This window comes from Panthera leo, chromosome D2 (assembly GCF_018350215.1).
Source record: "Panthera leo isolate Ple1 chromosome D2, P.leo_Ple1_pat1.1, whole genome shotgun sequence".
Classification (NCBI taxonomy): domain Eukaryota; kingdom Metazoa; phylum Chordata; class Mammalia; order Carnivora; family Felidae; genus Panthera; species Panthera leo.
In genome coordinates this window covers 45538547-45799740 of record NC_056689.1, presented here as the reverse complement: position 1 = coordinate 45799740, position 261194 = coordinate 45538547, and the positions used below count along the sequence as shown (strand labels likewise).

Below are 261194 nucleotides of genomic sequence, written 5' to 3'. Positions count from 1 at the left end.
TCTCAAAGTGAGTCATCGAGAAACGGTGAGTCTTTTGTGTTGGGCACAGAGTTTGATCAGATGTTCCTGCTTGTGTAGGACGGGCCCATTTTGTACCTGTTGCTCCAGGTAATTACCAATAGTGCTTCCCACACTCTCACAAGTATCCAGGTTTGCACGACTACATTCGTTGGTGCGGCAGTAGCAGAAGTAGCGGTCGTGGCCGTGGCCAAAGAAAGAAGAGAGAGGCAGCATGAGGGTGTGCTGGGTCCTCTGCAGCACGCACCTTCCCATCAGCCTCCAGAGACTCTCCCTGGGGCATCTTCACAAATATGAACTCTTTGGCCTGAACTCGAGACCAGAAACTACCCACACTCAGGCTTCTAATGTCATGGTTCTGGGAAGAGGACTTTCAGCTAAGTACTCAGCCTTGGGGTTAGCTAACTTCTCTCTTCTCCATGCATATCACAGGGTCAAGAGGTGGATAGAGTGAGAAAGGCAATCCCAGGAAAGCGGAGTCAGAGACAATTTGGGTGAGTGGCCCAGCCAGTCACTTCCATTTTCCCTCTAGTGGGTTGAACTTGTCTTCAGCAGCTAGGCACAGTCAGTTTTCCATACCAGTCCAATGTATCTAGCAAATACTGCTTTCCCATCTTCCTGACTGGGGGTCCTTAGATGGAGCACAGATCAGAAAGAGAACATTGGAGGGGCACCTGGGTAGCTCAGTCAGTTGAGTATCTGACTTCAGCTCAGGCCATGATCTCACAGTTCGTGAGTCTGAGCCCTGCGTCAGGCTCTCTGCTGTCAGCATGAGGCCTGCTTTGGATCCTCTGTCCCCCTCTCTCTCTGCACCTTCCCTGCTCATGCTCTCTCTCAAAAATAAATAAACATTAAAAAAAAAAAAAAAAAAAGAAAGAGAACATTGGAATAAAGTCAGCAGGCCTGTGGAAGTATACAACTCTGTCCATAACCGAGAAAGGTTTTTCCCCTGGTTTGGGCACGTTGGTACCAACAATGGGTACCCTAATTGTCCTGGAACCATTCATACTGTGCCCTTGGATCTCAACATTGTGCCTAGAGAAGATGACCTGCATGAGACCAAAGTTCCCCTCAGAGGTGAATTGAAGTCCAAAATTTCATATTGTCCTCATATGACTCCATGAGAAGTAACAGTCAGACTCTTGTTCAGATGAGGAAATCAGTTTAGAGAGGCTGGGTAACTTGCCTAAGGTCACCCAGTTCCTCACCAGAAGAATCTGGAGTTGAAACTCAGGTCTGGCTCCAGTCACTGCCACTGCTGCCTTCCGAAGCATGTGTTGTTTTCCTCTTTAATTTCTAAGAAATGGTTGCCTTAATTAGGCAGTGCTGCTCGTCAAGTAGCCCTCAAAGTCATCCTGACAAAGAACCTTGGCATGTCATGGTCAAGGAGGTTGGGTGTGGTTCCAGGGGTGGCCAGCAGGTGTCACGGTCACTGGTCAGATGCAGTGCGCTGAGTCTGCATTGCTGGACATGAGACTGCGCTGTCCATGTTCTTAGAAAGCCTCTCTTTTCAGCAACTTGACAAGGGCAAAGAAAAACATCCTGGACAATGCACGTCACTCCTGTCTTTATGAACTCCTGCCCACGTTCGGATGCACGCTTCATTCCAGGGGAAGAAATCATGTTGACATTGAGCTCATGACCCAAGAGAATGTAAAGAATTCCTAGATTTCTAAAAGAAATGCTTTATTTAAAAATATTTTTTCCTACAGATAATGACTATAGAGGCAGCTGCAGAGGGGCAGTGTGGTAGGCTTCTCCAGTACTAAGCCGTTTGTACACAGGCCTCCTTTACCGTCCTCCTTTGCATGCCATGGAGTGTGTCTGTCACAGAGTTGATTTCAGCAAATTACGATGATTAACGTGTATCCGTGTCTGTGCCCATTTAATTCTCACAATCTTTCCATTTTAACAGAGAGGGAAAGCAACTCATCCAAGTTCCTGTGGCCAGCGAGTGTTAGGATTGGTGGACGAGTGAGTGATGGAAGGATGGAGAAGCCTTAGTGTTCTCATGCTTTTCCAGGCCAAGCCTCCACCTGTGGATGGAAAGCTCAGGTCGATCAGAGGGTACAGCAGGTGCTGGGCATAAGGCCTAGAGAGGCAGACCTCTCTTCCCCAGGGCTGTTTGGGTAGGGGCATATAGCTATGAGAGCGGGACTGCAGAGCAAAGTTGTAGAGCACCGCCTTCCATCTCAGGGACCATCAGCATCACCTTCATCACCAGTGAGTGTGAGCCAAAGCCACTGTGGGCCATTTATGGTTTAGTGCTGTCTCATTCATCAAGGAAAATATTTGGTCAAGAAGTGGTGGGAAAGTAGTGTGCTTGGTCCTTTTATTACTGAGCAAATCCAAGGAGTCTACTGCTCCCTGTGGTATGGCAGGAGCAATGACAAAGGGTCTGCCTGGGCCAACCTCCCCTTGCCAGTGATTGAGAAAGAATCGAAGAATGGATCCCTTTCCTGAATTTCGTGCTTCCTTTTTCAGCTGGGTGCACAAGAGGTTATCCGTCTCTTTCTAGCACCTTGCCAGCAACTGGAATATGTTGCCATGAGAAGAAAGGACACAGGAGCTTGGTGTCTTCAAGCTTCATCTTGGTGGCCTTGACTTGTTTTTGTCTACATCTGCTCTGCCTCCCAAGGGCCTTTGTTCCTCCTCTGTTTGCTGAGCTGGCTTCAGTGGATTCTGGCCCCAAGGCACTGCTGCTTTGTCTCTGAGCTCCAGACTTGTCTTCTTTTCTCCCTGGGCTAGAACATACCATTGAGATCATTGCTCCTGAAAGGAGAGCCACACCAGGTGACATGAGCAGGGAAAAGGTGTCTGCATGCACAGTGTCTGACCCTGAGGTGGCTCATTCTGCTCAGACTGTGAGGACCCTCCCTTTGCCTTCTTCTTGTGACTTACAGAGTTGGCCCGGAGAACCTTGCCATGAGAATCTTATTAAAGTATGTGCCTTCCTTTCACTTATGGTTCACAGAAAAAATAGTGCCCAAATTTTATCTCAGTAGGTGGTAGCAACACTAACTAAGGTCAGTCATTCCAAATCACACATATTTATCAGATGCCCCTGCACCTGATCAGGTAAACTTAGCAGAAGTTGAAAGTGAAACCCTGGGACAGGTAAGTAAAATGGCAGGTCCCAGGCCCTGCCCCAACATTTCTGCCTGGTGTGCCAGTCTCAGTGGGCTCTGTCCCTCTCCCCCATTCCCCCACCTTCCCTGTGCTTTCTGATCACATAACAGATCTTACAAAGTCTAGCCCTGTTCTGCTTAGCACTGTCTTGCCCTGGGACAGCCCTTCCTTGATATTTACCAGGATCCTCCTTCCTTTGTATTCAAAGCCCCCTTTCTGCCAGTCTTCTTCAACAACTGCCCAGGCACCATCCACTCCAGATTTGGGATCTGGGTGTCTGGTCTGTAAAAGTCCCTGCCCTCCCCCACTGAGGGGACATGCATTGTCAGGCACTGAGCTAGTCTTTGGCACTTGTCCGTGCCTTGCCCCACTCGTCTTCTCCCCTCTCTGGGCCTCCCTTTAGCCTTCTTGACTCTCTGACCCTCTACACAGCTCCCACCCCCTTGGGCCCACCTGCTGCTCGTCAGCTTTGCTATTCCCTTCAAATTGATTACCATCTCAGTCTTCCCAGGATTTGCCACAAATTGTTACCATTTTTAAGTCTGAACCTCATCATAGGGATGACTGTGTGTACTACTTTCCTGAAACAATTGAGGCCATCTGACATGAGATTTCTCAAATTACCCCCCCCCCCCATCAGCCTCAAAATTTCTGTGTCCTTCCACTCAATTTCTTCCCTTTGTTCCACCTCAAAAAAAGAACTACTTCACGGACTTCTCCAAGGCTTTCTTCTAGTGGTTCTTCCATTGGTTCTTCTAGTGGAAGGGATACAGGGTTTGAAGTATGACCCTTTGGGGTTCAAATCCTAACTTTACCATCTGTTATAGCTATGTGTCCTTGGGCAAATTATTTGACTTCTGTGAGCCTCAGTTTCCTAATCTATAAAATGGATATGATACTCCCTACTTTCTAGTATATGTGCATATGGAATCATATGTAAAAAGCCTTGACAGACAGTAGGCCCTCACTAAAGCAAGCAATTTCCTGGTCCTGCTCTTGTAAGACCACTGATCGTCAATCACTCCCTTGTTCTTGAGTGCAACTTTGGCCATTTTTGAAACTTCTCTATGGGTTTGAGCACCTTACCCACTTCCTGGCTGGGTGACCTTGACTAATTCAGTCAACCTCTTCAAGCTCTAATCTTCTTTGAGAAGCAGTGAATAGACATTGACTTCACAGGGCTGCTATGGGAGATGAGCAAGACTGGGCCAAAGAAAGTAGATCTCTGCAAGGTCATCAAGAGTGCTGTCTGGGTCACTTTTAGTCTACTGAAGTACAAATATTCCATCATCCAGTCAGCCTGTATTTTTTGAGCCTCTGTTCTGACTTGGGCCCCATTCCAGGTATATGGGGGTGGCAGACATTCTTGGTGTCTCACTCAGTAATCACACCCCTCCCATCTTCCTTGGTGTCAGGGCCCTAGTTTGTGCAGACATCAGGGGGCAGGTGATCTGGAAAGATGGGTTTGTTCTCCTCTCTAGGGAGAAACCACGATTGATCAGAGCCAATCACTGCCATCCTATTCCACTATGGTTTAGTGGCGGCCCATGACCTCACGTGGACAAAAATATAAAAGAGGAAGTTAGCTAAGATTCTGAAAAAGATTCCAAAGAAATGTGAGAGAATGAAGTCTTTTTTCTCCCTTATAACATGGTTGGGTCAGGATGTGAGGACTGGAGCTTCAATGGCCATTCCTCAGTGTGAGAAGAACAGAAATGTTAACCCAAGGCTCTGGGGCTGTTGAATTGGCAAAGACACATTTATGTCAGAATGTAGATGTCCTTGAGTGTTTGAGTCACTTTCCATTGTTTCACTTGCCACACGCAGCTGAAAACACCCTGCAAGCAGTAAGCAAGATGGATAAAATTCCTGCCCTCATATAGCTTATATCTATTGGTGGGGCAATAGAAAATAAACAAGTCAACAAAGAAATACATATTATTAAAGTAAAAAAAGAAGATAATTGGTATAAAGAGAAGTGAAGAAAGCAAGGGGATTCAGAATGATGAAGACATGCTACCTAAGGGTAGCCTTTCTGCGAAGGTTACACTTGAACAGACACCTGAATTAAGTGATGAAGTAAGTATGTGAAGATCTGAGGGAAGATTCTAGGCAGGGGAAATAGCATGTGAAAATCTTTGGATCAGGAACAAACTGGGACTGTCTGAAAAGCGTCAAAAATACCACTGTGACTAGATTACAGGAAATCAAGGAAAGAGTGAGGTAGCTGGAGTCAGATTGCACTTTGTGAGCCATGGTAAGATACTCGGATTTTACACCATTAGTGTGATGGACATTTACGGGAAGATGTTGAACAAGATGATGAGATGATCTGCCTTTGGTTTTAAAAGGACAGCTGTGACTTTTGAGTGAAGAGTATTCTGGGAAGGGCCAATTGTTGAAGCAGGACCAGCAAGGAAGCTACTTTGCTGGTTGACGTTAGAGAGGATAGTAGTTTCGATGGAAGGTAGGGGGTGATTCTAATGAGTCATCAGATCCAGCATATATTTAAAAAAAATTTTTTTTTAATGTTTGTTTATTTTTGAGACAGAGAGAGACAGAGCATGAATGGGGGAGGGTCAGAGAGAGAGGGAGGCACAGAATCTGAAGCAGGCTCCAGGCTCCGAGCTGTCAGCACAGAGCCTGACACGGGGCTTGAACTCATGGACCGTGAGATCATGACCTGAGCCGAAGTCGGACGCTTAACCGACTGAGCCACCCAGGCGCCCCAGATCCAGCATATATTTTAAATGACCTTCCAGTTGATCAGACATGAAATGTGAAAGACCTAGAGGAATCAAATTGACTGTTAGTTTTTTTTTGGCCTGGGCCAATGGATGGTGGATGGTGGCATTTATTGAGATAATTAGACTGAGGAAGGAGTAGGGTTTAATTTGGTGGGGAAGGGGACTTTAGAAATCAACAATCTTCTCACAGATAAACTTAAATTTGAGTTGGTTATTTGGCCTCAAAGTGAAGATATATGGGTAGTTGCATAAAAGAATCCAGTTTAGGAGTGCTTGGATGGCTCAGGTGGTTAAGCATCCAACTCTTGATTTTGTCTCACGTCATGATCTCACAGTTAGTGAGTTTGAACCCCAAGTTGGGCTCTGTGCTCACAGCTTGGAGCCTGCTTGGGATTCTCTCTCTCTCTCTCTCTCTCTCTCTCTCTGCCTTTCCTCCACTCATTCTCTCCCTCCCTCTGTCTCTATCTCTATCTCTGTCTCTCTCCCTTTCTCTGTCCCTTTCTCAAAATAAATAAATAAACTTAAGTATCCAGTATATTGGATATTCAGTATACTGGATATAATGTATCCAGTTTATTGGAGGGGTAAGGGCTTTTCATAAATATGAACTTGGGATTCATCAGACTATAGATGGCAGGTAAAGACATGGGAGTTGAGATTTTATGGGGCAAGTGAGTATAGAAAAAGAAGAGAAGGGTGCCATGGAAGCAATCCCCAGGCATTTCAACATCTAGAGGTCAGTAGAAGGGAGGAAAGTAGGCATGGGATGGAAGAAGTGGCCAGCAAAGTAGGAGGAAAGTCAGAGGAATTTATTCTGGAATCCCAGGGAATAAAGCATTTCAAGGAAGAGGGACTAATCCAGTGCTGCTGTAGATCACGTCAAATGAACATTGGAGACCTTACCCTTGGACTTGGCAGCTTAAAAAATAGCCCTTTTCCAGGGCTCTTGTGTGGGGAGAGCCTGATTTGAGAAGAGGAGACGAGACATGAGGAACAGACTGGAGAGAGCAAGAGGCAGGTAGACTTGATGCTGGGACCATGAAGGGGCTCTCTTCGGACAGATTCTCCCTCCTCAGTGTAGCTTGAGGTTATCGGCTGCACAGAGGGAGAGAGGAGACGGCATGACTGTGGCCTGGGGGAGTTGAGGGCAACGGGGCCAGGGAAATGTGGCAGGATTATTGGGCAGTGCGGTTGAGGTGTGTGGCCACCGGTGTAGAGTGAAACCGGTTGGCACAGGTTTGTGCTGTTCTTCAACCTGGTTCAGCTGCGTGGACATAGGGGTGCAGCAGGTGGAAGCAGAGAAGCAGAGGGGTGCGTGCCCCAGCAGCAAACACACAGCGCTTACCGCGTCAGGCAGTGGTCTAATCGCTCTACACCCTGGACATGTGTCCACTTGCTTCCCTCTCGAACAGACCTATGAGCAGGTACTATCATCTATACTTCACAGATGAGGAAACACAGATGAGCAGAGAGAGAGCAGCCAAGCCAGTAGGTGGCAGAGCCAGGATTTGAACCCCGGTGGTTTTAGTTCAACAATCCGTCTCTTAATCATCGTGCCGTGTTGTAGCTCATGCTTCCACTTACACGCATGTGAAATTTTAGTGACAGGCTATACTAATGTAACCGATGTGGCAAAACTCAATGGCTTAAACGACATGTTTGTTTCCTTCTTAGCACACCAGGGAAAGTCTTCTAGGTGGGTGGAAGTCGGGGTCCCAGACTGAATGGGACTCTGCCTTCTGTAATCTACGGCTTCCAAGTTCCCTGAAGTCGTCATCCTCACTGCCATTCCAGCACCCCCTGCTGTGGGGGGTGCACACATCCTGTCCACTCACTTTCCGTTGGCAGGAACTCTATCACATGGTTCCACCCAACCACAAAGGAGGCTGGGAAGTGTAGTCTAGATGTATGCCACAGAGGAAGGGGAGAACACATTTTGTTGGATGGGAGCAAGAATTTCTGCCTCGTGGACCATGGACTGGAAACTGGATAATGAGGGACGAAAACTGATGATCGGTGAAAAGGTGGTAAGGCCGACGGATGGCAGGTCTTCAGGGGCACAAAAATGTGTCAGAATGGAGGTAACTTGAAGAAATTAGCTGGGAAAAGTAAGTGTCAGTGGGGTGTCTGAGCCTAGGATATTTGAAAGGTAAGTTTTGGAAGGGACACCATTACTTGTAATGACAAAGGCTACAGTGTGAGTGCAGCGACTGAGGTGGGGTGAGGAGGGGGAAGTGACATGGTCAAGGATTTGTTGAGGTCATAAAGATAGCAGGAGAGACCACAGAAAGCCCAGAGCTGACACTATCAGTGAATAAGAGCGGCCCGTCCCTAACTTTTGCAGGGCCCAGGGAAAGAATATAAATGGAGGCCCACATACCTTAAGTCTAAATATTTAAAAGTTATAGGTCAAACCACCAGGTTTAAATGAAGTATTTCTGTCCTCTAACCCCGACGAATGTAACTTTGTAACTTCCTGCAAGACTGAATTTGAAATGAAAGTTCTGAGCCTCTGGGACACCTGCTTTGAATTTCTAGTCCCAGGCCACGGCCACTCCTCTTCAGGCTCTGCCTCACATTGTGAGGGGGTTTTGGTCTTCACATCCAAGCCACAGCCACGCCCACACTGGGAGAGGCCTGCACAAGCCCTGAGAGTAGGCTCAGTGCTGGTTGGGCAGGACACCTTGAACAAAGCCCAGGGGGCTGACACAGGGGCTGGTCAACATGAACCCTCGGTCCATGCACTTCTCACTCACGGGGAAGGGGTGCCTTCAGACGAGGGCGAAGCTGGCCTTCTTGCCATGGTCTCAGTGGTGGACTTAGGAGTCAGTAGGTGATGGCAGCAGGGGTAGCAGGGCATCGTGTCCTGTGTCTCAAAGAAGAGGTAGGTTGTCAGGGAAGCGGTTAGAGGGGCAAGAAAGACAACTGGACCCTGCAGAGGCAGCCAGGTGAGCTAAAGCTACCGGAGATAGAGTCAGGCCAGGGGGTTGGGGATGGACAGAGCTGCACTTCCCCTCCATAACCACCTAGAGCAAGACACAGAACTCTCCCGTCACGACAAAGGTCTCCTTGTGTTCTCCCTTTATAATCACCCCTCCCTGCACAATCTCTAACCTCTGGCAACCATTAATAAGTTTTCCATCTCTATAATTTTGTCATTGCAAGGATGTCGTATGAATAGAGACATACCTTATGTGACAATTTGAAATTGGCTTTCCCACTTAGCTTGATGCCCTTGAGATTCACCTAAGTGTGGCATGTACCAGTGGTTCATTCATTTTTATTACTGAGTAGGTTTCTGTGGTATGACTGTTCCACGCTTTGCTTAACCATTCACCTCGTGTAGGACATTTTGGTTGTTAACAGTTTTTGACCGTTGTAAAGAAAGCTGACAAACAATCATGTACAAATTGTGGGGTGGACAGAAGCTTTTTGCTTTGGGAAAAATGCCTAGGAGTTCAATTACTGGCAACAATATGTTTAGTTTTTAAAGAAACTGCCAATCTCTTTTCCAGGATAGCTGTACCCTTGTTATATTCTCACCAGCAATGTATGAGAGGTCTTGGATTCTGTTTAGAATAATAAAACTTTATCACTTTAGATGTAGGTGATTTGCAATATACGACACTGTAGCCATTGGACATATCCTTGGCAACAAGCATAAAATAAGGGGCATAAGTGGGAACTGGTCTTAGTATTAAATCCTGCTCGATTCTACATCTTACTTTAAAGAACTGTATTTAAATATGAATAAACACGGTTCTTGAAAGTGAAGCAGTTGAATTTTCGAAAATTATGCAAATTCGAAAATCTCAGTACTGAATTAGGGTTTTTCCTTGCTTTAATTTGAATGAATGAAATCTTGGCAGAAATAAGTACAGGAGGAAATTGCAGCCGAGTGCTAATATTTGAGACAAAAAGGGTGAAGGCAGTGGTGGCTTTAAGCAGACCGGCATGTTCCTGGGGGTCAAGGACTTAGATGTTACTCTCTGTCCTGCCAGGAAACAGCTCCATGACTGGAAGTATTCATTTTCTCCCTCTGGGACTCATTTTCTTCCATTGTACATGGTTGGCCTGAACAAATTAATAAAAACTACTTGGGCACTTGCTAAAATGCAGATCCCCCTGGCTCTCCCTCAGAGATTCAGTGTCAGCAGGTCTGGGGTGGTGCTGGAAATCTACATTTTACCAAGATCCATTCTGAATCTAATGAATTGATGAGTTTGGGAGAAACAGCACAAGATGATTGCGATGATCATAAAGTGCGTTACTAGCCTAGTGTGGAATGCAAGTAGGTTTGAGCCGGAAAACATAAATTTTGTAAGATATTATATAATGTTCACCACTTAAAAAAACACCTATATAACACAGGGTATGGGGGAAAGTCCAAACATGGACAATATTTTTCCTGATTAAGTAATAACTAATGACTAACAGCATTTAAAATGGTCTCAACAAAGCAAACACTATTAAGTTTCTAGTGATTCTTCCTTAAGACTATACATGAATGTGTAATACATATAATTGAATATATAATATAATATATATGTAAAGAACATTTTATATATATATATATATATATATATATATATATATATATATATATTCATTTACACTAAGAGGAATTATACAGGGCGAATCCACACTTGTGTTGTTTTAAAAGATTTCGGGCCAAGTGTTGAATGCCAGCACACACAGGTCTATCCACCTCCTTTGCACAGCTGTGTAGCTGGATTTTCACTGTGTGTGAACAACAATTTACTTGCCTGTCCACTATTGATGGACATTTTGGTGGCTCTCAGTTTTTCCCCATAGCAACAACAACAACAACAACAAAATACTACAATAAGTATCCTTTTTCATATGCGTGGGTGAACGTTTGCAAGCATGTTCATGGGGTCAGTTCCCCACAACTGGGTTGGCAAATAATGTGCGCAATTACAGCTTTAATGAATATTACCGAATGCCCCACGGAGAGGGTATGCTAATGTACATTACCACTACCAACATGGGACTGCTCATCCACCATGCCCTCACCTGCACTGGGCTTCATCAAGTGTCACTATTTTATTTTTTGGTCAATGTGTGAAGTGAAATGTTCATTTTCTTTTGGAAGTCAGTTTTTGCGGGGTGCCTGGGTGGCTCAGTTGGTTAAACATCTGACTCCTGATCCTGGCTCAGGTCATGATCTCACAGTATGTGAGTGTGAGCCCAGCTGATGGCGTGGAGGCTGCTTGGGATTCTGTCTCTCCCTCTCTCTGCTCTGTCCCTGCTCGCTCGCTTTCTGTCTGGGGCTCAAAATTAATAAACAAATTTAAAAAAACAAAAATTTCAGTTTTGAAATTGCTGTTGATCTAGAGGGCTCCAAAGATCCGTTCTTTCCCTCTTACCTCTGCAGAACTGTGATCCAATTCTTCCTAATCTTCTCTGCTGGTTCCTTTCTGCATCCAAATACCAGAGAGTGTGGGAATTCCTCTTCCTCCTTCTCCAAACACATTCTTCTTTTAAAAACAAAACAAAACAAAACAAAACACTTTATTGAGGTATGATTGACATAAAAGAGTTGTCTATATTTCATGGATTTAATCTGATGAGTTTGGAGATAAATATCCTGCAGTGAAACCCTCACTACGATCTATGCCATAAACATATCCGTCACCTGCAAAAGTTTCCTTCTGCCCCTTTATTTATTGATATTATTGTGAGGATTATTTTTGTGTGTGTGTAAGAATCACAACCGCATTCCTCTTGCCTTCCCGCTGGCAGCTCCAGGTCACGGTTCCTCATCACGATCTTGGATGTTACTCTGCCCCGTGGGGTACAAGTCCAAAGTCTGCCTCCGTTAAAGGGCACGGAGGGCTGCTGAATTAATGAAACTAAGACTCGGCTCTTGGCGGGCCCCCTGGTTCTTCGCAGGGCTCTTTCTTCCGATTGGACCAGGAGATAAAGTGACATCAGTGTAAAAGCCCCTGCTGAGCCACAATCCTATTGTCTTCGGTGGCACCTAATCCCGTTGAGCTCTTACAAGCTCTCTCACAGGTCACCGGCCTTGGGGACGAAGCCATGGCGGGACGGCTCTGCCTGCGACTGGAGACTGCACAGGGCTCAGGGCAAGAGAGCCAGTGGCAGGAAAGGAAAGGCCCCGTTGACTCACTCGCTGGGCAGCCAAGTGCTTAGTAACAAACAGTAAACAGAGGCGGCAGCGCCCGTGGCCGTGGCAGCTCAGCAGAGAGGTGAACGAGATCCCTGCTCGTTGTTGGAAAATTGTCTGTGATGGAGGCCTAGACCCGATCACGATCACAGAGAATTTCACATGCAACCTCTGACTCAGAACACAGGTATTTCTCCGTCTTGTTCACTTTCCTTCTGTAAATCTGGGTCGGGGGAAGGGCAAATCCATTCACTGGCTTGGGTGTCAGGAATAAGGAGAACACGACTGGACTAAGTCCTGTGCTAGTGACTCTGTGGTATTATTTGGAGTGTTATTTGTTCCAGGCTACTAGTGGGACCTGATTCAAATGGTGAATTTGCTTTAAAGCAGTAACGAATGGGCTCAGCAGAGGAAACATGGTGTTTAGAGTCAGACCAACCCTTGTTTAAGTCATTGCTTTGCTATTCAGCAACTTTTAGTGAATTCAAATTCAAAGCAAAGGCAACTTCCCTGAGACTCAGTTTCCTCATCTGTAAAATGGGGATAATAAATACCTACATTATAGGGCGATTAAGGATACACGAAGTGACATATATCAAGCACTTAGCACATGCTTGAGGCATAGACGTAGCTCTTAGTAAGTGATAACTCACTATCTTTCAGAAATGAGTAATTTGATTATGCTTAAAGAAGGTCAATGCTTTAGAGTAAAGAGTTTCAGGTTTTATCCGGCTGACTTCCACAAAACAATGGGGAATAAAAGTATCAATGATTCATCTGGCTTTTGTTTTTTAAGTAACAAATTCAGAGATGAGGTATGCATATTTCTCCTGACTATATCCTGTCATTTGCTACAGATTAGAGCTGAAATGGACGAAGTAATCAATTCAGCAAGCACTTACCACCTATCTCCTGGCTGCCAAGCCAAGTGCTAAGTACTGGGGACACCTCTCTCTGCTCAGAGGCTCTTCCGGGTGAGCGCAGGAGCCAAAAGAGGTGAGCCTACAAGGTGACGTGTGGCAGCAGCAAGTGCTGAAGTGGTGTAGGCTCCCGGAAGAGATGATGTTTGAGAGCGGTTTGAATGCTGGGTGGGAACTAGCAGGAGGTAGGAGGAGAGGGGTTGGGGCAAGCTATGCCAGGCAGAGGAAAGCATGTGCAAAAGCCCAGTGGCATGAATAAGTAAAGCATGTTCTGGGAATATCAGGCATTTTGGCGTAACTGTAGTGAGACGTGAGTGTGGGCATCTGATAAGAAAGAAGTCTGCATAGGTGAATAGGGTAGAGCAAGGAAAGCCTTCTATGGCTTGCATTTCATTCAGAAAGTTCTGGAAAGCCATTGATAATTTTAATGAGGGGATGTCATGATTGCATTTAAATATTAGAAAGATTACTCTGGTAGTAATATACATGTTGGGTTGGAGGGGATGAAGCCTGGAAAGTTGACAGATAGACTAACCTAAGGAAAACAGTTTGGGGATGTATAGACCTGTCAAGCAAGGGCTGCCAGCAGTGTGCAAAGAAAGATAAACAAACATGCATACATGTACATAACATAGGTTTGTTATAAATTTTATTTATATGAAGGATGCTCATGTTGCACAATTTATTAGTAAAATACAGCTTAGTCTCTTTTGCAAGTTCCGTACAGCCAATAGATTCACACAGAATGCAAACATTGATTTTGCTGAACTCTTACATCCTCAGTCAGTCTATGTTTGCAATTGACCACTGAGTATAGTTCCAACATGAATGTTGGCTGATATCTTTGTTTACGTTGACAAGTCAGAAGAAAGTTAAGCAATGAACGTGAATGTTTTAACTTTGCTCATTTCTCCGTGACATGAGGAACTGCTGAACTGGATCATAATTTTTGAATTCTGGAAGAATAGTTCCTCAATTTTTGCACTATTCATAATATAACAGCTATAGACACAACACACTTTTAGATTTAATCTGAATTATTAACATTTTCTCCATCACTTTCTTAAGTCTAGATAATCAGCAAAACGACAAACCAAGCCCTGATCTGTAGCTTCTGTCAATTTCTGTGGTGTGAATACTGCCTCTATGGTCAATTCCAAGCTCCCAGTGTGATAGCACTGAACGCAAAGTTTGAAGAGCTGTGTATTAGCACACCATTATATCGTATTTCCACCACGCAAATGCAATTGATTTAAATGAGCTGAAGAGCAAGGACAATAATGAAATGTGGTGAAACAATTAGGAAATATATTGAATATATTATTAATATAATTTATTTAATTGGAAGTTTCTGTGATTTGATTTTTCACAACGGCTATGTTTAACATCCAGCTTGCAAAATCCCTGGGCATTCATTGACTCTCACTGGTGAGTAGGAGTCTTCTTCAGCACAGCAAAGGGGCCCAGAGAGTTTTAAAGAGGCAGAATCCACGGGGCGGGGAATATGATGATCAGGAGAAGCAGGGATGAAGAAAGGAGTTAAGAGGAATATGTGTTTCTCTCTATGGACAAACACATCAACCACCAAAACAAGAAATACAGGATTGGATTCAGGGGTGCAAAGCGACGTTAGATAATTTGAAAAGACTGATAAAGAAAGATGACTGTGGATTTAAATACAGAGTGGAGAAGGTTGAGGGCTATTCACAGTCTTGAAGAGAAGTCACTGGACTTTTTCAGATGCCTGCAGAATCCTTGCTCACTCCCCTGCTAGGGGATATCTGTGTTTGATGGAACTTATCTTGGCCAAGTTGGTCTGCATTAATCCTTTTATTTTTAAGGTAATGTTTACTTTGCCTTTCTAGAAATTGAAGGTGATTCTGCTCTCTACAAACTGTATTTTAAGCCTTCAGGGATGTCTGGAAAGTGATACAACCCTTCTTGGGTGCTGCCCCTTGCCCAGGCTGCCTCTCTGTCAGTCGTGCTCATTGGACTTGAGGTTATGGGGGAAGGGCAGGCCATGCTCAGAGGGTCTGGCTGGACCAAGGGAGTGCTTTCGGTGGGACAGGGTAGTGTGGGGTGGGCGTGCAGCCTGTAAGGGAGGACACAGGAAAACAGCCCTTTTCGCCATCTCTCCCCCTCTCAATTTGCTTAGTCTCTGATCCTGGTAGTCACCTCTCTCCCACCTATTGTCCCCTTGTACAGGTCCCCTGCAATCACGGCTTCTGTGTTCAGGCCATGTAAGCCCACCTGACACTGCGCAGCCGGCCTGAGTTTATGGCCTCAGTTCATAAGTCTTCCACCAAATTCCTCCCCTTTAATCTTAGAGAATAGTCACCCAAATACCCTGGAGCATTGCCAAGGACTAGGTAGGGGTCTCCCTGGTTACCTCACACAGTAATTCTATCTCTAAATTCTAACTGGCTGCAGTCATTGCCCACCTATAACTGGGTCTTCCAAATAAGCAACAGGACCTAGGGCAGTTCTGTCTGTAACTTGTAATGTGCAGATTATCCTGTTAAAATACGGATTCTGACTTAAAGGGCCCAGGGAAGGCCTGAGTCTGCATTTCTAGCAAGTTCCTTGGTGATGCCCACGTGGCTGGTCTGAGGGATCACACTTTGAGTAGCAAGGACTGGGGTGGCTGGCATCTGTAGTCCCACTGGTAAAGCCATTTCTGCTCTCAAGCCCGAGTTCTGTGGGTTTGTCCCCACCCTATCCTCTGCCCTCACTTTATATTCAATGTTAATCATATGAACGGCTAGCATTTATTGAGAAGCTACCACGTGTCAGATGCAATAATTCATGTTACAGATGAGTATCGAGGAAAAAAAAATAAGTTACCCAAGGTAGACAGGGGTTAGCCCGACTCTGACCTCAGAACCTGCCCTCTCAGCAACTATGCTTTGCTATTTCTATTTTCCTTTTAATATTTATTGGCCCTGAGGTCAATGTTTTTAGCCGTTTTCCTCTCTGACCTCTCTTGCTTAAGACAGTCAGACTAACTCCCCTGCCCCAGACTTGGTCTTCATTTTATTTTATTATTTTTTTTAACGTTTATTTATTTTTGAGACAGAGAGAGACAGAGCATGAACAGGGGAGGGTCACAGAGAGAGGGAGACACAGAATCTGAAACAGGCTCCAGGCTCTGAGCTGTCAGCTCAGAGCCCGACGCGGGGCTTGAACCCACGGACCGTGAGATCATGACCTGAGCCAGAGTCGGACGCTTAACCGACCGAGCCACCCAGGCGCCCCTGGTCTTCATTTTATTCTTGGTCACTGGTAGCCTTATTTCTAATTGCTCTTCTCCTTTTTCTTGCCTTAGTTCTTACTGAATTACCTCCTTTTCCCTATAATTCCTTGAGTTAAAATGGTTATAATAGCCCAACATCGTTGGAAACAGAGTAGGTGGTGAAGGAAAGCAGGAAGGAGATCCACAGAATGGTGGAAAAGGACCAGTTCGTGGTGGGCTGGTGCCAGTCAAGTGGTAGATTTTGAGACTAAGTGGTCAGAACTTACTTCTCCATAGGTTAAAGAGGTGTGGAAAAGTATCTGGTTAGGTAGGAAATGTGTTGGACCTTTAAAGAAAGTGTCACCTAAGTATTTCATTCATTTCATGTATTGGTATCTTTTCTGTGTGTTGCTGGTCCACAGAGTGCAGACAGCTCCCGACTCACTCAGTCAGGGAAGAAGGAGCTCCAGGTGGGAGTGTCCCCACACAACCCTGGGGAGGACAGGAGATGAGAGGGGTGTGGTGCATCTGGAACTTGGAGAGAGGCTATGGAGGCAAGGGGAAGTCGCTGGAGATCGGTGTGGAAGGGTGGACTGGAGGTCGCTTAAGCTTTGTTTAGGAGTCAGGAACTGGAAATGATTCTATGGAAAACACAAAGCCACTGAAGGCTTTAATGTGGAAGAGTCATATGGTCAAATGTGTTTTAGGAAGAGGTCTCTCTGTAGGATGGAGACTGGATTGGGGCAATGGTAAGACTTTTGCTATGAAGGTGCTTTATAGATGGGGTTAACGTCTATAATCAGTTGACATTAAATTAAGGAATATATGTAATGTGGGTGAGCCTAAGCCAGTCAGTTGAAAAACCTTAAAAGCAAAACGGAGGTTCCTTCAAAGGAGAATAAATTGTGCCTCAAGACTATAGCATCAGGGCGCCTGAGTGGCTCAGTTGGTTGAGCATCTGACTCTTGATTTTGGCTCAGGTCATGATCTCATGGTTTGTGGGATTGAGCCCTGCATCGGGGCTCCATGCTAACAGCACAGAGCCTGTTTGGGATTCTGGGATTCTCTCTCTCCCTCTCTCTCTCTGCCCCTCCTCTACTTTCTCTCTCTCAAAATAAATAATAAATAAACTTAAAAACAAAAAGACAACAACATCAACTCCTACACAAGTTTCTAGCCCACTAGTCTGTCCTGTGGATTTCAGACTTGCCAACCCTGCATTCAGGTGAGCCAATTTAAACAAAAAGTTATAATTTATATTTAAATAAATATATTTAAATTTAAATAAATATATTTAAATTTAAATAAATATATTTAACTTCATATATATAAATAAACCTGGTTCTCTGGAGAACTGCTGACAACAGTTATATTATAATTTAGGTGAACATTAGTCAAATATCATGTGAAGTAGGGGTGCCTGGGTGGCTTAGCCGGTTAAGCATTTGACTTTGGCTCAGGTCATGATCTTGTGGTTCGTGAGTTTAAGCCCCATGTCTGGCTCTGTGCTGACAGCTCAGAGCCTGGAGCCTGCTTCAGATTCTGTGTCTCCCTCTCTCTCTGCCCCTCCCCTGCTCTCTCTCTCTCTCTCAAAAATAAACATTAAAAAAAATCATGTGAAGTAGCTCTTTTTATATATAAATCACCAGATGAATGGATCTTAATACTTTAAAGCTGAATTTGAAGGCTCAAGACAGCAGCTGTTAAAATTCACAACTTTATTTTATTATTATTATTTTTCTATAGCCCCAAAGCAGCTGTGCTGAAATACCAGACCATTCTTATCAACCTAACAAGACTGATTCTCACCTAAAATTCACAACTTTGAATAAACTGAATAATGATTTAAACATACGTAGCTTCAATTAGTCTTGTTAGCTTACAAGCCCACCATCCCCTCCTTTAGAAACTTAAATGGCACTTACTAGCCATGCAAATTTGGGGACCTTAAGTCAGTTAAATTCTCAGTTTCCTCATCTGGATATGGGGATCATTTTGCCTTGCCTTGAAGGATTTTTGTGGGAATCACAAAAATGTATGCAAACTCTATAAGCTGCAAAGGGCTATTCTTCTTGGAAGGCATTGCCTTTAAGTAAAGTTGGTAAGGACTCAATCAATCATCTCTGAGTATGAATTACATTAAAACTGGCCCTGCAGCCTTGGAAAAGGAGGATACAGCTCTTCCTAAAGGACAAGCAGGACCAAAGAACACAGGTGGAACACGAAGTGCATTAATAACAGTGAATTATATTTTTGACATTTTACTTAAATTCTTCCGATTATGTCAAGAAGAAAGTCTGTCTGGAACCCTAGGCTTTCACATTTCTCAAACGAATGGCTCCTTTCACAATGAAAGACCAGGCTTTGGGACCATTGGAAGGCAATATTATCTGGCAAGAATTCAAGGATTTAAAAGAAATATATAATTACCTTCTATTGTTGTCCAATACTAATTTTCCATTTCCTATAAAATATGCAGTTTCCCTGAATGCATTCACTCAAATAAAAAACTGGTCTTATCAGCACGGGTTATATAGGAATGTAGCAAATATGGAGTAAGTCGAATGTAAGCAAATATGGGCGATGAGAAAAACCCTCCTCTAAAACACTCTAAATGTTTTTCTGTATGGAACATCCATTCTCTTATCTACAAATGCAAGTTTCCATCTGGGAACACTGAAGAAAGGTAGGACATCTGCTAGTTGCCATGTTCTCATTAGCTTGTTCTTCTTCTCACAACCATCTTGTAAGGCAGGATGTATCATCTCCATTTTACAGCGGGGAGAAGAGATTTTGAGAGTGCTCTTGCTCAAGGTCACACTACGTTGGTGCTACAGCCAGTATTTATATAGGGCAGTAGGGCAGGATCTGTGTGAAGAACTCAGAACTGAGATCAGCTTCCAAGGATCTCCCAGTAGGAGAGTGCCGGAAGTTAAGAGCCCTGACACCTTTAGCCCAGATGAGGCTTTCAGTGGAGCCCAGATGAGGCAGAAGCTGACTTTTCCTCCTGGGGGAATGATGCCATTTGCCTTCTGGAAAGTTTTGCTCAGATTTTGGTCTTAGTGCAAGCAGATGGTTTTTAATGAATGTCCAAAGGGAGAAGGAATGAAGGGAGACATAAGGACCAAAAGAAGGAAGGCAAAAGGATCATTCTGAGAGCTTTGATTCCTTGGGAGCCCCACATCCTTCCCTGGTTCCTCCCTAGGGTGTCTATTTTGGGGACCTTGAGATATTTTAGGCATTTTGCTAAGGTTTAAAATGGGTTGTTTATAGCACCTCAATCCTGGCAGACAGATGGAAACAATTAACACCATATCTTAAGAATCTCATACTTGGAAACTTCTCAGCAGCTTTGATGCTTAAAATCCCTTTCTGGGTGGTTAGAGCAGAGATGGAAAGAAATGGAAATAAGATGTGTTCATCACATTTTACATACTGAGCCCTTGAATATAATTTCCTAACAGTTACATGAGGTAGATGCTATGATTAACATTATATCCCAGATGACAAAACTGAGGCTCAGAGAGGTTAAGTATATATATGCTCTGTGCCCAAGCTCACATAGCCAGGAAGTTAGGGAGCTGGAGTTTCAACCTCCCAGAGCTCATGTCTTTTTTTAGCCAACAGTAGACTGTTGAATGAAAAAGAGCTAGTGGTAGGTTGAACAATGCTTCCCCCCACCACAAAAAAGATACATACATCCTGATCTGTGGAATCCATGAATACTACGTTAAATGGCAAAACAACTGCAGATGTGATGAGGTTAAAGGGTCTTGAAATGGGGAGATTATCCTGGATCATCTAGGCAGGCCCTACTAGATGCAATCACAAATATCCTTGTAAGAGGCAGACAGAGGGAGATTTAAAATAAAGAGGAGAAGGTGATGAGACCATGGAGGCAGACATTGGAACGATGTGGCCACAAGTCAAGAAATGCTGGCTGCCACTAGAAACAGGAAGAGACAAGGAGCAGACCCTCCCTTGGAACTTCTGGAGGGAATGCGGCCCTGCCCACAGCCCGATTTCAGCTCAGTGAAACTGATTTCTCTGAGATGATAAATTTCTGTTGCTTTCATCCATCAGGCTGGTGGTAATTTGTCCCAGCAGCCATAGGAAACCAGCACAGGGCCGGAGCTAGCATCCTGGGGGACGACATTCCAGGGACAGCGAGAGGGAGTCACGGGAAACCGGGATCTGAAGCAACGGGTAGTGTTTCAGGGAGGGAGTGGTCACCCACTGGCTGTCCCCACGAGACCAGAGGCAGTGTGCCTTGTCCCTTCCACTTCCCTCGCAGGCACCTTCTCAACCTTCAAGTCTCAGCTCATATGGTGCCTTCCTTGACCACTCCGGCTCAAGTGCATAGCTTTGTCTACCTATTCTTCATAGTCTATCTCTCTGTGGACTTATTTTGTTCCTCTGTTTATCTGTTTGGTATCGGTGCCCCTCTGCCCATCCCCACTAGAATGTAAGACTTGCAAGGGTGCAAGGGAAGGATGTTATATTTTCATGTTTCTATTTACAGCTTAAAATATACTAACTCCTTCGTAGGATTTGTTAAATAAAGGGATGGCTGAGGCAAGGATGTCGAGGGCATGGGCAGAGCTTCTAGGCCGAGCCAGATCAGAGAAGGGCTATGAAGCTGGAGGCCAGTAGAGGAGAGTCCCTAGAGACAGAATGCACCATAGCTTGGGAACTTACGGAAGGGAGCCTGAGGAAACTCCTGAACAGCAATGAGGCCTCAGATGGAGGAGACTTTTGGGTTATGAGCTGACTGCAGAAGCGTTCGGAGAATCGAGTCAACATACAGGACTTGGCCCACAGAGGTGTGAGCCTGGGAAGTGAATGAGAGACAACAGAGCTGCCCCCCCAGAAGCATGGCCATGGGCTGGACGCTTTCCCAGAGCTTCCTCACTGGCAGGAAGGCAGGGTTTATCTGTGTGGTGGGATCTCTCCGTCCCTTAGATGGTTAATGGTCCCCTTCCAGTTCACGGTGCAGTGGTACCTCACCACCAGACTGTGTAGACAAACACTTGGATGCAAGCCCGGAGGCATCACGGCATGCCGGGGCAGGGCTGATGGCGGCTGTCTCATAAACCGGGACTGGTGCACATAAAGCCCTTGGAACAGTGCCTGGTGCACAGTAAGCGCTAGGGAGTGTCTCCTTGTATTGGTGTTGTCAGCTGGCCCTGAAATGGAATTTGCAATATTGCAATGTTAACATATATTTGGGTTGCTTCTTAAGGACTAGTGGACTGAAATGGAGTCCCTGAAGTATCCCCAAACAGGTTACTGCCTACCAGAGTGGAGGGGTGTGGTCAGGGCTGCCGTGGAAATTCGGGGCCGCCAATGGTTCCCAACTGTTGGCACTCCCCGGAGGCACAACTCACTCCTGTGGACAGAATGTCACGTTCATCTGTGGCCCTGGGGTCAGAGAGAGTTTGTACAGAGAAGCAGAACGTAGACATTTCTTTCTGCAGTGGGAGCATGCACATGTCTTGGAACAGTGGGATGGGTTTGTTGTTGTCGTATTTTGTTTTTTTTTTAATGGAGAGGCTGATGACTAGTTCACAGGCATTACCTCCTGTGTTTGGGGTTTGTTGCCTCTGACGTGGAAGCTGCAATCCTGATACACCAGCAACGAGAATGGCAACTTCAAGCCTCAAAGAACTCTTGGTTCCAACCACAGACAGGGGTGTTTGACTAGCCAACCCGAGCAGTTATGTGCTTTTCTAGATGTTGGCTGTTTCCTTATCCACCCTAGATGGAAAGAATGGTTGGGCCTCTTAATCTGGTTGGCATTTGTTGGCAGGATTTCAGATAGAATCTAACATAACTGATGAAAATTGCTGGATTTGTATTTCAAGAAAGGAGGTGGAAATGGAGTGCTATTTTTTGGATTTGCCTAAAAACATTTTTAGCAGGGCAATGCTTGAAATTGTTTTAAACTTATTGTAAAAGAACGGACCCAGAGAACCGTTACAACAAATGTTTAGCTTACCGAGTTTACTTGAGCTTTACTTAGCTTACTTGAGCCATCACTGAGGCTAAGAAATAGGACTTTGCCCCCCATTCCAGAAACCCTTCCATATTCTCCATCTCAATCACAGGCCCTCACTCCCCCAAAGGTAATCATTATCCAGACTTTTACAGTCATCCTCTTGTTTCTATAGCTTTGTCTCTCACATGTACATTCCTAGATACTATATTTACTTTTACTCATTTATTAATTTGATCTGTCTTTAAAAAAATTTTTTAAATGTTTATTTATTTTTGAGAGAGAGAGAGAGAGAGAGAGAGAGAGAGAGAGAGAGAATGAGTGGGGGAGGGGCAGAAAGAAGGGGGAGACACAGGATCTGAAGCAGGCTCCAGGCTCTGCACTGTCAGCACAGAGCCTGACGTGGGGCTGGAAATCATGGACTGCAAGATCACAACCTGAGCTGAAGTCAGATGCTTAACTGACTGAGCCACCCACGCACCTCATGATCTGTCTTTTAATTATAAGTTCCTTTCCATTCCTTGCTTTTCTCTTAAAAATTATTCACATTTATGGGGGCACCTGGGTGGCTCAGTCGGTTAAGCATCCGACTTAGGCTCAGGTTATGATGTCACGGTTTGTGGGTTCCAGCCCCACGTCGGGCTCTGTGCTGACAGCTTGGAGCCTGGAGTCTGCTTCTAATTCTGAGTCTCCTTCTCCCTCTGCCCCTCCCCTGCTCACACTCTGTCTCTCTGTCTCTCAAAAATAAATAAATGTAAAAAAAATTAAAAAAAATTATTCACATTTATGGTGTAATTCACATACCATAAGTCACCTTTTAATGTTCACAATTCAGAAGTTTTTGGTATGTTCACAAGATTGTGTAACTATCACAACTAATTCCAGAGTATTGTCATCAAGCTGTTAAGAAATCTATACCCACTTCAGTCACTCTCCCCCTGCCCTTCCCCCAAACCCTTGCCAAACCACTGATCTTTCCGTTTCTATTCATTTGCCTCTTCTGGATATTTCCTACGAATGCAATCATATGAAATGTGACCTTTAGTGGCTGACTTCCTTTACTTGGCAGATTGTTTTCAAGATTCATCAGTCTTGTATGGCCTAGATCGTGGTGATGGTTTCATGAATATGTACTTATCTCTAAACTCATCAGGTTGCATACATTAAATATATACAGCTTTTCGTATGTCAGTTACACCTTAATTAAGGGGTATAAGAAAAAAGATTCATCCATCTTGCAGCATGTAGCAGGACTTTGTTCCTTTTTATGGCCACATAGCATTCCATTGTATGTGGATACAATTTTGTCTATTCATTCATTAGTTAAGGAACGTTTGGGTTGTTTCCACTTTTTGGATACTATCAAGGATGCAGCTATGAATGTTTGTGCCTACGTTTTGGTGTCACATATGCTTTCATTTGTCTTGGGTATATACCAAGGAGTGGAATTGCGGAGTCACGTGGTAACACTATGATTAACTCTTTGAGGAATTGCTGAACCGTTTTCCAAAGTGGCTAGCTACCTTATTTTACATCCCTATCAGCAATATGTGAGGGTTCCAATTTCTCCACATTTTTGTCAACACTTTTTGGTTATAACCATCCTTATAGATCTGAAATGGTATCACATTGTGGTTTTGATTTGCATTTACCTAATGACTAATTATGTTGAGGACTTTTCATGCGCTTATCAGTTATTTGTACATCTTTGGAGAAATGTATGTTCATAGTCTTTGCCCATTTAAAAAAAAAGATTTGGGTGGCCATACATTCCAGTTGGCCTGTGACACTCTCAGTTTTGCCTATTGTAGTCATTTTTTTATTCTACTTTGAATTTATTTATTATTGAAGCACAGTTGAGGTCTCTACCCATTTTAAAATTAGGTTGTCTTTTTACAGTGAATTGTGAGGGTTCTTTATTTATACTTTTTTTTAGTGTTTATTTATTTTTGAGACAGAGAGAGACTGAGCGTGAGTGGGGGAGGGGGAGAAAGAGACACACACACACACACACACACACACACACAGAATCCCAAGCAGGCTCCAGGCTCTGAGCTGTCACCACAGAACCTGACACAGGGCTCAAACTCTCGAACTGTGAGATCATGATCTGAGCCGAAGTCGGACGCTTAACCAACTCAGCCACCCAGGCTCCCCCAGAGTTCTTTATTTATAGATGACCCCAATTTGTAATGGCTTGAGTTACAAGTTTTTGACTTTACGATGGTGCAAAAGCCACACACATTCAGTGGAAACTGTACTTCAGACATTGAATTTTGATCCTTTTCTGGGCTAGCAGGATGCACCACAATCCTCTCTCGTGATGCTGGGCAGTGGCCTGGAGCCTCAGCTCCCAGTCAGCCAGGTGGTCACAAGGGTAAACAACCGATACGCTTACACCATTCTGTTTTTCACTTTCAGTACAGTGTTCAATAAATTACATCAGATATTCAACACTCTATTATAAAACGGGCTTCGTGTTAGGTGATTTTGCCCAACCGTAGGCTAATCTGAGTGTTCTGAACACATGTAAGGTAGGCGAGGCTAAGCTATGATGTCAGTGTCAAATCTAAGAACTCTTTGCTTCGTCCTAGATCCTGAATATTTGCCTCGATGTGTTATTTCCTAAAAACTTACAGTTTTATGTTCTATATTAGGTCTATGATTCATTTTCAGTTAATTTTTAGTTTTTTTAAATGTTTATTCATTTCTGAGAGAGAGAGAGAGAGAGAGAGAGAGCATGAGTAGGGGAGGGGTGGAGAGAGAAATGGGCAGAGGATCCGAAGCAGGCTCCAGGCTCTGTGCTGACAGCAGCGAGCCTGATGTGGAGCTTGAATTCACGAACTGTGAGATCTTTTTTTTTTTTTTTAATGTTTTTATTTATTTTTGAGACAGAGAGAGACAGAGCATGAGCAGGGGAGGGGCAGAGAGAGAGGGAGACACAGAATCCGAAGCAGGCTCCAGGCTCCGAGCTGTCAGCACAGAGCCTGACGCGGGGCTCGAACTCATGGACCGTGAGATCATGACCTGAGCTGAAGTCGGCTGCTTAACCGACTGAGCCACCCAGGCGCCCCAGATCTTAACCTGGGCCAAGGTCGGACTCTCAACCGACTGAGACACCCAGGTGCCCTGAGTTAATTTTTATATAAGATAAGAGGGTTTTTTTTTCTTTCTCCTATGATGAATCCAGCACTATTTGTTGAAAGTTGAATTACTATATTGAAATGATGGTCTTGACTAGCCACACCACACCAGCCTAAAATACTTTTAATGCAATTTTTTTCTAGTCATACAGTGATGGGAAAACAAACCACACCACATTTGGTATTTTGTGAGAAATCTTGAGATTCAGAGATTTCGTATTTGAGAGTCCTAATCTTGTCCCTTTGTTTGTTCTCTAATAAGTAGCCTTTTACGGTGGCTGCAGAGAGCTGGGAACATGTGGCAGCATGGGGATGCCTAATCCATATGTCTCAAGCCAAGTTTAGATAAAGAAGTAGGAGGAAGAGAAAAAAGAAAGACAAGAGAGGCCCTGCACTTTAGCTTTGAATCTATTAATTTTTACCTGGGTGACCTTGGACTGCCTTCCTGTCTGCCAATGGGAATGATGGGCTTTCTTTGCAGACTCCTTGTTGTAACATCTCACACATCAAGCTTCCGGCCTAGGCCTGGCTCCAGCACACCTCTGGTCCCCAGGGGAGAGGAGGACATGCAAGGCTTTTTTCTTCTGGGAGTCCAACTCTCTTCCTGAGGCCGGAGGAGGTTGGACTACAGGCGTACGTAGAGCTGAGCAGGCGGCGAGTGGAGATCTTGGCTTGGCCATGTTGGACAGAGGGATGAGGGTGCCATAACGTGCTCTCCGCCCTGCCCCCCACACCGCCCTCCCGCCCTCCCTGAGGCCGCAGAAAAGATCAATGACGTAAATGGATTAGGAAAAGCCTGCCTGGCCTCTTCCTGCTGTCACCCCACCTGGGGCTGGAGATTAGTGGGTGGCAGCTGTGTCAGGAGGACAGACATTTAAATGTCAGCTTTGGTCGAAAGGAGCCCTTCTAAGAAGAGAGGAAAAGAGAAGACCAGCCTCCTTCACCCCTCCTCCGGCGGGTCAGTCCCACGCTTCCCTGAGCCTGCACTTTTTCAAAACACAGGACTCGCCTTCCTTCCAGTGATTTTCACTCCTCAGGCAGGTGTCGTGATCATTACAGACAGGGCTGGTTCTGGCGCCACATCCGACTCGGCGTGTGGCAGGGGAAAAGCCATGAATCATGTAGTGGAGATTAAAAAAAAAATGCCGTTAACCTACTTTCCCAGACAGAGAGGAGAGCAGGCAGAGGATGCTACCTGGGCCAAGGGAGCTCTTTTCAACAGCGCAGCCCAGCTCAGAGGGCGGTGCCATTCTCATGGATCATTTGTTCATTCATTCATTCATTCATTCGCCTAAGCTTTCATTTCGGAGTTTATTTCCTCATTCACTGATTCAGCCAGGCAGACTCGCAGGTCCCCCCAAAAAACATTTCTGTAGCTTCCTCTGTGTGCCTAGCCCTGCGCCCAGCCCCGGGGATGCAGGTGATGAAAACATGGTGCTGCCAGGCCGAAGAGGGGGCTGGGCTGTGCCTGGGCTGGAGCGGTGAGTACAGGCCCAGAGAGCTGGTGGACGTTGTGGGGACTCTGCCACACGCATGTCTCTGCAGGCATGAGCCCGGCCTCTGTGACCCTGGCCAGCGCCCTGCAGGTCAGGGGCGAAGCTCTGTCGGAGGAGGAAATCTGGTCCCTCTTGTACCTAGCTGCGGAGCGGCTCCTGGAAGACATTCGTGAAGGTAAGAGGGTGTTTGGGTCACATGAATCGCAGGGAGTTGAACGCAAGGCTTCCCAAGCCATCTCTGACTGCTGCTTCTCAGATCTGTTATCAGTCCAAAGCATTAGATCAAGTAGTCAAATGACACCTGCCTATGGAGTTGCCCTGGGAAGGCAGGCCTGTCTCTCGGACCCATGGCATGCAGCAGAGTTGAAAAAAGGCCTTGCTTCTAGGGAGACAGTGGCTGCAGCTATATGGGCCTCTCCCAACACCTGGATGGTCTGAGCATAAGGGACAGGAGGCAGGGGGCTGCCCTGCTGACACTCCCATATTGTCTCCTGCCAGATGGTGTATCACCTGTGCCCCATCAGGGGCTAGAACCCACACACTAGGTGGTCTAAAGAGCGGGAGGGAGGTTAATATAAAGAATTATTAAATTCCAACAGAAGAGTAATTGTAAGATACGGTTCCCCAGGACTGAGGGAAGTACCAGTGAGGGACAAACTTGGAAGGGAAGCCCCTTCCCCAGATCGGGGTTCAGATTTGCTGGAATTGCTGTGGTTGGAGCCCACGATGAAGGCGAAGTTCGCTGCTTTGCCGGGCCAGAAGGGTCTGGCATTCACTGGACAAGCGAGGCACAGGAATCGCCACCAGGGGCAAGGGTGACCCTCTCTGGATGGAGGAGGGCAACGGGGAGACATAACTTCCGGAGCTAGTGCTGCCAGGAGGCCTGGAGCCCGCGGCGTCTGTGCAGAAACAGTGATCACTTGGGGCCGGGAGGTGCGTGCTGGACCACGGGTCCTTTGTCAGGGCAGAGCGTCACCAACTGTCCTCCCGCCCGCGCTCTGAGACCCGAAACAGCAGGAGGGCCCCGCCTCTCGCCATGTCTCTCTAGCGCCCTCTACTGAGAAAGCTGCATGTCGCACTCGCTGTAAGGGAGAGCTTGCTTCAGGGAGCAGGTATTGAAAGGTGAATTTGGAGCTGCGAAGCCTTAGGTTAATAACTGGAACAAACGCTGAGTACGCACACTCACATGTCAGCTCCGAAGTCACCCGCGAGACCGCAGCCGAGGCTCCCCACACATGAGTGAGACCACATGAGCAATCAGGCGGGTCCCAGTGTGGGAAGATAAAGGAGGCTGCTGTGCACCTCTACCTTCAGTTTCACCCTCCGGTGATTCTTCACTCCCTCCTCCCTGCCCCGGGTGTCGGTTCCAGGATGGGGGAGGGGAGACTGATGAACCCCTACAGTACGCCCAGAAGACCAGCTGCCTTGGTCCCAGGCTTGGCTCCAAAGAACTCAGACTTGGGCTTATTTCCAAGTGGACCTCTGACCTTGAGACGCTTGGGGCACTGAGGAATTTGGATGCAGGTGGCTGGTTTCCTGGCCACCACTGTGGTCGCCCTTGGTAACACGTGGTCTTGTGCACGCATGTATCGGGGTTGTATCCACTTCATGTTTCCCTGGGCATTGCTCTCAGTCCATCCCAGGGGCACCTGCTGGTCGCAGTCCCACAACTGGCCCTCCGGACAGTGGTCATGTCTCTATACTCCCATTATGGCCTTGTTTTCAGATTCCTCGGACTATGTGGTCTGTCCCTGGTCAGCCCTGCTGTCTGCAGCCGGAAGTCTTTCTTTCCAGAACCACATTTCTCACATAGAGGCTGCTCCTTTCAAGGCCCCTGAACTGCTACAGGAACAGAGTGACGATGAACAGCCCGACGCATCTCAGGTAAGTTGTGGGGCATCTCTGTGGCACCTTTGGGCCTGTCCCGGGGAAAGGCCTGGTCCTAGGACCTTGGATCTGTCCTGGGGGTGGCATCCCCAGCTCCCAGTTTAGCCCCGAGGAACACTAAGGCAGAATGGATTTAAAGAATATTATTCCCAGGCTTTTTTTTTTTTTTTTTTTTTTTTTTTTTTTGCCAGTCTTTTAGTTATTTGATGAAGACAGGTCACCTTCTCTGAGCTTCAATTTCTACACCTGTAAAGCAGGGTTAATTTGACTTAATCTATCAGATTATTATAAATATTCAAAAAGAAGTGTTGGAAAAGTTGTGGGTACACGGTCTGAGCCATGGGTACCCATGGCAGCATGTAGCAAAACCCTAAAACGTCCCCAACCAGGAGTTGATCCTAAGGTAGGAGTAAAGACTGATTTAACTGCAGTAATGTTCATTGTTGTATTGTTGACATTAGTGATAAACTGGAAACAATGTCCAGTAAATAAGATAGCATTAAAATGAGGCTGTGGGGGCTTATTTAATGGCTTGAAAAGAACCTAAATATATGCATGTATAATGTGACCCTAGTTTAATAAACACACACACACACACACAGGGGAGAGAGAGAGTTCTAAAAATATATACACGAAGATGCCTGCAGTGATTATTTCTGGATGGCAACATCAGTGGTAATTTTAGTTTTTTCATGGACTTGTTTTGCTTCTGGATAGCCAAAGGTCTAGTAAACATTATATTCAATTTTTGAAAGAAGAAATTCTTTTTTTAAATGTTTATTTACTTTTGAGAGAGAGAGAGAGAAAGAGAGTAAGGAGGGCAGGGGCCGGGGGGGGTAGGGACAGAGGATCCGAAGTGGGGTCTGCACTGTCAGCAGCGAGCCCCATGTGGGGCTCAAACTCATGAACCACGAGAGCATAACCTGAGCTGAAGTCGGATGCTTAACCGACTGAGCCACCCAGGCGCCCCCATAAGAAGAAAATCTAAGGAGAAAGTGGTGTAAGGCAGGCACACAGCACTCAGGGCATAGTGGCTCTTAATCAGCGAGTTCTGCTTCTTCTTGCCATCCTTTCAGGAGAAAAGTACAGCCTGGAAATTCCGCCTCTCTTGGAAGGAGAAGGCGTCCTGGAACGGAGGCTGCTTTTCCTTCGGGCTCAGATAACAGGGGCTTGGTGGCTTCCAGGGTTGGTTCATCTGGGCCCACGTGTCTCCAAGTCAGATCACAATAGCGAAAGCATCAAGTTCCCCATTGCAGTGGCCCTGACTCTGTCACCCACAGGCAGACACCCAGCACCCCGAGCCCCTCTACTCTTTCCTGTACTGACAGAATCTCAGGGATAAATCCCTGGACCCCTGTGTTAGATACAGATGTGGGTGCCTCTCAGTCCCTCTGTTTGGGTCTCTCTGGTGGTGCCTCCTACAGTCTGGAGTCAGCTGACATGCCACAGCTGGAGCCAGGGGATCTGACTTTCTTTTCTTTTCTTTTTTTTATAATTTTTTTTTAACATTTTTATTTATTTTTGAGAGACAGAGCACAAGTGGGGAGGGGCAGAGAAAGAATGAGACACAGAATCCAAAGCAGGCTCCAGGCTCCGAGCTGTCAGCACAGAGCCTGATGTGGGGCTCCAACTCACAAACTGTGGGATCATGACCTGAGCCCAAGTTGGACGCTTAACCGACTGAGCCACCCAGGCACCCCAGGGGGATCTGACTTTCTGAGCAGCCACTAGAGGGGCGCATGCTGATGCACCCCAAAAATGCAGGGGACTTAGCTTCCTGGGGGGTGAATTGTGGCAAACTGGTGCTTAGTAGGCCAGGTCACCTGGCCATTACCCCTCTTAACACATCCCTACCATTCAGTTCTGTTAATTGCTCTTCTCTTCCGTCCACTGCAGTATCCTCTCTGCATCCAACTTGGCTCAGGTCCTGTGGGAGGTGAGGTGAGCAGTCAGGAAAGTGGTCTCAGCAGAGGCTTTGCTCACAATCCTCCCCCAGCTCTGGGCTCTGTCCTGAGCTTTGGAGGATGTATGCCGACTCATCTCCTCAGACCAATATCCAGCTCTCCCAGCACACAGAGGCATTTTTCCCACTGCTTGGCGAGCTCCAGTGCAGGTGGAAGGTGTGCGCTGGTCTCTAACTATGAGTCACTCAAGCCACTGTCACCCCATCCTGTGCTCATGGCAGACATCAACAATCCATCATGCTGTTCTTTCCCGTGGCACCAGGAGTTGCATTCAAAACTGTCACCACCCTTCTCCAGGCAGCATATACTAAGGGGCTGGATTTGGGATTTGAGAGGAAGCCTGTTGTCACTTTGGCCTTAGGCACCACCAAGGGTACTTAGAGCATTTGGAATCCAGGTCAGTTCCCCAGTGTGGACGGTGCCTCTGGCAGTGCTCAGGGCACGGCTCCAGCATCTGCTCTCAAGACCATTTCTCCAGAGGTGAGGATGAAATCTGTGAACTTGTCTGCAGGTGTCTAGTCACGTTCCTCAGAGGGCTGGTTGATCGGGTTGGGGATATAAGGTCAGAGAGACAATTGGCACATGTGATACTGGACACATGCTCTTGACCTAGGGATGCCAGAAGCCAAAACCAAAGTCACTTGTACTTAACTGAGTGGATGGCTCAAATAAGCGTGTATTTTCCACATACTATGTTTTATGAATTCAGCGTGTCCCTTCTGAAGTTCTCAAAAGTCATTTCCCGTGATCCTAAGGGGAATGCGCCTTGTCAATTACAGTAGAAGCCCCACAACAATAACAGATTGACATTGATTGAAAACTTAGTATAATCCAGAAGCAACATAGCCAAGGCTCTGGTGCCTGGCTTTAGGTCTTCTTTGGGAAAGTTCCCAAAGTTTCCTTTGCATTGCCTCTTCTGTATAATGGAGACAATTAAAATACCAACCTCACAGGATGGTGGTGAGGACCGAATGAGTTAATGTAAGTAAAAGGCTTGGAGCAGAGCTTGGCATGTAAGTGCTCCACGTCCGATAATGATAAAAAATTTTCATGACCATTTGCAGGTTCTTTTTACTCAATCCTCATGAGTATTCAGGTAGAATACTCACTTTATTATTATTATTTTCTTTTTATTATTAAAACAATTTTTTAATGTTTATTTTGAAAGCAGGAGAGACAGAGTGTGAGCGGGAGATGGGCAGAGAAAGGAGACCCAGAATCTGAAGCAGACTCCAGGCTCTGAGCTGTCAGCACAGAACCTGATGGGGGGCTCAAACCCATGAACCGGGAGAGCATGACCTGAGCCAAAGTCAGACACTTAACCGACTGAGCCACCCAGGTGCCCCAGAATCCTCATTTTGAAGATGAAGGAAGTGAGGGTGGAGAAGTCAGATAATGTTCTTCCATTTCATCTTGTTTTCTGACAGGTGATGCTTTTAAAGCAGGCTGTCCCAAGGGCGCCTGGGTGGCTCAGTCGGTTAAGCGGCCGACTTCGGCTCAGGTCATGATCTCGCGGTCTGTGAGTTCAAGCCCCGCATTGGGCTCTGTGCTGACAGCTCAGAGCCTGGAGCCTGTTTCAGATTCTGTGTCTCCCTTTCTCTGACCCTCCCCCGTTCATGCTCTGTCTCTCTCTGTCTCAAAAACAAACGTTAAAAAAAATTTTTTTTAAAGCAGGCTGTCCCATAGTGTTTCACGTGCAGATGGTTTAAGCTATGTGCCATCAGAAAGCCTAAAGTGCAGCGGCTGGCACCACAGATAGAGTTATTATTTGCTTCACCAGGAGTCTTGGGATTGGTCGGCGGCTCAGTAAATGTCATCGAGGATCCAGGCTGTGTATTTACATTCTACCCTTTCTAGCTGCTGGTCTTTTTTCCGGTGCCTGTTGCCTCATGGTCCCAAGATGGCAGCTATGATCCATATACGTTGTCAGCATTCGAGGCAAAATTGAGGAAAAAGTGGGACCATGGACTGTGTTCTTATTGTCAGTAAAGCAAAAGCTTTCTCAAAAGCCCCTTAACAGACTCCCCTTGCGTCTCTTGCCAAAGTGGGGTGTCACGGTCACTGTGGTTTTAAGCCGCTAGAGTGGGAGACGGGAAGTTCACGGGAGTCGCAGATGGTGGGGGGGCTAGCCGGCCAACACTGTCTGCCGCACGTGGAAATGGAATTGCGATTTGTTTGCAGGACTATGGAATACCAGAGGTGACCAAAATCTAATCTTGTGCTTTTTCTCTTGAGCAGGTGCACGTCTATTCTTTAGGAATGACCCTCTACTGGTCAGCAGGCTTTCATGTCCCACAAAATCAGGTCTGTAAACAAGGTACTCAAAGTCTTGCCAGGTCATGTCTTTGGATTTAATGAGCAGTTTTCTTCAGGACAGGGACCACTTCTCTTGAGCTCTGTGTCACCACTCCGTCCTCCTGGGTTCTAGGAAGGCATTGCCAACGGGTTACAGAAGTGCTCCCGCTGAGTTTAGAAACCACCGCAGAATGCTACTCAACATGGCCATCCAGGCAGCCACGATTTAGGGTTGGCAAGCAAAATAAGACTTATCCGCTCAGAGGAAGTGGCAAACTAGAAGATTTTATAGATGGCGAAGATGCAGATTTATAAAACAGGCTTTAAAGCAGCCGTTCCTGACGTGAGATGCTTTCCTGAAAAAGGGTTCTGTGCTCAATTGATTTGGGAAAATGCTCCCTCTATTACCTTCCTCTTCAAGATTTTGCAGAGTAATTTATTAAAGACTCCAAGAAAGCTTAAAGCATAGAAAAATTTTAAACTTTCATCACAGCACTGTATAAAACTTTTGACTACAGAGTATGTGTGTTTGTGTGTGTGTGCAAATTTTCATCTCACACTATAAGAATTTCTTAGACCAGGGTAACAACAGCCAGAGAATTCTCCTCTTCCTTCCTTCCTTCCTTCCTTCCTTCCTTCCTTCCTTCCTTCCTTTTGTTCCTTCCTTCCTTCCTTCCTTCCCTCCTTCCCTCTTCTTTCCTCCCTCCCTCCCTTCCTTCTATCTCACCTTTGTCTCTCTAATTCAACATCCCAATGTTTCCTGGTGCTTTGTATTCTCATCCCTCCTCGTGTGATATCCTTCTTACCTTCCCACTCTACTCATGGGGTTAGATTCCACTTCTCAGCAGGGCATACCTGGAGCCCCAAATTGGGCTCTTACCTGTAGCTCTGGTTCCTTTCTGGAGCTCTTCCATAATCAGGGCCAGTTTCACGGGCGTGTGGCCTGTGTAATCCAATAGTGCCCTGCGCTTACAAGGGCCCATGCTTGGTGTAATGCTCTGATGTCACCGTCTTGAAATTCTTAAAAGTTTTGAACAAGGGGCCCTGTGTTGTCATTTTCCCCTGGGCTCTGTCCTGCCCACAGTGCCCTTCTTTTCAGACATGCCATACTTACTATATACTGCTCCTTCTATCTGTGGTTCCTCCCCCCACTTTTCTCCTGGTTAACACCAGTGTGCTTTTGGAGATTTAGTTCAAGTTCTTTCCCCCAGCTCCTCGTTCCCTCCCCAGGTTGGGTTAGACCTTTTCCTCTGTGTTATCACCATGTCTGTGCTTCCCAAGACTTGAGTCCTTATCTCTCTCTCTCTCTTTTTAATGTTTATTTATTTTTTAGAGAGAGAGAGAGAGTGCAAAGCAAGAGAGGGGCAGAGAGAGAGGGAGACACAGAATCTGAAGCAGTCTCCAGGCTCTGAGTTGTCAGCACAGAGCCCGAAGCGGGGCTCAAACCTACAAACTGTGAGATCATGACCTGAACTGAAGTTGGATGCTTAATTGACTGACCACCCAGGCGTCCCAGTCCTTGTCTCTTTCGGTGACCATATTTCTCATCAGACTGTGAAGTCCTTGAAGACAGGGACTGTCTCCCACTTTGTCGTTCAGGCATTGGGATTTGCTGTATGAGTCCGGGATGCAGCATCCCTCTTACACATGGAGATGGGAATTCACAACTGATGCTCCATGGCAGGAAATGGTAGGGCAGCCCTTACCTTGAAAATGACTCACGGTATGGGTGAGCGGGACAAAAAGCCTGATTTTGAGTCTGAATTTGAGGACTTTCCCAATATAAATGGTGGCCACTTGAATGCACGAGGGAAATGCTTAAGCAAATATTTTTTCTTTTGCTTCATGGCTGCATGTGACATGAAGTTCAACCAGTGATCATTGACCTTGTGCTGACCATTGGAAATGCCCAAGGATGAAAAGGCACAGCCCTTATGTTTCTGGAGCTCACATTCTAGGGGAAAGGCCCAGTGAGATCCACCTAAATAATTTGAGAAGTAATTTGGCAGAAAGTAATTGAGGAAGTAATTTGAGAAGTAATTGCATTTGAGAAGTAATCGAGAAATAATTTGACAGGTTACCCAGGTGGGTGAGAGTTGAAGGCTGATCCCTGGTTTGATGTGTGTACTTGGCATGGGTGGATGCCCACTTTGTCAAGCACCTATTTTTCATAAGTATTCCAAGCACAGGTTTGTGCTCTCTGGGTACCAAAGAACATTCCAGACTAGAAAGCAGCAAACTTCACACAGCTGGCATAGAGATCGTTGCTCTGCATTTTGTGGCCTTGGTGATATATCTTGTGTCCGTCCCCAAATGCTCCAGAAGGAGCAGGTGTCTGTCTAGTGGTAATGAGATCATCTGTTTCCATTAGTCCCCACCGCACACCCGACAAGGTATTGGACTCAGCTGTCCAGGCTTCTCATGCAGCCCCTCTTCTCTCCAGCCTCTGCAGCTCCGTGAGCCCTTGAGCTCCATTCTGCTGACCATGTGTGAAGACCAGCCTCGCAGGCGGCTCCCCTTGCAGTCAGTTCTGGAAGCTTGTCGGGTTCATTGGGAAGAAGTGGCCGTATACCCTACCTCTGCCGGTCTCCAAGTTAGACGGCTGGCTGGCTTGGTTCTGGGCACCATCTCAGAGGTCAGTGTAGATCTGCGCTTCTCAACCCAGGAGCCACTAGCTAGGGGGAACTATTGACATTTACATTAGCTAAATTATAGTTAATTGAAATGCAAGTAAAATCTTCAGCTCCTCGGTCATACCTACCACGTTTCAAGTGCTCAGTAGCCACATGCAGCTGCTGATGACCATACTGGACACGGAAGATCTAGAACAATCCCAGCCTTGCAGTTCTGTTGGGCAGCGCTGGTAAAGATGATTGAGCAAGCCCAGATTTCTAATGTGGCTGATTCTTGGAATCTTTCAAAGAAGCTCTTTACACAAAAACAATTACATTACATGTTTGTAATCCGTGAGTCAGGTCACCTGTCAAAATTCAACTAGGCTTCATGCAAGGAACTTTCCCTGACTGTGCCTACAGTCCCTGGCCCCTCCCTCCTTCTGCTATCTTATGTCTGCAGAGGGTCCCCCTGCTGCACTTGTCACATTTGCTGCCCTGTGTGCTCCTCACCGCCTAGTAAGAGGCTGGCACATAGTAGGCATTTGGCTTACGTGGGGTTCCCTCCAAACAAAGCCAGAAATGGTGATGCTTATGCATGTTATTTATTGGGTAAGTGCCCGTAGGAGAGCGGGAGTGATGGAGGGAAGACAGGATGGGAAATAAGCCCAGCCAGAAGGTGGTCTCAGGTGGAGACAGCCTCCACCTGACCGCACAGGGGTGGAGTGGGGATTCTGGGGCAGAAATTACTTCAGCATTGGCCCCCTTGAGGCCGGGGCAGTGCTGGGACTGGGGAGAGGCAAGCAAGGTGCCTATGATAGAAATGCAAGGAGGTCTGCATTTCAGAGGAACCAGAGAGAGGCAGGGCTGGAGACTGGCTGGGCACCTGTGCACCAGTCCAGGGGGCTGGTTGGAGAACTGAGACCAAGACTAACACAGGGGCAGTGTGGATGGAGAGGAGGGGACTGCTGGGGTGGATGCTGTCCACAGTCAATCAGAAAATGCCTGCTCTGTCTTGTCCTCCTTCTTGGATCCCTTTTTTCTTGGCATCTGAACATGTTGCCCCTGTTCATTGAGCCGGAGGAGCTATAATGAAGCATAAAGCACACAGTAAGGTCGGTGGGGTGGGGGTGGGGGCAGACAGACAAGCAAGCAAACATGATATAATGTGTCATTGAAGGAGATGTGAGTGATATGATGAGGGAAAGTGACAAAAGGACACTTCCCTCTGCCTTCAGGGCAGAAGTGGAGAGCTTTGAAAGTACAAAGAACATAGTTCTGGGTCTTGAAGGCACAGAGGAGCTTAGCAGGGAGACCCTAGCCAGTCGGGGGAGCACATGAGCAAAGGCACGGTTGTGCTTGAGTGCGCTGATATGGGGGGAGGGGAGTGAATTACCTCTAGGGCGCATGTGGGTGGTGGGGTCCGGAGCACATTCTGGTTGCCACTGTTAGGCTCTCACTGTGTGGACAGATACTTCTGAACTGACTTAATCTGACAGCCAGTCTGTATGTGTTTATATAAATGTCCCCTCTTGACTTTGGGGTGTGGATGTGTGATGCACTTGACCTTCAGGTGGAGAGGAGACTCATGGAAGAAAGCTCCTTGGCGCAGCAGGACAGAAGCTGCCTGCTCAGGCATAGGCTGCATCAGGCGAGCTGCGAGAACACAACAGTATGGGCCCGGGAGCGTCTGCACCCCTGCAGAGGTGGGTATGGTGCCCCGAGACTCCCACTCTACTGTTTCCTGCCCCGAGTGGGCCGGATGTCCGTGCCGTGGTGGCAGAGAAAACCCGGGCAAGCTCCCCTCTTCCAGAGAGCCCCCACAGGGAAGGGGCTGGGTCCTGAGGAAAGCTTCACCTGGAGCTATAATTTTGTGTGATATAAATCACACATAAATTTTTTTTTATTGAGTTTTAACTGTCCCAGCTGATAAGAACAAATTTCAACACACAACATAACGGAAGACTTTCTTTTCGTTAGTTTCCAGGTGGAGCAAAAGGAAAAGCAATCTGTAAAAGATTGTTTCTGTTGTTGCTGTAGGCGTGTCCAAGGAATGGTTTTTAGAATAATCTTGTCTCTACTCTTCAACTGGATCGGAGGTTTTTAAAAAAATTAATACTACTGTTTTCTGTCCCTAAGACAAGGTACTCTTTGCCACTAGGTTTTATTCTCCCCCTCAAAAAAAAAACAAAAAACAAAAAAAACTCCTCTGAACCCCCTGTAGCTGTCATTTCCATTTCACATGTGAGCAAATAGACTCAGAGAGGGTAAATAAGTCACACAGCCTGTAAGTCATGCTGCTGATATCCACTTGATTCAAGAGAGCCATGCTCTTTGCCTCTTCTCATGCCCTGTACTGTGCTGTTTGATTAGTTTCAGAGAGAAGCACAGAGACCCAGAGTTCCCTGGAGCCCGGTCTGAGCACCTCAGCACCCAGTCACCATAGCCTCTCTGTTAGCAGGTAAGCAGTAAGGTGTCCAGGGGGTGGGCCATCCACGTGGGGACTGCTGTGTCTTGCTTCTTTACTGATTACTGATACAAAACCCTTTGCTTCTCCAGAAAAAGCTGACCCTATTCCATTGGCAGGTGAAAAAAAAAAAACACATTTAAGCAGATATGCAGCCAAGGTGATGAGGGGCCTGATGGCAGGTGTGCTTTTGGGCCATTCTGTCTCCCCTGGGAACCAAGTTCACGCTTCCATGTTGTGATTTTCTGTTGCCCCATGAGGCAGCATAGCAAACAACCACAAAACATGTTGTCTGAAGATAATGGTTTATTTAGCTCTTGATTATGGGAGTTGGGAATTCAGACTGTGCTCCGCTGGGAGGTTCTTCTGGACTCTGCCAGATGCCTTTGTGATTGGCTGCAGCCTGGCTAGTCAGCCTCACTTCTGGGGGTGGCTGGCTGTTATCTGGGGGCGCCCTGGCTCTTCACCAGCAGGCTTGCCCCGGGGATTGTTCTCATGACAATGGCAGAGTTGAGAAAAAGAGAGGGAGGGAGGGAGGAAGGAATAGAGAGAGGGAAGGAGGAAAGGACAGAGGGACAGAGAGATGCAAAGGGCAGGGGTCAGGGAGAAGCGGTTGGTTTGGGGATGAATGTAATATAGATGCTTAAATCTGCTCGAAACCACATGAGACGATATCCTTCTGCATCTGGAACATTAGGAATTTTGTAACTTGGGTGTTTATTTTTTTATGTATCGATTTGTTGTCCTTCCATGATTCGGCCAAGGCCTGTGGCAGTACTTGACGTCCAATACAGAGCTGGGGCTTGACAGGATGCAGTCGAGTTCACCTTACAGTGATTTTGCCTGCTATTTAAAACTCTATTTTTGGGGCGCCTGGGTGGCTCACTCGGTTAAGCGTCTGACTTCGGCTCAGGTCATGATCTCACGGTTCGTGAGTTCGATCCCCATGTCGGGCTCTGTGCTGACAGCTCGGAGCCTGGAGCCTGCTTCAGATTCTGTGTCTCTCTCTCTCTCTGACCCTCCCCCATTCATGCTATGTCTCTCTCTGTCTCAAAAAAAAATAAACATTAAAAAAAATAAAACTCTTATTTTCTATTTGCCCAATGAAAACAGCTTTTTTTTTTTTTTTTTTTTCTGATGCTGGAAACAATGTGTTTTTTTTATTTCCGAAACATTTTGTTCCTTTAAATTTTTTTAATTTTGTGTGTGTGTGTGTGAGAGAGAGAGAGAGAGAGAGAAGAGAGAGACCAAGCTGGGGAGGGGCAGAGAAAGAGGGAGACACAGAATCCAGAGCTGGCTCCAAGCTGTGAGCTGTCAGCACAGATCCCGACATGGGGATCAAACTCCCGAACCGTGAGATCACGACCTGAGCCGAAGTTGGACGCTTAACCGACTGAGCCACCCAGGCTCCCCTACTTCCAAAACATTTTGAACGATATATAAAATTCTTTTTTCTTGAAACACTTCCTTTATTTTTTCAAATGTTAATTTATTTTTGAGAGAGAGAGAGAGCGTGTGTGTGCTTGTGTGGTGGAGGGGCAGAGGATCTGAAGCAGGCTCTGTGCTGACAGCCGAGAGCTGATAGGGGGCTCGAACTCACGAACTATGAGATCACACCCTGAGCCAAAGTCAGGCACTCAACCTACTGAACCACCCAGGCGCCCCTGAACAATATATTAAATTCTAAGCAGGAAAGTCAGAACCTCCTGCGATCCCATCACCTGTGTCACGGTGTTCAGGAGCTGGCGTCACAGGACCTGCCTGTCCTGAGCACAGTGAGCCAAAGCAGGGTCTTGGGAGTGGGGAAGAAGTGGACTGTGGCCTTGCACCTCAGACCCCACCCCGCCCCTTCCCTATGCAGCCCTAGCTGCCTCATTGGAAAAGTGGACACGGTAATTTCTCCCATAGTCGTGGGGCCAAGGCTAAGTGTGAACACACCCTGTCCAGCTGAGCACCTGCACGTGTGGGCTTTGACTGCTGGAAGCTGTTTCCGTTGTTAACCATCTCTCCCCTTCTTGACCACTGGCCAGTGCTCTTCCAATTGAAGTTCCCCCAAATCTTCAGGAGGGACCGCGGCTCAGCTCCAGCACCGCTCTGTCTGTGGCAGCAGAAATCTCACAGCCGGCAACTCCTTCTCAAAGGGCTTTTCTGCAAAGGAAAGGAAAGGTGAGCAAAAGGGGCCCAAAGGACGTTCTCCAGAGAGATGTGAGTGGGGACCTGTGTGTGGCTGACACAGTAGTTGAAAGTGGGCAGGTTCCTCTGGGGGTGGGGTGGCCAGGCCCCCTGGGCTGAGATTTGCAGAACTAAACTAAAATAAACTTTATAGTTGCAATCCGGGCAATAGGTGTTTACTGAGTGGCCTTGCTGTGGTAAGTGCTGTGTAGGATAGAAGGTTGAAGTAGCCAGGTCCAGCTGTTCAGGAAGTTGACTGCCATCAATGTGGGGTAGTGGCAAAACAAGGCATATGAAATAAGAGGGCTGACAAGGCCGAATGTACTTGGAAGGGGGCCTTGTGAGCAGGCAAAACGCAGGAGCAAAGGTTTGGGTGAGCAGAAAGGGAAGGGAGATTCTCCATTCTGCTTGGTACACAGGGTAATAGGGTTTGGGCAAGTGTGAGGAGTAGAGGCTACAGGGTAGCCAGGCCAGGATGCCTTGGCCTTGACGTCCAGGTTGACAGGGGGGATGGATGTCCAGTGGTCCCTGCGGTGTGCTCATGCCTCCGGGAACAGTGTCTCCTTGCAGGCAGGCCGGTCTCTCCTGAGGGTCCAGCTTACTAAGCCTGCGCTGGAAGGTGAGATCAGGGGTGGTCCAGGGTGCACCTTCTGCCGGACACAGCCCTGGAACCAGCCAGCAGAGCCACTTGTGGTGGTTAGAAGAGAAGCACTCCCGTTCCTTGAACAACACTGCCATGAGCTGAAAAATTGTCTTAATAATCACACAAGCCCTCAGTGATCCCGAGGGGATCAGGGCCCCCTGGAGCAAGGACGCACCCCCGCTGGGCTGGCTGCTTGCTGAGGAGGCTGCCTTTGCCAGGCGTTCTGCCTGTGCATCTAGATCCCTTTGGGGATCAGACTCAGGTGCCCCCAGAAAACCTTTGTCTGTTGCAGACAGATTTGCTTAAAGCTCTTTAATTCGAGAGTAGTTGAGCCTAGAGCAGCTTCAGGACATCCTCCCCCTTGTGACTTTCAGCTCCCACACTCTCCGCCAGGCCCTGATGCCCTCAGAGGGCACTCGCAGGTTCTCATGAGCTTGGTTGGGGGGGGGGGTTGGGGGAATGTAGACAGGGTCAAGGAGGCCTTTTTCACCTTCTTTGATTTTTCTTCATGATCACTCACTAAGGACGCTTCTACTGGAAACTCTTACAGGACGCAAGTCACGTGCCAGCTGCCCTTTTGAGACAGGAGTCTTGTTGATTCTTTTGGGGAACACATTTGTGGGCCCACACAATCCTATCACTCTCTGGTGTTAGATTTGGGCAAGTTTCTTAACCTCTTGGAGCCTCAATTTCCTGCCCAATGCCTCGAGAATAATCACCCCACAGGATGATGGCTAGGTCTAAACAGCGATGGTTATCAAAGTATTTCCCGGTCACAAGCGTGATATAAATAATGTGCAATTGGGAAGAGCTGCCCATGTACCTTAGTGACTCAACATGCAGAGCTAGGAAAATGTTTCCTCAAACTTAAATCTAAAGGTATTTTTACTTTAGAAAATCTCTTGCGTTTAATATCTATTTGTCTCATATAATGTGTTTTATGATTTTGATACATATAAAAGATTATGTAACGATGCGTGAATTATGAAACATGTAACGAAGGAGACACCCACCATAAGAGCACTATACTCACCATTAAGACTTTGGCTTTGAAATGTCCAGCCTAGCTGGGGCCTCAGCCCAGTTGGGCCCCATTTCCCTGGAGTCTATTTCCTGCTGGCTGTGGGGAAGGGGGAATAGATAGGGGATGAGGGGAGATGAGCCCATGGGGGAAGCCCAGTCCCAGAATCGGGGGGGGGGCCCAGATCCCTGGAATTTGACTTCTCTTCTGACCACGAGTGACTCCGAGTGTTTCCCACAGTTCTCCAGGCCGGAGTTCGTCTTGCTGGCTGGAGAGGCCCCAGTGACTGTGCACCTGCCTGGATCAATTGTGGTAACCTTTGGGTTGACTGGTCAGGGGTGGAGGGTGGGGAGGGAGCTACACTGCTGGGAAGGCCTGGAGGCCGGCTGACCCCTGAGTGGGGTCTCAGGCTGGGAGGGCCCTGGGGGGGGGGTGCTCACTCTCTCTTCCAGGCTCCTGCCAGAGCCCTCTGCCAAGTCCCACTCCTGCTTCCCGTCCTTCAGCACTTCCTCTTCTCCTTGAAGACGAGCCTTCTGCTACTTCCAGCTCATCCTGCTTGGCTTTCCAGATGCAGCTCAACTTTGTCACCTTAATGAGTCAGGAAATATTGTTTGAGCATCTAGTCGGGGCCAGGCCCCACTCCAGAACCCAGATCTATGTAATGTGAGCAAAATGGAGTCCTTCCCACCTGGAGCTTACATTCTAGCATATTCGTACTTGTCCATTTGCTGAGGTGGAAAAGTCAATCTCCTTTCCCTTAGCTCTGTTGCCCCAGCCCAGGGAAGACTGTGGGGCCCCAAGGGGTTCAGCCTCTGTCTGTAGGGGCACTCGGTGTCTGGATTGAGGGTGGGCAAGACACTTGTCCCTGCTGATATACACTCAAAGGGCTTTCGTGATACCAGACCAGAGTGGGGACAGCCACTGCCATGACCTGCTCCAAGATGTCTTGGGGGTATGTGTGCTTTACTGAGACCTTCCTGAGCCAGCCCCCTGCAGAGCAGGGGAGAAATAGGCTTCCCTGGAGAGTGGAAAGGGGCAGCGGGAGGGACAGGTTGGGCTGGGCTGGAGCACCAGGGTGTAAGGGAGTTTGCAGCCAGGACCTGTCCTGGCAGGTGGGCAGCAGAAGCTTCATTGTCCCATTGGGCCCCACTTAGAAAACACACGTTCAAAGGCACAACTATTAAGAACTTCAAGGGGGCCCTTGTAGAACATTAAACCCAAGCAGAGGGCCCTTCAGAGCACATGGGTGCCCCCACACCTCTCTCTCTTAGCCTCTGCACCAGAGTGCCTCAGAGTGTATTGTGTGATCAGCCCTGCCCAGGATCATGTAGGAACCCTTTCATACAGGGACCTCAGTTCCACACTGGCCCCTGGAATGTGGGGGCTGCCCCTGGGTGCCACAAGGGTTGGGATGTGGTCACAGGCATGGTCTCCATGACACTAAAGTCACACATGTCAGTGTCCATATCCATGACTGTCCTCTAATGAGGACTTTCTGGATGGAGGTCCAGGCCAGACCCCTGGCTGGGCTTTGGACACAGGTGATACTCAGCCTATGTCCTTAGTGAGGCCAGGGCTCTGAGCACAAGGTGCCATGGAAGTAGAAAAGGGAGTGGGTGGCTCTGCCCTCCAGGCCACAGACAAGGATTTTGAGCCAGACCTCAAAGACTGGTAGGAACCCGCCATGTGGGGAAGGAGAGGAGGAGTATTCTAAGCAGGGGACATTGCATGCAAAGACACAGGCAACAAGCCCATGTGGGGGCAGAATGATGGGTGGCTGAGCGGTGGCAGCTGTGGTCAGGGTGGGGCTGTGGTAGCAGATGAATCTAGAATTAATCTCAGCAGGGTGAAGAGAGAAGTCTGGCTGCTGCTTATCTTTGGATGTGGCTCTGCTGACCAACTTCTCGGTTCAGAACAATCCCCTTAACTCCTATCTCCTCACTGGATCTGTGCCCACCCCTATTCTCTCTGCTGTGCACTGGGGGTGGGGGTGGGGGCTGGAGGAACAGATTCAGGGTGATTGACACCCCTGGGACATATGATCCATGGATGAGGTCCATGAGAAGCCTAAGCCCTTCTAGGAAGCGGAGCCCAAGGGTCAGCTGGGGTTTCAGCAAGGGGGAGACATCCACTGGACCTGCCTCCCAGCCTTTAGAGTCCCTGCAGAGCCTTATAGAATGCGGACTTGAGTCCAGTTCTGCCTCCTACTAATTCTGGCACCGTCCCTTCCTATGCTTGTCATCCCTTAACTAGTATCTTTGAACCTCATTTTTCATCTACTGTATGGGAACCCTAACATACTTATCTCGTAAGGTTGTTTTTCATTAAGTGAGACAATGCGTATAAAGTGCTTAGCACAGTAGCTAGCCCACAGTCAAGACTCCTGTCTCGTAAGTTATTGTTACAATTGATACTATTATCATTTTCAGACCAGAAAAGGGAAATCCTTTTTGGCTCTCAGGGCCCTCTGCGTGGTGCTGTTGAGTGGGCAGTGTCTGGAGGTGAAATGTGACATTATGTCAACGGCAGGAGCTGTCTTCAGTGCTGTCATGTCTTTTGTCAACCTTGGGGAGCTCACCTGCTTTGGCTTGGCTTACATGAAAGGTAAGCGTGTGTGCATAACCTACTGCTGGCCTGGTGCCTCACGTAACCCAGATACCTGGTTACCTGAACCCTCTTCCTTCTACGAAAATTGCTTGAGGCTGGGATGCCTCACCTTGCGCATTTAGACATCAGTTAGCATGGTGAAGCTTCAAGTGCTCATTGCAAAGTGTCAAGGGAGTGCAGGAGATTATAATGAAATCGTATATGTAAGAGGCTATGGGTTTCTGTGATTTGCCGGGTCTGGTTGATCTGGTTGATCAGTCTCGAAGCACTGATGCTAGATAAGTGAATGTTAAAAGCATCTCCATGTAGGGATGCCTGGGTGGCTCAGTCAGTTAAGAGTCCTACTCTTTTTTTTTTTTAATTTTTAATGTTTTATTATCCATATATGAAAGAGAGGGAGACAGAGCGTGAGCAGGGGAGGGACAGAAAGAGAGACAGGAAGATACGGAATTCAAAGCAGGCTCCAAGCTGTCAGTACAGAGCCTGACGCGGGGCTCGAACTCACGAACCGTGAGATCGTGACCTGAGCCGAAGTAGGACGCTTAACTGACTGAGCCACCCAGGTGCCCCAAGTGTCCTACTCTTGAGTTCAGCTCAGTTCTTGATCTCAGGGTTGTGAGGTCGGGTCCCCCCGACTCTGGGCTCCACACTGAGCCTGGAGCCTACTTAAAAAAAAAAAAAAGCAGTTCCATATAGATGGGAATGTAAAATGGTGCAGCCACGGCAGAAAGCAGCAGAGCGGTTTCTCAAAAAATTAAAAATAGATTTGTCGCATGATCCAGCAATTCCACTTTTGCACACATGCCCAAAATAATTGAGAGCAGAGTCTTCAAGAGAAGTTTTTGCACCCATGTGTGTAGCAGCATTGTGTGCAGTAGCTAAACTGTGGAAGCTCCCCCAAGTGTCCATTGGCAGATGAATGTGAAAGCAAAGGGTGGTATGTACGTATGATAGAACATGATTCCACCTTAGAAAGGAAGGAAATTCTGACCTATGCCACAACACGGACGGACCTGGAGGATGTTGTTCTGTGTGAAATAAAACAGTTGCAAAAAGGCAAATATTGTAGGACTCCAACTGGGTGAGGTACCTAGAAGAGGCAAAATCATAGAGACAGAAAGAATGGCGGTTGCCAGGGGCAGGGCGGAGGGGGAGTAGGGGGTGTGGTTTAATGGGTACAGGGTAGCAGTTCCAGTAGAATTCTGGAGGTGGGTGGTGAAGATAGCTGCATGGCAATGCGAATATACTTAACAGTACTGAACTGTACCTTCAACTGTGGTTAAGATGGTAAATTTTTTTATTATGTGTATTTTACCACAATAAGTTTTTTTTTTTTTAATTTCCATCGAATCATACAGGACTAACGGGAACTCAGCACCCCACCCAGGAGCCGTTATGAAGACCTTCCCCTTTCCCAGTTCTGCCCAGTTCTTCCCTTTGACCAGCTCTGCCCTTCCATTAGGGATTCCTATTTCCAGCCATGCAATTATACCTTTGCTGTAGTTGACGCTAAGTGCTGTGTGGGAGAATGGAAAGGAGGTCGAGTTTGGATTATTTGGGCTCTCAGGTTCAATCCTGGCCAGCCCCTCTTGCTTAGGAATCATAATCTTGGTGTTTCTCTGTTCTCCCATCCCCAGTAGGAGGGGCTCGGGAGCTTGTTGTGGGGTCGGTTAGTGTCCAATGGGGCAGGGGGACAGGATGGGGTAGGGGGTGTCCTTTCTCCATAGCTCTCTATAGACCTCCGAGAGACCCCTCTCCTAAGTAAAAGAACGAGCACGATACGCTTCGATGTGATGGACTGATGTTGGCTCGATCTTTTGTAAAGTGTGAAAAGAAGAATCTTTAGGAAACACTGTATCTTTATTGATCTGTAACATGCAACTTAAAGAAAACCAGTGTGCTTGTTCTGAGTCCCAACCTTGTGTGTATCCTGGACTGTTTCCCCCCAGTCAGGTGTGTGTCCTAGACCCCTCCATGTGGGCATTCTTGAGCCGCTTAACTGGGATGTTCTGAGTAAAATGCTCAAAAGTCCCCAGTGTGGGGCTTGGAAATAAACCCACTGGGAGGGTTTGCTAGCCAAACAGTAATGGACACCTGTGTATCAACTGGGGAGAAGTGGCCCCAAGGGAAGGGTGAGTTGGTGTGAGTGGTCAGATTCAGGAGCAAGGGCTGAGGGCAGAGGGGGCAGGGGTCTGGGCGCCGTGTGGTGAATGCTATTTTATCTTCTCTGGAGACCTTCCTTTCTCCAGCACACGCAGCTTTTGAGAGAAAGGGCTGGTTATCCACTTAAAGGGTCTGCCTTCCAAAACTTGGCAGAACTCCTGTGCCCGACGAACCTGCTGTGGTGTGCCTCTGGGCTGAGAGACTGACGCATGGAGAAGGGTGTGGGCAGAGCAGGGCTGGGGCAGGCCTGTGGGGGTCCCAGAAGGAGTGGGGGAGGGGGTCAGGCTTCAAGTGAAGAGAGCAGAGGTGAGGAGGCAGTGCCTGCAGTGGCTGGGGCTGATTCACCGTCCCTCCTGGCAGTGTTGGGGGACAAACTCAGCAGGGGTTGAAGTCCTGAGCTTGGAGTGGAGTTTCCAAGCTGGCAACATTCAGGTCAGAAGGCAAAGATGACTCCACTTAAGCCCGGTCAGTTTGCTGGGGCTGCTAGAACAAAATACCATAGACTGGGGAGATTAAACAACAGATCTTTATTTCTCACAGTTCTGGAGACTAACAAGTCCAAGATCAGGGTTTGAGCTTTGTCGGGTTTGGGGTTCTGCTCCTGGCTTGCAGATGGCCACCTTCTCATGGTGTCCTTACATGGCAGAGAAAGTGAGCCCTGGTCTCTTCCTTTTATTACACTAATCCCATCATGGAGGCCCCATGATAAACCTAATTACCTTCCAGAGGCTCCCCATTCCCCCATTACATTGGGGGTAAGAACTTTGGGGAGATACAGACATGCAGTCCATTTCATGCCCATGGCTGGGGAAGTTTAAGAATGGTCCAGTTGGGGCAGAGGGCCTGGCCCATGGCAAAGAGCAGAATAAATAGTCATTTCTTTGTTTTTGACTTTATCTCTATAGATAAATAGCTGGAAGGCAATTATTAAGTGATTTCTTCTCTGAGATAAATAATCACATTTCTCCTCTTGGCCTGAGTTCCTCTTTGACTCTCTCCTCTCTGTTTCTGACTCCTGGCCCCTCCACAGACCCAGCAAAGGTCCTGTGGCAGCAGGTGTCCAGATGACTTGCTTTTCTCCTGTTTGACCCTTCTGGGCAGAGCTCAGGGCTGTGGGTGTGAAGGGGTGGAGTCTGTCTGACTGCCCTTCCCTCTCTGTTTCAGACAAAGAGTTCTTTTTCTTGGACGATGAAACCAGGCTGTGCAAAATAGCCCCCGAAGGCTGGAGTGAGCAGCCCCAGAAGAAGGCCTCCTCGAATACCTTCACACTCTTTCTGAGGATAAAGTTCTTTGTCAGTTGCTGTGCACAGCTCCAGTGAGTGCTCCAAAATTTTTCATTTGTTCCTTCAGGGACCTGTGTATGTGCTGGCTGATGTTAGAGATAATGGGTGACAAGTGCTTGGTGAATGGCAAATTACGCATAAATAACAACAGTCATCGTGGTCGATCTTGCTGGTTAGATTCCAATATGACAGAACAGGGGGAAATCAGCATTTGGGTCCCAGTCAAAATGAGAACTTGCCCTTTTGTTTCAAACGTGGTCCACTCAAAGCCAAAGTTCTCCCTTGACCCCAAAATGACCTTCCCCGAGCTGCAGATGAGGGTTGGAGGAAGGGGTTATGTGTGGCTTCGGAGTTGGGTAATTGCCTCTTTATTCCTTTGCTTCCTGAAAACAACATCTGAGCGTCAGTTTTCTCACTTGGACCACGGCAACAAACATCTCCGTGGGTGTTGTGTCAAGTGCTTGGCACACAGTAGCCCTCAACTTGTGGCAGGAGGCATGATGTGGGTAAAGGAGACCACACTCATCTTGCTGGCATCGCCCTCTGGGTTCTTTTAGCTTGTGCCCCATCTTTTCTCCTTGCCCTGCTTCCCAGACTGAGAAAACCCTCTGGTTTTAGTGTTCTTTCCCCCCCTCAGCATTCCAGTGACCCTTATTCCCGCGTCTCTTTTCCAGGAACAGCCATGCAAGGCACCAATTTTATCTGCAGCTTCGGAAAGACATCCTGGAGGAGAAGCTGTACTGCAATGATGAGACGCTGCTGCAGCTGGCGGTCCTTGCCTTACAGGCTGAGTTTGGCAACTACCCCGAGGAGGTGAGGGTGGAAACCTGGGGCCTGTGGTGGGGTCCTTGGAGAAGCAGTTATGGGAACTGTTAGAAATGTGGAGACTGAGACTTTGAGAAGTTTTCAGCCTCTACCACTGAGACTGAGGTAAATGGGATCCATCCACTCACCCATGCATGCATGCGTCCATGCATGCATGCATGCATGCATCCATCCATCCATTTATCCATCTATCCATCCACCCATCCACGCATCCATTCATCCATCGATGCACCCATATATCCATCCATGCATCCAATCATGTGTCCATCCATCCATCCATCCACCCATCCATCCATCCATCCACCCATCCATACATCCATTCATCCATCCATGCATCCATATATCCACGCATGCATGCATGCATCCATCCATCCAACAAGCTTTCACTGAGTGCTTTGCTGGGTTTTGGGGGTACAAAGATGGACAAGTCAAGTGTCTACATTGTAATGTACTTCTAATTTGAGGTTTCTCCTAAAAATAATAATTTGCTAATTTATTGAGTTCCCATCCCCTTCATCGTCACCAACAGGAAAAGACAACCTTTATTAAGAGATCACTCTGTACCTACCGTTGACCTAGACTTTTCCCACAGTGTTAACTCACTCGATCCTCATAGCAACATTGTATTACTCACATTTTCTAGAAGAACAGTCTGAGACTCATTTGCTAGAAAATGGTAAAGTCTAAATTTGAGCTTAGGTGTGTCTGACTCCAAGGCCAGTGCTGATTCTGCTGGAAACATTGCTTCTCAGAGCTTTACTCTTTTTGGCCAAACCCTTGTCCTTGCAGCAGAATCACACATATATTCCTTTGACTGATTTTGCCTATGATGGTCTCGTATTACAGTACTCAGGGAGTTAGTAGAGGCTACTGGCTATTTAATTTGCAGATGCATCACAGCAAGGAGGGATGATGTTAAGCGATTTACTTCCTTATTTAGGATTCAAAGTGGGGACACAAGACAGGAAGGAGGGACCAGCCAGGTAAGCTGTGACAGAGAGCAGTGCAACTTTGCTCTGGGTTCAGGAAGCCCCTACCCGTGTTCCAGATGAGGGGAAAGGGGCTTGGCCACAGACCTCAACTGAGACTGAGTCATGCGACCCAGCAGTGTGACGTGGCATGCAGTTGTGGAGGCCATCTCTGGCTGTGTCGGTAGAAATGGAGAGGGAAAAGTGAGCAAGCAAGGTGGGCTCCCCACCAGCCCACTGGGCTCTCTCTTGGATGGTATTGCCATCATTATGTGACATAAGCTGGGTGCCTCTAGGAAGTGCTTACCTTGGAGAAGCTACGCTCAAGAGAGAACCTGAGAACTGCGTGAAGGAAGAATCCACTGCTCAAAGGGAAAAATGTAAAAGGCTTAATCCCTGTTCCCCGGGGCCTTTGACTGCTTTCCGGAAAGTATCTGTACACCCATCCCCACCTCATGTACCCTCCAAAGCCAACCCCAACCTCACAACTTTCCTGGCCTCCCCATAGGTAGAAGGAACCCCACTCTGGTCCTTGGTCCTTTTTGACATCTCCTCCACACCCCTTGGCCAGAAGAAGGGATGATTCAGCACTCTCTTGATAGCAAGTGACAGAAAATCAAGCTCAGATTGGCTTGAATGAAACGTGTAATTTACTGGTTTGCAAGACTCAAGTGTTCAGGTCCTGCCTACCCTTATGACAGGCTTCTAGTCCTTTTACTGCTTACCTGGTAGCTTCTTCCTATCTCTTTTTAGCCTCCAGGCCTGGGGTCCTAACCATGCCTAGGGCTTGCTGGGCTCAGGGATTCAAATGACATCAACAGGACTTGGGCTTCTGTATCTCTGGGCCGTGCTCTCCTCTTTCAGTTTTGCCTTCGGTGGCTTCCGGATTCTACCCTCCAGGTTGCAGCCTGGCACCAAAGGGAGGGTCTGTCTCTCTCTCTCTTTCTCTCTTCTTCTCTCAGTAATGCCATGGAGATCCTACAGTTCTGTCTCATTGGTTCTGATGGGGTCATATGCCTACTCAAGCCAGTCACTGTGCAGGGAGATGCCATGCTCTGATTAGTTAGACTTGAGTTACATGGCCACCCCGAGAACCAGGGTAGAGTTCACACTATGCAAATACACGGACTGAGGGGAAGGAAGGATGGTTCCCATTTCCAGAAAGAGAGGAAATGGTTGCACATGGCTAAAAATATGTCTACCTACCAGTGAGCACTTAGCGGTTGGCAATGCTACATCCTTGGTGAACAAAGGAGCTGCGTTTAGCCGAAGTTCTGAGTCCGCTGGGGTCATTTTGGTCTGGCCTTGTGTTATAGGCTGAGGAATGTTCCTCCAAAATTTATGCGTTGAAGCCTTAACCTCTGGTACCTCAAGAATGTGATTGTATTTGGAGACGGGCTCTTTACAGGGGTGATTACATTAAAATGAGGCTTTCTGGTCGGGTCTTAGTCCATTCTGACTGGAGTCTTTATCAGAAAAGATTAAGACTCACAGGGAGACACGAGGGATGCTGGAGCACAGGGGAGAGACCAGGTGAAGACAGGGAGAAGATAAGCACTTGCAAGTAAAGGAGAGAGGCCTCAGAGGAAACCACCCCTGTCAACACCTTGATCTTGGACTTCTAGCCCCCAGAGCTGTGAGAGAATAAATGTCGGTTATTGAAGACATCCAGCCGGTGGCATCGGTTATGGCATCCCAGCAGGCCAACTCACCTGGAGTCGGAGAGGGAGAAGCTGCAACCACCAGAGAGTCTGGACGCCTTGGTGGAGATCTGTGTCTTTAGTCCTCACACAGTGTGGGGTGGATAGTGTGCCTGTTTGCCTCAGTAGCTGGGTTTAAGAGCGAGGACCAGTTCAAAAGTTAAAATGGTTCTCAAGAGCAGTGGCTTTCAAATGTTCTGTGCTGTGACCCAGGTTTGAAAAAGAAAAAAAAGGTAGACATTATAACCCAACCCACGTGGGTATGTACACAGAACAGAACCGAAACAAAAGTTTAGGAAATAAGATGTACCCTTTCTGTACCTGTTACACATTGGTGTTTCCTATTCTATTGTAGTTCATGCTGGTTATGAACCATAAACCATTAGCTCGCTAATGTGTTACAAGCTGCAGTTCGAAAAACACTTTTTAGCCCGTAGCATTCTCGTTTTGCTTTCTTCCCAGTAGATCTTCAGAAGGGACAGCCATGTCCAGAGTCTTCCAAGGCCCTCTTTATTCCTCACCCTGCCGCATTTTTCTCCAGAGCATTTACCACCGCCTGCGTGGTATACGCATTTATCAGCCATCCTCCACCTCCAGCACCTCCCCCAGATTCATGGAGCCTCGCCCTCTCTCACTGCTGTGGACGAGAGCAGTTCCAAGACGCTCTCTGCTGTCCCCACATGGGCTCCCAAAGGCAGACACTTTCCTTTTCTCTTGTATGTGTAAAGGCAACAGATTACACAAACCCACTCATCTGGGCACCCACACCCTCAGTCCTAATTTATGGAGGGCCTGCTCTACTCTTGGTATCATCTAAGCCCTATGTCAACCCTGCAAAGTCCGTGTTATTTCCATCGGCAGTTGAGGAAAATTGTGCCTCTGTGAGCTTAGGTAAGCTGGTGAGAGCACAGCCAGGACTCACTTCCAGGGCCTCGCTTCACTGTGAGCCAGGCACTGCGGTGGGCGCATCAGAGGGTGCTTGGGGAGACGCAGAGAGGAGGGTCTGCGCCTGTGTCCGTGTCATGGGGGGGAGGGGGGCGGCGGTGTGGCAGGAGGAGAGGGCTGCAGGCATTTCCCTGCAGCCCTAGCTAAGGCGGCTGTGAGGCTGGGCGGCACCACCAGCCAGATCCGGGAAAAACCTCGTGTGCCCCCCTAAGGGGCTTATATCTTGTTGGATAAATGGTTCTAGGGCTGGGGGGAGAAATTTAACTTGGAAACCACTGTAGTGAAAGACTGGGAGCCACTGCAGAATTCTAAGCAGGGAAGTGACATGATTACATTTGCATTTTAGAAAGGAAGACAAAGACATGTTGGTATAAAAATAAATCTCCTTCATCACATCAATGCAACAGAACAGCTCTTCCTCTGGGTGTCTCCCCTTCCAGCCTTTGATTACACGTGGGGATGTTATACAGGTGTAAGCATTGCCGCCTGCATTTGCATTCCGCTTTCCTGCTTGCTGACGTGCCTTCCTGCGGCCTTCCTTGTCATCATCTGCGACGATGACAGTGGGAGCCTTAGCAGGGCTGGACCTCTGCTCACTTTTCCAACCCCGCCCCTGTCAGGCATCACCCGGAAGTGCCACGTAAGTGGTAACTACTGCTGTTACTGTTCCTGTTGCTTCCGATCTTTCTTTGTGATCAATGACATAGAAATAAATGCTTCTGCTAGGGCATTTTTAGTTGCATATTGACTTCTTCTCTTGGACATATTCCTAGCTGGGTCAAAGGTCCTAAGTGCTTGTAGGTTCATGGCAAAATTGAGTGGAAGGTACTGAGATGTCCCGTGTTTTCCTTTGCCCCCACACATGCACAGCCTCCCCCATTATCAACATCCCTCACCGACATGGTACATTGGTTTCAGTTGATGAACCTACATCGACACGTCGTCGTCCCTCAGAATCCGTTGTTTACGTTCATGTTCGCTCTTGGTGTTGCGCGTTCCATGGGTTTGAACAAATTTATAATGACACGTGTTCACAATTAGAGTATCATACAGTAGTTTCACTGCCCTAAACATGCTCTGTCTTCCATAGATTTGTCCTTCCTTCTCCCCCACCCCCACCTGCCAACCATCCCCTGGCAACTACTGATCTTTTTTTTATTGTCTCCATGGTTTTGCCTTTTCTAGAATGTCATATAGTTGGAATCATACAACATGTGGCCTTTTCAGATTGACTTCTTTCAGTTAATATGCATTTAAGTCCCGCCCCCCCCCCCCCCCCCCCCCCCCGCATGTCTTTTCATGGCTTGGTAGCTCATTTCTTTTTAGCTCTGAAAAATATTCTGTTGTCTGGGTGTACTATAGTTTATTTATCCATTTCACCTACTGAAGGACATCTTTTGCTTCCAAGTTTTGGCAATTATGAATAAAATTGCTATAAACACCCACGTGCAGGCTTCTGTGTGGACATACATTTTCAACTGCCTTGGGTAAATACCAAGAAACATGACTGCTGGATCATATGGTAAGACTATGTTTGGAAGACAAATTGTCTTCTAAAGTGGCTGTACCATTTTGCATTACTACCGGCAACGAATGAGAGTTCCTGGTGCTCCAAATCCTCACCAGCACTTGGTGTTGTCAGTATTCTGGATTTTGGCCATGCTAATAGCATTCTGAATGCTTTTTTATGCAGCAGATTGCTGAGCAATTTCTTTCCATTTGTGTCTGAGCTTAGCTCAAGACTGGCATGGGCTAGCTCTCAGTTGAGGATTCTTAGTCCATGGCCACATGGGGATAGGTCTGTGCCATACCAGGAAATGGGGATGCTTCCCTTCAGATCCCCTCACCAGACCGACCTGCCCATCACCAGCCCTGAGAAGGCAAGATCCTCCCAGTTCCCAGCTGCCTTTCTCATGGGTAATTATCCTCAGCTATGGGGAAATGACTTGGCCAAGTTTAAGCTGGGAGGGGCTGTCTAAGACCAGGACATGCTGATTCAGGAATATAAGGGCAATTTCAGCTTCCTCTGAAAGTTCTGTCTTCCTCATTCCTTATAGTGGACCCTAAGACCACCCCTCCAAAACTTTTTTTTTTTTAAGTTTGCTTATTTATTTTGAGAGAGGGAGAGAGAGAGAGAGGGAGAGAGAGAGAGCATGTGCATGCGTGAGAAAGCGGGGCAGGGGCAGAGAGAGGAAGAGACAGAATCCCAAGCAGGCTCCATGCCATCAGCACAGAACCCAATGTGGGGCTCGAGCTCACGAACTGTGAGATCATGACCTGAGCTGAGATTACGCCTCCAAAACTTCTGCATACCTCTCTGCCCCAGAGTCTTTATCAGGGAACCCTGCATCAGACGGCGAGTGATGCTGATCTCCTAGCTGCTCACTGTAGGGTGGCAGCCTCAGGTTCCCTAAAGACTGGATGGAGGTTCAGGCTTGGGGTAAGGTGGGGCTCTCAGATCTCTTGTTCAGGAGACAACATCTTGATCCCCTCGTGGTGAGATGCCGGCATAGGCAAGACCTCCTTTGTGAGAATGTGACAGTGTACTAAGAGCATATGCAGACCGGAAATGCTAAATGCATAAAAAGGAACAAAGTTTTGGGGCTAGGGTTTTGCTGTGACTTTTGGGAAGTGGTGTGGCATCGGGGAGGGTGTGAGAGCTTTGGATGACCGAATCCTGTTTCTGTCACTAAGTGGTGTGATCTCGGCCCTGTTGAATGACTTCCTTCCTTGTTCATTTTGTTCATCCTGCCAGTGGCAATAGAAATATCCTCACAGGATTACTGTGGGATGGAAAAAGCTAATGTGTTCTGAGGACCACCTGGCATACAGAAGGTCTCAAAAACAGGTGGCTCCTTTCTTCTCTCCCTTCTATTCATGTCATATGGTTTGGGCCAACTTCTGATACAGTGTAAAATGTTACCCTTGGTGGGCACTTCAAGGGAGCATCCTTGCCCTGGCGCCCTAACTGGAGTTTGGGTTGCAGAGGCTTTTGCTGTGCTCAGAGTTCCATAAAAGGCACCTTGACTATGCCCCCCCCCTTTTTTTTCCTGCATCTTTCCAGCAGATAGAGAGTAAAGCTTATTTTCGAGTTGAAGATTACATCCCAGCGAGTCTAATTGAGAGGATGACTGCTCTCCGGTTGCAAGTTGAAGTCTCGGAGATGCACCGTCTCAGTCCTGTGCTCTGGGGAGAGGATGCCGAGCTGGAGTTCTTGAGGGTAAGAGCTCTGTATTCTTGAGAGGGGGTGTTGGTGTTTAAGGGAATGCAGCCAGCCCCCCCCCCCCCCCCGGAGCTTTCTCTGGGGGATTGGATGTGCTTAGACCCACAAGGAGGTATGAGTGAGGGACTTGAGACTGGGAGGAAGGAAGCTCTAACATCCTGCAGGGCAAGGAGACTGTTCTGGGAACAGGTGGCATATTGGAAATGATCCCCCCAAATTTAGTGGGCTGGGGTGGGGATGGTAGGGCCTTTCTTTAATCACGGAGTTCACAGTCACTTTTCTCACAGAGACATACGGGAGAACACTCAAGTACAAAACTGGGGTATGAGCCAAAAGCAAAGCCATGGGAAGACCTCTGGTTTCCGGCCTTCCAGGCAACTGTCCTCCGCACAGCACAGATGGTGTGGTCCGTGCATATGGGTATGGCTCTGGTCCACACCCTCTTCAGCCCTCAAGCAAAAGCAGTGGCATTCCGGTCCCTGATATCTGTGGTACACACAGAGCCTAGGATGGATAGCCTTTGTACACTCCACAACATACCAGCTCTGGGCCGAGGGCTGCATGGAATGGAGACAGAGAACCTGCTCCCTGCCCGCCAGGGAGTTCTACATCTCCTGGGGAGGAAAGACAGGGACCCAGAGACTTGCATAGTGTGCTATCTGATGAAAACAATAACAATGTGTCAGGAGAGGAGGGAGGGGTGCTTTGCTGGGGGCAGATGGAGCTGGAAGGGGAGCACATGGGAGCCCCCACCCCCTCCAGCCTGGCTTCCCCAGGGCAGGACGCTTGGCTGGCCTTTGCAGCTGAGGAGCTGTTTCAAAAGAAGCTCCGAATTTATACATTTCTCTGTGCAAAAGTCTCTCAAGATGGATAGAAACATGTCCATGGTTTATTTTTATCTTATTTTTTGCCTTTAATAGAGATGGGCATTGGAAAGCAGACCTGCCCAGGGGAGATCTGGCCTTTTCTTTTTGGTGTCATTTAATAGACTGTCTGCAACACCTTGCACATGTGAGTCCACAAGCACTTCATCTGAAACGCCCTGATGGCAAGGCACTCACCGCTTTCTATAACCCAGCATTCGTGCATGCTGCTTGTAAGAGGATGCGGCCTTCCTTTGATGAGGGACAAGTGCGCACCTCAAAGCCATCAGTGCACATCTGATGGAGGGTGGCCACAGAACCACAGAACCACAGAACCAGGGGGGGAGCCAAGGGCTAGGGCCTGCGGGGGCCCCTGTAGGACCGAGAATGCCCACCTGATCCCCCCTCCCGAGGCTCCAGCTTTGTTTGCCTGGCTCTGTGTCCCTCCCTCTCCTGGTTGATTGATGGAAATTGATTGTGAAGGAAGCCACCATCTCATAAGCAGAAATACAGGAAGACTTTGCCTCAGTCATTGCTGGAAAACAGCGAATAGATTTGGCTTCATTCGCATGCCATCTTATCTGTGTTGAGGAATACTGGCTTTTAGTTCCCCGTGGTGGCTGGTTGGGCTTGCTAAGGCTGTGTGCCAGCCCTGGGGCGTGAGACACCCACACGAGAGGGCTTTGTGACCCCCAGAGCACTTTGCGACCCTTCTCTTTTGGGTGAGTGTTTGTTAAGCAAAATCCCCCCACCCCCATAATGATAAAAGTAACAATTTGCTCGGAATTCTGTGGAGACAGCACAGTTATATTTTGTTGCATTAATTCTTTGTTCTGTGCGTTCACACTGTGTATACACATACACATTTAAAATTGGGTTTATATTATATATGCAGTTTTGTGTATTTTTATAATTGCCTCTCACCAACATTTTGAAACTTTATTTTAAATCAGCACACGGTGTACCCTAAATTTTTTCTCAATACTCTGGTGTTTGGCACATAAATTGTTTTTAATAGGGGACTATCTTAAACAATACTGAGATTAGCACTTTTTCTACGTAAATCTTTAGCTGCATTGGTGCTTAATTTCTTAGGGATAGAATCTCATGAGTGGAGTTACCAGGTCTCAGGTTATGAACGTTGTAAACGTTGTTGACAAATATTACTAAGACACTCTACGTTTTAGTCCTTTCTATACTTTTCTTGTCCCCTCTACTAGGCTGTAAATGTCAGGGCCCTGAATTCTCAGAGCCCATCACAGAGCCCAGTTACTTCACGAACAGTCACTGGATTATTTAATTACAGTTCCTCGTGGCTCCTCTTTTCTATTATCAGATGGTGCCTCTTGGCCTCCAGTTCACCGATGACTAATTCTGCTAGTTCATCATCTCACACTAGAAGACTTGGCAGAAATCCAGTTTGGGTAACGCTGAATAACATACTCTGGAAGATTCACAACTACATTAGCATATTAATCCCAGAACAACCTGTTCAAAGTTTACTCAATGTTTTCCAGACTTCTTCAGCCATGGAACCATTTTTTCCCACCTAACTAGGGGTTTCGATATTCTATTAAGACATTTTCTTTTCTTTTCTTTCTTACTTTTTTTTTTAGCAGTTGAAATCATACTGGCTGTATCCTGTGTTTTACCCCACTTTAACATGTGCGTTCCCCAGATAATTACAAATGCTTTGTAAATATCCTTTCTAAAGGCTGCCTAATGATCCCTTTTAAAGTAGTATTGCCTTTAGGAAATATTTATCTCTGGCAGCTGGTCCCCCAACCCAACCTCGCTAGTCGACACCAACCATGAGAAGGGTTTGTCTTAATTATGCAGTATATTTTCTTAGGACGGATCCCCAGGAATGGAATTACAGGGTCAAAGGATCATGAGTTGTTATGAATTTCTTGATGGACAAGTCTGTTTGTTTCAACAGTTTTCAGTACAGCAAGGGTGCTATATAGGCTGGGAGCCAGGAGAGCCTGGGTCCGGTCTAAACCTGGCTGCTGCTATAGGGGGCAGGAGAAAATAGTGAGATGCCTTTAAGCACCTGGAAATACAGTGACCCTCTGAGGGCAATCGGCAACTGCAACATGGAATGACCAGGAGAGGCACTACAGAAAATTCCCTAGTAGAGCATGGAGACATAGAGAACATTATTTTTTACAGATTGAAAACGCCCCCGAGGATCTTACACATATGCACCCATGTTTCCAAACTTTACAGAAACTCTGAATTTTAGTTGTGAAGAGTGGAGTTGCGGAAGGAATCAGACTAGTACTTCCATTTGTGACTCCGAAGTGTATCTCTGGTTTCTGATTTGAAAAGAGATAGCTACACCTGTCTGTTGTCATCGTTGTGAAGGTTAACGTGAAGACTAAGTGACGTCATCCAGGGGAAACGTTTAGGATAGCGCTTCACCACTTAAAAATTTTGTCCCTCTAAGTACTTGAGGATCACGTCCTTTAAAAAATAAAATTAAATACTAAACAATTTCAAAATGTAGGCAAGTCTAGCAAAGGCCTCTTTATTCTAGTAAAGACCATTTTAAGGCTTTACACTTTTTTAGAAATATCACATCAAATTATTTAAAAGAATTTTATCGTATTGGTTTGGGATGACTCTAGTATCTTAAGCGCATGCCTAGCCTGGCCATTGGATATTTCAGCCCCAATGTTCAATAGATGGTGTTTTGGATGCTACTGCTGATGACAATGATGGTGATGAACAGTGTCTCCAAAGTTAAAACAAGCAGGCTCAGGGCCCAGAAACTTAATCAAGGTCATGTGAAGAGCTGTAGGCTCTGCAGGCAGCAGAACCTGTCTGAAGAGATTATTTATTTTTTATTATTTTATTTTATTATTTATAAGAGAGATAGTGCATGTGAGCAGGGGAGGCAGAGAGAGAGAGAGAGAGAGCGAGAGAGAGGGAATCTTAAGCAGGCTGCACACTTAGTGTGGAGCCTGACACAGGGCTCGATCCCACAACCCTGGGATCATGACCTGAGCCCAAATCAAGAGTCAGGAGCTCAACCAACTGAGCCACCCAGGTGCCCCTATCTGCAGAGATTATTAACAGAAATAAAAAATACAGCAAGGATCCTGAGAAAGGAGCCCTCAGAAGTTGTAATTTCTCTCTATTTTTGTTATCCCGTGTGGCAGTGGGAGAAATTGGCCAGGGCAGACTGCTCTCTTTTGCAGGGTAGGGATGGGATACCAGATCTCACCAATGAAACCCTTCTGAGAGGGTTTCCAATTCCCGGAGCAAGAAGTCCCTGCTGTGAGTCCCGGTGCATCAGCCTTCTGATGAGGACTGGAATCTTTCAGGAGAAGACGAAGGTGGTAGACCCCAGGATAGAGAGGTGATTACCAATCAGACATAAAAACATTTGCATCAGATTTATACCCCGAACTCTTAAGAGTTTGGTGGGCCTGATGCAGTCCCCATCTCTGATTGACCCTCAGGGCTCTGACAAAATTCAGTCTCCTGACCTGGTAAACGGAGGACAGACCTTGGGCTATAGGGACCTGGCCAAGGCACTGCCACATGGTGAGAAATTCCAGTGATCATTTTTTCTGCAGGATGTTCATGGCTTATCTTGCTTTAACAGTGATGCTAGCCACCTGGAAGTTTGCTTTCTGTGCCCGGGACTCAGTTTTTCTGTAAAAATCTATAAAATGAAGGGTTTGTACGAGATAATATTGCAATAGGCTTTGGTGGACACAATTATGAAAAGGAATCCTTTACCTTGAGGTGACCTAGAAGAGTCTGCATTCTAAAAACTTGCTCAGAATATTATTACTCTGTTGTATCATTTTCATAATAACGTGTTCCAAGTGTTTTGTTTTAGGTACTCCATGAAAAAAGGATTCCTAGGGTTAATAAGATAGGAAATGCTATCATATTAGAGGTGAGAAATTTTGTAGTAAGGAGATCTGTTTGACTCAGTGTTTCCTAAACTCAGTTTGCAATTCTACTCTTTTTAAAATTTTTTCAAGGCATCTGTTAAAATGTTTTTCTTGAACTGGTTTGGAGTCCATTATTTTGGATTAGTGTGACTTGTCTCTTCTTAACTGGCCTTTTTCTTGCTGTAGGTCACTCAGAAACTCCCAGAATATGGTGTGCTGGTTCACCGAGTCCTCCCAGAGAAGATGACACGAGAAAGGGAGATGGCCTTGGGGATCTGTGCCAAGGGCATCATAGTGTACGAAGTGAAAAACAACAGCAGAATTGCAACTTTACGCTTTCAGTGGAGAGAAATTGGCAAGATTTCTACTTGTGTGAGTATCACTCAGTTGATAAAGGTTTCAATTTCCTTTGATCTGTTGCCCCTTTAAAGGAGCAGTGGGGTCCTGTGATCATCTTCCGACCAGATAAGCTCACAGCCTGTCTAACCAGTACTAACCAGTACTCCGAGGTACTGTGGCACATTTGGAAGAAGCCTACCGGGGGCCTGGAGAGTTCTCAGGGGGCTATTTCTCCCCACCATGTCTTGCCCAGTCCCTCTATACCCCCATCAGCCATCAGCCATCAGCCATCAGCCATCAGCCAAAAGAGCTACTACGCCCTTCCTCTGTGTAGAGATCTCTTAATTTGGGGAATCCACTGATGTTGAGAGCAAGGTTGGTGGTGGAAGATGGGAGGGGAGAGTCTGCTGTAGGCAGGGTGAAATCTGCAAGGTTTTGAAACATTTTCCTTGTGTTTCAAATTTTCCCCTGCACGCAGCATGCTGAGGCATCTGGCCTGTCTCCTGTGAACTACAGGTGTGCTACAGGACACTGGGGACTGCAAACCTTTGATGCCCATTGAAAATTGAAGAGCATTTTTTTTTTAGAAACAAAAAATCCCTGTTAAATGTATAATGTTTGAAACTGTATTTCAACGCCATTTGCATGAGTATTTGTATACTTCCTGAATTTAGTTACAATAAATCTGCCACCCAAAGCATTATGTGTGTCCCCACATGAGAGTGTTCTGGTCCCTAATCTACCTGCCTGTCCTGTGGGTCACTGAAGCCAGTATGCCATTACTTTAGCGATGATTTCGTTATCAAATGTGAAGTTCTTTGTCTTTTGGCCCATGCAAAAAATTAGCTTTTTCTTTCCATTTAATTTTCTTTTAGGGTTTTAAGAATTTTCCTACTGATTAGATTGCTGTTTTAATAATCAGCAATCTGATGTTAGCTTTTCCTAAGTGGAACCTAATTGTTTCTTCCATCTTGGCCATTGAAGATAACATATTGTTCAAATACCACTCTTGATAGTATTTAATGATAAATTATTGTTTGTCTTGGGACACCTGGGTGGCTCTGTTGGTTGAGCATCTATATGACTCTTGATTTCAGCTCAGGTTGTGATCCCAGGGTCGTGGGATGGAGCCCCGCATAGGACTCTGTGCTGAGTGTGGATCCTGCTTAAGATCCCCTCTCTCTCTCCCTCTCCCCTTCTGCTCCTCCCCACTTGCGTGTGCATGCACTCTTTCTCTGTCTGAAAAAAATTGTTTGTCTTTAGAAAAAAAGCTTATATCGAAAAGTAATACCTGAACAGAATTTAATTGAGTTCATTAAAGTGGCTTATAATACACTATCAGGAAATTGACTTTTTCCCAAATATTTTTGACCATATCTAAAAGTAAACAACATTTATATTTGTAATTTTTAAAATAATTTTAATGATTCGACTTACTTTAATTCAATTGAAAGATTATTTGAGGAATTTTAATGATTAAATTAATTCTATACTATTGCATTGCTTCTTATTTTCTTTAGGTCATGGTTAATTCAAAATTTTCAAAGAAATTTGTTTTAAAACATCTGTAAAAAGACAGATAACCTAAAATATAATTTTGAAAAGTAGAAATTTGACATTATAAAGTTGAACAATCCCTTTAAGTAAATGCTTTATATTTAAGTTGTTTTAATGTTTATAGATACTCATTTTCCCATGGCCAGGGACAATTTCTTGATTAAAGCTGGAAAGTCATCAGGCTTACAAGACAAACTTAGTAGCTTAAAATAATAAAACAAAGCAAAGCAAAGCAAAGCAAAACAAAACAAAACAACCTTGCCACTAATTAGGATTTCCATGCCCTGATGATCATCCTCTTCCTCAGCATGAATGTCTTTTTTGTGGAAAAGTCATCCCATGAAATAATGTCACCAATTGCTTGCCACAAATTAGGCATCTTGCACAGAAAACGGGGAACTCTATGAACAATACAGGAGTGAGCTCCAGCAGCTGGTTTGAGATTTGCCTAATAGCAAAAGCCAAGATACTTCAAATAATTGCAGACCATTCATCTTTCCAGCCTGCAGGGAAGTAGCAATCGAGATAGAAAAAGACGTCATTTTCAAAGACTGTGATTTATAGGTGTGTTGGCAGCCTGTCTGTGACAGAGACAACATCAATTCAGATTATTCAGTTGAGAAAGTGTTGGTTGTAGAATGATGAACCTCCCCGAGTTAGCAACTGTTCTCGGTGATTAGCAGTAGTTAAAATGCTTGAAGAGAAATGCATGAGGGCAGGAGAGGATACAGGCTTTGTAGGGCTCTCTTTAAGAAAAAGAATACAGTGGCTCAGTCAGTTGAGCCTCCAACTCTTGATTTTGGCTCAGGTCATGGTCTCAGGTTGTGAGATGGAACCCTGAGTTGACTCCGTGCTGAGGGTGGAGCCTACTTGGGAGTCTCTCTCTCTCTCTCTCTCTCTCTCTCTCTCTCTCCTTAAAAAAGAAAATGTTGTTCTCTGTATGTAGTGTGTCCTTTTTGGGCTCCTAGGTGACTCAGTTGGTTAAGGGTCTGATTCTTGGTTTCAGCTCAGGTCATCTCTCACAGTTTGTGGGTTTGAGCCCCGTGTTGGGGACTTGGGATTCTCTCTCCCCCTCTCGCTCTCTGACCCTCCCCCACTCATGCTTATGCTCTCTCTCTCTCTCAAAAAAGGAAAATAAACATTAAAAAAAAAGAAAAAAGAAAACGAAGTTCTGAGTACAAACTATGAAATGAAAGTGAATATTCATTTGGAGTGAGAAAAGAAATCACCAAAGCTTGTGAATTTAAAGAAGTGAACAAATACTACAAAACTATGAAGCCAAAAAGTACTACTTTTATTAATGAACTCCCTGATGAGCTATAATTTCTTTCTTCTTTCAAATGTTGGTGGCATGTGCTCTGATTATGTTTCCATGTCATGGCACTTCTGTAGTATTTTATCTAGAGGCAATAGAAATATAATTCAGACGTTCTTCTAGCATGGCTGGCTGAAAGTTATTTTTATTATTGGTAAGATGCATGAAACATGCAGCTTTGCAGAGATGCACTTGCTCTTTGCAGTGCCGCTGTGGGCTTCTGTGCAACAAGTGAAGGGAATCTAGTAAATTCTATTTCATGTGATTCCTATCCATAAAGGAAAAATATCATGTGATGTATTGAGAGTGCAGTATATACAGTTATAAAGCATATCCCTGATCGGATGGAAATGCCAGTTGATAGGGGTGTTTTTAAGAATTAAACTACAGTTTTTCATTTCTTACAACTGAAGATTTCTGTCAGACTGGCCTCTGGCTCTGAACATTTCAAAGCTCGCTTTCCACGCTTTGCAAGAACACGTGAAGACTTGGCCAGAGCCCCTCCAGGACCCTTGACTTCATTAGCTCCAATGGCAAAATGGTAAAACCATGCTTTGAAGCGGACGTGATGTTATGGAAGCACCGAGTGTGTTTGTGCCGCAACGACAGGGGTGTAAATACGTTTTTCTTGTTTGTACGGAAAACTCTGAGATTCAAGTTTTACATCACCTTGTTCACAGAGCAGCTCGCCTGTGTGAAAGTTTGCTCGCGGATGTGCGTGTCTCATTAAATGACGTTATCAACATGGAAAAAAAAAAATCCAGACTACTAAAGTCAAGATTGTTTGCAGCTTTCTGACAGGAAATTCCACTCTTTGTGGTGTGTAATACCTTAAAGCATTAGTGTCTAAAAGGAGAGTCTTGCCAAGAGTTTATGAGTTGAAAGAAACGTGTGTGTGTGGAGGTGGATGATTCTCTCTTTTCAGATTTGTCAAGGAGTAGGTATTAGATTTTTACAAAATGACAATACTTATCTAAATTTTTTTTAATACTTGGGTGCACTTAATGTAACATTGTCAAGACTATATGAGAGCATATCAACATGTACTGACCAAAGGGATGGATTCCAAGCAAATATTCAAGTTTGGAAAAGCAAATATTCGACTGCTGGAGTTCAGGCATCATTATAATTGGAATATTAAGAAAAAATTATCAAGGATGTTAGGGAAGCATCTGAGTGTTTGAGAAAACACATTATTAAAAAAAATGCTAGATATGGTATAGTTCGATTGGATTCCAAGTCCACTCACATTAGTATAAGGAGGTTCAACATTACATGAGTCAATACAGTGAAAGAATATTTAGAAAATGCTCAGATTTTTAAAATTAGGTTATGGGCAAAAAAGTTTCTCAGAGGAAAAGTAACGAATAATTATCTGCCTTTTGTTAATACTTGACATTGTGGATGGAGCTTCTTGGAAATGCTAACTACTATGAATTAAAAGGGATTAGCATTAACCAGTATCAGGAGTTTCAGGGAACCCTTTCAAGCATAAGCCCTGTATTTATAAAGTTATCTTTCTAAGAGCAAGCTCCAAGTTCTTACTGAAATACCTAGAATATCTAGAGATTTTATTAAATTTTTTAAAGTTTACTTATTTATTTTTGAGATAGAGTGGGGGGGGGCAGCAGAGAAAGAGAGGGAGAGAGAGAATCCCAAGCAGGCTCTGCACTGTCAGTGCAGAGCCTGATGTGGGGCTCGAACCCACAAACCATGAGATTGTGACCTGAGCTGAAACCTCAGTCAGACGCTTAACTGACTGAGTCACCCAGGTGCCCCACAGACTAGAGATTTTATTTAGAAGTTATATTTAAATCCATACTTAATATCATCTCTATTTACTTTGTATTTGATTGTTTTTAATAACATCGTGCATTGAAAATAGTTATGGATCTTTTCCACAAAGCTCCATATAGATAATCCCATGTAGATAATCCTCTCCAGTTTCTCCCACTGAGCTGAACAATATTATCACCTTGTATATGGGCCCTGAAGGTGTAAATGAGGAGAAGGATTTCTTGGTGATGTGGCTTCAATTCCTGCTGCATTCTGAGGACTCTTGGTGTGTTTCCTCATCTGTAGAATGAGGATAATGGTATGACCTCCCTCATTCTGTAGCCTTGAGGATGAAGTGAATCAATACCCAGAAAGCACTTAGAACAGAGCCTTGTCCATACAGTAAGTAATACGAGGATACATACAGCGATCTTATCTTTTCTCTAACCCTACCAGCTGAAATTTTGTCTGCACCTTCTGGGAGTTTGTGCAATGAAAACTGTAGGTAATTTAATGGCCTTTCAAAATGCATACGGGGGATTATGTTCACTCCTTGCCGAGGGCCACGTGTGTGCCTGGCTCATTTCGTATTTTATTTTAGCGTACTTCCTGACAGATAGCCATGACCCGATAAACAAACATTTGCTTTGTGAATGAAGAAAAAAAAAGGGATTTTCTTCAATCTAAGAAAACATATCGGGCCATGGTCAGACAGACAGTACCTGTCGCACACTTCCGGATGCCTAGTACGTTGATATTGAATGGAGGGCTCCAGCATTTGATAACTCTCTGGACACTTGTGCTTCAAGGATGGTCAAAATGACCAATACATTCAAGTCCGTGTTTGCTTCCTTCAGCGAAAGAAGTTCACCATCACAAGTGGCATCACTGGGAAAAAGCACACGTTTGTCACTGATTCAGCCAAGACCTGTAAATATTTACTGGGACTCTGCTCTGCCCAGCATGGATTTAATGCCCAGATGAGCTTCCTGCCAGTTGCAGCTGGTGAGTAGACACTATATTCTCAACCTCCAGGTTGGAAAGTTTGTTGTTTCATAAAATAATTTGTACAAATGTATACAGTTGACCCAGAAACTTCTACAAAGTTTTAGATGTCTCTAACAACTCAAGAAATACCATCTTAAAATGAAATACGTTTTGTTTTTCTTTGGTAAATGCTGAAATAAGTAAATGGTGGTGGGTGGGGTAAATAGATACCATCTTTCTGAAGTGCAATTGGGAACATATATCAAAAGCCTTTAAAAAAAAGTGCATGTCCACTAGCCCTGCACTTTTGCTTGTTGACAAATATTTATCCAAAGGTGATAAATATGGAAACACACAGTTGTTTATGGGCTCACGGGTGTTCACTAGAACATTATTTGTGATAGTGACCATTTGGAAGCAAGCTAAGTCCCCAAACACGGACGACTAGCGAAATAAATCACAACACATGTCTATAAGTTAGACATTAGAGTCAGTTTTGGAGACTGATGACACGTGAGAATGTACATAATATGGTGCTCAATGAGGGAGAGCAAAACACGAAGCCGTATCTTGGCGTGGATAGAGCTCTCTGCAATGATGGGCTATCTACACCGTTCTTTATGGGGGGGCACTACCAATTTGTACCTCCTGAGCACTTGAAAGGTGGCAAATATAACTGAGGAACTAAATTTTCTCTTTTATGTAATTTTAACTAACTTACATTTAAACCTAAATGGCCACATGTGCCTGCTGTATTGGATAGCACGGGCATAAACACCAGGATAGTAATTTGGTCGGTGTTAATGTGTTATAAAATGAGAAAGGAAGAATATGGAAATGAACTGCACCAAAGTACCTTTGTGGGCTTGTTATTCCCTTTGTGAGTCAGGCACACAGGCATGATTATTTCCCCTTTTGTGTGTTTTTCAATAGTCACCAAACTTTAACAATGCACATGTATTATTGCTTTAATTAGGAAAGAGACTATTAGTGAAAATGAGGCCACACATCACAAAAGGCTAGTTCATATTTACTGAATATTTAGGAAGTGGTAGGGAACCATTTGTTACTGTTATTAGTACTTTCCCAGGCAGTATGCTAAGCCCTTCCATGAATTATCTCATTTATGCTCGTAATACACTGTTTCCTTAAACCCCAATTGTCTGGCAGCTGAATGAGGCAGGCACCAGCATTACTGGGGGAAGCAAATTGAAGCATGGAGAAGTTAAGTGACATGCCAGCTGGGTGCCAGGGCTGAGGTTTGAACCTGTGGCTCCCCTAGCCTAGTGCTTGTGCATTTCACTCTGCAGTACAGCCTTTCATAACCTGCCAGAACAGGGACTTTCGGACTAGAGAAGTTTGGCTTTGCGTGTTGGATTTATCACATTTGCTATTGATCTCTAAGCATTATTTATTCTTTACTTAGGAAAGGGAACAATATAATATAGTCGTTTCAGCCTTCATATTCATCCAGTGGTCTCTTCATGCACATTATTAGGGAGCTTGCTAGTGATCCAGAATCTCAGGCACCATATGGATCTACTGAGTAAGTCTGCACTTGACAAAGAACCCAGGTGATTTGGATACACATAAAAGTTTGAGAATCCCTGGCTTGGAATGTGACCCCTGCAGCCCAGTAGACTCAGGGCGGTGACATTTACTAGCTGTGTGACTTTGGGCAGCTCACTTGCCTTCTCTGAGCCTTGGTATCCTCAGGTGAGCACACCGGCATCTCTTGGGCTAGTATGTATGGTGTTTCTAGGTCCATGTTTCATGTTCATGGCTCCGTGTGGGAAGTAATAGCAGCTTCTGCTTTCGGGGATTTTGTTCAGTGCTAGCCAGTTCATGTGGGGACTGTGAACGCTGGGTTCTGTGGTCCTGGGACACGGCATCAACCAGGAAACGAAATCACTGAGTGTTTTGATGCAGAACGAAACATAGAAAACAAAGGGGGTATATTAGCAGCAAACCAAAATAAACTATAAATATTTCACTGAGATCACAGAGTAGCAGTTTTAGGATGTTTGCAGGGAGCTGGAGATAATGAATGTAAATTAATTATATTTTACCTGCTATTGCTGAGATACAGCGTGAAACGTCATCAATATTGCTTTTACTGCCTAATACCACTGAATGTAAAAAATTTATACAGATCCACAGGCTCCCTTGCGAAACTAGACCTTCTAGGCTTATTTTGCTCATAATATATTATTCTCTCAAACTGCAAATACTACCACCCTAAGAGTTTTCAGGAATCTAACATTTGCATTAAAAGGATTATTTCAGACAATTTTTCTTTGTTGGGCTGGGTTGAGGTGATGCTATTCTCTTGTATTTTTTCTTTTACTGCATTATTATTGACATAAATATGTAAGTTTAAAGTGTAAAATATGATTGTTTGAACACCTATATATTGCAAAATGATTGCCACAATAACGTACTTAAAACCTCCATCCCTTCCCATAATTACATTTTGTGTGTGTGTGGTGATAACGTTTAAGAGCTCCTGTCTTGGGGCCCCTGGGTGGCTCAGTTGGTTAAGCGTCTGACTTCGGCTCAGGTCATGATCTCACGGTCCATGGGTTCGAGCCCCGCATCGGGCTCTGTGCTGACAGCTCAGAGCCTGGAGCCTGCTTCCGATTCTGTGTCTCCCTCTCTCTCTGACCCTCCCCCATTCATGCTCTGTCTCTCTCTGTCTCAAAAATAAACATTAAAAAAAATTAAAAAAAAAAAGAGCTCCTGTCTTAACAACTTTCAAAGATATAATAGACTATTGTTTACTATAATCACCATGCTATGTACTAGATCCCCAGAACTTATTCATCTTATAGCTGGGAGTGTGTACTCTCTGTCCAACATTTCCCCATCTCCCTTAATCTCCCTTACCACCCCCCGCCCCCAGGTCCTGGCACCTACCATTCTCCTCTCTGCTTCTGCTGGTTCAGCTTTTTAGATTCTGCATATAAATGAGAGTATACAATATGTATTTTTCTCTGTCTGACTTATTCCACTTAGAATAATACCCTTAGAGTCCATCCATGTTGTCTCAAATGGCAGGATTTCCTTCTTTTCGATGGCTAAAAAATATATATATGATGTATAAATATCATATATGAGGTATATATACACACATTATGTAACATATATTATATCATGTATAAAATATATCATATATAAAAATACATATACACACATTGCTTCTTCTGTTCTTTTGTTGATGGACACTTGGGTTGTGTCCATGTCTTGGCTATTGTATATAACGCTTCAGTGAACACAGGGTACACGTATCTCTTCAATGTAGTGTTTTGATTTCCTTCAGGTGCATGCCCAGAAGTGGGGATTGCTGGATCATACGGTAGTTCTATTTTTAATTTTTTGAGAAGCCTCCGCACTGTTTTCCATAGTGGCCGCACCAGTTTACATTCCCACCGACAGGGCACCAGGGTTCCCTTTGTTCCACATCCTCACCAACACTTGCTGTCTTTTGTCTTCTCGGTAGTAGCCATTCAGACACGTGTGACATCTTATTGTGGTTTTGATTTGCATTTCTCTGTTGATGAGTGATGTTGAACACCTTTTCATTTGCCTGTTGGCCATTTGTATGTCTTCTTTGGAAAAATTAGACAATTTTTCTTTGCCTTTAAAAATATTTCTTCACAGGGGCGCCTGGGTGGCTTGGTCGGTTAAGCGTCTGACTTCGGCTCAGGTCATGATCTCACGGTCCATGAGTTCGAGCCCCGCGTCGGGCTCTGTGCTGACGGCTCAGAGCCTGGAGCCTGTTTCAGATTCTGTGTCTCCCTCTCTCTCTGCCCCTCCCCTGTTCATGCTCTGTCTCTGTCTCAAAAATAAATAAACATTAAAAAAAAATTAAAAAAAAATATTTCTTCACATTAGAAACTCTGTCTGCAGATGCCATTTTCAGTGATCGCATCCAGCTAGGAACTGGCCACGTCCATCTATCTATCTAATGGCCCCATATGGCCTTCAAACTCAGCGTGTCCATAATTGATTTCATCCTCCCATACAACTCTCTCCACCATGATCTTTGTCTTGTTCAATTGAGACCACCCACTCGCTCTGCAAGAAACTGGGTGGGGGAGGGGGTCTGAACCCACATCCTCTCATCACATCCCACCTGTCCCCAAGTGCTCTCAACTGGGCTCACTGCTGGCCGTCATGTCCCTCTAATTTGCCTTGCTCTTGGCCTTCAAAGTGACCTTTTAAAAGCACCAATATGATTGTGTTCTTTCATGCTGAAAATTTGCAGGGGCTTTCTACTGTCTGCAGGGAAAAGCCCAGACTTAGGATGGCATGTCAGACTCTTCCCAGCCTGGCCTGAACCTTCACTTATGTCTTGCCCTGAGTCCTTCTCTTTGCTCTCCGGCTACACTGCATGTTGTCTTGCAGGCTGCTGAACACATGAAGTTATCTCACGTGCATAATTAAGCCTGAGATCACTGTCCCTTTGGGCCCTGGTGATCAGAAGGCTGAGCATGTCTCGGATACATCCCCATGCTGCTGCCTTTGTCTCTGTGTCCTGGGCACCTCCATTTCTAGTACAGACTGTGGAGTCAGCTGACTTGAGTGTAGGTCCTGCCCTACCACTTACAAGCCCTGAGACCTTGAGCAAATCATTAGCTCTCTCTTAGCCTCAATTTCCTCCTCTATAAAATGGGTATAATAATATCTACCCCAACAGGGTTATTGTGGAGTTTAAATAAGGCCATATAGCGAACATGTTCACCACTGTCCCTGTCACATAATAAGCATTCAGCATATGTGAGTTGTTGGTGTTGATGTTACTGTTCTTATTGCCTCGTGTCTGAATGGGCCCGGGCTCTGGAGGAAGATACTATACGACTTGTGCAAAAGCTGCAGGTCATATTTAACTTGACTATAGTCCTTTGTTCTTTCTTGCCCACTGTGGGTGAGTAATAGTACCAAACGTCTCGGACACAGAAAGTTCTCAAGAAATATTTGTAAAAGGCTACCTTGTTCAGGGGGCACAGCCCTGGCAAGGAACCAGACACGAGTGTAGCAAAGGGGGTTCTGCCTGAGAAAAATCGATGCTCACGGACACCCTCAAAGTGGAAGCACTTCACCGTGCTTTAGATACGCGTATATGCAGACAGACAAGACTGCAGCCACACAGGCGCCATGTGCCCAAGCATTTTTTCCTTCCCCGTTTTAGCAGGGAGCAGATGGCCCGAATATAGTCATCATTTTCCTTTTTCAAAATACAAACTTGGCTTTATAAAGCCTAGTTAATTTAAGAACTCTATCAATCAAATCTCAATTTCTTATGAATGACATGAATAGTGAAGTGGTAAGAGTCACTTACATGCATGGTCTCGAGTCAGGGGATTCATCAGAGCCATTTATTACATCCTTCCACGTGAAGGAGAAAGGGAAGTTTGAGGCTGGGAGGCTCAATACATCTGATACGTATTCATATTTCAGAATATTGGATCTTAAATATTACCAGGGAAACTAAACTGCGTAGAGATTAAAGACTGTAATCCAGGGGCCAGAGCCTGGTCTTGGAGCCCAGGTAATTTGAAGACCCACTTGTTACATTTGGGAAGACAGTTTTGTAAAGGTACTGAGCAGAGTGGATGGTGACAGCAGATGTTACACAAGGCTCTGCTGACATTTGTGACATCGCCCTGAGTGTTAACACCCATCAGACCCTTGGCTGGGGGCTTGTCAGCTGCAGGGGGAGGGAGAGAATGCTTTTACCCTTGCTGTGTTTCCGAGGTTGCTTTCACTAGTGAGTGCTAATTAGGAAGGCTTGGCTAACTGCAAGGACCCCGTGAGTCAGCCTGAGGATAAATTGTGGAGAAAGAAAAGCAACAATAGAAACCGGGGTCTGTGATGTGTTGTTACCCTGAGAGTGATAGATCGAGGGTCATGCTTGCGTGTATTTATGTTGTTTATCTTTTTCTTCCAAGTTTCAGACCATGATAAGTGTGTGCAAATGGCCAATACGAGTCTTGCACACCTGGCCCAGTCTCAGCCTCTCACTTGGATTCAGCGGCTGTCAGACTCGGAAAACGCGCTGTTCACACCCGCACCCAGGCCGGAAGCCACTGCAGGGGGCCTGCGGCGCTTGTCTCTGGATAACTTCACCTTGGTAACCAGCAAGGAGACTGCGGCCCGGGGGATCCGAGGCAGGTGGGTTTAACACATCTGTTCTCTAAGCCCATGCCACCTGGTACTTGGCCCTCCGGGGCACTCTGTACCTGAAGAAGTTACTTAAAAGATGTCGGTCGGATATCTAAGGGGAGTATATGCTCACTCAACTATCAGCCAGTTCCATGGAGATTTCCTGAAGGCCGGCTCTGGGCAAAGTCTATGCTAATGTCTACAGGGCGGACACACCATCCCCCTGGGCTGCTCTATGTTGTTCTGGTGGAGAAAGAACTAGGTGATGGAAGAGGACAAAGTAAACAAGTTGTCATTAGCCTGTTTGGCCTTATCATGAGCCAAGTACTGTTCTAAGCACTTGCACACATCAACTGATTTTACCCTCACCACCCTGCGAAGAGGTTTCTGTGGTTCTTCCAGGTGTACAGGGGACAAAATGGAGAGTTTGGGCTTTGAGCCCATCTGGCCCTGGAGTCCACACTCCTAACCTTTATACTACGCTGTCTCTCTACTGATGGATTGCTTGTCATTTGATTTGCAACTGAAAATAATGAGCTTCTAAACACAAATTTACATTATAACACATGGATCCGTAAATGTAGAAATAGCTTCGAAGTTGGATTACACTTACATGGCAAGTTATATAAATAGCTTGGATTCACAGGCAGCACATGACCAATGGAGGTTTTCTGGAGGAGGTGTTTTTCTGGAATGAGTTATACATTTGCTTCCACAAGAGGGTACGGATAATTCGTCCGAACTGCAATGTATGTATGTACCTACCTATCTATCTATAATTCTTTTCCATATAAATACATATATCTGTAATTCTTAGATTCACGCCCCAAATTCTGTTGATGCAGATATGCATCACCGTGCACCACAAACAAAATCAGCAATGATGGAACACGACTGTTAGTGTACCCAGTGCTGCGTAACAGACTCCTCTAAAGCACAGTGGCTTAAAACATCAGCCATTTTGTTATTCTGTTTCCCAGTTTTCTGGGATGGAAATTCAGGCAGGCTTTGGCTGGGTGATTCTTCTGCTTCATGCAGTATTGGCTGGGGTCACTTAACAATAGCACTCAGCAGGACAGTACTCAGCAGGACTGGTCTGGAGGCTCCAAGATGACTTCACTTACACGTGTGGCCCTTTGGTAGGGATGGCTGGGAAGGTGAGCTCTGTTGGGCACCTCTTACTCCCTATCTGGTCTCAGGCCCCCCCCCCCCCGCCCCCCCGCACATGGTGCCTCCAGCCAGGTAGCCAGGCTTTTCCATGGCGGCTCAGGACTCCAACAGGTCAAGGGGAGGCTGGCAGTCTTCCTAAAGGCTGGGCCTGGAGCCGACACAGTGTTGCTTCTGAAATACTCTTTTGGTCAAAGCAGTCACAGGTCAGCACAAATTCAAGGGTAGGACAAACAGACTTCACCTCTTGATGCAGGAGTGTCAAAGAATTTGTGGCCATTTTTACTCTGGCATTTAAATTAATAGTGCTTTACAACATTTCAAAAGCCAGAAGAAGCTATGATTGACTCAAGGCCACCTCGAGAATGTGTTGATTGCAAAGGATCCTTCCTGAGGATGAGGGGCTTCCGGCGATCTGCCCACGGGCTCGCACAGTAGGGCCTCACAGCACTCCATGGCAGCCAGCCTACTCCAGAGAAAGCCGGGTGAGAGTCCTCAGCAAACCCTGCTACTACTTCCATCTTAGTTCACAAATGCCCAATGTTCAGAGATCTTGGCAACTCGCTTTGGAGGTTACTAGCAGCCCTTACATGAAAAGGGAAACGGGGTCCTTGGCCATCTGGAAGGCCCCAGAAGCACAGCCGGAGACAATGACTGCAGTGGTTTGTGGAGATGGTGCCAGGAAGCAGGAGTGAGCAGGGTGAGACAGGAGGGGGAAATCAAACCAAGGAGGGCACTGCCATCGGAGTAGCTGGTGTGGGCAACCAGGGCTGTTTCCCAATAAGAAGTGTACAGAAGGCCTCCCAGAATTGTCTGTCTGAAGGACAGGCAGGCGGACACTTCCGGACTGGCTCCTACCCCCTCTGCTGGAACATTGTCCATGGGAGGCATGAATTCCCCCATGCTTTCAGGCAAGTGGGGGATAGCGGGGGCAGAGGGCAGCCGAGATGTACGACAAGCTCTAGGGCAGAAGGAGGACCACACTGGACGTCGTCAGCACGAGCTGAGCCTGAGTTCCCGTGGGACTGCTCACCGCTGCTGTGGTCAGAGGAGGTGGGCTGAGGGCGGGCGTCCATCTGGCTCTTTTGGTCTCCGTGGCATGAATGAGATGTTCAGCATTTCTACTGTGGCTGGTGCAAAGATGACTCAGCCAGGGGCCCCTTCAGACGGGGCTCTGGAGCCAGCTCAACATCTTGCTGCCTGCTCAGCCATCTATTGCTGTATGATTTTGAGCAAGTTATTTAATGAGTCCCTCCGCCTCCTCATTTGTCCATGGTGATAACACACCCACCCCCTGGATGGCTGTGGGAATTAGACCATGCTGGAAAGCACTGAACATGGGCTGGGCCTGTGGTCAGTGTCCTAATGGGGGTCCCTTCTCCTCGTCTCTAGAGGACACGGTAGGAACACCCCCTAGAGGAATAGAATGGGTTAAACATATGTGGTTATTTCCAAATGAGGGGGCTGGAGAAGGCTGCATGGGGCATGTGACACCAGGTCGTGACGGCTGGTGGGTTTGGGCACAGGGAGAGGGAGGGTAGGATTCCTTGAGTAAAGGCCCAAGTTAGTCTTGCTGGAAAAATTGGTTGAGCACCTGCTGTGTGCCAGCCCCGGGCTAGTGGCGGAGGATGCAATATGAGCAGGACAGACACAGTCCCCGCCTCGTGGCACTCACAGACGTGACAAGCCCAGGGGCCTGTGTGGGCAGGAGCAGGCTGTGCTGTTGGCCTGCAGCCCGGAGCTTGCGGCTTGGTGGCTGGAGCCGGGACAGGAAGGGTGGCACTGCATGCCGGCATTCACACAGGCGAGGGGGGACCCCAATCCCGGCGCCATTCCCGAGTTGTTTGCTCAGCACGCCTTAGAATGGAGATGTCAGTGGGGGCATCAACCCTGACACACCACCCCTGCCTCACCCTCCTCCCCTGAGAAGCCGGCTCCCCATTTCACATCACCTTTCCTGTGAAAACTTTCCTGGCTGTCCCTGCAAAGGGGTGGCTCCTTGATGTCACTGGCTCCTTTAAGAGCAGCCGCCCTTGTGGCGCCTGGGTGGCTCAGTCGGTTGACTTTGGCTCAGGTCATGATCGCACAGCTCATGAGTTCAAGCCCCGTGTTGGGCTCTGTGCTGACAGCTCAGAGCCTGGAGCCTCCTTCAGATTCTGTGTCTCCCTCCCTCTCTCTGCCCCTCCCCCACTCACGCTCTGTCTCCCTCCCCTTCAAAAATAAATAAACATTAAAAAAAAATTAAAAAAAAAAAGAGCAACTGCCCATGCCCTTCATGCTCTTCTACCCTGACATCCACATGTATCTACCTGTCTGCTTGTTAAACAGTGAACTTCCAGAGAAGAGTAGCACCTCTGCTTTTTCCTCAGCTCTGTGGCCAGCGTGTGGAGGCTTCCAGGAAATGGTCTTTTTTTTTTTTTTTTTTTTTAAGGTTTGCAGTAAAATACACATGACATAAAATTCGCCATCTGAACCATTTTTAAGGGTATGGTTCAGTAGCAGTGTTAAGCACGCTCACGTTGTTGTGCGAACGATCTCCAGCACCGTTTTCATCCTGCAGACTTGAAGCTCTAGCCACAAACCCACAATCCCCACCCCCCCCCACCCCTGACTTCCCGAGAGCCACCATTCTACTTTCCGTCCCTATGCCTATGACCACTCTAGCTGCCTCCTAGGGATGGAATCATGCAGCGTTTTGTCCTCGTGGGACTGGCAGGAAGTGCCAGCCCCTTATCCTTTTTAAACGACAGTGGCACGTGTGGCGGGATCAGGCAGGCCGTAGAAACCTGGGGCATGAAAGTCCTTCCCTTTCTCCAAAGGTTCTCCCCAGTGACCTTGTCCTCAGAGCCTCTGTTGGCCCCTCCAGGACTCCTGGGAGTGTCCTTCCTGTAAACCCAGGAGCGCTGCGCAGTGCCTCTCCTTGGGCACTTTGGTGGGCTCCACGTGGTGCGAAAGGCACCTGTTCTACATTCTGCCGTGGGCTGGGGACTCCCGGAAGGCGGAGCCTACCTCCGATCCACCTTTGCCCTCAGTGTCTTGCCAGCCCAGGGCCTGACACCTGGCGGGGGCCCAGTCGACTAGGGTTGAACCTGCTGAAATGCACAGTACAAACAAAAGCCAAGCCAGAGCGAGGCCTCATTCCTAATCTCTGAAGAATGGCTCTGTGCTTGCCCCTAGCCCCCGCACCCGCCTCCTCTCCCCCTTCACTCCTGTCCTTCCCTTTCTAGCTCTGGCCTGTCTGAACAGAGCGGTGCCAGGCTCCATGCCAAGAGCACCTGGCATCACTGATCCAAGGGAAAGGCAAGAGGCTCCGTGGGAAGCTGCCTGCACCCGCATCCCTGCCTTAGTCTGGCTGCCTGAAACAGTGGGGCGGCTGTGAGCTCACTGAGGCTGGAGACAGTCTTGGGGGAAGAAGGTTGGCCTTCCTGGCCTTCCTTTCTTCAGATGAGGCCCACGCCGGCTTCTTCCAGGGCTCTGAGCCCCTGTGGCTGTGCATCTACTTTTCCCTCTTACTCTCTCTCTACTTTGCTCATCCCTCAAGGTAGCTTATCGTGTGTACAGCTGATCCTGGGGGTGGGGCAGTGTCACCGCTTAATTCATTATTCCCCTAGGGCATAGGATATTCTTTGTTCTCTAGAATGCTGGCTCTGCAAAGGCCAGTTGGATGCCTGCATGAGAAGTTCTTGTTCGTAGCTTGGTATGATTAGGGGGTAGCCCACCCAAAGCCTGCAAGGGTCAGGCAGGTGAGTTACTGCGTGGAGCCCTCAGGGCCCATCACAGTGGGGGCGCTGGATTAAACACAAAAGCAAACAACAAAAAATCAGGACCCTTCATACTCGTTACTTTGTTTTGGAGCCAAACGTGTGATATTACTTCACGAGTGTGGGAAATAAGAATACTATTCCTATTATATGGTTAAGAAAACGGGGGTTTGGAAGGGCTGCATATCCAACACAAAGGAGAGACAGTAGGAGGCTTATAGGGGGCCCAGGTGACTCTAGGGTCCCCTCTGAGTCAGAAAGACCCCAAAGCTATTCTTTCTAGTACACTCCTGACAGCCACGTCAGCCCGTGATGGGGTGTGTCTGCAGGTCTGCAGGCTGGCCAGGCATGCGGCTACCTTCCCCACGAACCATACTCAGAAATGCCAGGAAACTGCCTCTTAGAGTCATCTTTTCTCATCTGGTGGCCTTTCCCTGCAGCCCCTGCATGGGTCGGGAGCAGCTGGAGACCATCTCTTTGATCCAGAAGCCGACGACTCGTGACCGTCTCTCCGGGCCGCCTGTTCCCAGTGTGCACAGGGGTATGGGCTGGGGCGTGGGCTAGGTTTGGGAAAAAGGCAATCCTACACGTGACGCTTGCTTTTAAAGCTTTTGCCACCACTGCACGCTGCCTTCCCAGTCGTATTCACAGTCTTTGTGATTTTTCAATTAATGTCAAAATGACTTATGGTCAGGAAGAGCCCTTGCAGTCCCACTTTGGCTTGGGCCGGGGGCATGTGGGTCTGAAATGTGTCAGTGCTGGTGAAGGTTCTGAGCGCTCTGGTCCCACACAAAGACCTTCTGTGGAGTGCTGTGGTCAGAAATGCACTGTCCGTTTCAGCTACAACTCTTCCCCGACCCCGAATATCACCAGGCAACATTCTCCCTGTCGTACATCCTCTGGGGAAGACCCTAGGGAAAGTAAAGACAAAATGATTCCAGAACTAGAGAAGATATTTAGGCTTGACAATTCCCCCTAAGCCTGGGGAATCCCACTGAGCAGCACTTTTTTTTTTTTTTTTTTTGAGAGAGAGAGAGAGAGGGGGAAAGAGAGAGAGGGAGGGAGAGAGAGAGAGAGAGAGAGAGAGAGAGAGAGAGAGAATCTTAAGCAGCTTCACACCGAGGATGGAGCCCAACGCGGGCTTCAACCTCACAACCCTGTGATCATGACCTGAGCCGAAATCAAGAGTCAGATGCTTAACCGACTGAGCCACCCAGTCCCTTCTGTGCTGCTCTGTACCATAATTGTCTGCCAGGGTCTGCCAAGGTCCCTGGGGGGAGGAGAGATGTGGACAGCTCTGAGCTGTGGGTCATATTTGGGGATTTTCCCATGTGCTCTGTGGCCTGAATTGGAGCGCTTCACCCCAGGACTCCAGCTCATTGAGAACAACCTCAGAGCTCTGCTTTGGGTCCCCTCTAAGACCCAGGCTCTGGGGGAAGCCCTCCAGGGTACCCTTGCTGAGCTATGGGACTATGTCACCCCCGATTATTAGAGACCCAGGAGGGGAAGGCTTTGCTGTCCCATGTCCGTGCTCTAACTTTAGTTTGACTTTTCATTGCCCACAAGTACATCTTTGCTCAAAGTCTGTCTTGTCCCAAGACCAATGCAGAAAGATACTAGCTATAGGAAGTTGTATAGAAAACAAGTACCATGCTCCCCACCCCCACTCTTGTCTCTGCTCGTCATGAGCCTGTACTGACCCAGTGAGGCTCTATGAAGCAAGCATGTTGACCCAGTGATGGTAATCAGAAGTGTGTGTTCAGTGATCCATTCCCAGTGTTGTGTGTGCATGTGGACCTGTGTCTGTAAAACACTGTTTACCCCTTTTGTATTAGGTCTCAGATAATTTGAGGAAAAGCACAACGTGGGGCTTTGTTTCCACCTCTAGAGCCACAAAGTAACAGGAGAAAGAGCTTTATAGCTGAGCCGGAACGAGAAATCGTGCATGTGACACTGCGCCGGGATCCACGTCGCGGTTTTGGTAAGAGGGCTTCTGGTAGGTGAGACCCAGCCTCTCCCTCTGGGCAGAAGGGAGGCTTGTGCCATTTTCCCTTTTGACTTTTCTACTCCCCTCTCCTGCCTCTCTCTCAACTTGCCTTTTTCAGTGATCACTTCTTTTTCTTCCCTTTAAGTGTCCCTAACAAACAATGGAATTTCTGGGTCAAAGTTTTCCTTTGATACTGTAATAGTGATGTATGGGGACAGATCATAGCTACACTTGTGAACATAGCGTAATGTATAAACTTGTTGAATCACTATGTTGTACACCTGAAACTAATGTAACATTGTGTTTCCAGTACACCCAAATTAAAAAAAACATCTCTTTCCTATTTCTGAATCTACTGGGGCGAAATTCAGTGCCCATTGATGGGTCGTGTTCCCAGCTTTAGCTGTGCTTACTAATGGGGGGCAGTCAGCTTTTATCCATGTGTCTGGCAGAGTAGAAAGAACTATTTGAGAATCAGAGGACTTAGATATAAGCAGTGCCACTTGGTAGCTGTGTGATCTCAAGCAAATAACCTAACCTCTCTGGGCAGCAAAATCATTAAGTATCATCTTATTAAATACCATTGGATTATAGGTTTTGTCATCAATGAGGGAGAAGATGTTGGCAAAGTTGACCCTGGCATCTTCATATCTTCTATTATACCTGGGGGACCAGCTGAAAAAGCTAAAAGGATCAAACCAGGTATGTCTTTTTAAATTGCCAGACACACTACCTTAAGGAATGTCTCTTTCTTTCCTTGATGGTATTATTAAGATGCTTTATTTTTCCAGGAGGGCAGATTCTAGCCTTGAATCACATCAGTCTGGAGGGCTTCACGTTCGACATGGCTGTTAGAATGATTCAGAATTCTCCCGAGAGCATAGAATTAACCATTTCTCAGTCAAAAGGTGTGTATATCTTCATCTGTGTTCAGAAGCCGGAGAACCTCCCCCATTTGCAGGAGGTTGTTATCACCTCGAGGTACTAGATCTTTGAGATTACATAGGTTTGGCGTCGCTTTTCTCATGCTGGTGGCTTGCAGAGAGGCAGTGTTGTGGCACAAAGCACTAAATTCTGTAGTTCTTTGGGCAGAATGGGCTCTACTCTTGCTTGGTCTGCCCAATGGGAGTGGTCTCCTCCATCGAGTTCTTTACCAGATGTGACCGATACAGCCATTGTGTGTTTTCCTGCTCACTCTTTTGCGTGACAGGGAGGACATTCTTTTTGTCACTCAAGTCCTTATGGAAAGTGGCTGCTCCAGAGTTTCTACATAGCTGGGGCTTGGTTGGATATGGCAATCAACTGGGGAGGAGACTGGAGAGCTGTTCTTGAAGGTGAGCTCGTATAGCAAGCGCACTGGTCTTACCTGGCTAAGACTTGGCATGTTGGAGATCAACCTAGAGAGTCAAATTCTTTTAAGAGACACTTTTATTTATCCTTTAGGTAAGTATGAGAGAGCAACAATTTCCCACATCAAAGAATAATATTATTACGTGCTATTTTTTTGGAGCAGGTTTGGGGAGATGAGTGGAAGTAAGGAGGGATGTTAACTTTCCCTTCCCTCCCAGTTACTTGGAATCACTACTGTGTTTGGGATGAACGATCCTGTAATTGAACCACAGACTGCCCACAAATCCCAGCTCCTGGATTTCTTTCTCACACTCCCGGTTCTCTGGACAGTTTCCCTGTATGTACAGAAATGCTTCACATCACACCAGCCAACGTTTTCTTGGTCCTAAACGTAGGCACCCCATTTGCCTTGCCCTGTGAAAGGCACGTGCGTTCTCTCAGTCTTGCACACGTTGACCCCCGTGGCCAGATGGTTTTCCCAGGTGTGGTAGCTGCCACTGGACAGAAGCCACAGGGGATGGGAGGTGGCAGCAAAGCTGGAGCATCAGCCATTTGCTTTCTACCCTGTGTTTGGAGCTGACTTGGGGGCTCGGCCCCAGCACTTGTGAGACACCAGCCCCGGTTCACACTGTCTGCTGGATTTCCCAGCACTGTCCCTGTTCTTCACATCCTAGTTTAGGCTTCCTTTCATTCCCTTCCACATTTTGCACAGGACTAGGACAGAAAGGAGGAACCGAACCATCCTTTTTTTTTTTTTGTCAGGAAACGATGCAGCTGGGTTGGGATCGGTTCGGCATCGTTCAAGGCTGGCTATTGGGATGGGAGGTGTCAGCAGTTGGCCCCCAGAGTCTGTGAGGCTCAGACCACAGTTTCACACTAGAATTTTGGACATCAGCCTTCCCATAATGCCTGTGAATTACATGTCTTTCCATCTTAGGGCCCCAGTTACCTGTTGATAAGTGTGAATCACCACAGTTGGCGTTCCTCACACAGCTGCCAAGGCTTCACTGCTGTGCATTTTTTTAAAGTTTTCTTTCTTTCTTTTTCTTTTTCTTTTCTTTTCTTTCTTTCTTTCTTTCTTTTTTTTTTTTTTTTTTTTTGAGAGAGAGAGAGAGAGAGAGAATCTTAAGCAAGCTCCATGCTGTCAGCACGGAGCCCAACATGGGGCTTGATCCCACAAACCTCGAGATCATGACCTGAGCCAAAATCAAGAGTTGGATGCTCAACCGACTGAGCCACCCAGGCACCCCTTGACTGCTGTGCATTTGTCTGTGGTTAGGCTGCTGTTGGGGGCAGGTGCTCTGGACCCGAGGTCAAGGACAAGACAGATAACGTTCCCATCATGGGAGTCATCGCTCTCTACGACAGATTGAGTTTTAATTTCCGCAGAAGGTCTCCTAGCTTGTATTTCCGTTAGGCAGGCTAACGTTATATAGCTTAATTTTTTATTTCAATCATAAATCCTGTCCTCATCTCGCATGGAGTGTGTGGAAGAAAATGAACAGATGCTTACAACATTGCCAGAGGACAATGACAATAGAATCTGTGAATGAAATGGTTAGGGATAAGGCATTAAAGAACAATGGCGCCACCATTCCCTACTGAATACTTTTATGCTCGAATAACTTCCAATCTAATTCATTAAATTACAGTTCATTCAATGTGTGAGTTTGGGTACTTCCCTGTGTGCTAATGAGTCTGTATCAAAAGTAAACCTACTTGTGTGTTTATATATACAGATCTAAAAAAAGTCAGACTAGTATACCTTCCTCCCACATTTATTTGTTAAGCAGCTAATATTAACATATTAATAGTAAACACATTGGGGTGCCTGGGTGGCTCAGTGGGTTAAGCATCAGACTTTTGATTTGGGCTCAGATCATGATCTCACCATCATGGGATCGAGCCCTGGGTCAGGCTCCATGTTGACAGTGTGGAGCTGGCTTGGGATTCCTTCTCTCCTTCTCTTTCTGCCCTTCCCCTGCACACACTTGCACTTCCTCTCTCAATAACTAACTAACTAACTAACTAAATAAATAAATAAACATTAAAAAAAATAGTAAATACATTTATTGAGGCTCTAGCATGTACTTAACTAATTTCTCTTCATCTCTCTCTGTCTATATGAAAGATCTCTCTACATATATAACTTCTAAGCCCTACCAACCCCAAAAGGTAGTTGATACTATCTATATTTTAACTAATAAGGAATTTGAGGTCCAGAAATGTTAGGTACCTTGCCCAAGATTTTGTCTATTGATTCCTGACCTCATGTTCTTTCCCCTGTTTTGTGCCAGGTCAAGGGTCAGACATGGGGTAAATACGAATTAGTTGCCTAGCCTTCACCCACAAGGAGTCCGCCATCTTGTTATTACCAAATCTTCCCCAAAAGACCTAACATGTTAGTCTTTGGATCACATGGTGATTACAGGCATGCTCAGCGGGATCTCTGGAAGAGGCTGAGTTTAAGAGCACCACCACATGCTTGCTGTGGGATCCTGGGCAAGCTACTTAATCCTTTTGACTCTGCTTTCTCATATTTGAACTGGGATAACACCATCCTGGTGGATATGTCGAAAAGATGTGTGTGTGTGTGTGTGTGTGTGTGTGTATACATATGTGTGCTTATGTGTGTGTTGATGTATTGCTCATCACATGGCAATAAATTAATAAGGTGGAGCTGGCATTATTAACTCTCCATTTGCTCCCATATTTTCATAGTTGGGTCACAAACCTCTACTTAGGTTTTTAAATCACACTCAGAATCTTCCCTTCCTCTATTCTAAATGCATCATCCTTTCCGAGGTGCTAAACTGACATCGTTCCCAGCAGCTATAAAAGGTCTCTCTGTCATTGAAGGAAAATACTGTACCCCATGTAGCATGATGCCACTGAAATGCCAGCCTTTCCAAGCTGTTGACTTCTTGGCTTGTTTTCATAGGTATTTGTGGAAATACCCCAAGTGAGGAAAAGAATAGCCCAGCCAATTCTGGGGTCTTCTCTACAGACAGCCCAAGCAACGGGCACCTGGGAAGTTTTTCATCATGCGCACAGGACCAGGAGAAAAATACTGAAGAACTAGAAATGGCTCAGACTCAGAGCTTACTGCCCAGGGTGAGGCCTTAGCTTTCCCCTCTGTCATTAATGGTAATCATCCCTTGGTTCACTCTCTAGAATTTGGAGAAAAGAGAACAGTGTGGACTCCAATAGTCCTGGCTCCAAATTCCTTCTTTGCTCTTTTTTTGCCATGTTAGCTAGATAGAATTTACTTACTCCCTCTGACCCTCAGCTTTCTCATCTGCAAAATGGAAATAAATGGCTGCATTGCATGGCTATGGAGAAGAACATAAAGGGGAAAAGGCAAAGCCATGCCTGGGCCGTTCCCGGGCTGTAGGGCTCAGTCTTTGAACCTTCAGTGTCCTCAGTCACTGATTATAATTGTTACTGGTAATAACATTGACTGCTACCAAGGGCCATGTATGGACAATCAGGCATTCCGTAATTCTTGGCCTCTAGTTGTCCCTCGAGATCCAACTCAATGGCTTTGCTCTTGACAATGCCAGGGAGGAAGAAGACAAGCCACCTTTGGGATACAGAGGGCTATGAGCTTCAGTCCCAGTGCCACCGCCTTGAGCTGTGTCTCCTTGGACACTTGGTAGAAAGGTCTCCTTTTGCCCTCCAGAACTTTCTCCCTTCTGCTCTGGGCCTCACGAAGCTGATGCTCAGAGACGATGTCAGCCTTCTCTCCACTCATTGGCTGTGCCCAGGAGAGGCCCTGTGTCTAGAAAAAATTCTCTGCTTTCCTTTACTCTCACACCAGGACCCCACTTACGACATCACACTTACGACACTGTTGTGTGGGTTTCTCACCAGAAGCAATTCTGGCAGTAACTGAGTGGAGTTAGCACCAGGTCCCACAGGTTTTGTGGGATTGGACTCAGTCCCACAAGACTGCCTCCATCTGGGAAGCCAATCACAAGTAGTAGATCCACAGGTTACCCACACTTCTGTCCAAATTTGGCTACAAATTGGAGGTTCCCATGTCTCCCCCTTGGGTTTGATAATTGCCTAGAGCAGTTCATGAAACCCAAGAAAACAGTTTTCTTGGTATTACCAATTTATTACAGAGAATGTTTGAAAGGGTGCAAGTGAACAGCCAGTGAAGAGGTGCATAAGCCAAGGCCTGGAAGGGTCCTGAAAACAGGACCTTCTGTCCTCGTGGGGTTGAGGTATGCCATCCTTCCAGCACATACATGCTTTTGGTATTTTTATGGAGACTTTATCACACAGGCATGGTGGATCATTAGCTCAATCTCCAGCTCCTCTCACCCTCCCCCCCGCCCCCCAATGGATGGAGGGTGGAATGAGGTGGAAGTTCCAAGCTTCTAATCATGGCTTGGTCTTTCTGGTAACTAGCCCCCATCCTGAAGCTATCCAGAAACCCACCGAGAGCTGCCCTCTTAGAACAAAAGACGATTACTCAAGAAATTCCAAGGGATTTGAGAGCTTTGTGTCAGGAACTGGGGTCAAAGACCAAAAATTAGTATAAAAGATTCTCCCAGTCTCCTAAGACTTAAGAAATTACAAGGGTAGAAGGAGCTCTGTGCCAGGAAGCGAAGAAAGACCAATATATGTATATGCTATTGTTTTATACCCTGGTTGAGCCAGTAGTTGGGGGTGGGTGGGGGCAATATTGTCACCCTGCCTGTGCTCAGGTTGGCCTCGTCCCTCTTCTGAAAGCACAGCCTGTATGAGGTGCTCTTCACCATAGAACTACTCTGTAGATTCCATCACTCATTCCCTCCTCTTGCTTCTCAGGCTCAGAGAAAGTAAGAGACCCTACTGTTTCTGGCCCCAGTGTCCTTAGCCCTCCTTGCTGGTTTCTTTAAATGCCACTACCTCTGAAAGCAGGCCTCACGCAGGCTCTCATCCATGGCCCAGGTTGAGCCTGTACACCTTTGCTTTCTTGCTGGGAGTCTGGTTCACACAGACAAGTTATCCCACTTCTCTCCATCTCATTTTTATCCTTTATGAGTAGAGGTAATGTCTATCCACAGAGCTGTGGGGACAGAAGTGCCCGGGATCTGCCTCGCAGTAGGGCTCCAGGAATGTTAGCTCCTTCCTAATCAGTCATGGTGCCTCAGCTGGACAGTGCACCCCATGAAGAGCAGGGATAAGGGGTCAGTATGAGGATAATCTTAACAGCGGACATTTATGGAGTGATTAACCATGTGTCAGGCAGGATCCTGAGCACCTATATGTTTTATATCACATAAGCTTGGCCGGAGCCATGCTCCCTGGGGAGGGAGGGTGCCAAAGGAGAGGTAAAGGAGGCCAAAGGCCAAAGGCAAAAACCTACAGCACCCAGTATTCCCAGGTGGTCTCCCATCCAAGTACTAACCAGGCCCAACCCTGCTTAGCTTCCAAGATCAGATGAGATAGGGCGCGTTCAGGGTGGTATGGCCGTAGATGCCATTACAAGCTTATGAGATAATTATTATCATCAACCCTTTTTATAGGTGTGGCACCTGAGGCACGAGAGGAAAGGAATATGCTCGAGGTCTCTCAGGGAGTGAGTGGTAGAGTTGGGATTTGAATCCGCGAAGTGGGACTGTAGAGCAGAAGCTTTCACCATAGGGCTGTACTTCAGAAGGTCCTCCTTGGCAGGAAGCAGGGCCAAGAGGGATTCAGGTTGGGGCCTCTGAGGCTGCAAACCTGTGAGTTAGTTTTTGGTGAGCAGTTGACAGGAGTGATGGTGTTCCAAGGCCACAGCTGACCATGGTACAGGCTATGGAACCTGTGCAAGACAGGCTCTTCTGGGCCACAAGGCCAGTTTTGCACGCAGGTAACTTTCAGTGGCCTAGTGGGGTTTACACTCTTGCTTTGGACTTCACCCTTAGTGGCTGCTTTACTTTTTGGATTTTGAAGTTTGGACAAAACATCTTGCCAGACTCTGTAGGGTGGACTGTCTCTGGAACAATTGGAGTTTTGTCTGTTTTATGCCGGTCTCTTTGGAACCTCCTCTGTTGGACTGATAATTTTCTAGCTTACTTCAGCCTGTTTATTTTCCTATGGTATTAATGGTATTTTCCAATATGGTGAACCAAAAGCAGCTAAGTAAAGGGGGCAGACACGACAGAAGTCTGGGCTTCTAGCCCGTGGCTCTATCTCCACCCGTGGGTACAGTTCATTAAAAGTTTCTCCCCTACTAAACAGTAGTTCAGTAGGGGCAGGTCCGTATTATCACTGCTGTCCCCTCAACTTGCACAATGCCTGACACATAATTGGTGCTCAATTAACGTTGTTACATGACTGGATGAATGACCAAACAAATCACACACGATAGTTGTCATAGTATGGAGTTAAATCCCTGGCACGTGGTAGATAATTCTTGTCTTCTGACCTTTCCTCAGGCATTCAACCACTGTTAAGTAGAGCTCCAGTGCAGCTACTCTTGCTAGGGATGATCGGAGTTTCCCCTGAGGTTTTTTCTGTTCAAGAAGCTACTGTATATCTGGTATCCAACATCGCTTAGCTGGGGTCATGCGTGAAGCTACCAGAAAGTGCCTAGATGGCTTTAGTTCTCAAAATGATATTTGCATCTTGAGTGGAAACAGGAGGGAACCTATATTTATTGAGCCCTGCTATGTGCTGGGTGTGATTCATAGTCACAGTGAGAAGGGGATCTCTCCTGCCAGTTCTGTGGATTGAGAAACCAAGGCTGGAGAGACCAAGGGACTGGGCCAAGGTCATGTAGGGAAGATCTGGTAAAGCTGGAAATGATCCCTGTTGAAGCTGAAATTCATGCTTCTTTTGGTGCGTAATCCTGGTGAGAGCTGAGAGGTGCTGTCGGCTTACTTCGGGCAAGTGCCTTCATGCCTTCTTTATTTTTGTGTTCTTTAGGGGCAGGATGCTGGTTCGTCTTGTCCTCCACCACCTTCAGAAATCAATGCCAGTGAAATCTACTTTGTGGAACTGGTTAAAGAAGATGGGACACTTGGATTCAGCGTGACTGTAAGAATTATTAGGCAAGCTCGGGAAGTACACGGTTGAAAAGATGTTCATCTGTAGCCTTGGTGGGAATTCCACTCATATAGCAACCTCTGATAATGTGGTCCTGGGTACAAGAAGCACATGAGAAGTGGTGAGCCAAGAAAGTCATTGGGGCCTCTGTTGGGGTGGGGCTAGGAGTTCAAAGACAAACTGGGAGATGCAGGGCAGATTTAGGATGATCAGGCACTCCAAGCAGTGCGGGTGGGATTGGGTGATGGGGTCCTGACTCTGTGGTCATGCTGTACAACCAGGAAGGGGCAGCAGAGTGGGGTTGCAGGGACATAAGCTGAAGGTGAGTGAGGGTGACCCATGGTTATCCAGAGCAGCGTCACGGTGAAGCTTGGTGCTCCCGCTTCCAAGGACAGAACAGAGTCATCTTGGCCAGAGTGGGGTCCAGGGTGATCACTTTGCACTGGCTTCTAAGCTCTATCTGCAGACCCTGGAGGAGGGAAGGGGAAAAAAAAAACACTGCACAAAAATGATATACTCCCACTGCTGGATACGTGTGTGAAGAAATCAGAAGAAAAGATAAACTTAGATCTTCATCTCGTGACCTGTAGGGATGTTCGCGATCTATTGTTAAGTTAGAAAAACAAACGTAAGTTATAGAACACTGTGTAGTTAATTCTAAGTTTCTACCTACAAATCAAAACTCAAGCACACAGGATGTGTCAGGCCTGCCTTTGGGCCTGTGCCTGCATCCATGAATGCTGTTTGCTACTTATGGAGAGATGATGTGGTGCGTTGATGTGACTTCAATTTCTGAACACCTGCCATGGGTCAGTGCTGGGCTGGGTGTGGGGCACAGCTCCCTCATGTCCTTTTGGGCATCTAACCTTGCCGCACAGCGAATAATGTAGTCTGGACGAACAAGTGAGTATATAAGACGTTGTCACATGGAAATGAGGTATTGGGATAGAGTGTCAGGCAGATGGGGGAATCTCTTAGGGAGGTTGGGGAGGCTCTTTCAGGAGGGGGCAGACAGGTGGTGAATTTTTCATTGTGTTTTGCAGGGTGGCATTAACACAAGCGTGCCTTATGGGGGTATCTACGTGAAATCCATAGTTCCTGGAGGGCCAGCTGCCAAGGAAGGGCAGATCCTGCGGGGTAAGGGACAGAGTATGTTGGGAACTGCATTGAGTTGTGTGATGGGCCCTGGCCTGGGGGGTACAGCCTCCAGGCCTTGCCTCACTCCCTCCCTAGACTTTGTGCAAATGATGGCCTCTCCAGGTCCTGGTTTCCTCACCTGGGAAAGGGGTTGATTTAACCTGTTCCACCTGCATGATAAGTTAACAAGGGGATCAAATGTTTGTAGTGGCACATTGGGAAGCAAAAGGTGATTTTAAAATATGAGATTTTAAATAAGCCCATTGCTGCTGGCCTTCATGGGAGAAAGTAGTGCTTCCCATGGAGGACAGAGCATGCATTGGTGACCCCACTTTTTTGTATCCAGGGAGGACACTGGCAAGCCTCCTCTCTGGCCTTCCTCACAGTCACTACACTGAAGCAAGGGGGTGACTTTTATTGCTCTCCAAAATGGCCAGTTGAGCTAGAAAGGGCACCTCGGATCTTAGTTATTTCTAATTTCTCTAGAATTCCTGTGTCTCTGGCATCAACCAGGTCTTTCTGACCTGTTTTGAGATAAAAAACATCCTCGGGATATAAATACAATCCCTAAGTGACTTGAAAATACTTTCAAAAATGGTTTCGGAGGAAAACAGGAGGAAGGATATGGCTCTACAGAGTTGGCTCAACCTCTCTGTGAGCCAATAATAGAAAGATTTCTGTATCATTGATCTATAAAGATGTCCAGAGAGGTGGCTGGCAGCCAGGACCTATCTGGGCTCCTCACAGCTCAGCTTCCTGTCCCTCCTTGAGGCTGCATGGAAGGGTGCTGGGCAAGGGCCTCCCAGAGGAGTGCTTCCTGCAGCCTCGGGAGCTCAGAGACATGACATCTGTCCCCCTCCCAGGTGACCGGCTCCTGCAGGTGGATGGAGTGAGTCTGTGTGGCCTCACCCACAAGCAGGCTGTGCAGTGCCTCAAGGGTTCTGGGCAGGTGAGTGCACCATTATTGGGAGCTGTTCTTCTTCCTTCCAGAGCTTTCCTGGACAACATCAGAAGCTGCAGTTGCTTCTGGGTGGGAGGCGGACAGGCAGGAAACCAAACAAGACTTTCTTCTTTGTCTTTTTGTTCTCTTTCACTTCTTCACTTTTCTATGGTGATGTGAAAGCCAGGAGGAAGCAGAAAGATTTCCCAAGCGGAATACCTCACCCCTGCAAAGACCCTTGAAAAACTTGCTTTTCCCTTGCTGAGATTCTAGAATCAGAGAGCTTAACAGAGCTGATGTGCTGGAGTGACTTCTTGCGCCTCGCTCTGGCTGCCCTCTCACACTCTCCGCTCCAGCCTGAGCTGACCAGTGCTTCCATCGGCTCTCAGGACCTGTCACCAGCTGGCCTTTGCACTTGTAGGCACCCTCTTCCCAGTTCATGCTATTCCCATCACCCTGGGTAAATTCAGGCCACATTGTCCTGGGATTCTTTTCCCAGTGAAGTAGAAATTCAAGACACCCTGAGCCGAAGGCATGAAGCCGTTATTCTATGCAGCGCCCAAACAGCATGTGGATGTTACCATGCTGTGTTCAGTTCTCGTCCTGAAGGTGGGAGACTTTACATGTCTCAGTGTGTAAGCCACAGAGCTGGCGTTGCCCTCTAAGTAACTGGGGAGTTGGCAGAGAGAGGAAGGACTCTTGTGGGCCCTTCTGGCAAACTGAGGGAGCAGAAGGGCCCCTGCTTGCTTCTTTTCCCAAAGCAGTCTTCTGGTTTGTAGTGCAATTAACTTATGCTGGTGACCTTGGTTGACCTAACTTGAGAACAGAGTCATAATTTATTAGTACTCTCCGTTAGACTTTTTCTAATGAACGTGATTAGAAAAGGTACTTGCTTGCTGCTGGCATCTTGCTGGCAGCGATAACAGGTAAGAATTGTCACTCTGGGATCACGGGCTTGGTGCTGAATGACAATGGCAGCAGAAGGAATGTTAGCAGGGCCAAGGTCCCTGAATGGAAACTTGGCATTTCTAAAAAGCTTCCAGGTGATGTCCAGCCACTGGTTCCTGAAATATGCTTTGTGTAACAAGAGTAAAGAGTGTGTCGGGAGGAAGGATGGGAAATCAAACCAGAAAGAAAAGGGAGGCCAGATTGGCAGAGGTTGAGGATACCCTGCTAGGGGTTTGGACTCTAGGTGATGGGAATCATTGGAAACTTTTGTTTTTTAAATATGAAATTTATTGTCAAATTGGTTTCCGTACAACACCCAGTGCTCATCCCAGCAGGTGCCCTCCTCAATACCCATCACCCACCCTCCCCTCCCTCCCACCCCCCATCAACCCTCAATTTATTCTCAGTTTTTAAGAGTCTCTTATGGTTTGGCTCCGTTCCTCTCTAACCTTTTTTTTTTTTTCCTTCCCTTCCCCCATAGTCTTCTGTTAAGTTTCTCAGGATCCACAGAGGAGTGAAAACATATGATATCCGTCTTTCTCTGTATAACTTATTTCACTTTGCATAACACTCTCCAGTTCCATCCACGTTGCTACAAAAGGCCATATTTCATTCTTTCTCATTGCCACGTAGTATTCCATTGTGTATATAAACCACAATTTCTTTATCCATTCATCAGTTGATAGACATTTAGGCTCTTTCCACAATTTGGCTATTGCTGAGAGTGCTGCTATAAACATTGGGATACAAGTGCCCTTATGCATCAGCACTCCTGTATCTCTTGGGTAAATTCCTAGCAGTGCTATTGCTGGGTCATAGGGTAGATCTATTTTTCATTTTTTGAGGAACCTCCACACTGTTTTCCAGAGCGGCTGCACCAGTTTTCATTCCCACCAACAATGCAAAAGAGATCCTCTTTTTCCGCATCCTTGCCAACATCTGTTGTTGCCTGAGTTGTTAATGTTAGCCATTCTGACAGGTGTAAGGTGGTATCTCATTGTGGTTTTGATTTGTATTTCCCTGGTGAGGTGTGATGTTGAGCATCTTTTCATGTGCCTGTTGGCCATCTGGATGTCTTCTTTAGAGAAGTGTCTATTCATGTTTTCTGCCCATTTCTTCACTGGATTATTTGTTTTTTGGGTGTGGAGTTTGGTGAGTTCTTTATAGATTTTGGATACCTGCCCTTTATCCAATATGTCATTTTCAAATATCTTTTGATCAAGAGTGTTGCACACTGCTGGTGGGAATGCAAACTGGTGCAGCCACTCTGGAAAACAGCATGGAAGTTCCTCAAAAAACTAAAAATAGAACTACCCTACCACCCAGCAATTGGACTACTAGGTATTTATCCAAGGGATACAGGTGTGCTGTTTCGAAGGGGCACATGCACCCCAATGTTTATAGCAGTGCTGTCCGCAATAGCCAAAGTATGGAAAGAGTCCAAATGTCCATCGATGGATGAATGGATAAAGAAGATGTGGTATATCTACACAATGGAGTATTACGGGGCAATCAAAAAGCATGAAATCTTGCCATTTGCAACCAAGTGGTTGGAACTGGAGGGTCTTATGCTAAGCAAAATTAGTCAGTCAGAGAAAGATAAATATCATATGACTTTACTCATATGAGGAATTTAATATATAAAACAGCTGAACATAAGGGAAGGGAAGCAAAAATAATATAAAAACAGGGAGGGGGACAAAACATAAAAGACTCTTAAATATAGAGAACAAACTGAGGGTTGCTGGAGGGGTTGTGGGAGGGGGGTTGGGCTAAATGGGGAAGGGGCATTAAGGAATCTACTCCTGAAATCATTGTTGCACTATATGCTAACTTGGGTGTAAGTTAAAAAAAAAAGTGTTACATGTTCAGTTTGTGTCTTAGATCAATCCACGGGTAGCCAAGGGCAGAATGGACTGAGGAAGAGAAGATAGGGTCCAGGAAGCCAAGTTAGCTGGAGCTTTGCCACAGTCCAGCTGGGCTTTGGCAATAGGGGAGGAAATGGGGGAGGGAGAGCCCTGGGGGGAGATGTTTCTGATGGTGAACAGGCAAGTCTTAGAAAGCAGATGGACATTTGGAGGGCAGAAGGGGGCAAGCTGGATCACTGCAAGTGTGGCCTCTAGGAATTAATTGAGGGATGGTTCCATGTTCTGAGAAAGCAGGTGCGGGGGGAGGAATGTTTTAGGCAGTATGGGGAGAGGGTAGTGAGGATGTGAGAGAGGAAGAAGATGAATGTGGCCTTGAATGCACAGAAATGGAGGTACATGTGTTACCTCCAGGAACATTTGTCTAACAGGCACTTGAAAATATGGCTCTGGATCCTAACAAGGAGGCTAGATTGAAGATTTTCATTTGAGATTCAAACGAAGCGGCTGGTGGAAGTATCAGAAAATTAAGAAGCAATTGCAGGGCGAAGGGAGAGCCTCCTGGTGGCTATATGAAGTGTAAACTGAGCTTGTCCACCCATCTTCTAGGTTGCAAGACTGGTCTTAGAGAGAAGAGGCCCCAGGACCACACAGCAGTGTCCTTCTGTTAATGGCAGGATGGCAGACGGATGCACGGCTGTTTCCTTGGCAACAGCCTTGCCCGGCAGGCCTGCGAGCTGTGTCTCAGCGACAGATGGTGAGAGAAGAGAGAATTGAGTGTTACTATTGTTATGTCATCCTGTGCTGCCTTTGAATTCTCAACTCAAAAGAGAGAGCAGGAAGGCTTCCTCTGGGTTCTCAAAGGACAGTGAGCACAATGTGGCTGGCTTTCGGATGCAGTGGAAGCCAATCTGATGGAATATGTTTCTGGGAAAAAAAAATATATTGTCCCCAAACAATTGCTAGGCATAATTCTCCCCAAGTTTTCTGAGGTTTCTTGATCAGCTGCCCGAATGCTTGTGTGTAAATATGTAGGAATGAAATTGGAATGAAAGGGTCATGCATTTCCTGACCAGGTCTCCACATTCCAGCCAAGATATTTGTAACAAAAGATCTGGGGAATGATGAGGCAGGCTGGGAGAGGAAGGTGCTCAGAAATCTAACCTTGCTATTAGCATCATTTCAAACCGTAAACCTCCATAGGTTTGCAGGGACATCATTTGCATATCTTCTGAGAGGTGGCCTCTTTGCACTTCCCTGGTGACTTTGTTTCCTGCTAGGAAAACATGTATTTCTTTTGTATTTCATGATTTGGAGCTTAGCCATTTTTCAATCCCTTTATAGAGATTTTCCTGAAGGTGTAAGTCAGGTTGAATATAAGGTAGCCATAGTGAGTGATGGGGTTGGGTGGAGGGGGACACGTATGCATAAGATGAGTCTGTTTCCTTTTTCATTGCTCCTCTGTTCACTCAAATGAGGCCCTTTGACAAACTGACTATCAGATGAGGGGAGGGGCCTAATGGCAGTGATGGTGAAGTTGGTCGCACAATACACCTGAACCTAAAAGCGTTAGATGCTTTCATTCTTGCCCCAAATTAAGGTTTACCAGCCAGTGCTCTGTCCTATTGATCGATTGCCAACTGAGTTGAAGGCAGACCAGGAGAGACCCAGAGACCTCTTTTGCTGTTAGACTATGGAGGTTCCTGAGGCTGTGTCCCTCTTTGGTGCCCAGAGGTAGCTGTTTTGTCTTATGGTCCATCCACATGGCTGAACAAAACAGCAGCTAAAAAATTTCCACAGAGTTTACCATAATTTTCTCCATGGTCTAGTGATCAAAATTTTGTTTCAAGTGTGCTAAAAGTGATTGAGGTTCTAAAGGAGTAGTAGGAATATATATGATATACGTTTTACTAAACAATATGGGCATATTATGTCTGTCTATAAACTATATCTTTACATATAAACTTTGCTGATTATCTAGAATTGCTTTGTCCAATATGGTAGCTACTTGCCACGTGTGGCTATTGAGTACTTGAAATATAGCCAATCCAAATTGATAAAACACATATTCAGTTTTTGAAGACTTAGTTCATAAGAAGGATGCAAAATCTCTCACTAATATTTTTTCATATTGATTACATGTTGAAATGGTAATATTGTAGATATATTGGGTTAAGTATACTATATGATTAAGTTTATTTTTACCTATTTCTTCTTACTTTTTTTTAAGCTTATTTATTTTGAGAAAGAGAGGGAGAGCGAGTGTAAGTGGGAGAGGGGCAAAGAGAGAGGTGGAGGAGGGACAGCGAGAGAAAGGGAGACAGAGAATCCTAAGCAGGCTCTGCATTGTTAGTGCGGGGCTCAAACTCACGAACCGTAAGATCATGACCTGACCTGACATCAAGAGTCGGACACTTAAGGGCCTGAGCCACCCAGGTGCCCCATCTTACTTTTAAAATGTAGCTGTTCGAGAACTGAAATTACATACATGGTTCGTCATTTGCATTTGCACCTCACCTTGTTTCCATTGGACAGCACTGATCTAATGGATCTAAGTGTAACGGACTCTGTCATAAAAATTAGCAAAATGAAATCTTTTTGTGTAAAGCAGAAATAATTCTTGCCTGCTTGACAGTTTGCATTTTAAGGCTGGTCAGTTTCGTTCGTAATCTGCTGTCAGATTTATCTTGTTCGCATCCCACAATACAGGTCCTAAGTTTGAAGTCACTCTGAAAAAGAATGCCAGTGGCTTGGGATTCAGCTTCATGCAGATGGAGAGAGAGAGCTGCAGCCATCTCAAGAATGATCTGGTGAGAATTAAGAGGCTTTTCCCAGGGCAGCCGGCTGAGGAGAACGGGGCCATTGCAGTTGGTGACATTATCCTGGCGGTGAATGGAAGGCCCACAGAAGGCCTCGTCTTCCAGGTAGGAGACCATCTGGCCCTGTGTGCAACACTGACACCACCCATGTTTCTTTCAGGCCCACCTAACATAAGGAATACCCTGGGCTCTCGAAAGTCACACCAGGGGCCTGGATCAGATAAAGAGAGCAATTAGTGGAACATTCTCACATTTAATTTTCTGTCTCAGTTCTTAAATATCTGACCTTGAGTAAGCCTTGCTTTTAATTAGGTTTATAATGGAAGTGAAGATAAAACCCTGGCTCTGTGCTGGCTAAAGAACACCTAAAATTCCAGAAGGGGGATATATGGGCTGAAGAGATTACAGTAGGTCCTTTTCTGCCCTTCCTCACATTTCTCTTTTAAATTTACAGTTTTTGATGTGTCGTGTTGCATTGGTTGTCCTGTATGTGATCAAAAATGTAATTAAAAGAAGAGAGAGAGTGAAAAGTGGACACTTCTCTTAATCTCAATGAAATATTATGCATATGCACAAAATCTCAATGAAGTATTATGCATATCAGTCAGGGTCCTGGCCGGAAATTGAGTCACTTGAGGAGAGTTTAATAAAGGTGTGAGCTGGTTGTTAAGAAGCTCAAGGGAGAGTATAGAGCCCTGGGGCTGGGAACAATGGGTGCAGTTTCCCTGTCCACCCCTCTCAAGTCCAAAGGCATATGGGAAGGAGCAATTATACAACCCGGGAAACTGAGAGAGCTGGTGAAGTGGACGTGGTGACATGAGCTGTGATATTAGGTGGCAGACCCAGCCATTCTGCACAACCCCATGGAGAGGAAGACAGAAAAACAGACATCCACCTCCCTTCTCTTCTGCCGCTGATCCTGCCCATGTTCCCATTGGCTGAGCCCAACAGGAAGTACCTCCCTCTCCTCCTGTCTCTGATCCCCGCCCATGCTCCCATTGGCTGAGCCCAACAAGAATCGTGGCTGCAGTCTGCACAGGCCCACCTCCAGAGCACAGAGCAAGGTGGATTAGTCACTCTGGACCGGGTGGTGAGAGGTGGGGAATCCTCGGGACAACGTATGTTTGGGTGGTGATACCTTCATCTATCTAGTGTGGGAGCCAACTGTTTTGAGAGAACCAGTGCTGGGTCAGCAGCTCTCTGGGGAACTAAAGACACAGAGGCGGGCCATACACGTGGTCTCAGAGCTCGCAGTGAGGTGGACAAGCAAGAAAACAGACCCGACTGTGGAAAAAAGTGTCATGAGAGACAAAGCTGCTTGCCCCGGGGAACCAGGGAGGGAAGAAACACATTCTGTGGAAGTCCATTGTCGCCAAGGGGGGGGGGGGGGGGGCGGGTATTATGTGGCGTCCAGATTAGCCGTTCTCCAGTGGGGATGATACTACCTTTCAGGGGACATTTGGCAAAAAATCCACGTATGTTTGTGGTTGTCACAACTGGGGGGTGCCCACTGGCATCTAGTGGGCAGGGACCAGAGATGCTGCTCAACATCCTACCATAACAGGACAGCCCCACAGCAGAGTTATCCAGACTAAGATGTCAGTAATGCCGAGAGGCTGAGAAATCCTGGCCTAGATAAGAAACAGGAGCTGTCAAGGCACCCTGGGCTCTGAGAGAGTGGGTTGGAGGGAGAGGCTCAGCACGGTGGGAGCTTAGGATATGGGAGCAGAGGGGACAGGTGGGAGAGAGAGTGGGGGCGAGAGGCAGGTGAGAACGGGTCCTGCGTGCTGGGCTGCAGAGCTCGTTGAGTGTGAGGTGAGCCAGAGGGGGAGCTCAGCAGGAGAAGGAGCTGGTTATATCTGTGCTTGGAAAGAGCTCTCTTGAACAATGTGGAGGAAGGGAGGTGGGTGACACTGGAGGAGGCAGGGAGCAGAGAAGAAGGCACTGCAATTTCACAGGTGAGAGGTTCTGAACGCCGAGCTGAGCAGTGGAGCGAAGCTTGGGGCCAAGGGGCAAGCTTTAGAGATTGGGGTGGCGGAGCGTACATGACTGATGGCCCCTGAGATGAGGGGGTGCTGAGAGGAAAGGGAGGTTGAAGTGATGAATAGCTATTTGCTTGAGTCATTCTCTCAGTGAAGAAAAGGCATCAGTATTGGCAGGTGCTGCCATGAAAAGACCCTGGGCAGACCCTGGCCGCTTCTAGCCCAGCACGTCTGCATTGCCTGCATGGGAACTTCAGGCCTGTGGCTTTGGCTTCTCTCCCTTCAGGAAGTCAGGCCCAGAGCAGTGTTCTCCAGAATTCTCTGGAGGCGAGAAACAGATCAAGGGGATGGTGCCAGAGAGATAGTGGGGAGCCCAAAGGAGGAGCTGTCACAGCCATGCCACTCCCACATCTAACCACAGATTTTGGTTTCTCGTAGGAGGTGCTCCATTTACTGCGAGGGGCATCACAGGAAGTCACGCTCCTACTTTGCCGACCCCCTCCAGGTGCACTGCCTGAGATAGACCAGGGGTGGCAGGTAAGATGGGGTGGTACCCGCTGGTGCCTTCAAGCACCCCTTTTCTTGTCTGGTGGGTCCTGAGAAACCCTACTTTGTTTTAGGTAGGGTTCAATGCCATTTTCTTCCACTGGGGCAGGAAAATAGCTGGCCTCCAAACGTCAGTCTGTGAGAAGTTCATGAGGTTCTATCTCTCTCTTCTCCTTGCCCTCCCTACTCTGCCTCTTCAATGTTTGGGTCTTCCTGTAGAGAAGTAACATGTTTAGATCTTGTCTGTGAATATTCTGGAGCCAGGGCCTCTGGCAGCCCAAGCCTCAGAGAGAGGAAACGAGGATCAAGGGGAATACATACAAAACCAGACTGAGGGAAGGTAAGAATTTCCATTGTGAGGAATGAAATGGAGAACAGGATGTATGTCCACCCTCCTAAAGCGTGAATTAGACATGTATGGCCTAGTGCAAAGAAAAGGTATTGAAATCAGGAAAATTCAGAATTTTTGCTTTGATACCTATATTAGGTTCTCCAGAGAAATAGAATCTACAGGGTGTGTATGTGTGTGGGTATATGGGTAGTTGGAGGTGGGGGGCAGTTAGGGCATGGGCTCACGTGGTTGTGGGGGCTGCAGTCTAAATTCTGAAGAATAGGCTGGTAACCTAGGGAGGAGTTGATGTTGCAGTGTGCATCCCAAGGCAAACTGGAGGCAGAATTCCTTCTTTCTTGGGGATCTCAGTTGTTTTTTCCTAAGGCCCTCAACTGATTGAATGAGGCTGACCCACATCATGGAGGGTAATCTGCTTTACTCAAAATCTGCTGATTTAAATGCAAATCTCATCTAAAAAATGCCTTCCCAGAAACATCCAGACTCCTGTTTGACCACGTGCCTTGGTTCTGTGGCCTAGCCAAGTTGACAGATAAAATTGATCGCAATGCCACTTGTGGGGTCCCCGGGACACAGACTCTGCAGCAGAGATTTGAGTGCAGGAGGTTTATGGAGCCAGCTCTTGGGGACACCCCTGTGAGGGTGAGGGAGGAAGGGTTGGACAGTCAGGGAAGTTACTGTGTGCAGCTGCAACGGGGGCCTGTGTTCATGCCATAGGGAGCTTTGGAGCTGGGATGGCCCCTCTGAGCCGTCTTGAATTAGGGCAAGAGAGCCTGTGCCTTTGCATTTTGTATCAACCAGCGCTGGAGTGGGGCTGCCCCAGAGGGGACCTGACTTTGGCTGAGACAGCTCCCTTGAGTTGAGCATGATTCCTGCGGAAAGGCTAGCTGTGAGCTGTCAGTACCCAGCATTCCCAGCAGCTGGGAGATGAGGGATTCGTCCTGGGGAGGGATCTGTGTGGGTACCCTGCAATCACCTGCACCTGTTCTGCCACTCACTGGCTGCATGGACCTTGGGACAATTGCCTGACTTCTCTAGGTCTCATGAGTCTTCATTTATAAGATGTGGATAAAATCGGTCCCTTATCACTGGGGTGACAGTCACTAGAGATATCACAGGGGATTTTGTGACCCTTTTGATTCTTGGACTCCAAGAGGTCATTTGATATACACTTTGGTGTGTAAAATTGCCAGGGAAAGGAAATCAGAAAGCTGCCAGTTTGGAAAAGAAGGTAGGTACAGCAGTTGTGTTGAGAAACTGACCAGGGTGCGAAGGTCAAGCTTCACATGCACAAAGATCAGGCCACAGGGCTTGTGTCTTGTGTTTTTGCTGAGGTATCTGGGAAATGCCAGGAAAAAATGGTCCTTCTGTTCTGGAGAATAGATCCATCTAGGAGGACCCAGAAAAGTCCCATGCGAGGGCTTGGAGTGAGGTATGGTAGGCATGCTTTCTCTCTCCTCAGACTGGAAGGCCAAGTGGAAGAGGAATTTTCATTCATTCATGTGGCTTCAGAGGTCAGATAGAAGACCAATGAAGGGAGCATTTAGTTCATAACTAGAATAAAGTAATCATGGAAAGGAGGCAGTCATACAAAATCTAGAGTAAAGTCAATCCAAGCAGAAGTGATAGCAGGTGTGAAGGAATGAACCTGGATGTTTGAGGGACAAAAAGTAACAGGTGTGCCTGGACTGCAGGTAATGGAGGGGAACGTGGAAGGGGAGAAGCTGTAGCGGGAGTCAGGGGCCACATCGTGTAGGGACTTATAGGTCTTGGCCATGTGCGGATTGCATCTTGGCTGCGATGGGAGGCCACGGGGCTGGAAGTGGTTTGAGGGTGAAGGGTTAGGCAGGAGCATACCCTCGTCTGGTCTATACTTTAGAAAGACCACTGAGCTGGAGATGGACTGGAGCACAGAAGCCCTCAGTCATTCAAGTAAGATACTGCATGCAGCTTGGAATCAGGTTGGAGGCAAATAGTTGATAATAAGTAGTCAGATGTAGGATACATCTGGGGGGTAGAGCCCAAAGGATTACTTTTGGCTTAGATGTGGTCAGATGGAAAGAGAGCAAAGTTTGCCTTGGACAACTGGTTGAATGACGATACTACTTGCCAAAACGGAATGTATTTACAGAATGCAGCTTAAAGTACGCGTCAGAGAAGTGGTAGTTCTTAGTAGCATCTAGAACTGAAATGCCATAGAACAGTCAGGGGGAGATGTCAATTAGGCATTTGTTTATGGAGACCTGGCATGAGGTCAGGGCTGGAAAAGGTAGATTTGGGAATTGTCAGCAAATAATGTTATCTGAAGCCATGACGTGGATGAGATCACCTTGGGAAAGAGTGCAGAGAAGTAAGCCATGGGATCTGCCCAAACACTGAAAGGTCCAATTCAAAGAAATGAGACAGCAGGGGTGCCTGGGTGGATCAGTCGGTTAAGCATCCAACTCTTGGTTTCAGCTCAGGTCATGATGTCACAGTTTGTGAGTTTGAGCCCTGCACTGGGCTCCACGCTGATGATGTGGACACTGCTTGGAATTCTCTGTCTCCTCTCTCTGCCCTTTCCCCACTCGCACTGTCTTTCTCTCAAACTAAATAAACTTAAAAAAAAAAAAAAAGAAATGAGACAGCAGAAGAGTAGGGGCCTGGGAGTGGTGGGAAAACCAGCAAGGGCAGAGTTCAAAGGAAACTCAAGTAGAGTAAGTGAGTAAAGGATGCTCTCAAGGACAGAGAAACCAGTTATGTTGCCAGGAGACAGAGTGAGGTGAAGACAGAGAATTGTCCTTTGGCTTTAGAAGACATAGGTCACTGGAGACCCTGATCAGAGCTCCTTTAGTTGAATGATGTAGGCAGAGGCCTGGGTGGAGTGGGTGCAAGGAGAAGTGGGGAGACACTGACAGAAATAGTGAGTACAGGCACGCATTTAAAGAACAGAGAAATGAATGGCTTGGTGCTTGGAGGAGGTTGGGACAGGGATGCAGGCTGGTCGACTGATTGCTGTGGGGAGGTGAAGGATTCTTATCTGAATGTGCCCATTTTCACTGTCAAGTAAGAGGCAAGGTCAGGGGGATGGTTAAGAAGAGAGATGAGAAATAGAGTAGAGGGAGAGAGAATAGGAGAGAACAGGAAACTGACTTCACAAAGGAAGTGGAGAACGATTATCTAGAAGTCTTGAGTGCCCACTTGACACCTGTGCCCATATGCTTGGCATTAGTCAGTGGCTCAGAAGCAGGCATAAAGCCCACATAGAATGTCACTAGGAATTGGAATTACAATATGGCACCTGCATATAACACTGAATCGAGGCAAAATGGAGGCACATAACACAGAATGGGAACTCGGGGTTTTCTTGGTTTTTAAGGGAGTGTTTATGGGATAGAACCATGGAATCTTAGCAGAGGAAGAGGGTGGAGTGGTGGTGGTAACGTACCATGGACTGGAAGCCTTGAAGAGGGTGAAGGATCGCTATAGAGTGAGTACTGGGGATGATGAGTTGGCGGGAGAGGAATGGTTGAAAATGAGATTTTGGAGGTCTCATTACAAGAGAAAATATAAATGCTCTTACTATTTATTTCTTATCTCATCCACTTCAAATTTTAATTTTTGGTATATCCCTTATAATTTACATTGTGTATCAGTAGACTAATAAGAATTCATGGTTTATAATTAAATAAAAGTGTAGCTTTGGAAACATAGCCCCCTCTCGTTTGGAGGAGTGGGCAATCGGCAAGGCGAGGAGATATCCACTGTCGGGGGCAGAGTAATAGTATCTGTGTTACAGGTGAGGGCAGGGATGGGAGCTCAGCCCTGTCTGGCTCTAAAGTCTGTGTTCTCTGTCACATCAGGGGTGTAGGTCATGGGACGGAAGTGCTAAAAGATAATTTTCAGGAAAAGGTAAAATCATGACTCTCACATAGATGTAAAAATGAATATATGTTAAAGATTTTATCTAACTCATTCAGTGAAGGAACCAGGTAGATGTTAAAACTGGTTCGAAAGAGATTTCAAAGGAAAACAAATTTGTTTATACAGAGTTATGAAATAGCTCAAAGTGGAAAATACAGTACAGTCAGATAACCCAGAAAGTTGTGCTATAAACAATGCATAGTTTCCATTGACGTCTAGATTTTTTTCTCCAATAGAAAGTTGAACGGTGTTAATGTGCACAGTGTGTCATCAAAATCAGAACCTAAAAGGCCCAACAGGGATGTAAACAGTTGAGAGCAATCAAGTAATGTTTGGAGAAGTGAGGGGGACACCTAGGGAAGGGAATCAGGATGGGAAGGGAGATGAGGCTGTGAAAAGGAACCATCATGGATGAGGACAGATAAAGACAAGAGTTTACAAAACTCATTTCTTATTGGAAAGTGAGAGAAAGAGTCAGTGTTACTTCTGCTTCCATGTTTTTTTGAAGTTTTTAAATTATTAAAAATAATGTTTACATTTATCAAGAGCTTCCAATGCCTGAAGCTAAGGGGTTTAGAGATGGTTACTTGGGTCATCTCGGGCCCAGTGGGAGCTGGGGTCCTGACAGTGGGAGACTGACCCCAGAGTCCATCTTTTAACTGCTTTGCCCTACAATCACAAAAAAAAAAATGGTTATTTTTAAAAGAAGCACTTTTTAGACTTTGCTTAGTGTGCACCATTGATCCAATAACCCTTAGCATTTCTTTTAATAGACACCTGTGCTCTCAGCAGACAAAGAATTCACCAGGGCAACTTGCACTGACTCTGAGCAGAGCCCGAGTCTGGATCAAGAGGACAGCCAGAGGGACAGTGCCTCCCCAGACACAGGGGAAAGCTTGGGTCCCAGGCCCGAGTCTTTCCAAAAGGCCGCTGGCAAGGCACAATGGGACCAGGACATAGAGAGACCCTGGGCCACTTCCTCTATGCGTCCTCAGGATTCCCCCCCTCATTTGTGCAGACTTCAGCAAGAAATGGATGCATCCACATTGGCCACCTCTTTGGAAAGGGATATGAGGCAAAACTGCTATTCAGTTTGCGATATCAGGGGACTTGAAAGGTAAGAATCACCACGTTCGCAGACACTTTGTAAATGGTATGCATTTCATTGCTAGAAATTGCAATCAGTTAATAACTGTGTTCAGATGCTTACTGGGCCCAGGACTCTGCTAGGCCTTTGGAGGGGAGGTGGGAAAAAAAGAAGCATAAGGTTTGGAGTGGCTGCAACCATAGTTTGTGAGCTTTTGGGAAAGCTACCCTCACCCCATGGTCCCCTAGTACCCTTGGAGCCTGCGGATGGCAGGCCTCTGTTTTTTCCCAGCACACAAACCTTTGTGGTACATTCTGCATGGCCTTTTAAAGCATTGTGGTAAGAAAGAAGGTCCCTGGTATGCATCACCATTTTTTATTGCTAATGTTACACTTTATAGTCAACACCAGCTTAAAAAAAATCTATGTCTTCAAACACTAGACTGAAACGTTCATTTTCATAGCCCCTTTTAAAAAGTTCGTTTATTTATTTTGAGAGGTGGGGGCAGGAGGGGCAGAGAGAGAGGGAGGGAGAGACTCCCAAGTAGGCTCTGCACCTTCAGCGCAGAGCCCGATGAGGGGCTCGAACCCACGAACCATGAGAGTCAAGAGTCGATGCTTAACCAACTGGGCCACCCAGGTGCCCCATTAATAGCCATTTTAACTCAGGCTTCATTTTGTGCCCATCCCCCACAAGTATTTCCAGTTTTCCATCCTGTTCTGCTGAAAAACATTCTCTTTGATTCAATTTGACGGTATTTATCATGTAGAGTCAAGGTGCAGGGGAACCTGTTAGGAGCAGAGAGAAGGTACAAATACTAAGAAAGGGTGAGATACTACTTCGGGGCATGTGCTAGCTAGATACATAGGCACAAAGCAGGCAAATAATGAGGAACAATGGTTTGTGTTTGACGTTGTATAAACCCACTGCTATGAAATGGCTCTTTTTTGTTGCTCATCCTGGAAGACTAACTAGGGCAGGTCTGTAGGGACTGATAGGTGACATGAAGTCTGAGGCAGCAGGTGTAATGAATGCAGTTAGGCAGGGCGAGATCTGTGACTAACAGGTGCCAGGCATGTGTTCCCTAAAAGCATCCAGACACAATTTTTATAAGTATACTGCACCCGCCAAACAAAAACTAGTGTGCCAAGTAGAACAGAGTGGGCAAGCACGATTCACCAGTAGAATTCATTTTCATTGTCTGAAAATGCATAAATACAAGTGTATTTATAGTTTCTTACAATTGCATTCTAGGCAGTAATAGATACACTTGATCACATGATAAAGGAAATAATCTACAAAGGTTTATCCAAGGACAACTATTAGTGTTATCTTATAGGAAATATAGAAGGAACTGTACTTCCTTATAGGCATGAAGCTCCTCTTTTGGATTTTTAAAAGTTTTACTGCCAGAGAGTTCAGGGTGATGGATGGAAATGGCAAGCATTGGATTATAAGGTGACTGTGGGTTTAGGTACAATACTGGGGTTTAACTTGCCATGTGCTTGTAATCTGATATAGTTATCCGCTATTAATAATTGGCTTGTTTGTTTTTACTAATTGTTAGTTTGGTCACTGTTTCATTCATGGAGTCACAGAATCTGGGGGTTGTTCGATAAAAAATGATCTAATCCAACCTCATATCCCGTCGTGAAATCTGTTGTGTAATATCCCCGCAGTAGGGGGCTTGCTTTGCTTGAATACTTCCAGGGATGCAGAACTTGCTACCTCTTTTTTTTTTTAAGGTTTATTCATTTTTTAGGGACAGAAACAGAGCATGAGTGGGGGAGGGGTAGAGAGAGAGGGAGACAAAGAATCCGAAGCAGGCTCCAGGCTCTGAGCTGTCAGCACAGTGCCCTGTTCGGGGCTCAAACCCATGAACTGTGAGATCATGACCTAAGCTGGTCGGACACTCAACCACCTGAGCCACCCAGGCACCCCAGAACTTGCTACCTCTTAAAGTGGCCCGTTTTATCACCATGTGGTTGTTGATCAGAAAGTGCTTCCTTGTGTTAAAGTGAAATCTGCCTTTTTCTGTCTTCTACTTATACATAGATGCTTGTGTCCTCCTATCTTTTTTGTCATTATTTTTGCAAGAAATAACACATTATATTATTTTTCTGAATCAAATTAAATTTGACTTAGTGTTCCTACTTGAAAGGGTGTACCTGATGTCCAAAATATTCCATCTTTGGAGGGGGTTTTTCTCTCCTAGAGTTACACAAGAATCCTGAGGGCTTTTCCAGAACATTCTGGGAGCGCTTTTGATATTCAGTTGGTTGTGGTTGCTGCCCATGCTTGTTGTCCAGGCTGATGTGGTCCAGGGAGCCACAAGTAGGACAGTCTTACTGTTTCTCTGTCCTGGCTCCCTCCATGGTCAACACCTCCCCTTTGCACTTGACCTTTCCTGTGATGGTCCTGGTAATGACGATGCTCTGTCTTCTCACATTTCCTTACTTCACTTTTACCATGTTTTCTTCCCCCTATTCAGGGACCTTTCTCTGTCTCTGAAGGAAGGACTCAAACCACGTTAGCTTCTCCTCTAATGGGACACTAGCTTGCTCTAGATGCATATATAGTGACTGTCTCCTATGGGAAGAGAAGCACGACACATGCCCAGCCGTCTCTGAACACATTCCACCAGTTCCTGGTGGGGTTGTGGCTCTTCACAGATGCCTTTTAGAAGTGTCTGTACCTCAGTTCTGAGGTGGCTGTCCCAGGCAACTGTTCTTTCTGCAGTTTAGAACAAAAAGAGCATGGACTCCTTGACTATCTAGCCTTGGCTTCAGCTCTACCACATACTGTGTGTGCCTGGAGTGTTGACTTCTCCGAGCTTGAGGTTTCTCAAATGTAAACAAAGACCACAACAGCCCCACAGGGCACCTCGCGGGTCAAAAGAAGTAACACAGGCAGAGTGTTATCACAGCGCCTGGCTCCTGGCTCGCAGCGGGAACTTAACACAAGTCAGTTTCTTTCTCTTTCTTGAATTATTTCCAGCTAAAGAACAGGTCCTGTCAACTGAAATTCCCAGCAAACTGCCAGAATTTACCGTCTACCAGGTGGCTACTCTTAAAGCCAGGTGGCTGCCGGCACCCCAGCAAGCCCAGAGTACTCATAGAAGATGAGGTTTTACTTTTCCTTCCTTCCTTTCTCTTTTCTTTTACAATTGTATATCTGGAGACTGCCATATCGCAGTAGATCTTTAGAAAGCATGTTAATAAAGCAGTACAGGGGCGCCTGGGTGGCGCAGTCGGTTAAGCGTCCGACTTCAGCCAGGTCACGATCTCGCGGTCCGTGAGTTCGAGCCCCGCGTCAGGCTCTGGGCTGATGGCTCGGAGCCTGGAGCCTGTTTCCGATTCTGTGTCTCCCTCTCTCTCTGCCCCTCCCCCGTTCATGCTCTGTCTCTCTCTGTCCCAAAAATAAATAAAAAACGTTGAAAAAATTAAAAAAAAAAAAAATAAAAATAAAAAAAATAAAGCAGTACAGTATATTTCCATGGAGGAAGGTTAGAACTGTGTGCCTGCTGGAAGGATGGCTTGGCACTTGGCTAGAGTTGCATCTTATGCAAGGTTTATTTCTAAAGTTAGGGCATAAGGCAAAAATCACATCAAGTCACATCTCCCTGGAACATCACTTTGGAAGGCGCAATGTTATTTGCTCCCTTGGTAGGGGGACAGATCACCTCTTCTTTGGTTGAGCCTCAGGTGAAGGGCCTTGCTGTCTGCCAAATGGTTATCTTTAAATGCTGGACTCAGAGGAATGAATGGGGATGGCAGATTCAAGGCTTCCACTTGGCCTAGGGGCTACCACGCCCTCTCCACACACTCTGACCCCCTCACCTCTTGCAAGGAGCTTACTTGAAAGATTGGAGGAAGATGGTGGCGGGCGGTAAAGGGTGAACTATCAGGCACTGCAGTGGCCCGTGGGCACGTGTTGCCACCTGCTTGTCCTCTGCCTAGAGGGAGGAGGGGGGCAGGTTCCTGCTTGGGACAGGGTGGGGTGTGGTGTGGGCTGGACCTCAGCAGCAGGCTGGATTTCCCATTTTCTGATGAAACTTCCACACTGTCCCCTTCCATGTTTACAAGAAAATGCATTTTCTACACAATTTGGTCAAGTGCTTTAAGGTTTTAAACTGATTTTTCCTCAAAGTGCATAGTGATTTTAAATATTACTTTCTTAAAGTGAGTGTTCTCCTTTTATTCCTGGTAGCATACAGTCTCCTTTTTGTGCATGTGAATGTGCATATATTTACATGAAACACACATTGACATATACCTGTAGGTCTCCTGAGCAGAAATAACGTCTTTTTGACAGTGAAACTCAGGTTGGGACAGACATGCCACTTCTCCCAGGGAGGAGGACAGGCTCTCTGGGGGTTTGGGGGCCTGTAGCTATTGAGGGGCACCAGAGCTGAGTTTACAAGATAGAGGCGTTTCGAGAAAGGGAAGGGAGGACAGCGGGCACATAATAAAGCCAACCCATTGCTTTGGGTGTGGGGACAGAGGCTGATAAATGAGGATTTGCGTGTTTGGTGAAAAGCTAAACCTGTGCATTTTTTTTTAGATTTTCCTACTCACCCTCTCTAACCAGGCTTTCGACAGATATTTTCTGAGCACATTCTCTGCATGTTTGAAGCACTGTACAAAATGCTCTGCCGTCTGTATGGACTGCTTTTTCTAATCAAAAGGCGTGTGTGGTAACCTTTGGGCAGCCCCTGGAAGGCTTATTCTTCATGTTGTGTCTGTGTCTTCACCGCCAGACAATGCGCCCCACTCACCGTTCATCTGCCTCCTGTGTCACACCGGGAGTAAATGTCACTCCAGCTGGCTGCCTTTCCAAATAGGCACTTTCTCAGCGCTCAGAAAAGGACTCGATATTTGCACAGAGTGCTTTGAAGGTCACCTGCTTGAGTTGTTCCCAGCCTCCCGCTTTGGCCCTTTCCCTCTAACCCCTCTGTTGAAACGGCATTCATAGTCATAGCGATAACAGCCCCTCCTATTTACTGAGGACTTACCCTGCACCAGGAGCCATGGATGGATGTACCAGAATTATGTATTCTAAGCATCTCAGAAATCCTATAAATTTCTCGACCTTCTCACTTTTCAGATGGGAAAACTGAGGTCCCAGAGAAGTTAATAAGCTTTCCCGAGAACCGAAGTCATGGTCCAGAACTGAGGCATAGCTCTGCTTTTGATGCCATGTCCTCTGGCAAGTCCCGCATGGTCTCCTGGGCTCCGTAAGGAGCTCCCCTTGCTCCCATAATGCTCTGTGCTGCCGCTCCTATAGCACTTTCTCCCTGGATTGTAACATTTGTTCACCACTCACTCTTCCCATTAAATCAGGGGATCCTCAGGCACAGGGGCCATCCATATCTTATCCAATGTTCAGAACAGTCTCTGGCAGGAGCTGTTTGGACCCTGGCTGGCTCTCCTACGATGTGCTGTGATGATCATCCTGAAAGCAAGGCAAGATGGGGAGAGGAGTTTCTTATCAATGCTGGAAGACACATGGGTTTCTGTTTTCTAGTCCTGAATTGGACAGGGATGATGAGGAAGGGGACATGTGCCATCTACCTGAAGCCACTTCTCCCACTGTGGAAAATGAAGCCTATCTTACCATCAACTCTGCATGGGAAGGCCAGCTACTCTGTGAAGAATGTTTGGAGGCAGATTCAGGGACCATTCCCTTGCCACAGTTCTGTTCTTGGAGTGCCCTCTCGGAGTCTTTGCCTGCAGAAGAGGCTTGTGAGAGTGACAGTGAATGGGAAGACCTGGAGGAGGCTGTGGACCCGGAAGATGGCACCCTCAGGTGGGTGTCACTCTGGGTGGACTGAGGCTGGGCTCAGTGTTCAGTCCACTTTGGCTGGGTGATGGTCTATGGGCATCACCTCGTTCCCCTTGCATCCCCTCGGAGGGGGGGGGGGGTCACACCTCGTCATGGCATTCACCACGGCCCATGTTCCATGACAACACCCTGTAAGATAGGGTCACTGTCATTCCCATTTGGGACTTTCCCAAGGTCACACAGTGGGTAAGTGACAGCCATAAATCATTCCAGCTCTTTTATTCCATGGACCACATGTTCGGGGCCTTCCTCTGCTGCCATCTATATGTGGCCCAGTGCCCTGTCTCTTTTTTTTTTTTTTTTTTTTTAAATTTTTTTTTTTTTTTCAACGTTTTTTTTATTTTTTTATTTTTGGGACAGAGAGAGACAGAGCATGAACGGGGGAGGGGCAGAGAGAGAGGGAGACACAGAATCGGAAACAGGCTCCAGGCTCCGAGCCATCAGCCCAGAGCCTGACGCGGGGCTCGAACTCACAGACCGCGAGATCGTGACCTGGCTGAAGTCGGATGCTTAACCGACTGCGCCACCCAGGCGCCCCTGCCCTGTCTCTTTTGGGAGGGCTGCTTGTTAAGTGCTCATTCCTCTTTTGTGTGCTCTTGCCTACCCTTGGGCTACATAGATTTCAGAGAAGTGTCTCGGTGCCCTGTAGTGCAGTCCTTCTCAACAGCCTCTGTGGCTCACAGCGAGCTCTTTTTTGATCGAGAAAGTCATTCTGTTAACTCAGGATGCCACCAGAAGTTGGGACTGGGTCAGAGAGCTGGAGGCAGATTGTACCGATGAAGACAAGGGAAGAGTAAATATGACAAAAATCCTCTGACTAGGAGCAGAGCGGGTTAAACTCTTGACAGGTTGGTAAACCCACCCAACGTTCTGTTAAAGTGCCTATAACATATGTTGTTCCAGTATTTTATTATTTATTTATTTACTTACTTACTTATTTAAAAATTATTTTAAATGTTTGTTCATTTTTGAGAAACAAAGAGAGAGAGAGAGGAAGAGAGAGAGATAGTGGGGGGGGGGCAGAGAGAGAGACAGATAGAGAATCAGAAGCAGACTCTGTGCTATCCGCAAAAAGCCTGACGTGGGGCTAGAACTCATGAACCCGGAGATCATGACCTGAGCCAAAGTGGGATGCTCAACTGACTGAGCCACCCAGGTGCCCCTTTTTCTTTAAAAGAATTTTTTAGGGGTGCCTGGGTGGCTCAGTTGGTTAAGCATCCCACTTCAGCTCAGGTCATGATCTGAAGTGAGTTGTGAGTTCGAGCCCTGCATTGGACTCTGCGCTGACAGCTCAGAGCCCGGAGCCTGCTTCAGATTCTGTGTCTCCCTCTTTTCTCCTCCCCTGCTCGTGCTCTATCTCTCTCTGTCTCACAAAAATAAATAAACATTAAAAAATTAAAAAAAATTTTTAAACATTTATTCATTTTTGAGTGTGTGTGTGTGTGAGAGAGAGAGAGAAAAAAAAAAAGAGAGAGAGGAGGGGCAGAGAGAGGGAGACAGAGAATTGTTCCATTATTTTAAAAATGCTAAATACTCAAGAAACTTTCATATAAACACATTTTCAAGGCACCTTGAAACTTACCGAGGCATCAGCTCATGAAGATTTGGGTGTACCTGAGATAGTCTTGTTCACTTTTAGCCCATTGTGTCATAGCTACATTTTCACCACAAATGACTGACCTGGATTTCTTAGAGGACAATGGCAGGCAAGCTAATAAGGTGGGTGGCTATTTGAAATTCAAATATGCCAAAAGGACTGGTTCTTACCTGAAATAGGAAGCAACAAGTTCATAGAGGAGATCACGTGGGGGCTTTGAAGACCGTGCCTACCATCCATGGGAAAGTTGGACACTGACGGCTTTGGGGATGATGCAATGATGGATTCACACAAGTGTGGAGCAGGCAGGGTGTGGCTTATATGTGGAGGGAAATATTTCCAGAGTGGGCTCCTCAGGGCTGGGGAGCTAAGAGAGGATGGGGTAAGCAATGCTTTTGGGACCTACAGGGAAACAAGTAAGGACCCCAAGTGTCAGTACTTATGAAATGTCCCAGGAAATCTGCTGTTCCTCTGGAGACTGGAGCAGGTAGCAGAGAAGAGACAATAGGGCTTTTTGGTTGGAGGGGCTCAGGCTCCAAGCCTGCCTCCATCACTTACTAGGGGGGTAACCTGCAGCAAACGACTTTTAAACCATCTAAGACTCAGCTGACTACCAAATGGAGATAGCAAAAGCTACCTCATTCTGTAAGAGAGGACAATGCGTGTCAAAGGTTTAGCACACTGCCTGGTGAGGAAGAACTCAAGAAGTGTTAGTGCATTTTAGTCATAAATCACAAAGGAGACTATCTCTCCAGTGAGATGGTGCAACCTTAGGAATCCATTCAATACTGTTTTTTTTTTTTTTTTTTTTTTCTGTGCAGACAAAGGAACTGGGCAACTTTGTCAGACTTGCCCTCTAACTTGAGGGGCAGGAAGAAGTATTGTTCCATGGCAAGGGTGTCAGGATCTGGGTAGACTGAATAGCCCTCTGCTATGACAGTGGTTTGGGATGTCATTAGGCGTAGGCCCGCCACAGTCACTTATCCCACCCTGCTGATAGAAGGCAGGCCTGCAGGGAAGTGCTTAAGTGAGCTCTCAGCCTGGGCTCCTTGGAGCAGCCCACAGATGAGCTTCAAGGCATCTGTGCATCTCTACAGTTAGAATATTGACTTGCATGCTTCTTTTGGAAAAAGCAGCTCTTTTTTTTTTGTTTGAAAAAGCAACTCTTAACATTCTTTAAATTCTCTAAGTGGTCCACAATCCCCTAAAGATTAAGGATCTCTGTTGTATATATTCTCTCTTTCATCCTGGAAGTGGGGAGGGTATAAAGAGGATTTTCCTTATGGATGGAGTCATGCATTCTTTAAAACCATATAACAGATTATTTTCTTTGGTCCTTTTAGACAATGAGATAATAAATAATTTCATTTAGCCCTCATATCAACTTTGAAAGATATTCTTATTCCTCTTTTATAAATGGCACTTAGAAGGCTTATTTAATTTGCCCAAAATCACACAGCCAGAAGGGGCAGATTCACGCTGCATCTGTCTGATTGAACTCTTGGTGCACTTTTACATTTCCTTTAGAATGTGTGTTCCACATACACTTGTGTAACACACATGTCTTTGCCTCAGATGTCATGAGTCCTACTAGTTCTCTCACAAAATATTTCTCTCTTAGGAGGCTAAAACAATCCCTGCTGTCTGGTGGGATCGAGAAGGCAATTAAACTGTTCTCTTTGGGAAAGGCTAGGGCCAAATGGTGAGGCCAACCAGTAAAAGCTGCCTATTGTTTTAGGTGAACAGAGAAAGTTGGACAGTCACCCAAGGCAGAACCCAAAGTTTCTGCATGCACATCCTTTTGACAGTGATCACATGGAAGAGGCCTCAGGTGCCCTTGGTCCGGAGAATGTACGCACAAGCTCTACAACCAGGAAAGAAGCCTGTGGGTCCACCAGAAGGCAACATGGAATGGAGGGTCTGGCCCAGTTGAGAACTAACTTCAAGAAGATCATGCCTGTCAGTTCTGAGACTCATTTTGAATAGTGGTCATGACCTCTCCTCGGTTCTGGGGTTTATGTCCAATAAAGCTTGGTGTGTGTGTGTGTGTGTGTGTGTGTGTGTGTGTGTGTGTGCGTGCACAAGTGTGCTCACAAGGGCTTCCCCTTGTGAAAGGATTTGAGAACCAACCACCTATGTCAAGATAAGCCAGCCCAGGGTGAGGTCTCGCTGCTGCCCTGGTACACACCTTCTGGGACAGATGCAGTGTTCCAGTTTCCACTCTTTAGTTCTCCATTGGTTGAAGGAGTTTCCATGGCCTTCAAAGTGCTGTCAGTTCCCTCAAGGGAATCTGCTGAGAGATGGCTCAAAAGCCATGGGAGTAATGTGTTTTGACATCTTTCTGTGTTCCTCCTGTGCAACTCCATATGGTTGTAGATTCTTTTAAAAGCATTTTCCTTTTGAACTCCACGACCTGATCCTAAAGATTCTATGAAGGAAAAATAAGATGGGAACATGTAATAAAAAAGAAAGAGCAAAGTGGTAGATCCGGCATTATCAGATATTATGATATATACCCACGGCCATAATAAGAAGCTAATATTACGTGGGATTAGCTGGTGGACACAGTGTGCGCCAAGGAACACGCATAGCATGACGCAAGAGGGGATATGTGGCAGTCAGCATTTCAACATGGGGAAGGAAGACGCCTTCACACACATAACTGGAAAAGAGGATTTGATTCAAATCTCACTTCATCTATTACAATTACAGACCGTTTGATTAGGAAAAAAAAAGCAACACAGAGAAAAGCTGGTGAAAGCAGATTCTAGTCTCACCAGATCTACACAGGAATAACACACTTCTTCTGGCCTACAGCAATAAAAAAGCATAACAAGGAAGAACTAAAGAGTTGACAGTATAGAGAACGTAAAAACTTCTGTGCAGCAACGATGACAAAATTAATGTAGAAATAGGTGCAATGGATGGGGAAGCACTTACATAATTGTGAATAAAGATTAATGCCTATAATATTTAGAAATCCCATTATAGTTTATAATAGATTAATAAAGGATTTCAGTAGCCGGTGTACACAATAAAAATGCAAATGGTGGACAAATACATATTCTGTTTAAAAAAGTTCTTTTTAACGTTTGTTTATTTTTGAGAGAGAGAGAGACATAGTGTGAGCAGGGGAGGGGCAGAGAGAGAGGGAGACACAGAATCCGAAGCAGGCTCCAGGCTCTGAGCTGTCAACACAGAGCCCAGACATGAGGCTTGAACCCTGAACCATGAGATCATGACTTGAGCCAACGTTGGACACTTAAGCGACTGTGCCAGCCAGGCACCCTGACAAATATATAGTCTAATCAAAATAATCTCAATGGATTAGTTTGTGTTCACATTTGCAAAATTAAAAAAAATCCTATCCAATTTTGGCAAAATTTGGGTGAAATTGGTATAATCAGAAATGCCAAAAGCCATATAAATGCTTATGCCCAATACCTCACCATGCCAGTCTTCAGAATTTATCCCAAAGGAATAATTCAGAATAAGAAAAAAATACCCACATATTTCAAGATGTTCATTGGAGTGCTCTCTCTGAAAACAACTTGAAAATGGTGAAAATCCCTTAGAATATAGTAATGTTAAAGACAGTTATGTCAGCATGGTGAAAAGATTGAATAGAATAAAATATGGTGATATTAAAGACAGTATGGTAAAAAAGAAAAGTGAGACAATTATGGGATGGTAGCATAATGGGATATTATGTAGTGAAGAGGACAATAAACCAAATACGGAAAGTCACGACTTAGAGCAGTGTTTGGTATAACAACATCAAGTTGCAAGTTGAAATGGGGTACTGATGACATCCACAGAAAGGCATATGCACATACACACAGACTAGTATAGTGAGGGAGTACAAATCACCCAGGGGTTGAATGATAGATTAAGAGAATACATTTTGTTAAAAAATACCTTTACTTTTCTGTATTTATTACTTGTATAACGAATTTTAAGTTGAAAATAAAAAGACTGGACCAGAAAAAAAAAAAAAAAGAGAGACAACAAACACAAAGGTTTACAAAAGCCTATGTTCTAAAATTTAATTTACGAACTCTTCTCCATGTGCTTTGATTCCTAATTTCTTGTTTTCTTTATGAGAGAAGTCTGATAGATCCATTGCCTTGTTTTGTTATTAATTAAAGAGAAATTTCCTGGCATCTGAACAGTCTTGTTTCAAATGCACTCAGGGCTGGAGGCAGCTTCCTCGGTGCACTATTACACGGTTTCACAGACCTCAAGTTTAGGGAATTAATCAAGCATGCAATGAAGTGAATAAATAACAGTATTTACAATTTTGGAACTGCTTGTGCTCTGCTGAACCCTGGTTGCTTATTTCCTTTTTGGAAAAGAAATGGATGCCTACAGGTTCAAAATGAATCTAGTCCTCCTCCTTAGGGGAAAGGACCCCCCTTCCCCCCAGGGCTGTTAACCCATTTGAGCCATATCTCATGAAGAACATGTTAATTTGCCTTGGGTGGACTTGACTGCAGCTGCTACTTGCTTTGTTTCAGGGCAAACGTTGGAAAGGACAGTGCAGTCCTAAGGGACTCAGACCACTGAGCGCAAACTGCTTCCCTGCCTGGCTTCTGCATTGCGCATCCTCAAATCTGGCTGTACCTAAGTCAAGTCAACTACAGAGGGTGTTAAAAATACAGCTTCACTGGCCTCACCCCTGGAGACTCTAAACCAGCAGGGTTGGGGTAAAAACCAGAGAACTGTCCTTTTATCAAGCTCAGCAGAGGATTGTATATATGGCCAGATTTGGAAAGCATGGATGCACACTCTTCAAGACTTTGCTTGGCTCTCCCATCCTTCCTCTCTGCTATAAATATTTATTAAGCTTCTGTTATGTGCCAGTATGCCATGTGTATGAGGTTGCCCAAACATATACATGGTCACCACTGAATTGTAGAGCTAAGGCGGGCTTCCCAAGTCCACTTAGCAAAGATGTGAATTCTCCCTGACAAAGTTTAATTTAGAGGTGTAATGGGATTCCTGTCAAGTTCCCTTCAAGTTATTTCATAGATATAGACAAGCGTCTTCTAAACTTTATTTTATGCATTTTGTATTTTAAATATAATTTATATAAATAAAAAATACGTTCTGAAAAGTCACAGGCCCTAAAATAACTAAAATAATCTTGAACATGTAGAATGAAGTGGGAGGAATAGCTGTGTCCAACATCAAGGCTTACTAGATAGCTACCTTCATTAAGTGTAGTATGGCAGAGGGATAGACATACAGATCCATAGAATAGAATAAAGAACCCAGAAATAAACCCATACATATATTTCCAACTGATTTTTGACAAAGGTGCAGAAGAAATTTAATGGAGAGAAAGTAGCCTTTCAATAAATATTGCTGAAACATTTGGACATCCACAGACAAAAAAAAAAAGGGGGGGACTGACCTAAACATCACAACTTGTACAAAAATGAACCCAAAGTGGATCACAGACTTAAATGTAAATGTAAAACTATGGGACTTTCAGAAAACAAACAAAAACAAGAAAGCCTTGGGATTGAGGGCTAGGCAAGGAGTTCTTAGACTTGACATCAAAAGCATGACACATAAAACGAAAATGGATAAATTGGTATTTTGCTCTGTGAAAGATTCTATTAAAAGGGTGAAAAACCAGGAGTGTCTGGGTGGCTCAGTTGGTTGAGCATTTGACTCTTGATTTCGGCTTAGGTTATGATCCCAGGGTTGTGGGACAGAGCCCTGTGTTGGGCTCCATGCTGAGCATGGAATCTGCTTAAGATTCTCTCTCTCTCTCTCTCTCTCTCTCTCTCTCCCCCTCCCCCCCCCCGATCCTCTTTCTTGTTCATGTGTGCATTCTCTTTTGCACTCTCTCTGTCTCTCTAAAAAAAAAGAAAGGTGGGGGAAAGTATTTGCAAACCACATATCCAACAAAGACTAGTATGTAGAATATACAGAGAACTCTCAAAACTCAACAGTAAAAAGCCAAAATCCAATTAGAAAATAGGCAAAGGTATGAACAGGTATTTCCCTGAGGATTATATACAGGTGACAAGCAAGCACAGGAAAAGATGTTCAACCTTATTAGCTATTAGGGAAATGCAAAAATCAAACCACAATAAGGTATCTCTATATACATATCAGAATGGTAAATAAATAGTGACACCACCAAATGCTGGTGAAGATGTGGACAACCTGGGCCACTCATGCATTGCCAGTGGGAAAATGGTGTAGTCACTCTGGAAAATAGTTTGGCAGTTTCTTATAAAAAAGTAAGTATGCAGTTACCATGAGACTCAGAACTTGAGATTAGGCATTTATCTCAGAGAAGTGGAAACATTTTCGTACAAAGATCTGTATATTAATGTTCAGAGAAGCTTTATTTATAATAGCCCCAAACTGGAAATAATCCAGACGCTTTTCAACCAGGCGAATCATTAAACAAACCATGGTATATCCATACCCCAAAAGGTGAATTATGCATGTTTGGATGGTTCTCTGGAGAATTCCGCCAAGAAGCCAGTCACAAAAGTGTGTGCAGTATGATTCCATTTGTATGACACTCTTGAAGTGACGAAGTTCTAGAAATGGAGAAGAGATTTGTGGTTACCTTAGGTTAAGGAGGGAGCAGGGAAAGAGGGGGCAGGTATGTGAGTGTGGTCATAAAAGGGCAGCAGGAGGGACTCTGATGGTAATGGTTCTATATCTCAACTGTGGTGTTGGATATATAAACCTACCCATATGATAAAATTGGATAGAACAGAACACACACACACACACACACACACACACACACACACACTCAATCTATCTGATTGAGAGATAGATCAATGTTAATATCCTGGTTGTGATACTATACTAGTTGTATAATAATAAAGTTGTTATCCTTAGAGCAAACTGGTAAAGGTCCAGGGCATCATCTGTATTGTTTCTTATAACTGCATGTGAATCTATAATTACCTCAAAATAAAAAACAATGGTTTTCTCAACTCTGCTTTAACCATATTGTGGCTGCTCCACGTACTGGCAGCGTGGGTTCTGCATTAAGTCATAGATCCATTGACCAAGAGTGAGAGCTCTCAGCTTCTGCCGCCAGTCTGTGTCTGACTCTCCCACAGTACATCTACATCATGCTTTTGCTGCGACACTTCAAGTATATATCTTTTTTTCATAAATTGCAATTTCATCCTTCAGCTACACAAATCTCGGCTGCCGAATAAGTGACTCAGCTTCAGAGTCAAGCAATCCTAGAGAGAAATCATCAGGAAGAATATCGGAACAGCTCTACATGTTTCTGCCCCATTTTCCATTTGACACACATTCACCGAGTACCTACCATATAGCAGGCTCTGGGCAAGGCGCAGGGGGTAGAGATGACCATGGATGGCAGTTACTCCCTGGGGGCTTGTGTCTTGTGAAGGAGATAAAACACAGACACGTTACTATCAATGGGAATAGTGCTAGAATGATGGTATAGAAAAAAGTAATGTAGAGAGAAAAGGGATTTTTTTTTCCCCAGAAGGAAATATTAATGCTACCTGAGGGGAGGGTCTGCAATGGGGTAGCAAGATGTTCCTCTAAGAGGAGAGGCATAAGCCTTGAAGAGCATGGGAATGATTCAGCATAAAGACAGAGTAAGCAGGGGGCTGAGAGGCGGGAGAGGAGCCGAGGACGGGGTGTGGACAGATTATGAACTAAGCTTGGCTTTTCAGCAGTGTTCGTTATAATAAGAACTCTCATCAGAAAGATTAGTCTGGTTTGTGGGGTGGAGGAAGGATTGGTATAGGGAGAGACAAAAAGTAATCAGATCACTTTGGAGACCACTGCTGATTCCAGAGCAGAAGGAATGGTGGGCCCATCAACTAGGATGGGGATGATCAAGGAATATCATATTTAGTGATCAGTTTGGTTTTATACATTCTGAATTTGAGATGTCTCTGGATCTGAGGTACCCCAGAAGGATGTTTTCATTAAGATGGGATCATCATGAATTCCATTGCAAAGGGCGCCATCACTGAGGGCTCAAGGTAATGCCATGGTGTGGTTTTATCTACGAGAGTTTCTGTAGAACAGACCCTAAGGCTAACAGTGCTATGAGGTGCTAACATATAAAGGGAGCAGCAGCAGAGGGACAGCCCCATGCAGCGGTCTCCCTTCTTCATTTGGTGAACTACCCCAGTCACCTCCCCTGGCAAGCCAGCAGCACTGGTGATCACCCACCCATAGCCTATAAGGGTTTAGAGGGTAGGGAGGCCAGGAATGGACAATTCCCCTGAAAACAGATGTTGGAATGCTATGGTATTTTCCCTTCCATACCTGTGAGGGAGGGTGGTGCTTTTCCCCGTATGAGACAACTTTAAGAGAATAATTTATAAGGCTTGATGTGTGTCTCCTGAAGTTGGAGGTGGTGGTGGTGGGGGGGACACACGGGTGTGTAGCTGCATCTCAACAGACTCTAAGCCAAGTGTGGGTGACGGTCCAGTGAGGCCAAAGAAACGACCCAGACACAGATGTCAAGACATCGGTTTACTCCTGCAACTTACATACAAGGAGTCCGTAAGTGGCTGACTGGACAAAGCAACCATTGCTGGGATCTACATGCAGCAAGCTTTTATAATGTAGTAACTAGCCTAGCAACTATCTGTAGCCTCTCCTTCCTTCATGGCCAGCATTCCAAGGAGATGAAGGCCTGCTGTCTGGACATTCTTCATTACAAGGGAGACGCTTCGGGTTGATTACCCCCAGAGCCCCTGACCTTGAATGCTGAACAACATGTTCTTCTGCATATTCTGCTTGATGGGAATATACCAGGAGGATGGGATCTCTGCATTCTCAAGATAGCGATGAACATGGACACTCACAATGTGCTCGCACAAGCTAGCTATCCAGCACGTACCGGACAAAAGTCTTCGTGTCTAATCCATGCCTGAGCCATGTAAAGGTGAGAGGTGATGGCAGAAAAAATAAGCCTGGTGGGGGAGCAAAGAGAAAAAGGACTGCCCAGGAATAAATTGTCATACACTTGGTAGGGTAAGGACGTGGAAGCTTTTCTTATAGTCAAGTGGCCCTACAGGTGGGGCACAGCCTACAGCTCTTGTAAAATAAGTAGGCATGACCCAACCAGAGTGAGAGAGAGAGAAAGAGAGAGAGAGGAGTGTCAGAGCCTCCGCTCACACAGAGGGTGTGTCAGTGAGAATCCTAAAAAGCCCCCTTCTGTGGCTGATACATTATACAAAGGTGGCCTTTTCTCCCTTTGACAAACCCCTCATCGGGGGACGAAAACCAAGTTGGCATTTTGGCCCCCACTTACCCATTTGTCTGGCACCTGTACTCAGCACAGACTACATAAACTCATTGGTACTCTGGAGTGGGGGAGCAGAGGGAGGGCATTGTAAACAGCTGTCCAGAGACAACATCACCCAGGCAATGGAGTTGCGCCTGGAGACACCTTGCAGGGGAGTTGTTGGGGAAGTCACAAGATTCTCTCCCAGCACAAACAGCTGACTCAAAATACCTGCAGAGCCCAGAGGGCCCAGGGCTGCGTTCCAGCTGCAGAGATATCAGGCACTGGGTCTACAAAGTAGGATGTGGGTGTGAAGCTGAGTGAGGAGGAGAAACTGATATGTCCATTTCCCATACCCGTTTCCAACCCAAAGCAGTCCCAGCCTCAAGGGCAGAGAGCTTAACAGATCAGAAGACAGAGGGAATCTTACACTGAAATGGGACTGTTCTGGGTGCTCATAGTTATGGGCCTGCCCAAGATTTGATATACAAGGGCCCAGGAAAAAAATGCATCTGGATATCGAACTTGAATGGCACTGGAAGGAAACAAAGACGTTGTCTTCTGTGTGCCCCCTATTCTGTCTAGCTAATAAGATGCAATCAGCTGATGACATCTGTATTCTTGCTGTAGAGCCCAGGGCTTGGCACAGACCAAGCGGTAATACATGAGGGTTGAAAGGCATCTATCCAGCTCCCCTGTTAGAATCTGTCAGTGTTTGCAGTTCACTTTCTGCCACATCATGATTTTACTGTTAATAAGTAGAGCTGGAAGCGGAAGGCGGGGCATTTATGTACAAGAGTTGGTGACAGGCGAGCCTGCCAACTTAGCGACTCTCCTTGTCAAAGCCTCTGGGTTCCTTCCCTCTCCGTGTGGTGTGTGCCTGCGGAACGATGGGCTGGTTGACACTCTGCAAACAGATGAGCAGCAGCTAATGGTCAATCAATTAATATTTATTGGGCATCTACCATGTGCCAGGCTCAGGGACCGGGCAGTGGGGAATTCACAACGAGGTAAGTGTGTGTCCTTCTGCTCTTTAAATAAAACAGTTTTCGGCTCCCACTGGGCTTTTTATTGGCGTTGCACTTTCCACAATTTATTTTTATAGAGCCTTTTATGTGAAGTGTCTCAAAGCTAAGCAGAGAGAAAGAAACACACAGAAAGGCCCCATGGCTTCTTCCAAGCTCACGATCCCCATCCACTCACACTTGGTGGCGCTGGGTGTGAAGAACATCATCTAAAAATACATCAGGCTGCCAAGCAGAGGCCTGGGCCGTGACGGATCCGACGGAAGGGTAGTGTTGCTGAAAAGATTCTTTTCTTTCCTGCCGGTGTTTCTTATTCTTAGTTATGTGCTCTTCCCTGGGTCAAACCAAGTTTAGAAAGCTCTGGACTTGAGCGTGGACCTTGCGGACTGTGAAAACATGCCTTTGGGTTCTGAGGTCCTGGGTGCACGCTGCTTACTGGAGTCTGGAAGCCCCTCATGGGTCCTCTCTGATTGTGTCTGGAGACCCATGGCTTGGGATGAGGGGCCATTTTGTCAGTAAATTCTTGTACTTGAAAGAAGCAGAAGGGCCCCACCTCAGCAGAGAGCAGGTCTTTGGCTGGCCTTCAGGTGCATCCAAGAGGGAGCCTGGATGTCCAGACCAGGGGTGGGGGTGCAGACTGTGAGATGACACAGTCAGCGTTACCTCTTTGTGCTGGTCACTGCTATTCCCCCATCTGAGCTTTCCCAGGGATCTGTAGTGAGCCCCAGGCAAAGCAGGACAGGAGGAGGTGGTGTCTGGGGGGGGGAGTGGGGGGAGCAGAGAGGGGATAACCAAGAGACTCCATAGCTAGCCTGGAAAGGGAACCTGGATGGATGGACTACGAGAGGCAGAACTGGGCTGGAGGACCACATTGGGACCAGGCCTGCAGTAAGCACCAAGGGTTGTGTGGTGAAGAGTCCTGTAAGGTTGAGTTCTGGAGCCCAAAGGAAAGGGAATATTAGCAACCTAGTCTCCTAGACCTGCTTTTGGAATGACCGCAACATCAATATGCCTGGTCTAATTTGTGGAGGGTATCCAGCCTTACCCACAACAGGATAGAGACCATGGCTGCAGCAGGTCCTTTGCTTAGAGAGAAACAGACAATGAGAGATAGAAACAGTCAGCACAGAAACTCTGGAAGATCCACAGCCCTAGCAAACTCTGTGAATCCATCCTTCTGGGAAAGGGAAACAGGATTTAGCACCAGACACAGTGCTGGATGCTTCTGTACTTTGTCTCATTAAGCACTTACAACCTTATGGACTCTTTTTAAGTTTATTTATTTTGAGAGAGATAGCATGAGCGGGGGAGGGGCAGAAAGAGAGGGAGAGAGAGAATCCCAAGGAGGCTCTGTGCTGGGACTCAATCTCATGAACCATGAGATCATGACCTGAGCTGAAATCAAGAGTGTGCTTAACCGACTGAGCCATCCAGGTGCCCCTGGACTTTTTTTTTTTTTTTTTTTTTTTAAAGAAACTGAGGCAGAAATTAGGAAGTAACTTGCTCCAGGTCACCAGCTATTCAGTAGCAGAGCAGGGACTGAAATCTAGGCCTGCAAGACTCTTTGCACTACTGGTGACTGGTTAGACACAAGAGTTTGAAAAGGCCTCCAAAGCATGGCAGAAAGTTTGGTAACATACTACATCATTCTTTCAATTTTCCACAGAAGCAACCAAGAAAAGCCTTCTGGGTTGGTGGCCTCTGAGATTATTGTGTGGTTTAGTGGAAGGTTGGTGGATAGAGACCTCAGGATCCACTTTGACCAAGTGTTCATTTAGTCTCCATTCGGGGATTTCCTGACGCTGTGGGTGGGAATTCTTTCTTCTGTGTGTCCCTAAGATAGCCTTCTATGTAGGGACATATAACAGTATACATAACATTTCAATTCATTCATGCTGTTCATGTTTGTGAAATGGTGACCACGGCAGACTTCTGATATTAGAGACTATGAGAAACAAAAGATACATCAGACAAGGGGGTCCGTCTTTAAGAGGAATCTTACCCTGCCACTGGTACAGCTTGCCTGGAGGGTGCCTTGGCTGCTAAGGGAAAACCAGGACTCTGATGGAGAGAAGGCAGCTACCTATTGTCAGTGACTCCTAGAGCAGGAAGCTGACCCCTCCATGCCTGGACAGAGGGTGGCCGTTTTTGCTGAGTCCGCCTTCAGCTTAAGGATATGGCTGTCTTCTTTGGACCAACACTGACGACCGTGGGCTGAGCCAGGCAGGTCTTGTCATGACTTCAAGGGAAATGGATCTGCTAGAATGGCTCAAGTCAGGACCAAATGGAGACAGATGTACTCACCAAGATAAAAAGATTCCAGCTTCGTGGATTGAGGCAATGTTTACATCCTGAATTGCCCCTGCACCGACGATCCGAACAGAAACTCTCAACCGACCTGTAGCCAACTGACCTCGCACTCCGGCACGGGTTAGTGACTTCTGCAGTAGTCTATCCTGTCCAACGTTCCTAAATACTCTGTCTGTCCTGCTCTGACACTGCAAATCCACTCCTACTCTGGCCGCTCTGCGACTCAGTAGAGGGGGACAGTCAGAGGTACGTATGAACCAAGAGGCCATCACTAGGGAACAAAGTCAGTGGTTCAAGATGTGGGCATGGCTCAGAGAGTTGCTGGCGTCAGGGCTTAGTTTAAGAAAGGGGTATGTACAGCGGGGTGGTGGACCAGCGACCCGCAGGGAAGCGTTAGCTGGGTCCGCAGGGAGCGCTGTATGGCCTTGAAAGGCCAGCAGGGGAGGTACTGCAGGCTCCAGCCAGGCCAGCAGCGGGCGGTGGCGCAGGGTGAGGCTCCAGTGCGCAGGCTCGCAGGCGTGGCTGGGATTGGGTCTGCGGGCTCCCGCGAGAACCCAACTGGCAAGGCGGGCTGGGGGCGGGCAGGGGGCGGTTGGTGCCAGGCAGGGCGGGGCAGGCCAGGTGAGGAATGGTGGCTGGGGCCAAGTGGCAGCGGGGAGGGTGGGGGAGGCTGCTGCGCAGCAGCGTGAGAGGGCCGACTTGGGCTCACTCGGTGGCCCGGAGAGGAAGATGCCTTTGATGCCCAGGGGCAGAAGGAGTGTGTTGTGGCCCCAGTCCCCAGGAGGCCTGCAGGTGCTGGTTTTGGGCAGGCCCTGGGCAAAGAGAAGCCAAGGAGGCGGGTGGGGGTGGGGGGGGGGGCGGAGACTCAGCCTGCGTAGTGTGATGTCCAGCTGTACTGTGACATGTGTTGTGGTTCCTGTGTGTGTGACAGGTTTGGGGCAGGAAACACTTTGGCTCTGTGGTAAAGAAAGGCCTTGAACTCTCATTGAGAAGCATGGAGCCGATATGATTGGTAAGAAGCCATAATCAGATACTAAGACATGGTATGGTCCTCGCTGGCCTGGGCTGGGGAGGTTTCGAGGCCAAGAACTCCGGTCTCACTCAAGGACCAATGAGGGTTGAGGGGCCTAGCAAGAAACAGAGCATTAATTCATCAGTTAATTCAGCAGCTAGTTTTGAACACCTCCTGTGTGCCAGGCACTGCTCTCGAAGTTGGGAATATACATGAACAAGATAGGCAGGGCCCCTGCTTTGATGGAGTTATAGTCCAGGGGGGAAGATAGCTAGTCAAGGCTGAGTGCTGGGTTTTTGCCTCGCCTACTCTTTTGCCTTGCTGTTTAATGAGATGGGGAAAAATGTAGGTGGGGTGTAGGTTTCATTTTTGGAAGGGGTGGAACCAAGAATTAATGTTTTGAATATGTTAGGTTTGAGATGCCTATTAGGTTTTCCCCCAACGTGTGACATACAAACAACATAGTTGGAAAGAATTTTCCACTGAACTCTGTATACCCACCACCTAGGTCCCACCACTAACATTTAACCACACTTGTTCTTGTTTGTTTGTTTTTTTTTTCTCACATACTGATTTATCTCTCCATCCCTCTCTCCATCTGTCACCTTGTAGATTTATTTTGTTTTATTATGGTGAAATATACATGACAAATCTAGTAGATTTTTAAGTTGAGATGCCAGAGAGGCCATTGGAAATTTGTATCTGAAGTCCTGCGCGATGTCAGGGCTTTGGAATCACTACCACATAGATGGTATTTAAACTAAGGGACTGGCTGAAACCACCTAGGTTGAGAGTGTACCCAGAAAAGAAAAAGGGAAGCCAAAAAAAAGAAGGAAGTGGTGGTTAACTGTGGCGAATGCCACTGTGTAAGATGGATTTGGAATTAGGATTTTAATCATTTTAACAAGAATAACTTTTTGGACTAGAGGGGCCTTTAGGTCAAGTGGGTTTTTTTTTTTTTTTCCAAGATAGAAGAAACTAGAATATATTTATATGCCAGTAGGATTGAACTCCTAGAAAGGGAGAAATGATGCAGATGAGAGAGGGGAACATTGCAGGGGTAGGTCGTTGAATATCTGAGAGGGGAGGAGATCCAGAGCAGGTGGGTGGTTGGCTTTGAATTGATCAGGAGCACATATTCCAGTATCACTAGAGGGGAAGCTGAGACAACAGGTGCAGATGCAGGCAGGTGGTAGTAGCACCATCTGTCTGTAATGCAGTCATTGACTGAAAGGACAGTAGGGGAGAGGAGAAGAGGTGTTAGACTCTTGAGGAGACGCATGTGACGTAGTCCTTCTGCAGAGTGGAGAAGTGAAGTGACTAGGGAAATGGGATTGGACTGTCAGGCAGTGTTGAATACCTGTTCGAGGTGTGTAGAAATGAATTCAGAGTGAGATCGACCAGTGGGGTTGTGTGGTTTTCTCTGGGAATGTTAGCCCCTGGAACGGTGTTTTGAGGATTAAATGAAGCAACATATGGAAAACATTTAATAAGTGGCAAGCACATGATGAATGTTACCTATTTTTGAGCTCTTGTTTTGTTTTTCTTTTGGTTTATGCAAATATAACCAGGGGAGAATGCTGACCTTTAGCAACTGACAGGGTCCTCTCCATTCAAACCTGAGTCCACTGTTTGCAGCTATTTCGAAGTCTGTCTCCTAGTGTGTTGTATTTATATAGCCTGATAATTGGGGATGTTGGCTAAAAAAGGCTAAACTATAGCAAACGGGGCTGTCACTGGCAGACTCATTCAGTCTTGGCCTGGATGGGCTGGGGCTTTGTCACAGTAACAGTTACAAAGTTCTCGTGAAAGTCTGTTTTGCGCTTCCTATCGGGTCTGATATACTGGGACTTTACAGAATCTACAGATCTAAGATCACCAGAGAGGATTTTCAGTTTAGTAGGTTGTCATTTCTCCCCAACCACTTGGGCCGTACTATGGTACAAATAACAATAATGGCTGACATTGACAGCTCTTAAAAATGTCAAGTACCGTTCTAAGCACATCACATGCATTGTCTTGTTTAATCCTCACCCCAACTCACTGAGGCAGGTACTGTCATCTCTATTTTTCATGTGCAGAAATGGCACAGAGAGGTTAAGTCACTTACCCACAGTACACATAGTCTGATATCCAGTGTTTGCTGCGGACTAACTTAACATTTTTTTAAAATTTTTTTAAAGATTGTTTGGCCATCACTCATCTACTAGTTAAGGTAACAGACTGAAGCAAATTGCCTGTGTTCAAAAACTGCCACTTACTGGCTCTGTGTCTTTGGACAACTCATTTAACTTCCGTGTGCATTTTTTTTTTTTTAACTCATGAAATGGGAATAATAAAAGTACAGTATGTGCTTAATAGGGTTATTTTGAGGATCACATGATTTATGTATTTAATAAGCTTAAGAATAATGCCTGGTTGTTTAAATGCTATTACCATCTGTCTGGTAACGCAGCCAGGGTGATATGTGTACTGATTGACTCCCCTAAAATCATTCACTAAGGGTCCTGCTGCTGGGTTTAGTAGAGTTTGAAAATTACAGGGCATTCTGTTAATGCTCCTAATTAAGAGATCACCTTTCCTTAGATTTTATTATGTCTGAGGGAAGCAAATTTAAGTTTGCCTCTAGGTGCAGAAAACAACTTGGATTTCATTCAGACTCATCTGACCAGTGAGGTTAATGTCATTAGTCCTGGTATCACATACCACTTAAAGGGAAATGAGGCCTGGGCATTCCATTTTGCCATTCCCAAATCGGCAGCCTAATGGGATTTGGTTAGAAAGGCCAGCGGACTGCATAGCTGGTGCTGGGCACAGTGTGTGGTAAATGATGCGGGTCAGTAGTCTGCACATGAAAATGTTTTGAAAAGGTCTGTAGACTTTAGACTTGCTGTGATGTATTGCATCAGTTACTGATTAAAAGAAACTGAGAAGGCTTGGCATGGGCGGCCATGAAAGTTCTAAACATGCCAGGAAAGTTCTAAATGACCTTTGCTGGTACACAACAGGGAGAGTAAATTCATAGTATAAAGTAGTGTTTCCCTGCGGGTTTCTGTCACAATCACCAGGGGGAAGTTTTATGATGCTTTGCAAAATGACAAGTTCCATGTCCATGGACTCGGAATCACTAAGTTATGGCAGGATTCTGGAATCCATCTATTTTTTTTTGAGAGCTCCACAAATGACTCGGATATGTAGTTAGCATGGGGTGTCATTAGTGCAAATAAGTATTTTTCAGCCCTGACTGTGTTTTAGAATTACAGATCAATTAGCCTTTTAAACAATATTCATGCTCTGGACCTACCCCAAGGATTTTGATTTAATGGGCTTTCGCATGGTCTGGACATTTGGTATGGGTTATTTTTAAAAAAGCTTAAGTTGATTCTAACCTGCATCCAGGTTTGAGAATCGCTGGTATAAATAATAAATTAGATTTCCCTTCAAAGTTTAGTTACTCATAGATTTAAAATGGACATAGCTTCAGGTGGCATCTTATCATCAGAACACTGAGAAAGTTAGCATTTCTAAACTTCACCAATGCAAATGTTCACTTCAATAATCAGGTAACAATGGAAGATATGAACTGATGATTGAATTAGCATTTGTCATACCAAGCAATGAATATCTCATCAAGCTTGCCCTGGAGAGGCACATTAACATTTACTTAGAGCTTTATATAGAATCTCAGTCTTTGGGAGGTATATATTGTTCCCATTTTATAGATGAGATTTTTGGGGCAGAGGGAGGTTATGTCACTTGCCCAAGATTTTCACCCAAGTAGGTACAGCTCCAAAGCCTAGGTTCCATTTCCTCAGTAGTTTTTAATCTTGACTGCACACTAGGATCACCTGGAGAACTTTAATGATCAATACTTGGACCCCATTCTCTGATTTCATTCATTTGATGTGACCTGCAGTCGGTATTTTGCAGAGCTCCCCAGATAATTCGAACGCGCACAGTCCTGGCGGTCTAAATTTACTTTCTTTTACATCAGGTTGCCCCTCTTTGGGCTGCTATGACTGGGTTCCTTGCTTTTGCAAATTTACTTATCTTTGTGTCACTTCTTTCTGCTTCTTACTGCCTTTTAGTACATATGTATTGAGTGCCCACTTTCTACCATTCATCTTGGTGTTGAGGTGACACTGTGGTGACAAGACAGACCAGGTCACCAGCCTCATGGTACTTATACGGAGGGAGATAGACAGTACACATATGAGCAGATACACAAGGACTTCCATACATAGGTAAATCTTAAGGTAATGAAAAGTGCTTTTAAGAAAACTAAAGCAAGGTAGTGAGTAAAGGGGTCCTGACAGCGGTGCATCAGAGTTCCAGTTGTTCCATTTTTGCCAGAATTGCTTTGTATTGTTCGTGTGATTGTATTTCATTTTAGCCATCCTGATAAGTGTGTAGTGGCATCTCATTGTTTCCTTTTGCATTTTCCTGTTGACAAATGGTGTTGAGTGTTTTTTTCCTATGTTTAATTTACCATCTGTAGTTTTTTCTTTGGTGAAGTGTCTGTTCAAATATTTTGCTCATTAAAAAAAAAAAAAAAACTTGGGTTGTTTGTCTTCTTGAGTTTATAAGGGTCTTTACATGTTTGGAATACAAGTGCTTTTCCATATAGGTGTTTCTTCTAGTGTGTGGCTTATCTTTATATTTTCTTAATGTAATCTTTTGAAGAATGGGATTAAGAAAAATTTTTAAGAGTCTTCCAATTTTTTCTTTTGTGGTTTGTGCTCTTAGTGTCCTAATATATGCATTCTTTCACGGTTCTGGAAGCTAGAAGTCTGAAATCAAGTTATTAGCAGGGACATGCTCTTACCGAACTTTGTCAAACCATACCTTTAGTCTTGTTTCCAGAGCATGATATATTGGATAGGTTGAGAATATTCCAAATCATCAAATGCTGGTTCCATTTCGCCTAACAATTCCTTTCTCAATTTATCTCTTCCCTCTTGCATTTTCTTATATAGGCAGCAAGGAGAACCCATGGTCACATCTTCTACACTTTGCTTAGGAATATCCTCAGCTAAATATCCAAGTTCATTACAGTTGACCCTTGAATAACATGGGTTTGAACTGCATGGGTCCACTTATATGTGGATTTTTTTTTTGATAAATGTAGTATTATAAGTGTATTTTCTCTTAAGATATTTTAAATAACATCATCTTTTCTCTAGCTTACTTTAAGAATACAGTATATGAGACATACAGATGTAATATATCCGTAGATATGATACATTCAGATGTGTCAATTGACTCTGTGTTATTGGTAAGGCTTCCAGTCAATAGTAGAGTATAAGTAGTTACATTTTTGGGGAGTCAAAAGTTACAGGTGTACTTTTTACCATGGCGGGGGGCGGGGGTGGTCAGTGCCCCTCACCTCCACTTTGTTTAAGGCAACTGTAGTTACAAGTTCTACTTCGACCCAACAGTAGAACACATTTCAGGCAGTTTTTGCCACTTTGTAACAATGATTGCTTTTCTTCCAGTATCCAATAATATGTTCATTATTTCCTGTGGAAAAAAAATTTTAAAAAATGTTTATTTATTTTTGAGAGAGAGAGAAACAGAGCACAATCAGGGGAGGGGCAGGGAGAGAGGGAGACACAGAATCTGAAACAGTCTCCAGGCTCCACACTGTCAGGACAGAGCCTGATGTGGGGTTTGATCTCACAAACCATGAGATCATGACCTGAGCCGAAATCAAGAATCGGATGCTTATCACCTGAGTTACCCAGGCGTCTCTCATTATTTCCTTCTAAGGCCTAGCCTGAAGAACCTTTAAAGTTTATGTTTCTAGCAATATTCTTTTCTTGGATGGTACATGTATTCTCGAAGACTGGAGATGCTTTTTACACCATTCCCCTCTTTTCTTTCTGACCCCTCACCAGAGTCGCCTTTAATGTCCACATTTCTACCCACAGTCTTTTCAAGGCAGACTAGGCTTTTTCTATAATGTGCCTCAACACTCTTATGTCCTCTATCCATTACCTAATTACAAAGCCACTTCCACATTTTTTTTGGGTATCTATTATAGCAACCCTGTACTTCATGGTACCGAAATATGTATTGGTTCTTAGGGTTGCCATAACAAAGTACCGCAGACTGGATGTCTGTGAGAAAACAGAAGTGTATTCTTTCACAGTTCTGGAGGCAAGATTCTGAGATTTTGTCAGCAAGGCCATGCTCTCTCTGAAGTTTCTACAGAAGGATCTTTCCTTGCTTCTTCCTAACTTTTGGTGGTTGCCAGCAATGCTTGCTGTCCTTGGCTTGTAGACACATCACTCCAGTTTTTGCCTCTCTTGTCATATGGATTTCTTCCTCTGTCTGTGTCCAGATTTTCCTTATCTTAAAAGGACATCAGTCATTGCATTAGGACCTCATCTTAATTACGTCTGCAAATAGCCTATTTCCAAAAAAGTTTATGTTCACAGATACTGGGGGTTAGGACTTCAAAATATCTTTTTAGGGAATACAGTTTGCCCACAACAATCACACTGGAGAAAATATGGGTGACCTTGGTTTCAGCAATGAATTTTTAGGTACTACACCAAAAGGAATCATCCATGGATCACCATGAAAGAAAAAAAAAAATGATAATTTAGTCTTTATTAAAATTAAAAACTTCTGTGAAAGGTACTGTTAAGAGAATAAAGACAAGTCTCACACTTGGAGATGATTTTGCAAAATACATATATGATAAAAGACTTGTAATATAGTTGAAATCATCCAGTATGTGGCCTTTTCAGCCTCTCTTCTTTTCCTTAGCAACATTCACTTAAGGTGCCTACATATCTATTTATAGCTTGATAGCTCTTTTCTTTTTCTTTATTTTAAAAAAATTTTTAATATTTTTTTATTTTTGAGAGAAAGAGAGAGAACCAGAGCATGAGCGGGGGAAGGGCAGGGAGAGAGGGAGACACAGAATCTGAAGCAGGCTCCAGGCTCTGAGCTGTCAGCACAGAGCCCAACGTGGGGCTTGAACTTGGGAACGGTGAGATCATGTCCTGAGCTGAAGTTGGACGCTTAACCTACTGAGCCACCCAGGTGCTCCCTCATTTCCTTTTATCACCAAATAATACTACATTGGGTGGATGTACTATAGTTTGTTTATCAATTCAACTAATGAAGGACATTTTGGGCATTTCCAGCTCTACCTCCCCCACCCCTGTTTTTGATGATTGTGAATAAAGTGGCTATCAACATTTGAACACAGGGTTTTGTGTGGATATACATTTAAAATCAGTTGGGTCAATACCTAGGAGTACAGTTGCCAGATCATATGGAAATAATATGCTTAGCTTTGTAAGAATGTGCTAAATTGTCTTCCAGAGTGGCTGTACCATTTTGGCATTTCCAGCAATGTATCTCCATCCTTAACAGCATTTGGTTTGCTCAGTTTTTTTTTGGATTTTGGCCTAATAGGTATGTAGTAACATCTCATTGTTGTAACTTGCAGATCTCTAATGCCATATGATGTTGAACGGCTTTTCATATGCTTATTTTCCATTTGCATATATTCTTTGGTGAGACATCAGTTTAGATCTTTTGCCCATTAAATATTTTTTTTAATTGTTGAGCTATTTAGGAGTTTTTTTTTTTTTTTTACTTTTTAAATGTTTATTTATTTTTGAGAGAGAGAGAGACAGAGTGGAGGAGGAGGAGCAGAGAGAGACAGAGACACAGAATCCAAAGCAGGCTCCAGGCTCCAGACTGTCAGCACAGAGCCCAAAGTGGGGCTCGAACTCACAAACTGCGAGATCATGACCTGAGCTGAAGTCGGATGCTTCACCGACTGAGCCACCCAGGCACCCCAGTTTGTTTTTTTTTTTAAAGTCACCCAGTTTGTGGTACTTTGTTATGATAGCCCTTGGGCACCAATATAGTTATCTTTTAGAAGTTTTATAATTTTGTGCTTTACATTTAGGCCTATAATCCATTTTGAATTAATTTTTTAAAAGTGTACAGTCTAGATTTTTTTTTTTTTTTTTTTTTTTTGGCATATGGATGTCCAGTTGTTTCAGTGCCGTTTGTCAGAAAGAATGTTCTTTCTCTATTGAATTGCATTTGCTTTTTTATCAAGGATCAGTTGACCAAATTTGTGTGGGTCTGTGTCTGGTCTCTCTGTTGATCTATTTGTTTTTTTTCCCACCGTGTCATGCTGTATTGATTACTGTATCTTTATAGTAAATCTTGAAATCCTGAAGTGTCAGTTCCTACTTCGTTCTTCAGTATTGTGTTGATTATTCTGAATCTTTTGCTTTCTCACATATACTTTATTTATTTTTTTAATATAGAATTTATTGTCAAGTTGGTTTCCATATAACACCCAGTGCTCATCCCAAAAGGTGCCCTCCTCAATACCCATCACCCAGCCTCCCCTCCCTCCCACCCCCCATCAACCCTCAGTTTGTTCTCAGTTTTTAAGAGTCTCTTATGCTTTGGCTCTCTCTCTCTCTAACCTCTTTTTTTTTTTCTTCCTCCCCCCCCCCCCCCACCCCATAGACTTCTGTTAAGTTTCTCAGGATCCACATAAGAGTGAAAACATATGGTATCTGTCTTTCTCTGTATGACTTATTTCACTTAGCATCACACTCTCCAGTTCCATGCACGTTGCTACAAAAGGCCATATTTCATTCTTTCTCATTGCCACGTAGTATTCCATTGTGTACATATACTTTAGCATGAGTTTATTGGTAACTACAAAACAACTTGCTGGGATTTTGACTGAGATTGCACTGACTCTATAAAACACATTTGGAAGAATTGAGATCTTAATAATTTTGAGTCTTTCTATCCATGAACATGTAATATTTCTTCATTTATTTAGACGTTTCCTTTCTTTCATTAGTTTTGTAGAGTTCTTCATGTACATCCAGTACATATTTTGTTAAATTTATGCCTATGTATCTCATTTTGGATGAAGCTAATGTAATGATGTATTTTTTATTTCCAGTTTCATTTGTTCATTGCTGGTATATAGGAAAGGAATTGACATTTGTATATTAACTTCAACCTTCAACCTTGCTATAATTCCTTATTAGCTCCAGGAGTTCTTTTGTTGTTGTTGATTCTTTGGTATTTTCTTCTTAGGCAATCATGTCATCTGAGATGAAAGGTAGTTTTATTTTTTCCTTACCAATCTGTGTATCTTTTATTTCCCTTGTGTTATGCATTAGGTAGGACTTCTATAATTTGGTCTTGAATAGGAGTGGTGGGAGAGGATATCCTTGCCTTGTTCCCCATCTTAGAAGAAAGCATCTAGTTTATCATCATTAAGTTACCTGTAGATGTTTTTGTAGATGTTCTTTGTCAAGTTGAGGACGTTCCCCTCCTCTAATCCTGGTTTCCTGAGAGTTTTTTTTTTTTATCATGAATGTGTTTGGATTTTGTTAAATGTTTTTTCTATGTATATTGGCGTGATAATATAATTTTTCTTCTTTAGACTGTTTTGTTGCATTACGTCAGTTGGTTTTCACATGTTGAGCCAACCTTGCATACTTGGAATAAGTTTTGCTGGTCATGGTTATAATTATTTTGATATATTTTTGGATTCAGTTGCTGATAGTTTTGTTGATTTTTGTATCTGTGTTCATGAGTGATTTTGGCCTATAGTTTTTTTTTTTTTTTCTTTTAATGTCTTCATCTGGTTTTGATGTTAGGGCAATGTTGGCTTTATAGAATGAGTTACAGGGGCGCCTGGGTGGCGCAGTCGGTTAAGCGTCCGACTTCAGCCAGGTCACGATCTCACGGTCCGTGAGTTCGAGCCCCGCGTCGGGCTCTGGGCTGATGGCTCGGAGCCTGGAGCCTGTTTCCGATTCTGTGTCTCCCTCTCTCTCTGTCCCTCCCCCGTTCATGCTCTGTCTCTCTCTGTCCCAAAAATAAAAATAAACGTTGAAAAAAAAAAAAAAAATTAAAAAAAAAAAAAAAAAAAAAAAGAATGAGTTACAAAGTGTTCTCTATGATTCTGTTTTATGGAAGAGATTGGAGGTAATTCGTATATATTTATTGATTGAATTTCTTTTATAGACATAGGCTCATTCAGATGATCAACTTTTTCTTTTGTGAATATTGGTAGTTTATGTTTTATAAGGAATTGATCTCTTTAATCTGAGTTATCAAATATGAGGGCATGATAATATTCCTCTCTTATCCTTTTAATGTCCATAGAATCAGTAGTGATAATCCTTTTTTATTTCTGATATTAGTACTTGGCATTGGCTCACTTTTTTCCGTGGTTATCCTGGTTATAGGTTTATCTATTTTATTTATCTTTACAAAGAACCAGCTTTTGGTTTTATTGATTTTCTCTATTGATTTGGTGTTATCAACTTCATTTATATTTGCTTTAATTTTTATTCTTTCTTTGCTTGTTTTAGGTTTATATTGCCCCTTTTTCTTTAATGTCTTGAGGTAGAAGCTTAGTTATTGATTTTATCTTTCTTTTTTAAATATATGTATTTAGTACTTTAAATTTATTCCTAAGCATTGCTTTTGCTGTATCTCACAAATTTTGATAAGTTGTATTTCAATTTTCATTTAGTTCAAAATATTTTAAAATTTCTCTTGAGACTTCTTTGACTTCTGTGTTATCTAATCACATGTTGTTTAATCCCCAGCTATCGTTCTGTTACTTATTTCTAGTTTAATTTCACAGTGTTCTGAGAGCATATTTTGTATGATTTATACTCTTTCCAATTTGTCTTAAAGTGTGTTTTGTGGCTTGAGGTGTGACCTGTCTTTGTGAATGTTCCATGTAAGCTTGATAAGAGTGCTCATTCTGCTATTGTTGAAGGAAGTATTTGATAAATGTCAGATACAGTTGATTGCTTGTGTTGATCAGCTCAACTGTATCCTTACTGATTTTCTGCTTGCTGAATCTGTCCACTACTGATAGAAAGGTGCTGATTTCTATAACTAAAATAGTGGATTTGTTTATTTCTCTTTGTAGTTTTATTACTTTTTGCCTCACATATTTTGACACTTTGTTAGATGTGTACCTGTTAAGGATTGTTATATCCTCTTGGAGAATGGACGATTTATCATTATGTAGTGCCACCTTTCGTCTCTGGTAATTTTCCTTGTTCTGGAGTCTGCTTTGCCTGAGATTAATATAGATACTCTAGCTTCCTTTTGATTAGTGTTAGCATGCTATATCTATTTCTTTCCCTATCTAAAAAATCTATCTTTGTCTTTATATTTAAAGTGGGGTTCTGAGAGACAAGTTATATTGGAGGTTTTTAAAAAGTCTACTCTGACATGTGAATGTATTTATTAGACTATTCATATTTAAAGTGATAATAATATAGTGGGGTCAATATCTACTGTATTTGTAACTGTTTTCTACTTGTACTTGTTCTTTGTTTCTTTATCTTCCTCCATTTTTCTGCCTTCCTTGATTTTAATTGATCATTTTGTGGTCAGTCACTTATGGTAAATCATTTTCTGTCCTCTTAATTAAAAAATTAATTTTTTTAGTGGTTACCTTAGTGTTTGCAGTATACATTTATAATAAGTGTAAGTCTACATTCAAATAACATTATGCTGTTTCATGGGTACTCCCCATTTTGCCTTACATATTTATCTTATTACACAGTAGTCCCAATTTTTCCCTCCTATCCCTTATGACATTGCTCATTCATTTCATTTATCCATATGCTATAATCACCCAGTACATTGTTGCCATTATTACTTGAAAAATTATTAGATCAATTAGGAATAGGAAAAACAAGAGATTCTACTTGACCTTCATTTATTCTTTCTGTGATGTTCTTAGTTTCTGGCCTTTTCCTTTCTTTGAAGAACTTTGTTAAAATTTCTTATGTGGAGGTCTGGGAAAAATCCCCTAGTTTTTGTTTGTTTGAGCAAGTCTTTATTTCTCTTTCACATTGGAAGGATAATTTCACTGTATGCAGAATTCTAAATTGGGTTTTTTTTTCCTTTCATCATTTAAAGTACTCTATGGTCTTCTTGTTTGTGTGGTTTCTTACAAGAAATCAGATGTAAATCTTGTCTTTGTTCCTCTATAGGTATTGTATTTACCCCCCTTCTCACTTCTTTCAAGATTTTCTCTTTGTCTTTGGTTTTCTTCAGTTTGAATATAATATGCTTTGGATATTTATCCTCCTTGGTGTTTTCTGAGCATCTTGGTTCTGTGGTTTCATGTCTGTCATTAATTTGAGGAAAGTCTTGATTATTTTTACTTCAGGTATTTCTGTTCCTTCCTTCCCCACCTTCTTCCCTCCCTCTCTTCTTCCCTCCCTCCCTTCCTTTATGCTCCTTCTGGCATTCCCATTATACATATGTTACACTTTTTAAAATTGTCCAGTAGTTCTTATATATTTTGTTCTATCCCCCACACCCTTTCTTTTTTCTCTTTCTTTTTAGTTTGGGAGGTTTCTGTTGACGTGTCTTCAAGCTTGCTGATTCTTTCTGCAACCAGGCCCAATCTACTGATGAGTTCATCACAAGCATTTTTCATTTATGTTACAGTGTTTTTTACTTTGAACATTTCCTATTTATTTATTTGTTTTTACAGTTTGCCATCTGTTTGTGTCCATGACCCATATATTCTTACACATTATTACTTCTTTTTCCTAGAGCTCTTAGTTTTTGTTAAATCCCTACTGGATATGTGTGTCATATTGGAATCTAGTTCTGAACTTGCTTTGTCTCTTTAGATGGTAAGGTTTTTCTTTTCCTTGTTTAGAATGTTTTGTAATTTTTCTTGAAAGTCAGACATAGTATTTGAGTAATAAGAACTGAGGTCCTTAGGCTTTAAATTTTTTTTTTATGTTTATTATTTTTGAGAGAGCATGCAGGGAAGGGGCAGAGAGAGGGAGACACAGAATTGGTAGCAGGTTTCAGGCTCTGAGCTCTCAGCACACAGCCCCACGTGGGGCTCGAACTCACAGACTGCAAGATCATGACCTGAGCTGTAGTCAGCTGCCCAACCAACTGAGCCACCCAGGCACTCCTTTAGGCTTTTAGAGTGAGATTTTGTGTCAGTCTGGCTGGAAACTGGACTCTTGTCTAATGTTTCCTATAGCTGTAGGTGTCAGAGCTTGCAGTTTCTTCTAGTTTCTTTCTTTTTCTTTCTTTAAAAAAAAATCTTTCCATACCTCTGTTGTCTCTAGGTTTTCCCAAGAACTTTCCTTACATAGAGTTTGTAACTTGCAGCTTGCAGCTTTTTCAATTATAATGCACTGCTAACATATGCTAGCATACTGAAGCCTAGATGATATGGTAGGGCTTTGAGGAAGAAAAGCATTGTGTAATTTTAGGATTAGATCTTGTATTTTTGGTGGTCCTGAGTCCTTAGGATGTGATTTTCTGAATTGTTGATTAGTCTCTTTTCTTATCTCTTTACCTAAGACAGATGGCTAGAGGAGGCTAGAGTTGGAGGTAGCTCTTCCTCCAGGTCAGATAAAGCTCTAGTCAAGTACTCTTCCTTGGAGTGCAGGCCTTTGTTATGGAGAATGCTTTAGGGACAATGCAAATTGTCCCTATTGTCCAAATTGTCCCAGATAGGTTACGCTGTTCTCCCCTCCCCCATCTAAAACACAAGGGTATTTTTTAAAATATTTTTTATCATGGGAACCCAGTGCAGTTCTTGGAGCTAAAATTCATATAAGTATTGAGGCTTTTCCAAGTCTGGACCCTCAGTTGTTTGTTTTTTTGTTTTTTTTTCACTTCATCCCTTTTTATTTTGGAACAGTATTTTCATTCCATTCTATGATTATACATCATCCAGTGAGGGGCATTTGGACTGTTTTAAGGTTGGAATTATTATGAAAAGCACTGCTATGAACATTGATGAACAAGTCTTTATGTGCGTGTAAGTTTTCATTTTGCTTAATAAATTTTTCTTAGTAAATATCTAAGAGTGAGCATGCTGCTTCTGTGGTAAGTACATATGTAATGTAAAAAGAAACTGCCACACTTTACTTTTGTATTTGTATCATTTTACACTCTCCCACTATACGTGAGAATACATAATTTGTCCAGATCATTGCCAACACTTGTAATTTTTCCAAATCATTGTCAACACTTCCAATTTTTAGCCTTTGTAATTTTGGGATTTCTAGTTGGGGGAGTAATGGTATCTTACTGCAGTTTTATTTTGCATTTTCCTGTTATTTAATCATGTTGGGTTATTTTCAAGGCGTGTTGTCAATTTCTTTCCCTCCTTTAGGCGAATTCTGTCTTTTTCCCATTTTTTAAAGAATTGATAGAATTGGCATGGAATGTTATATTAATTTCAGGTGAACCACATAATGATTCGATATTTGTATATATTGGGAGATCAGCACAATAAGACTAAATAACATCTGTCACCACACAATTATAATTCTTTTCTTGTGGTAAGAACTTTCAAGACCCATTCTCTGAGCAACTTTCAAATATACACTACAGTTTTATTGACTCTAGTCACCTGCTGTATGTGACATCTCCAGGGCTTGTTTACTTTATAACTGGAAGTCTGTACCTTCTGACCTCCTTCACCTCAGGGGTTTTTCACTTTCAAAGTAGTCCACGCTCAGCCTACAGCACTTTGTAAAAGCAGTGAGCTTAATTCTCCCTACTCCCTACCGGCTCTGATGCCTCTGTTGTAGGTAAGCTGATCTCAGCAGCACTTGTCTGTATCTGCCTGTCTCTCCAGATTTGGGGTGGCGATTTTCTCTGCCACCTCAGTCCGCTGGTGGATCTAAGAAAAGTCATTGATTTTTACTTTCTTCATCTTTTTTTCTTGTGAAGATGAGAGTGATGACTTCCTAGCTCTTTGCCTGTTAAAGCTAAACCCGAAGTCGCAATTATCTTTTAAAGAGATTAAAAAATCCTGTATATTTTTACCATTCTTTGGCATTCTTACCGTTTTTGGTATTTTCCACATGTTTGGCATGTAACTTCAAATTTCCATCTGTGGCCTACTTTTCTTCTTGAAGAACTTCTTTTAACATCTTTTAGTGCAAGTATGCTGACCCTGAATTCTGTCAGTTTTTTCATAGGTCCCTCCCAGATTTCCACAATATCTTTGTTTGTCAGCATGTGGACTATGATGTGTGTAATCCATACACTCCCCCCTCCCCCGAATTGAGGTTCTGAACACATCTTTGATTTGTGATTTCTTATCATCTATTAATTATGGACATTTCTCAGGTATTCTCTCTCTTGGTGACTCCACTTATACAGAAATTAGGCCATTCGATAATGATCCACTACTTTTGAATGATCTTCTGATTTTCACTCATCTGCTTATTTCATTTTGGATCATCTTTATTTACCTGTCTTCAAGCTTACGATTTTTCTCTTCAGCTGTGTTCAGTCTTCTAATAGATCCATCTAAGAAATCCTTTATCTCTGATATTGTTTTCTATTTCTAGCATTTCCATTTGATTTTTTTAAAGTAGTTTCTGTCACTCTACTTAAATTCTCTACCTGTTCATATATGTTGTCCACCTTTTCCCCTCGACCCTTTAACATTGTGCAGTGACATGTTCCTCATTTTAGTTTTAGATCTCATCAGAATCACCTTTACCATCCATATTTCTACCAAAATTCTACTCGTGGTTACTTATGTATTCTCTAAGAAAATGGAAACTTTGTCTGTAGCACTCTTCTTTGCTTCCTGAGCTCTCACAAAAATTGCCTTTAGAAGTCCTTTCATGGCAGTCTAGGCTTTTTCTAGCATGCACCTTGAAACTCTTCCAGCCTCCACCCATTACCCGGTTCTAAAGCACTCCTGGATTACAGCAGCACCCCCACTTCTCAGAACCAATTTTTGTCCGAGTTCAGGCTGCTTCAACAAAATACCATAAACTGAGTAGCTTAAACAACAAACATTTCTTTCTCACAGTTTTGGACACTAAAAGTCCAAGATCAAGGTGCCAGAATGGTCAGGTTTTGATGAGGACTTTATTCCGGGTTGCAGACTTCCATCTTCTTGTTGTGTCCTCACTGGTGGAAAGAGAGCTCTCTGCTTCCTATAAGGGCCCTAATCCCATTCACGAGGTCTCACTCTCACGACCTACCTCCCAAAGACCCCACCTCCAAATACCATTATATTGGGATTAGGGTTTCAACATATGCATTTTGGAGGACGCAAACATTCAGTCCTTTGCAGGAGGAAACCATGTGCAAGCTTTCCAGAGTCCACTCTTAGTGGGGTCACACAGAATGTATTTAATTCCCCCAGCAACAAATTGTGACAGCTCCTGTGAAGTATGTCTACGTAAGAAGCTCACCTGAGGTTAGGCATTGAGGGTCTTTCTTGGGGGGCAGTCATGAAGACACACAGTATTTGTGTGACTGATGGTGGTCACTGAAATTCCAGATGTCCAGAAGGAAAACAGATGTTCAGCATACACCACATCATTTATACAGTGTAGGCACAGTGAGTCACTCTTCTCATTTAGGGAAATGACTTCTCATTTAGGGCAATTCCTGGAAATGACTTTGCCAGGAAAGTTCCCGGATGACAACCAAGGGCCACCCTTGCAAGTAGGTTTTTCTAAGTGTGGCAGCCTAAGGCCTGCTATGTCAACTCTTGTCTGCACACGTATGTCATGTGTATATGTTTGTGACTGACATAATCTTAGTTATGGAAAGGCTCAGCTGTACCCTATAAATAAATAGTTCCTTGGGATATACAAGCCAAGGTCTATTGCTTAAAGGTACAGGAGCTACATATTTTGAAACAGGCAGGCACTCTCATGTAGTTACTGGCAAACTTTATTTCCTAAAGAGCGAGAGGAAGGTAAGAGGGAAGTTAAAAAAAGAAGAACAACAGACAGATGGATATGATGTTCAGGGGGTTCGAGGGAAGATGCCAAAGCAAGTTATGTCATGAATGAAACAAGCAGTAGAAGATTGTTTGTCTTGGCACCTAAATAGCAGAAACATCTAGGTAATGAAGTCATTTTCAAATGTTGTTAGTAAGTAGTTATTTTTACTAATGCCATTCTAATAATTGAAAAAGTATTTGCTCAGAGTGTGGCTCATGGTAACTATGTCAGTCCCTGGGTTGCAAGTGACTGAGCATTGTTGACACAGACTTCCAGTGCTTTAAAATACAAACAAGATGGTAAAGACCCGCGAAGGGGTAACAGTTCTCTCATTTCCATGATGGTGGATAACAGCTCTTTAATGTTTAAACTTCCATTAACAACTTGATTTTTAAAATCTTTTTAGCACAATCACCTCTGTGTTTTATTTTACTCTTACTGAAGTAGATTATCTTTTTATGGCTTTTTTTTAACGTTTTATTTATTTTTGAGACAGGGAGAGACAGAGCACGAACAGGGGAGGGTCAGAGAGAGGGAGACACAGAATCTGAAACAGGCTCCAGGCTCTGAGCTGTCAGCACAGAGCCCGACGCGGGGCTCGAACTCACGGACCGTGAGATCATGACCCGAGCCGAAGCCGGCCGCTTAACCGACTGAGCCACCCAGGCGCCCCTTTTTTTATGGCTTTTTAAAAATCAGCCTTATTGAGGTATAATTATGCACACAAATCTTAATCATGTGAATAAAGACAGTTTTATTTTGTCCTTCCCAATTCGAATACCTTTATTTCTTTTTCTTGCCTGATTGTGCCAGCCAGAACTGCTAGCGGCTCTTGTGCACTTCAGCACCTCATCCCTCCCTGCTTTGTACCCCCCGACCCTCACACACACGTACTTCAGAGTGACTAGTAAGCCACTGATCAAAAGCGAAATTTCCTGATGGGAACTTCACTTTCTACATGAATACTGGTTATCTTTATAATTGGAAAAAGCAGTAACGCTTATCCTTTAAAAAACACAACAAAACTAAAAGCAATTCTTAAGTGGCGTAAAACATGCTACATAATACTAGTCCAAGAAGCTTGCCCTGAGAATTTAGTCACCGGAAATACAGATTTCACAGGAAAGAGCTCTTATACCTGAGGTGGACTTCAGGTAGGGCAGTAGTTACTCAGTACTGGGCATTTGGATTTCTTTCATTCTCTTCTTTCTAGGCCAACACAGGTCTCAGAGAAGAATTTTCAAAAAAATTGGAAGTGCTCAGCCCTAGAGGTTAGAATTGTCAGGACAAGGTGCTGAGCATGTCATTTCAAACTATATTTTGGCATTTTGTTTCCAACATAAAGTCCAATATACAGGAATGGCCTTTGCTGGCATCTGCTTTAGTTTTGAGAGCATGTGAGACAGACTGACAATCGCACCTTAACTAAGCATTGGAGAATATGTACAGTATTCATTGGTTCTTCTGTGTCACTCTAACTCCTAAAGAAAAATGTCCTGCATTTGTTTCTTGGGAAACCAAACACGTGTTTTCTTCCTCTTGTGGTCACATGGGACCACTTTGTGCCATATTGGAACTTTATTTGTCTGTCCTCAGTGCTGTATCCCAAAGCAAGTAATAATTTTTTAATGTTTTCCCCCTTCTCAGGGTTAATTCCTTGATTTTCTATAGTGTAGAAAACGTCTTCAGGAGTTGGGAGAGAAACTTTTAATTTAGGGATCTGACCTCTGGGACTTCCCAGAGTTCTTGACATGCTATGCAGATGCATACACATTTTTCATGGAATTAAATAATTAGTTAACCCATCAAACATTTCTTGAGTGTGTAGAATGTGTTAGTCACTGAAGATACAACAAGTTAAAATTCCTGCCTTCAAGGTGTTTATGGTTCAACTTGGGGAGATGAGTCCAGAAAGTATTATAAAAAACAGAAATTATGGGGGGAAGCCCTGATGGGGGCTTACTTAGTCAAGCATTGGAGGAGGTGTGTAATATGGTAGAAGCTTTCACTATATTCCCTTAGAAGTTTTCCTTTGCATTATAATAAGTGAAGATTCTGTTTTTTATTATGTAATTTACTTTTGTAGACTTTATAGAGCCTCTAGGCTTTAATACACACTTGTTGAATTTTATACTCTTATGCTGTTGCTGATTTACTATAGTAGCTGCAACTCACAAACTGAATTAAATGTTAATCAGCTTAATTAAGATATTCTTTTATCTATTTGTCCTGTGATATGCTATATCAAGTATAAGAGAAGGGAAATTCATCCAGTTTTATTTTTATATTTCTATAGGCTGTCTCAAACTCATCGCACTAATAAATGCTAGAAATGGGTATGTGTTTCTGATCAGAGTTGTTTGCTCTGGGAGAAGTACTGGCTTATATGAAAGATTTGATACTGGTGACTGTTGGTATGGATTAATATGAATTTCAGTCTACTTACCTGTGTGCTAGAGAGATCTTGTGTGTGGGGGGGTGTATATTCACATAAAGATGATGAGCTGTTGGAGTGCAGGACCATTTATATGTTTGATTTGGTGGAATGCAGCATATAGCATATTTAAATTATTTAATTTATTTATTTACATTTATTTAGTTTTGAGAGACAGAGAGACAGAGCGTGAGCAGGGGAGGGGCAGAGAGAGAGGCAGACACAGAATCAGAAGCAGGCTCCAGGCTCTGAGCTGTCAGCACAGAGCCTGACATGAGGCTTGAACCCACAAACCATGAGATCATGACCTGAGCTGAAGTCGGACGCTTAACCGACTGAGCCACCCAGGCGCCCCCAGTATATAGCATATTTAAACCCTGATATTTAATTAAGAGTATCTCCCGTTATCAAAGAGCATCTTAAAATTGTCTGGCAAAATTTCTAAAAAATATTCATTTTTTTGTCTTTAGTTAAGATTGTGTCATTTTAAATATTTTCAGTCATGTATTTGGAAGGCAGAAACTTGGGCATTATTCTCAGTGGTTCTTAGTTACCAGTGAGGTCTTTAACTTCTCAGGTCTGCTTCCAAGGAAGGCTCACCACTGAAGTCCATTACCACAGTACCAGTCATGAGGCCACCGCTGTCCTTTTAAAAAGAAGAGATTTTTTTTTCCTTTCATCAAAGTAGCATTTAAAAATAAAATTAAAAGTGTGATGCATTAAAATATGAAGTGAAACCATGACAGAGATTGTATTCAATTTATTGATTAATGAAGAAACCAGGAAGTTGGTGAAAGTAGTTCAGAGAAGGTTTGATGATCCAGATTTTTATAGGCAATTGGAATGAATGCTAGAATAAGAACTCTAGGTTAGATTTAGAAAGCCTGGTTTAAGGTCTGACAGGGCAATAGATGATAATCTATGATGTTATCTTTCCTACTAGAAGAAAAATCTATAGGTTAACATGTAATTTTATTAAGTCTAGGATTTAAACAATGAGTCATAGTTAACAATTCTCTACATAATTGATAATCCTTGGAAAGGCCTGTTAAATATCAACGTCAACATTAAAAGGACATGCCACCTACCTTTTTGCCTTATATCCATGTTTTAAATAATCTTTTTTAACATCCTATATCTCAAAATTCTAAAATTTGTATGTTTCAGGGGCACCTGGATGGCTCAGTTGGTTAAGCGTCTGACTTCGGCTCAGGTCATGATCTCATGGTTTGTGGGCTCAAGCCTCATGTCAGGCTCTGTGCTGACAGCTCAGAGCCTGGAGCCTGCTTAGGATTCTGTGTCTCCCTTTGTCTCTGCCCCTCCCTCTGCTCATGCTCTGTCTCTATTTCTCTCTCTCAGAAGTAAACATTTAAAGAAATTAAAAAAAATAAAATATGTTTCAAAACATTAACTTTTAGATTCAGATTACAGCAATCCCATATCATTTGCAGGTAGTTAATGGAGAAGTTGCCAAACAAAAAGTACTCTAGGTTTTAACCAGAAGGAGTAATGTACCATGATTTTACAGGCCTATTATTTACAGGCAAAGATTAGAAAAGAAAACATGCTTATTCTATCTGAGGATTTTTTATAGATTGAACATGAACTATTTGAAGACGGGCTCTGTAGTCAGTTCTTATCCATTCAATATTGAATCCCCAACACCTACTTTAGCATAAGTGTGGCATTCAAAGAATTAAGTCATCGAGTGACAGTGACTGGGTAAATATCAGTAATAATCTAATAGAAATTTCTTTGCATTGTGTGTTTGACCAGGTGAACAACAATTGTGTGCTGGCCCCAGGATACTAATCAGAACTTCTGCCTGACTCTCAAAGCACAAGGCTCAGTACCTGCAGAAGCCTTTTACCCATCTAATCCGGGCGTGGGGACAACATGTCTGCACCTAGGAAGGCCACAGCAGAGTCTGGTAGGTTCTCATGCCTCACACACTTTGGGGGATGTGGAGCAGAAGGAACCAGAGCAGTGCTTCTCAGACTATAAATACATGTGGGAACCACCTGTGAATTTGTTGTTAACCTGCAGATTCTGACTCACTGGGTCTGTGCAGGAGTCCAAGATTCTGTACTTCTAACAAGCTGTCACACTTTGAGTAGCAAGGAATAGATTCTAGTGTTTTATTATACTCTTTCCATAGAACATTTTTCCAATTATGTAAATAATGTTACCTATATAACATGTAATATATAATTATATATAATAATAAATGTAATATGTATTTATTGCAGAGAATTTGGAAAGTACAAACAAGCACAGAAACACAAGGAAGGCTTTTGGTGTGTAATAACTAACACGGTGTTTAGATGAGATGCCACTGTGTCCCAGGTGATCCATATTGTCATTGTCTTGTCTCAAACATTAGCAGCTTGCCATCATTTTTCAACATTTCTTTTATACCTGTCCTCATTCTTTCCATGTTGGGCTCAGCTGCTGGTCCCTCTCCTAGACTGCCCTCCTTGTCATCGGTGTTACTCCCTGGCCTAGAGGGCTGAGTCAGAGCTCTACATAGGGCTGTTCTTGCTGGGCTGCTTCTCTGCTGTTTCACCTCTGACTCCAGAAGTCCTTCTGGTCCTGTCTACATTCTGAAAGACATGGAGACAGCTTTTTTTCTCATTGTGGTATTACTTATCCAAGCATATATGTTGTTTCCAGTTTCTTTCCTTCCATCATAGACATTCCTATTGACAACATGTTAACATTTGCAGGTTTATTCTTTGGTTGAATTCCTCCTTTAGGATAAATTCCCAGGATTGGGCTCCTTGAGCTAACAGGTCTGAAATTTTGTATTGCCTTTTTTTTTTTTTTAAGTTTATTTATTTTGAGAGAGACAGCACAAGTTGGGGAGGGGCAGAGAGCAAGGGTGAGAGAGAATCCCAAGCTGTGAGATCATGACATGAGCCAAAATCAAGTCAGATGCTCAACTGACTGAGCCACCCAGGCACCCCAAGAATTTTGTACTGCTTTTACTATCTATTGCCAAATTATTTTCCAGAAAAAGTTAATCATATTACCAGGATTATACCAGTTCTACTGTAACCTCACCATATTTGGTGTTATCACAGCAAGAAGAAAGGTAATTTATGAAATGATGTCTTGAGTTTCCTTTTCTCTTCCATTTCTATGATTACTGTTCAGGATTATCTATTTCATTCTGTGTAACTTGATTTTTTTTTAATGTGTGTTCTGCGTTTTCCTTTTTGAGATAGCTATGGACTCACCAACAGTTCTGTCAATTATCTTCTGACCTTCTACTAAAGAATATGATCAAATTTGGGGCGTCTGGGTGGCTCCGTCGATTGAGTGTCTGACTTCGTTCAGGTCATGGTCTCACGATTCTTGGGTTCAAGCCCCGCGTTGGGCTCTGTGCTGACAGCTTGGAGCCTGGAGCCTGCTTCTGATTCTGTGTCTCCCTCTCTTTCTGTCCCCTCTCCCCCCCAATTACTCTCTGTCTCTCAAAGGTGAATAAATGTTTTAAAAAAATAAAAAAAAAACATAAGATAATGATCAACATATACATTTTACTGAGGTCTTTTAAAATACAATTTTGAATCAGTTTCTTTCCTGTTGTATGTTCTAAACACTCCATTCCTTTATTTTAGGTTTTTTGAAAAGGACAAAAACAGCACACAAAAAGATAGTTGAGGCACCCATTTACCCAAGACCTTTGCAATTACTATGCACGTGACCAAACTGGGTGGGTTTTCCTGAAAGAAATTACAATGAAAGTAGCAATTGTCATATTTTATTGGCAGAACTTTTTAGATTCTAAATGTATATGGTAACTTACAGCTTTGTTCTTTATTGCCACCTAGTGAATGGCAATATTCTTTTCTCGAGGAAAGAGTGTGCTTGCAAAATTGAAAAGTTAAACATATAGATGGATTGAAAGTCCACAGTAAGTGGCGCCTGGGTGACTCAGTCAGTTGAGCATCCGACTATTGATTTTGGCTCAGGTCATGATATCATGGCTTCTGAATTTGAGCCCTGTGCGGAGCCTGCTTGGGGTTCTCTCTCTGCCTCTCTCTCTCTGCCTCTCCTGCTGTCTCTCTTTTTCTCTCTCTCTCTCAAAATAAATGAATAAACTTAAAAAAATAAAAAAAATAAAGTCCACAGTAAAAAAGACAGAGCAAGAATCAAGTTACTTTATTTTTTAAAATTTATTTCTTTATTTACATTTTAGTTAGTTAATATACAATGCAATATTGGTTTCAAAGTAGAATTCAGTGATTCATCACTTACATAGAACACCTAGTGCTCCTCACAACAAGTGCCCTCCTTAATACCCATCACCCATCTAGCCCATCTCCCACTCACCTCCCTCCGTCAACTCTGTTTATTTTCTATCATTAAGAGTCTCTTGTGGTGGTTTGTTTTCCTCTCTTCTCTCCCCTCCCTCTTCCCATATGTATATTCATCTAATTTGTTTCTTAAATTCCCCATATGAGTGAAATCATATAATGACTTTCTCTGATTGGCTTATTTTGCTTAGCATAATATATTCTAGCTCCATCCATGTCCTTGCAAATGGCAAGGTTTCATTCTTTCTGACAGCTGAGTAATATTCCATTGTTTGTATATACCACATCTTCTTTATCCATTCTTCAGTCGATGGACACTTGGGCCCTCTCCATAGTTTGGCTGTTGTTGATAATGCTGCTGTAAACGTTGGGATGCACCTACCCCTTTGAATATGTATTTTGTATCCTTTGGGTAAATACCTAATAGTGCAATTGCTGGATTGTAGGGTAGTTCTATTTTTAGTCTTTTTAAGAAACTCCATACTCTTTGCCAGAGTGGCTGCACCAGTTTGCATTCCTACCAGCAGTGCAAGAGGGTTCCCCTTTCTCCGCATCCTTGCCGATACCTGTTGTTTCTTGGGTTGTCAATTTTAGCCATTCTGATGGGTGTGAGGTGGTATCTCATTGCAGTTTTGATTTGTGTTTCCCTAATAACAATGTTGAACATCAACAATGTTGATGTTGAACATTGTTTCATGTGTCTGTTAGCCATCTGGATGTCTTTTTTGGAAGAGTGTCTGTTCATGTCTTCATTTCTTAACTGGGTTGTTTGTTTTTTGGATTTTGAGTTTGATAAGTTCTTTATAGATTAGATATTAACCCTTTATTAGATATGTTGTTTGCAAATATCTTCTCCCATTCCAGAGGCTGCCTTTTAGTTTTATTGACTGTTTCCTTCACTGTGCAGAAGCTTTTTATCTTGATGAAGTCACAGTATTTCATTTTTGCTTTTTTCCCTCTTGCCTCTAGAGACATGTCTAGTAGAAAGTTGCTATGGCAGAGTCAAAGAGGTTGCTGCCTGTGTTCTCCTCTCAGATTTTGATGGTTTCCTGTCTCATGGTTAGGTCTTCCATCCAATTTGAATTTATTTTTGTATATGGTGTAAATAAGTGGTCTGTTTTTCATTTTTCTGCATGTTGCTGTCCAGTTTTCCCAACACCATTTGTTGAAGAGACAGTCTTCCATTGGATATTCTTTCCTGCTTTGTTGAAGATTAGTTGACCATATAGTTGTGGGTCCATTTTTGGGTTTCCTATTCTGTTCCATTGATCTATGTGTCTGTTTTTGATGACTACAGCTTGTAATGCAGCTTGAAATGTGAAATCATGATGCCTCCAGCTTCGCTTTTCTTTTTCAGGATTGCCTTGGCTATTAGGGGTCTTTTGTGGTTCCATACTAATTTTAGAATTTTTTTATCTAGCTCTATGAAGAATGCTGGTGGTATTTTGATAGGGATTTCATTAAATATGTAGATTGTTTTGGGTAGTAGAGACATTTTAACAATGTTTGTTCTTCTGATCCGTGAGCATGGAATGCTTTTCCATTTCTGTGTGTCCTCTTCAATTCTTTCATAAATGTTCTATAGTTTTCAGAGTACAGATCTTTTACCTTGTTAGTTAGGTTTATTCGTAAGTATCTTATTGTTTTTGGTGCAGTTGTAAATGGGACTGATTCCTTGATTTCTTTTTCTGCTGCTTTGTTATTGGTGTATAGAAATGCAACAGATTTCTGCATGTTGATTTTATATCCTACGACTTTGCTGAATTCATGTATCAGTTCTAGCAATTTTTCTGTGGATTCTTTTGAGTTTTCTACATAGAGTATCATGTTATCTGCAAATACTGAAAGTTTGACTTCTTCCTTGCCAATTCGTATGCCCTTTATTTCTTTTTGTTGTCTGACTACTGAGGCCAAGACTTCCAGTATTGGTATTAGTTGTGGGTCTTTTATATATGGCCTTTATGATGTTGAGGCATGTTCCATCTGTCCCTACTTTGTTGAGGGTTTTTATCAAGAATGGATGCTGTATTTTGTCAAATGCTTTTTCTGCGTCAATTGACACGATCATATGGTTCTCATCCTTTCTTTTGTTAATGTAGTGTATCACATTGGTTGATTTACGAATATTGAACCAACCATGCAGCCCAGGAATAAACCCCACTTGACCACGGCAAATAATTCTTTTAATGTACTATTGAAATCAATTTGCTAGTATCATGTTGAGAATTTTTGCGTCCAGGTTCATCAGGGATACTAGCCTTTAATTCTCCTTTTTAGTGGGGTCTTTGTCTGGTTTTGGATCAAAGTAATGCTGGCTTCGTAGGAGGAGTTTGGAAGCTTTTGTTCCATTTCTATTCTTTTGGAACAGTTTGAGAAGAATAGGTATTAACTCTTCTTTAAATGTCTGGTAGAATTCTTCTGGGAAACCATCTGGTCCAGGACTCTTGTTTGCTGGGAGATTTTTTTTTAAAGTTTATTTATTTTGAGAAAGAGAGTGTGAGTAGGGCAGAGAGAGAGGGAGAGAGAGAATCCTGAAAGAATCCTAAGTAGGCTCCGCACTGTCAGCAGAGAGCCCAGCATGGGGCCTGAACCCATGAACCGTAAGATCATGAACTGAGCCGAAACCAAGAGTCGGACATTTAACCAACTCAACCACCCAGGTGCCCCTTGTTGGGAGATTTTTAATTACTGATTCAAGTTCTTTACTGGTTATTGATCTGTTCAAATTTTCTATTTTTTCCTTTTTTAGTTTTGGTAAGTGTGTGAGTTTCTAGGAATTTGTCCATTTCTTCCAGATTGTCCAGTTTGTTGGAATATAATTTTAGTAGTATTCCCTTATTATTGTTTGTATTTCTGTGGTGTCAGCTGTGGTAAAAAATGTGATTTTTATCTATTTGGGTCCTTTCTGTTTTCTTTTTGATGAGTCTGGTTAGGGGTTTATCAATTTTGTTTATTCTTTCAAAGACCCAGCTCTTAGTTTTGTTGATCTGTTCTACTGCTTTTTTTGTTTCTATATTATCTATTTCTGCTCTAATCTTTATTATTTCTCTTCTGCTGGCTTTCAGCTTTATTTGCTGTTTTTTTCCGAGCTTCTTTAGGTGTAAGGTAGGTAGTGTGTTTGGGATCTTTCTTGCTTCTTGAGAGAAGTCCAAATTGCAGTATCCTTTCTTTTTAGGACTGCCTTTGCTACATCCCAAAGGGTTTGGACTGCTGTGTTTTCATTTTCATTTGCTTCCATGAATTTTTTTTCTTTAATTTCCTGGTTAACCATTCATTCTTTAGTAGGATGTTCTTTAACTCTCATGTATTTGAGGGCTTTCCAATTTTTTTCTTGTGGTTGGCTTCAACTTTCATAGTGTTGTGATCTGAAAATATGCATGGTATGATTGATGTTGACGACTGTTGACGACTGATTTGTGACCATGTATGTGATCTGTTCTGGAGAATGTTCCATGTACATGAGAAGAATATGTATTCTGCTACTTTAGGATGAAATGTTCTGAATATATATATCTATTAAGTCTATCTGGTCCAGTGTGTCATTCAAAGCCATTACTTCCTTGTTGATTTTCTGCTTACATGGTCTGCCCATTGTTGTAAGTGGGGTGTTAAAGTCCCCTACTATTATTGTATTATTATCAATGAGTTTCTTTATGTTTGTTATTAATTGATTTATATATTTGGGTACCTCCAAGTCAGGGGCATAAATATTTACAATTGTTAGCTCTTCTTGATGAATGGATTCCTTAATTATGATATAATGCCCTTCTTCATTTCTTGTTACAGTCTTTGTTTTAAAATCTAGTTTGTTTGATACAAGTGTGGCTCCTCTGGCTTTCTTTTGACATCCATTAGCATGATAAATGGTTGTCCATCTCCTCACTTTCCATCTGCAGGTGTCTTTAGGTCTACAGTGAGTCTCCTGTAGGCAGCATATAGATGAATCTTGTTTTTTTTTTATCCATTCTGATACCCTATGCCTTTTGATTGAAGCATTTAGTCTGTTTACATTCAGAATGATTATTGAAAGATAAATTTCATGCCATTTGTTACCTGTAGAGATGATGTTTCTAGTGATGTTCTCTGGTCCTTTCTAGTCTTTGTTGCTTTGGTCATTTTTTTTCTCCACCCAAAGGGTCCACCTTAAAATTTCTTGCATAGCTGGATTAGTGTTCATGAACTCCTTTAGTTTTTGTTTGTTGGGAAACTCGATCTCTTCTGCTATTCTGAATGACAACCTTTCTGGATAAAGAATTCTTGGCTGCATAATTTTCCCATTCAACACGTTGAATATATCCTGCCACTCCTTTCTGGCCTGCCAAATTTCACTGGACAGGTCTGCTGCTTACTTTGTGTGCCTACTTTTGTAGGTTAAGAAACTTTTGCTCCTAGATGCTTTCAGAATTCTCTTTATCTTTGTATTTTGCAAGTTTCACTATGATATGTCATGGTGTTGACCTGTTTCTGTTGATTTTGAAAGGAGCTCTCTGTGCCTCTTGGACTTGAATACTTGTTTCCTTCCCCAGATTTCCTTTCAGCTAAAATTTGTTCCAATAAACCTTATGCTCCTTTTCCCCACTCTTCTTCTGGGAATCCTATGATACAGATGTTGTTCCATTTTATGGAATCACTAAATTCCCTAAGTCTCCTCTTGTGATCTAATAGTTTTTTTTCCCTCTTCTTTTCAGCTTCATTGTTTTCCATAATTTTATCTTCTATATCACCTATTCTCTCCTCTGCTTCTTTAATCCTCATTTTGACTGTATCCAGTCAATTTTGCATCTGTTATTGCATTTTTTATTTGAGCCTGACTAGTTTTTATGTCTTTGATCTCTGAAGCAAGGGTTTCTCTGTTGTCTTCTATGCTTTTTTCAAGCCCAGCTGGTAGTCATATGACTGTTCTGAATTCATCTTCAGATATTTTGCTTCTATCTTTTTTAAATTTTCTTAATGTTTATTTATTTTTGAGACAGAGAGAGTGAGTGAGAGAGAGAGTGGGGGAGGGGCAGAGAGAGAGGGAGATACAGAATCTGAATCAGGCTCCAGGCTCCAAGCTGTCAGCACAAAGCCTGACATGGGGCTCGAACTCATGAACCGTGAGATCATGATCTGAGCAGAAATTGGAAGCTTAACTGACTGAGCCACCCAGGTACCCCATATCTGTTTTTTTTGAAAAAAAAAAAAAACCTTTTTTTAATGTTTATTTATTTTTCAGAGAGAGAGAGAGAGAGAGAGAGAGAGAATGAGCATGAGAATGAGCAGGGGAGGGGCAGAGAGAGAGAGGGAGACACAGAATCCAAAGCAGGCTCCAGGCTCTGAGCTGTCTGCACAGAGCCTGATTCAGGGCTCAAACCCACAAACCGTGAGATCATGACCTGAGCTGAAGTCGGATGCTTAGCCAGCTGAGCCACCCAGGGGCCCCTTACTTATTATATCTGTTTTGAATAAGTCTCTGGATGTGACTTCTTCTTGACCTTTCTTTTGGGGGGGAATTCTTCCATCTTGCCATTTTGGCTATGTTTCTGTCTCGTGTGTGTTTTGAAAGCTTGTTATATTTCTTGCACCTGAGAGTACTGCTATATTTAAAAGGCGTCTCACACTGTCCAGAGCCTGACGCTTCAGGAAGTGTTTCTGGTATGTGCTGTGTGTATTCTGCTGTTGCATTTTGGCTGCCCTTTCCCACTGGTCAATCAGAGCTCCTTCTTGCTTGTCATGTGGTGTTTGGACCTTTAACTAGGTGTGCTTTGATTTGTTTGTTAAAATAAGCCTTGCACCTGCTATGCTGTCTCCCTCCAACTGTGGAGATCCTTCTGCCAGGCCACAGATCGATTTCCTAAGTGTTCCACATGATCTGACCTCAACACAGCTGTGTTTGATGGATGTGGAAAGCCCAGGGTCCCCCTACTTCTCTGTCAACTTAACTCGTCCCCACTAAAAACTAAATTACTTTAAATGAATTAAAATCTGTAGTCACATACACAGTCTCCAAATCACCTTTAAAAGCATTTATAGTGTTCATGGAATTCCAGCTGAATTTATATTCTCTTTTCTGGGCTCCCTTAAGCCTTTATTTATATTCTTATTTGAGTGCTTGTTTTATTGTCTCATGTTATAGTTACTTTTATACTTCCTTATTGAAGTACAGACTTCTTGAGGATAAAGGTTGAGTCTTTTTCTTCTTTGCTTAAGCACGCTCAGTGCTTTGTATATTGTAAATATATAATGTTTAATAAATGTTGAGTTGAACGTGATTTCAGAGCTGCTCTTAGTGGTGGGAAAAATCAAAGAACAAAAGAGGTACCCCTGATCTGTGGTTTCTGCAATATATTGTCCTTAAAGAAATGACAGATTAGCAGTTTTGATTTATGCCAAATTTCGATGAACCAAACAGATAGCTTATGACACATTAAGTGAATGAAATGATCTTTAAGAACTGAGCTTCACTAAGAACAAGAGGGATTAAACCAATCTCCATCTAGAGTAATCTAGAGCAGCCCTGGATCAAGATGAAGCTTTCTTCATCCTGATAGTGTAATTGTTCTCCTTCCTGGCTACCCTAAGATTAGGATGACCCAAACCTCCAAACCCCAGGAAATTATTTGTTTGGAGAATTTCATGGCCCTGAAGCTTCCCTGGAATCCCTTTGCAAAGTGAAATAGGTGCTTGAATTTAGCAATGTTTGCTGAAGTCAGGAGTCATCCTTTTAGGATTCCAAAAGTGGTAGAATACACAGGAGATTCATTTACTAGTTTAACTAGTTTACTAGCCATTTATATGTCCCATTGGCAAAGTCTATGTGAAGATCATCAGCCTTCTTCATGTTTTAGTCTCCTTAAAGCTTAACCACAGTGACCTGAAATTTCTGGTGATTTTGATGCATCAGGTCCGGTATTCTGAATTATTCAGGCCCTGAGCTAGCTACCTAGCCCAGAGTTTATGCTACTCTCTGTTAGTTCCTGAGGATCCTGGAAGAGAGCATCATTTTCATTATGGTAAATGTCCAGGCCACAATAGACCAGTAGGTTCTTTGTGCTAGTTCACTTTTAGTTTTTATAGTCAACCCCACTTTTTCTTGAGATACTTCTTTATCACCTTCCCACCCATGTGTCTGAGAAAGGACAACATTTGTACCTTGTACTTTTTAAGGTTCTCTAAGTTCATGTCCCCTTATCAATAAGCCAGATGGGGTATTTAGAGGAGTCACTGGGAAGTACATTTGGTACTGTGCCTCATATGAGTATAATGACAGGCTGCATAGCTCCTAAATAAATGCTGAATTAACGTACAGCAGGTCATGAGATCAGTCCACACATCTTTCATAATAATTATGTCCTTCCCTCTTAGTTCTCCTCTCTCTAGAATCATCCTGACTCTGGCCATTGGTCAAGGGGTCTCCATCCACAAGAAAGATTTATAGGATACCACACCAGAGGCTGCTACTAGCCTAGCTACTAGGCTACTAGGCCTCGGCTGCTAGCAGCCTCGGCTGCTACTAGGCCTCGGCGAGCCTTGCTCGCCATTGGAAAAATCCCACAGGCTTACCCAACTCCTGTGAAATCTCTACCACCTGACCCTTCAAGAAACCACATTCTGGATTTTTCCTAAATCACTGAAGTAATAAAGGTTGCCATCTTTCTACTACCATTAATTAATTCATTCACATTCTCCCTGGTTTTTAACTTCCTGACCATTCTGATATGCCAGTGTATAATGCCATGCACCCGGACTTTCAGGACATGCTCTACAAATAGCCTTCTTCAAGGCCTGCTCCAGTGCCTGAGCCGAGGAAAAAAGGTTGGACACCAGAGTAATTCATAGGAGCTTGAGGTTCAGACTTTTTTAGGGACAGGATCTCAGACTGAGCAAAAAAGGGACACCTTGCCTTATCCCAAGGCTAGGGAATCTAGGAATGAGTAGGGTGGGACAAGAGGATGTTCTCTCCAGCCTGGTGCTTTTAAACTTTTATGTCTGCCCATAAACAACACATGAGCACCCATAAAAATGGGTCTCTTATGTGTGTTCATTTTCATGGACCATAAATTAAAGAATTTATGGCCTTGTGCCTTGTATGACTTTCCATTTCATATTTCATTCCTTGCACAGATGCCTAGCGCCTCTTCTCCAGTTTTGATCTGTTCCTTTCCTTCTTTGATTTTTATTTGCACTCTTCTTCTGGCCAAGGGATTTTCCTGGTCTTGGGAAAATACCATTTTAATCTACTAATCTAGAACCCGTGATAGAAGTCCACACCCTAACAGAAAAGCTTTCCATGTTGCCCAACACCTTGCATTTGTCCAGACCTGGTAAAAGTACTCTTATTGCTAGAGAAACGTGATAAGATGGACCACACAATGACAGTTGGTAACAAAATTCATCGTTCCACAAACATTTTTCTAGTGCATGTTTTGGCTTGGCCAGACATGGAAGGGAAGGGAAGTAGAGAAAGCATGGTCTCTCCCAAGAAGATTACAATATACTGTGGACATTTGTATGCAGGTAGATTGTAATAGAAATGTTTATCCTGTAATAGTCATATGGGGAAAGTGCTATAGTAATCTCAGCAGATTTGCAAAAGGAACAAGGAAAAATATTGTAAGAATAAAATTAAAGTTTTTTGTTTGTTATGTTAAAAATTCAGCTCTGAATATGACCAAGGTAAACTGTTTAAAATGTATTTAGGAGACAAGAACCTGAGCAATCCTTGCACTAAAACACGGCAGACTAAGTACAGGCTTTAGTGTATGCTCCCTCTAGAAATCCTACTAAAGAGGTAGTGAGGGAATGGAAAGATGTAAACCCATACAGACATCTTGACAGGAGAGGAGACACTGGAAGGTGAAAGAGTCTAACCATTTTGGAAGATGGAAGGCAGATGGGTGATGACTTTAGCAGAGCAGAGGAGAAGAAACCCACTGCCAGAAAGGGATGAGGTAGGAGAAGCTGCCAATAAGAAATAGCTAGATTTTTGCATTAGAACTAAGAAGTATTCAGGAATTGAAGGTACTGAGTGAAACAGGAAAATTATTGAAAGCCTGTAATATTAGAATTTGCCAGACACAAGACAGTTGTTCTTTTCTTACCTTGGCTAAGCACAGGAGGCTTGCTCTGTAGAGGTGGAAGTGGAGGAGTTGTTTGGTTTGGAGGTTGGCTGGACTGGGAGGGGAGAGGGCTGCTACACTGAAAATGGAGTGGTAGTAGAAAGTTTGTGCTTAGCACAAGGTTAAGACTCTCCCTCCCTCCTTCCCATCAACTGTCCATTTTCCTCCACTCAGCTGTTAACAATGCTGGTAGCCAGGTTTATACACCATAGGCAGGAAATCAGAGGATTTATCTCTGGGGAAATTGGCTTTTCTGAGGAAACATCTACAGACTTTGGGAAGTTCTCAATTAAAGGACAATGTATGTGTGTCTCCCTCTGTCTTTGAATTTTCATATAACAAGGACTACTTACTACTAGTCAAAGACACACACACACACACACACACACACACACACACACACACCTTCTTAATATCTTAGTGTTATGCATGAATGAATGGCCAAAGGTCACCAGATAGATATCTAAGGAAAGCCTTTGAGTAAAATAAACAAATGGGAAAAGAATGAATTCAGATAGCGCCTGGGTGACTCAGTCGGTTAAGTGTCTGACTTCGGCTCAGGTTATGATTTCACAGTTCATGGGTTCGAGCCCTGTGTTGAGCTCTGTGCTGACAGTTCAGAGCCTAGAGCCTGCTTTGGATTCTGTGTCTCCCTCTCTCTCTGCCCCTCCCCTGTTCATGCTTTGTCTGTGTGTCTGTCTGTCTGTCTGTCTGTCTCTCTCTCAAAAATAAATGTTAAAAAAAATTTAAAAAAAGAATGAATTCAGAGACAATGCAAGTAGAAAACAAATAAGTAAATACTGTAATTAATATGCTTAGAGAACTGAGACAATAGTGCAACAAGAAACGCGAACAGGATTGTCAAAACAAGGACCAATCAATCAATAAAAAGAGCTGTTAGAAATTTAGCAACTGCTAACAGAAATATCAGAATTGAATATAAAGTTAGATATATCTTTCAGAAAATAGGATAAAGAGATAAAAAATAGAGAAAAGATAAGATTAGAGGATGAATTCAAGATAGTCTGCATGTAACTAATAGGAATTCAGGAAAAAAAAAAAGCAACTGAGGAGCTACTTACTAAAAAGTTCACAGACTGAAGGACATAAGTTTCTAGGTTTGAGAGTGAGTTCAAGTACTAGTGAAACAAAAGGAAAAAAAAGACACCACATCAAGGAACATTACTGTAAAATTTCCACTCACAGGGGAAAATCCCAAAAGCTTTCAGTGAGGGTGAATAAAACAGGTCCCAGGTTGTGCATTAGAGTCAGAATAGCATCATATTGGGGCACCTGGGTGGTTCAGGCAGTTAAGCGTCCAACTTTTGATTTCAGCTCCGGTCATAATCTCGTGGTTTGGTTCATGGGATCAAACCCTGAGTTGGGCTCCATGCTGCCAGCACGGAGCTTGGGATTCTCTCTTTCCCTCTCTTGCTGCCTTTCTCTCTCTCTCTCTCTCTCTCTCTCTCTCTCTCTCTCTCTCTCAAAATAAATAAATAAATAAACTTAAAAAAAAAAAGAAAAGCATCATATTATTAGCTTATCAAATTATCTCACTGGAAGCTACAGTAAAGGACTTCTCAGACATGAAGTAAGTTTTATCACATTTGTTTTCAATGTAGAATAAGACAGGAATTGAAGGGAGTGGAATAAGGAAGTAGGGATGTGAATCCTGGAGAAAAGAACCTAATAGTAGATGTTACACCAGTGTACAAATGTGCCAAGAGCTATTGTGAAAGGGCATGTTCTGTGGTGCTCCAGAGGGCAGGGCATGGAATCCGAGATTACAAAGGGAGACTCTGGCTGAACTTGTGAATGACCTGTGGTATTCAGTGATGAAATCTTGATTATCTGATATGAGCCTATATAAGTTTGAATAGAATCATATAAGGGAATCTCTTGAGAGACTGCTAGACTATTAAATATAAAATCTAACTAGACGATGAGATGCTATTGTAACAATAAATGCCATTATGTATATAAATTAGTAGAGAGGAAGCTGTTATAGGCACAAAAAGTGGGTCAGTAAATCTAGCGGGTTTTTTAGTTTTAAAAAATTCTTAACAGAGCCCTGCATTCTTTTAAAGAAGGTAGGTTATTTAAAAAGTGCAAGGTCTAGTAAACTTGAAGGTTTTTCACTTATTCAAATCAAATTTTGAAAGCCTCAGACTTGACAAAATTCTCAAAAGCATTGTAGACAAGGAGACAATCCCTTTTTTCTAAAGGTTAAAATCATATATGCTTGAAAAATCACTCAGCATTCAAGTGTCACTTCATTTAGCTACCTTGTATTAGAGGAAAACCCTTCCAAATATGGAAAAAAGCTGTCTCAAGTAATTTATTCAACTCATTAAATAATCAGGGAGTAGTGCTGGTTGAAAGAGCATTTTGAGCAACAGGGTATGTGTTGTCTATTAGGGAAGGCATTTCGAAATAACTTTGCTGAATTAGAAATAAAACTGATTAGTGTTCTACAGGGCATCAAAACCACAGCCTTTCTGTCAGGGGGCTCTTAACAAAATATTATTAAATTAATAACTTTACTTCTGATATGAATATATAACCTGCAATTTTAGTTATTTAATTATTATAACTTTATTTAATTATTTAATTTTTAGTTATTTAATTTAATTAAAATTAATTTAATTTTTAGTTATTTAATTATTTATAACTTACTGTGCTGTATGTCACAAACTGTTTTGACTCAGTAGAACTTTATGAAGTTTGAAAGCCTTTGAAAGGGCAGTGGGATAGAAATCAGGGAAATTTAGGATGGTCTATTAGATTTCCATTTTATGGATGTCTTAATTTATTAATTGTCCCATAATTGAAGGACATTTTGGGTTTTTTTCCCCAAATTTTTATTGTCCCAAATAGTACTACAGTAAACATCCTTGTTCTTCGATCAATATTTACATGTGTCAGTATTTCTTTATGAGAGATACATAGAGGAGGGATTTCTAGTTAAAATTTATGTACATTTAAGGGGATTGATACTATTTCAATTTACTTTCCCTTTAGCCTATTTCCCTAAACCCTCATCAATAGTGAATGTTATCCATTTTAATGATTTTTCCCAACTGATCAGTTAAAGTGGTATCACACTATTTTAATAAGCATTTTCCTGAATGCTGGCAAGGTTGTCATCTTTTTTATTTATTAGGCTATTTCCATTTCATTTAAATTTTCTGTTTTTTTTTGTTTTTTAAAAAATTCATATATTCTGTATTTTATAGCTAGTAACCTTATCTTGAATACATAAATCAAAAATCTCCCAGCTTCTAGCTTGTCTTTTTTTCCTTGAATTTTTATTGAAATACAATAAAGTACTATCTCAATATAGTTTATTTTATATACATATGATAAAGTACTCATAAATGTACAAGCTCAATGAATTTTCACAAAGGGAGTGCACCTTTGTAACCAGAACTCAGATTAAGAAGCAGGATGTTACCAGAATCCTACTACATCTTTTGAGTCCCTTTCTCTAAGGATAACTACTGCCCTTACTTCTAATACCTTAGTTTAATTTTGCTTGCTTTGGATCTTTATGTAAATGGAATCACATTTTATGTACTTTTTTGAGTCTGACTTCTTTTACTTAATGTTTTATTTGTGAGATGCAAACATGTTACTGTATGTAGTTGTGACTTGTGCATTCTTACTGCTGAGTAATATTCTACTCAATGGATATACTACAGTTTGTTTATTCATTGTTTTAAGTAAACAAAGTGTTAGTAGTCTTTATTACAAATGGTACTGCTATGAATATCCATGTAAATGTCTTTTGGTGAATATATACATAGGATATATACATAGGATATGTACATAGGGGATATATACATAGGAATATATGTACATTGGGGATATATACATAGGAATGAGATGCTGGTTCATAAAGTATGCATCTGTTGAGGTGTAGTAGCCATGCCTACCAATTTTCCAAAGTGGTTAATCCACCAGCAGCGTTTGAAAGTTTCAGTGGTTCCACATCCTCGTCAAAACTTATTTGTATTATTTGTGTTTTTCACTTTGTCAACCTAGTGGCTGTGTAGTAACATTACATTTTGATTTTAATTTTTATTTCCTTGTTGATTAGTGAAGTTAAGTACTTTTTCATATCCTTCCTTATCTATTCTTTTTATCTGTGTTAGCTGTTCAAACACTTTTCCTGTTCTTCTATTAAGTACTCTCATTTTCTTATTCATTTGTAGAAGTCCTTTTTTTAAAAAAATATTTATTTTGAGAGAGCGAGAACACACGTATGTGTGCATGCTGGGGAGGGACAGAGAGATGCGGAGGAAGAGTGAATCCCAAGCAACACAGAGCCTGTTGCAGGACTTGAACTCACAAACCATGAGATCATGACCTGAGCCAAAATCAAGCATTGGACGCTTAACCGACTGAGCCACTCGTGTGCCCCCATTTGCAGAAGTTCTTTATGTGTCATTTAAATGAGTTTATTATAGGATATATGTATTGCAAATATCTTTTCCCATTCTGTAGTTTGTCTTTACTTTTTTTTAAGGTTTTTTTTTTTAAGTTGTCTCTACACTTCATGTGGGGCTCCAACTCATGACCTCAAGATTGAGTTGTATGCTCTTCTGACTGAGCCACCCTGGCACTCTTGCCTTTTTACTTTCTTAATAATATCATTTGATGAAGAGAAATTTTTAATTTTAAGGAAGTCCAGTTTTTCAATGTTTTTCTTTATGACTGGTGTTTGTTTTAGGAATATTCACTTTCTGAAGGTCATGAAGATATTTTCTTATATTTTCTTCTAAAGGCTTATTGTTTAACTTCTCAAATTTAGATCTGTGATCCTTCTGGAATGTTTGAATATGGATATTTAATTGAACCAGCACCAGGTAATTAAAGACTTATTTTTTTTTAAATACGTTCATGAGAGGTAGTGGTGTTTTCTTTTAATATTCTTGTCTTTTTTTTTGATAGCAGGGGATGTCTGGTGTCATAAAGCGTTTTTGGGACGTATTCTATCTTCTTTTATTTTCTGAAATTCTCTGTGTAGAATTGGTATTATTTATTCCTGAAATATTTGGTATAAGTGAAGTCATAGAGCCCTAGAGGTTGTTTGCATGTCTTTTCCAAGATTTTTGACCCAAATTCAACTTCTTTATTTGGACTTTCTGTTTCTTACTGTGTCTGTGTTTAAAATTTGTGTCTTTACATTGATGAAAGAAAAGGAAGAAGACACAAATGAACGGAAAGTTATACCCTGTTCATGGGAAGAATTAAAACTGTTAAAAATGTGCATACTACCCAAAGTCGTTTATGGATTCAGTGCAATCCCTATTGATACTCCAATGGAATTCTGTACAGAAGTAGAAAAACAATCCTAAAATTTATATGGCACCACAAAAGACCATAACACTTTGTATTTCAAGCTATATTATAAAGCTATAGTGATCAAAACAGTATGGTACTGACATAAAAACAGATACATAGACCAATGGAACAGAACTGAGAACCCAGAAATACACCCATGCATATATGGTCAACTTCTGTTTTACATGGGAGCTAAGAATATTTAATGGAGAAAAGACAGTCTCTTCAATAAATTGTACTGGGAAAATGAAATATTCACATGTAAAAAATGGAACTATACACACACAGGAATATTATTCAGCTATAAAAAAGAAGGAAAACCCTCTATTGCAATTACATGGATGGAACCTGAGGGCATTATGCTAAGTGAAAAAAATCAGAGAGACAAAGACAAATACTGTGTGGTCTCACTTATGTGTGGAATCTGAACAAATGAAAAAGTGCACAAAACCTTAGAAAAAGAGATCAGATTTGTGGTTACCAGAAGTGGAGGGGGTGGGTTGAGGGGGAGATTTGGATGAAGATAGTCAAAAGGTACAAACTTACAGGTATAAGATAAAAAAGTGCTAGGGATGTCATATACAACCTGATGTCTCTCTGGTTAACAGTGTTGTGTGTTGTATGTGAAAGTTGTTAAGAGGATCTGTATGAGATGCTGAATGCTAACTAAACTGGTTTGGTAGTCATTTCTGGGTGTACATAAGTCAGATCATTGTGCTGTACACCTTAAACATATACAATGCTGCCTGTCAGTTATAGCTGATAAGACTGGGAATTAATGGGTGAATGGATAAACAATATGTGGTATATTCATACAATAGAATATCATTCAACCTTAAAAAGGAAGAAAATCCTGTCACATGCTACAACATGGATGAATCTTGAGGATATTATGCTAAGTAAAATAAGCCAGTCACAAAAGGAGAAGTACTGTATGATTCTACTTGTATGAGGTATCGTAGATGGTCAAATCAATAGAAACAGAAAGTACAATAGTGGTTACTAGGGCCTGGGGGGAGTGGGAAAAGTGGAGTTGTTGTGTAATGGGTACTAAGTTTCAGATTTGCAAGATAAAAAATGTTCTGGAGGTCTGCTTCACAACGATATGCATGTAGTCAACACTTCTGAGCTGTATACTTAAGAATGGTTATGATGGTAAATTTTATGTTTTATGTTTTGTACCACAACAAAAGCAAGTGGGGGGCAGTGCTAGGGTTGGAAAATTATCATTTTGTACCCATTATAAAAGACTGAATCAGGCAAAAAGCGACAATGGATGTTAAACAAGGTGAAAATTTTGATGAAGAGCAGAATGTATGTGTGGTTGCAGGGTAGGGATAGGGATCCAATGCCTAAATGGAGGGCGCGTGGCTCCTGTGTTACCTACCACCCTAGGAAGAGGTCAGATGTTCAGAGGTGGAGGATTGGTCTGTTATGCATCAAGGATGCAAGGGAATTCCAACTGATGGATTTATTTTGTCTGTGAAGTGCAGGTTGGTCCACTGCTGGGAGTGAGGGGAAGATATGGATATGTTACAGGCTTAGGAGAATAGGCAAGATTTGAAACAACTTTTGGGAGGACCAGGAAAGTAAGTGAATCTCCCAAATCTACTAGACCCATTGAATGCCAGGATTAGGTACTGTTGTGAATGGTAGAAAAACTGAAACACTGATGGCTTTTAAGGGCTGTAAGGTTATTTATTTCCCATATAAAGGTCTGAGATAGACAGCCCAGGACTAGAATTTGGTGCTGCTCCAAGAAGTTTTCTAAAGAAACGTATTTGACATAAAATATTATAGGTTTGGGAGAGGAACACCACAGAAGTGAAGTTCCCTTCTTGTCACATGATATCAGGAGGCACATGACATCCACATGGCACTACTGACAATGGTTAAGGTGGTATTTACTAGAGGTGTTTTCTCTACTACAAATTTATTGTGTTTCCCTTTTCTCACTCTTTGGAAGTGAGCCACTAAGTGTAGTCTGCTCTCATGAGTGGGGAAGGGAGCAAGAATTAAACTCTACCTGTTGGAAGAGGAGGTATATATATGGTTTTTGGGATTATTCTATAAAAATATTTTCTCTCTTCTCCCCTACTTATTTATTTGATCATTTGTTTATGAGTTTGGAATCATTTGTATTTATTTTATACTTTATTATAATCCAATTGTCATTTAGCTTATTGTTCAAATTGTTCTAGCCTTGGCCCTTGGAATGTCTTTCAGGTTGACTCCTGTGTCTTGTCTTTATCCCATATTTGTGTTTTGGGTTTTTTTTTAGCATTTCATTAATTTATTGCTTTGCAAGATACTGCAGGCTTATCTTGTATTTACCCACACCCTAGCCCTAAATTCAGCCATTTCTCCACAGAGATTTGTTTCCTTTTATTGGAGAATAGTATTTAGGAACCAAGATCTGGGCACTGGGCTTTTTGTTGCTACTGTAGTATCATTGTTTCTAGCTTCTGGATAGTTCTTTTCAACAGATTGAAAAATAATCACATGGTTTAATGGAATAAATCTTAAAAAATGTAAATGAAGAAAGTGAATTCTTGAAACATTAACAGTAATAACCAACATGTTAAATGCTGACCCTGTGTGAAGCACTTTGTTGAGTGCTTCAGGTATAATACCTCATCTAATCATTATAACATCTTTTTTTTTTTTAATATCCTTTAGTTAACATACAGTGTAGTCTTGGCTTCCGGAGTAGAACCCAGTGATTCATCTCTTACATATGACACCCAGTGCTCATCCTGAAAAGTACCCTCCTTAATGCCTATCACCCATTTAACACATTGCCCCTGCCCACCCCCCACCCCTCCCATCCAGCAACCCTCAGTTTGTTCTCTGTGTTTAAGAGTCTTTTATGGTTTGCCTCCTTCTCTGTTTTATTTTTCCTTCCATTCCCCTGTGTTCATCTGTTGAGTTTCTCAAATTCCACATATGAGTGAAATTGTATGATACCTGTCTTGCTCTGACTTATTTCACTTAACATAATACCCTCCAGTTCTATCCACATTGTTGCAAATGGCAAGATTTTATTCCTTATTTATCACTGAATAGTATTCCATTGTATGTATGTGTGTGTGTGTGTGTGTGTGTGTGTGTGTATACCACACCTTAATCCATTCATCATTTGATGGACATTTGGGCTCTTTCCATAATTTGGCTATTGTTGATAGTGCTGCTATAAACATTGGGTGCATGTGCCCCTTTGAATCAGCATTTTTGTATCCTCTGGATAAATTCCTAGTACTACAGTTGCTGGATCATAGGGTAGTTCTCTTTTTAATTTTTTTGAGGAACCTCCATAATGTTTTCTAGAGTGGCTGTACCAGTTTGCATTCCCACCAACAGAACAAAGGGTTCCCCTTTCTCCCCATCTTCTCCAACATCTGTTGTTTCCTGAGTTGTTAATTTTAGCCATTCTGACAGGTGTGAAGTGGTATCTCATTGTGATTGTGTTTTTTTTTATATATAATTTATTGTCAAATTGGTTTCCAAAGCAATCTATGCATTCAATACATTCAATGCAATCCCAATCAAAATTGCACCAGCATTCTTCTAGAAGCTAGAACAAGCAATCCTAAAATTTGTATAGAATCTCATTGTGGTTTTGATTTGCATTTCCCTGATGATGAGTGATGGTGAGCATCTTTTCATGTGTCTGTTAGCCATCTGCATGTCTTCTGGAAAAGCGTCTCACCACTGTCGCTCAACATAATGTTGGAAGTCCTAGCCTCAGTAATCAGACAACAAAAAGAAAACGTGTCTATTCATGTCTTCTGCCCATTTCTTCACTAGATTATTTGGTTTTTGGGTCTTGAGTTTAGTAAGTTTTTTATAGATTTTGGATACTAACCCTTTATCTGATATGTCATTTGGAAATGTCTTCTCCCATTCCGCCGGTTGCCTTTTAGTTATGTTGATTGTTTCCTTCTCCGTGCAGAAGCTTTTAATTTGGATGAGGTCCCAGTAGTTCATTTTTTGCTTTTGTTTCCCTTGCCTCCAGAGACATGTTAAGTAAGAAGTTTCTGTGGCCTTGGTCAAAGAGGTGGCTGAAGGATTATCCTGTAGGATTTTGATGGCTTCCTGTCTTACATTTAGGTCTTTGATCCATTTTGAGTTTATTTTTGTGTACGGTGTAAGAAAGTGGTCCAGGTTCATTCTTCTGCATGTTGCTGTCCAGTTCTCCCATTTGCTAAAGAGACTGTCTTTTTTCCACTGGATACTCTTTCCTGCTTTGTCAAAGATTAGTTGGCTATATATATATATATATATATATATATATATATATATATATATATATATATATATGGGTCCATTTCTGGGTTCTCTATTCTGTTCCATTGATTTATGTGTCTGTTTTTGTGCCAATACCATACTGTCTTGATAATTACAGCTTTGTAATACAGTTTGAAGTCTGGAATTGTGATGCCTCCAGCTTTGGTTTCCTTTTTCAACATTACTTTGGCTATTCGGTATATTTTCTGGTTCTGTACAAATTTTAGGATTGTTTGTTGTAGCTCTGTGAAGAATGCTGGTGTAATTTTGATAGGGATTGCATTGAATGTGTAGATTGCTTTAGTTAGTATCAACATTTTAACAATATTTATTCTTTCAATCCATGAGCATGGAACGCTTTTCCATTTCTTTGTGCCTTCTTCAGTTTCTTTCATGAGCTTTCTATAGTTTTCAGCATACATACCTTTTACCTCTTTGGTTAGGATTATTCCTAGGTATTTTATGGTTTTTGGTGCAGTTGTACATGGGATTCCTTGATATCTATTTCTGTTGTTTCATTATGTGGTTTATAGAAATGCAACCCATTTCTGTATATTGCTATTATATCCTGCGACTTTGCTGAATTCACGTATCAGCTCTAGTAGTTTTTTGGTGGAGTCTTCCGGGTTTTCCACATAGAGTATCATGTCATCTGTGAAGACTGAAAGTTTGACTTCTTTGCAATTTGGATGCCATTTATTTCTTTTTGTTGTCTGATTGCTGAGGTTAGGTCTTCCAACATTATGTTGAGCAACAGTGGTGAGAATGGACATCCCTGTCATGTTCCTGATCTTGGAGGGAAAGCTCTCAGTTTTTCCCTGTTGAGGATGATATTGGCTGTGGGCCTTTCATATATGGCTTTTCTGATGTTCCTTGCATACCAACTTTCTTGAGGGTTTTTACCAAGAAAGGATGCTGTTTTATGTCAAATGTGTTTTCTGCATCTATTGAAAGCATCATATGGTTCTTATCCTTTCTTCTATTAATGTGACCTTAGCACTTAATTGATTTGCAAATATTGAAACCAGCCCTGCAGCCCAGGAATAAATCCCACTTGATCATGGTGAATAATTCTTTTAATGTACTGTTGAATTTGATTTGCTAGTATCTTGTTGAGAATTTTTGTATCCAGGTTCATCAGGAATATTGGCCTGTAATTCTCCTTTTTAGTGGAGTCTGTGTCTGGTTTTGGAATCAAGGTAATGCTGACTTCATAGAATGAGTGTGGAAGCTTTCCTTCCACTTCTGTTTTTTGGAACAGTTTGAGAAGAGTAGGTGTTAACTCTGCTTTAAATGTCTGGCACAATTCCCCTAGGAAGCCATCTGGCCCAGGATTCTTACTTCTTGGGAGATTTTTTGATAACTGATTCAATTTCTTTGCTGGCTACACGTCTGTTCAGATTTTCTATTTCTTCCCATTTGAGTTTTGGTAGTGTGTGACTGTCTAGGAATTTTTCCATTTTTTTCCAGATTGTCCAGTTTGTTTGCATATAATTTTTCATAGTATTCTCTAATAATTGTTAGTATTTCTGTGGTGTTGGTTGTGATCTCTCCCCTTTCATTCATGATTTTATCTATTTGGGTCCTCTCTCTTTTTGAGAAGTCTGTGTGGGCATTTATCAATTTTGTTTATTCTTTCAAAACATCAGCTTTTAGTTTCATTGATCTCTTGTACTATTTTTTTTTTTATTCTATATTGTTTATTTCTGCTCTGATCTTTGTTATTTCCCTTCTTCTGTGGGCTTTGGGCTTGATTTGCTGCTTCTTTTCTAGCACCTTTAGGTGTAAGGTTAGGTTGTATATTTAGAACCTTTCTTGCTTCTTGAGATAGTCCTGAATTGCAATGTATTTTCCTCTTAGGACTGCCTTTGCTGCATTTCAAAGGGTTTGGACTGTTATGTTTTTTTTTTTTTTAATTTATTTTTTTTATTTTTTTATTTATTTTTTTTCAACGTTTTTTTATTTATTTTTGGGACAGAGAGAGACAGAGCATGAATGGGGGAGGGGCAGAGAGAGAGGGAGACACAGAATCGGAAACAGGCTCCAGGCTCCGAGCCATCAGCCCAGAGCCTGACGCGGGGCTCGAACTCACGGACCGTGAGATCGTGACCTGGCTGAAGTCGGACGCTTAACCGACTGTGCCACCCAGGCGCCCCAAGGGACTGTTATGTTTTAATTTTCATTTGTTTTCATGTATTTTTAAATTTCTTCTTTAATTTCCTGGTTAACCCATTCGTTCTTTAATAGGATGTTTTTTAACCTCCATGTATTTGGGGGCTTTCCAAATATTTTCTTGTGGTTGATTTCAAGTTTCATAGTGTTGTGATCTGAAAATATGCATGGTATGATCTTAGTCTTTTTGTACCTGTTGAAGGCTGTTTTGTGACCCAATATGTGATCTATTTTGTTGAATGTTCCATGTGCACTTGAGAAGAATGTGTATTCTGCTGCTTTAGGATAAAATATTCTGAATGTATCTGTTAAGTCCATGTGGTCCAATGTGTCATTCAGAGCTGTTGTTTCCTTACTGAGTTTCTGCCTAGATTATCTGTCCATTGTTGTAAGTGGAGTATTACGGTCTCCTACAATCATGGTATTATTATCAATAAGTTTGCTTATGTTTGTGATTAATTGATTTATATATTTGGGTGCCTCCACGTTAGGACATAAATATCTTTGATTCTCTGGGATTCAAAACCCGAAGCCTTAAAGGACCCAGCTTGGTGTGTCTCCTCTCCCCTGTTCCAGAGTAGAGCCTTTCCACCTGCTGATAAAAGGCCTTTGGCTGGCGCCTGCAGGGTCTTTTGTCCTTGGGTACACAATAAACCCTCTTCCCAGAGTCCGAGAAAGGGACCGTTCTCTCTCAGTGCACCTCTGAGATTGCTGTACCACATTATGCACTCCAGGGCCTCTTTGCTCCTCCCCAGGAGCGTATGCCAAGGCTCCTGGATTCACTCCAGAGAAGGTTGTGCACTCGAACCTCTAAGTTTTAGCGCCTAAGGCTGTTTGCAAAAAAGAAAAACTGGCACTCTCTGTATTTCTCATTCCTCAGTCTGTGGTCCAGAGAGGTTTTCCTCTTGTGCTAACTCCATACCACCCTTTCACAACCCCTCTTTCCGTCCCTTTTGTCTCTCCACAGAAGGGGTTCCCTCCCCTTCGTGCCTATGCTGTTTTATCTCCCCCAAGTCACATACACACACCTTGATCCTGCCAAGCTGTCTCCCTCCAACTGTAGAGATCCTTCTGCCACTCTGCAGATTGATTTCTTGGATGTTCCAAGTGATCTGACCTCGATACGGTTGTGTTTGAGGGACGAGGAAAATCCCAGTTCCCCTACTTTTCTGCCATCTTAACTCCCTCCATCATTATAACATCCTTATGACACAGGCACTGTTAGTATTTCTGTTCTGTAGATGATGAGCCTGAAGCATAGAGAGATTAGGGAACTTGAGCAAAATCATGAGCCACATGAATGAACTGGGATCAAAGAGGTGAAATTAAGGTATGATATATGACACTTGGAAATTTACTGACTGTAATAAATCAAGAGAAACCTTCTGAGAAATTATTAAACAGTGAATTTTGATGAAATTTAATTTATCAGTTTTTCTTTTACCTTTCATGTTTTTTGTGTACTAAGACATTTGCATAATTGTAAATCACATTCTCTCCTGTTTATTTCTAAAATTTACAGTTTAGTTTTTAGATTTAGATCTCTGATTTATTTCATTTCTTTTTTTTTAAATGATGTGACATAAGGATTTTCTTTTTCTTTCCATGCTATTTCAGAATTACCTTTTGAAATTAATTACCATTAAATTACCCCCCAAAAATAATAGCAACAATTTTGGGGGCACCTGGGTGGCTCAGTCGGTTAGGCATCCAACTCTTGGTTTTGGCTCAGGTCATGATCTCACGGTTTGTGGGTTCGAGCCCTGCATCGGACTCTCTGCTGGTAGCACAGAGCCTGCTTGGGATTCTCTCTGTCCCTCTCTTCCTGCCCCTCCACCATTCTCGCTGTCTCTGTGTCTCTCAAAATAAAAATAAATAAACTTTAAAAAATGCTTTAAGAATAGCAACAGTTTTGAAAAAGAACCACATTGAAAGACTTAAACCACTTGATTTCTAGACATCTTACAGAGCTGTAATAATTAAGATACTATGACACTAGCATAAGGACAGAAGTAGGAATCAATGGAACCAAGTAAAAAGTCCAGATATAATTCTACACATATATATTCAGTGATTTTTAGTATGGTGCAGTTTTAGCATTCAGTATCAGGAGTGTTAAATGTGCACCCTCAGCATTCAGGAGACCAATGACTTTTTGCTCAGCTTTTTTGGTGGTTAGAGGAGTTGTCCAGAGGACATGCAATGAATTTTATTTATTCTCAGATCAGCAGAGGTTGCTTGTTACTTCCAACTAAGAGTATCCGCTAGTTTAATATACTTTACTCGTTCTTTTTTTTTTTTTTTTGCTTAATTATTTTTTTTTTTATTTTATTTTTTAATATATGAAATTTACTGTCAAATTGGTTTCCATACAACACCCAGTGCTCATCCCAAAAGGTGCCCTCCTCAATACCCATCACCCACCCTGCCCTCCCTCCCACCCTGCCCTCCCTCCCACCCCCCATCAACCCTCAGTTTGTTCTCAGTTTTTAACAGTCTCTAATGCTTTGGCTCTCTCCCACTCTAACCTCTTTTTTTTTTTTTTTCCTTCCCCTCCCCCATGGGTTTCTGTTATGTTTCTCAGGATCCACATAAGAGTGAAACCATATGGTATCTGTCTTTCTCTGTATGGCTTATTTCACTTAGCATCACACTCTCCAGTTCCATCCATGTTGCTACAAAAGGCCATATTTCATTTTTTCTCATTGCCACGTAGTATTCCATTGTGTATATAAACCACAATTTCTTTATCCATTCATCAGTTGATGGACATTTAGGCTCTTTCCATAATTTGGCTATTGTTGAGAGTGCCGCTATAAACATTGGGGTACAGGTGCCCCTATGCATCAGTACTCCTGTATCCCTTGGATAAATTCCTAGCAGTGCTATTGCTGGGTCATAGGGTAGGTCTATTTTTAATTTTCTGAGGAACCTCCACACTGCTTTCCAGAGCGGCTGCACCAATTTGCATTCCCACCAACAGTGCAAGAGGGTTCCTGTTTCTCCACATCCTCTCCAGCATCTATAGTCTCCTGATTTCTTCATTTTGGCCACTCTGACTGGCGTGAGGTGGTATCTGAGTGTGGTTTTGATTTGTATTTCCCTGATAAGGAGCGACGTTGAACATCTTTTCATGTGCCTGTTGGCCATCCGGATGTCTTCTTTAGAGAAGTGTCTATTCATGTTTTCTGCCCATTTCTTCACTAGGTTATTTGTTTTTCGGGTGTGGAGTTTGATGAGCTCTTTATAGATTTTGGATACTAGCCCTTTGTCCGATGTGTCATTTGCAAATATCTTTTCCCATTCCGTTGGTTGCCTTTTAGTTTTGTTGGTTGTTTCCTTTGCTGTGCAGAAGCTTTTTATCTTCATAAGGTCCCAGTAATTCACTTTTGCTTTTAATTCCCTTGCCTTTGGGGATGTGCCGAGTAAGAGATTGCTACGGCTGAGGTCAGAGAGGTCTTTTCCTGCTTTCTCCTCTAAGGTTTTGATGGTTTCCTGTCTCACATTCAGGTCCTTTATCCATTTTGAGTTTATTTTTGTGAATGGTGTGAGAAAGTGGTCTAGTTTCAACCTTCTGCATGTTGCTGTCCAGTTCTCCCAGCACCATTTGTTAAAGAGACTGTCTTTTTTCCATTGGATGTTCTTTCCTGCTTTGTCAAAGATGAGTTGGCCATACATTTGTGGGTCTAGTTCTGGGGTTTCTATTCTATTCCATTGGTCTATGTGTCTGTTTTTATGCCAATACCATGCTGTCTTGATGATGACAGCTTTGGAGTAGAGGCTAAAGTCTGGGATTGTGATGCCTCCTGCTTTGGTCTTCTTCTTCAAAATTACTTTGGCTATTCGGGGCCTTTTGTGGTTCCATATGAATTTTAGGATTGCTTGTTCTAGTTTCGAGAAGAATGCTGGTGCAATTTTGATTGGGATTGCATTGAATGTGTAGATAGCTTTGGGTAGTATTGACATTTTGACAATATTTATTCTTCCAATCCATGAGCAGGGAATGTCTTTCCATTTCTTTATATCTTCTTCAATTACCTGCATAAGCTTTCTATAGTTTTCAGCATACAGATCTTTTACATCTTTGGTTAGATTTATTCCTAGGTATTTTATGCTTCTTGGTGCAATTGTGAATGGGATCAGTTTCTTCATTTGTCTTTCTGTTGCTTCATTGTTAGTGTATAAGAATGCAACTGATTTCTGCACGTTGATTTTGTATCCTGCAACTTTGCTGAATTCATGTATCAGTTCTAGCAGACTTTTGGTGGAGTCTATCGGATTTTCCATGTATAATATCATGTCATCTGCAAAAAGCGAAAGCTTGACTTCATCTTTGCCAATTTTGATGCCTTTGATTTCCTTTTGTTGTCTGATTGCTGATGCTAGAACTTCCAGCACTATATTGAACAGCAGCGGTGACAGTGGGCATCCCTGTCGTGTTCCTGATCTCAGGGAAAAAGCTCTCAGTTTTTCCCCGTTGAGGATGATGTTAGCTGTGGGCTTTTCATAAATGGCCTTTATGATCTTTAAGTATGTTCCTTCTATCCCGACTTTCTCAAGGGTTTTTATTAAGAAAGGGTGCTGGATTTTGTCAAAGGCCTTTTCTGCATCGATTGACAGGATCATATGGTTCTTCTCTTTTTTTTTGTTAATGTGATGTATCACGTTGATCGATTTGCGAATGTTGAACCAGCCCTGCATCCCAGGAATGAATCCCACTTGATCATGGTGAATAATTCTTTTTATATGCTGTTGAATTCGATTTGCTAGTATCTTATTAAGAATTTTTGCATCCATATTCATCAGGGATATTGGCCTGTAGTTCTCTTTTTTTACTGGGTCTCTGTCTGGTTTAGGAATCAAAGTAATACTGGCTTCATAGAATGAGTCTGGAAGTTTTCCTTCCCTTTCTATTTCTTGGAATAGCTTGAGAAGGATAGGTATTATCTCTGCTTTAAATGTCTGGTAGAACTCCCCTGGGAAGCCATCTGGTCCTGGACTCTTATTTGTTGGGAGATTTTTGATAACCGATTCAATTTCTTCGCTGGTTATGGGTCTGTTCAAGCTTTCTATTTCCTCCTGATTGAGTTTTGGAAGAGTGTGGGTGTTTAGAAATTTGTCCATTTCTTCCAGGTTGTCCAATTTGCTGGCATATAATTTTTCATAGTATTCCCTGATAATTGTTTGTATCTCTGAGGGATTGGTTGTAATCATTCCATTTTCATTCATGATTTTATCTATTTGGGTCATCTCCCTTTTCTTTTTGAGAAGCCTGGCTAGAGGTTTGTCAATTTTGTTTATTTTTTCAAAAAACCAACTCTTGGTTTCGTTGATCTGCTCTACAGTTTTTTTAGATTCTATATTGTTTATTTCTGCTCTGATCTTTATGATTTCTCTTCTTCTGCTGGGTTTAGGCTGCCTTTGCTGTTCTGCTTCTATTTCCTTTAGGTGTGCTGTTAGATTTTGTATTTGGGATTTTTCTTGTTTCTTGAGATAGGCCTGGATTGCAATGTATTTTCCTCTCAGGACTGCCTTCGCTGCGTCCCAAAGCGTTTGGATTGTTGTATTTTCATTTTCGTTTGTTTCCATATATGTTTTAATTTCTTCTCTAATTGCCTGGTTGACCCACTCATTCGTTAGTAGGGTGTTCTTTAACCTCCATGCTTTTGGAGGTTTTCCAGACTTTTTCCTGTGGTTGATTTCAAGCTTCATAGCATTGTGGTCTGAAAGTATGCATGGTATAATTTCAATTCTTGTAAACTTATGAAGGGCTGTTTTGTGACCCAGTATATGATCTATCTTGGAGAATGTTCCATGTGCACTCGAGAAGAAAGTATATTCTGTTGCTTTGGGATGCAGAGTTCTAAATATATCTGTCAAGTCCATCTGATCCAATGTATCATTCAGGGCCCTTGTTTCTTTATTGACTGTGTGTCTAGATGATCTATCCATTTCTGTAAGTGGGGTGTTAAAGTCCCCTGCAATGACCACATTCTTATCAATAAGGTTGCTTATGTTTATGAGTAATTGTTTTATATATCTGGGGGCTCGGGTATTTGGCGCATAGACATTTATAATAGTTAGCTCTTCCTGGTGGATAGACCCTGTGATTATTATATAATGCCCTTCTTCATCTCTTGTTACAGCCTTTAATTTAAAGTCTAGTTTGTCTGATATAAGTATGGCTACTCCAGCTTTCTTTTGGCTTCCAGGAGCATGATAAATAGTTCTCCATCCCCTCACTCTCAATCTAAAGGTGTCCTCAGATCTAAAATGAGTCTCTTGTAGACAGCAAATAGATGGGTCTTGTTTTTTTATCCATTCTGATACCCTATGTCTTTTGGTTGGCGCATTTAATCCATTTACATTCAGTGTTATTATAGAAAGATATGGGTTTAGAGTCATTGTGATGTCTGTATGTTTTATGCTTGTAGTGATGTCTCTGGTACTTTGTCTCACAGGATCCCCCTTAGGATCTCTTGTAGGGCTGGTTTCGTGGTGACAAATTCCTTCAGTTTTTTTTGTTTGGGAAGACCTTTATCTCTCCTTCTATTCTAAATGACAGACTTGCTGGATAAAGGATTCTCGGCTGCATATTTTTTCTGTTTAGCACACTGTAGATATCGTGCCAAGCCTTTCTGGCCTGCCAAGTTTCAAAGGAGAGATCAGTCACGAGTCTTATAGGTCTCCCTTTATATGTGAGGGCACGTTTATCCCTTGCTGCTTTCAGAATTTTCTCTTTATCCTTGTATTTTGCCAGTTTCACTATGATATGTCGTGCAGAAGATCGATTCAAGTTACGTCTGAAGGGAGTTCTCTGTGCCTCTTGGATTTCAATGCCTTTTTCCTTCCCCAGTTCAGGGAAGTTCTCAGCTATAATTTGTTCAAGTACCCCTTCAGCACCCTTCCCTCTCTCTTCCTCCTCTGGGATACCAATTATGCGTATATTATTTTTTTTTAGTGTATCACTTAGTTCTCTAATTTTCCCCTCATACTCCTGGATTTTTTTATCTCTCTTTCTTTCAGCTTCCTCTTTCTCCATAACTTTATCTTCTAGTTCACCTATTCTCTCCTCTGCCTCTTCAAGCCGAGCCATCGTGGATTCCATTTTGTTTTGCAATTCGTTTAAAGCGTTTTTCAACTCCTCGTGACTGTTCCTTAGTCCCTCGATCTTTGTGGCAAGAGATTCTCTGCTGTCCTGTATACTGTTTTCAAGCCCAGCGATTAATTTTATGACTATTATTCTAAATTCACTTTCTGTTATATTATTTAAATCCTTTTTGATCAGTTCATTAGCTGTTGTTATTTCCTGGAGATTCTTCTGAGGGGAATTCTTCCGTTTGGTCATTTTGGAGAGTCCCTGGCGTGGTGAGGACCTGCAGTGCACTTCCCCTGTGTTGTGGTGTATAACTGGAGTTAGTGGGCGGGGCCGCAGTCCGACCCGATGTCTGCCCCCAGCCCACTGCTGGGGCCACAGTCAGACTGGTGTGTGCCTTCTCTTCCCCTCTCCTAGGGGCGGGATTCACTGTGGGGTGGCGTGTCCCGTCTGGGCTACTTGCACACTGCCAGGCTTGTGTTGCTGGGGATCTGGCGTATTAGCTGGGGTGGGTAGGCAAGGTGCACGGGGGCTGGAGGGGCAGGCTTAGCTCGCTTCTCCTTAGGTGATCCACTTCAGGAGGAGCCCTGTGGCAGCGGGAGGGAGTCAGATCCGCTGCCGGAGGTTTGGCTCCGCAGAAGCACAGAGTTGGGTGTTTGCGCGGAGCGAGCAAGTTCCCTGGCAGGAACTGGTTCCCTTTGGGATTTTGGCTGGGGGATGGGCGGGGGAGATGGCGCTGGCGAGCGCCTTTGTTCCCCGCCAAGCTGAGCTCTGCTGTCCGGGGGCTCAGCAGCTCTCCCTCCCTTTGTCCTCCAGCCTTCCCGCTTTCCGAGCAGAGCTGTTAACTTCTGACCTCCCAGACGCTAAGTCGCGCTTGCTTTCGGAACACAGTCTGTCCGGCCCCTCCGCTTTTGCCAGCCAGACTCGGGGGCTCTGCTTGGCTGGCGAGCCGCCCCTCCGCCCCGGCTCCCTCCCGCCAGTCCGTGGAGCGCGCACCGCCTCGCCGCCCTTCCTACCCTCTTCCGTGGGCCTCTAGTCTGCGCTTGACTCCGGAAACTCCCTTCTGCTAATCCTCTGGCGGTTTTCTGGGTTCTTTAGGCAGGTGTAGGTGGAATCTAAGTGATCGGCCGGATGCGCTGTGAGCCCCGCGTCCTCCTACGCCGCCATCTTCCGGAACCTCTCTACTCGTTATTTTCTATTGGCTTGTCTTCCTATTGAATTTCAAGAATTCTATATGTATCCTAGATATATATCCTTTATATCCCTTCTTCCTGGTGAATGCATTTTTAAAGCTTTGTTGACAGTATATTTTATTTTTGTTTTTTTAAGAATTTATTTTTAAGTAATCTCTACACCCAAGATGGGGCTTGAATACACAACCCTGAGATCAAGAGTCAGATGCTCTTTTGACTGAACCAGCCAGGTGTACCCCTGTTGACAGTATTTTTTATTGAATATTCAGATTTATCAATATTTTCTTCTATAAGTTGTATTTTTGTAATTCAAAAATCTATTCCTATGCTGAGATAATAAAAATAGCCTCTTTTATTTTATCTTGTATATTTTGATCTTTGATCTTATCATGCTCTGAGATAGGGATATAATCTTTTTTTTTTTTTTTTTCTGGTGGGAAAGCCAGTTCCCCAACCCCATTTGTTTTAGTGTTTTCCCTACTGATCGGCAGTGCCACCACTATCAAATGGCGAAGGTTCTCATGTGCCTGTGTCTGTTTTTGAATCCCTGTTCTCTTTTCTTCATCTGTTTTTCTATTCTTACATTAATTCACATTGTTGATTACTTTAGCTTATAATGAGTATTGGTATCTGATAGGGCAAATGCCCCCAAACTGTTCTCCTTGTCCAAGTTGTCTTTGCTGTTCTTAGACTTGTATTCTCTAGTTTGTCTACATACAGAGCGCGCGCGCACACACACACACACACACACACACATCCTACTTGAATTTTGATTGGATTTACATTGAATCTGTGAATTAGTTTAAAGGATTCTTATCATTATTATGATACTGGGTTTTCTTCTATATGAATATGGGTTCATTAGTAATTGTATTTTTTTTTACACTTCAATAAAATGTTTGCAATTTTTACTATATATTTTTGGTTTATTTCTAGTTACCTTATATTTTTATTTCTATTGTGAATGATACATTTTCTTTTGTTGCAATGTCTAGTTGGTTATTGTTGGTTTATGGAATGTTTCTAATTTATTATCAGCTATCCTGTCAAACTTTCTTATTTCTAGTGTTTGACTATAGAGTCTCTTTAATTTTCTGTGTAAGACAATTACAGTATTTATATATATGATTTACTTGCTTTGTTTCTAATCCCTAAGGTTTTTTTTCCCCTTTCTTCTTTTGTTTTAGTGCTTGGACCCCATATATTATTCAGTGTTAAATAAGGGTAGTAGTAGCAGGCATTTTTATGTTTTCCTTAAACAATGAGAATATGTCTAAAGTTTCACCATTAAGTATAATGTTGGCTCAATATTTTGAATAGATAACCTTTTCTATTAGTTAAAGAAGTTCCCTTCTATTTCTCCCTTGAAAGACTACTGAATTTTTCAAATGATTTTTTGTTATATGTTCAGATGATACTGTGATTTCTGTCCTTTAGTTAACATTTGTTATGTACCCATTTACATTGATAGATTTGTATGATATTGAGCATATGTTGAATTTTTTTGATAAATGTTACTTAAATCTACACATTTCTTTCATTGCACTTTTTACTAATATTTTACTTAGGATTTTTACATCTATGTCCATTTTTGAATTTGGCTTATGATTTTTCTTACTTGTATTTTACATATTTTGTTTTTATGTGAGAATTTTCTTAACCTTTTAGTATAAATTAGGTAACTTTACATTAAAAAAATCTCTAAAATAATTAGTATAAGAAAGATATTTTGTTCATTGAAAGTTTGATAAAATTTCATTTGGAAGCCTCTCTGGCTCCAGATGCCTTTTACCTCCTGGGGATGAGATTTTTAATTATTGAACTTTTAAACTGGCTATTATATTATTCATGCTTTCCACACATTCTTGAGTAGATTTTGATGGTTTATAATTCTCTATAAAAGTTTCATTTCATCAAATTTGTCTAAAGATACTTACTTCTTTTAAGTTTCTTTTTAAAGTTTATTTATTCATCCTGAGAGATAGAGAATGTGTGTGAGTGGGGGTGGGGGCAGAGAGCAAAGGAGAGAGAGGATCCCAAGCAGGCTCCTTGCTGTCAGATGCTCCTTGAGCCAGATGCTAAGCTCAATCCCAGGAACTGTGAGATCATGACCTGAGCAGAAATCAAAGAGTTGACACTTAACCACTTAACCGACTGAGCCACCCAGGCACCCCAAAAGGATTTAGTTCTAAAAGTGATAGCTGGGGGGTGCCTGGGTGGCTCAGTCAGTTAAACATCTGACTTCAGGTCAGGTCATGATCTCCCAGTTCGTGGGTTTGAGCCCCGAGTCCGGCTCTGTGCTGACAGCTCAGAGCCTGGAGCCTACTTTGGATTCTGTCTCTCTCTGTCTCTCCTGCTGCCCCTACCCTGCTCATGCTCTGTCTGTGTCAAAAATAAACAAACAAACAAATAAATAAATAAAAGTGATAGTTGGGTCTGTAGCTGTGCCCTTTTTCCTTCTTAATGTTAATTAAACATTAATAAATTAAACAATAATAAATAAATAATAAATAATTAACATTAAACAATAATAAATAAATAATAAATAAATTGAGTAGTGAAAGAAGTTTGCATATTTTTAAGTCTTTTTTCAAGTCTTTGATTTTGTTGATTGTTCTATTGTTTTAAATTACTTTCTATTTGCTGTATTTCTTGATGATGTCTTACTTTCTACTTTTTTTGGAGATTTCCTCAGTTTTTCTTAGCCTTTATGATTACATATAAACCTAATATTTGTCAGTTTTTCTGTTTTTGTTATAAATGTATTTAAAACTGTACATTTCCCCTTTAAACACTGCTTTAGCTAACTTTCACATTAGTTTTGATATGTTGTTTTTTCATTGATGTTTCTTAAGATAGATACATATATATATATATATATATATACATATGTATATGTATATAAAATCAACTCCTGTGTTTTAATAGTTCACAATTTCTATTTGGTTTTCTTTTTAACACATTCACAAGTGCACTTTTTGTTACAAAGTACTTGTTTACTATATTTTTTACTATATTTTATACTATTGATTTTATAATAGCCATGTCACAAAATTTCTAAATCATAATATTTATGGCTGCTATGATATGGGGGACAGTACTCTGAAATCTTAGTTCTAAGATCAGAGAAAAATATTTCCTTTGGTTCCTCTCTGAAATACTCTGTTCAGTGAAAGAGAGTAATTAACAATGCTCCTACAATAAAACCAGCACAGAGTTTCCTAGGGAGGATTCATATTATATTCTTCAATAAAGCCTGAAATGATTTTCTATATACATTAACATTTTGCTTATTTATTTATGATTAATAATTCAAGAAGTCAAAGTGAGGCATATGTAACACGCTGCTCTTTATCCCAGAAGTAGACCCTGGAGAAAGAATTATATTCTGTAATACCTAGTACATGTGTTCTGTAAGTTGTGTATATTTAGGATTTATCTGAAGAGTACTTTCTTAAATAATATGGAAGTAGGAACAAAGGGACCGCTCAAAAATTAACTTAAATTAACTGAGAATGATCCTAGAAGAAGGATCATGTTTGCTCTGTTATTTTTTTAACGCAGGGAGAAAAGTGATTAATACAGGAGATAAAGATGAGATGACTCTACAACAAGAAAGTAGATTCCCCTTATGTAGCTTGGCTTTTCTCATTAAGGCACACCCTTTCTCTGTGTAGCCCTTTGCATTTGATCAATTCTTCCCTTCTCTTTGTTCAGGAAAAGATATGGAGGGAGAGGACTCTAATTTGAAAGACGTGATTTCCTGGGAGAGTTTGCCTTCATCAAGTCAGACACCTAGATCAGTGACTCGTGAGGTAAAACTAGACGAGGGAATCTCTGCTAATTGATTGTGACTAATGCCTAAATCACTGAGTAAGCCCTCTAAGGAATAGGTGTCTATTTTGTTCTCCTCAGCATAATAATTCTCAGTTCCATTTCATTCTGGTGTTGAAGATGACCCAAATATCTATTTGAAAGAGTGCAACTCTTTGTGACTCTAAAGAAAAAAAAACCTTTGATACTATTCTGGAAAGTTTACTTATTTTGGCATCTATTTCATTTTGTGCTACTGATAGAGATACAAAATAAATTTCACATAAAATTTGAAGCACTTTTAGGTATATTGATGATGGAATTTTTAATTGATAGAGACATGGTGCAGTATCTCCAAACCATGGAAAGGTAGAGAGTTGGGAAAAATCTGGGGCAAAAACTCTCACCTTGACATGTGTCTCCTCCCTTGTGGAGGTTAACTGCCAGGATTAAAGCACAAAAAGCGAAATGCATTGTCATCGTGTGGGTGGCTTGCAGTTTTTTTTATCTACTGGAACTTTGGGACTTCTACCATGTTGCTGTCCTCATACTCACATTCTGTAAGTTGCAGCATTATTAGAGATAAAAATAAGTACCAAGAACAGACATTGCTGTCCTAACTTTCCAGTTTGGTTGCCATCCCCACCCAAGGGCTGACAGTCATGCTGCTTTGAAAAACAGTGCTATGGTTTGATTGTTCTCTCTTGTAAGAATCTGTGCGTTCCTCTGTGACATGTAAGGTGGCTGCATCAGGGCCACCCACGATCACATATCTGACTGGCAGTCTCCAATTTTTAGTGTACTGCTGGGCTCTCAGCTCCATTGTTGATACTTTTCTCTGATCAGAAGGATTTTCTACTTGAAGGACTGATAATTTCAAAATGAGCACCTTCATAGAATGTCCCAAGTAGATCGTTTTTATAACCATGCTTGACTCCCTTCTAGAACTAAATACATTTTATTGTTTTTTTTTACCCCCATATTTTATGGCTTGACATATCTAGGATAAGTTTTGATATCCTTTAAAGTTTCATTTTAGAAAAGAGTATCTTAGCAATCATTTCTGGATGGTTTTTAGAGTATGTTGGGAAAACCAGCTGATTTTACCAGAATTTGCTTTTAACATTTCATGAATTAATTTGATGTTACAGCCACTTGATGCCCTTTGAGTTATGATGCTGTCTGTAGGAATTGTCTAGACTCATAGATGATTGTATTTGGAAGCTAGGTCAAATCATTTTTATTCCAACAATCATTTTAGACATGAAGAACCTAAGTCCTGGAGAGCTAAAATGATTTGTCTGTGATCATACAGCTCTTCAACCACAGAGAAAAGACTAGAAACCAGGCTCCTGTCTCCTAGTATTACTGCTTTCACTTTGTCCTCATATGTCCTTGGCGTATGCAGTGCAAAAAACCCAACTTAGGCTCCTCGTAAAAATTTATCTAGCCCTTTCTTTAATTTGACACAAATTTGATTCAGTGAGCAATCTCTGAAAAGACCTGACATCTTGGTAATTTAGTATATTTCTCCTTGTACCTTCTTGGCGTTGCTGGCCAAATCACATTTCATTCAATCAAAGATGTATTAGAGTCCTAAGTGAGCCTTTAATTTGAATTGCAGCCATCTAAAACAGTTCGCTTCTTGGATAAATGTAACCAAGTTGATTTTGAAGTGTGACTTGAAATATGTCTCAGGTTTAAATTATGGTAGGAATTCTTACTCAGGTGATGTCATTTTGCCTCAGTGAGCAAGTGCTAAGAAAATGGCTTTTTAAACATGTCTTGTTGGAAGAAGAGAGGGACTGTGTTGGTGCAATAGTATTGTTCTCCTTTTTCTCCATCCTCACATTCCTGTTTTAATTATCCTGAAATTGACGCTTAGGGATTTGTTTTACCAATTAGCATTGATAAACTAGCTTTCAGGACTAAGCCAACTCTGTAGAACTCATTTAATTCGTTGGTCATCTGTATAGGTTAATGAGAAGGAATCTTTGGGGAACATTTTCCCCCCGATACACAGAGCAACACTAACAAAAGAGAGGTAATGTAGCTATAGTAATGTCAGACAAATGAACTTCAAAGCAAAAAACATTAGGCTTTAGAGGTCACTATATAATACGGGAAGGTTTAGTTCACAAGGAGGATATAAAATTCTAAATTTATAAGCACCAGAATATGTAAATCAGAATTACAAGTAAGAATTGATAATTTCACTATGAGAGTAGACCATTTAAAAATATATCTTTATTAATAGAATAGATAATAGTTAAGAGTAGAGAAATAACAAAAAAATTTAGCAAGATATATATAATGAACATATATATAGAACTTGCATCCAGAAGCTAGAGAACCCATATTCTTTTCAAGCATACATGGACCATTTATAAAAATTTGCCATGTACCAAATCAAAATATATCTTAACAAATTTCAAATAATACTATATATTTAAGTTTATAGCACTGACTGTGATGTCTGACATAAAGAAATTCACTTAGAAATCAACCACAAATAGAAAAAATATGCATTTGGAATTTAAAGACATACTCAAAACTTGTGGGTCAAAGAAGAAATCATAATGGAAATTTAAAATATTTATAATAGAATAAGTATAAAATTACAGTATATAAAAACGTGATTTTCTCATTATGCAGTAGTTAGCAAATGTATACCAAATATTAAGTACAAATTATCTACCATAATGGATTATACTGTTATATTTACAGCTATAAAGTATGTGGGAGTCAATTTAATAAATGGTATGAATTGCCTTTCCTGAGAATATTTAAAAGTATTTTGATGTATAGCTGTATCATATTAATGGATAAGAGGAGTTAATATAATAAAGAAAACAGTTATCTCTAATTTAAATACGAAATGAATTTAACTTAATTTCAGTAAAAATTCCAAAGTTTTGTTTTGTTAGTGTATATTTGAGGTTTGATCAACTGATCAAAAAGCTTTTGGGAGAACAGAAGGTCAAGAATAGGCAAGACAGTATTAGGAAAGAAAGCAAGAGTATATATGTGGTGGAGGGGGCCATTGGCACTGCAGAGTGTCAAGGCCTATTAGAACGCTGTAGGAATTAAAGAAATGTGAAAACAGTATAGGAAGTGGCAAATAAGACCCATGAAACTGCATAGAAATTCTAGAAAAGACCTATACACATATGGGAACTTTTCATGTGACATTGTAGATTTCTAGAATGGTGTGCTCAATTAATGGTGCTGGTATAATTGGTTATTCCAACATGAAAAATAAAATGACATTATTGCCTGTGAGTAAAGATGAATTAACCTTTTCTTTTTCGCAACGAGAAAATGATCTTGTGTTAGCCTTCTAGCACCCTGTTTCTCTGGAAACCTGGTGAAAGTGGACGATCAGCTGTATTACCAGGTGGCATTGGCTATGATAAAAATGATCCCCAGACTGGGAGGATTATGACTAGGACAATAAATGTCTTAATGAGAGTACTAATGGCATGAATGTGGGAATCCCCTTGCAGTGAGCCCTAGGTTAGGTTCATGCATTCTTACAAGAGATACAGGTTCCTGTGCTGTTTGAGGTTTCTAAGGAGGGGGACTTAGGTACCCACCCACCCATTGCTTCACACCTGAGCTTACACTAGAATGCTGCTAGGACTCTTAATGAGGGCAAGCCTAAGACTGTCCTGCTCACATGTTGTGGTTTTCCACCGTATCCTCTGCAAAGCTCATCTGGTACCAGGTGTGGCCTACTGGATCTTGTGAATGTCCAGTTGAACGCAAGATCATTGTTGGTGGTTGCGCAGAGTGGGTGAGGAACACTTCACATCGAAATTGTTTCTAGGTGAATTAAGTCCCCAAATATTAAAAGCAAATGTTAAAAAATTTTGGAAAAGTATTTGAGAGTAGATGGTTTTCTTGCATAGGGAAAGACTTTTTTATCTTTTTATTTCAATTTTTATTTATTTATCTACCTATTTTTATTTAAGTACAGTTGACACACAGTATTACATTAGTTTTTGGTGTCCAACATAATGACTCAACAACTCTGTATGTTGTGCTATACTTGTGTCACCACAAGGAAAGACTTTTTATGTTTTATGTATTATTCAAAATGACAATTAGCTAATCCACTAGAATTTACTATATTTAGAAAACTACTGCTAAAATATGAGTTAACTTTAATTTCAAGCAATCCTTATTCATATTAGATTAAAAACCTAATAACTTATGTGTTTTGATTTGTTCAACCAAATGAATATGCTTGGTAAGAACAGTGTTGGGTAATTGTTTACATCTTTCCATTAACATGCTTGTTTCTAAAATTGATCGTGTTTGAGTCCATGTTCTGGAATGATGGCTGTATATATGCCCACAATAGGTATTCCAGGTCTAAAAAATTTCATGGAATAAGCAAAACACACACATGCACATGCACATGCACACACACACATACTTGCGAGCGGGGAAAGATTAATAAGTTTTACACAATCAGTCGTCAAAGATACTTGAGAAAAGATGAAAAGACATGGTATATAGGCTGTGTCTTGAGATGCTGCATGAGAAATAGGCATGAGGTGAGGGTGGTCAGTTAGGCAGAGGCCAGAGGCTCTGCCTGGACCTGGGATCTGCTGTTTCTTTCGCTCAGGATGCTTCCCTGTCTCTTTGCTTAGCCCTTCCTTTTGCCTTTTAGGTACATGGCAGTTACGTATCACCATACTCTGTTACTGCAGTAACACCACCAGCTGTAATTTGTATATGTTTGCTTGTGTGTTTTCTTTCTCCCCATGAGAGTATATACGCTCTGCAAGGGCAGAACACATACCTCTCTTGTTCACTGTTTTATCCATAGCACTTAGACCACTATCTGTGCATACTGGGTCCTCAGAAAATAATTGTCAAATGAATGGATTAATTGAAACAGAATTGAGGGCTAAAATATTGATTGAATTTTTAATTTAATGTGATTTTTCCCCTCTACTCTCATTTTTTTTGTTATTATTATTTATTTACTATACAGGACTCTGTGAATGCAACAAAGTGGAAAAAAGTCTAGGGGGCAGAAGAAACTCTTATGGCAGAAACATACTTAGAATTAATTACTGGATTAGATTATATAAGTATTAAAATAAAGATAAATATAGTGCTAAGAATTTTGTATGTAAACTAAATGTGATAAGCATTCATTATAAGAATCTTCACTGGGCTACAGTGATAGTCTTTTTTCTTATCACAAATGAAGCTTATTTTTATCAACTTTTGTAAAATAACTTGGGTGACTCAGTAAAAATCATTTGTGTGTGCATAGTACTTTATACTCTATTTTTACAGTTTGGAAAATATTTAATAGGGAGAAATACATTTCAAGTGATTTTATAGGAATAGAAATCAAACTGTGATTGTGGTCTTAATTCTGTTATTAAATACCTTAGCACTCTTCTTAATAAGCTATAGAAATCGGGGGTGCATGGGTGGCTCAGTTGGTTATGTGTCCGACATTGGCTCAAGTCATGATCTCGTGGTTTGTGAGTTCGAGCCCCATGTTGGGCTTTGCACTGATAGTGTGGAGCCTGCTTCACATTCTCTATCTCCCCCTCTCTCTGCCCCTCCCCTGTGCTTTCCCTCTCTCTCTCAAAAATAAATAAACATTAAAAAATAAAAAATCTATAGAAATCATATTTCTTTTAAACTATACATTCCTAAAATCATAGCCATAATTTTCTTTCCTTTCTTATTCCTGTAGGTTTTGGCAAAGGAAGATAGCTCAGAGGAGGTAAAATTCTCTCCTCAGAGTTCCCAAAATGATTATGAGGATATTTTAAAAGATGCTACAGAAAGGTATAATGTGCTTATTTAGTGAGTTTTCTATTCATATTCATAGCTAGCTCTCTCAGTGGAGACAGTGAATAATGGCCTTCAAATGTTTGGTTAGTTTTTCAAGATACAGCTCTTTGTAGTAAGTACAGCCTGATTTGGCTAGAAATAAGATGTATTTATGATCTCATAAATATAGTATTAACAGATGAAAAAGATATCCCTAAAGAATGTAATTTCTCTGTCATCTCAACAATTGTCCGTTTCCAGAGTCATGGTGTTTGGAACTTTGGAGAGGACAGTGTACTTGAAGTAAGGTAAAGCTCAGTACACAACTAAATTTTACTAGAAATGATATTTGGTTCCAGAAAGAAAATAATGTGCTGGAAACAATAGAATTGTTAGCATGGTGAATTTTTGGTACTATATATGAAAGAATTTAAGGAACCAAAAGAAAAGTAAATTTCCATTAGAAAAACAAAACAAAAATAATATTCATCTTTATAAACTGTTCACATTTAGGTGTTACATGCAAAATCATGTCAAATAAGAGAACATTTTAGTGAGCCATATTTCCTTAGAGATTTATAACTAATATTAGTGGCATAGCACTGCATAATAATGTGTATAATAGGTAACTTGCATATATAACTTTCAAAAGTGCGTTAGGTGAACAAATAATAATTCAAAAGGCATTTTGAGATACTATTATAATCTAATAGTTTATATTAATTTACTAGATACTGATTATATACTAAACACTGTAAACAACTGCAAAATATTACACAGCTCTTGCCCTTTATAGGTTTTTAAAAATTGTTTTTAATGTTTATTTATTTTTGAAAGAGATACAGAGTGAAAACAGGGGAGGGGCAGAGAGAGAGGGAGACATGGAATCTGAAGCAGGCTCCAGGCTCTGAGCTGTCAGCACAGAGCCCGATGCGGGGCTCAAACCTGTGAACCATAAGATAATGACCTGAGGCAAAGTCAAATCCTTAACTGACTGAGCCACCCAGGCACCCCTAGTTTATAGTTTAATTAAGGAAACAGATATGTAAAAGACAAATTTAAGTACAATGTAGTAAATACTATTATAGAGTCAATGTCCAAGGATTGTGAATATAGAAGACAGATAAATATGTATAGGGGGCTTCAACAGCTTCTTTGAAGAAAAGATACATAGGTTGGATTTAGGACCTTAAATAAGTAGAAATCTAGCAGGTGAAAAGGAAGGGAAGATGGGGTGCCTGGGTGGCTCAGTCGGTTAAGCGTCCAACTTCGACTTAGGTCATGATCTCACAGTTTGTGGGTTTGAGTCCCACATCGGGCTCTGTGCTGACAGCTCAGAGCCTGGAGCCTGCGTTGGATTCTGTGTCTCCCTTTCTCTCTGCCCCTTCCCCACTTGCGCTCTGTCTCTGTCTCTCAAAAATAAATAAAAGTTAAAAAAAAAATAAAAAAGAAAAGGAAAGGAAGAAAATGTCAAGCTGGAGGAAGAGGTTTGAGCAAAGGTAAGAAGTTGTGAAAATATCTTATTAATGGTGATAAATGTTATGTGTCAAGAGTTGTAGGGTACATGTGAATTGGAATGCCAGGAAGCTTGAGAAGGTAAGAGGTACAGCCAAACGTAAGGTGGGCCAGACAGAATGTGAAGGAAGTTGATACATGTGAGATCAAGGAGTACATATTTTAGTCCATTTGTTGGAATGCAAAGAAAGTACAGGGACTTTTTTTTTGCTGTATCCATGCATATGTCTGTCTGTCTGTTTATCTAGAAAAAGAGGATTGCTGGTCGCCAGGTGGATGATAGGTGGCAAGAAGTGGGGAGCAATTAGATATTTACAGTAATCTTAAAAAAGATGAGAAGGAGAAAGAGTAAGAAACTTTAAATATCTTCCAGAAGCAAAAGAAAAAGGCATTTTTTTTTGTTAAGATTAAAACATAAGATACATAAAGGAGATTAGTAGGGATGACGAACAGATTGGCTGGGGCCAGATTGCCAGTGTCTTAAACTTATGTAAGGAGCCTGGGTTTATCTTGAAGGTGATGGGCAGGCATAATTAAATTTGAATTTAGGAACAGTTGTCTTTAGACATCAGAGATTAGAACCAGAAGTCAAATTAGGAGGCTTTTGTTAAATGGGGCTATGAATGAAAGCACAACAAGTAAACGGAATAGTAAGAAGCTGGAAAGGAACAGAAAATGGGTATGGCTAGTATTTGAAAAGTCTGTTTGAGATAGGAGGTTGAAAAGTGTTTCTATTTTTTTCCAATTTATATTGGAATTCTAGTTAGTTAAAATATACTGTAATATTGTATATTTTATTATTACATATTATTACATTATTACATATAATATATTACATATATTATATGTAATATGTATATTTTTAGTGGTAGAATTTAGTGATTCATCACTTACATATAACACACAATGTTCAATATATGACATAAACATACGACATACATATAATGACAAGTGCCCTCCTTAATGCCCGTCATCCATTTAGCCCATCCCCCACCCACTTCCCTCCATCAACCCTCAGTTTATTTTCTTTTGTAATGAGAGCCTTATGATTTGTTTCCATCTTTTTTCCCCCATCCAATATGTTCATCTGTTTTGCTTCTTAAATTCCACAATATGAGTGGTATTCTATTGTATTTATCTTTCCCTGACTGATTTATTTTGCTTAGCATAACAAACATACTGCATCTCCATCCAGGTGGCAAGATTCATTACTTTTGATGGCTGAGTAATATTCCATTGTATGTATATATGTATACACAGCTTTTTTCTCTTTTTTAAAAAAAATTTTATGTAAATCAAAGTTAGTTAACATATAGTGTAATAATGGTTTCAGTAGTAGAATTTAGTGATTCGTCACTTACATATTATTTCACTTAGCATAATACATTCTAGTTCTATCCACATTGTGGCAAATGAGATTTCATTCTTTTTGATTGCTGAGTAATATTCCATTGTGTGTGTGTGTGTGTGTGTGTGTGTGTGTGTGTGTGTATGTGTGTGTGTGTGTGTATGTGTGTGTGTGTAATATTTTCTTTATCCATTTGTCAGTCAATGGACATTTGGGCTCTTTCCATAATTTGGCTGTTGTTGATAGGGTTGCTTTAAACATAGGGGTACAGGTGCACCTTTGAGTCAGCATTTTGGTATCCTATGGATAAATACCTAGTAGTGCAATTGCTGAGTCATAGGGTTGCTTTATTTTTAATTTTTTGAGGAGTATCTATATTGTTTTCCAGAGTGGCTGAACCAGTTTGCCTTCCCACCAGTAGTGCAAAAGTGTTCCCCTTTCTCCACATCCTCTCCAATATCTGTTATTTCCTGAGTTGTTAATTTTAGGAATTCTGACTGGTGTGAAGTGGTATCTCATCATTGTTTTGATTTGTGTTTCCCTGATGATGAATGGTGTTGAGCATCTTTTCATGTGTCTCTTAGCCATCTGGATGTCTTCTTTGGGAAAGTGTGTCTGTTCCTATCTTCTGCCCATTTCTTCACTGGATTATTTTTTGGGGGATGTTGAGTTTTTTTTAAATTTTTTAACATTTATTTATTTTTGAGAGACAGAGATAGAGCACGAGTGGGGAAGAGGAAGAGAGAGAAAGACACACAGAATCTGAAGTAGTCTCCAAGCTCTGAGTTGTCATCACAGAGCCCAACGCAGGGCTTGAACTCATGAACCGCGAGATCATGACCCGAGCTGAATTTGGATGTTTAACCGATTGAGCCACCCAGGTGCCCCTTGGGTGTTGAGCTTGATAAGTTCTTTATAGATTTTGGATACTAACCCTTTATCCGATATGTCATTTGCAAGTATCTTCTCCCATTCCATCAGTTGCCTTTTAGTTTTGTTGATTGTTTCCTTTCCTGTGCAGAAGCTTTTTCTCTTGATGAGGTCCTGATAGTTCATTTTTGCCTTTGTTTCCCTTGCTCCTGGAGATATGTCTAGTAGGAAGTTGCTGTGGCCAAGGTCAAAAGGGTTGTTGCCTGTTTTCTCTTCTAGGATTTTGATGGTTTCCTGTCTTACATTTAGGCCTTTCATCCATTTTGAGTTTATTGTTTGTATATGGTGTAAGAAAGTGGTCCAGGTTCATTCTTCTACAGGTCACTGTCCAGTTTTCCCAACACTATTTGCTGAAGAGACTCTTCTTTCCATTAGATATTCTTTCCTGCTTTGTCAAAGATTAGTTGGCCATATGTTTGTGGGCACATTTCTGGGTTTTCTATTCTGTTCCATTGATCTATGTGTCTGTTTCTGTGCCATTACCATACTATCTTGATGATTACAGCTTTGTAATACAGTATGAGGTCTGGAATTGTGATGCCTCCAGCTTTGGTTTTCTTTTTGCAACATTACTTTTGCTATTTGGGGTCTTTTCTGGTTCCATACAGATTTTAGAATTGTTGTAGCTCTGTGAAGAACGCTGGTGTAATTTTGATAGGGATTGCATTGAATGTGTAGATCATTTTGGGTAGTATCGACATTTTAACAATATTTGTTCTTCCTACCCAGGAGCATGGAATCTTTTCCCTTTTTTGTGTGTGTGTCTTCTTCAATTTCTTTCATAAGCTTTCTATAGTTTTCAGTGTATAGATTTTTCACCTCTTTGGTTAGGTTTATTCTTAGGTATTTAATGGTTTTTGGTGCAATTGTAAATAGGATCAATTCCTTGATTTCTCTTTCTGCTGCTCCATTATTGGTGTATAGAAATGCAGCCGATTTCTGAATGTTGATTTTATATCCTGTGACTTTGCTAAGTTCATGTATCAGCTCTAGCAGTTTTTTGGTGGAGTCTTTCGAGTTTTCCACATAGAGTATCATGTCATCTGTGAAGGATGAAAGTTTGACTTCTTCCTTGCTGATTTGGTTGCCTTTTATTTCTTTTTGTTATCTGATTGCTGAGGCTGAGACTTCCAACACTCTGTTGAACAACAGTGGTGAGAATGGACATCCCTGTCATGTTCCTGACCTTATGGGTAAAGCTGTCAGTTTTTCCCCATTGAGGATGATATTAGCTATGGGTGAAAAGAGTTTCTATTTTTAAGATTAGGGAGAATTGAGTATTCTTATGTTATGGCGGAATTTGTACATAGGGAGAGATTAATTATATATATATGAAAATGTCATTTCAAAGAAAAGACTTAGGAGATAGAAGGTGTGGAGTTGAATGTGGAAGGATTAATTTTGATCAGGGAGAAAGTAAAGAATAATGAAACATGTTGATGTATCTAAGTACCCATTTTATTTTTTAAAATGTTTATTTTTTGAGAGGGAGAGAGAGAGAGAGAGAGAGAGTTCAGGGCAGGGGCAGGGGAAAAGGAGAGAGAGGATCAGAAGCAGGCTCTGCGCTGGTAGTGCAGAGTCTGATGTGGGGCTCGAACTCACAAACCACAAGACCATGACCTGAGCTGAAGTCGGACACTTAACTGACTGAGCCACCCAGGTGCCCCATAAGTACACATTTTAAAAGAGAATTAGTTGAACGAATTCTTGCTTCCTGGCTTGCATTTTCCAGAAGGGGCTCTGTTTATACTAAGGCAGAGAATTAAGATAGGGTCTAAATGAGGGCGGTGGTTCAGAATTAGCTGTCGTGGAAGAAAAGTAGAGGAGACTCAACAGGGACATACATCACAGTGTTTTCCACATGGCTCTGTGCTGATACCAGAAATCCCAGTGACCTCAGTACTTTTCTCTCACAGCCTGGGTAAAGGAGGAAAGAAGGGGCGTAGGTAGATTGATCCAAGATGGCTAGTTTGCAAGCCAGATAAATGCGGGAAGAGATGGAGTTTGTGATCAGACATTGGGACTTCAGAGTGATCCCTTTTGAAGTGGGCCAATTCTGGGTGCTGACAACAGAAGTACATGGCTAAACTGAAATAAAGATGAATGTCAACCGAATAACTAATATAGATTATCAGAGATTCTTTAAAAAATGTATACATTGTTTGAAATCATGAACAGCGAAATATATTTCTTTTCTAGTGACAGTGACCCAGGCATATGGGCCACCAGTGGCTTCCTAAGAGACAAGTGGAGCAGTGAGGATGAAGAACTTGCAGGGCCATCCCAGACTGTCCCTCCTCAGCTCCACGGTATGACTTCATCCTCTTTTTATTATCACATTCTTGAAGAAGCTATATTTCAGAGGTATGAACCAAGAAATTTCTAATATAAATGTGGGAAAGAGCTAGGAAAAACTTTTTTAGATGGAGCAAACATGATTTCCTAGGATTTTTTTAAGAATGAAGAAAATGCTCCACACCTCACCTTCATAAGGGCAAATATCTCCCTTTCTTTAAATATTTTAATTTACAGTAAAACCTTGGATTGTGAGTAACTTGTTTTGAGAGTCCTCAGCAAGACAAGCAAACGTTTCTAATAAATTTTAACTTGAAAAATGAGCGATGTCTTACAATACAAGTAATATGTGATGCCGAATGTCACATGATCACAACTGAGCTAATGGTTCTTGAAATTTGCTTTGTTATACAAGTGCTTTGGATTACAAGCATGTTTCCATTCTAATCGACTTAGAATGAATTATGCTTGCAATCCAAACATGTCAATTTAATAAAATGAGCTATTTATATTTTCTTATACTAGGAATTATAGATTTGTGTAGACTTGCACATGACCTGCTTCCTCATTTTTTAAATTTTAATTTGTTGCACAGTATATATACTTTGTAAGTAAAATAATAACTGTTTTTTGGATTACACATAGGGTATGAGGAAAAAATAAAATACAAATTGTATAAAAAATAAATCATAATACTGAAGATAGTCAAAATTTTTGTGTATATGTATTTACATTTGTATATAATGTAAACATAAATATAACCATGAACATACATAGATTTACATATAAAGTTATAAAAATTATAAAAACATATAAATTTATATATATGTAAAATTTTTGTGTGAGATTGGGGAATCCCATACCTCAAAAACCTTGGAGCTAGAGAGGACTATAGAGATCACCCATTTCAACCTTAGATCAAGTGCCAGAATCATCTTGTCTAATGACTTTTTTAAAGTTGGAAAATGTCAAATCTACTGATTTTGACAATCTCACACTTATGTAATTATTAAAATACAGATCTGACACAAAAATAGTTAATGAGAAAATTAGCATACAGTTCTGTAAGGTTAGACAAAAGGTCTACCACCACCGTCAGCATACAGTGCATTTCCTTCAGCCTTTAAATTTCTCTTGTACTGTTTTGAGTCTTCCCCTAACCCAACACAAGCACCTGACAACCAGTAATCTCTTTTCATTCTTGTTAGTTTTCTTTTCCAAAGTGTTGTATAAACAGAATCATAAATATGTTGCCTTTTGAGTACAGTTTTTTTTTGTAATGCTATTGATATTCATGTACACCATTGCTTTTATTGGTATTTAATTTTTTTTTTCTGACTAGTATTCCATTGTATGGCTACACCAGTTTGTTTATCCACTCACCAGCTGAGGCACAGTTGGGTGTTTCCACATTTTAACAATTATGGATAGGGGCACCTGGGTGGCTCAGTCGGTTAAGCGTCCGACTTCAGCTCAGGTCACGATCTCGCGGTCCGTGAGTTCGAGCCCCGCGTCGGGCTCTGGGCTGATGGCTCAGAGCCTGGAGCCTGCTTCCGGTTCTGTGTCTCCCCCTCTCTCTGCCCCTCCCCCATTCATGCTCTGTCTCTCTCTGTCTCAAAAATAAATAAACGTTAAAAAAACAAACAAACAAACAAACAAAAAACAATTATGGATAAAAAACACTACAAACTTTCACATACTGGTCTTGGGTAAAGCTACATTTTCATTTCTTTAAGGTAAATGTATCTATGATTGGGATTTTGAAATTGTAAGTGTATATAATTGACAAATTGTTTTCCAAAGGGGCTGTACAAATATGCTTTTTACCTTTTTTCCTCCTATTTTTTCTCTTAGAGTTTCAGTTAAGGTAATTTTTATCAATTCATCTTCAAGTTTATTGCCTCTTTCCTCAGCTGTGTTAGTCTACTACTGATGAACCCATTTGAAAGCATTCTTCAGCTCTCACAAAGGTTTTGACTTTATCTTATGGTTTCCTTCTCTGTTCAAATTCCCTATCTGCTCATGTACTTTGTTCACCTTTTCCATACAGCTTTCACATATTAATTATGGTTATTTAGAATTCCCTCTCTTATGATTCTAACACATGGGTCATTTCTAAGTTTTTTTTTTTTTTTCTGTAGATTGCCTTGTTCTTTTGACACTGATTTTGTCATTGTTGCTGCTTCTTGTATATCTTGTAAATTTTGATAGAGTGTTGATGTTGGGTGTAGAAGAGTAGAGATTGAGATAAATGGAATTTATGCCTATTCCCCGTTAGGCCATTAGTATAGGTACTTGAGTTAGTGTGTTTAGGACATGAGCTGGGCTTTCCTTTTGTGTTGCTGTCATGACCTACGGTGAACTATTAACTTAAAATTTAAATCTTTCTCAAGATTTGAATTGTACTTAGGGTGGCAACTGCACTGCTGGAGTTTCCCTTCTCATTCCTGTTCCATCCTTAGCTTCAGGCCTTCCCCATGTACCTGTGCTTCAGAAGTGCTCTTCTCTACACTCATGGCCCTGCTCTAGTGGTAGGTAGCCTGGTGCTGGCTGGCCTGGAGAGGAGGGCAGGTAGTGTTTTGTGGTCGTAGTCCAGTCTCGGCCTTAGGCAAGTTCTCTGTTCCTGGTTGTCAGTGGAGGGGCTTTGTCAGTGATGCTGCCTCTCCTCATTATGGCATTCAAACTCTGCTTTATATTTTTGGCAGGTTTACTGTGGGAGGAGGTTTCCTGTCGGAGGAGGTTTCCTTAGTGGTGAGAGACTTACTATAGTATTGGTTTAGGATCCTGAGCTTAAGACTGTTTCCTGCCCTTCCTCCAGGAGTGGAGTGTTTTTCTTTTGCCTGTCTCAGAGGCGGTGATTCTTCACCTGTGCACAGTGGGGTTTGCTGCTGTTCCGCCTGCAAATGAAGACTTTTCTTCAATGCGGAGGTGTAAGTCCAAGTAACGGCTTTATACATTTTCTGCGGTGGTAGTAACTCTTCTCCTCCAAGCCTGTACCACTGAGGGAAAGATTCCTTCCATTTCCTACTCTGTTTCCTTTATTTTCTGCTTTTTAATGAGCACCTATTGGAGGCCTGTTGAGTCTGCAAGAGTGTTGCAAAACTCTTTTATCTGTGGCTTCCCGGAATTTTAAATTGTCACATTAGGCCACATTCAGCCTTCAGGAATACATCAAGTTTTTTTTTTTTTTTTTTTATCTGAATACTTCTTTTACACTTGTATGGTGTCTGGCATCTCTTTCTCCCATTAGCTGCTACAAGTGAACTCGTGTTGGTGACCTGTCTCTCCTTGGAGGCGTCTGTCTTTCCTTAGACTTCAGACTACTTGGTTGTCCTGCAGCCACAGCTCTCCAGTGGATTTTTTTTTATTGGTTTTTATTTTGCAGTTTTCAACTTTTACATGTTGTTAGTGTATGGGTGATGGGTGATACCAGCTTTCTACGTTTTAGGCAGAAGCGGAAGTTTTAATACAAATTTATTTTTAAAATAAAAATGAACACATTCCTTTGTAAACATGGCTTTTTAATAAACACATATTTACCCAACAGTTTTTAAAACCTAAATGATACTTCATTGTGTGAGTGCACAATTATCTGCATAGTCAATCTCTTCTTGTTGGTCAGTTAGGGTAGTTCTTTTAAAAATATTATTATAATATAAAGTAATATGATAAACATCCATGGAACTGAACCTTTGGGGAAATTCTTGGATTGGGTTGGGAAAAAGAAGGAAAGCTTTATTCGTGGTACTGCTGCTGCAGCAATAGCAGGAAGCTTATGATCTAAGATCAGTGTCTAACCAAGCAGGTGGTTTTGAGAGCTGAGATTCGGAACGATGAGGAACAAGAAACTTGCAGTTGGTATATTACAGGTTATTCTTTTGAGTTCTGTCTGTGTTCAGATATGATGATTAGATGGTTTTGTTTTGCTTTATTACAGTCTTGCAATGACAACTAATATCAGTGCTATGTGACATTGGTTTCTGTATGATAGGAGAGTGGCCCGGCCCGGCCCTCAGAAGCAAGGCCAGCTCCCCAGGGAGAGCAGCCAGGAGCTGCTTTTTCTTTCCCAGTCCCCTTCTTTTCCCCTCTTTTTCATTTTCACTTTAGGGTTAGGTCTGTCCTGGGGTCTGTTACCGAGACTGAGATCTGTACTAATAAAGGATTAATGCCTGAAAACATAAAGAACTACAAATTAATAGGGAAAAGACAATAGGAAAAATGGGCAGAAGACATTGCTATGGACTACTTTTTTGCCCTCCCCCCAGCTCCCCGAATTCATGTTGGATCTCCAATGTGATGACAGATGGAGATGGGGCCTTGGGGAGGTAATTGAGTTCAAATGAGGTTATGAAGGTGGAGCCCCATGATGGCATTGGTACCTTTATAAAGGGATGAAGGAACTAGAGGCTCTCTTTCTATAACATGGGGATGCAGGAAGAAAGCAGCCATCTCTAAACCGGAAAGAGGGCATTCACAGTGAATTCAACCATGCTGGCACCCTGAGCTCAGACTTCTAGCTTCCAGAACTGTGAGAAAGAAATATTTGTTGTTTAAGCCCCCGAGTCTATTACTTGTTGACCAGACAGATGTCAGTAGGCACTTCACAGAAGAGGAAATCTGAAAAAGGTACTCAACCTAATTTTTAGTCAGGGAAATGAGAATCGAACCACAGTGAAGCAACAATTTACAATGACTAAATTGTTAAAAATTTTAAAATGCGACAGTAGTTCTAAGTGCTACCTAGGAAGGCAAATCCTTCCCTTCATTTTTAAAAAAATAAATGTAATGGAGATTAAGAGGTACAAACTTCCAGTAATAAAATAAACAAGTCATGGGGATGTAACGTAAAGCATAGGGTGTATAGTCAATAATAGTGTAATAACTTTGGTGACAGGTGGTAACTAGACTTATTGTGGGCATTATCTTATAATGTACAAAGATAAAAAATGACTGTACAGCTTAAGCTAATAGATATTGTATGCCAATAGTGCTTTAATAAAAAATTTTGTAGGCTAGTTGGGCTCTTGCTACATGTGGTATTTTAAATTATTTTGTTCATTCCCACAACCCCCCTTTTTTTCTTTCTACAAATTTTTATTTAAATTCCAGTTAGTAAACATACAGTGTAATATTAGTTTCAGTTGTAGAAGTTAATGATTCATCACTTACAGTGCTTATCACAAGTGCCCTGTTTAATGCCCACCACCTATTTAACCCATCCCCCGCCCACCTCCCTCCATCAATTCTCAGTTTGTTCTCCATAGTTGGGTCTGTTTCTTCATTTGCGTCTCTTCCCACTCCATGTTCATCTGCTTTATGTTTTAAATTCCACATATGGGTGAAGCCATAAGGTATTTGTCTTTCTCTGACTGACTTACTTTGCTTACTTACTTACTCGTAGTCTGTAGCTCCATCCACATTATTGCAAATGGTGAGATTTCATTCTTTTCCATGGCTGAATAATATTCCATTGTGTATATATATATATATATATATATATATCACATCTTCTTTATCCATCATCAGTTGATGAACATTTGGGTGCTTTCCATAGTTTGGCTGTTGTTGATAACGCTACTGTAAATATCGGGATGCATATACCCCCATGTAAATTTTGAAATTCAGATTGGAGTGGCAACATATTCATTTGGGAAGTATTGCCATTTTTATGATACCAAGTTTTTCCCTCTGTGTAAAAAATGAGGTGTGTCAGGAGATAAGCTATAGTGTGTGTGAACTACAAAATGGCTATTGTTTCAGGTTTCCAAAGTCTCACATAAGAACCTCTCTCGTCAATCATCTTAACTGGAAACATTTAGGAAATGGAATTCTGGGAGAAGAAGTTCAGCCTAGCCATATTGACATATTGCAAAATAACCACAGTCCATCTTTTGTCAACTTGGCACCCACATATATCTCTTTAAACCATACCTAATCTCCAAATAAAAACATATGTTTCCATCTACAATGATACAGTTATCCTGTGTGCAACTGAAAACACCTTCTCACCCCATCCTCAAAAGAGAATATAAAAATCTCCCTTTTGTCTTTTTTTCTCTTTTTAATGTTTGTTTATATTTGAGAGGAGGAGGGAGGGAGAGAGAGAGAGAGAGAGAGAGTGAGAGAGAGACTGAGTGTGAGTGGGAAGGGGCAGAGAGAGAGGGAGACACAGAATCCAAAGCAGGCTTCAGGCTCTGAGCTGTCAGCACAGAGCCTGGTGCAGGGCTCAAACTCACAGACCTCGAGATCATGATCTGAGCTGAAGTTGGACCCTTAACTGACTGAGCCACCTAGGCTCCCCTCCCCTTTTGTCTTTGAGTGATGTCTTCCTTGTTCAGCTGATTAACACTTTGCCTTTACTATCCTATAAAAGAAAACAAAAATATGTGGTTAATTTACATATTTGAATGTATGTGAATACTTGATATATTGTGTCAGACATTTATATTGAAAAAGGAAGACTTACTTGTAACTATTATGTCCTCATTTGTGCAGCTGGTCACAAGGTTGTATCTGGTAGAACTGCCTTCTTCTACTACTTTGGTATTCTCTTTGACTCCAGCAAGCACCTCAGTTGGTTGTGGTTCCTTGTCTGGTAGGGTGATGCAAACCTTCATCCCTTCATCCCTTCATCCCTTCATCACTAAGCTAGTAGCAGTCATGTCTAAATTTAACTGTTATCATTTTCCACTGACTTTAATCACTGTAAAGGCACTCTAGAAGATCACCTGCATTCTCAACATACTCCTTCTTACCCCTGCTGTTTAGTAGGAACCCAATTTCCCCTTGATAATTAGAATTAGTCATATCAAGCATTATAGTAGCCCCTCTTTTTCTGTCAGTTTGGTAGCATGAGGAGCCCAAAATGGGCTGGTGGCATTCTCAACTTCTAACGTTATCAGTGGGATCATTGTTGTGTTCTCCGATGGAAGCATTTCTCTTTATAGGTCGGCTTTGATTTCTTTTATCAGTAGTTAGTGTGTTATAGTTTTAAACATACAGATCTTGTACATATTTTGTTAGACTTTTATCTAAGTATCTTCTGCATTTTGGTGCTATTATAAAATACTTTAACTTCCATAGTTCACTGCTGGTATATAGAAATATGATTGATATTTTTGATATTGCCTTTGTATCCCTTTACCTTATTAAATTCACTCTTAATTCTAGGAGTGTTTTTGTATATTCTTTTTGGAATTTGCCTATGTAGACACTCATGTTATCAATGAATGGACACGGTTTTATTTTTCAACCTTTCTAATGTATATGCTTTTCATTTCTTTTTCTTAACTTGTTGAACTAGCTGGGACCTTTGGTGCAACATTGAAAAGAGTACAGAGAGTGGGCTCCGTTTTAGGGGGAAAACATTCTGTTTTTCATCATTAAGGATAATGTTAGTTGGAGGATTTTTGTGGATGTCTTTTATCATATTAAGGAAGTTCTTTCTAGTTTTAGTTTCCTAGAGTTTTCATCATGAGTGCATGTTGAATTTTTTCCCAGTGTTTTTTCTGTATCTGCTGAGATGATCTTATAGGTTTTATTCTTTGGTCTGTTGATATGGTGACTTATGGACTGTTGGTATTTGATTTTCAAATGTTGAATTTGCTTTGTATTCCTGGGATAAACCCAGCTTTGTGGTTTTTCCTTTTTATATGTTGCTTGATTTGATTTGCTGGTATTTTGTTGAGGTTTTTGCATTTACATTCGTGATAGATATTGATTTGTGGTTTTCTTTTTTGGAGTGCCTTTTTCTGGTTTGAGTATCAGGGCAAAGCTGCCCTCATAAAGTTGGTTTGGAAGTACCCCTCCTATTTTATATTCTGGAAGAGTTTGTACAAAATTATTATTATTGCTCTCTTAAATGTTTGCTAGAATTCAGTGAAACCATCTGGTCTTGGAATGTGTTTGTAAGGTTTTAAAATACATATTTGTGTTCATTTTCTAGGGTTTTCATAACAAAGTACTAGTGGCTGAGTGGCTTACGTAACAGACATGTATTTTCTCACAATTCTGGAGGCTAGATGTTTAAGATCAAGGTGTTGGCAGTTTTGATTTTTTCTGAGGCCTCTTCTTGACTTGCAGATGGCTGTCTTCTCCCTGTGTAGCATCTGGGAGCTGTGTTTTTTGTTTTTGTTTGTTTGGTTTTTTTTGTAAGGATACTAGTCATATTTGATGAGGGTGCACCCTAAAAATCTTACTAGCTTAATTACCTCTTTAAAGATCCTATCACCAAATACAATCATATTCTGAATTATTAGAGGTTAGGACTTCAACATATAAAATTCTGGGGGGGGGGTGGTGGGACACAATTCAGCCCATAACAATATTCAATGTTTTTAATTGATAAAGGACTATTGAATCATCTTTCTCTTCTTTAATGAGCTTTGGCAGTTTGTCTCATCAATATAAGTTGTCTAATTTATGGAATTAGAACTGTTTATAATATTCCCTTATTAACTTTGTAATGTCTGTAATATCTGACTTGATACCCTCTGTTTTATTCTTGATGTGGTAGAGTGTGTTTTTTCTCTTTGTTTTGTGATCAGTTTAGAGATTTTCATTTTTTTTAATTCAGTGTAATTTTATTTATTTTGATAATTTTTAATTGAAGGATAATTAGCAGTGTTATATTAGTGTCGGGCATACAATAAATATAGTGATTCAGTACTTCTGTACATTACTCAGTGCTCATCACAATAAGTATAATCATTATCTGTCACCAAACAATGTTTGGGCTATATTCCTCATGCTGTACTTTTCATCTTCATAATTTATTTATTTTGTAACTGGAAGTTTGTACCCTTTAAGCCCCTTTACCTATTTCACCATCCTTCCACCCACCTCCACTCTGGCAACCACCAATTTATGCTTTCTATTTAAGAGTGTGTTATTTTGTCTCTTTTTTTCCTTTGTTTTGTTTCTTAAATTCCACATAAAAGGGAAACCATATTGTATTTGTCTTTTTATTGATCTTTTCCATGAACTAGTTTTTTTAGTTTTAATTATTTTTCCTATTGTTTTCAATTTTATTGATTTCTGTTAAGAGTTATTTCTTCTGATCTAAGTACTTAATACAACAGATCTTCCTGTGAATACTGCTTTAGCAATATCCCCAAATTCTTGATGTGTTTTTATTTACATTCCATTCAGAATGCTTTTTCATTCCCATTGGCTACAGCTGGAACAGTTTGAGCACCAACACAAGGTAGCATTGGATTATAACTCAAAGGATGAAATGAATGTCTGAGTCCATACTAATATAAACAAATAATTGAATATATAAATAAATGGGGAGAAGAAAGAGATGCAGAAGAATTCCAAATAAATTATTTTATATTCCACTCTAAAATAGATGTATTCCACTCTAATGTAGATGGAGCATAACATCCCATCCCTTAAGTGTGTGTTGTATATAGTGATTTTCTTCTAAAGAGTACAGTATGGAAAGAGGGATAAAAAGAGGAAGTTTGGGGGCGCCTGGGTGGCGCAGTCGGTTAAGCGTCCGACTTCAGCCAGGTCACGATCTCGCGGTCTGTGAGTTCGAGCCCCGCGTCAGGCTCTGGGCTGATGGCTCGGAGCCTGGAGCCTGTTTCCGATTCTGTGTCTCCCTCTCTCTCTGCCCCTCCCCCGTTCATGCTCTGTCTCTCTCTGTCCCAAAAATAAAATTAAAAAAAAACAAAACGTTGAAAAAAAAATTAAAAAAAAAAAAGAGGAGGTTTGTAGTAAAGAAACATGATACACAGCTGCAACAGGTGAACAAGGTCAACATCAGTCATGTTGATAGTAGGTCCCCTTGATATGTTGTGATGAATATGGCACTTTACCTCTGTGATCTTCCCCAAAACTGATAACCCTAAGCTAATTATGAGAAAAACATCAGACAAATTCCAATAGAGGGGCATCCTAGAATATATCTGATCATTACTCCTCAAACTGCCAAAATCATCAAACACATGGAAAGTCTGAGAAAGCATCCCAGCCAAGAGGAGCCTAAGGAGACATGAGAACTAAAGATCATATGGATTCCTAGATGGGATCCTGGAACAGTGAAAGGATATGAAGGAAAACTAAGGAACTCTGAATGAACTATGGACTTCAGTTAACATATTAATAATAATGTATTAATATTGGTTAATTAAATTCTTTTTTTAATGTTTATATATTTTGAGAGAGAGAGAGAGACAGAATGTGCATGCACACAGAGTGGGGAGGGACAGAGAAAGAAGGAGAGACACAATTCGAAGCAGATTCTGGGCTTTCAGCACAGAGCTTGATGTGGGACTCAAACTTGTGAAGCATGAGATCAGGACCTGAGATGAAATCAAGAGTCAGACACTTAACTGACTGAGCCACCCAGGAACCCCCAAATCTAACAAATGTACTAACCTAGTTTAATTGTTAATAATAGGGGAAACTATAGCAGAGGATATATGGGAACTCTCGGTACTACCTACTAATTTTTTTGGTAAACATAGATCTATTCTAAAGTCTGCTTTTTTTTTTAAATTGTTCTCTAATTTCTCTTGTGACTTCTTTGATCCATGGGTTATTTAGAAGTATGCTTTTAACTTTCTTAATATTTGAAGATTTTCCAGGTATGTTATTGATTTTTATTTAATCTCATTATGGTCCAAGGGCATAATTTATATTCATTCTTTTTAATTTGTTAAGGTTTGATTTTTGACCTAGAATATGGTCTATCTGGTGAAGGTACCATGTGCACTTGAGAAGAATTTTTACAATGTTGTTGGACAGAGTGTTTTATAAAGGCCAGTTAGATGACGTTGTTGTTTAGTTCTTTTCTGTCCTTGCTGAATTTCTGTGTACATGTTCCATTGATTCCTGAGTGAAGAGTTTTTAAGTCTTCAGTGATAATTGTAAATTTTCTTTCTTTTTTTTTTTTAACACTATCAGTTTTTCATGTATTTTGAAGTTCTGTTAGGTGCATACTCATTTAGCATTGTTACATCTTCTCTGTGATTTGACCTCTTTATCATTAGTAATTATCTCTTTAATTTTTAGAGCAGTTTTAAGTTCACAGCAAATTTGAACAGAAGGTACAGAGATTTCCCGTATTCTCACTGCCTTCACATATGCATAAGCTCCTCCACCATCAGTGTTCCTCACCAGAGTGGTGTATTTGTGACGGATGAATCTGCACTGACGTAGCAATGCCACTCTGAGTCCATAATTTACATTAGAGTTCACTGGTGGTGGTGTATATTCTATGAGTTAGGACAAATGTGTAAAGACATGTTTTCACCATTTTAGTGTCAAACAGAATAGTTACACTGCTCTAAAATTCGCTTTGTTCCCCTTATTCATCCTTCTTCCCCCAAGTAACGACTTTTTTAACCCTGGTAATGTTCTTGGTCTGAAGTCTACTTTGTTTTTGATATTCTCTGATGTTAATAGAGCCACTCCACCTTCCTTTGATTAGTGTTCCCATGGTACATATTTTTCTATCCTTTTACTTTTAACTTGCCTACATTTTTATATATAAAGTGGTTTCTTATGGGCATTGTATGATTGGGTCTTGCTTTTTCACCCAGTTTCCTGATTTCTGTCTTTTTAATTGGTGTATTTAGACTGTTTGCATTTATATTACCATCTTTTAACTCTACCGTCTTGCTAATTGCTTTCTATTTATTCTTTCTATTCTTTATCTTTTTTCCTTTTTTTTTTTTTTTTTGGCAGATTTCTCTAGGATTATTTTGTAATAACATTTTATTTTCCCAATGGCTTTTTAGTTATACCTCTTTAAAAGTGTTCTCTTGGTTGCCCTAGGATTTATAATATATATATACATCTTTAATTTTTCACAGTCTGTTTTTTCTATCTTCAAATAACATTATAACACTTGGCAAAAGGACCTTCCAATAGTGTCTTCCTAATTATTCCCGTGAATCTTTTGTACAATTGTTGTCAAATGTTTCTTTTACATAACAATAATTATGAAAAATAGGTATTCAGTGCTTTTGTTTTAGATAGCCAGTTACCCTCCAGGAAAGTGAAAATTAAGGAAAAAAAGAATTTTATATTTATCTACTTTCATGGAATTTTTACAACTTTTCATTTGTGTAGAGTCAGTTTCCTGTTCTGTAGTATATTCCTTCTGCCTGAAGATCTTCCTTGAGCATTTCTTACAGTGCAAGTGTGCTGCTAATGAACTCTCAGTATTTGTCTGTAAAAGTGTTTATTTCTCCTTCATTTGTTCTGAAAGACATTTTTGTTGGTTGTAGGATTCTGGGTTGTCTTATAACTTGTATTGTTGATGATGAGCTTTTGTATCTGAGGCTTGGTGTCTTTCATTCATTTTGGAGGATCCCCAACCATTGTCACTGCAAATATTTCTCCTGCCCAATTCCACTCCCACTCTCTGTTCTATTTTGGGTTTCTAATTATAGGAATATTAATCTGTGTGATATTGGGCTGTAGTTCTTGGATGCTGTCTACTGTGGTTTCCCTGACTCTTTTTTCTCTTTCAGTTTGAGTAATGCCTATTGACCTATTTTCAAGTTTGCAGATTCTTTTCTAGTCTGTATCAAGCCCATAGATAAGCCCACTGATAGCATTCTTTATTTCTATTATAGAAATTTTCATTTTTAGGATTTCTGCTTGATTTTTTATGGTTTCCCTAGCTCTGATGAAATTCTGCATTTGTTTATGCATGTTGTCCACTTTTCCACTGAAGCCTTTAACTTCAATCTTACTTATTTAAAATTCATTGTCTGATAGTTTTAACATTTATGTTGTATCTCTGTCTGGTCCCTTTGATTGCTTTATCTCTTGACAGTTTTATTTTTTTACTTTACTTGCTTCTTTGTGTACATGTAATTTCTTTGTTGAAATCTGGATATCTTGTGTTCTAGAGACTGGGGTAAATAGGAATAGGCGTACCTCTTCCTTTTGTAGGCCTTCAGTCTGGTGAGTTAAGTCAGTTTAGTCAGGAATTGAGCAGGGTTTGAGTTTTTATGTTGCTACGGTTACTCCTATTGCATCACCAGCTTCAAATCCTGTATTGCTACTTTGTGCTTAGAATGGAAAATGCCAGAGGGTTTATTTCAATGTCTACCCTCTGCTTTAGGTCTCCGCATTGCACTTGAACCTCAGAGAAGGTTTCTGTCAATGACCTTGTTCATTTCCCAGCAACAGAATGCTCTTGTTTGTAATTATGTTACTTGCTAACCTAATTGGGGGTGGGAGTGCATTCTCTGTTGTCTTTATTCAGCATTAGTTGTAGACAGGTGCAGTGTCCCTGGTTCTTAGGGATGGTGCCTTCTCAGTTACCTGTCTTTTCTTTAGGGGTAGAGGATATGTTATGGTCTGAGCCTAGGATGCTTTCCTCCCCTCCCAATTCCCAAAGTTATTGTGCCTTAACTTGTGTTTTGTGGACAATAGAGTTTGCTGCCCTTTTCCCAACTTCTGCTTCTGATCCTTAGGGAAGATAGGGGAAAGAAACTGGATGGGACATCATACCTTGCCTGTAGAAGCTGCTGCTTCCCTCTCTGCGCTTGTACCAGGAAGGATGATTTCTGGAGTTCCTCACTGTATCTTAAGTTTTTATTCTGAACTTCTGATGATGTCCATACATGCACTATCTTTTATTTTTTGTCTCTTCTTCCACAAACCATGAGATCATGACCTGAGCTGAGATCAAGAGTGGAACGCTCAAGTGACTGAGCCACTTGGGTGCCCCTGTAATCATGTAGTTTTGATCTTTATTTTCTTAGGTCTGTAAACTTATTTTTTACCTCATTCTTTTTTTTTTAATTTAATTTTTATTTAAGGTTATGATTCAGCATTTGTTGGGTTGAATCCAGAAATCCCTATTTTCTTTCTTTCTTTCTTTCTTTCTTTCTTTCTTTCTTTCTTTCATATGAAATTTATTGTCAAATTGGTTTCCATACAACACCCAGTGCTCATCCCAACAGGTGCCCTCCTCAATGCCTGTCACCCACTTTCCCCTCCCTCCCAACCCCATAAACCCTCAGTTTATTCTCAGTTTTTAAGAGTCTCTTATGGTTTGGTTCCCTCCCTCTCTAACTTTTTTTTTTTTCCTTCCCCTCCTCCATGGTCTTCTGTTAAGTTTCTCAAGATCCACATAAGAGTGAAAACATATGGTATTTGTCTTTCTCTGTAGGACTTATTGCACTTAGCATAACACTCTCCAGTTCCATCCATGTTGCTACAAAAGGCTATATTTCATTCTTTCTCATTGCCACGTAGTATTCCATTATGTGTATAAACCACAATTTCTTTATCCATTCATCAGTTGATGGACATTTAGGCTCTTTTCATAGTTTGGCTATTGTTGTAAGTGCTGCTATAAACATTGGGGTACAAGTGCCCTATGCATCAGCACTCCTGTATCCCTTGGGTAAATTCCTGGCAGTGCTGGGTCATAGGGTAGATCTATTTTTAATTTTTTGAGGAACCTCCACACTGTTTTCCATTATTTTCAAGGCACTTCCCAGGTGATATTGATACAAATGTAGATGTGGCAGGGCACCTGGCTGTCTCCACTGGTTAAGTGTCTGACTTGGGCTCAGGTCATGATCTCAGTTTGCGAGTTTGAGTGCCGCATTGGACCTGTGTTGACAGCTCAGAGCCTGGAGCCTACTTCGGATTCTGTGTCTCCCTCACTCTCTGCCCTTCTCCCAGTTGTGCTGTCTCTCTCTCTCTCAAAAATAGACATTAAAAATTTTTTTAAAAAAGTAAATCTGGCCTCTTTTCTGATGCTTTCTCCATCTAAACCTCTGTCCCCCATAAGTGTGACCTCCCCTCTGGCTCTAGGGTAAGACCTGGGGAGGCATCAGAACTGAGATGTAGGGGAGTTTTGCTGGCACCGGTAGGGAACAGCTAGGGAGGAGCTGGAAGGATGGCTTGAATTTTGCACAAAGGTTTTTTTGCACCCTAGTCTGTGCACTTGGGTTGAGGTTGCTGCAAACGTTGTATAGTGGCACCAGTGATCACTCTAGCTGATTCTTCAGCACTCATTTCATCTCTTTTCCATCAAGCTGCAGCAAGGCAGGTTGAGAAATTGCTTTTAACTCAGGGTGTGAACCTGAATGATCTGAGGATATGCCAGTTAGGTTTTGCCAGTTTTGTTTTGCCGGCTATGTTTCAGACACTTGGCCTGCCTGAAATTCAGGTAAAGGTTTGTTGGATGCTTTGGGGAAACTTTGTCCTTGCATTTAAGAAATAGTTTGTATGTGGGGCGCCTGGGTAGCTCAGTCAGTTAAGTGTCCAACTTCTGCTCAGGTCACAATCTGGCAGTTCATGAGTTCGAACCTCACATCGGGTTCTGGGCTGACAGCTCGCAGCCTGAAGCCTGCTTTGGATTATGTGTCTCCCTCTCTCTCTGCCCCTCCCCTACTTGTGCTCTGTCTCTCTCTCAAAAATAAACATTAAAATTTTTTTTTAAAAAGAAAATAAATAGGCTGTAAGCAAGAAAATACATGGCTCTGATTGCTGTTGACCATCTTTTTGTGACCGTGAGGAGAATTTAGCTTTATAATAGCAGCTGATCTCTGGATAACAGACTATAAGTGATGCAAAGAATCTGGGTTGTTAGTAGTATTTTAAAAATTGTGGTAAAATACACAGAACATAAAATTTATCATCTTCACCATTTTTCTGTGTACTGTTCAGTGGTATTAAGTACATTCTTACTGTTGTGCAAGCAATACCACCATCCATCTCTAGAACTTTTTCCTCTTCCTCAACTGTAACTCTATACCCATTAAGTACTTAACTCTCCATTCTCCCTCCCCCAGCCTCTGACAACCACGATTCTACTTTCTGTACTGTGAATTTGACTACTTTAAGAACCTAATATAAGAGGCCATTCTGTTTTTTGGGGGGCATCTGGGTGGCTCAGTCGGTTAAGTATCGATTGGACTCACGGTTTTGGCTCAGGTCATGAATTTGCAGTTTGTGAGATTGAGCCCCACATCTGGCTCCGTGCTGAGAATAGCTGAGCCTGCTTGGGATTCTCTCTCTCCTTCTCTCTCTGTCCCTCCCTGCTCGTGTCTCTGTCTCTCAAAATAAATAAATAAACATTTAAAAAAGAGGCCATTCTGTTTTTTAAAATCTCACTTTTAAACTCATTTAAAATAATTTATATTCCATTACTTCTTCCTACAGATAATAGATCTACAATATAAGTTATGTCCCATTCAGAATGGATTAAATTTTTTTTTGCCTACCATATTGCATTGCTCATTTTTTTTCTTCGTCTTTCATTTTATTTCCATCTTGCTCAGTAACATGTATAGTTCTGCATCTCCTTGATTTTTCAGTTTGAGCATGAATGAATTCTTGTTGACTCTCATTCCATTTGATTTGATTTGATTAGTTATCTTCCATTATAAACTACACTTTGAGGGCTGGATTTTGGCTGAGCAGATAATGACAAATGTGCAGAAGGGTTAGGGGAAAAGGAACAGAAAACTCACAGGGTGTGGGTGAATTGTTGTATAGAAGATATTATAGATTAGCTTACTCAGCTTTGATCACATCCTTCTCCTAACATGTCTTTCTGTATGGCCCAGGCAGGAAAACTAAAAATTAATTTCCTGGAAATCCTGAAGTTATGTGGGTTTGACCAGTTGTATGCACTTAGCCAAGACTTAAATCTGTGGAGACGCTCTCAAGCTGCTGGTACGCACCATAACACGCATGGTATTCCTCGTGTCTCATTATAACTGAAGTGGTACATCGCTAGCACCAACAGTTGTGGTGCTGACTTTCTAATTCCTCCATGGTTGCTATAGTAGTGTCATCCAGGAGCTAGTGGTTCGAGCAGCGGTGTCCAGCTCCCTCAGATTCCTCCTTACAGCAAAGCTAGCAGTTTTTGTCGTAGACCATTCTGCAGTGTTATTTTTGGACCATGTTAGGGGGAAGCACCTGTTCTTCAAACCTGTCCAATGATGTCGCACCAAATAGCTGGAAAAGAACTGCCCCTCTGCAAAAATCCCATTGCCATTATTGTAGCTGAAGCCTGACCTGTCCACCTTGATTGGAATTCTTGGGCCAGGCCGCAATAAAGAGAAACCAAATTCAAAATGATGTTAACCACAGAAATATATTTTCTCCCATAATGGAAGTAGAGAGGTAGGAAGTGTTCCAAGTTCAATTTGATCAGTTTCTCAGTGATGTCATTAAGAGCATAGGTTCTTTATGTGTATTTTTTTCATATTTGCTGTATTCAGCTCATTCCTTTTATGTCACAGTAGGGCTGCTTGTAATAATCAGGGTCTTATACGTCTGTATCTATGTCTGGGCAAGGGATGGAGATGAGAGAGAGGCTTGCTTCTCTTCCTTGCCCGCAAGCCCTGAATATACTTCTTGCTTCCCATTGGATCAAGTCATCTACATATTGCTGAATTATTCACTGGCAAGGGAGTTATTGTGGAATGATCACTTATGGCTTTAACTAACCATCAGGGTAGAATCAGTGTTGGAGAGTCAACAACAGTGTCCATTACAATCATTCTACCCTTTCTTTCGTTTCCTCTCTCCCTTCTCTCAGCTTTTGTTCTAGCAAGGCTGGAATACATGGGAAGCTCTAAAGATTTTTCTGTTGGGCATCAACGATGATCAAAATGGCTTCTACTCTTGCAAACTTTAGCTCCCCCTCTAGGCTTCCTAGATCTCCTCTCATATTCAGGTTAGAGATATTTGTGAGAAATTTTAGGACTTCTGTGACTATCTCTCCCAACCAACAGTCCCTCACTTCCACCCCTGCAAAGAGCTTTTGGTTAAAATAGGGTTCCAAGACAAGAAGAGTTTCACAGGGCTGTGCACATTCTTAAAATTTTTTACTTTTTATCCCCATTCTTTTGTGGAATTGCTTCTTGTGTATATATATATATATACATATATATATATATATATACATATATATATGCATATATATGTATATATATATATATACATATACATACGCATATATATATGCAAATATATATATATGTATGTATATGTATATATAAGTACATATATATGTATATATATATATATTTGCTGGTGTTAACTTTATTTTTGTTCATATTATTTGGCTTTGAAAAGAGATTTTGAGAACTGGCTTCACGTGAGCATTTTACTTCAAAATTCTGAAATTTTAAAAATATTCTTTTAATACTGACTTCTGGATTTATTGCATTTTGGTCAGTGGACATGATCTGTAAAATTTCGGCTGTTTGGAATCTAGATTGTCAACATGACATAGAACGTCATCATTAAAAAAAACCCTCCATGTGTACTATTGAATAGCATGTATTCTCTTCTATTATTATTTGTTATAAATGGGTAACTATATAATGTATATATATGCATATAATACATAATTACAAGTTATATATTATATATATTTTTTAGTCTTATTAATGATATCACATAGAGCCTCTCTATCCTTGTGGGGGGTGTATTTGTGTTGTATGTCTGTGTGTGCATGAGTGTCCTTGATCTATTTTAGAGTGAGAAGTGTGTTAGACTCTCCACATCCTCTCCTCTCAAACTCTAGGGATGTTAAATACTTGGTCTGAGGGAAGACAAAAGTTCTCACTTTTTCCCATCCAAGTCTTGTTTGCACATGCTTGCTGTGCATAATTGTCAATACATATACTCAATTCACATTGTTAAATAGAACACTTCTCAGTCTATAGCATCTTTTATTTATATAGCACTTAACAGTTTTTCCAAGAATAGTGGGTTTTGTGTAATTTCAAAGTACATAATCACGATTTTTCAAACCAAGAATACTTTCTTTCAAAGTAACAGATTTCTTCACTTCTGGAAACACAAATTTCCAGTAATCCATAGGTGGCTGTGCCTTTACTTAAGAAAAAACAACAACAGAAAGAAAATCTCCCTTCACATACATACAAGTAACTTACAAATGTGAATTTTTCTTTTTCTTAGGTATACAAATTGTTTCTGAAAGGGAGCTAGCTCAGCTGGCTTATGTTCGACCATTAATATTCAGTTTTCATGAGCAATTAACCATCAAGGATTGTGTTAACGTGCTTGAGAAAAAAGTAGCAGAATTTGAAATCATCCAGGAATTTATGGTAAATATTTTGGTTTTAACAGAAGTCTCTGATTTTCCACATTACTACTAGAGGGTTTTTTTCTTTTTTTTTTTTTTCTGTGTTTTTTAAATTGAGTACTTTGTCTTTGTTTTTAAATATAAGTTTGTTTTTTTTTTTAATTTTTTTTTTTCAACGTTTTTATTTATTTTTGGGACAGAGAGAGACAGAGCATGAACGGGGGAGGGGCAGAGAGAGAGGGAGACACAGAATCGGAAACAGGCTCCAGGCTCCGAGCCATCAGCCCAGAGCCTGACGCGGGGCTCGAACTCATAGACCGCGAGATCGTGACCTGGCTGAAGTCGGACGCTTAACCGACTGCGCCACCCAGGCGCCCCTATAAGTTTGTTTTTAAAGTAATAGGTGTATATAGTTAAAAAAAGAGGTTAAATAGCATAAAAGGTTATAAAATGGATAAAGTATCTTTCTTTTTCTCTCTTGACTTCCTAGGCTCCCTTTCCACTATTAACTTTGTCATCCAAATGTCCAGAAAAGCATTAGCATGTACTTTATTCACCATTACCCTTTCCTTCCTTAAAAAAAAATGTGTCACCTGAGAAATAATTTCCAAATATATTATCAGTACATATAGCTCTATCTCCTAAAATCTCATTCTTTTTAAGGGTTGCATAGTATAGTTAATTGTATAGTTCTAAAGGCCTTCTTTTCTTTACGTAGTCCCCTATCATGCTCATTTAGATTGTTCTAGGCTACTATGAACAACAGTTACCCCTCTTCATATGCCTGTACATATGTATGAGTATCCTTTTTTTTAATGAAAGACTCCATCACGAGTATATCTTTCTTTGTTTTTTGTTTGTTTTTTCTTTTAATTTTTTAAATATTTATTTATTTTTGAGATCGAGCAAGAGAGAGAGACAGCACGGGGGAGAGGGGCAAAGAGAGAGGGAGACACAGAATCTGAAGCAGGCTCCAGGCTCTGAGCTGTGAGAAAAGAGCTCGACGTGGGGCTTGAACCCACAGATCATGATATCATGACCTGAGCTGAAGTGGGACACCTAACCGACTGAGCCACCCTGTATTAGTATTCTTTAGAACAAATTACTAGGAAGACCACCAGTATTTTGTGCTATTTAATTTTTGGATCTTTGCTTATCTCTTACATGACAAATGATTTCTTGTTGATGATCTATCTAATTGACACTTATTTGAGAACAGAGGAATTACTTTCCATATTTTTTAAGCCTTTTATATTTATTTTAGTGAACTGTTAGTTCCAATTCTTTGCTCAATTTCTGTTTATTCTTTTTCTTATCAATTGATAGCTTTATATAATGAAGAAATTGTCTCTTTTGTATATGCTTTATATGGTAACTTTCCTCCCTTGTTGTTTGTGCCACACATACATGTGTGTACATGCACATACACATTTAGTAAGAAGAGAGGTAATTTTTAGTGGTCAAATATGGCAATCTTTTGGGACTTCAGGGTTTTCTGTATCCTTTAGATGCCCTTTCACTCTAAGATCATAATTATTTCATGTTTCTTACTAATATCTTTTAAAATGTATAAATTTTTTAAAATGTATAAATCTTTGATCCAACTAGAATTTAATTTTTTATAAGGTATTTGTTAGGGACCCCACGTTATATATCTATCCTCTTGTCCCAAGATCCTCTTGAAATTTCTATTCAGTGATGTAAAAGGCCACTTTTATTATATACTGAAGTGATATATACATTTTAATGTATTCTTGGACTTCTTCCATTGATTTGTTTATTCATATGCTGTTACCAAACTCTCTTAATTAGTGTAGCTTCATGGGATCTTTTACTGTTTGTTCAGACTAGTCTTCCCTCATTTACTCTTTTACAGAATTCTTCTAGTTCTTCCTACAGATATTTTTTTCCAAGTTAATTTTAGGATTAATTTGCATAAAAATTAAAAGGGTAAAAATCTTACTATCCTACTGCTTAACACCTTCCCTAGCTTCTCATCGGCCATGCCAGTGGTTGCCAGGGCTTATTTAAAGACTGGTGGTGCCAGGTTGGCTACCGAAGGGTTACTGAAGAGCTTTTGAAAAGTATAGACTCACAGGCTTTATCCACAAATATTCTCATAGACTAGGACTGGTTACATCTCTGCTTCTTTTGTATATGAAACAAGGCCTTCCTGGGTAGTTTTCGTTTCCTTCTGGGCTAGATCATGTTCTCTGTTCTCTTGTTATCATCCTATTCACTGTTTCCCCAAGAGGAGATGTATGCCCCCGGGCCTTTATTCCTGTCCTTTTACCTGGAGTGGTACCTGCTCACCTCTGCTCTCCTTGCCTTCCGCACACACACATACTTTCATATGACTAACTTTTGATGGCAGTCATCAGTGCTGCCATTATACTAGCATCTCTGTACATTGATCTCATAGGTCCCCCTCTGACTGCTCTGATAGCTCCTTAAGGATGGGAAAATTTTCAGGTTCATCTTTGTATTCCAGTATCTAGAAAAGTGCTGAGTACGTATTAAATGTTCAATCAGTGTTTACTGAATTCACACTTGATAATGAAATTTTTTTGAAAGGAAGAATTCCTTAATTGATATCCGATAATTCCTTCATGGGCCAAGGAGTAAATTGTGAGTCTGCTTATATTTTTTTTGGTTTATATGTTTATATATATATATATATATATATATATATATATATATATTGCTGTTATTTTTATTTGTTTGCTTATAAAATGATAGATTTATGGGGAAGTCCAAGAAGGGAATGTTCTGTATTGGCTTTTTTATGAAAAAGGAAAAATATTGAAGTTTAAGAGAAAAAAGCATCTTTAGAGAGATTAGCATTTTCTTATCAAACAACTTGTTGATTGACATCTCAAATTTGAGGTATTTTCTATAGTATTTTTTTTAATGTTTATTTGTTTTTGAGAGAGGGAGACAGAGCATGAGTAGAGGAGGGGCAGAGAGAGAGGGAGAGACACAGAATCCAAAACAGGCTCCAGGCTCTGAGCTGTCAGCACAGAGCCCGATGCGGGGCTCAAACCCACGAACCACAAGATCATGACTTGAGCCAAAGTCAGACACTTAACCAACTGAGCCACCCAAGTACCCCTTTCTGTAGTATTTTTTAATGCGGTTTTGACTTCACTTATCATACAACACATTTAACATTGGGTCATGCCATATAGAGGTTTAAGGATCATGAACACTAAGCAAAGGCAGATTTTTTTTCTTTTTCTTTTTGTCGTAGTAAATATGTGACTTATATTTCTTACCTTTTAAAGACTTTAGATTTTCAGAACCTACCTGGTGAGTTCAACTCTGGGAATGACCTACGCAACAGAGACAAAAACAGATATCGAGATGTTCTTCCATGTAAGCTAAAAATGGTTTTATTTTCCTGTTTACATTGTGGGAAAGATAAAAAGTGGGTTGTATGGCTTTCAGTATTAGGCATTTTGACCTGTGATCATGACAAAGAGCTCTGGTAGCTAGCTAGTGGGTGGCCTGGGCATATTCTTAAATATGCTAGAACATGGTCAAGTTCAAGTCTTCTATTCCAGGTACTTCTTCCAGCAACTAACATAGGGTTATTTACAGAAGTCTTTAAACCTTCTTCTTACGTATATGCTACTTGTCAGGCCATGAACTATATCCAAAATATAAAGTCTAGTAGTCTGAGACACCTCTCACTTTTGGTATCCCAAGCCCTAACCACCTTCCTTGGCCATTTTGTTTAGACACACGGATACAATGGAGCTATTTATATCCTCTGCCCTGGACAATAAAACTGCCAATCTACCCTGCAATAGGAGGTTGCTCTTTGATTTTCTCTAAGGGCCCTCCACATTGCTTCCCTGTACTGGGTGAAGCTAGTGCCCCTCTCCTTCCCACCCAGTTACTCACAGGATTTATCTGTCTCAGGCCATCCAAAGAGTAGAAACAAAATACAAGACATTTTTAATTTTAGGCAGGAAATCTCATTCTATGCCTCACATTCCTTTCAAAGTGAAATATTTTTCGTGTTACTTTACCATTTTTCTTCCTCCATCTTGACCTTTCTCCTTCCTCCTGTATCTTATTTACTGTAACCACCCAGTTGTCCACACCAGAAAACTTTGAGTCACGTGCAATATTCAAAAGTGGTCACAAAGCCCTTTTAATTCTACTTCCTTAATACCCCCAGAATCTTCCCCCATGTCTCAGTTCCAACCACTGCTTGGATTGAGCCGATTTCATCTCTTGGCTGGTCTGTCTTCTTCACTGCTTCCATGCCCATCTACTCACAGCAGCTACTGAAATGACTTTCCTAAAACACAAATCCCTTCCAAGCTCTTCTTTGGCTCCCTGTTACTGTCATGGTAAAGCTCTTTAGCATCATGGCATCTATTCCACCTCTGTTGCCACAGCTCTCTGACAGAACCTCTTTTGGTTTCTGGAATTCATTCTCTTTCTTTGTCTCCAGGCCTTTGAACCTGTGGTTCTTGCAAGAGCCATCCATCCTCCTTTCTTTTCTGAGGTAATTCCTACTGTTTTTCAGAGCTAGCTCAGCCCGACCTTCCTTGTGGTCCTCAAAGCTAGGTTTGGTGTTTCTCTAATAGTCTCATACCACCTTGTGACTGACCTCCCCAATTTACCAAATTATATTTTATTTATCTATTTATGTTCCTGTTTCTCCCACTAGACTTGAGGTGGTTATCATAGAAATTAGGGTAGAATAGTGACTGCCATAATTAGATAAATACCTTTATGTTTAGTTGGTTCATTCAGATCTAAAATAGCTTTATTATTATAGACTAATGAGTACCTTCCCAGATAGTTAAAATATTAATTCTTCTATCTTCTGTGGGGAGAGTGTGCAGAAGTACATTGATGAATATTCCTGAAATCAGGGTAATGTTTAAGAGATAATACCAACAATTTGGTGCTAGTCTGAGAAGTCAGAGGTTCCAGTTATATAATTCCTACACCTACATGTGCAGTTAGCCCTCAAGGAACCAAATGCAAACAAGACTTTAAAATGAGGATTACAAGAAGCTTGTTTTAGGATATGGGGTACATTTGACATTTGATCTGGCTTGAACTCTTTACTCTGGGTACAAGAAGAGTGACAACTAAAGAGAAAAGAGATGTGAAGATACAAAAAGTAAAGTTCAGTGATTAGGAAAACAGTATGGCATTTCTTCAAGAAGTTAAAAATAGCACCAGCAATTACACAACTAGGTATTTATTTAAAGGATACAAAACTACTGATTCGAAGGGGCACATGCACCCCAATGTTTATAGCAGCACTATCAACAATAACCAAAGTATGGGAAGAGTCCAAATATTCATCAACTGATGATTGGATAAGGGGATGTGGTACACATATGTAATGGAATATTACTCAGCCATCAAAAAGAATGAAATCTTGCCATTTGCAGTGACATAGATGGAACTAGAATGTACTATGCTAAGCAAAATAAGTCAGTTAAAGACAAATACCATACGATTTCACTCATATGTGGAATTTAAGAAACAAAATAGGTGAATATAGGGGAAGGGAAGGAAAAATAAAATAAAAGCAAGAAGGGAGGCAAACCACAAGAGACTCTTAACTCTAGAGAACAAACCAAACAAAAGTTCAATGGCTAAAACTAAGGAAAATCATGTAAAACCCTTTGCTTTTCTCTTAAAGAAAATCAGTTGTTATTCAGTCAACTTTTGTTTTAAAGCCCACTAATTTATCTGCCTTATACTACAGTGTAATTTAATCTCAAATAAGCTTCCTTAAGTAACAATCATAGAAAGTTTTTTTTTTTCTTTTAGAGAGAGAACATGCACATGCATGTGAACGGGGGTGGGGGGGGGCAGAGAGGCAGAGGGACAGAGAGAGAGAATCTCAAGCAGGCTCCATGTTCAATGTGGAGCCCAATGTAGGGGTCAACCCCAGGACCCTGGGATCATGATCTGAGCCAAAATCAAGAGTTGGGCACTCAGTCGACTGAGCCCCCCGGGTTCCTCAAAGGTTTCTTTGATTTCTTCACCACACATTTTTTGAAGTAATAGAGAAGGTTCAAAAAGAATCATGTCAAGAAATCCAGGAAAATCATTCATTCCTCTCTTCAAATGCTGGGAAGACTAATTGGGAGATTCACATATCTTGGCACACTGCAAGTATATGCAAGCCTCACTTTGCATGGCTCCAGTATGCACAAATTTCAGTTAGTGTGTTTAGTGAAGAACACCATTCCCCCAACAACACAATTCAAATTTCAGTGATCACGATATATTAACTATGAGTAATTGCATAAAGTACAAACTTCACTTCTAGCTCTTCAGTCTGCAGATTACTATGTAAATAACAGATTTGCATCATGATCAGTGACTAATCATGTCGTGTTTTTTTTTGCTTCTTTTAAAATACTACTGCAGTTGGTCACTGTGTACTTGTTACTCAGCTCATGCACAGATAGCAAAGCGCATAGTTTCGTTGCCTCCTTATTTTTTAGTGATACATACTGTTTCACCCAGTGAATGCTGAGGATGGACATAAAAGTTGACTGGATTTATAGAGAATGGCATTCCCTTGCCCCCTCAGAGGGCTCTTCCTTGGCTGTATTCAGTTCAAGGGAGTTAGGTAACTCCCTTGGCCTAATCATACCTGTGCCATATCTAACAGAAATCTCTCAAAGTGTCTGGATACCGATGGCAACCTTCTCTATTTAGTAGAAACAGATGAAAACAAAAAACACTCATTCTGTATTTTGTAGGTCATGCCACTATGTTTGGGGGAGGGAAGAACTTAAATGCATGGAGTCCTATAACTCTTGAAATGACACTCTTATGCCATCTTCTCTGCTTGTCAAAGAGATGAATGAATTTACCAGTGTGAAATACTTTCATGAATCCAGGGTGTATTGTATCTCCTACTTTTCTGTCATCTACCAGATATTTCTGTTTTTATGATAGATGATTCAACACGTGTTCCTCTTGGAGAAAACAAAGACTACATCAATGCTAGTTATATTAGAATAATGAATTCTGGAGAAGAGTATTTTTATATTGCTGCTCAAGGACCACTGCCAAGTACCACAGATGACTTCTGGCAAATGGTTTTAGAAAATAACTCTAATGTTATTGTCATGATAACCAAAGAGATAGAAGGTGGCGTTGTCAAATGCCACCATTACTGGCCCATTTCTATGAAGAAGCCTTTGGAATTGAAAAACTGTCGTATCTTCATGGAGAACTACCAGATACTTCAATGTTTCATCATCCGAATATTTCAAGTTGTGAGGAAGTCTGTAAGTTTTAAAAAAAATCAGTATTAGATGTATATTTCATTAGATAAGCCACATATCAGGAGGAGAAGTTAGGATTAGGTTGTGTTACAGACTGGGGGTACTTTTTTGAGTAACTTGTTTTTACTGCTCCCTGGTGCTAGAAACCAAGACACCAAACTCTGACTGGAGAGATGAAAAACCTAAACAGGGAAGATGGGACAGGGAGCATCAGTATTGGAAGTTGCCTAATCCTGGGATGCACTTTGGCTGCTCCTGCCTAGTGTGACATATGTATTGAGTCTTTCAGGTATATTGCTAACCACTGTGCCAGGCACTATCACTACCTTACCAAGTAGTGGAGATTCAGGTATCCTTACTGATACTCCTAGTTACTGTGGTCTGTGGTAATACTGAGATCTGTATGGAATGCTTTGGGGCCTGGAAGGGAAGTACGTAGCTTTACTTAGGGTTCGGGGTAAGGTTTACTGGAGGAGGGAACATCTGGATTGAGAACTACCCAAACAAGAAAGATGTAAATAAGAAGTCGGTAATCAAGATATGAAATGCGGTGTGTATGGAGAAATGTAAGTAGTTAAGTGTTTAGGGAATGTAAAAGTTTAACAGTTTAACTCAGGGAAAAGTGAGAGGTGAGATGAGGCTCTAGAAGGTAAGCAGGGACCAGTCATAACATGAAGTATCTTGGAGTTTGGCTAAGGAGCACAAACTTTATTATGAAGATAATTGGGAGACATTGAAGAATTTTAGTCAGAAGGTATCATGATCAAGCGGGGCAGTTGGCACGGAGATGAAAAGCAGAGACTTTGGTGTTTTTCATATAAAATTGGCAGACTTATATGTGATTTATGACTTATAAGTGACAGAAGGAGTGGTCAGAAGTTAAGTTATCCAATACAGAAGCCATGTGTGGCTATTTAAGCTTAAATTCAAATCATTAAAATTTATATGAAACAACAAGTTCAATATTTCACTTGCAACAGCTGCATTTCTAATGTTTAGTCACATGTTACTAATGGCTGCCATATTGGGTCACACAGATTTAGAACATTTGCATCATTGTAGAAAGTTCTAGTGGGAAGTGTTGATCTAAAATAACTCATAGAGTTCTTGCTTTAATAGAATCAAAAGATACAAAAGGAATGGTTTATAGGAGCATTGGTATAAGTGGATTTGATTAGCAGGAAAGTGATACATGTGTTCAACAGGAATGAAAGAGATGGGAGTTAAACAGGAAGCGTGACAAGAGGATCAAAGAAGTTGATTGGAGTCCAAACAATGACTAGGAAAAGGGTTGCTGGAGATGATGAAGTTGGAACCAGTAAATTTTCAGTAGCAATAAAATGTGCATCTATGAAATTATTTCCTTCCCAGCAGCCTAACTATGAGATTCCTGAACACAGGTTAAGGGGCTGACCCAGGGTGAGGTGTTGTCCACTATGTGTGGTAAAATTCAAAGGATGAAAGGAGTTAACAGTTTGGTAAGAGAATGATTCAGATAATCAGCCACGAAGTCTAAACTTAGGGAGACAAATGGAATCAGGAGCAGGTCAACTAGGAGTAGATGGAGGGCATAAAGGACAGGAGAGCTCCATTTGGTCACATTGTTGTTGGAGGGAAGATTTTTGATACTGGACATGATTATAGGTGATAATAAGTTCAAGGAGTGACCATCACTGTGAGGACCAGAAGAAACAAGTGGTCTCCTCTACAAGAGAGAAATAAAACGCTGTGAGGTTAGAGTGTCTGTTGGGCTGTAGAGACCCTGGATTTGCCCTAGATGATGTCAGAGTCTGTGGCAAAGAGAAGGTCAGGATCTTTGGTGAACGTAGCAAATTGACCAGAGGCTAAAGCCACTGGGTGATAGCAATGAGAAGATAAAGCTAAGAGGTATGAAACTCAAAAGGAAGAGGGGTATTTACACAAGAAGGAATGATGAATTGGAAATAGGAGTGGGCAGCAAGGAGTATGCGACCTGATCTCTATGCTCTGTGGGACCTGGAGAATGGGAGAATAGCTGGCCTCGGTGAGGGGGCTGCAGAGAGTGAAGGGCTGTGGGAGGCAAGGAAAGAAATGGACGAAGCATTAAGGGAAATGATGAAGGTTTCAAAAAGTTTACGGTGGGATGGGGCACCTGAGTAGGAAGGGAGAAGTTGATGAGATACAGGAGTAGGGTGAGAGGGAAAAGTGAGGAGGATTGGAGCATAGTTGTGACCAGGGAGGCCAAGAATGATGGCTGACACTGATGGATAACTTGCTGGCTGTGTGCTAGGCACTGTGCTTGGTCTGTGCACTAAGGTTGAGGGGATTCGTTTCAACCCTCACTCCCTAATACTTGTGGATTCCCTCCTGTTGTAACCAGGTGTTGTGCCAGGTGCTGGAGACAGAAAACACACACACACATTATCAGCTCTTAGAACACTTATGGTCTAGTGGGGAAGGAAGTTCCAAATGATGTGTGAGGTACATTTTATGGCAGGGGAAAGCCAGTATGCTTAGAGAGTATAGGCAGGTGAAAGGCACCGAGGAATTATCTGTCTGCAGGAACTCAAATGCTTGGGTCCAAGCAGTGGTGGCCTTTGAGCTGAGGCCCACAGGCTCCAGAACCATGGGGTTCGTGTTTGAAGAATCTGCATCACGGTTTCTGTCTAAGTGATTAGGTCAGGAAAGTGGTGAAGTCCACCTTTGTGCAGATTCTTAGCGGTCAACAGTGGCAGGAGAGATTTAACTCCTGACATATGTGGTAAAGCTATCCTCACTCTGGTGCCTTCACAAGATTTTCAGTATTGTTTTCATCATTCAATTTCACGTACCAATGATTTAAACCAATGATTTCTATTTGGGACTTAGGAAAACTTATTTCTATTTGGAACTCAGGATAAAGGGCTGCATTAGGGAAAAGCAAGGGAGGAGGAAGAAACCCATCCTCAGTTTCCCTGCAGGGGTGCCCAGAGAAGCAAAATGAAGGGCTTGACACTGGGAAAGCGCCATCCTTTTGGAAAGGATAATGGGTCAACTGGAAGTGTTTAGTAGTCGACCCTGAGGAGTTTCATGCCTGTGCTGCCAGAGGGCTCAGCATAAGGGTGGGGGCACAGCCCACTTGCCTGGTCACCACCTACCCTGTCCTCATCACCAGAAGAGATAGGTGCGCCCCTGGTCAAGCAACTTTGCAGCACCCAGCTGTTTTCATTAAATTTTGTATCATAAACATTCAAGCTAACATAGAATGCTTTTCCTAATGTGTTAGCCCATTCTTGGTTTTTGGATTCTGGGTTTTTCTGCACAACCATGGTCCAGAAGAAAGATGGTTGATTTGAATTCAGGAAGCCTACATTATAGTCCAAGCTCTAGACATAGGAGATTTCTGACCTAGCGTACATCTCTCCATTACCCTGATCCTTATAGTTTCATCTGTAAAATGGGGATAAAACAGTACCTACCTCCCAGAGTTGATGTGAGGATTAAATGAAAGAGTGCATGTGAAGTCTCTAGCATAGTACCTGGCACGTCATCAGTGCTTAATTCTTTTTTAAAAATTATTTACTTACTTACTTATTTATTTATTTATTTAGAGAGAAAGAGGGTGTGTGCACTCATGCAAAGTGGGGGAGGGGCAGGCTCCACACTGCCAGCAGGGAGCCTGATGTGGGGCTTGAACTCACTAATCATGAGATCATGACCTGATCCAAAATCAAGAGTCAGGTGCTCAACCAACTGAGCCACCCAGGTACCCCCAAAAGTGGTTATTAATTCATGCTACCTACTGGTATTCTTATTTGCATTACTGTATGACCATAGAGCCATTCTTCTTCTTCTTCTTCTTCTTCTTCTTCTTCTTCTTCTTCTTATTATTATTATTATTATTATTATTATTATATTGGAAATGGAATTGAGATCCTTAACACAAGAAGTTGATAAATCTCTCTCTTCCCCTTCTTTCTCCTCCCTGTCTCCTCTCTCAACAGACAGGAACTAGTCACTTTATAAAACACTTGCAGTTCACCAACTGGCCAGACCATGGCACTCCTGCCCCAGTAGATGGCTTCATAAAGTATGTACGTTATGTGAGGAAGAGCCACCTTACAGGACCTGTCCTTGTTCACTGCAGTGCTGGCGTGGGCCGGACGGGGGTGTTCCTCTGTGTGGATGTTGTGTTCTGTGCCATCGAAAAGAACTTTCCAGTAAGTGACATTAAACAGATAACTTGATGCTATTAGTAAACACTCTACTACTTTTAACAGCCTTCTAGTACCTGAAGACTATGATTTGGCCCTCAAGAGAACTCAGTGAAGAGAAGGCATGTGAACTTTGGGTACCTGCTTCTCAATCAAGTGGTGCAGATTCTGGGAGGGGGTTGTGATGATTAAAGTACATAATGCAGATTAGTGGCATGGAGCATTGTTGGGAACACAGCAGGTGCACAATGATTGCAAGTTCATGTCTCTTTGCTTTTCCTCTACCCACACATACAGCTTTTAAAATCCTGTTAAATAATGTCAGTGAAGTATGCCTGTTTTTAATGAACAGAAAATACATGCACATGAGCACGTTGGAAAAAATGTAGACTTCAGAATTTTAATGAGCGGTCCCTAGCTTTGACTGCCAGTTTTGCCTCACACTTGAGATTTTGGTGACTTTGTGCAAATTGCTCATCTTCTCTGAAACCCAGTTTTTTCATATGTGAAATAAGGATAATAATATTGCTGGGTTTGGGTCAATCATTGACAATTCATTGCTTTCCTCTAAATTTGGAACCAGCTGAGAGATAGACACAAGAATTAGACACATACTGATTATACTATTACCTTTACTGTTGATTAAACTGATTAGGGAATGTGACCTTAGATTTGTGGCCAGAAAGACTGATTCACTGAATTGTTTTCCTGCACTGCAGGAGTGTGAAGGGAAAGACACCTGTTTATTAGCAGGCATAGGGGCTAGGAGTGACTCTTACCAGGGGCACAAGGAATGTGAAAAGCCACACCTCAATCCTGAGAAAACAGGCTGCCGGGCATTTGCCGTGCAAGGTAAATTCTGCGTTAGGTTGTTGTCACAACAGTCCAGTCTCTGCTCTCTTGGGCCTTCTGCACTTAAACCCTAACAGTGCCAGACTCTCTCCGGGGGCAGCGGAATAGCTACTTTGGTTCCAGAACTCATTATCCTCAAGCTATATTATGTGGGAGGGTTGGAAAATGGTCTCTCCCAGTAGCTCCTTGGAGGACAGAGGAAATTACTTTTTGTCAGAAACCTGAGCCAGTATCTCCCAGCCTTTCACTGTGTCTGAGCTATAGCCCCTTCCCTGAACTAATCACTGTGGGAGATACTGGGCTATGTAGGCCGGTCAGGACTACTCCAGGCCATAAGACTGAGAGTGAGAAGAGGGATGGTTTTCCAGAGCAAACTCAGTGGATTAATATAAACTGGTGAGTCCCCCCGGTGTGCTAAACAATGCTGAAAATTTTAGTAGTGTAAGTCTGATATTACCCATTCCCATAACTAATGTTGTTTGAGCCTTTTAGCAGAAAATGTTAGTATAATTTTCTTTTATATATTCCCCATCATAGTTTCTTAAATAATTTGTTTATATTTGTCCTTATTTTATATTCCTTGTAGAAACTATAAAAACTGTAAATATTATAGTTCATGTTTCTAAGGAGCACTGTTTTCTCCCACCTTATACCTTCTTTAAACTCAGAATGGGTTTTATAATAAGCCATCTGTCAGTTTAATTGACAGTGTTTTTCTTAGTGGTACATAAAATAATGATGCATTTTACAATTAAGGATGCTTAGATTTGATGGAGTAATTCAAAAATAGAAAATACATCCATTGTTTCTTTATTGGCTTCCCACAGAACCTTGAACTGTCAAATGTTCTTACCGATACCCTTTCTACTCTTTTCAGAAATTTTGCCCACCAGACCTACTCAGAGTGTGGTCTTGGACCAGCACCAATCTGTGGATGTTTATTATCTACCATAAGATACATTCCTAGAAATTGAGAGTGAACGTTTAGAAACTTTCAGAGCAGTTTGATGTATTGCTGTGACATCCAAGAACATGACCAGTGGATGGGTCTTCTTGAACAGAGTATAGACCAGTTTGTGTGTTGTGGAACTCACATGGGGAGTCTTACATGCAGCAAGCTACATACCAGCTCTGTGAGGCGGACATTTGTGACCTGAGACATTTTAAGATTATCCAATCAATTATAACTCAGATATGAAAATTGGAGAATATGTAACCATTTCTTTCTTTTTTGTTTGTTATTTCTATAGCCATTTTCATTTTTAACCACGCCTGCTTAAAAATTCTTAAAATATTGGGAACACACTGCCTCTTTTCTTTCAGAAACCCTGAGACTGCTCTGTAGTTTGAACGGTCTCAATAGACCTTTCTCTTCTAATAGTCTTTAGGGTACAATAACAGTTGTTCATTACTGGTTACCGTATTATCACATAATGATGTGAATAATCCAAAATTTAGCACATTAGCCTTTACATAATTAAAAATTATTTACACAACTATGCACACTGTCATGTTTATCTGGCAGGGTTGGGCTTGTTTGTTTGTTTTGTGTAACAAGACTCTAGATGAAGCAGTGTGATATTTATTTATTTATTTATTTATTTATTTATTTATTTATTTATTTTGATGGGGGGGGGGGGGAAGGGGCCCTCAAGAGAGAGGGAGAGAGAGAGAGTCCCAAACAGGCTTTGCACTTTCAGTGTGGAGCCCTACACTGGACTGAAACTCATGAATTGTGAGATCATGATCTGAGCCTAAACCAAGAGCCAGATGCTCAGCCAACTGAGCCACCCAGGCACCCCAAAGTCCATAATCCATTTTGAGTTAAGTTTTGTATAAATGTGAGATTTAAGTCAAGGTTTACATATGTTTTCTTTCTTCCTTTTTTCTTTCTTTCTTTCTTTCTTTCTTTCTTTCTTTCTTTCTTTCTTTCTCCTATAGATGTCCAATTTTCTAGGACCATTTGTTGAAAAAGCTATTCTTCTTCCACCAAATTGCTTCTGCACCTTTGTCAAAACCATTGGGCACGTTTGTATGGGCCTATTTCTGTCTCTGTATTCGGTTCCATTGATCCATCTGTCTATCCTTTTACCAATATCACACTATAGATTCCTGTAGCTATATAGTAAGGTAGAGTAATTCCTTTATTCTTTTTCAAAATTGTTTTAACTTTTATAGGGTCTGTGCTTTCCTATATAAATTTTCTAACTAGCTTGTCTATATCTACAGAAAAAAAGCTTACAGGGATTTTGATAGGAATTGCTTTAAATCTATAGATCACTTTGGAGAGAACTGACATCTTTGCTATGTTGAATACTCCAATCCATGAACATGGTATGTCTCTCCATTTATTTAGGTCTTCTTTGATTTCTGTCATCAGCATTTTGTCATTTTGGGCATATAGATCCTATATGTGATTTATTAGATTTATCCTATTTCATTTTCTTTGGAGCAATTGTAAATGGTGTTGTGTTTTTATGATCAGCTTCTACATGTTCATAGTTTATATGTAGAAATGTGATTGATTTTTGTGTTTTCATCTTGTATGCTCTGATTTTATTGAACTCACTATTTCTAAGAGGTTTTTTTTGTTCTATTTTGTTCTGTATTTAGATTCCTTGGGATTTTCTACATAAGCAATCATTCTAGTTGCCAATTGGGACACATTTATCTCTTCTTTTCCTATCTGTATGCCTCTTATTTCTTTCTCTGGCCTAATTCAGCTATCTAGAACTTTAAGTATTGGGTTGAATACAGGTGGTAAGAACAAACATTTTTAGGGGCAAAGTAAATTAAAATGATTCATTTTGTGAAAGACCCTGTGAAGAGAATGATAAGCTACAGACTTAGAGAAACTGTTTGCAAATCACATATCTAACAAACATACCTAAATATCCATTTAGAATATATAAAGCATACTCAAAACTTTAATAGTAAAGAACAAAAAAACAAAACAAAAAAAGCAACCCAGTTAGAAAATGGGTAAAAGACATGAACAAACATTTCACCAAAGAGGATAAAAAGATGACAAATTACCATGTAAATAGATTTTGGGCTTCATTAGCTTTTAGGGAAATGAAATTAAAACCATGTTGAAATATCACTAGGCATGTATCAGAAAGACTAATATAAAAAAAATAGTGATACCTCCAAATGCTGGTGAAGAGTTGAAGACACTGGATTAATTATTTGTTGTTTGTTGCTTGTGGGAATGTAAAATGGTATACCCATTCTAGAAAATAGTTTTATAATTTCTTTAAAACAAAAGCAAAACTAAACTAAACTTACTATACAGTATCAGCAGTAGCACTCTTAGGTGTTTATCCCAGAGAAATGAAAACTTACAATTACTCAAAAGCCTGTATGTAAATGTTCATAGCAGATTTATTCATAATAAACAAAAACTGGAATCAACCTAGATGTCCTTCAGTAAGCTGATGATTAAACAAACTGGTATATATCCATTTCATTTATTTTTTTAATGGAATACTATTAAGAGATAAAAAGGAGTGAACTGTTGATATACAGTAAAACCTTGGATTACGAGTAACTTGTCCTGCAAGTGTTCCACAAGATGAGCAAACATTTATAATTAATTTTAACTTGATAAATGAGTGATATCTTGCAATAAGAATAATACATGACACTGAATGTTACATGATCATAACTGAGCCAATGATTCCTCTCTTTCTCTCTCTCACTGTGAGATTTTGGGTGATTGTCTCCCATGCTCGGATGCTTGGTCTCAGGCCACAATTTCTGTGTTTGACAGAAATTGGTGATTTTTCAGAATGTTGGAAGGTACCCACAACTGGCAACCCACAACGGTGTATTTTTTGCCACTTAAAGCACCTATGGACAGTCCTTTGCTTTTCCATACAAGAGTAAGCTTAGGAATGCTTTGCTTCATTCTAGGTCAGGCTGCCTGCAGATATAGACCCTTTTCTCTGCTGCCTTACTGCCAGTTACATTAAATACAGTATATGACAAGAGTTTATTAATACTATACTGTAGTCACCATCTGTTAGTGACAATGAAAATCCTCCTACACAATAACCCTCCTCTCTCTTGTCTCCCTCACACCAGCCACAAAGGTTTTCAAAGGTAAATGCAGGCTAATTTGTTTATTTTTCTTTATATTTTGTATTTCCTTTATTATTTTATGTGATAATACAGTACTGTAATCATTTTTATATGAATATTTTTGGGTCGTGGAACAAATCATCTGAGTTTCCATTATTTCTTATGGGGCAATTCACCTTGATATACAAGTGCTTTGGATTACAAGCATGTTTCCAGAATGACTTATGCTCGCAAACCAAGGTTTTACTGTACACAATTTATAAGGATCTCAAGGCAACTATACTGAATGAAAAAAAAACCCTAAAAAAGTTAGGTATTACATGATTCCATTCATACAATCCTCTTGAAATAACAAAACAGTAGAGATGGATAACAGATGACTGGTTGCCAAGAGTTAGGGACTGGGTTGGGTGAGTAGTTCTAATGGATAACATGAGAAAGTCTTATGGTGGAACAGTTATGTATCTGGATTGTGGTTGCAGTTATCTGAGTCTTCACATGTGATAACATTGCACAAAATCACACACACACATATGTACACAAATTCACAAATGATTGCAGATAAAACTTGCAAAATCTGAATAATGATCAAAATATGATTCATGGATCATACCAATGTCAATTTCCTGGCTTTGATATTATACTATAATTATGTAGGATGGCATAATTGGGGGAAATTGGGTTTAGGGTACGTAGGATTTCCATGTATATTTTTGCAACCTATTGTACATCTATAATTATTTCAATATACAAATTTTTAAAGGTTCAATTAAAATTTTAAATTATTATAAAAACAGTTATAAAAATCAAGGAATGGTTACATTTTCTCTGATTTTTATATAATTTGGGGTTATAGTTAACAAACCTTAAAATTTCATGTGTCTATGTGGTCTTGCTGGACATGACTGGTCCTCAGCACCACTTGTGACTCTCCAGGCAAGTTCAGCAACACTTGAGCTGGTCTAGGCCTGTTCCACTGGTGATCCTCCTTGATGCTGCACCACTGTCAGATTGCCATAAAAGTCTCTAAACACTTACTACCAGTTTATGGACTCATCTCATTGTGGATTAGTAACAGCCCCTTGCAGACCTGCACCAGCTCAGTGACCACGCTGGGTAGGCTGGTCTCCATGCACAGGTGCAGAATCTGGTATTGGGCCAACTGTTGTTCAGGGTCTCCATTTGAGTTGAGAGGGCTCTTTAGATGAGAAACAGCTGTGTTACTAATGTGGCCAGAAAAAGTCTTCTATGCTCAGACTTTTCCAGAATTACAGTCCTGCTTTAAGATTTCCCTTTGGAGAACAGAAAAGTAGACACAGGGGCAAATTTGTTGTTATTTCTTTTGGAGAGCATTTCTTATTATAAATGATTGCTTCCTGCTTTTTCCTGGAAACCTTTTAAACTAAAGTCTTCCTTATCCATTAGACTAGCTTAAAAATAGTGCCTTTTCTTATAGTTGAAAACGAGACCTTTCTGGTTATATCTTGACATCTTTTTTACTGGAAAGAATTATGGAGTACTTATTTGGCAGTCTGTGGGTTTGTATTTTCCCCCATGTGAATAATACAAAATCACTGTCATCCTGTTGCAGTTCAACATCAAGAATATAGTGGCCCAAATGAGAGAACAGCGTTATGGCATGATTCAAACAAAGGTAAGCCCTCACTACATAAATTCTAATAAAAAGAATAAAGAATATAAAGATTAACATGTTTAGCATGTTACAATTTGTAAATCTCTTCTACCTACATGATGTCATTGAATTCTCACTGTTTGAGGTAGACCTTATTTTTTCTCTGATATTACTGATGAAGTACTTCACATTCAGAGTAATGAAGTCTGTTCTGTGAGGTCATTCATATGGCACATGGGGGAGCCAGGAGGGAAACAGGTCTCCTGACACCCAAACACATGATGTGTCCATAATGCCATGTTATTTAAGTAGCATATCTGAAGTTATTTATAAGTTTCTGGATAGCAGCTGGGAGATATTTACTTGTCACTAAATTATCAAAGTCATTGGTCTGTCATAAAAAGATAGCATTTATGTTACAGACCAGTTATTAATCATTGGGAAGGAGAATCGAGAGAAAGCCTGGATGATGAAAACAAGCAGGTACACCTAAATTTTTAGGTTGACCTGTTTTTAAGCCAATGCTGAATGATAGATGAAGCATTTTATGTGAACTAAGGTTGCCTGAGAGACCTGAGGCTACACCTAAAAAAATTTTAAGCATAGGTTTATCCAGGGCAATATAAGGAGATTGAGATTGGGGGTCAGTTTCCCCTGTGTTCAGTTAAGCCTTGAGTTAACTAACTCTAGACCAAGCACTATAGTATGATCATTTTTCTTATTGATATTTAAAAAATATATACATAAAGAAGTTCTTGGTTAGATGTTTGCTCTTTTTGGGAACTTACCTTTATGGTTGAAAATTACAACTATGTTCTCTGAAAGTGGATATTGGTATTCAATTACTTAACATTCTGTTGTTTTTCATATATATGTATATAGGAGCAGTATTGCTTTTGTTATAAAGTTGTGCTTGAAGTTCTTCAGAAGATTCTGACTTTCGATTAAGAAAGACTTCCGTTGCCTCACACTTGAAATTACCAATGGCCTGGAGTCTCCTCGTAAAGAACATGTTCCAGCTGTCCTGAAGGGCTTTGCTTAGGCGTACAATGTACTTTCTTGGTGTATCATTTGACTGTCTTTCTGACAACTCCCGGAAGGCAGCATCATTTGGTTTGCGGTGAACAGTGTTTACCCATTAATCTTACTTAGGTAATATAAAAATATCTTCCCACATTTTCCAATGAAACAGAAGTTGCATAAAACAATTGCAGCCTAATTGGTTGAAGGGATTACAGAGCCAATAAAGGACTTAAACTATATTCATTAAGATTTTATTTGGACAGGCAGCTAAAGGGAGCTGAGGATTTCCAGGACCTTATAAAGCCCCTATTCTGGGAGAACATAGGGCCAGTAAAGGCAAGATCACATCATGACCTCTTGGAGGCATTTTCAAGACAGATACTTAACCCATGTGTTTTAGCTAGAGCATGTACTTTTAGCTGGTATTTTAATAACTCAGTTCGCTAATTAGGATGGATTAACTTTTTACACAAATTGGATTTCATTTTCCTATAGTTTCTATAGGACCCCAGGGACCTCAGAGGACAAGCTGCCTTTCTAGAGCAGCTGCACAAGGACCTGTCGGTCTGGGAAGTATTTCATGGGTGGGCAGAGCTCCTCTGCTCCATCACATGAACACACTGGTGAACAGGCCAAAACTAAAATAGATGTTTATATAGAAAGTCCAAGAGGAAATTTTTGCCCAGCTTGAGTTCTTTCCTATCCCACCCTAACACTTAACATATTACTCAGTCTGCTTTGTCAAAAGCACGTATTACATTTTACTTGCCTCTTACTCTTTGCCCTTTAGCTAATCAATAAACTTTGATATAAGCATTATTACATAATTCTGTGTATCTCTCTCTTACGCCAGATATATTTCTTAAACTAAGATCTATGATAGTTTTTTTTTTTTTTAAGAGTTCCATTAAATCATTTCTTTCCATTACTGCCCCACCTCTGCTGTAACATTTAAAAGTTGGCTTTGGGAACCGGGTTTTGGAAAACCAAATTCATAGCTGTGAGAATGAAAATTTTCATGTTCTCTTTTTGAAAAGATGTGGCCATTATTACATCCATCTTATTATAGGACTTTGCCTCATATAATTACAGTGATATTTTGGTCAAGGAATTTTAGTGACCATTTTTACCTGATTATAAGCTATGAAGCAAATGATACATGTTTTTGTACAGTGTGATTCAATGGAGATCAGAATATTTCATGTATTATACTGAGAAAATTTCTAATATTAATCTGTAAATCTTTAATTTTTAAGAGGCTTACTTTGTTCCCTTGGCTGAATGCATATTTGGATTTGTTGAATTATCTTGATAATTTTCATTTTAACAATAATTATATGCCAGAAATATATTTTATATTAAATAAAATTGATGATTCTACCTATTTACATTGTTCATATAAATAATCTATGCTAAACATTAATTTCATTTTGATGATTGGCCTTTAATATTTGTATCCCTCATTTTATTTTCTCTCTGTTATTGTAAAATAATAGATATGACTTGCAGCAGTATTCCTGAGAAGGATTCTATGCTGTTACTTAAATGAAAAGACTTACTATGAATTGCCTGACGTATTTTTATTATCTAGGCCTTGAAATGTTCTTGTAAAGAAAAATGCCACAATTCTTGATGGTAAGCATATTTCTTCTTTAATGTGTGCCTCATATTTTTATAGCTGGACTAATTTTTAGTTTTTCAGGGAAATTAAATAAGTAAACATGGAAATACTGATTGCATTTGTTTTATTTCATTTTTGGAAAGTGAATTCCAAATTGAAAATGTTTGACTAATTGAAATACTAAGTTTCATACCAACAGTAAATCAGTCTTTGCCTAGACTATGAATACGAAACTCCCATTGACACCTTTGTGAGTGTATGAACGCTTATGGAGAGGAACTTTTAAAACATTTAAATAAAAGCATATATGCATTTATTAACTTTCAACTTTAAATACATATTTTTAAAGATGCATGTCCTCGATGGACTGACATGTTGGACCAAATCTTTTCAGAAATAAACACTGTAGGTTTTATTCTCCTATAAGTCTTGGTAATTTATTTTTCCTTGGGCTTTTCGCCCCTAAGCTATCTAGAACATTATTGAATTTTCAATTAACTTTGCATTTACTACTCAGAGGTCATTTCAGTGATTTATTCTTACTGAAAAATCTTAAATGAAAACACCTTAACTCTAAAACAAAAAAGTTTCCTTTCCTACTTATTTTTTCTTAATACCTGGGAAGAATTAATTTTCTTTATATGTTGTCTTGAGATTTAAGTAATTGAACTGGAAGATTTGGAAAGTATCCATTAAGTAAAAACAGGTTAGTGGTATTCAGTGGGGATGATGGATTGCTCAATGGAGTGCTCAATTTGTCTACAGCTATAATCAAAAGGAAGTAAGTAATGACCTCATCATGTAACAATTTGAATTAGAAGGGATCTTAAAACATGCCTAATGTAACTATCATATCTGAAACTTGAATGTGATAAAGAACATTTTTTAGAAACTAATAGCAACATCATATTGGGAGGTGAAAAAATAGAGCCTTCCCATTAGGAAAACAGTAACTCCTGTTAGCACTATAGTATTGCTCAAGAGTTATCTAGCCAATACAGAAAGACTACAAAAAGGAATAAATGGTATATAAATACTGGAAAGTTAGAACAAAGCGATCTTTTGTTTGTATATTTGCTCACATAGAAATAATAGACTGAACTAAAATACAGTACTAGAAAAATCATTATGAAGTCTGGATACAAGATAACTGTGTAAAAATTTCTTTTTCTACATCAGGGGTCATCGGATGATGGCTTGCAGGCCAAATCTGACATGTTGCCTGTTTTTGTAAATAAAGTTTTATGCCCATTTGTTTACATATTGTCTATGGCTGCTTTTGTGCTGTAGTGACAATGGCCAAGTTAGTAGTGGCAGAGATCATATGGCCCATAAATCCTAAAAATATTTACCATCTGGCCCTTTAAAGGAAAAGTCTGCCACCCTCTGTATCTTCAATAGGAAAAATACCTCTGAGCAACAAGGATATGTAAAATGTATAAAATACTTAAGATTTAACTTACCAAGAACTTGACCAGTTGATGCTCTCGCTCTCAACGAGTAGTAAATACATGAAAAGAATCAAGATAGTTTTGAAAAAGAAAAGTTAATTGTGGGGAAGAGAGAACATTTGCCTTAGTAATAATCAAAGTATCATCTAAAGTCACAGTTAAAACAATGTGATTCTGGCTCAGGGATACACGCATGGATCAGTGGAACAACATAGTCAAGAAAGAGACTCAACAGACTCATATATTTGTGAATTTATTATATGCTAATGGTAGCATTTCAAATCCAGAGCATCAAAATTTATGAAGCAAAAACTGATAGAAGTGATAAAATTGGAAAGATAGATGAGTCCACAATTGTATTTGGAGATTCCACCATTCCCCTCTTAGTAATTGATAGAATAAATAGAAAAATCAGTAAGGATATAAAAGATCTGAATAACACTACCAACCAGTTTGACCTAACTGACATTCGTATAACACTGCACCAAAATACAGTAGAATACACATTTTTTTCAAGTGTATGTGGGACATTCACCAAAAGCGATTATATTTTGGCTTATAAAATAAGCCTCAATATAATTCCTAGGAAAGGAGCTTTATAGGTATGTTTATGGAATTAGCTACAAATCAATAACAAAGATATTTCAAAAGCTTCAAAATAGTTGAAAATTAAATAGTGTACTTCTTTTTTTATATATTTATTTTGAGAGAGAGAGAGAGCGAGCGTGAGCAGGGAGAGGCAGAGAGGGAGACAGAGAATCCCAAGCAGGCTCCATGTTGTCAGCACAGAGCAGGGCTTGATCCCACGAATTGTGATCTCAATCTCAGATCATGACCTGAGCTGAAATCAAGAGACAAATGCTTAACTGACTAAGCTATACAGGCACCCCAACAATTTACTTCTAAATAACATATGGGTCAAATAAAAAAAGAACCTCAAGAGAAGTTAGAAAATATTTTGAAGTGAAAATAAAAACATAACATGGGATGCAGTGACAAAAGTTTTGGAGAAAGCCATGTGCTTAGTTTGTACAGTGTTGAATTTATTATGCTTATGGGACCGCCAAGTGGCTCTACAAGTCTGGGATGAAGACCTAGATCTGGAGGAATCTTTGCCTTAAAGATGCTGTTTGAAGGCATGGGAATGGCTCCCCCAAAGAAAGTGAGACAGAGGCCAACAGCAGAGTCCTAGAGAATTGCTGCAGACTATGAGTACAGAGTTCTCCCTTGTCCAGCAAGAGAGCGGACATAGAATTGAATATGAGAGAGGCTAATGTCTGGGAGGAGACAAGAGCCCTGAACAGGGATTTCATCTCCATATTTATTGAGCTCACAAGATATTACCGATGTGGTGAATGTGAAGAAAACAAGATCTTGCACACGTGAACGTGGAGAAAACAATCGGTCAGTAATCATTAACTTGTGTATGTAGGAAGCAAAGGGTCTGGGGGACAGGTGGTGTTTGTGATCCAAAGTATAATAGTATATTGGCATCAGATGGAAAGTAATTTCTTGCAGGTGATATAACAAGTTACTCGTGATCCCGTTTCAATATCTTGCTAGCTAACCTTGGGCGCTATCGCCCCGTGGTGGTGGCTTTTCATCCTAAGCTTTTTCTAACCCATTTATGTAAGTAGAACCTGTTTCCCCACAGGGAATGTCAACATTCATTCCTATCTAGATTGCCCTCATGGCCCAGCCTAAAAGCCACCTCTTTTATGAAGCCTCCTAATACTCCTTTCTCCTTCATCAGTACTTCTCAAACTCTGTGGTGAAGAACCCATTTTATTTACAAACAGATGGACCCCAAAATACCCATCAGATATTTATTGGAAATTGTGGTGAGCTAATTTGAGGACAGTAGCTGAAATTGGATGATTGCCTCAAAAGTGAATAAGTGCAAGGAGCACTTGGTAAAACCTAAAGGAGTTGGAGCAATCCAGCTTTTATCTACTGTAAAAGCTGATAAGCTAAGACTCCTTTCCAGAACCAAGTTCCATACTGAGGAGAAACTGTAGAATCAACATTTAGCAAAACAGGGATAATAGGAATGAAGAAAAGAGAAGGTCTATATAAAAGTGAATGAAGGGGGGGGCGCCTGGGTGGCTCAGTCGGTTAAGCGTCCGACTTCGGCTCAGGTCACGATCTCGCGGTCCGCGAGTTCGAGCCCTGCGTCGGGCTCTGGGCTGATGGCTCAGAGCCTGGAGCCTGCTTCCGATTCTGTGTCTCCCTCTCTCTCTGCCCCTCCCCCGTTCATGCTCTGTCTCTCTCTGTCTCAAAAGTGAATAAACATTAAAAAAAAAATTAGAAAAATAAAAAAAAAAGTGAATGAAGGGAACAGAGGCAGAAAACTTCAGAAGGTGAGCTCAATGAAGTTAACAGATCTATATGAACAAACCACTTATAAGTTCAGGAAATTTAAATTCACATGAAAATGAACAATAGGAAAGTATCATGATTAAATCCCACACAAGTTAATTTAAGGGGAAAAACAATGCTAGAGGACTTAATAGCATCCCTAAAGACAATGAAGAAACACCAGAAAGACATGGTAAAAAAACAGATCAAAACTATAACCTAATATTTAACTTAATGAGCTTAAAGACATTAGGAAAATTACATTGGACACACAAATAGCAAAAATCAGAATGAGAAAAATTCAAAGTGGTATGACAAATCGAGAATTAGAAACAAAAGTTGAAAAAATTAGAACTAAAACACAATAAATGTACTAAATGTGTACTCAGAATACAAACACAATAACTGATGCCTTGAGAAAAATAGGTTTCCAAGGAGGAACATTTTCAAAACAAAGTGAAGAAAGGAAACAACTTGAGAGCATGACTTATCAATGATGGGCAAAGAAGACTACCATGTAGATAATGAAACTTTTATTTATTTTTTAAATGTTTATTTTTGAGAAAGAGAGGGAGAGGGAGAGAGAGAGAGAGAGAGAGAGAAAACAAATGGGGTAAGGTCACCCTGAGATAATGACCTGAGCCGAAGTTGGATGCTTAACCGACTGAGCCACCGAGGCACCCTTAGAAGTTTTAAAGAAGAAAGCCAAAGAAAGGGTACAGAGCAGACACAATAAACTATAATTTAAGAAAATATTCCTGAAGTAAAAAATATTTAAAATTCCATACTGGAATACCACAGTGTATACCTGAAAACACCAAATGAGCTTGACCAATACCAAGAAATGTTTTAGTAAAATTAGTTTGAAGAAAAGTTTGAAGTTTGAAGAAAAGGAAAAAATCTTTTGGGCATCTATGCAGGAAGAATAAGAGGAAAATAAAATTAGATTACTATCAGTCTTTTTGACAATAACATTTTATGACAGGAAAAATAGAATAATATATTTAAGATTTTCAAGGAAAAAATATATGCCTTAATTTATAAAAGGTGCATATTGATGTCAACATGGGAGAAAAATTGTTTCCGAGTGTCCTTTCTGGGGAAGCTACTAAAGAACACACTTTAAATAACAAAAATACTTAGTCATTGACATAATGATATTATATACATATTCTAATTATATATATAATATTTTTTATATATTTAATGCTTATAAATGTATGGATATATGTTTTTTTAATATAAAAGAGTTAAAAGGGAGAAATTATAGTATGCAATGGCTATACTACCTAACAAGTAGATATAATCTTTTAAAAATGGGAGAGAATACAATAGTGTAGGTATAGTATAGGCAAAAAATGTTTAACTGTTTTTGGTAACAATTGGTAGAGTTGTATTGAATTGCTATTTTGAGACTATTGTAATATTGGGTAAAGTAAATGAGTAATTATAGAATATTTGATTTCATCCATCCTTTGTGTCCTTGTGAATGAGAACTCTCAATGTGAAAGAAAAAAGGTACAAGTGTAATACAGAAGTTAAGGAAAAACCCTATAGTTCACACTTAGAAATGACAATATGAACTAGATAGTATTCAGATGATTGACAAATAGATAATAGATGACAGAGATGATAGATAGAAACTCTGTCACTTAAATGGCCAACAAACAGTGACCAACCAGTAAAAATGAGCATCACTAGTGCCCAGATTTTGGTTTCTAAACCTTATAGGAATGAGAGTGACATAAAGACATTACCAGACACAACAAAACTGAGAGTTGTCCTCAAGCACTATTTCCTAAAGGAAATTCTAAAAGTGAAAATGGCAGAAAATGATCTCAGATTAGGAGGACCTGGGTGGCTCAGTCGGTTGAGCATTTGACTCTTGATTTTGGCTCAGATTATGATCCCAGGGTCAGAGGATCAAATCCTGCATCAGGCTCTGCATTGACCATAGAACCTGATTAAGATTCTCTCTCTCTCCCTCTGCCCCTCTCCCCAACTCACGTGCTTGCTTGCTGTCTCTCAAAAATTAAAAAAAAAAAAAATCTCAGATTAATGATGGAATTAAGACCAGAGAATGGGTTAAATTTTTTGTTGGATTTAGAGTACACATAAAATGAATTAAAATACATTATAACACTAGCATATTGTTCAGAAATGACATAAATTTAAAATGTTCTAAGGTCCTTGCATTATTCAGGAGAAGGGTAAATTTACAAGTTAATGTTAGGTTTTGATAACTTTAAAAAGGCTTTTTTATAATTTCTATTATAGCTACTAAAAGAATAGGAAAAGAGTACATAATCTCCAAACTAAGAGAAAGTAACAATGGGCAAAACAGAAAAAAAGAAAGGAAGGAAGGAGGGAAGGAGAGAGAGAGGAAGGAAGGAAAGAAAGAAGGAAGGAAGGAAGGAGGGGAGGGAGGAGGGGAGGGAGGGATAAAAGGAAGGAAACCTAGAGGGTGGTGCAAATAAAAAGCATACAAAAGAATAGCTTGAAGCACAAAGATATCAGTTATTACAATAAATTTTAAGTGGGTCAAATGCTTAAGGTAAATGAAAAATATCAAGAGACAAATCTAAAACACAAGAATGCAAAGTGATTGAATATAAAAGGGTGTAATAAAAGATGCCAACACTAGCCAAAAGGAAGTTGGTGTAGTGTATTGCTTTTAGACAACATGGAATCCAGGCAAAAGGTATGACTAGAGAGGTTCACTGGAAGTGTATTGACCATTCTAAATTTGCATACATCTAATAACAGAATCTTAAAATATATAAAGCATATATATAAAACAAAGCATATGTATATATAAGTTGAAAATGATAAAGAATACAAATAATAGTTGAGGATTTTAACCAATCTCTCTTAGTAATTAATAGAACAAGTGGACAAAAATTATTTAAGCTACAGAGAGAAGATAGCCCTCCAGATGCCTAAGAGAGAGGCCTCAGAAGAAATCAACCCTACCAGCACCTTGTTCTTGGACTTTTAGCCTCTAGAATTGTAAGAAAACAGATGTCTGATGTTTAAGCCAAAAAAAAAATCAGATTATAGAAGAACGTGAAGTAACCAGCTGACCGAAGAACATATATAGAACACTGCACCCAACTACTGCAGAATATAGATTTTTTTCAAGCACTTGTGACACATATAATACGCCCCCACCAAAAATGACCATACCCTGGAACATAAAGTAAGGTCCAATTTATTCCAAAATCCATATTGAAATCGTATGCATTTTCTAAGCCAAATGCAATTATGCTAGAAAGTAACAGAATGATAACTGGAAAGCCCCATATACTTGAAACTTAAGAAATGTATTTCTAAATAATAGGACAAAAGAATATTCATAATCAAAATTAAAATAACTTAAACAAATTTTTTTAATGTTTATTTTTGAGAGAGAGAGAGAGAGAGAGAGACAGAGACAGAGTGTGAGCAGAGGAGAGGCAGAGAGAGAGAGGGAGACAGAATCTGAAGCAGGCTCCAGGCTCTGCTCTGTCAGCACAGAGCCTGATGTGGGCCTCGAACTCAGACTATGAGATCATGACCTGAGCCAAAGTCGGACGCTTAACCAACTGTGCCACCCAGGTGCCCTGAAATAACTTTTAAACTGATAATGAAAATATTACATTTAGAAACTTCTGTAAGACAGCTAAAGCAGTATTTAAAAGGGAATTTGTAGCCTTAATACATATATAGAAAAGAAATCAGGGGCGCCTGGATGGCTCAGTCGGTTAAGCGGCCGACTTCGGCTCAGGTCATGATCTCGTGGTCCGTGAGTTCAAGCCCTGCGTCAGGCTCTGTGCTGACAGCTCAGAGCCTGGAGCCTGCAGCCTGCTTCAGATTCTGTGTCTCCCTCTCTCTGCCCCTACCCTGCTCATGCTCATGCTCTGTCTGTCTCAAAAATTAAAAAAAATGAAAAAAAAGAAAAGGAATCATTATTTGTAATAGGAAAGATATGAAAGCAACCTACATGTTATGTTCATCAATGGATGAATGAATAGAGATGTGATAGACACAGGCATGCATGTGCACACGCGCGCACACACACACACACACACACACACACACCCCAATACTATACAGCCACAAAAAGCGAAATTTTGCCATTTGTGACAACATGGATGGACCTTCAGGGCATTATGCTAAGTGGAATGAGTCAGACAGGGAAAGATAAATACCATATGATCTCATTTATATGTGGAATTTAAACAAGCAAATAAAACCAAGATCATAGGCATAGAAAACAGATTATTGGCTGTTAGAGGAAGGTTTAGGGGGTGGACAAAATATGTAAGGAGGTCAAGAAGTACAAACTTTGAGTTATAAGTCTTAGGGGTGTAGCATGCAGCATGGTGCTGAATTAATAATACTGTGCTACATATTTGAAAATTTCTAAAATAGCAGAAGTTCTTAAAAAGTCCTAATCACAACAAAAAAAATTTTTTTGGAACTATGTGTGGTGATGGACATTAGCTGACCTTAGTGTGGTGATCGCTCTGCATTATATATAAGTATTGAATCATTATGTTGTATATCTGAAACGCATATACTGTTTTAGGTCAGTTATATAGCTCACTTTTAAGAAAACTGAAAAAAAGAGAGAATATTATGAGTAAGTTTATGCCAATAAGTTTGAAATAGACATAGTCCTAGAACGGTATTAAAACCAACACCATCTAAATGGAAAACTGTAATAGGTCTAAAATTGCAAGGAGTCAAATTCATGATTAAAAACATTCCACAATAAAAAGTTTAAGCCTAGGTGGCTTCACTGGCAAGTTCTACAAAATAGTGAATTAGAAATTATTCCAATCTTATACAATTATATGGGAGAAAAGAATTAAGTTAGCATAACATCCATACCAAAACCCCAAAAAGGAAACTGTCAGGATATGACAGGTCAATTTCACTTATGAGCATATATGCAGCATATCTTAAAGCAATAGCAAATTGAATCTAGAAATAAACTGTTAGAAGATAATTTTTAAAGAAAATGTATTTATTCCTTTCATTTAATATTAAATATACACAAATCAAAAGATTTTAACTCATCAGTTAATGAGGGAGCCCTTAAGCTGTTTCATAGGAAAACTCAAAAACCACACATAAATGCTGAAATTTACAAATAGATGATAAACTGACTTTTACCATAGCAGGTAAGAATAAGGATCAATTATTCCTCCCCTAAGCAGAATTAACTTGCATGTCTATGGGTAAGAATCATTTGTATTGCTGTTAGTTATGTACAATTTACAGAGTTGTAAAATAGCTCAAGGATTATAAAAAGTATGGTTCCCATAAAATCAGAAAACCTACAATTAGAAAATTTCTAGTTTTCCTTTGAGAACATCAAGTAACCCTTTTGATTCATTTCAGGGCCTTTCACAAATTTTCCTGGCAATATAAAAAGGATAATATATCATGATTACGTTGGGCTTATTCTAGGGATACCATGTTGGTTTAACATTGTAAAACCAGTGAATATAAATCATCACACTAATGGATTAAAGAAAATCCTCTGGACACTTCAATAGATGCAGAAGAAAAATTCTGATGGAATTTGATATCCATTCTTGATTTTGAAAGTGAAAAGAAAATACTTAGCGAACTGGGAATACAAGGGAATTGCCTTAATCTGAGCAGATAGCTACAGCAAATTTAGAGTGGATATTCATTTAATAGTAAAGGCTGTTCCTCTCTTATAAATCAAGTCTTGTCTTGGACTTGTCTTCTGAAAAGTGTGGGGAAGGGGGAGTGGAACTGGGGAAACTGAGTCTACCACATAACGCGGCTGGGATAATAACCCCAAGGAAACGACAAAGTCCTTTTAGGCAAAAGATCATGGCTCCCTCACTGGTGATGATTCTTAAAGTTCCCTTTCAGATATGCAGAGAGTGGATTCGGATTAATTATACCCCATAGAGCACTTTAAAAATTCTCTGCCAGTATCCTTTCTGCTCAAGATCACCACGAAGACGTGAGCAATCCAGTACCGAGCCTTTTAAAAGCCGAATGTAGAAAAAGTACTTCACAGGCCCAACAGAAATGCCTATGTTAGCAGTATTTTATTCTCCAGGAAAATGCATCTGAAGAGCACAGCATTCTAGTGCTAAAGCGCCTATTTCTGCCTGTATGAAGCAGAAAACAAAGTGGAACATTAAAGCCATTTGCAACAAGGGGCCAGATCAAAGAGGCGCAGCATTCCAGAGTCTGAGCGTTACTGGACCTACAAAATGAAATAGTGTGTAGGTCTCTTAGTGACCGTCCAAGCTGGATTGCCAGTTAGAACAGGGGCATGTGGGGGCCGGCCTCAGGTGCCTGGGCTGACATACTTATGGGAGCAGCTTATTTTTATGAGAGTTCTAATGACCTCTTGGGGGAGATAATGCTGGTGCCTGCTGGCAATGATTGCTGCCTCCAGAGCTAAGTGACATTCTTCCTGCCAGGGCATTCGGGCACAGTGGCCACCCCTTAACTTCTCAGGTCGGGTTCTGTGGGAGAGAGTCGTCCAGGAGGTAAAGAGACTGTCAAGGCTCTGGACAGAGGCAAGGACCACGAATAAGGGATTTCTAAGGGGGGCCTGGCGTTTAGCAGGGGATGCTTTTATTTCCTCTGGCTCCAGACCTTCAGGGAGAGTATGTCACGAGCAGGGAGATGCAAGGGTGAGCTTTAAAAGACAGTCAAAATCGTGACGAGAACAAACAGTCTGGGAATACACTATTGTTGGGGTTCGCTGTAATGATGAGGCCAGGACTCATCTGGTCCTGTCCAGGAACCGGGGTGAGGAGCCAGGGCCCTGGGGACAGAGGACAGGGGAGGCAAGGAGGATCTCCAGCTGGCCTAGATGCTCTGGGAGGCAGGCTGCGAGACTCTAAAACAATCTGTGGGCCGAGGGGCCCTGGGCTGGGGAGGCTGTTTTTGCCAAGGCCTCTGCTCCTAGTATGCACAAAGATGGACTTTGGGCGCTCTCTCCTCCGAGTCCACTCACAGGCTCCCTGGTTGCCCACAGCGGGGTACGTGGACGTTCAGGCAAGCGTGTACCTCCGGGCTCTTCTGCACTTTCCCTACAGCACTGCTTTCTCCTGAGCAGGGCAGGAGGGAACAGTGTCCTACTCAGTCACAGCCCTCTCCTACCAAACGTGAGCACGGTTATGAAATGCAGGGGCGGATGCGGAATCATTATGCCCATCGCGGCAGCAAACATCACATTAGGCCGTTGTTGACTGACGGCTTTCCTATGAGCTCTTCCACAGCTCGCTTGTGCTTTATTCTGTTCTGGGCCACGATGACCTAGGTCCTCAGTACAAGTCAGATGAGTGGCGAGTGAACGAACAGAGACGTTGTTAGTACTTACCTATCACAATGTCAGTGTTTTGAGTGTGGTTCCTGCCGTAGGCCTTGGCTTGCGATGTGGGCATACGAGCCTGAAATGCTAAGGCTCTTTCACAGAAACATCCCGGGAGAGTCAATAAGAGAAAGATTCTTTGAGCAAAGAAGTTTGGGAAACGCTGCATGCCGCATGCCCCTCTTGGAGTTCCAGAGACCGCATTAGCCCGCCCCCATCTGCTGGGCCTGGAGAGCAGCTCGCGTGCAAAAATGCCATCTCTCCCTCAGCCTCTGGTATGAAATTATGGCCTGAGGACGAAGGATGAGTGAATTAAATATCTGAATGCAGTAACAAACTTGGTTGTTTTGTCTCTCTAGTGGATCTATAGAAATTCCATTAGGTTGATTAGAATTCATCCTCCAATAGTTTTTTTTCTTTTTTTCAAGATGCCCTCGTGAGTTCCACATTCTTTGATTTCTGGCATATTTGAAACTTTTTTGATGTGTACATGACATTTTGGCTCTGTATAAAATCCATGGGTCTCTCTTGTCTCACTTGGGGTGTTTGGTAGATATTGTTTCCCTTACTTAGCATTGGATGCTGTTATGGAGGAATCCACTGTGTTGAAAACCTAATTGTCATACAAATACTGAGCACATTTCATTGCTTTCATTTAACTCATTAATGGCCGAACCAGCAGGAAGATCAAGGAACAAGAATTTTTCCCCAAGCACTGCCAACTCACTTTTAAGCTTTTCTTTTCCCTTTACCTTTTTGTTGAGTGTCTGTCTCTCACCTTCAGCTCCTGTTTTGTGCAGCCCTAATTGTCAGCTAGTGAGTGTTAGCTTTGTGCTGTTTGTTTCCTGCCTTCTAGACCTTTGAAAGGCTTCCATGGTCATTCTTCTCTCCTTTGAAAGGAAGCCCTTCTCCCTACCAGCTAATGGTGTAGGTGGTGTTGGTGTTGAGTCAGGGCTGAGGGCTGGGCCAGCCGGCAGCTGGGACTTTGCTCTGTCGTTTCTAAATGTGTTCTCAGCAACACTGTTCTCTGGGCGTGTCCCTGCTGCTCAATTCCAAGTGGTTGAGGGTTTTGCATGAGGGAATGAATGCAAATACTTCATTTGCACACTGCATATTCCTCGTGTTTTGGTGAAACAGGCTGCCACAAACGCTCTTTTGCTTTTAGAGAAACCAAGAGACACTGAGGGGCCAAGAATAAATAGCTTAAGGATTGTCACAGAGGGCCCTCAGGACTTTTCCTCCTTTGGGGGAATAAAAAGCGACACAGTGAGTTTTCATAACCCAACGCCTACTGGAGTTGTTAGTAGATAACATCTGACAGACGAAATGGCACCTTTGGCCTCATTCTCTCCCAGCCATGTTTCAGGAGAGGCCAGCCAGGACTAATGAGAGTAGGGTCACCATCTCGACTCCTGGTGTTCTCTGTATAAGGCATTTTGGGAAATCTCTGTGAAGCTAATCCTTCTGAATTTTGGCATTCCTGTTTTGCCTTGCAGCCTCCGCTAATAACAGACAAACCAAGATTACTGGTTAAAAACAAGCCACAGTCAGTGTATGTCAACCCCAGGATCCTGCTCTCCCCGTGTGTCGTTGCTCCAATATTTGAATCCCCCTGCTCCGTGTATCTCAGGGAGCTGAAGAAGGCGCCGGTGATAAAAGGTGGACATGTGACTCAGAGCCCTGTTCATCCTGGACCCTGACCAGGGCCAACTCACTCACTGAGAACAGTGGGAAACGAGAAACACAGACAAGAGGGAGGGAGAGGGAGGTTCATTGGTTCTTGTTTGGAGGTGAGGACCAGTGCTTAGCTCACAGCTCCTTCCCTGCACCTGGTGCTCAGCACAGGCTCTCCTGGTAAGGCTGAGGGCTCCCCTGTGGTCAGGGGTGAGGGAAGGGGTGGGCTGCATGGGTGTGGTGTGTATGAGACTTCTCTTGCTGGAGCCATTCTCTGCTTGGCTTTGGAGCTGAAAGTGAGCCTCCCATTGGGCAGGAACACTGGATGCTGACACTTCCTGCGCACCTGTCATTTACCTGCCGGCAGCACTGGCCCACACAGCCCACTGAGCCCAGCGCCCGTCCTTAGGCTCACGTGACTTCTAGGGCCCTGATACAGGCAGTGTGATTAAAAACCCCGGTTCTCACGCTTCAGGCTGCTCATTCCAGTCTCTGGTCAACACTGACCCGGAGCTATAGGCAGCTGCCGAGGTAAGTGCGCCTGCAGGGGAACCCTGAGAGGGTGGGATATGCACTACCAAAGAGGGAAGGGGGGAGGCCATCCGATCAAGCCTTGTTAGATCCTTTATAGTCGCCTCTAAATGGTCTTCCTGCCACTAAGCCCCGTCTCACCTCCGTCATGCCCCACCACATCCCACCCACGTGCCCACACACAACCACCATTGTGCACGCCCCTCCTCGAGAGCCTCTCTCTAAAGGACACCTCTAATAAGGTGACTCTGCTCAAAAGCCACTGGGTAAGCAGGAAGCTGAGAAGTCTTCTCCACTGACACAGCCTTCGCCTCCTGTGGAAGGAAACCAGCGGAGAGCAGCCCTTACATCCAGGTCTAGAACGGAGGGGAGCTGGCATACAAAGTCTCCTTTGAGGGCCCTGGGTTGGCCTCCAGGACAGACAGACCCTGCTCACCCTGGGCCCAGGCATCGAGTAGGGGCAAGGCTGCAGAGTCTGAGGCCAAGGTCAGATGCCCACAGGGCTTCCTGCTTAGGAGGCCATTGCTCACAAAGAATCTCCAGGAACCAAGGCCATGTTCTGAGATATCCTGATGGATCGTTAACCTGTCACTGTAACAGGAACAGCAGGCCAATAGCTCAAAGGGCTTGGAGAAAGTTCCAGCATGTGGGGAGTCGTGAACCCACAGGGGAGGCACCTCAGCCTGGAGGGTCTCGACGGAGGTTGTACCTGTGGTTTGGGGTGCAGTGCCCCGGGCAGGACTCCCCCTCACAGGCCCTCTCGTGGAGCCGAGCACGCTGCTGGCACTCAGCAGATCATAAATCACCATCCTGCACTGCCTTCAGCTGGGATAACTCCACAGCTGGAAGAATTTTCTTTTTTCCCCCAAAACTTAACACATCATAAAACACAGCCATTTGGGGAATGAGAACAACCAGGAGGTGTTTTCGCCTCCAAGGCTGTGTTCTGGGAAAGCTTGGAAGGTGAGGTTTGGAGTCTGATATGTCTCCACCCCCAACCAGTCTCACCAGCAAGCCCTGAGAACAGCCGTTTCCTCAGGTTCCCAAGCTTCTTCCAGACTGGTGGCCCGGTTGCTGTGGCCCAGTGATTGCCAGACCTAGGTTGGAAAAGGCCATGGTTCCCTCTCTGGGGCCATCTTGGATTTGTGGCATGTGGGCTTAGAGTCAGCAAGTGTCAGTTTGTCCTAGAATTCAGCACTGAGTCTCCTCATCCCTTTCTGACTCCTTCAGCACCTGCATCTGGTCCAGGTATGTCAAATTTACATCTCGTTCATGACCCCACAGGTTTCTGATACCCGCTCCCTGGCCTTAGTGAGCAGAACACCTACCCGCAGCTCCTTCCCAAGGTAGAAGCACCAGGTTCAGGGTGGACAGTAAGTGGTCTCCAAAGACAGTCACCTTCAATCTTCCCTTCCCTGTAAAGTGCTCTGTTCTAAGAGTAACTCTCAGTCCCTGGCACCTTGACCCAGGGCCAGATCTTTTACTTGCCTTGACCAACAAGATGCAGGCAAGAGATAATTTTAAGCCAGTTCTGAGTCTGGTCCTTAAGAAGTCTGGCAGCTTCTGCTTCTTCTGGGGGAGGCCTGTACCATGCTATAAAGAAGCTCGGGCTAGACCACTTACTGAGAGGCCATGTGAAAAGAGGGGCCATATGGGTGAGCACCCAGCTGGGAAGCCCAGTGAGGACATCTCGCTTAAGGAGGGTCCTGTCAAGATTGGGTGAGTTGGCACGGATACGGTGCTTAACACAGAGCCAGGCACATAGTAGCTGCTGGATCAGTGTTCACTCCCCAACTCTTCTCTCCAGTTTCCATGCCCAGCTGATTCTAGCGGTGTCATCTTTGATTCTGGTAGCCCGAGGGACAAGAGGACAAATATGGATCAATAACACTTTGCCGCTGTGGGATATATGGGCCCAGACTCAATTCTGACATAATGAACAACAAATACAGTGTTGGTTCAGACGGAAGGGCAGACACCCCATTTCCCCTCCGGGGAGGCACACACAGCATTGTGACAGTCACCTTCCAACTCTTCACAAAAAGCCGAGTAGTCAGCGTGTCCAAGATGATGACCTGGGATGCTTAACTGAGACTTGTCCGAGGCAGCTGAGGGAAGCCCAGACTGGGGTCCGTGTATGCACATTGATAGCCCATCACAGAGAAATTTCATTGAACATTTGTTAAAAGCAGCAAGACAGATTTTATTTGAGCAACTGCAGCAGGGAAGAGAGGCTTCATCGCAGCCCTGAGCCCAACTCCTGACAGAGCAGAGGAAGCTAGGGATGCGGCACCAAAGGGCTGAGTGAGGGTCATGAGCGGTCAGTGGACAGGAAATTACTGAGAGGCATTTAATTAGACATCAAGAGTTGGAGGGGCGGGGCAGTCTCAGGGAGGGTCTTTGCCAAGCCACAACTTCTGTTCTTATCGGATCAAGATTCTCCAATGTTGGTGTTATACACTTTACTTTCATTCATCCATTCACTTACTCTCTTTCTTTCTTTTTTTAAATTTTTTTAATCTTTATTTATTTTTGAGAGAGAGAGAGAGACAGAGTGTGAGAGGGGAGGAGCAGAGAGAGAGGGAGACACAGAATCCGAAGCAGGCTCCGGTTCCCGAGCTGTCAGCACAGAGCCCGACGTGGGGCTTGAACTCACAAACCGTGAGATCGTGACCTGAGCCAAAGTCGGACACTCAACTGACTGAGCCACCCAGGTGCCTTTCTTTCTTTCTTTCTTTCTTTCTTTCTTTCTTTCTTTCTTTCTTTCTTTCTTTCAATTAGTATTATGGAGCATGTTTGAGGGTCAGGGAGAACCTAATAAGCAGAAGTAGACATAGTGCTGTTCACATGGTGCTTTTAAGACTCTTCCAGAAGATTAAAATGTCCACGTTTACCAGATCTCACAGTGACTGTTGAAGACATGAGAAGCACAAAAGGGAGGGTGCCCTCAGGACATATGGCAGAGGAACCTGCCTGTGCTCGGGGTTCTAGGGCAGGTTCGGTGGCCGTGGTAAGTCTGGGGGGACTGCAGGTGGGGAGAAGGGCAGCAGGCTTCTCCTTTGCGGAGGGTCCGCGGGAGCGCAACAGGGGAGGCAGCGCCACCTGCAGGCGGCCTGGGACGGAGCAGCCCAAGGAACTGAAGGAAAGCGAGGACGTTCCCCGCCCCCAACTCCCCCAGAGGGAAGTGAGACAGGGTCACCGCCTGGGGCCCCGGAGGTGCGGACAATGGGAGATTTCAGGAGAACAGGTTAGAAGAGGTCATTTTGGAGGGTAAGAGAGCAAGCCGAGAAGAAAAACACGGTAGGTTTTGACATTTGAGGTAAGACATTTGAGATGTTGAAAAATGGATCCATAGTCCAATCCACTTGACCTGTTATTTTCACTTTGTTTACTTTGGCTCCGTCTCCCCTTTAGGTATATACATATACATATACATATACATATACATATACATATACAAACTAATATATATGCATGCCAAACCCCATGGATATGTAGTTTATGTATATATATGTTTACATGTATGGGGTTTTATATGCATCAGGAGATATAGTTCTGTATCTATGATTTTCAGCTGAAGTATGCGGTGGGGGAACAGGCACAGAGGCTAGAAGCAGCGTGGCGCTTTCAGGAAACCACAAACTCATTGGCTTGACTGAAGCCAGGGGTGAAGGGTAAAGGCTGGCTTAGCTTCTGTCCCTGGAGGTGACCAAAGAGAAGGAGCAGGTGGGACATGTGAGCTTTTCTGGGCAAAGGTCACCTTAATTGGAGGCGGGGGATGATTGCACGCCCATGAAATCGGTGACAGTCCAGTTGATGTGACCTGCCCTAAGACCCATCTGCACACGCGTGGCCCCACTGCCTCCTGAGAGCATTTCTTTTAGACTAAAGTGGTGTTTTTCAAAACCACCGGTCCCATGAGCCTGAGGAAAAAAAGCCAAGTGTGTTGGAAAAAAAAAAAGGCTGCAAATTCGCCTTTCCTCCCCTTGGGAGGACTGCTTTTATTAAAAGCTCCTTGGTATCTAAAGTGGCGAGAAGTGTTGCAGTTCAGCAGAAATGTAGCTCTGCTTAATGCAGAGTCAAAATTGTCTGTTGTTCTGCTCAATGCCTATTGCCACCCAGGACGCTTGGACGCTTGTGTTCCTTGGAGCATATGATGAGAAATACTGGCTAAAGATACCATTTCCCAGAGGCTTCTGCTCTCATTTAAGTATGTTGCCAGGGAGTAACACATTGGCACATTAACACACACACACACACACACACACGTTACTCAGGAGGAACACAACAGAATTCAGTCTAAGAGCACCTGCGTTTGGCAGAGCGGCTGCCCCTCCTCGCCCTGCTCCCTGCACAGGACCCAGACGGGAGGCTCTCGAACACCAACAGAGGGGTGTGCATGGCTGAAGGAGGGCTGGGGCAGTGCTGACAGTCCCATAAACGGCTGCAGGGCCCAGCTTGGAGAGGGTGACCAAGGTGAGTTTCCAGGAAGCAGCATTTTAATGGGACTTGCACGAGAGCTGGCCCTTTGACAGGTGTAATTGGGTTAGAAAGGGCTTCGGGCAAAGGAAAGAATGGGTGTAAAGGCAGTAGCAGGCAGTAGGGTGGAACTCTAGTTCAGGAGTACGGCGGGCATGAGGCTAAGGACACAGACTTGGAATCGAGGTATTAAGTGTGTCAAGTCAGTGTAAGCAGTGGGGTTGGGTGGCCGTGTATAAAGCAGAGGTTCTCACGCTTCCTTTTCTCCTACACCCAAGGGCTGGGGCACATGCATCGGTGATTGGCTCACCCAAGCATTCATTCTCACCTGGGCAGGTCGGAAGAGGGCGAGGGTGGAGTGGGGTGTACTTTTTGGAAAAGTCTCTTCAGGGACTCTGAGAGACCACAGTATTAATCACGTCTTATTTTCGCTGTTCTGATGCTTTGACATCTTGGAGCGCCGCGGCCCCTCCCAGGACCAGCCAAAATTCTTGAAGCTAGGAAACCACTCACCTAAGAGTACGCTTTCCAAATGCAAATCAACCGATCCAGAGCCCATGCCCAACCACAACCTTGTTTTTGGGGTCTCACAGTCTGAGTCACTATCCGCCTGCTTTAATCACCCCAGGGCCAGGTATCACACACCCTATATACCCCAGACCCTGCTGAAACCATTCACACTAGTCAACCCTTAGCCTGCTAACCCTGCCTCATCTACTCTTTCCCGTGGGAAGCACAATAAAGCCTCTTGCCCACTGTCCCCTCTCCGTCTGCCTCCTACTGCCCCTGGTGCTTTCTCATGTGGTCCTGCAAGCGGGCTGTGGCTCCTGCTGCTAGACATCTGTGAGTGTAACAAACCTCTTCCTTCGTGACAGTCATTCCTGTGTCTGCATGTCTGGAATCATTTTCGTGTCTGACCATCTGATTAAAGCAAATCCCCAGGGGCGCCTGGGTGGCTCAGTTGGTTAAGCATCCAACTTTGGCTCAGGTCGTAATCTCAGAGTTCGTGAGTTCCAGCCCCATGTCGGGCTCTCTGCTGTCAGCACAGAGCCCACTTTGGATCCTCTGTCTCCCTCTCTCTCTGCCTCTTCCCCCCGCTCTCTCTCTCAAAAATAAATAAACATTTAAAAAAACCACCCAAATCCCAGCCCACCCGTATGACAGCTCCTGTAGGTAGGGCGAGCGGTAGGTAGGGTGACCAGAACAGTCCTGTTTGACACCTGTTGCCCTACGTAATTATTAATGGCACTTCTTACACTCTTCAAAAGAGTCCCAGTTTGGATATTAAGTTTTAAAGGACTGTGCCTCCCGGTTGAGAATCACAGGTGAGATGTAGCAAGAGAGGCAGGTCAAAGGCAGAATTCCAGAGGTTCCCACTAAGGAGACTGAGGATTGATGTGAGGGAGGGGGGAGCCCGTGCTTGTCACATCAGAGAAACCCAGATTGTAGGGGAGAGGGGGTCGCAAGGCACACGGTGGAGAAAGCAGAAAGGAGGAGAACCACGAAGGCGCCACGATGGCTGGTCTGCAGGGGGAGTGGGCGGTGGGGTCGCTGCCGGTGGGCAGAGTGCAAGGGAGGGCAAGGCGGGAAGCGGTGACTGCATTATTCAGTCTTGTATCATGAAGGGAAGCAGGGAAGGAGATGGGGCAGGAATCTGAAAGGCAGCAAGGCTGAGGAAGTATTTTAGATGTATAACTGGAGTTTTCATGAGTTTCGTGGAGGAAGAGAAGTGGTAAGACAGAACACCCAATGGGGAAAGGACAGTCTCTTCCATAAATGGTGCTGGAAAAACAGGACCTCACATGCAGAAGAGTGACACTGGGTCCCTGTCTCACACCAATACACAAAAATCAATTCAAAATGGATGAAAGTCTTACACATAAGTCCTGAAGCTATAAAACTCTAGAAGAAAATGTGGGGGGAAAACTGCTTCATATTGTTCCTGGCAATGACTTCTTGGATTTGACGCCAGAAATACAGTCAACAAAACCAAAAAACAGATAAGTGGAACTCTACCAAATTAAAAAGGAAAGGAAAGAGCAAACAATAGAGTGAAAGGCGTCCTATGGAGTGGGAGAAAATATTTGCAAACCATCTATCTGATATTTGGTTAATATCCAAAATACTAAAAATTTATATAAGGTCTACAACACAATAGCAAAAAAAAAAATAAATAACGCAATTAGAAAATGGGCAAAGAGCTTAAATAGACATTTTCCCAAAGTAGACACACACATGGCCACCGGGTATATGAAATGATGCTCAATATCACTATCAAGGAAGTAAAGATCAAGACCACAGTGAGATATCATCTCACACCTGTTCGGATGGCGATTATTAAAAAAAAAAAAAAAAGGGAAATAAGCGTCGGCAAGGATGTGGAGAAATTGGAACCCTTCTAACACTGTCAGTGGGAAATAAATAAAAAAGAAAAAAGAAAAAGAAAAAATAAAAAATTAAAAATATATATACTTAAAAAAACACTGGCAGTGGGAATGTAGAATGAGCAGCCACTATAAAACACAGCATGGAGGTTCCTCAAAGATTTTAAAATGGGACTACCACATTATCCAGCAATTATACATCTTTTAAAAAAATTTTTAATGTTTTATTATTTACTTTTGAGAGAGAGAGAGAGAGAGCGAGTGGGAGAGGGACAGGGAGAGAAGGGGGACACAGAATCTGAAGCAGGGTCCAGGCTCCTAGCTGTCAGCACAGAGCCTGACGCGGGGCTCGAACTCACAGACTGTGAGATCATGACCTGAGCCAAAATTGGACACTTAACCAACGGAGCCACCCAGGTGCCCCTATGCCGCTAAATAAATACATATCCAAAAGGATTTAAATCAGGATCTTGAAGAGACATCTGCACCTCCATGTTTATTATACCACTATTCACAAGAAGCAAGATATGGAAACAATCCAAATGTCCAGCAACAGATGAATGGATAAAGAAATGTGCTACATGTCCACAATGGAATATTATTCAGCCTTAAAGAGGAAAGGAATCCTGCCGTTTATGACAAAATGGATGAATTTAGAGGACATTATGTTGAGTGAAGTAAGCCAGTCACAAGACAAATACTGCATGATCCTACTTACATGAGCTAAGATAGTCAGACTCATAGAAACAGACAACAGAGTGGTTGTTGCCAGGGGAAGGGGGAAATAGGGAACTGTTTTTCAATTGGTATAGTGTCTGCTATGCAAGATGAATCAGCTCTAGAAATTTTTGTTATATAACATAGCACCTACACGTTAACGGTCTGGAATTGTAGTCTTTAAAATACATTGAGAGAATAGAGCTCATGTTAAGTGCTCCGACCGAAAAATAAAAATGGAAAAATAACCCAAGGAAAATGTCTTAGAAGGGTTGCCTGTCTTTAGTACCTTGGTGACTTGGTTATGGTTATAGTATCACAGGTGTGGGCCTCTGTCCAGACTCATCAAGACGTTTAAATTAAATGTGCACATGATTTATCAATTATATCTCAATAGAGCTAAGAACATTAAAAGGAAGCCCTAAGACAGAAAAATGGAAAGAGGTCAGGAAGGAATCAGGAAGGTGAGGGATCCAGAATCCAGGGGGAAAAGTTTGTCTTGACAAGAGGAAGGATATTTCTCAATAAAGACCCACCGGGGGAAGGCAGAGACATTCTGAGGAAAGGGGGAGAGAAGGTGAGAACGTCATTATCGGATGAAATTCTCAATAAATTATGAAGTGCATTCATCTGGTATGAGTTCAGGAAATGGGGGTGGGTTTGTGGATTTGGGGGCAGGAGGAAGATTGGGAACAGCTGCTGGGGGAATCTTCTGGAACACCAGCCAGGGATGCAGAACTGGGTTGTGCAGCAGCCTGGAGGGGCCGGTGGAGGTTAGCAAGGACTGGCTTGTCAAGGAGCCAAGGCACACAGCTACATGGCTTCCCCCTCCATGCTGCATGGGCCTGGAGGGGAGAGAGGAAGCCAGGTGGTGGCTTATGACCGTGCCAGTGCCTGACAAGGCGGGAATGGAAAAATGTAGGAGGGCCAGAGATTTGGAGCTGTGAGGATGGAGTTCAAAATAATTTCAGGAGGCACTTGCAGGATGAAAAAAAAATGGGTGATCTTTACACAGATAAAAAGCATGTGAACAAGAACTGGGGAGAGGTTGAAGGGTGGGTAGATGGTGGTCATCAAGGGCCACATCAGAGGACGTGGCCTTGGAGCTGGAGCTGGAAGGATTCTTGAGGGGTGGAGAGACCTGAGGTGAGGACATGTCTGTGTGTCACTGAAAAGAGTGGAATCAAAGTCCACCAGAGGCCTGGGAAGTAAGTTCCAGAAGAGTCATCGGTGTGGAGGTTGATGTCCTATCCTCTATCCTCATTCGAGCCTAGGCATTGGTGACAGGGGGGCACTGGGGACCTCGGGCTCCCATCCTCTGAGAAGACAGGGAACTTCAGTAGAGTCATGGGTGGCAGGAAGACAGGTAGGGAATGGGTCTGTCAGGGAGCATTATTCTCCAATGATGTGGTGAAAATACCACCGTGGGGTGGACAACATGGTGGGGCTAAAACAAGGGCAGGGTTTCTAAAGTGGAAGGTCAACTCTGCTTTCTTTATGAGTGTCCCAGGCCGTGATACCAAGTCACAGAGCAATGTACGTGTTGGGACAAGGCGAACAGGAGTAATGGAGTCAGTTACTGATAAAGTAATTAGTATTCCTGAGATGGGGAGAAGGTGGTAGAATTTGAGAATGTTAAGCTTTCACATTATGGGAAAAAGATGTGTAGAGTTCAGAGTGGATGTCAAACGTCCAAGAATCAAGTCTGGAGTAGAGGTGGAAAGGAGAGTAGAAAAGCAGGGGCTCTGGTTTAAAGACGAGGGGCAGGGTGGGGTTGCTGGGTGACTATGCAGGTGTCACCCAAGTGGGGATGCTGAGGGGTCAGGGATGCGTCTGGGGCTTGCGAGAGGTCAGGGCTACATCTATAAATGTAGATACTGTTGACATGAAAGAGACAGGAAGAGCCACGAGACTACACTTGTAATAGTGCAGCCAGAAAAAAGAAGAGTTAAAAACCAAGAACTTAGGGGTGCCTGGGTGGCTCAGTCGGCAAAGTGGCAGACTTTTGATATTGGCTCAGGTCATCAGCTCATGGTTCATGGGACCAAGCCCTGAATCGGGCTCTACGTTGACAGTGCAGAGCCTGCTTGGGATTCCCTCTCTCCCTCTCTCTCTGCCCCTACTCCACTCTCTCTCTCTCTCTCTCTCTCAAAATAAATGAATAAACATTAAAAAAAAAAAAAACCCAAAACTTAAAACATAGCAGCTGGGGAGATGAGAAAGCTCCAGCAAAGGAGACAAAGAGGGAGCTGCCCTTGATGTGGTAGAAAAACCAGGAGATGTCTTCAGGGGAAAGTGCCTCTGGGGCGAGGGAGAGGACAGTGGTGTCAGATGCCTCTGAGAACTAGAGGACGGTGAAGGCTAGGAACTGACCATTGGAATGGAAAATAGATTGAAAAGAAATATGAAACACACAGCATCAGGAAAGCGGAGGACCACATAAAAGATCCAACATTCATGCCATCAGAGTCCCAGACCAGGCAAAGGCAAAGGCAAAGGCAAAGTCCCAGACCAGGCAAAGGAGGTGGGGCTGAGAAAGGGAGAGTAGCTGAAAAATGTCCAAATACGGAGAATGACGTAAATCTATAGATTAAGTAGGTGAACAGACTACCAATAGGGTAAACCGAAAGCAATCCCTGAGAAGACGTTATCACACACACACACACACACACACACACACACACACACACAAAATCTGCAAACTAACGACAAAGGAAAAGGTGGTGGGTACGTGAATCTACACAAGTGTGAAAAGGTCATCCAGCCATCATACACATGCTGGGCCAATGTCACATTCCTAGCTCTGATGCTGCACTGTGGGTAGGTAGGATGAAACCATTGAAGAGACAGGGTGAAGGAGACAGGAGAGGTCTCTGTACTGTTTGCTACTGCTGACATATGGATAGCTGTTTCCAAGTAAAACCTGAAACCAATCATTCAAACAATCAAGCAAGAGCAAGTATAAGAGAGAACAAATTACTTTCTTTCTTTTTTTTTTTTTAAATTTTTTTTTCAACGTTTTTTATTTATTTTTGGGACAGAGAGAGACAGAGCATGAACGGGGGAGGGGCAGAGAGAGAGGGAGACACAGAATCGGAAACAGGCTCCAGGCTCCGAGCCATCAGCCCAGAGCCCGACGCGGGGCTCGAACTCACAGACCGCGAGATCGTGACCTGGCTGAAGTCGGACGCTTAACCAACTGCGCCACCCAGGCGCCCCTTACTTTCAAAGGAATGACCGAGTGACAATAGTCTTTACACCAGCAACAAGAGATGCCGGGAGCAAATGGAGTTAACAATTTCAAAATGCTGATGGAAGATCATTATGATTTGATTTTCCTATCAGGCTAACCTGAAAAATGAAGTAAGAGCACAAAGATATACAAAGACCACACAAAGTTACATCCATCAGATGATCCAGATAAGAGCTATTACAAAACCATGTTCAGTCTTTGTTTTGCGCGGTCACTGGGACTAGAGACATAACCATGCAGCTGAAATACTGAAAAGTCGTCTTAATAATCAATGGGACAAATTACAATTGTCCAGTGCCCTTTAAAATCTTTTGTCAAGTCATTAAATAATGCTCTCTCACTGCTTGACATAAATATAGAGGAGAAGGAAAAATACAGTAGAAGTAACACATATTTAATACACTATATTTTAAAATATTGGAAACGTGGGAGAATTAAAGTGGTTTTATTTCCTTGTACTCTCTACCCTTGCAAAGAGTAGTTTGAATGGTGCTTGCCGGTTCAAAGCCTGTCTAGTGCATTATCGCTTTTTGTTTCTTTGTTGCATTTTATCTCTTTCTCTTTGTGTGTGTGTGTGGGGGGGGGGGGAGGAATATACCTACCTTATGATGGATGGTCAGATCAGTTATTTTTACAATCAGTTATTTGAACTCCTTTCTTAAATCCATTTTGGAAAAATATAACTGGTTGAAAAGGAGGCGATATAACAGCACGCTTTGCTGTCTGGACAGGAACGAAGAGCCGCGCAGGACCAATCGCCAACAGACCTGGAAAGATGTCCCATGGCTGGTCACTGGTCATGATCAGCAGACTCAAGGGCTAGCCGCAAAGTTTGTATTTTTCTTGCGAATACAAGTCTGGATCATGTTGTTGGAGCACTGGTGTTATTTCACACCCAAGAAGTCCACAGGAAGACACAGCATAGTCAAAAATCTGAAAACTAAAAACAGAGGAGAAATCTTGGGAGCAGGGTGAGTGTTATTCATGCGTATCGCAACTGTGCACGGTGAGGGTTACGTGCACATTTCTGGGACGAAACTGACCTGAGAGGGGCCAGTGAGGATGGGTGTGGAATCCCTGACCTATGTCCGAAACCCTAATTAACTTCTAATGATAAAAATAGAAGTAACGTTCTGTATGTAAAGGTAAGAGGTAAAACCGACTTCAGACAGAAATAAATGGAGGACAAGGGTGCATGCGTGGGTAGCAAAGTCTGGCAACGTCCTTGGCACACCTGGAATGGGAACAACGAATACTGCAGACTTGCTCCAAAAAAAGGTACAGTTAGGTATTTGTGCTGGAAAAGTAAAGGAGCACCTGCAAGGGCAGAAAAATAATGATAACTTCAAAACCATAAAAGAAGCAAAAATTGACTCTGCAGGGAAAATGGAGATAAAAAGAGAGGCCACGGAAAACAGAGACTATAAAAGAACAGAAGTAAGTCAAATTATATCCGCGATCACACACAAAGTGAGCAGTTTAACTTGCCTAATTAAATGGTAGATATCGTCGGATTGAAAATGTAAAAATCCATCTATAGGCTGCTTACACGTGACGCATCTCAACCAAACCATGCAGAAAAATCAAGGGACAGAAAAAAAAAAATGAACTCTACCAGGCACGCACAAACCTAAATAAGGACAGTGAAACAAAACTAATAACAGACCAAACAGAACTGGCGGCAAATGGCGCTTGGGGGATAACGTGGGACAGACAGTACATTCTCCTAAAGGAAACGGTCTGCAGGGCTGAGCTGTGTGTGCTTAACATAGCCCCGGGGATATTAATGACAATACTGCCTCTCCACGTCCATAAAGCAAAACCCAACAGAATCCTAAGAAATTGCAAAACTGTCATCGTAATGGGAGATTTGGATTTACTTTACTTATCTTTCTAATGAAGATAGCTTCGGTGGTAGTAGAAGACCAAAATCACTGTCCTTAAAAACCGGGGCGCCTGGGTGGCGCAGTCGGTTAAGCGTCCAACTTCAGCCAGGTCACGATCTCGCGGTCTGTGAGTTCGAGCCCCGCGTCAGGCTCTGGGCTGATGGCTCGGAGCCTGGAGCCTGTTTCCAATTCTGTGTCTCCCTCTCTCTCTGCCCCTCCCCCGTTCATGCTCTGTCTCTCTGTCCCAAAAGTAAATTTAAAAAAAAAACGTTGAAAAAAAAATTTTTTTTAAAAACCTAAGCAGTCATGCGATGACATGAAGTGAGTAGCAGTCCCCCTGAGGGGGGGCATCCTAAGGGGCACGGCCTGCGTTCGTGCTGTCAGCCTCAGGATTCCCGTCTGGAAAGTGGGCATGGCGACTGCTGTGTTGTCGGCTTCCTAGAAGTATGGCCAGGCGTGGGGAAGAGGTGGAAGGAGAGGGAGTTTGAGCACATTAAGCACCCTCTGTGCCCCAGCTTGAGGGTTTGCTCTTTCGACTGTGTCCCTGTGGATTCGGACCAGAATGCTGCTGGGCTCGGAGAAGGTAAGAGTGAAGTGAAGGCCATGCTTGGGCAGAAAGCAGATTCAATCAGATGTCTGAAGAGTTTGGGACTGGTCCTTCGGGTGGAAAGTCTGTGTGAACAGGGAATTATTCCTGTCCTGAAATGAGGGAATTGGGAGTGTCTAGGTCATCAGAGTCCAGCTAATTACTGGTCTTAGTCAACCTAATGGGAAGTCCAGGAGCCTGATAATTGGGGGTCATCACCTGGATCCTGAGTCCTGGAGGTTCACCCTGCCCGTGATGTCTCTGTGAGGCCACGGAGGTTTGGCTGGTGGACACGAAGGCGTCTCATCCTAGGCCCACGTCAGACCAGCTGATGGGTGGAACCACTTAACCCCCAGGGTTGGCCCAGGGGCCCGGGCGCAGGCTATAGACCCCCTCCCCAGACATTGCTTGAAGGCCTACCTGTCCCCACATTTGCAATGAAGAAAGGAAGGATACTTCCAGGAAAGGAAGAGTCTGGAAGGAAAAAGATTGAGATCGTATTAATTTTCCATGGCTGTGTAACGAATTGCAAACTGAGCAACTTGACACGCAGTGAGCATCTCCTAGTTCTGTAGGTCACAGGTCTAGGTGGGCTCCCCCGGGCTACCTGCCTAGGGTCCCACAAGACTGAAATCAGGGGGCCAGGATCTTAGCTGGAGGCTCTGGAGGTAAATCTGATCCCAAGCTCCCTCAGGTGGTTGCAGATTTCAGGTCCTTGTGGTTCAGGGACTGAACTCCCTTCTTCTTGCTGGCTGATATCCGAAGACTGCCTCAGCGCCTAGGGACCACCCTCAGGTCCTGGTCCCTGCCCCTCCCTTTCAGCAAAGGAGACCCCCTCCATGCCCAAGCCCCCTGACTCCGACTACCTCATCTCCCACCAGCCAGAGAGAACTGCTACCAAGGTCTCATGGGATTAGGCTGAGCTCATCAGAAAAGTCTCCCTAACTTAAGAGCACCTGATTAGTTGCCTTAATGCCATCTGCAAAGTCCCTCTGCAGTATGAGTTACTTCATCGTGGGAGTGACTTGGTATTCACAAGTCTTACCCACACCCGAATGATGGAGATTGGACAGGGCAGGGGTCTGGAGGGGGCCATCTTAGACTGCGGGTGGTCATTGCAGTGAAATGCAGTGAGAAGATGCCTGAAGGGCGTTCCCTGGCCGTGGTGAGATGGGAGTGTGATTTGGGGGTATCTTCAAGCACGGCACTTGTGAACTCCCCAGCAACGAGAAGGTCAGGAGGCCAGCATGCTGGGTACTAGGAGAACGGACTTTGAAGTCAGCTGAACTGTACTCGCCACTTCTTGCTGTATATGCAAACCTAGGAGCTTAAAGCCCAACATGTATTTAGTTCAGGAAACTGCACTATGGGGCAGGAAAGGCTTGTGGGCTCCACCTGGCACCAGCTGGGGAGGCCCCACTGGGGGCTGGGGGTCCATTTCTAACATGCCTCACTTGGTGGCTGGTGAGCTGGGGCAGACTGGGAGGGGGAGCTTGGCTGGAGTTGAGGGCCGGGGCCTTGGGTCCTGTCCATGTGAGCCCCCCCCTCCCCACAGGCCTCCTCCAAGAAGGGTGATGGAATTCCAAGAACAAAGTCCTGAGAGACAGGAAGTGGATGCTGCCAGTTTCCTACGGCCCGCCCCCAAACTGGCACAGCAGAATTTCTGCTCTTGGCCAAGAGTCCCAGGTCCAGATTCAGCAAGAAAGAGAGAGAGAGAGAGAGAGAGAGCGCGCAAACCCCACCTCTCACTGGAAGAAGTGTCGAAGAATTTTGAGATTTAAGAATGTTTAAGAACTGCCCCCCTTGCTGTATGACCTTGCCAAAGACCCTGAACCTTGGCGTTTGGTTTTCCTCATCTAGAAAGCATGACAGACAGCACTTTGCTGCCCTGATTTCTGTGAGGGAGGGTGATTC

General features: G+C 42.5%; 2 protein-coding genes, 1 long non-coding RNA gene and 1 other non-coding gene across 12 annotated transcripts; 2 read left to right on the top strand and 2 right to left on the bottom strand.

Moving 5' to 3' along the window:
• The first annotated feature begins 26787 nt into the window (after positions 1-26787).
• FRMPD2 (FERM and PDZ domain containing 2) lies at positions 26788-108014 on the top strand. The gene is given in 27 exon segments (XM_042908089.1): positions 26788-27006; positions 28558-28715; positions 35421-35612; positions 37163-37295; positions 37963-38050; positions 40087-40222; positions 42133-42204; positions 44322-44496; positions 47827-47977; positions 48620-48758; positions 55451-55603; positions 60567-60752; positions 66225-66372; positions 72306-72528; positions 77888-77988; positions 79336-79428; positions 80029-80136; positions 80226-80342; positions 83726-83931; positions 87694-87798; positions 88851-88944; positions 89808-89893; positions 93307-93454; positions 95407-95621; positions 97937-98035; positions 103070-103413; positions 107947-108014. Coding segments are annotated over 27 exon segments (3843 nt in total). The 5' UTR covers positions 26788-26882; the 3' UTR covers positions 107996-108014.
• LOC122202926 lies at positions 86137-86255 on the bottom strand. Its single transcript, XR_006194976.1, has one exon. It is a non-coding gene; the product is annotated as a 5S ribosomal RNA (ribosomal RNA).
• A 749-nt stretch (positions 108015-108763) lies between the features above and the next one.
• On the bottom strand, positions 108764-123897 carry LOC122201997. 2 transcript variants are annotated; one of them, XR_006194421.1, is made up of 5 exons: positions 123422-123897; positions 118146-118220; positions 117273-117390; positions 113013-113252; positions 108764-108837 (listed from the first exon to the last, which is right to left on the bottom strand). It is a non-coding gene; the product is annotated as an uncharacterized LOC122201997 (long non-coding RNA). The 2 variants fall into 2 exon arrangements; XR_006194420.1 differs by lacking the exon at positions 118146-118220.
• Positions 123898-124004: 107 nt separating this feature from the next.
• On the top strand, positions 124005-233863 carry PTPN20 (protein tyrosine phosphatase non-receptor type 20). 8 transcript variants are annotated; one of them, XM_042908087.1, is made up of 13 exons: positions 124019-124048; positions 124359-124439; positions 145440-145593; positions 145913-146009; positions 180892-180989; positions 186716-186810; positions 192788-192897; positions 211811-211959; positions 215222-215312; positions 218889-219223; positions 223183-223398; positions 229919-229981; positions 230843-233863. In XM_042908087.1, the coding sequence occupies exons 4-13, from the start codon at positions 145988-145990 to the stop codon at positions 230906-230908; spliced, it is 1245 nt and encodes a 414-aa protein (XP_042764021.1). In that variant the 5' UTR covers positions 124019-124048; positions 124359-124439; positions 145440-145593; positions 145913-145987; the 3' UTR covers positions 230909-233863. The 8 variants fall into 8 exon arrangements, 6 of the variants coding, with proteins under 6 accessions (XP_042764018.1, XP_042764021.1, XP_042764017.1 ...); XM_042908083.1 differs by lacking the exon at positions 145913-146009 and having other exon boundaries at positions 124026-124048; XM_042908084.1 differs by lacking the exons at positions 124359-124439; positions 145913-146009 and having other exon boundaries at positions 124005-124048.
• The last annotated feature ends 27331 nt before the right edge of the window (positions 233864-261194 follow it).

Bases quoted from the DNA above. Each gene is read 5' to 3' on its own strand.
- PTPN20 (XM_042908082.1), top strand. From the start codon at position 161,912: ATGTTTGAATATGGATATTTAATTGAACCAGCACCAG. The intron at 161,949-180,891 runs GTAATTAAAGAC...CTCTTTGTTCAG, and splicing joins TTTAATTGAACCAGCACCAG to GAAAAGATATGGAGGGAGAG. The intron at 219,224-223,182 runs GTAAGTTTTAAA...CTCTCTCAACAG, and splicing joins TTCAAGTTGTGAGGAAGTCT to ACAGGAACTAGTCACTTTAT.